At 33.5% G+C, this 288,358-nt stretch overlaps 3 pseudogenes; all 3 read right to left on the bottom strand.

Annotated features, from left to right (window-relative positions):
• Positions 1 to 90,899: 90,899 nt before the first annotated feature.
• Positions 90,900 to 215,980, bottom strand: LOC149534489 (receptor-like protein 4; annotated as a pseudogene).
• A 12,604-nt stretch (positions 215,981 to 228,584) lies between these two features.
• Positions 228,585 to 231,737, bottom strand: LOC149534488 (putative flavin-containing monooxygenase 1; annotated as a pseudogene).
• Positions 231,738 to 256,283: 24,546 nt separating this feature from the next.
• On the bottom strand, positions 256,284 to 285,054 carry LOC149534487 (putative flavin-containing monooxygenase 1; annotated as a pseudogene).
• Between the last annotated feature and the right edge of the window lie 3,304 nt (positions 285,055 to 288,358).

The raw sequence follows: 288,358 nt of genomic DNA, 5'->3' as shown, positions 1-288,358 counted from the left end.
CAGAAACTTAGATGAAAACCATTTTAGAAGTTGACATAGGATGAATCTCAAAGGATCTTGAAGATAAGACCAAATTTTTTGCATTACCTATGTAATTAGCATGCAACCAATAAGAAAAATGGAGAAGGCATGCAACCAATAGGAAAAGTGCAACAATTAAGTAGGAAATTAAGAGTAAATATTGATTATAGATTCATACCTAACCCTAAGGTTTGGAAGTATTTAAAAGGAGTAAAATACCCCATTGTATGTGTGTGTGTGTGTGAGAAGTGTATGGGTGAACTAAAGTGAAGTTCAGAGGGGAGTTTAAAGACTTAGAAAGAACAGAGTAACATTGTAGAATTCAGTTGATCAAGAATAGAGTATCAGAGTTTCAAAGAGTGACATATCAGATCAAGCAAGGATCAGAGTAGATAGAGTTGAACAAGGATATGGAATCAGCAATTGAGGATTGCAAGTCATCAAGTCAACACATTCTACCATACTTTCTAACCATTGTATTGTGAGAATAGAAATCCTATGTTGATAGGTCAGCTTAGCAGCCACATTGGTTTAGCAATCACATTGTAGATCCTTAATAGGATTATAAATCCTTTAATAGGGTAGCATTCCAAGTCAATGTTTGTAAATCCTTTAATTAGATCACTTTTAACATGGTGTAAAGTCTTTAATAAGACAAGCCTTTCTTAGGGTAGACCATTGGAAGTGGTCAAACTTTGTAACCTTGAATAGTTACATATTTCTATAGTAATACTTTGTGGATGTCATCCCCACCATAATTTTACCTTCTCATTTTGGTTGGTTTCAGGGTTTCCAAATTTATATGTTATCCATTTTCATGCATGTCTTTACTTTCATGTTTATTAGATGAATTAGATGTATGTAAATGTTTTCAGCTAAAAGGTTTTGAAAAGGTTAAATTTAGTTTCTTTTGATTCACCCCTCCTCTCTCAGAAGTAAATCTTCCCACCTATAAATTCCACAATTGGTATCAGAGACAAGTTCTCACAAGAAGGAGCCTTACAACTTGGAGAAAATATCTAAAAATGGAAGTCTACAAACTTTTGAAGATCATAGAGAATCAACCAATTGATATACAACCTGCTCTACACACTTTAGAAGAATCCAGGAAAGAACTAAGAAAATCCCTAAAGAGAAGAAGAGACATTGCCATAGCTGAGAATGATACACAATACAAGGAGGTTGACACCTCAAAACTATTAAAAAATGGAGATTCTAAAGCATTTGATACAGCAATAACAAACCTAATGGAGAAGAATAGAGCTCTAGTAGAAAAAATTAGAGTACTCAAGATTGAACAAGAGTCACAAGCCATGATGCTTTGAGAGGCAACTAAATAGAAGAAAAGAGTTATTGAAGATAAGGCTATGCTAGAAGATGACAAGAGAAACCTTCTCAATAGATTGGAAGAAAAGTCAATTGAGCTTGCGAGAATTTCAAACATGCAGCTAGACACCTTAAGCTAGATGATGAATACAATCATGAATTGAATGTCAAGGATATTGAGATCTCTACACTAAAGATGCAAAATTAACAATTGCAAAATGATCTAAAAAGAGAGAAGAAAATTGTAGAGAGCTTCAACAAACATAATGAGGCAATCAAGTACTTTGAGCAACTACTAAAATCACCAAGGGCTAGCAATGATACTTTAGGACTAGGATACATCACCACTGAATAAGGAGAGTCATCCAAGACTGTAGAAGAAAGGAGTAAAAAAGGTAAGAACACTAAACCTACTTGTCATTTTTGTGTTAGAAAGGAACATACCTCTAATGTATGTAGGAGCAAGAATGCCCATTAGCATGGCAAACCTAAGAGTGTGAGTTACTATCATAAGTGCAAAAAGCAAGGACAACAAGCACATAACTATAGGTCTAGGACAATCAAAACACCAAGATTTGAAGGTTACTACTACAATTGCAAGAATTATGGACATAAGGCTTTTGAGTGCAAATCAAAGCCTATATGGACACGTAATCAGCCAACAAAGAAAAATAACCATGGACATCACTAAAATTGGGACTACAACACCAGTTATAGCCATCATTACTATAAGGAATGTGGACACATTCTTGATAATTGTATAAGGACACATTTTAGAGGAAACCACAGTAGATGGTTGAGCCAAACCACATGTTTTTAGTTGCTTAAAGACTGGTCATATTAGTAGGAATTTCCCTACAAGGTCAAAGGCATCCAACTTAAAGAACATTAGAGGTAAAGAGAAGGTAGATGTTGAACACATCAAAGGAGAAATGAATAAGACATGGAAGAAGAAAGATGGATGTAGCACATCAAATGAAGGGATCACTTCACCTAATAGGTCAAGTGATCACACATCATCAAACTAAGCAAGGAAAAGACATAAGGGACTAATTTACAAAGCTTTATCATACATCAGTTTCTAAACAAGTAAGTACTGAAAGGAAGAGAGAAACATGATTAAAGATGCAAAGTTAAAATTTCAAGATTTCACAAGTGTTTCCCAGTTTCCCTTAGATGCCAAGTAAAATCTTAGTTCATGTTGAGTTGACTATCAAAATGGTAGAAGTTGAATGGTTAGTTGTAGTCAAGTTGGTAGTAGAAGTTTAGTGAAAAGAAATTTTAGTTGAAGCCGAGTGGACAATACTCCTATGGATGTTGAGTGATGAAAAGCCAATGGAAGTCGAGTAATGTAGAAATTCTCCAAAAGATGAGTGGATAGTTGTATACACACTAAGCATTAAATGCAATGAATATAGGGTATATAATCATGTTTTCCATCATTTTTCTTCATAGTGAATGAAGAGAAAAGATGAAAAAGAGTGCAGAGTGACTTCACAATAGAGAATTTAATATTTAAGTAGATATCAATAGCAATTTAGCATAATTCCATCGATTTTGAGGTATTTACATTTGTGCCAAATTATGCAATTTCAAATTCTCTTTGTGTACAAACCCTAGATTGCATGAATGGCTTCTAGCTCTAGGAAAAGTTAGGAGAAGGAACTGTTTGAGGTCCAACTTGTGTCCAATGAGGTGAAACAACCTAATTTCTGCCCAATACTAGAAGTAGCATATAAAAATGACCTAGTTGGAGTCCTATCTATCATACCCACTAAGTTAGTTATGCTTCAAGATAGAAGGGGGTTTTACAATTAAAAGATTGGAGCCATAGGAGATATGGAAATGAGGGAAGCCTATGAGAAATTGTGTGAAAATGGAGTGTTGAAAGATGAGTACAAAATTATTGAAAACAAGGGTTTAACACATGCCCTATAATTCCCTACTATATTCAAGATTGAATGGATCAAGCTAGTGCTTAGTAGAATACATAATGGAAGCTTATGGTTGGAGGATGGTCCAGTGAAAATCACAAAGAGAATTGTACATAGAGTGATAGGGTACCCAACCCTAGATTGGCCAAAGACTCTTATGAGTGATTTGAAGGAGGAAATTGAAAAGAATACTAGTGCCAAGTGGAACAAGAGAAGAATGACAATTGACACAATTAAAGACCCTCTTGTGGACTTTTTTTGTTAGGGTTATTGCACAAAAATTATACCAATCTAGCAGACTTAACAGTGTGCCTTGCATTGCAGTGGATGTAGCCTATAAATTGGTGAAAAAGGATGGTACTTATGATCTTGCAGAACTACAACTACAAAAAATTAATGAAAATTTAGAAACTATAAGGACAACCAAGGGAGCCCAATGTAAATTTGGTGTTATTTTGATTTGCATATTCTTTTATGTACATAATGAGTTTCCTTCTTTTGGAAAAGTTGCATTGAAAACTAAATAGGTTAAAAATAGCTCAAGTTAATGAATATATAGAGTAGATGGGAGCTAATTTTGAGACCCTTATGACTAGCTATTTTAAAGACTTCAAGAAGACAACGAAGAAAAGGCTAAGAATTCCAATGTCATTAGTAGAGAAACATGTAAATGATGTTTGTTTTCTTGTAGATATTGACTACACATACATACAAGTTTCCATAAAAAGAGTTAGGTGGTTAAGACCTCTAGGCTATGAAATAAATATAGATGAAGCATCAAAAACAATAATTGCACTACTAGCAAAAGAAGTGGAAAAAAATGTACCACATTTTTGAACCTATTATGTGGTCAAGTCAAAAGTGGATATGGAGTTAAAGACTACCTCCACACTGAAGAAGAAAGACAAACTTGTCAAGAAACTCAAGGCTAAATTTGGTGAAGACACGATAGAAGAAGAAGAAGAAGAGAACGAAGATGATGAAGAGAAACAAGGTCAAGAAACACTTGCTTTAACCCTAGGAATAGGGGAGGATGCAAAAGAAGAAGAAGGTGGAAAGAAAGAAGCACCAAAGGTTGAGCCAAAGAGGAAAAAGGAAAAGAAATAGCCAATTGCACAACCAAAGGCAAAGAAGAAGGCAACAAAGCCAAGCCCAACCAAGCCAACTACAAGGGTAGATACCAGGGCTATAAGACAAGTGACAAAAGAATAGGAGAAACATAAGGCAATAGAGAAAGGAGGGCCTATAGCATAAAAGAAAAGAAGAAAATAATGTTGCACTTGCAGAATCAGATGAAGAAAGGACAGAGTCTGATGAAGATCAATTCAGATTAGTAAGTCATTCTACCAAGTCTAAATTGGAAAGCATTTCTAATAACATTATAGACAATGTAGATTTAACTAGTTTAAAGACCACTAATTTTAATAAGTTTCCAAAGGAAGACCAAAATATAGTGTAAGAGTCCATCTACACTATGATGGCCAAGTTCAAGACCACCTCACTTGAACTTGACAACTCAATGCCTAAGGAGCTAAGCTCATTAGTCTAAAATAAATGACATTACTATCTCAAAATGGAGAAAGAAATAAGGGAGTCCACATTGGCTCATGTAATTCCCAACCTAACTAAAGGTCAAATAACTAAGGCTAACAAGAAACATGGGAGAAAATTTGCACCCAAATACGAAGCCTTTAGCATATTGCAAAACCAAATTGAGGATGTTGTGCAAAAATCCACTCTTATGTGGAAGGTTATATATGGACTTCAAATAGTAAGGAAGGGTAGGAAGACCCATTTGAAGGAAGAAATGATGAAGAAGAAGAGAAAAATGGAAAGAATGAGGAAGAAGAGAAATAAAAAGAAGAGGAAACAATGGAGAAGACACAACAAGGTGAAGAGGCAACAACTAAAGAGCAATAGGAAGAACAAAGTGTCCAAGACACCCAAATGCCATCATCAAGTCATCCACACATAGAATCTATAGAAACTATCATTTTCAAGGATTTTCCTAACACCTTAGATTAGAACATCAATCCACTTACTATAGAGGATCTCAGAAAGATCCTTCACCGAAATACATTGCAATCACAACTGTGCACAAATCCTATTTTGGTGAGTGTGGAAGAGTTACAAAAGGTTGTAGCAGCAATCAAAAGGGAGAAGGTGAACATGCAAGAACCACCCTCAAAACCTCCCACAACTATAATAGATCAACCTAGAGAGCAAGAAGCATAGGATACAATTGCTAAGGTTGATTCTACAGTCACTGTGACAACAATTACTAAAGAGCTAGCAAAGGAACAAACATGACAAGATGTTCCTAAAGCACAAGACTAAGGTCCACCTCCTCAAATCATTATTATTGATCAAGGGAATAGAGAAGAGGATAAGGAGGAGGAGGAGGCAATACAAAAATTGGTGAACTTTCCTACCTTAGGGACTCCTACAAAAAAGGTGAGCATTGATGCAGTACCACTACAGATTTCAGCACTAGACTCGAGCTCCACCTAATTTGCAAGGGTACTTCATTGTGGAGACCCTGCACTTGATGAGGAAATAGTCATACCTAGTTATTACTCTAGAAAAATGAATTTAGCATAGATAAAATAAGTGAAAGAGGCACTAGAGAGAAGGAAGAAGTAGGAGACACTCAGAAATGAGTATAGACAGAAGCAAGCATTGGTGGAAATCAAAGATATATTTCTTGATCCATTTAGCTTGAAAGTACCTAATGAAACCAAGCCCATTATGGAGCAATTGTCAAGCATAGTGGACTAGGTAGAAAATGAAGACCTTGATACAAATGTTAAATTATTAGAATGGTCAGAAAAGAAGTTTCAAATGAAAGTCAATGAGAAGATATCTAGTGAAATAGCACTTTCACAAGTAGAATTGGCTAAGAAAATTGAAAAAGTGAAAATAGTACTTGGGAATGTCTTCTTACTATACTTGAAGTTGTGTGATTCATCATACTTCACACAAGAATCTAGCTAAGGGATACTAAGCTTGGAACAAAATCTTAAGATTTATAGCACACAACTAGCCAAAGATATAGCTTGAAGTGAGAAGCATTTTGCAACTACACTTCATAGACACAAAGAGTTAGTTGTGTGGAAAATAAAAAAGGCCAATATTATGGCCAAATTAATGTAGATTCAATCATCAATTACTCCACATCTAGAAGTACTACATAAAGAATAGGCCTATGTAGAAAATGTTTTAAAGAAAGATCCTAATCTTTCTACATTAGAAGGTCTTGTACATCTTGCAGCAGAGACAACCATTGAGCACAAATCACTAGAAATAGCATTGAACAATTGGGATGCTTCTCTAAAAATGATCATGGACACAAATAAAAGATGTTTGGCTAAATATTCTATTCATCCCTAGGACACTTTGACATAAGTGTCAAAAAAGGGGAGATATAGATATGCATGGGAGAGATATACATTTTTGATATAGGAGGAGATATGAACATTGTGCATATAATAAGAATGAGGGAGATACAAATACTACATTCTTTGAAGATAATAAAGGATATTCAAATTTTGAGGAAGTGATAAGGAGATATAGCCAAAAGGATGCAAAAATTGCAAGAAGATGTGAAAAGAGGAGCATATAATGAGTTCAAACAAAGTAGAAACAAGGTACAAAGAAACATAGGCAAAGAGTATTAGACACATTAGGATGAGACAAATTCAGCACAAATGTTTTGGTTATAGAATTAGCACATTAGCTCAGTGGGAGTTACAAAGTTTTAAGGTATACAAAATTTTGAACAAGTTTTTGAAGTATTGTACATATGTTGAAAAAAATACGTATTTTACTCATAGAGATCATATTCATAATGATGAGTTAAGTGTTTTTGCCACTCATGTCAAAGGGGGAGATTGTTAGTCTTAGATTGGTTCTGACAATAGAGTGTCAACACACTTAACCAATTCTCAAGATGATGTTGAGTACAATATGGAAGCTGAGCTATAGTGTGTGCTGAGCTAGAGATCCAATAGGTGCTAAGTGAACTTTAGGTGTCGAGTGAAGTTCAAGTGAGAAGTGATAAAGTGATGCTAAGTCACTATAGGTACCAAGCAAAGTATAGATGTCGAGCAAAATAGAATTACTATAGGAGCTGAATGAAACAAAATTTCCATATGTACTAAGCATCAACAATTAGTAAGTTCTGAGTAACACAAAATCAACATATGAGTTTGTATCTTCACAAACTTATATGTAAACCATTTTTGAAGCTAGCATAGGATGAATCTTAAAGGATCTTGAAGGTAAGATCGAATCTTTTGCATTACCTATGTAATTAGCATGCAGCCAATAAGAAAAATTGAGAAGGCATGCAACGAATAGGAAAAGTGCAAGAATTGAAAGGGAAATAAAGTGTAAATATTCATCATGGATTCATACCAAACCCTAAGGTTTGCAAGTATTTAAAAGGAGGACAATACTCCATTGTATGTGTGTGTGTGATAAGTGTATCGGTGACCTATAGGAAAGTTGATAGGAGAGTTTAATGAATTAGAAAGAACATAATAGCTTTGTAGAATTCAATTGATTAAGAATAGAGTATCACACTTTTGAAGAGTGACATATTAGATCAAGCAAGGATCAGAGCAAAGAGAGCTGAATAAGTATCTAAAATCAGCAATTGAGGATTACAAGTCATTAGGTCAAGACATTCTACCATAATTTCTAACCATTGTTTTGTGAGAATGGAAATCCTATGTTGATAGGTTGGCTTAGAACCTATATTGGTTTAGCAGCCACATTGTAGATCCTTAATAGGATTTTAAATCATTTAACAAGGTAGCATTCCAAGTTGATGTTTGTAAATCTTTTAATTAGGTCACTTTTAATAGGGTGTAAAGTCTTTAACAGGAAAAGCCTTTCATAGGGCAGAGTATTGGAAGTGTTAAAACTTTGTAACCTTGAATAGTTACATATTGCTATAGTAATACTTTGTGCATGTCATCCCCATCCCAATTTTACCTTCTCATTTTGGAGGGTTTTTGCATTACCAAATTCATGTGTTATCCATTTTCATGCATGTCTTTATTTTCATGTTTATTAGATGAATCAAATGCATGTGAATGTTTTCAACTAAAAGGTTTTTAAAAGGTTAAATTTAGTTACTTTTAATTCACCCCACCCTCTCAAAAGTAAATCTTCCCATCTGTAAATTCAAAAATTGGTATCAAAGAAAAGTTTTCACAAGAAGGAGCCTTACAACTTGGAGAAAAGATCTAGAAATGGAAGTCTACAAACTTTGGAAGATCATAGAGAATTAGGCAATTGATATACAACTTTCTGTACACACTTTAGAAGAAGCTAGGGAAGAACTAAGAAAATCCCTAAAGAGAAGAAGAGACATTACCATAGTTGAGAATGGCACACAATACGAGGAGATTGACACCTCAAAACTATTTATAAATGGAGATTCCAAAGAATTCGATGCAGCAATAGAAGAACTAATGGAGAAGAATAGATCTCAATTAGAAGAAATTAGAACACTCAAGATTGAACAAGAGTCACAAGCCATGATGCTTTGTGAGGTAACTGAACAAAAGAAATGAGTTGTTGAAGATAAGGCTATGCTAGAAGATGACAAGAGAAACCTCGCCAACATACTAGAAGAAAAGTCAATTGAGCTTGCAAGAATTTCAAACATGCAGCTAGATGATGAATGCATATTATGAATTGAATGTCAAGGATATTGAGATATTTACACTAAAGATGCAAAATGAACAACTACAAAATGATTTGAATAGAGAGAAGGAAATTGTAGAGAGCTTCAACAAACCTAATGAGGAAATCAAGTACTTTGAGTAGCTACTAAAATCACCAAGGGCTAGCAATGATACTTCAAAACAAGGATACATCAGTACTAAACAAGGAGAGTCATCGAAGACTGCAGAAGAAAGGAGTAACAAATGTAAGAACACTAAACCTACTTGTCATTTCTATGGTAAAAAGGGACATACCTCTAATGTATGTAGGCGAAAGAATGTCCATTATCTTAACAAACCTAAGAATGTGAGTTACTATCATAAGTGAAAAAATCAAGGACATCAAGCACATAACTGTAGGTCTAAGACTATCAAAACACCAAGATTTGAAGGTCACTGCTATTATTGCAAGAAGTACAGACATAGGACTTTTGAGTGCATATCAAAGCCTATATGGACACCTAATTAGCCAACAAAGGGAAATAACCATGGACATCACTACAATTGGGAATACAACATGAGGTATAGCTATCATTACTATCAAGAATATGGACACATTCCTAAAAATTGCATAAGGAAACATTTTAGAGGAAACTATAGTAGATGGTTAAGCCAATCCACATGTTTCAATTACTTAAAGACTGATCATATTAGTAGGAATTTCCCTATAAGGTCAAAGGCATACAACTCAAAGAATAATAGAGGTAAAGAGAAGGTAGATGTTGAAACATCAAAGGAGAAATGAATAAGACATGGAAGAAGTAAGATGGATGTAGCACATCAAATGAAGGGATCACTTCACCTAATAGGTCAAGTGATCACACTTTGTCAAAACAAGCAAGGAAAAGGCATAAGGGATTGATTTGCAAAGCTTTATCATACACTAGTTCATAAACAAGTAAGTACTGAAGGAAAGAGATCAGCATGATTAAAGATGCAAAGTTAAAATTTCAAGATTTCACAAGTGTTACCAAGTTTCCCTCAGATACCGAGTCAAATCTTAGTTCATGCCAAGTTGACTATCAAAATAGTAGAAGCTGAATGATTAGTTTGAGCCAAGTTGGTAGTAGAAGCTGAGTGGAAATAAATTTTAGTTGAAGTTTGGTGGACAATACTCCTGTGGATGCTGAGTGATGAAAAGCCAATGGAAGCCGGGTAATGTAGAAATCCTTCAGAAGCTAAGTGGACAATTGTAAATGCACTAAGCATTAAATGCAATGAAAATAGGGTATATTATCATGTTTTCAATCATTTTTCTTCACCACAAATGAAGAGAAAATATGAAAAAGAGTGCAAAGTGACTTCATAGTAGAGAATCCAGTATTTAAGTAGATTTCAACAAAATTTCAACACAATTTCATCAATTTCAAGGTATTTACATTTGTGTCGAGCTACACAATTTCAAATTCTCTTTGTGTACAAACCCTAGATTGCATGAATGGCTTCTAGCTCTAGAAAACTCAAGAGAAGGAACCATTTGAGGTCCATTTTGTGTCCAATGAGGTGAAACAACCCAATTTCTTCCTAATACTAGAAGTAGCATATAAAAAAGACCTAGTTGTAGCCCTATCTATCATACCCACTAAGGTAGTTATGGTTCAAGATGTAAGTGTAATCACCTAAAAATGGTCATCTAGACTATTAGCCCCCTTCTCAGAATTTTGGCTAAATTAATTTAATCTATTATCTAGACCAAATTGCTAATAATCAATTTATTTGATTATAACCTATAGTTTAACTATGCTATCCTAAGTTCATTATTTGATTAAAAGAACATGTCCCATTTTAATTAAATAAAACACCCCATTCTTCTAACCCACTTAAAGTGCGCACATAAAGTCTTTTTTCTATTTTACAATTAAAAGAAAAGGCTTGTGAGACTTTTTTCTTATGTGACAAGTCAACTTATATTCTATTGGTTGACTTGTGTGTGCACATGGATCACTCCTCTTTTCGAATTCCATCGTTGATCATCCATCATCTTCATCTTGATCTCTACCGTCCATACGAATTTAAAAGGGAGAGAGCTTTCCCCCTCAAAGGATCCATCCTCATTTTGAATATTGTTATGCTGCAAGTTTTCTAATAGGTTTCTTTGGAGCTTTGTGGAGAACTTCTATTTCTTGTCTACATTCTCTCATACCATAGCATTTTAGCTTAGATTCATGTTGCACGTTAGTTTAGCTTCTATTTTGCAATAATATATCTCACATAGCTTAATATTTGGATTGTAACACTTTCATCCATGCTTAGGATATTTGCACTTTTCATATTCATTCTAGCTTAATCTTTATTTGCATTGCATCCTTGAGGAACTCCTTGGGACATTTGCATTCTTGCATCTTGTCTTTTGAACCTCCCATTGCATGTTTTACTAGCAAGAAGAGTATCTCTAAGGCTCATCTAAGAGCCTTCTTATTCTTGAAATATACTCTCTTGCACTCCATGGATAGGGGGCTCTAAGCTGACATCCAAGCATTCCAAACTCATAGAATTGTTTGGATAGAAGGGTTTAGAGTGGGACACTTTCAAGTGTACATTTTTGGTGCCCACTGTGGGGCTTGAATCAAGTTTCTAGCTCCATTTGCTTTCATTTCTTATCTTTGATTTTTTACAGCATCATATTGGATCTAATCAAGTGCTTTTGTAGAATTATCACTTTGGTTTTAAGGCCAACCCATAAGTAGATTGGTTTGAAGGCCAAAAACTTAGTTGGTTTAAAGATTTGATAATATCTTTTAAACTACTTGGAGTTTGATTATGAAATTATTTTTACAAGTTGGGTATGTGTTCATAATGTCTCAATCCGATTTTTAGAGCATTTTGACATGATTTTTGGAAGTTATGAGTTTTTCTTATTTTTTTTATAAAAAGCCATTTTTGATCTCAAATTAGTGCATTTTTTAGAAAAACTTACATTTTCTGAAAGATTTTTGAATTCTAAGAGGGGTACTCTCTTTGTATTTTGACTTTTGAGGTTGTATTAGGGATCAAAAACCCGATTTGATAAATTTGGCTTGTTTTGACAAAATCAGTCTCTACGGAGAAAATGAAGAGATTTTTTTGAATTTCTTGCATTTTTGGAAAGCTCTCTGATTTTTAACAGGGGTTTCATCTTTTCATTTCTATTTTTGGATACAAAATAATAGTAAAAAATTCTAATCTTGTTAACCATATCAAAAGCAAAATGAGAGCATTTGTGATTAGTTTGCCCTTTCTTTCCATACACTTGATTGGAAGATAACTTGGATATTTGAGGCAACTAACCAATTTTTATTTTAGTTTTTTATGTTATTTCACACTAATTTGTGGTGCTAACAAGTTGTGATTGTAGGTTGCCATCCTTGTGAAAAAAATTGAATCATTGCATAAAAAGAACGCATGTCAAAGCTTCAAATGCACAAGGGCTACTAACGATTGTTTGCAGGGCTGCCCAATGCATAAAAACTCAATTTTGTTTATTCTTTACTTTTACATGTGTGGCATATAATAGTTGTTTATTTTTAGACACATTAAAACTTACCATTGGGATCTTTTGGTGATAGGAGAGTATGCTCTTCACCCTTGTGGTGAATCAAAAATCTTGACTTCCAAAAGTTGATCCACTCTTTGTGTAGTTTAGAATCCTTTAGAGGGTCTACTCTCGGACAACCTAAGAGGAAAGACCCAAGTGGGGACAAGTCGATTACCTAGCTCTTCCAACCCACTATAAACTCAAGGCTACTAAGGACACAAAACCTTGGTAGACATAGTGTTTATCTTCACCTAGTGTGATTGCTTATGGGATTTTGACCATAGGGAGATCACTAGGCAAGAATGCTTAAGGTACTCTTGTGGTCATGAGATCGGTTACTCATTGTAAGGTTAGGTGTCCCATAATTGGCAGCAAGAGGAACACTATGAATGGAAGCCATATCTAAACACCCTAAGTTAGTAACTACCCTTTTTAGCCGCTCAACTTCTTGGTGCAAGGATTGATCCTAGTGGACTACCTAGATCACCCCAGGATTTACACTCACCATATGTGTTCCCTTGGTTATGCTTATGGAATTTCAATGACAAAGCCAATATCTCTTGTGGAAAACCACTTGGTGTGAGGCAAAGGAGCATCAAGCATGGGCCAAGTTGTTGAGCAATGAATTATGTCCTTTAGGTAGATATTGCTTGATGTGTTCTCGAATGTGCTAGACTTGTGGAAATTTTTGGAACATACACATGATGATATATACGGCTTTCTTTTAAGATGTCACATATGCTTGTATCATGCAAGGTTGCTTTGTCCCTTGCTTGATTGTTTGAAGACTACTCCATGTGTCACTATCTTGCTTGGAAAGAAATTGCTTTTGAACATCAAACTTTGTCAACCAAGTCAAAACATCAAATGCAAACATTTTCTTGTGTTTCTTGCTAAGGGGAGTCTCATCATTTGATTTTTATTTGCTATGTCTCTAGTTTTTGAACATGCTTAAAGTGGCTCTTTGATCTTAGCGCTCTTGGTCTTTCTATCTTCATGGTCTATGTCCACTTGCTAGTTATCTTTTTGTTGAAATGGTTGCCTTGATTTCTTGACTACACTCTTGGGTTGGAGAGTTGTTCACTTGTTACCTCGCTTGCTCTCTCTATTTGGCTATTTGGGCATCTTGCCTAGCTATTGGCTTGAGTCATTCATGTCATAAGTTTCTTGGACATATTGTTTGACAAGTTGCTTTAATCTCTCTCTACTATCTTGGCAAGTGAACACTCTACCTCTTATAGTTTCAACATCAAGTTATTTTGTAGGATCTTTTATGCTTGGCTTTGCATCTAAAACTATGGAATCTAAACCTTGTGCTACCAAACTTCAACTGAATCTAGATGATCATGATATCCTCCATGTCACTAAAGAGTTTCAAGATCTATATGCACAATACAAAGAACTAGAAGAGACAAATGATCTTTCTTACCTTCATCTCTCTAAGCGCATGATGGAAATGAAGTCTAAACTTGCAAAAAAGTTTGGAAGAGAAGATTACATTGTTACATGAATCTTCCTTAAGGTCTTTATATGCATGTGAGTCACCTTCTTTGAGGTCACCCTCTTCTTCTAGGTCTACATGCTCTACTTCAAGACATCAAATGTCTTCATCTTCTAGATCTAAAGACATCTTTAGAGAACAAGCAAGTGATACCTTCTTTGAGCCTATGCCAAAATTTCATGATGGACCTATCTTTGAAAAAGATAATGATGAAGACATGAATGCATTATATTCACTTGAGAAACAACCAAAGGACTGTAGACATACTTTTGAGAGAAATTTTACTCCCTTGGAGAATTCTTATGATGACATTTTGAGAACACTTCTTAGCACCAAGCTCATCATGTTGCCTAAGTCTAGCTCGTATGGAAATCCTTTCTTGGATGCTTATTGTGCTTATCATCAATCTAATGACCATGCTACTTTTGATTGTATAGAGCTGAAACATAAAATCGAAGATCTCATTGATGATGAGATTGTTGATCTTGGAACCTCTAGTGACTCATGTGGTGAAGATACTTCTCTTGAGCAAGATTACTTTAATGAACCTATGTCTAGTAGTGGCTCTATTACATCTTCCACTTCTTCCAACACTCGTGCATCTCCCAACACTTCAAAGCTTTCCAACATGCCTCCATCAAATAAAGAACCTAATGCTTTCCACATTGACTACATGTATCCTCAAAGGCTACCTCTAAAAGAAACTCAAGCTAACCTTCACTTGGCTGCAAACCTTTTCCATGCTACTAATCCTAAACATCCTCAACCTTCATGTACTACTATGCCTAATCCAAGCACTACTCCATTCACTCTTCATTCTCCCTTGTCCTTGGAAGTGGCTCCATGTCAAGAGGACTCTCAAAAAGAAAAAGCTATAAATTTCAAGAAAGATCAAGATCAAGCACCCTTTCATCTCTTTCAATATTTTTCTCCTCCAAATCCTATATCTTGTCCACCCCCCAAGTATGATGAAGATACCCCTTCCATTATCTCCCTTGAGCTTACTGAAAATTATGAGAAAAGTTCTCTTCATATGCTATCCAAAGCTACTTTTCAAGATCAAAGCATCCCCTCATGTTCTACTTTTGCACATCCACTTCAAAATTGTGCTCAAGGTTCAAGTGCTTCTATTAAAAATGTTGTTCCTATCAAAGGTACTTATGAGTCTATTGATGGCTTTGACCATGTTGCTCATTCCAAAGATGTTGATATCCCTTCCCACTATCCCTTTGCATCTTCTAAATCTATCCTTGCTCCTTATCCATCTAAGATGAAGCATTCAAACCTTCCATCCATATTGGGGCCTTATGTTCCTCCATGTCCTACATTCACTCATAGCTCATTCCCTAGCTCTCCTATAATACCTCAAGATCAACAAAGACACTCATCCTTGATGACTTTTCACCCATCTATACATCTAAACCAGTCATATCATCCTTATTCATCCACAAATCCCAAGTCCTTTGGAAGTGAGAATAAACATAAGAATCCATTGAAAAATAAAGATCACTATGCCCCATCTAATCGACATGTGAATGCTAAGAAGGAGAATGCACAAAAGAGACCGCAAAAGTCCACTACTCAAAGAGCTAAACCAAAGAAAATATGGGTTCCTAAATCCATCATTATACAAATGCACTCTCAAGCACCGAAAGAACGAGGAAAATATAAAGCTATGTGGATTCCCAAGTCTCTTTTAAAAGAATATTTCAAAGTTGACATTCAAGCTTCCAAAGGTTTCCTTTCCATCTTCTTCCAAAAATCTTCCTAAAATTATTCCAAAGCCTTCCACTCCACTTTTTCCCAAATCTCTTCTACCACCTCATACATCTAAACCTCAAGCTACTTCATCCATGATTCCTCCATCATTCCAATACCCTTCAAGGTGTGTGTCAATGTTGATCTTGTACAATATTTTAGCCAACCTCATGAAATCCTCTAAAGCTTACACTAACTTTCTATACATGAACTATTATCCTCCATATAATCTTCCTACTACCATTTCTCTTTCATCACCCTATCAACATATTCGAGCATACCTTTCTGTGGTCTTGGCTTATCATGACTTATCTTTTCTATAGGAGCATTATCTACATTCAAACAACTTCAGCTCTTTCTAAAAATTGAAAAAAAATAAAAATATAGAAAAAATGAAAAAAATGAAAATGTGCCTTAGTGAAAACCCCTTCTTGTGGCACCTTGGTAGAAAAAGTAAAGAGAAATAAATCCATCCTATGGTTAAAACTACTTCTTGTGACACCTTGGATAAGTACCATGACAAAAATGTGGCAAACAGGCATCATGCATAATTCTTCCATCATCCATCTATGCCCTCTTCTCTCTTTGATCTTGAAAATGTTGAGCTATCTTTGCATATTGGCTATCTTATCCATGAGATTCTCTATTTGTGCTTTCTCATTCCCTCATAGCCTCTATCTTGAGCTTTATACTTATTGCTCTATCCCATTGCTATACTATCTAGTTGACCCCTTGGTCTTGATCATAATAAATGAAAAATGGTTCCTAGGTCTCTTGACATATCTACTCTTTTGGACTACATGCTTCATGCTATCTCACTTGTTGGCTTCACTACTTATCCTACATGCTATCTTGCTCATTTCTTCCATTGCTTATCCAAAATAAGCTACACGTGACTATTTCACCTCTTTCCCTAGCTTGGGTACTCTTGAGGAGTCAGTCCTTGAGGATCACTTTTACTTGCTTCATACTCCTTTCTTATCCATCTCTTCTTATCCACTGGCTTGTTTCTGCATCGTGTCCTATAACTTGCTAGACATTAGGAGAAAATGATGTGATCTTGCTCGAGAACTAGTAATCTCTTAAAACCTTCTAAAAAATCCAAAAAATCATATATGATGCTAAAAAAATCCTACAAATCAAAAAATGTCCTAAAAAAAGATCATCTTAGTGAAAACCTAGCAATAGGTGCTTTGATGTATCACCAAAAAAAAAATTCAAAAATACAAAAAATACAAATTTTTTTTAAAAAGTCTTGAAAAAATTTGTCAAGTGGTGAAAACCTAGAAACAGGCGGTACTTGAAACCCTTGCACCTATGTCTATCAATCTCAATCATCCATTTCACTACACATTTCTTGGCTTGGAATTGTTTCTTGTCCTCATCTCGAGGGCATAGCTACTTCACCTATTGAGGTATTCTTGTGCATTAGGGTTTCTTTGACAACTCACAAAATAGTGTTTCTCAACACTTCCCCCACCTTGACATCAAGTGTTTTTCAACACTTTTTAGATAGTTTACCTACAGTCTCCAATGTCGCAATATTTCTCACTATCAAAATCAAGTCTTGAAGAAATGGCCAAGTGAATTACACACACACACTTTAACACTTAAATGACTGAGCTATGCTGATCTTTATCTACTTTATGTGATTCTATGATGATTTCTTTACTATATGTTCCATCCCTAATAGTCTTTCAAGGATGTCATTGAATAGAAGATTGGGGGCATGGGGCATGTTTTCTTGATTTTTTCTTGTGGGTATACTTTGTTTGTCTATAGTATTGTAAGCATTTATGCTTGACCTATTTAACATTTTGACTTACAAATGTATCATCCTTGACTATTTTGCAAGACTGCAATCGGGGGTTATCCTAGCGCTTATGCCTTGATACAGGTGTAATCTTACTAAATTAAACTTAGGGAATCTAATCACATAGTTATCTTGAATTACATGTCAATAATGCTTAGATTGGATTTCCACATACCTATCTAATATTGATTATATTCATATCCTCATAGTTATACTAGTGATGGTTGTATGATCTCATGATGTCCCTAATAAATGCTCAATGATGAAATTAAGAGTCTAAATGTTATGAGTTTCTTGTTGGTAAACCACTTTGCATAGTAGCTTGCATTTTAGGCTCATGTCATTTTTTCTAGTTGCACATTCCTACATGTGGGAAGAGCTCTCTCTCTTCATCTTTTTCATGGACATATCAGCTAGCTGCTTTTATCTTTTGCTTCTGCTTGTCTTTTCACCTTCTTAATCTTTCATTACATTTCTTTGCTAACCTGTCATCACAAGGGGTTAATCCAAAAATCATCACATACGATCTATCCAAGTGTCACATTTTCACAAAAAAATTTAAGTCTATACCACCCATATGAGAGATCAAAATCGATACACATAAGCATATACACATACATGAGTTGAAAACAAAAACTGAAACATTACATGAAAGCTGAAACATACATTTTGAGACAAGTACACAAGAATATCGATAAACCCAATATCTCATATATATATCAAATGTGTCATGGTACATATACAAATGTGAGATCCAAAATTTGGATATATGTTTCAAAAATACATGAGGTACAAATCAAAACACAATGTCATGTCTGACTGCCACCCTCTACAGTTGGTTTTGGCCCTGGTGGAGGAGCCTGTCTCCTATTCGGTGCCTACACTACACCCTTTGATCTACCCGTTTGCTCCGAATAATCAGGAAGACCTTGTCGTAGTGGTACCACACTCCTATAGGTGGCATAATAGTATGCAGCTTGGGCACCATGATGCACTGCCTCTTGCCTCACAGTATCCCGCTCTTGGTGCAACTCATCTGCTCATGCTCACTCATCCATCAACTGCTGATCCCATACTACAATGGTCACCTGAGCTACCTATAGCTCTACCTCCAAGGAATGGATCCTCGCACCCTACTCCTCTCCTCCTGCTGGCTGCTCTGCAAGTGCCTCTACCCTCACCGCTCGTCCTCTCCTCAAGGGCACCTCCTCCTCTCCACCATCATCACCATCAGACTCTGAGGACTCCTCTACCACTTGCATTGCCTACACTCGCATCCTCCTCTGCCCTGCTCGGGAACTCTCCCCCTCCATCTGCCTACCCCCTCTCCCTCTCACTCCCCCTCTCCCTCTGCCTCCTCCTCCTTTGTCACCATCTCCACCTCCCACTCCTGTAGGTGCTACATTTGGATGTGTGAACTAGGGGAATGGGTGTCTCTACATCTCATAAAGATACCTCGGATTAGCCCCTACATCTACCACATCTGAGCGATAATCCCAGGGTGTCGCCACTAGTGCTGTAGTATCTCGAACTGCTCTCTGATAGTCCAGCATTGGTAGCCATCCCAATCCCTCATCTATGCACATTCGATCATAGGTAGTGGTCTCCACTAACACCACCTATCACTCTGCAAACTGCTGCCATACGCGACTGATCACAAACTGCTCCACAATGTCTGTGCTCTGACCCACTAGCAGTCTGCAATATCGCATGTAGTCTAACTCCCATGAATCTGACCACCACTGACACTCCCAGTATGGTCACCATGTGAATGTTGTCAGCTCATCAAACAGGCATTAGTAATAGGTTACATCTCCACTATGCCTCTGTGGGATGAAACCTCTATAGAAAAAAATGTATGGCTGGCTGTGCTCTCATGGCTACACTCATGGTTGGATCACAGCGATGTGCTCCCAAGCCTAGATCTATGCTAACACTGCTCTGCATGCCCATGACCTAGCCTCATGGTATACTATCTCATGAAGCTCATGGTACATCTCTGCTAGTATAGTAGGCCCCCATGCCATCCTACGTGGTCAGGAGATCAGATCATATACCAGTCAACCCCATCCTAGTGGAAAGCCCTTTTGGCCTCGGTCTGTCACCAGGGCCTGGGCTACCAAAGAGCATAACAAGCTGGGCAAAGGATAATCATATCTGTACTCAGTCATCAATCTCTCCCAAATTAGGTGACAGTCCAAAATGGTCACATCTTGGAAAAGCTCCTGCACTCGCACTTGCCCCTCTGTCAAGGTCGTATCATAGTACACCTATGCCATCACCAAACTTAACATCAGTACACCTGGCATCCAACATTGAAATGGCTAAATCAACAAACTACTAACCAAGTAACTTACCAGCTCACCATGGCATGGCACTTGCAAAATGTGATATACGTCCTTCAAGGTAATTGACGCCTCACCAGTCGATAAGTGAAAGGTGTTATACTCACTATGCCACCTCTCTGCTAGCGCAGATAGCAAACTATGGTTTGCTCAAATATGGGGCATCCGTACAACCCAATGCAAGCCCATAGCCACTAGTGCAGTCTACTCCTCATCGCTCAAATGCTCCACAATGCGAGGAATACCTCTTGTCTAGGAAAAACAAGCAATCATCAATAATAGTCACATGATGAAAACAAGCATTAAGAAAAACAACAAAACTAGTCGTGCGACACTTTTTACATAAATAGTGTGACACTTTTTTTGAAACAGTGTCACGTGACATTTTTTACAAAGCAGTGTGACATTTTTATGTTGTGTAACATTTCGTACCGTGTTGTGCGACATTTGGGTATGGTCGGCGTGACACATTTTTTTGAATGGTGCGATACTTTTTTCAGAAAAAAAGTGTTGTGCACAATTTTTCTAAGCCTGTGCAATAATTTAAAAGTATTGTGTGACTTTTTTCAAAAAACTTAAAAATGTGTGAGAAAGCTCACAAAAAGCTCGAAAAAGCGACAAAAAGGTAGTTACTTACCGGTGCCCCATATCGCTCTGGCTGGTTGTGGAACCGGCTATGCTCGAAACGGTGTCGATGAAGAGAAATGTTCGCCTGAGTCATGATGCTATGTGGACCACACAAAATCTCTCAAATCACAAAAAGATAAATGAATAGTGAAAATGACACTTGGACCCCTCTTATAGCCTCCAACCTCATTTTGACCTAATTTTCAAACTCCTCAAAATTGTGCAAAAATTGCACCCCTAGCTAATTTCGACATCCTGGATCCATTTTTGGGATCAAAATCAAAATCTAAGTTCATCTTGATGGTCAAAATTTCATTTTAAATTTTTATTTTCTTCTGAGGAGTTAGCTAACCTTTTGAGGTCTAATCTCTGAATCATCACTGGGGCATCTTCATTTCTTTGTCTTCATCATTTCCATACTTCATATCTACTCAAATTCAACCTTTTCATGTCTAAAATCACCTTTCTACTCATTTTGACCTAATTTTTATGCTATATCCTTCAAGATCAAGTCTAGTCAAACTGGGACATTTTATCATTTTCTTATAGTCATTCTTGGGCTCTAATCATTTATCTGTCATATTGGACATTGCTATATCTTGATTTTCTCATGTCTAGCTAAGTTTTCTGCTTCCTTTTACCTCATTTTGATTTCAATCCCAAGGGGGAAAAAATACTCTATTGCTGATTGCTACAGCTATCTATTTCTTAGGAGCATTTGTTTGACCTTATCACTTGCTCTCAATCTATTCACTTTGCTAGGTGTTAGAATTCCTTTTGGATCCTAACATCATCTTCCTAATGTTCAATACTATTGCTATCAGGCTGTGCATTCAGGACTTGCTATCTATTTTTACATTTCATTCTTTAGAATCAGATATCTATATCTATCATCGCCTGCTTGGCTTCGATTTTCTTTGACATAATGTGTTCCCAGATCGATCATGCATTAGTCAAAGAGGGGCAAATGTAATCACCTAAAAATGGTCATCTAGACTATTAGCCCCCTTCTCAACATTTTGGCTAAATTAATTTAATCATTTATCTAGACCAAATTGCTAATAATCAATTTATTTGATTATAACCTATAGTTTGACTATGCTATCCTAAGTTCATTATTTGATTAAAAGAACATGTCCCCTTTTAATTAAATAAAACACCCCATTCTTCTACCCACTTAAAGTGCACACATAAAGTCTTTTTTCTATTTTACAATTAAAAGAAAAGGCTTGTGAGACTTTTGTCTTATGTGACAAGTCAACTTATATTCTATTGGTTGACTTGTGTGTGCACATGGATCACTCCTCTTTTCAAATTCTACCGTTGATCATCCATCATCTTCATCTTGATCTCTACCATCCATATGAATTTAAAAGGGAGAGATCTTTCCCCCACAAAGGATCCATCCTCATTTTGAATATTGTTATGCTGCAAGTTTTCTAACAAGTTTCTTTGGAGCTTTCTGGAGAACTTCCATTTCTTATCTACATTCTCTCATACCATAGCATTTTAGCTTAGATTCATGTTGCACACAGTTTAGCTTCTATTTTGCAATAATCTATCTCACATAGCTTAATATTTGGATTGTAACACTCTCATCCATGCTTAGGATAGCTACACTTTTCATATTCATTCTAGCTTAATCTTTATTTGCATTGCATCCTTGAGGAACTCCTTGGGATATTTGCATTCTTGCATCTTGTCTTTGGAACCTCCTATTGCATGGTTTACTAGCAAGAAGAGTATCTCTAAGGCTCATCTAAGAGCCTTCTTATTCTTGAAATATACTCTCTTGCACTCCATGGATAGGGAGCTCTAAGCTGACATCCAAGCATTCCAAACTCATGGAATTGTTTGGATAGAAGGGTTTAGGGTGGGACACTTTCAAGTGTACAGTAAGGAGATGTTACAATTGAAAGATTGGAGCCATAGGAGATATGGAAATGAGGGAAGCCTATGAGAAATTGTGTGAAAATGGAGTGTTGAAAGATATGTAAAAAATTGTTGAAAAAAAGGTTGTAACCTGTGCCCTATATGTCCCTATAATGTTCAAGACTGAATGGATTAGGCTAGTGCTTAGTAGAATACATGATAGAAGCTTATGGTTGGAGGATGGTCTAGTGAAAATCAAAAAGAGAATTGTACATAGAGTGATAGGGTACCCAACCCTAGATAAGCCAAAGACTCTTAGGAGTGATTTGAAGGAGACAATTTAAAAGAATATTGGTGCCAAGTAGAACAAGAGAGGAATGACAATTGACACCATTCAGGACCCTCTTGTGGACTTTGTTGTTAGGGTTATTACACACAAATCTACCAATCCAGTAGACTTAATAGTGTGCCTTGCATTGTAGTGGATGTAGATTATAAATTGGTGAAAAATGATCATACTTATGATCTTGCAGAACTACAACTACAACAAATTAATAAAAAATTAGCAGTTCAAAGGAGAACCAAGGGAGCCCAATGTAAATTTATTACTATTTTGATGTGAATATTATTTTATGTACAGAATGAGTTTCCTTCTTTTGGAAAAGTTGCATGGAAAACTAAATAGATCAATCATAGGTCAAGTTAATTAATATATAAAGAAAATGAGAGGCAATTTTGAGACCCTTATGAGTAGCTATTTTTAAGACTTCAAGAAGACAATGAAGCAAAGGCTAAAAATTCTAGTGTCATTAGTAGAGACATACATACAAGTTGCCATACCAAGAGTCAGATGGTTAAGACCTCTAGGCTATGAAATAAATATAGATGAAGCACCAATAGCAATAACTATACTACTAGCAAAATAAGTGGACAAAAATGCACCACATTTTGGAACCTACAATATGGTTAGGTAAAAAGTGGATATGGAGTTAAAGACTACCTCAACACTAAAGAAGAAAGATAAACTTGTGAAGAGACGGAAGGCTAAATTTGGTGAAGGCACAACAAAAGAACAAGAAGAAGAAGAAGAAGAAGCAAAAGATAATGAAGAGGAACAAGGTCAAGAAACACTTGCTTTAACCCAAGGAATGGTGGAGGATGCAGAAGAAGAAGAAGGTGCTAAGAAAGAAGCACAAAAGTCTTAGCCAAAGAAAAGAAAGGCATAGAAATAGCTAGTTACACAACTAAAGACAAAGAAGAAGACAACAAAGCCAAGCCCAACCAAGCCAACTACAAGGGCAAATACCAGAGCTACAAGACAAGTGGCAAAAGAATAGGAGAAACATAAGGTAACAAAGAAAGGAGGGCTTATAGAGTAGAATAAAGAAGAAAATATGTTGCACCTCGTAGATCAAATGTTGAAGAAAGGACAAGGTCTGATGAAGATCAATTCAGATTGGTAGGTCATTCTACCAAGTCTAAATTGGAAACCATTTGTAATAACATTAGAGATAAAGCAAATTTAACTAGTTTAAAGACCATTGATTTTAATAAGTTTTCAAAGGAAGAACAAAACATAATGGAAGAGTCCATCTACACTATGATTTCCAAGTTCAAGACCACCTCACTTGAACTGGACAACTCAATGCCTAAGAACTTAAGCTCATTAGTTGAGAATAAATGGCATTATTGTCAAAAAATGGAGAAGGAAATAAGGGAGTCCACATTGGATCATGTAACGCCTAACCTAACTAAAGGTCAAATAACTAAGGCTAAGAAGAAACATGGGAGAAAATTTTCACCCAAATATAGAGCCTTTAGTATATTGCAAAACCAAATTGAGGATGGTGTGCATAAATCCACTCTTATGTAGAAGGTTATATATGGACTCCAAATAGTTAAGAAAGGGAAAGAAGACTCATTTAAAGGAAGAAATGATGGAGAGGAAGAGGAAAATGAAAAGGATGAGGAAGAAGAGAAAGAAAAAGAAGAGTAAATAGTGGAGAAGATACAACAGAGGCAATAGTTGAAGAGCAACACGAAGAACAGAGTGTCCAAGAGACCCAAATGCCACCACCAAGTCCTCCACACATAGCACCTATAGAAACTATCATTATTGAGGATGTTCCTGACACCTCAAGTTAGAACATCAATCCACTTACTATAGAGGATCTCAGAAAGATCCTTCACCAATCTACATTGCAATCACAACTATGCACAAATCCTATTTTGGTGAGTGTGGAAGAGTTAAAAAAAGTTGTAGAAAAAATCACAAGGGAGAAGGTGAAAAAACAAGAACCACCCTCACAACCTCCCAAAACTATAGTAGATCAACAAAATGAGTAAGAATCATAGGATAAAATTCTTAAAGTTGATTCTATAGTCACAGTGACAACAACTACAGAGGAGCTAGCAAAGAAATAACCATGAGAGGTTGTTCCTATAGCACAAGACCAAGGTGCACCTCCTCAAATCATTATTATTTATCAAGGAAGTAGAGAAGAGGAGGAGGATAAAATACCTAAGGAGCAGGAGGCAATAGAAACATTGGTTAACTTGTCTACCTCAGGGACTCTTCCCAAAAAGTTGAGCACTAATGCAGTACCATTGTAGATTTCAGCACTAGGCTCAAACTCAACCAAAGTTGCAAGGGAAATTCACTATGGAGACCTTGAACTTGATGAGGAAATAGTCATACCTAGTTATGACTCTAGAAAAATGAATTTAGCATAGATAAATTAAGTGCAAGAGGCACTAGAGAGAAGGAAGAAGCAGGAGATACTTAGAAATGAGTATAGACAGAAGCAAGCATTGATGGAAATGAAAGATATATTTCTTGATCCATTTAGCTTGAAAGTACCTAATGAAACCAAGCTCGTCATGGAGAAATTTTCCAACATAGTGGACCAGGTACAAAATGACGACCTTGATACAAATGTTAAACTATTAGAATGGTTAGAAAATAAATTTCAAATGAAAGTCAATGTGAAGATATCTAGTGAAATAGCACTTTCACAAGTAGAATTGGCTAAGAAAGTTGAAAAAGTGAAAATAGTACTTGGGAATGTATTCTTACTATACTCCAAGTTGTTTGATTAATCATACTTCACACAAGAATCTAGCCAAACGATACAGAGCTTGGAAAACACAGCTACCCAAAGATGTAGCTTGGAGTGAGAAGCATTTTGCAACTACACTTCACACATAGAAAGAGTTACTTGTATGGACAACAAAAGAGGCCAATATTAAGGATAAATTAATTAATATTCAATCCTTAACTACTCCACATCTAGAATTACTACATAAGGAATAGGCCTATGAAGAAAATATTTTAGAGAAAGACCCTAATCTTTCTACATTAGAAGGCCTTGTACATCTTGCAGCAGTGACAACCATCTAGCACAAATCACTAGAAATAACATTGAACAATTGGGATGCTTCTCTAAAAATTATCATGGAGGTAAATAAATTTTTTTTGGCTAAATATTCTATTCATCCCTAGGACCCTTTTACATAAGTGTCAAAAAGGGAGAGATATACATATGCATGAGAGAGATATACATTTTTGATATAGGATGAGATATGAACATTGTGATATAATAAGAATGAGGGAGATACAGATACTATATTCTTTAAACATAGTAAAGGATATCCAGAGGGGGAGATATTCAAATTTTGAAGAAGTAATAAGGAGATATAGCCAAAAGGATGAAAAAATTGCAAGAAGATGTGAAAAGGGGAGCAGATATCAAGTTCAAACAAAGTAGAAATAGGGTACATAGAAACAGAGGCAAAGAGTATCAGACACATCAGCATGAGACAAATTCAGTACAAAATTTTTGGCTATAGAATTGGCACATAAGCTTAGGGGGAGTTAAAAACTTTTAAGGTATACAAAATTTTGAACAAATTTGTGAAGTCTTGTACATATTCTGAATAAAATACATATTTTACTCATAGAGATCATATTCATAATGATGAGTTAAGAATTTTTTTCACTCATGTCAAAGGGGGAGATTGTTAGTCTTAGATTGGTTTTGACAATTGAGTGCCAAAAAACTTAACCTATTCTCAAGATGATGCCAAGTACAATATAGAAGTTGAGCTATAGTGTGTGTTGAGCCAGAGATCCAATAGGTGCTAAGTGAACTTCAGGTGTCGAGTGAACTTCAGGTGCCGAGTGAAGTTCAAGTGCCAAGTGATAAAGTGATGCCAAGTCACTATAGGTGCTAAGAAAAATAGAATTTCTATAGGATCCAAATGAAACAAAATTTCTATATGTGTCGAGCATCAACAATTAGTAAGTGTCGAGTAACATAGAATCAACATATGAGTTTTTATCTTCACAAACTTAGATGTAAACCATTTTTGAAGCCAACATAGGATGAATCTTGAAGGATCTTGAAGATAAGATGAAATATTTAGCATTACCTATGTAATTAACATGCAGCCAATAAGAAAAATGGAGAAGGCATGCAACCAATAGGAAAAGTGCAAGAGTTGAGCAGGAAATGAAGAGTAAATATTGATCGTAGATTCATACCTAACCCTCAAGTTTGTAAGTCTTCAAAAGGAGGAAAATACCCCATTGTATGCACATGTGTGAGAAGTGTATGGATGAACTATAGAAAAGTTCAGAGGGGAGTTTAAAGACTTAGAAAGAACAGAGTGGGATTGTAGAATTCAGTTGATCAAGAACAGAGTATAAGAGTTTCGAAGAGTGACATATCAGATCAAGCAAAGATCAGAGTAGATAGAGCTAAACAAGGATCTAGAATCAGCAATTGAGGATTGCAAATCATCAGGTCAAGACATTCTACCATACTTTATAACCATTGTATTTTGAGAATGGAAATATTGTGTTGATAAGTTGGCTTAGTAGTTATATTGGTTTAGTAGCCACATTGTAGATCCTTAACAGGATTTTAAATCCTTTAATAGGGTAGCATTCCAAATGAATTTTTGTAAATCCTTTAATCAGGTCACTTTTAAGAGGGTGTAAAGTCTTTAACAGGACAAGCCTTTCATAGTGCAAACATTGGAAGTGGTCAAATTTTGTAACCTTGAATAGTTACATATTGTTGCAGTAATAATTTGTTGGTGTCATCCCCACCCCAATTTTACCTTCTCATTTTGGAGGGTTTCTGGGTTACCAAATTCATTTTTTTTCCATTTTCATTCACATCTTTACTTTCATGTGAATGTTTTCAACTAAAAGATTTTGAAAAGGTTAAATTTAGTGACTTCTGATTCACCCCCTCAACCTCTCAGAATTAAATCTTCCCACCTATAAATTCAATAGATGGATCATTGCTAGTGGGTGTTTACATCATATGACTAGATATAAAAGTAAGTTCATTACCCTAAACTATTATGATGGAAATAGTGTAAGTTTGGTAGTGATACACCCTGTTTGATAAAAGTAAAAGGTTCTATCAAACTCACAGAAAATATTTTATATAACAATGTTTATTATGTTGAAGGACTTAACTATAATTTATTGAGTGTGTCACAATTGAGTAGTTCAAGTTGTAAGGTTAAGTTTGAGAACAAGATTGCTAAGATATTTGATACTAATGGAAAACTAATGGGGAAAGGAGATCAAACTAGAGGTAATCTATTCTACTTTGATATTGATGATGCCACTTTTCTAGTTGTAGAATTTGATGATGTGTGGTTATGGTACAAGGGGTTATGTGATGTTAATTTTGATAATTTTATTAGTATCATTAACATGAAAAGAGACAAAGGTTTGCCTATGTTGAAGAAACCTAACAATATAATTTGCAAACAATGTCAATTAGGAAAAATGACAAAGTCTAGTTTTAAGAGTAAGACTCGTGCCTCTAAAGGAATTTTGGAGATTGTTCATATTGACTTTTTTAGACCAATTGATGTCCAAAGCTACAAAGTTGTTAAGTACATTATGCTATTTGTTGATGATTATTCTAGGATGATGACAGCTATGTTTCTAAAACATAAATCTGATGCTTTCCAAATGTTTAAGTGGTACTTAGCAAGAGTTGACAAGGAAATAGGTAAAAGTCTAAAATGTTTGAGATCTGATAGAGGAGGATAATTTACCTCAAATAAGTTTGAGATGTTTTTTAATGATAGGGGAATCAAAAGACATACATCTACTACTAAGACTCCTCCACAAAGTGGAATTGCTAAAAGGAGGAATAGATCTATAATGGATTGTGCTAGGACACTCATGATGGAGAAGAATGTTGATTTGAAACATTGGAGAGAAGTTGTAAGTATAGTTGTGTATACCTTGAACCGTGTGCAATTCAAAAAAGGTTCTCATTTAACATGTTTTGAGCTATTGTATCGATACTCACCCAATGTAAAATGTTTTTAAGGTATTTGGAAGAAAGTGTTATATTCTCAAAGATTCTAGGAATGGTAAATTAGATGTAAAAAGTGAAGAAGGTATATTTCTTGGCTATTCCACAAGAAGTAAATCTTATAAGTGTTTAAATACTAACACTAAAAAAGTTGTGGAAAGTGCAATTGTGAAATTTGATAAATATACAAAAGTTCATGAGGCTGAACATATGAAGGAACCAAAGGAATATAAATCATTTGTATACTTTTATGAAGGTGAGTCTACTGATAAAGATGTTGTAAATAAAGTTGTAAATCAACAACAATTTTCAGTGACTATCAAGTCACATACAATGAATGTCAAGTTGCATTCAAGAACCAAGCTACAATCAAGTGTTGAGTTACAGAATGAAGTTGAGGCACATTCTAATTTTGAGATTAGTTTACATGAAAGAGATGTTGAATTAGTTGATAGAGAAGTACATAATGACTCATACGTTGATAGACCAAATGAAGAAAATAGAGTAGAACCAAGATTGTCAAAGTATGTCAAAAGACATCACTGTATTGCACAAATTATTGGAGATAAAGATGCAAGACCAATGACAAGGAACAAGTTGAGAAATGACACATGTTTTCTTAGAATGCATTAACCTAAAATAGTGAAAGATGCCTTAGAATATGTGAACTAGAGTAAAGCCATGAAAGAAGAGACTGAACAGATTGGAAAGAATAAGAGATGGACTCTAGTTCCTAGACTAGAAGATAAAAATGTGATTGGCACCAAGTGGGTGTATAAAAACAAGTTAGATGAAAATGGTGAAGTCACAAGGAATAAGGAAAGATTAGTTTGAAAGGGGTATGCACAAGAAGAAGGGATAGACTATGGAAAAACATTCACTCCTATTGCAAGATTGGAAGGAGTAAGAACTCTTCTTGTTTCCTCTACACACAAAGCTTTCAAATTTTATCAAATGGATGTCAAGTCTACATTTTTGAATGGCATATTGGAAGAAGCGGTCTACATAGAATAGCCAAAAGGATTTGCTAATGCTAAAACCCGAAACATGGTATGTAGGCTACACAAAGCTTTATATGGTTTGAAACAAGAACCAAGAGCATGGTATGAAAGGCTTCATGAGTATCTTGTAAAAATTGGACTTGAGAGGACTGATGATAACAATAATTTATACTTGAAGATAGAAAAAGGAAAAGATATTTTACTATCTAAAATTACTGTTGATATATTATATTTGGAGGTCAGGATACTCTATGTAAATCTTATGCAAATGAAATGAATAAAAAATTTGAGATATCTATGTTTGGAGACATCAAGTTCTTTGTGGGTTTGCAAGTACATCAGATGAAATATGCTATACACATCACTCAGTCAAAATATGTAAAGGAGATACTAAATTTTTTTGGATTGGAAGATTCCAAGCCAGTAAACACACCTATGGTGACAGGGCATGAATTATCAAAGAATGATGATTTAGCTGAGGTGAATCAAACATTGTATAGGTCTATTATTGGAAAATTGTAATATGTAGCACATAGAAGGCCTGATATTGCATTATCTATTGAGATAGTTGCAAGATCTTTGCTAATCCTAGGGAGAATCATTTGATGGTTGTTAAGAGAATAATGAGATATCTGAAAGAAACACAAGACTAAGGTCTATACTACAAGAAAAAATGAGAAAATTGAGATGAGAGCCTACACTAATGTTGATTGGGCTAGAAATATTGATGACAAAATGAGCACTAGTTGATGAGAATTTTTCTTAGGAAAAAAGTTGGTTACATGGACTAGCAAGAAATAAAACTACATATCTCGATCTACTATTGAACCTAAATATGTTGTTGTTGTAGTAAATTGTACAAACATTGAATGGATCAAAGAGCTACTCAAAGGTATGAAGGAGGAAATCATTTAACCTATGATACTTTATTGTGATAATATAAGTGTTACAAATATATCAAAGAACCATGTGATGTATACAAAGACTAAGCACATTGCAATCAAGTATCATTACTTGAGAGAGTTAGTTCAAGATAAAGAGGTGAAGATGGAATATGTGAATACTAAAAAGAAAATAGTTGATATCTTCACAAAAACATTAACTAAGGATTCTCATGAGTATCTAAGAGGTAAACTAGGGGTGATACCCCTATCCAAGGCTATTTAAGAAGCATGAGAAGTTCCCTACATCAACTAAGATGATTGACATATGTTTTACATTGATGCAGTGGATATTACTTTAGGAGTTGCCTAAAGTTATCAAAGAGCTAGAGCTACATATCAGTTACAAGCTAAGTGACTAAGGGAGAAACTAAAAATGTTCATATCCACATATTAAGATGACAAGTGCATTGTTATCAAATAGGGAGATAGAAGATCAGAGAGAGAGAGAGAGAGAGATCTATATTGAAAAAGACAAATACACAAAGGAATAACATAGAATATCTACTGAGAGGGAGATAGTGTACCTAATGATTACTACAAAGTAAGTAATGATTATATCTACCTAGTAAGAAGTGATCAAGAGGGATTCATAAGGATGAGTTGATTGTTTATTGATTAGAACAAAATTTTGTAACCTGTACAAAAGATGAAAGTTGTTGATAGAGGGAGAGATTTTAATACAAGGAATTATTTTCTTTTTGGTATTATTGTTGGTTGTACAAGTTTTCCATCAATGCCAAATAGGGATATTGTTGAAAAAAAATTGATACAAGTATGAGAATGTGTTTCAACCATTTTTTTTCCACTGATGTCAAATTCGCTACTTGTTGGTAACATAACTACTTAGTTGATTTGAGTACTATCATTTGTCTTTAATTGATGAGGAGGTTTTGATCAAATGAGATAACAATAGAACCTAGAGGAAAGGTTGAGTTATGGTATAAAAAGGAGTACAAAGATCAATTAAGACATTGATGATATAATGCATTGATTATTAGTTAATGTTGTAAAGGTTGGATACATTGATTAAGTCTAGAAGAACAAGTAAGAAGAATAGAGTCTACCAAGCTTGACCGAGTGGATAGTTGACAAGAAAAGTTAGTGCAAGCCAAGCAAAAAATTAGTTGGAGCCAAGCAAAGCCAAAGTTTAGTATATGTTGAGTGATATAGTGTAAGTCAAGTAAAATTTTGTTGATATTGACCACTAGTAAATTTTAGTGTTTGCTGAGTTATCTAGTTGATGTTGAGTGGAAGAATAGTGTGGAAGCTGAGTGATAGCATATTGATGCCGAGTTCTAGTATTCATGTTTAATTGTGGATTTGATGAATCTAAGATGACTATTTTTTTTTCTTGAATTTTGTGAAGTGTGTGGAAGGTAACTATGATGAGTTGGTCACAAAGAATTCATGATAAACCATTTTGAGGTGAATTCAAAGAGGGTTGAAGAAGAAGTTTCTAAAAGAGACTAAAATGAAAAGATGGGTAGATTCATTGAATTCTACCTAATCCTACCTAACCCTAAAATGGATGATAGGGTATGAATGGAAAAAGATCTTAATTTTCTATTGATAGAGATGGCTAGTCAGAAGCAAAGTTTTCCATGTGTGAGAACATAAGGAAGACAATGAATCTAGGGTATTGCTTCATTTAGAGACTGAATAGAATAGACTAATATTGGCAAGCAAAGAAAGAAAGCTTAAACATATGGATGCTTGAAGGGTGAACAATATATCAAATCTTAAGTGTGTAAAAGCCAAGTAGAGTGGAGGAGTGAAATAGTGATATGTAATCTACAAAGTGAGTTGTAACTTGTTATCATATTAAGTCATACTATTACTTTCTAATCATTGTACTAGTCTAGGGTAAATCCTTTGGATTAAGGTTCATCTAACAATAATTTTAAATCCTTTAACCAGGTGACATTCCAAGTGAATGATCTAAAGTCCTCTAACAAGGCTCACTCCTAATAGGGTGATTGAAATCTTCTAGCTAGGTCATGTTTCACAGTGTAGATTGTAACCTTTAATAGGGTTGGCCTTTCACGTGGAATCACTTCAGAAGAGTGAGAATGAGTAGCATGTTACTGGTGTTTTTTTTCCCAAATTGGGTTTCCACATAAAATCATTATGTCAAATGTGTTATTGAATCTATTATGTTTCATCCTTACATTTTTGCAAAGTTGATTTGATAGTAACCTATAATGTTTAATTGACTATATGATCCAATAGATGCATGCATGAATATGTTTCATGGATATGGGTTCACTAAGTTGTGAAAAGTTTTATTTTTACATATGGACCTTGGATAACTGATTCACCCCCCCTCTTAGTTATACTAAAGAATTCCAACATAAGCAACCTTAAATTCAACACCTTTGAAATAATCTTATACAAGGAATTAAAAAAACAAATATATATGAACCCATTGAGAGAATTAGCTCTAGGGATCTTCAGGATCAAAATAATAAAGGTATCATTTATTTATTTTAAGAGAGATTGAGACATTCTTTAACAAAATCCATTACATCCTTAGAAACTATATCATAAAAAATCTAGAAGAAGAACATCAGGAATCCATCTAGTCATGGGGAATTCTCTCCTTCAAAAGAGAAGATAGCATACTTAATTTCTTTTAGATGAGGGGTCACTAAGAGAATCTTATTTTGATTTTATCCAATAGATGAGGGTATAGTTGATAAAAGAACTTCTTGGTCCACCAAGTTTAGATTCATATCAGAAAAAGAAGTCTAGAAGAAAAAACCCACCATTTAATATTTTATGTCTTCCTCTTTATTCACCATGTCATTCTGAATTTGAATTGGCTTATTTATGTTGGAAGCTTTGTGTTTCAGAGCAGTCAAGTGAAATAATTTTTGTTATTATCACCTTCTACCAGCCAAATGGCTCTAGACTTTTGCCTCCAAAACACTTCTTCATTGGAAATAATGTCATCTTATTCTACCAAATTTTCATTTTCATTCTTCTTAAGATAATCATAATAACCTATTGGTTCCTCAAATTTTTGGTCAAAAACCTATTAGTCTTGCATGTGACAGATGGGTTTGATCCTTTAAGGATAAAATACCCTCGCTCTTTAGGCCCTACAATACCTAGGTAGGTGGACCTTCACAATAACTCGATGCAAGATTTTTTAGATGGTTCTTTTAGACTGAAAGAAATTCTCAAGGAGAAATCAAAAACACAAACACAAAATGAATGCTTTTGAAATATTTTAATGGATATTTATAAGTATGAATGAGAGTGGATAGGTGACATACAAATAAATTAGGTAAAGAACCCCACAAACTACAATTATATATCGACCCAAAATGAATCAAGAAAGATCAATCCTTGCTCTAGTTGGGAAAATGGGGTCAACCTTACAAGAAATTATCATGAAACTCTTATGGAAACATTGTGCACCAACCATTAACCACTTGATAGAGAACTTAAAATATAGAGTTTAATCTAAATAAACTTAATCCCAACTTAAGGAGACCAATTTAGACAAACATCACATAGCTTGTAATATTTTTTTCTATTAATGATAGAGGATCAAAAAACTTCAGATTACATTAGGCCAAAATCTAGATGCCACAAAAATTGCATCTATAGATGGTTTTTCAAGCTAACAAGATCATCAACTAAACTGAGCCAACCACCACAAAAACTAAGCTAGACATATCACGAGTATACAATGCATGTTCAATTATACACAAAACAGATCTATTCAACTTAAAACCAATTTGTCCCAACCATCCTTTGGGCTACTATTAAGACTGATATTGTTGAAGTTCCAACCATCATCATAGACATTATTCTCAAGAGGTCTAATAACATTATCCCTCTTTACAGTTACTATATTGATTAGTTTTATCATTATCCTATTGACCATCATTAGTATCTATTGGGCTAGTAGTCATAGCTTCTTGAGGCAATCTTCTATTAGTGTTGTTGATGATCTCCTACTCTTGCATCTCTTGCATCAGAATATTGTCCATGAGAACATCTTCTTTGAACAACACAGTATTGATTTCTTTCAAAAAATCTATGAAATTTTCTTTTGGGACCTCAATAATAGCCATAAATTGAGAAGAAATTATGAGAAGGGTGAGATTTAAAAAAAAAAACAAGTAAGATCTCGTTACCTCCCTTGAAACATCTCCTCATTCTTTTGCCTCCAAATGAACCACAAAACTTCATTAGTAAGAGTAAACCAAAAAGTATTCAATTTAAGGTCAAATGACTCAACAAATCCCATGAGGGCCTCATACCAAGAAAGACCAAGTTTGTGGTTCCAAAAAAGGGTGTTACCAAAAAAAATAGACCAAATGCTATAGGGAAAATTACATTCAAAGAAAAGGTGTTCAAAAGTTTCATCACAATTGCATAACGAACACACAAGTGGTTGCTTACCATTACTAGAGAAAAATGAGCCAACGAGGAGTTTTTTAAGAAAAAGAATCCATCCAAAAAAAACTTTCTTAGGTTCAATAGGGGAATTCCAAAACATATAAAAAATGATAAGCCATCTAGTATGAGATCACTCAAACCCCCAAACCTAGTTGATTCTATCAAAGATATTCATTTTCTAATTAAGAAGAGAGTAAATTTTTTTTGTAGAGAACTCATTTAACATCTTACCATCTTGCCAGTGAAGTTGTTCAATAAACTATTTAGTATTCAAATATTTACCTAGGAATTGGGAACCCAAAGCCTTGCTAACCAAAGTGAATGTCTTTTCTTGAGTTTTAGGAATATTGAACTTCTTTTTAATTAGTATCCTCCCAAGAACCCATTTGATGATCAATAACCACATCATGAATCAAAGAAATGTCATTTTTATTGCAAATTTTAGTTGAGCAATATTGTGTTAGAGCCAATGACTTCCCATTAAGATACACCCCCCACCAAAGAGATCTATCTTTAACTGAATAATAACGAGGATCTTTCATAGTAGCATACCTTGATTGGATCAAAAGTCTCAGCTTGACCCAGGCCTCCAAATAGGGTGAAAAACCTTTGAACCAACAACTCTAACATCAAAATCCCTAAGGACAATATCCAAAAAAGGAATGTTGCCACAATACTTACCCTTTTTAATGATAACCCTATAAATATTGTTTCAAACCAATATCTTCCATGGTTCACTTCCCTCCAAATCATTAAGAACCCACTTGGCTACCAAAGCAATTCCTTGATTCTTGATGTCTCTCATGCCAAGACCCCCTAATTTCTTTAGATAATAGCACCACTCCCATTTGAAATTATGTCTCTTTTTATTGCCAGGAATATCTAACCATAGAAAATGTCTCAAAGTCTTCTCAATCCTATTAGTTTGATACTTAGCAAACAACCAAGCAGAAGCATAATCAATAGTGTATGAGGACAAAACCTTCTGAACAACTTGTGCCCTCCTAGCAATAGACAAAACATGTGTCTGCAATTTTAAATGTTTATTCTTTATCTTGGTATAAATCTAGTTCTGCATACCTTTCAAACTAGGTTCAATGGAGAATGGGATGCTGAGATACCTCACTATGTGTTTGGGCCCACACGACTGCCACTCCTAATTTCTTATCCAATCTAGAGGAGTTTCAGACCATCCCAAGATAGAAGACTTCCCTATAGATATTGCTATGTTTTTGGAGTTGGATGAAGGTAATTATGAGATTATGATATATAGCCTATAATATTTGATGATCAAGGGTGTACATGAAGTTCAACCTTTTGGATAGTAGTTCAAGATCCAAGAGGACAATATAGCATGCAAGAATTGAAAAACTAATTTATCCAAATTGAGACAAAATGGTATCTTTTATTGATTCAAAATAAAAAGGTATAATTGAGTCATATTCAGTTTTATTGCTTAATCATGTTACAATAATCATCAACTAGTATCTCATGATCTATATAATGCTTATTTGCTATATCTTTTTACTACTAATGATCCTGGTATCCTTTATAGAAATTCAAAAGATGCATACAAGCTTCAAATCATCGTGACACTTCCTAACTAAAACCTAAATGCAACTAAAAACATAATATATACAATATAAAGTTAAACAAAATAATTAATCTAGAGTCTCTCTTCCTAAAAGGTCATAGATTTTGGTTTGGGAAGATAATTAAACTTTGAAAATATGTAACATAATGCTTCTCTAATCTCCCTTTGTAGTCATTCATGACTTCCTAAGAGTTTTCCAAAACTATCCATGAGCTCAAACATTATGTATTAGGATTTTCTTCAAAAGGATTTAAATCAAAGGTGGAGATATTAATCCTTCATTCTACAAATAATGCTTTAATAATTCATCCGTTTAAACATTATCATATATGAAAATATTTTTCTATAGTGCAAGATTTATATTCTCAAAATAATTTAATAGCAAAGAATGTTTAGTAAATAGATAAATACTTGCATACTTAATTTTAATACCACTTGAATAAGTTAAAAGAATGAATATTGTACAACAAGTGCCATGTAGTGGCTTGTATCTATCAGAAGTTAGACTAGTGTAAGATTAAAAATTTAGTTGTTAGAAAATAATGAGTTGAGGTAAGTTATAATAGTTTAAGAATAAAAATTTAATAGTGAGCTATAATGATGTTAATTTAATTTAATTTAATCAATATTTGTTTAAGATAAAAAAAACTATTTTCATACATATTAAAATATTTGAAGAATAATAATTTTTTTTAAATTATAATTTTAAAAAAAAAATCATATAAGTGTAATCTTAAAATTCACTTATTCTCTTTAAATTATTAATATTAAAAACAATTATCATTCAAACTACATATATCAGATAATAGTTTCTAACATAAAAATATTTTTGAATTTATAATATGTAACTATTATAGCTAAAAAATTATTTGATAAGTTTTGAGTTTGATATAAGTCTTATGTGTTTCATATTTTATATATATTTCATCTTTAAAGATTATTGAGTTGTCATTTACACGATGCTAAACGATAGGAATTCTTGCAAATTCCTCTCTTGAAAAGCTGATCTTGAGAATCAATTCCAAGGTTCCAGGTTGTCTTACAACAAACTGAAATCCACTCACTTGAAGATAAATGTGATTGTTCATGAGGAGGCCTTTGCTAGTTCGTTCTAACTTCGAATAAATGTAGAATCTGCATGCTATTTCAAAAATAACACTAAAAAGAACTATGTTTTTGTATTTTGTATTTTTTATGAATGCAATCTAACCGTGTGACTAGTATGAAATCCTATTCTAACAAGGGGGTTAATATAGAAAATAATGAGAACCAAAAGTAAATAAATTGAATTTGAATGCAAATAACTTGAAATTGAAATCTTAATGAACATAAACTACAGAGAACAACATGCTACAAGTTAAGCTTTTGAAGAAACTGGTAGGTAACCAATGAAAATAGGAGCAGTGCTTCCTAGATTCCATTGATGCAATTGTTGATGAGAAATTTCAATGATTTTTCACTTTGCAATCAATCACAAGGCCATAGAAAGTGCACTCATGCGACATAGAGAGTTATGTAGGCACAATTTGGTGATTACTTCTTGCGCTCGATACGTCAGCAAAATTCGTAAATCTGTAGCAAACACTAGAACTAAAAGATCGCACAACCAGAAACAACGCAATAAACCTTTGGCTCAATCACAATCTCATGAATAAAATTTACAAAATAATGATACATTTAGGCAAGAATAACTACACTCCAAATGCGAGCAACAAAAGCATAACTTTATTGCATAATAATGGAGGCCCTCTTTACATATTACAATAGGGTATTTATAAGATATCATCTCCTCAATTTGTGTTGAGAGTGAGAGATATCTTCATGCAATAAGATGCTTTTAAACTAATAAAATAAACTAATTATATACAAACTACCTATCTAACTGGTGCTTAGTAGAACTCCATCCATTTTATATTCATTAATCGGATACATGAGCCTTTACATGTCAAAAAAACAAAGAAATTATGAGAGAAAAGCATGCGAAAGCTTCAAGTCAAAGTGGAAGTGTCTAGAGATGCCAAAATTAGAAGCTAATCCTTCACAAGGCATTAGTCAAAGCTAAACTATCATCAAAATGCATTTCTGATGCATGGCAAGCTCTATTTTTGGAACAAATAGTTAACTGTCGATGCAATTCTAGAATTTGCAAAGCTATGAAGCTATGGACCTGCATACCTATGGGGCTGCATAGCTATAGACCTGGGGACCTCAACTGGGTCAAAATCTCAAAATTTCACTAAGTGTCAAAACTAAAATTCTGGCATCTAGGTTTTGTTCTTCTTCATCCCAAAGGTATGTTTGGATGTTTGTCCCTGAATTTCTCTATAATCTCAATGATTTTGGCTACATCTGACAAATCCAAAGGCTCATATTTGTCCTTGACCTTTCATCTATAATTGTCTACTTCAATTTAGGTATCAACAAAATCCCCAAGTTTGGTATCCAACTCTAACAATGCTTCCTTAGTTTTGAAGGCCTGTCGGATGTCCTCCTCCTCATCAACTTCCACAAAAATCTTCTTAAAATTCTCCACTACTGTATCTACAAGTAGCAATCTCTCATGTTCCTCATCTTAAAAAATATCCAAACAGGCATTAGTATAGTGTCTCTCTACTTCCAAAATTTTCTCTCTGGCCTAATCGTTGAGCTGATGAGTTTCATCATGTAATGTTTCCATTACCTTGTTACTAACTGCTATCTTTTCTATCCAGTCATCAATCATATCTAATTAATCTCCCATATATACAAAAATCAAAACTTGGTACCTTTGTCCCTTTATGGCTTGTAGAGCACGTAAATCTTTGCTCCAGGCCCATACTTCATCAATAATGCTAAAGTCTTTCTTCAAAATTGCCACCATTTTATTCACATTTTCTTGTGTAGAGTGCAACATCTTTAGGTTTACTATGATAATCATGACTTATTTTTCCTAAAAACTCTCCTACCATTGTTGATAGGCTCTCAAAAATGGATCCATATGGACTGCTCCCCCTTTTCTAAGAATAGTATTCAAGCTCTTCTCAGGGCTCTTAGGATCAAGATGGCTAATGACTTCAGCCAAATATCCCTTTAGGATGTCAATTTGAAGTGCTTGGATTTTCATCTCATCCTCCCCCATGTTCTTTATGATTTCCTTAATTTCCATGGTCACCATTAATCGGGATGCATCCTGTGTGGATTTTCCCAACATGATATTTTCCAATTGATAATCCTTGGGACCAAGGCTTTCTACATTTGTATCTCCAAGAGGAATAGCTACTTGTCCAAACAAATCTAGGCTATTCTGTGTACTTGTAACAAATGCCAATGGTATTGCCTCATGTGTTGGGGACTAAGGTTTATTCGAAATTTCAGCAATCTCATAAATATCTTCCTTCAAGGCTTGGAATCTGGGTCTAGAGCTTCTTATAACTTCCCTTTGCAACCACCTTGGAGTGTGTTCAATAGGAGGTCCTCTTATTAAAGATAAGGGAGTATGTTCTGCAACTTTCTTCCCCTTATCACTTTTCTTCGGAGTTGTTTCTGTTTGTGAGAACTCTCCTTCTATTTGCTTGGTCTTAGTGGATCTGGCATCTTGCACCTTAGTATCTTGGGGAGGTGATTGAGAATATTTGGCTATTTGTCCCTCCTTGGATGCTTCATTAGTTGCCCTTTATTCTGGTTGCTCCTCTTGTGATAGTTCCTTCTGAACTTGTTCCTCTAATCCTTGAAGCAAGGGAGTAACCAAACCTTTATCTACAATCGTAGCTTGTGGTGACGATGGGGGAGTAGGATAGGGACCTTGTGTGTCTGGTGGTATTTGCATCTAGCCTTTCTATTGAGATTGACTGCTAGGAGTACACCTAATCTTTCCATCAATTAATGTCATTCTCATAGGCATGAAGTCAAAATTAGACATTTTATATACATCATCCCCTTCTTCACTTTTCTCATCTACCCACTATTGCACTTCATCTTCTAAAGAAGAGACTTGTAAGGGTATTCCCTGAGTGGATGGTGATATGCTTGAGGTACTCCTTCTCCTTTCTTCCTCCATGGCTCTAGCTAGTTGGGTTCTTCTTTATATGGACACTTCTTCCTCTTCATCTGTTTCCTCTTCTTCTTCTTCTTCTTCTTCTTTTGGGATGGTTTTAGGAGCAAAAGGAAAAGGCACCATTCTCTTAGTCACCGTTTGCCTTTTCTTCATTTGGATCTTAATCTTCTTTTGTTTTGTAGAGGTAGAATGGGAAGCTTCTTCTTCTTGCACTAGAGGGATAGAAACTTGCTGACTCTCTTCCTCTTTTGATTGGGTAGGCACAAAGGGAGGTAGTGGAGGATTATCCTGGACTAGAGAAGCTCTGATATCCTTAGATCCTTGTACCACTTCTCATTGCTAATGGAAAGGTGCTTGCACTTTACATTGTTCTTCTTGAATTCTTTGCGAGGAAGTCCTCTTCATTTTACTCTTTCTTGTCCTCTCTGGAGGATGATAGTATCCCATCGGGTGGTCAAGTTGGTATACTGTCTCTGGCCTGATGGGAGATTGGAGTACAAAATTAGGAACTATAACTCTCCTTCCTCTACCTTTCTCAGGGTGGGCTTGAGCATTGAAGACTACAGTGTTAGGTATGGGATCAAGTGAAATAGGCTGCTTAATCCATTCCTTCATCTTTCTAACCACATGTCTTGCCCAATTATTGATATCATCGGCGTCCTCCCTATCAACTTCTACATTCATAATGGGTCTTTCTCCAATTTTGTCTAAGTTGAACAAGGGCTCCAATAGCTCCATAGAATCTTGTTGCCTTATTTCCTTTAGAATATTTAGATTGAGGGTCTTCTCTGTTACATATAAAGTCATCCTAAAATAATCTCGTATGTGGATATCATAGTCATTTGTTGTGTTCATCTAATGATCTTCAATAGCATCTTCATGATGAAACTCTTTTCCAACCATACTCTCTACTTTCCTGACATTATCAAAATGTATCCTAGGGGAATTGTACTCCTCAAAGGGATAATTCTCCCATTCCCATTCAAAAGTCAGAATGTCTTGCTTCTATTTTACCTAGTTTGGTCCAATGACAAGAAGCCATGTCCAAAAAGGTCTTCTTTGTATCTTCACCCTTTCACATGTAGATTCAATCTGTCGGAAAATCTCCAATAGGACCAACTTGTCATTCAGATATCTAGGGAGTTTCTTGGGGTTGATAGCGGCACCACCTACCCACAGGTATGTAAACATCTTAAACTAAATGAAATAGGCCCCAAGAGTTGTTATCTGTGATTTTTCTTTATCAGATAGCCTCTTTCCATAATCTCCTTCAATGAACCGAATGATCACAAAAAATAACGTATCATTCACGATTCTATATTCCTTGCTTTGAGAAAATAGTTTCTTTTTCAGCAGTTGAGGATAGACAATGTAAGGCCAAGCATTGGGATCCTGCATGTTGCCCTTTCTATACAATCTAGGATAATCTATTGCCCTTGCTGCAAGTAGGTATACTATGTAAGACATAATATAAAACTTCTTTTTGTCTTTCACCATCCTCAATTGCTCACACAATTTTTCACTTAGTGTGGTCACCCAGTCCAATGGTATCTTTTATGTTTTGATGGTCTCAAAAAGTTGATCATGAAGGTATTGAGGTGGCTTGCTGTAGATAAACCCATGACTCTGCTCAAAAGGATTATGGAATAACCAATATCCTCCTTCATATATCCTCAAGTCATATCCACTTTTCCTATTATCCTTCCTTGAAGAGGTCTCTCAATGAGATGAGATGACTATATAATATCTATTGCCTACTTCATATGTTCCCTATCCCATCTTTTTGCTGATTTTTAGGAGAGCCTAATGAATTTATCCACTCTTAGGAGATGGAAGACCCTCTCAATGTTGTCGGGTCAAAGATCAAGAACCATTTCTCCTATCTCACTTTTCACCACTCTCTCTTCAGAAAGAAAATATTGTGCCAAAGTCAATATTTGTTTTTTTGATTGCATTGATATGGGATGTGACACTATGTTCACCAACCTAAAATGTATCAAAGTAGATACCAGATCTAATCTCTTGGTTGGTTTATTAAAAGTTCTCAGGAATTCCCCTAAATCAGTGTGTCCCAGGTCAGTATCTCGAATCTTGACATAATCATCGTAAAATCTTGATTTGGATGGTACGCCTTGGAACTTGAAGACTACAGGCTTGGGTGCTACTCTAGATGTGGACACCATTTTGATTATCTAGATGGAACAAGGAAAATATTATTAGTTGAAAAATAAAGCGTAAAAATATAACATTTTTAAAAAAAAGCATAGGGAAAAAAAAGTCCCCTTTAGGTATTTTGAATTATTTTTTTATTTTTTTATATTATATAAATATAATGTGGGTGTACGAGGTGGATGAGCAAGGGTTTTAACTAGGTGTGCGGGGGCTTGAAAGGGGTGGCACATTTGATGAAGTGTATGGGTGTTGTTAGAAGTGCCACACATGATAGTTTGGAATTCATGTGCACATGCCACATACAGAAGGCAAATTGAAGTGGGTGTAGCCTGCGTCGTGCATAGAAGGAAAACTAACATGGGCACACATTTGCATCATGTAGGATGCAAGTGGGCGCAAGCAAGTTTTGTGCATAGCAACGCATGGTGTTTGGCATTGGAGAGAGTAGAAAATGTGGTCGTGGGTGTGCGCGGTGTTGCTACAATCGTGAACGCAAACAAGCGCGAGTTATAAAAATTTTGGCACTTGCAATGGAGATTGTGGCACATGAGTTTTGTGGGTACGTATTGCACTGCATTCAAGATGAAGTGGCAGGCATGGGCATGCATTGCACCATGCATAGGATGAAGTGGTAGGCACGCGTTGTGCTATGTGCAAAATGAAGTGTGGCACTCACCTTGTGCGCTATGAGCAAAATGTGGCTAAAAAATAATATTGAAATGAGGAGGGGTGAGGGGGGGGGGGGGGGGGGGGGGTGTTTATAGGCCCCTTGCCAAGTGGAGTGCAAGGTGTGCCTCGACATGCTGCACACTTCATCCGCGCATGTGCACAATATGCGGTCCTCTTTCTAATTATATTTTTAATTTTTTGAATTTTTTTGTATTTTTCTAATTTTCAATTTTTTTGTATTTCTCTAATTACAATTGAATACCATCTCCCAACTCTTGAACTTTGAGTCTGGGAGTCAAAAAAGGTAGTGTGTGTTGTGGATACCACAACAAATAGCCCCTGGAAAAAGGAAGAAATATATAAGGCATTTCTTCATTAGAAAACATTCCTCCAATGCATGTCAAACACCAACCAAACTTTGAACATCTCGAGCTTATTTTGAATGACTTCACAGTCGAAACATCAGGACCCAAAATTTTCAAGCTCAGTGTGTGTAATGTGTATTTGCTCCCTTTGATGCCTTAGGATGGAGTTTACCAAAGTTTTCTGATAACTTGAAAAAAATCTTCCACTCCCCCTAGCTCATTCATTCAGATGCTCCATGAGGGCTTTTATCAATCAATTGTTTGAACGGATGAGAGAATTAGTTCGAGGGCTCTTAGTGGGATGCCACGTTCTCCTAATTTTTTGACCATTTGAAGAGTTACTTCATGTCATTCAGAATATTACTTTTGATGAAGCGATAGTTTGAATATAAGATACTCTATTTTGAGAACATATCCTTTGCCATTTTAAATCTTTGGAATCCTTCAGCCTTAACACTCTCTCTCTCTCTCTCTCTCTCTCTCTCTCTCTCTCTCTCTCTTTTGATCTTCTATATCTTGACTATGCTTAGACTATGTAGTTAGGACATCGATGTCATTTCTTGGATTCAATCTCTTGTGAACATCCCTTGCATTCCTCTTTTAGAATTCTTTTTAAAAAACTCTCATGCCAATCAATGATCTTAGCAACCTTTCGAGGAGACCCCTCCTATTTGAACCAGTTAAAGTTTGGATCATCTCTCATTATCTTTGACTTCAATTCAACAACACCAAAAATAATCAAATTTTAAAATTTTCAAAGTGTTGAGAACTTGTTAGTCTAGAGTTCTAATTTCCTAACTGAAAATCCCTTATTTCCACAAGAAATGTCGATTGCTCGGTTGGTATAAGACACAGAATTGCCCAAGTGTTTTGAAAAAGAAATACCTCTTCTTGAAATTAGGACTAAAGAATGGTTAGTAAAATCTTGAGAAAAATCTCAAGTACACCTTACCCCCTTGGACTGACCCAATTCTGAAAACATAGCACACAACTAAAAGAAAACACACTTGCAGAAATGAAAATCTAACCTAGATAGAGAAATAAAATCTAACTTAAAAAAAAAATACAAAATTTTTAAGGCCTCAAAATAATGTTTCAGAAATTGCCCATTTATGAGAAAAAGTAGAAATTACCCCTGTAAGGAACTTAGCCTAAAAGTATTTTTGCCAAGAATTTTTGCAATCTGATACGGGCCCACACACAAATGTTGAAACTTAGTATGGCTACCCGACTTTTCTTTTGCCTTATCCCAAAGTAGAACAAGGTCAAAAATCCTAAAGAATTTTATTGTGGTCCTCTTGTCAAACCACCTCTTGACAACAGTTTGATGTTTAGCCATGTGTTCTAGTGCAACTATTTGCTTCTCGTCCATTTCTAAAAGATTCATCAATCAGATCTATACTTTGTCAACATCTTTTGCATATCCACTCATGAAATTCAAAACAAGAATTCTAATGTTGAGCGGAAATATTGGTTCTTGTCCATAGACAAGCAAGTATGGAGAAGTTCCCAAAGCATTCTTGATCCTTACTCAATCTATCCATAGAGCATATTTAAGTTGTGTATGCCAATCTCTAGGGTTTTCCTCCAACAATCATTTTATAACCATAATCAAGTTCTTATTTATGGAATCTCCTATCACATTTCCCTGCAAGTAGTAATTCGAAGAAAACTTGATAATGACTTGATTTTCAAATGCCCACTGGGTCAAGAATGTTGATGCAAAAGTAGACCCATTATCGCATACCAAGGAAAATAGCATCCTGAACCTATTGACAATATGTTCTTCTAAGAAGTCAGTCACCACCCTAGCAGTACAATTCCTAAAGGTTTCTACTTCCATCCATCTTGTACAATAATCCATGGCTATGAGAATGAATGTGTGTCCCGTTGATGATGGTGGGTTGACTGGACCAATAAAATCTAGCCCCCACTTTGCGAAGGGATGTATCTCGAATATAGGTTGTAAGGGCATCGCTAAATTCCTTTCTTTATTGGCACTAGTCTAACAAATATGGCAAGAATGTATGTGCTCGAAAGTGTCTTTAAATATCGAGGGCCAAAAATAGGCAATCTTAGAATCATGTGAGCAGTTGCTTCTGCCAAACCATGTCATGTACCATACTTGTCGTGAAAATGTTCTAAGACTTCCTTGGCTTCCTCACAACCTAAGCACTTGAGATATATCCCTTTGTAATTCCTTTTGTACAACTTTCTATTATGTAGCATATAAGACTCACATTTCATTTTGAGTCCTCTACGCTATGAGATATTCATCCAACTAGGATACTGATTCTATAGGAGGCAATAAACAATGTCTTGGTACCAAATATCTATCACCACACTCTAGTCAATGTCAATGTGAGATATTACAATCCTTTTCTCTTGATCTTTGTCATCCATTTCATTGTCAAACTTGAATTCCTTTTTATTTCTGTCTTGGTTGTCGGCCATCATTTTAGACAATCCTTGTCCTCAAACTAATCACATAGGTTGAATCTCTAGATTGAATTCTTGAAGTATTGTCATCCATTTTCCTCTCCTTTCACCAAGCTCATTCTATATCAAAAGCGTCTCTACTACTAGATCAGGTACTATTGTATACACTTTACTTCTGAGTATGTAGTGACAAAACTTCTTCACTACCTTGATTAATGCAAAAGATTTTTTTATCAAGGTTAGAGTATTTCAACTCAGCATTTCTAAGAGGACAAATCATAAAAGCAATGGGCCTTTCATCTTCCTTTTCTCTCTTCTGCGTAAGGATTCTAGCACATGAATGTTCTGTGGCAAAAGAGTATATTTTGAAAGGTAACTCATAATCTGGACTAACTAGTACTGGGGCCATAGAAATGGCCACTTTGATATCCTCAAATGAATTTTTAGTTTTAGGAACCCATTTTTTCTTAGCCCCTTTTTGAGTAAGTCATTGAGGGGATAGACTATTTCTGCAAATCCACTTATGAACTTTCAAACAAAATTGATCTTCCCAAAGAAAGACTTGAGTTCCTTCCGACTATGGGGAGGTGATAGCTTTAGAATAGATTCAATTCTATCAGGATCAATGGAGATCCCTTCTTCAAAAATGATGTGACCTAGGAGCTTCCCTTTAGTGATGCCAAAGGAACACTTCTTTAGATTGAGAGATATGTCGTACTTGCAACATCTATTGAATACATGTTTCAAATCCGCAATGTGAGTCATTTGATCTTTCAAAAAGACCATCAAGTCATCCATATAGATGACTATACATCTATTTATCAATCCTTTAAAAGCTGCATCCATGGCTTGTTGAAATGTAGCCCCTTCATTGATAAGCCCAAAAGGCATTCTTCTATAGGCAAAATTTCCCCACTTAGTGTGAATGTTGTCTTTAGTCTATCTTCTTCATCAACCATTATCTGATTGTATCCTGAGTGTCCATCCAAGAAGGACATCATTTTTGAACCATTTATGATTTTTAGGACCTCATCTAGTGAAGGTAAAGGATAATTATCCTTTTGAGATGCCAGGTTGAGGTTGTGAAAGTCAACACAAAGACGAATTTCTCCAATCTTCTTCTGTACAGGTACCAAATTGGCCATCCATGTGGAATGATGGATAGGGAAAATGATCTTGGCATCAAGAAGTTTATGAACTTCTTTCATTATCAATGGTTTGATGATAGGATTGACAGGCCTTTGTCTTTGACAAAAAGGCTTTGTGTCTGGTTTAAACAAAATGTCATGTGTCATAATCTCAAGATCATATGTTCTTAGGTCTTCATAGCTCCATGCAATGCCATCTTTATACTCTGAGAGTAATTTAAGCATATCTCCTCTTTCTTGGTTAGTGCATGCTTTCTCAAACCTTACCATTTTAGGATAAACTTCAGTGCCCAAATTGTATGAGTCGCATTCCTCTATCCCCTTTTCTTCATCTGTTCTCTTATTAGTGTTGATTTATCATGGTAAAAAATGCTCCAGCTCAACCATCCCCTTAGGAATAGTGTTAGTCTTTAAATTTTGAATCCCATCCTCATCTTCAATTTCATCATTCTTAGGTTTGTCATCTGATGTGTCATCAATTTCTTGCCCTTTAAAGTGGCCACAACTTAGGATAAACTCGAGTATATGTTGATCATCCTGAAAGACTTGGAAGTTTGTGATATTATCTAGAATGGATGGAATAGTAACATTTTCAACTAAAAATCTTTTCAATTTGGTTCTTTCGACTAGTTGTAATGTGCTACTTGAAATAGCTAGAGCATTTGCTACCATGTTTTTCCTTCTCGTAATAGATCTCACATTCAAAGCTTCAAAATCATCCATTAAATCCCATACTCTTTTCCTGTATGTGAGTAGCCACTTATCATTGCTGGAATATAACAATTTTACTTGTCTCACCACTAACTGAGAATCTCCCTCAATGATGAGAACTTTAACCCACTTTTCCAAAGCAAAAAGTAGCCCTTGAATCAATGCTTCCTATTTTATAGCATTATTAGTGCATCTGAACTATAATTGATATGCAACATAGAAAGAATTACCTTTAGGATTGACCAACTCAATACCCATCACGGTTCCTGATTTGCATCTGGAACTGTCAAAGTGAAGTGTCGATATTGGGCATTCCTTGGGTTTTCTAACTTTGTGTTTATTTTTTCTCATCTTCTCCTTTACTTGGGCTTGAAAAGATTGTCCCTTAGGTACCCACTTTAATCTTTCTCAGGGTGGACTTACTTATTTCCATTGTCACTCTTTGATACTGGGATTACATGTTTTTCTTGTTTTTCTTTGATTTCACTTATCAATTCCTTGATTTCATCCACTTTGGCTATTGGATGAACAACTACTGATGTCAATCCTTTCCCTTTCACATACCATCTTCTCCTTTTGATTTTGATCATCCCTGATGGAGGAGAAGACAAACCTCCACCATCTGAAGAGGTATCAATATATGATGCATTCAAGTCTTCAATTTCTTCTTCAACTTTTTCAATAGATTCATATATGTTTACAGGGGCTTGATCTTTCGTGGGTTCATCTTTCAGTGTGTTATCATGCTTGGCTTCCATCATTTGTGTCAATACCTTAGTAACTGCTTCTTGGCATGATGAACATTCAAACTCTAAACGAATAACTTTATGCAATCAAAAAAATCCTGGGAGAAGTAGGATACTAGGGTCAGCTTCCTCTTCTAAACATTGTAGATTAGCCACCATGTTGTGTACAAAGTACATTACAACTTCTTGCCTTGGAATTGAAACCTTGGACTTTTGGTCATCTGATATTTTGGTTGAGAAAGCCATCACTTTATAAGAACACAGATCTAATTGCAAGAATGTTACTTTTTTAGGAGCATTACATTTAGTAACCATAGTTTTTAACTTTGGTTTTGCATCTATCTTGATTTGGTTGTTCAACTCTTTCCATAGTAACCATAACTGAGTGAAGTTCATAGAGAACCATCCTCTTAGACATTTTGTCCATTCCCTGCTTAGTAGTAATCTATACGTCTCAAGTATATCAATCACATGTATATCAATAACATCTTGAATCCTAGGGTTGACTGTCAACTATATGCAAACATCTTTTAGCATACCAATCACTTTCACCTCAGTCTTATCTAGTTGTATTACTATTCGATTGGAAGGCTAGGGATTTACTCCCAACCTTTGTGCTATCAATAGTGGCATCATGTTACACAAGGCTCCTAAATTGATTAGGAAATTGTGAAGATTTTTCCCATATATTTTGATACTTAGTAGAAATGGAATCACCTCAACCTTGTCCTTAAACATAGTAAACATTGCTTCTAAAGCATTGACCTGTTGAGGTATTGCTTTTTGAGAAATAGTATTCATGTTTTGAGGTACCTTTGTATGATCCAGGGTCTTCATTAATGCTTCCTATTGTTGAGGATAGTTTTGCAACATGTCAAACATAGACATGTTGGCCTTAGTTTGTTTCAAATCTTCTATTGCATTATATTTCTCAGTAGACCACCCTAGATTTTTCAAGATTGTAGGAACCGTTATCTGATTCTAGTTCAATTGTCCTCCATATGGCATCCTAACTGGCAGTGGATTATTACTCGCTCTTGGATTGGGAGGAGTCGGTTGTAGTCTTGGAGGAATCCCATTTGTCAAAGGTTCTTTTCTATTTTGCAAATTGTAGGTGTTTCAATTATCATTGTGAAAAGCAAACATCTCATCATGTTGAATATCTAGTTCCTGGCTAAATGGAAAAGATAATTCCTCACTAGTTGGTTGTTCAACCAATGCATTCTATGTGGACTTGTAAGAATCTAATAGCATAGCATTAAACTACATAGGAGGGACATTATCATTTTCTTGTTGATTCTGAATCATGTCTTGATTTCCATTATAGCACAAACCATCACTGTTTGGTGGATTTTGACTATCATCATATTGATTGATATCAACATATTGAACATTGTTGTTGTTGTTATCTACAAGAATGCTTCCATTATTTGGACATGTGTTCCACTATCAATTTTGTCTTTGGAAGCCATTGTTAAAGTTGTTTCCCCCATTATTTTTTCCTACATTGTTGTTATTTCTAGCAAAATTCTAGTTTTAATTTTGATTGTAATTGTTGTTGGAAGGACCGGCGTTGTTTCTTTGAAAGTTGTTATTTTTTCCTTGCGACAACCTTAAGCGAGTCAGCTCATTGTTCATTTGTGACATAGTCTTTTTCATCTGGCCAAACTCAGAGGCAAAACCGTTGTCTTCCTTAGCTAGAGTTGCTATCTTTTGTTTGAAGAAAGAAACTTTTGAGGGTTCATATCCTAGATATTTCAAAGTTAGATTTTGTGGAGCGGGCATCTGTTGTAATGGAACTAGATTCATGGGTATGAATTGGCTAGGCACAGTAGGTGTCATGGCTAGGTATGTCGGTGTTGTTATAATAGCTTGTGTGGGAAGCATCAATCCTCTTCTATTGGGATTGGCTTGTTTGGTGAAAGTGATCGCTTCCATGAAAAATTTATCCAATGTGTCAATATTTTTTGCAAGAAGTCTTCTTAGAAAGATAGCTATAAGATGGTCCATCGTATTGAAATAAATTTGGATAGCAGCTAGTTCTGGTATAGTGTATGGTTTTTCTAACTTGTGGTATGCCATATGGAAGTAATGGTTAAAGCATGAAACTATCTTGGTTGGGTCCTTTTTGATAGATATGAATGTTTGATGTACCACAGCCAGATTGATAAAAGTTCTAAATTGTTGTAAAACCAATTTTTTGAAGGTGTCCCAATCTCCAATGCATCTAGGTGGCAGATTAACGTACCAACTAAAGGAAATTTCCCCTAAAGAGTAAGGGAATAAACGAAGAACCACATCCTTGTTGGCAATCTGCTTTCGATTGCAAATTTCTTTGAATACTTTGATGTGGTCTTCAACAGTTTTTGTTTCTCCATAAATGAACCTTGGGTAGAACTCATGATTCTTGGGGAGGTCATGAAGTGTACCTCTCAAGTTGAAGGGTGAGTCTATAGCATTTGCAAAAAAGGCCATTGGAGGATTTGGTAGACCTAACAGTGGTGGTTGCAATGATGGAACTATTGGAATATGTGGTGGTCCACTAGGTGGTTGGAGTGGAGGTGGAGCTAAAGAAGATGATAAAAGATCAAAAGGAAGTGGTTGAATTCGTGCAATCCCTTTATCACCATGCATCTTATAGAAATGGGTAAGTTCGAGGAATTTGTGTGTAGTTGCTGAGGATCTTAACACTCACTGAAATGGGGACTCTAGATTAAAATCCTTTAGTTTGCATCAATTTTGGAAAAAGTGCACCTCTACAAAAGCAAACTTTCTCACAAAAAGAAGCACACCACAGAATTCTATGGACTTGCATAGCTATGTATCTGTAGACCTACCTAGCTGTGGACCTATAGACCTACAAACCTATGGAGCTGCATACCTAAATTTCTGATAGAATTAGAAAATTTTTGAATTTTCAAGAAAGTGAAGAATTTTGAAACTTTGGAAAATTTTCTCTTATTTCAAAAATTAGAAAAGTAGGCCCTCCTTCTAGCGCCACTTCTATTGAGCTATCAATTTACATGATGCTAAAAGGAAAGAATTCTTACGAATTCCTCTCTTGAAAAGCTGATCTTTTGAATCAACTCCAAGGTTTCATGTTGTCTTATGACACACTAAAATTTTCTTAGTTGAAGATAAATGTGATTGTTCATGAGGAGGCCTTTGCTGGTTTGTTCTGACTTTGGATAAATGAAGAATCTACATGCTATTTCAAAAATAACACTAAAAAGAACTATGTTTTTGTATTTTGTATTTTTTATGAATGCAATCTAACCGTGCAACTAGTATGAAATCCTATTCTAAAAAGGGGGTTAATAAAGAAAATAATGAGAAATGAAAGAAAATAACTTGAATTTGAACTCAAATAACTTGAAATTGAAATCTTAATGGACATAAACTATAGAAAACAACATGCTACGAGTTAACCTTTTGAAGAAACTAGTAGGTAACCAATGAAAATAGGAATAGCGCTTTCTAGATTCTACTGATGCAATGGTCAATAGGAAATTTCAATAACCAAATGATGGTTCACTCTGTATCAAATTGCAATGCCAAAGAAAGTGCACTCATGCGAGATAGAGAGTTATGTAGGCACAATTTGGTGATTCCTTCTGCAGCTTGATGCATCAAAAAAATTTGTAAATCTATAGAAAATGCTAGAACTAAAAGATTGCACAACCAGAAACAATGCAATTAACCTTTGGCTCAATCACAATCTTATGAATAAAATTCACAAAATAATGACACATTCAGGCAAGAATGACTACACTCCAAATGTGAGCACCAAAAGCATAACTTTATTGCATAATAATGATAGCCCTCTTTACATATTACAATAGGGTATTTATAAGAAATCATCTCCTCAATTTTTGTTGAGAGTGAGAGATATCTTCATGCAATAAGATGCTTTTAAACTAGTTATATACAAACTACCTATCTAACTGGTGCTTAGTAGAACTCCATCCATTTTATATTCATTAATTAGATGTATGAGCCTTTACATGTAAAAAAAAAAAAAAAGAAATTATGAGATAAAATCATATGAAATCTCTGAGTCAAAGTGGAAGTGTCTAGAGATGCCAAAATTAGAAGCTGATCCTTCACAGGGCATTAGTCAGTGCTAAACTACCATCAAAATGCATTTTTGATGCATGGAAAGCTCTATTTTTGCAACTAATAGTAAACTTTTGGTGCACTTCTGGAATTTGTGGAGGTGCAAAGCTGTGAACCTGCGTACTTGTAGAGCTATGGACCTACAGACCTCGACTAGGTCAAAATCTCAAAATTTCACTTAGTGTCAAAACTAAAATTCTAGCATCTAGGTTTTGTTCTTCTTTATCCGAAAGGTATGTTATGATGTTTACCCTTGAATTTCTCTATAATCTCAGTGATTTTGGTCACATCTAGCAAATCCAAAGTGTCATATTTTTCCTTGAGCTTTCATCTATAATTGTCTACCTCAACTCAGGTATTAGCAAAATCCCCAAGTTTGGTATCCAACTCTAACAATGCTTCATCAATTTTGAAGGCTTGTTGGATGTCCTCCTCATCATCAACTGCCACAAAAATCTTCTTAAAATTCTCCACTACTATATCTATAGGTAGAAATCTCTTGCATTCCTCATCTTCAAAAATATCCAAACAAGCTTCACTATAGTGTCTCTCTACTTCCAAAATTTTCTCTCGGGCTTGATCGTTGAGCCGATGAATTTCATCATGTAATGTTTCCATTACCTTGTTACTATCTGCTATCTTTTCTATCTAGTCATCAATCATATCTAATTCATCTCCCATATATACATCAATCAAAAATTAGTACCTTTTTCCCTTTATGTCTTGTAGAGCATGTAAATCTTTGCTCCAGGCCCATAATTCATCAATAATGCTAAAGTCTTGCTTCAAAATTGCCACCATTTTATTCACATTTTCTTGTGTAGCATGCATCATCTTTAGGTTTGCTATAATAATCATGACTCCTTTTTCCTAATTACTCTCCTACCATTACTGACAAGCTCTAAAAAATGGATCCATATGGACTACTCCCCCTTCTCTAAGAATAGCATTCAAGGTCTTCTCAGGGCACTTAGGATCAAGAGGACCAATGACTTTGGCCAAATTTCCCTCTAGGATCTCAACCTGCCTTCAAATTGCTTGGATTTCCATCTCATACTGCCCCATGTTCTTCATGATTTCTTTAATTCCCATTGTCACCATTAATTGGGATGCATCCCATGTGGGCTTTCCCAACATGATATTTTCCAATTGATAATCCTTGGGACCAAGGCTTTCTACATTTGTATCTCTAGGAGGAACATCTACCCATGCAAACAACTTTAGGCTATTTCCTATACTTGTAACAAATGCCAATGGTATTGCCTCACATGCTAGGGGCTTAGGTTTATTCAAAATTTCTACAATCTCATAAATGTCTTCCTTAGAGGCTTGAAATCTAGGTTTGGAGCTTCTTATCACTTCCTTTTGTAGCCACCTTGGAGTGTGTTCAGCAGGAGGTCTTCTTATTAAAGGTAAGGGAGTATGTTCTACCACTTTCTTCCCCTTATCACTCCTCATCAGAGTTGTTTTTGTCTATGAGGGCTCTCCTTCTATTTGCTTGATCTTAGTGGATCTGGTAGCTTGCACCTTAGTATCTTGGGGAGGTGATTGAGAATATTTAGCTATTTGTCCCTCCTTTGATGCTTCAGTAGTTGCCCTTTGTTCTAGTTTCTCCTCTCGCGATGGTTCCTTCTAAACTTGTTCCTCTGATCTTGGAAGCGGGGAAGTAACCAAACCTTTATCTACCACCATAGCTTGTGGTGACGATGGGTGAGTAGGATCGGGACCTTGTGTGTTTGGTGGTATCTACAACCAGCCTTCTTGTTGAGATTGATTGGTAGGAGTACACCTAATATTTTCATCAATTAAAATTGTTCCCATAGGCATGAAGCCAAAATTAGACATTTTAAATACATCATCCCCTTCTTCACTTTGCTCATGTACCCACTGTTGCACTTCATTTTCCAAAGAAGAGATTTGTAAGGGTATTGCCTGAGTGGATGGTGATATGCTCGAGGTACTCTTTCTCCTTTCTTCCTCCATGGCTCTAGCTAGCTATGTTCTTCTTTGTAAGGGCACTTCTTCCTCTTCATTTGTCTTCTCTTCTTCTTTTTCTTCTTCTTCTAGGATGGTTTTAGGAACTGAAGGAAAAGGCAGTATTCTCTTAGTCACCCTTTTCCTTTTCTTCATTCAAATCTTAATCTTCTTCTTTTTAATAAAGTTAGAAGGGGAAGCTTGTTCTTCTTGCATCAAAGGGATAGAAACTTGCTGACTTTCATCCTCTTTTGATTGGGTAGGCCCAAAGGGAGGTAGTGGAGGATTATCCTGGACTTGAGAAGCTCTGATATCCTCAAATCCTTGTACCTCTTTGCATTGCTGATGGGAAGGTGCTTGCACTTCATGCTATTCTGCTTGAATTCTTTGTGGGGAAGTCCTCTTCCTTTTATTCTTTCCTATCCTCTCTGGTGGATGATAGTATCTAACTAGGCAGTCAAGTTGGTATAGTGTCTCTAGCTTGATGGGAAATTGCAGTACAAAAGTAGGAACTGTAACTTTCCTTCCTCTACCTTTCTTAGGGTGGGCTTGAGCATTGAAGACTACAGTGTGAAGTATGGGATCAAGTGAAAAAGGTTGCTTAATCCATTCCTTCATCATTCTAACCACATGTCTTGCCTTATGATTGATATCATCGCCCTCCTCCCTATCAATTTCTGCATTCATAATGGGTCTTTCTCCAATTTTGTCTAAGTTGAACAGGGGATCCAATAGCTCCTTAAAATCTTGTTGCCTTATTTCCTCTAGAATATTTAGATTGAGGGTCTTCTCTGCTAGATATAAATTCATCCTACAATAATCTTGTATGTGAATATTGTAGTCATTTGTTGCATTCATCCAATGATCTTCAATAGCATCTTCATGATGAAACTCTTTTCCAGCCATACTCTCTACTTTCTCGACATTATCAAAATGTATCATAGGGGAATTGTACTCCTCAAGGGGATAATTCTCCCATTCCCATTCAAAAGTTAGAATGTCTTGCTTCCATTTTACCTGGTATGGCCCAATGACAAGAGGCCATGTCCAACAAGGTCTTCTTTGTCTCTTCACCCTTTCATTAGATTCAATCTACTGAGAAATCTCCAATAGCACCAACTTGTCACTCAGATATATGGGGAGTTTCTTGGGGTTGATAGTGGTACCACCTACCTGCAAGTATGTAAATGTCTTAAACTGAATGAAATAGGCCCTGAGAGTTGTTATCTATGCTTTGGCTTCATCAGATAGCCTCTTTCCATAATCTCCTTCAATGAATTGAATGATCATAAAAATGAACACATCATTCACGACTCTATATTCCTTGCTTTGATAAGATAGTTTCTTCTTCACTAGTTGAGGATAGACTATATGAGGCCAATCATTGGGATCCTAAATGTTTCCCTTTCTATACAATCTAGGATAATCTGTTGCCCTTGCTACGGGTAGGTATACTATGTAAGACATCATATGAAACTTCTTTTTTTCTTTCACCATCCTCAATTGCTCACACAAGTTTTCACTTAGTATGGTGGCCTAGTCCAATGGTATCTTTGATGTTTTGATGGTCTCAATAAGATTGATCATGAAGGTATTGAGGTGGCTTGCTGTAGATAAACCCATGACTCTACTCAAAAGGATGATGAAGTAACCAATATCCTCCTTCATATATCCCTGAGTCATATCCACTTTGCCTATTATTTTTCATTGAGGAGGTCTCTCAATGAGATAAGATGATTGTATAATATCTACCGCCTGCTTCATATGTTCCCTATAACATCTTTCTACTAATTCATAGGAGAGCCTAATAAGTTGATCTGCTCTCGGGAGATGGAAGACTCTCTCAATGTTGTTGGGTCGAAGATCAATAACCATTTCTCCTATCACACTTTTCACCACTCTCTCTTCAAAAACAAAATGTTATGCCAGAGTCATTATTAGTTATGCTGACTACATTGTTATGGGATGTGACACTACATTCACCAACCTGGAACATATCAAAGTAGATTCCAGATTTGATCTCTCTGTTGGTTTATTTCAAGTTCTCAAGAATTCCCCTAAATCAATGTGTCCCAGGTCAGTATCTCAGATCTCAACATAATCATTGTGAAATCTTGATTTGGATGGTACACCTTGGAACTTGAAGACTATAGGCTTGGGTGCTACTCCAGATGTGGACACCATTTTGATTATCTAGATGACATAAGGAAAACGTTATTAGTTGAAAAATAAAGCATAAAATAGAACATTTTTTTAAAAAAGCATAGGAAAAAAAAATGTCCCCTTTAGGTATTTTGAATATTTTTCTTTTTTTTTAAATATTTAATATATTTTTTTTTATATTTCTTTTTTAAAAAATGTGGGGGTACGAGGTGGATGAGCAAGGGGTTCAAGTAGGTGCACGGGGGCTTAAAAGGGGTGTCACATTTGATGAAGTGCACGAGTGTTGTTCAAAGTGTCATGTGTGATAGTTTGGAATGTGCTTGCATGTGGTGTGCATGGAGGTATGGTAGGGCATAGGCACACGCGCATGCAGAAGGTAGATTGGATTGGGTGTGGGTTGCATTGTGCACAGAATGCAGATTGGCACGGGCACAAGTTGCATCGTGAGAAGAAGGTAGACTCCCACAGGTGCGAGTGCTCATTTGCACCACGTAGGAAACAAGTGGGTGCGGGTGAGTTCTATGCATAGTAGCACATGGTGTTTGGTGGTGGAGAGAGTAGCAGACACAGTTGTGGGTGTGCGCAGTACTACCACGGTCGCGGACGCAGGCGAGCACGAGTTACAAAAATTATGGCACACAAAATGGAGATTGTGGCGCATAGGTTTTGTAGGCATGCATTGCATAGTGTGCAAGATTGAGTGGCCAGTGCGGGCACGCATTACACCATGCATAGGATGAAGTGGCAGGCGCGCATTATGCCATGTGCAAAATGAAGTGTGGCACTCACCTTGTGCACTGCGAGCAAAAAGTAGTTGAAAAAATAATAATGAAATGAGGAGGGAGGTGGGGTTTTATAGGCCCCACACTGAGTGGAATGAATGGTGCATGCTGCACACTTCATCTGTGTGTGTGCGCAATATGCGGTCCTCTTTCTAAAATTAATATTTTTTAATTTTATTTTTTTGATTTTTTTGTATTGTTCTAATTTTCAATTTTTTTTTGTATTTTTCCAATTACAATTGAATACCTTCTCCTAAATCTCAAACTGTGAGTTTGGGAGTCGAAAAAGGTAGGAGGTCCCCATTCCTATTAAGGAATGGGGTGTGTGTTGTGGATACCACAACAAATATATGATAGTGGTTCCTAGAAATCCACTCCTATAAGACTCAAATAATATGAGCCAATCAAACTAAAGTAAAATATTTTTCATTATTTTATAAATTAAGATTTGACATATAAACATTAGAAACAATCAAAAGATTAAATTAATTATAAAAAAGCTTATAGTTCATTGGTTGAAGTAGGTAAAATTAATCACACATTATGCATAAGTGATTGCAATAGTATCAAATACAACAAGGGCCACTTAGTGGCTATGTACTTGCCTATAGTTATGTAGATAAGTATAGTTATTAGGATTATACTAATCAATATTACATGTAGTATCATTATAATATGATTGGTAATATGTTAACAATCTCTAGTTGTTGTTCTCTATAGTAGTGGTTGCCCTCTACTTGTTTCTATTGGCAATGTGTTGGTTGTCAACTTTTTGGTTGTAAGGGTTGACCCCCTTGTTTTGGTCGCTTTTTATTTCAAAAATAATCTCTACTTTTATAGATAAAGTGTCTATCAGTCTACATATCACTAAGTGCATATAAATGTTAATTAAATTTTTAACATGAGATTGAAATTCCTTAATTAGAAACATGAAAATAAATAAAAAATAAATGACATTAAATTCTATTTATATATAATATATCTTAATATTCTATATCATATGGATTATTACATTATTAAATATATGTATAAAAAAATAAATTATAATTATTATATAATTACTTTAAAAATATCAATCAAAATATACATTCAAATTAATTATATAATTAAAACTAAACATTGATCAAAATCCTAATTCCTCATGCGTCCTTAATTTGCATTCTGTTGGAAACAAATTTGTTCTCTCTAGTTCTAACTCACAAATGCCTTGATTTATGAACAAATTCTGATTACAATAGTTTGGAAAGTGGTTTCTTGAAGATTTTCTTTCCTCTAAATTGTTAGGTATAACTCCCTATTATGAATTTGCAATGAATTTTGTTTATTCCTAAATCTAAGAGGGTATGTTCTTAACTAGAGAGTAGGAGAGGAAAACTAAGTCATACCTATAAGGAATTCAACTTAGGCAAGAAGTACCATTTTGAGGGTTAGTCAAATCTATTGAACTCACATATCATATGAATTCATACTAAAATCAATTGATCTATCTAGGAACTAATTTGAGGAAAAATATTATATTGAATAAAAACACGTAAAAAATCTCTTTGAGTTTTACGTGACGATTGCTATCACATTCAATTTTTTGTATTAAAATAGGGGAAACAAAACTCTATTGATTCCCCACTTCAATTCCAGATAAAGAGAAACAACAAGCTAATAACAACTATTTTTAATGGAATAGAAAATGATTGATAGAAAAATACCATTCAATTGACTTTGCAACCTCAAGTCTTTCATACCAAATTTTTTTGACCTTTTATTTATCTTTCATTATCATACATATAGGATTCTAAGATTACCATTATAAAGGAAGTTTAATTGGTTCATATTCTCAAAATTGACAAATGGTAAAGAGCCAGTTTGTCTATTACAAAGATTACAAAATACAAATGGAAAGGGTGCAACATGAATCACTTCACCTTCTTTCCTTTCTCTGCATTTTCCCTATAGGCCTTGGTGGCAACAATAATTGGAATCAGCTCTTCATGTCCTTGTACATGCACATAAGTATATCTCAAGAGTCATCTAGAATGTTCCCTAGCCAAATCATTGACAGAATTTAGTCTATAGATTGCAATTCCTCAATGGCCACATGTACACATTTGTCAAGTTTTTGAACCTTAGACACTCTATTCTAGTGCCCTGAAGATATGCTTGTTAGCATATCTATAAAATTAGAGAAATTGTTTTGCATGACAGTGACTCCAATTACTCCTTTTCCTTACTTACTAGTCTGTGAATCTGTGTGTAGTCCTTTTAGAAGTTCATAATCTCTATCTTGGTCTTTCTTTACCTACTCCTTAGGCTCCTTTAGACCTTTCTGTACCTCCAAGATCATTTCTGACTTGAATGGCATGCTTTGTAACCATTCAAACAAAGTCTCATCTCCTTTGGGAAAAGACTTAGCTTCAACAACTTCCTTTGATTTCATTTGAATAATCATCTTTAACAAGGATACACAATCATCTCTTTTAATCCTCTCCATGGCTAGGGTATTTCTATTAGATGAAATATTATATTTCTCTATTTCTAGTCTTAGGATAACATTTTTTATTTGTTCTATAATGAAGAGCCCTTCTGATTTAAGCTTATCACTCCATTCTTTACCAATCTGGTCAAAATACTTATCTTCTTGAAGCTGGGAGATAACTGTTCGAACATTGGCGGCAATAGGATTACTAGTCATGAGCAATCTAGAGATACCAATGGAGTGACCAATTTTCTAATAAATTTGTTCAACTCTTTTATCTCCACCTTTATTCTAACCTTTGACAATTTAAGGCTCTCCAACTATCCTTCAATTACCTTGTCTCTCAACTTCCACAAGCCAACCTTGGTGTCATGTCTAGCTTCCCCAAGATCTACTAAATGTAGAGTAAAATCATTGGTAGACATATCTTCAATTCTCTCATCTTTAGTGGGTTTCACAATATCCATTGTTAGGTGCCCTATTTCTGGATCTTGTCCCAAAATATACAAGGTCTTCTACTTCTTGACCTTACTCAATGAAAATCAAAAGAAAACCGCAAGAGATAAGGTGTCCTTATTGGGAGCCCCTTCATCCTTTCTCTTTCTCTTTCTCTCCAAAATGTCCTCCAACAAGGAATTAGTGCCTATCACCTTGGAAGCCATCTCTAGTGAATCCATACTAAACATTTTCCTCTTAACCAAATTAATTGTTTTCATGGTCAAGGATAATGCATTCTTTTGGGCTTGAGAGACAAGCTTTGATGACTCTTGGCCTTTCTCCATTTTTGTAGTATTCTTAGCTACTTCATCTAACTTGGTGGACTCACTATCATTGCTTCCTCCATATCCCAAATCTACTACTTGCACTTGAGGGCTACTTGGCTGGAGAAGTGTAGTACTCATAGTTAGAATAGGACTACTATGAGGTGAAGGAACTGGAGTAAAAAAACTATCTTTGGGCTCCTCTTCTTTCTTCTTAGCTTTTGATTAAGCACCAATCACTAGAGAAGAGCCATCTTGATAAGTTTTTTTCAAAGGAATGTTCTTTTCTAGAGGTTAATCACCTCCACCCACCAATTGAGCTAATCCTTGAGTGATGGCCAGGGTCACACCTAATGTGTCAGCTTGTCAAGAGTTAGGAGCAGATGCTAAAAGAGGTTTAGTGGAGTTGATCTTACTCTGGCTTCTTCTCATTGCAGTCCACTCTACTCACTTCTTGGTTCTTTTAACAATTCGAGCCATCATAATATCTAGATCATCCCCAACATCTTGATAGGGCTCTAAACTAATAGGGGTATTTCTTATCTTTGTTAAATATGTATTAATATACATATTCTACCCATCATATTCAATTCCTTCAACATTAAGTTTGACTTGATACATTTTTACTTGATCCATTATGGATCTAGAAAAAGCATAGTCCTGAATTTCAAATTCATCTTTATAATCTACCCAATAGTCTTTGGTCATAGTGATGCGCTTGATGACACTCCCAATCTACAAAACTTCTTTCGCATACCCATTTGGGTCAAACATGGGCCTTAAGACCTCATACTTTTCCAATTTTTATTTCTTCTTGAAGGCCTTAAGCATGTTCTTTATGTTAGAATGGGAATCATAGTTGAAAGCTCCCACCTTCATAGGGAACTCATATCCCTTCTTCAAACTCCCACTCAGCATGTTCACTTGGATTGCTTGCCTCACTATCTTGATCAACATAATCATTCTACTCAAGTACCTCGATAGCTTCAAGGGGAATGTATCAAAAGCCATAAGACATAAATAAGAGAATGATCAGAACCAGATAAAATAGCTTCCAAACTAACTAATAACTGCCATTTCTTTTGGACTAACTCTCCTCTCTAGGAATCCTTGAAGCTCCCTACAAATTCTCATTGTAAACACATCATTAACTCTTATATATTTAGCATAACTATTTTCCAACTACAAACGTGGGTAGAATTCATAAGAATTCACATCATTAGGGAAATTTTCTATCCTTAGGAGGCCCAACCATAACTATAGAGAAGCTGGCATAGTAAATCAAAAAATAATACATATAGAAGGTGTTGTAGAACTTTGCGGCACTAAAAGCATTGGAAAGATTCTCACTTACTTCATGAGCCCAGTCAATATATTGGGTATTGGAATAGATAACTTGCACCAAAAAGAAATATTGCTCAAAAAAATATAGAGCTTCTACCTCACCTTTCAATCTGTGCAGGAGAACCAAAATGTCTACAATCTCAAGTTTGAGATTAGTACCAAAAAGGGTCTTAGAGACCTTAATCTTGGTGCTCCATATATTTTCAAACCATGTCTGCATAATCTCCTTTTTCCAGACCATTTTCTTTGTGGAAAACTCAGAGACAGCTCCAATAATTGTCATGTTTGAAAAATCCTCTCACTCTAAATTCATAGACAATTCACCACTATTTTTCTATCAATGGAAATCAATACCATATCATCAAGCAATACAATCTACTTGGTATTCAGATTGTAGTGATTTATACATTCATAGATCAATTCTAGGGCTTGGTTTGCTATTGGGAAACTAGCTACTTCAACTAGCCCATATCCTCAGAGCATCTCAGTCATGGGATGAATTGGCTCCAATTTTACTCTCTTTTGAATGTCTTGCATATCATAAAAATGGAGAGAAGTGTCCATGAAATTCTATAGTGTGGACTTGATTCCATTTAGCCCATCAAAACCTACAAATCTAGTTGCCATTTTGTTTGAGAATGAATTGAATTTTGAATCTAGAAGAAGAATAGGATAGAGAATTCACAAGCACAGGCTATTTGAAAAAGTTGTGCAAATTAAAAAAATAATAATTCAAGAAAGAGCGGTAGTTTGAATAATTTTTTATGTTTCCATTTATATATGAGTCTTAATTCACCTGTTAATCTTCAAGATTCATGCCACATGAATGAATTAAAGGATAAATCCATTGAAATAGTAAATGTGGAGGTCTTAATGGATAACTCAGTGTCTTTTAACTATTTTGTTGGCCCAACATTAACTTTCCATCCTTTCACACTTACTTTCCCATTTCCCATTAAGTTTTGGGAAGTAATGAATAGAGTACTCCACAAGAAAATATCTACCAAATCAAATCCTACCTAATATATCTTTCTTGCAATGCTTAGATTGTTTCCATTATCATCTTAAGATATTTTTCATGTGAAATGTGGGTCCATTTCACTTATAAACTTGATTTTCTTTTAAATGCAAAAAATTGTCCTCATGGGTTGGAAACCTGTCAAGGAGAAGATGATTTCCATTTCTCTGCCTAGGCCTTCTTTTCAACTTTTCCTTCTAACTTAATGCTTCCCTTGGGTTCAAAGATGTCCATAAAGAGTGCAAATCTTAGTTAGGGATCCACCTCTCATTTCCTTTCCTCTAGAATTGCCTTTTGCAGAAAATAGACTTCATAGGTGGAAAACCTACCGAGGAGAAGTTGATTTTTGATTTTCCACCAAAGATGATTTTGAGAGCTATAACGAATATTTAATACTTACTAAGGTAGATAATCATAAAGGAAATAGGAATTCATCATAAAGCACTTTATCTTCTTCTTATTGTGGCTCATATGCATCATTTGATGCTCTTCATAGGAAATTGCTTTCATGGGTTGAAAACCCACTGAGGAGAAGGAGAAGTCCATATTTTCACAAGTGTTTTGTTTTCATGGAGAATAGGATAAGCCATAAGAAAATGCAACTTTGTGGATGATCTTTACATGTTACAGGAATCTCCATCAAATTAGGTACTAAGCTACCTATAAGACTCACAACATAAAGGAAAACCACCTGGCTATGAAATGTGTGGAAGGGGAAGATGAAAAATCTGATGAAGACTCCTTCCACCTAAGGGGACTTGAACTTAGATCTATACATACCTAGGTCCTAACTAGGACACAAAATTTTCAACTTGCAAAATGGTTACAAGGTGAAAAGTGAGGCAATAGCTAGCTCTGACTAGGGACTTGGGTAGACTATACCTGAGCAAGGAATCCAAAATCTCTAGTTTCACAAAAATAAAAGGGAATACACAACAAAAATAAAGCAAGGAAAAATGAGGAAAAGAGGAAAACAAAGGAAACCTAACTAGGAAAACAAAAAAACATGAACTAAACTTAACTACTCTACAACACGAGGGTTACCTGTCCTCAATTCGAAATTCAATAAAGCTTTAGATCTTGACCATTGTAGGTTAGAGGTAGCACTTCACCATCTTGATATGTAAATTTAAATGAATTATTCTCAAATTTTTGGTGAATTATGAATGGGCCTTTCCATAAGGTATCAAATTTTTGATGCATACCTTTTTGGAGCTCTTAACTTATCCCACAGTAACACACTATCACCTACCATGAATTTTTGTGGCCTTGCCCTTTTATCGAACAAGTTCTTTACATGCATTTGGTGTTGTGTTATATGATCCACAATTTCTTCTCTTTCCTTTTCAAGTTTTCTTAAGAATAGAATTCTCTTTTCCAAACCATCCCTATAGATATCATCTTCAATTACTATTCTCAGTTTGTTCATAGCTAATTCCAATGGTAATGGAAGATTGGCTTCAGTCCCATAAACTAATTCAAAAGGGGATATACCAATTTCCCTTTTAGTTGTCACCTTATTTTCCCATAGTGCTTCATGAAATTTCTTGTGCCAAGTCTTCTGATTGTTCAATACCAATTTCTTAATGTTATTCATCAAATTTTTGTTACTAGACTTTGCTTGACCATTTCCTTGTGGGAAATAATAAAATGAATGACTGACTATGATTCCATGCTTAAAGAAAAAATTGGTAATCTCTATTGACGATAAATATGTGGCATTTTCCATCACCAATTTGATGGGGACATTGAATCTAACTAATGTGTTTTCTTGAATGAATTCACATACTACTTCAGAAGTAGTTTTCTTGGTTGCTTTTTCTTCCACACACTTAGTGAAATAATTAGTCATAGTTATCACATATTGGTGACCAGCACTGGATGTTGAGTTGATAGGTCCAATGAAATTAAGACCCCATTGTTGAAAAGGCCCTTCAATGATGATAGGCCTAAGAGGAAAAGTAACTGTTTGAGGATGCTTGATGAACATCTTACATTTCTCACATTTTGCCACCCATAAATAGGCATCCTTGAACATTCCTAGCCATTAGTAACATTTTCTTAATATTTTGAAAGCTATAATCGAGGATGAGAAATGTCGTCCACAGGCTTCATCATGAAATGTTCTCAACAAAATTTCTTGTTGTTGTTTGTCTACACACTTGAGGAAAGTGCCGTATATAGCCTTTTAAAACAATTTTCCATCCCAAATTACATATTTAGTACTTTTAATTTAAGATCTCTCCTTTATCTTGAAGTTAAGCCCTCTAGACATTTTTCGTAGCTCAATAAATAAGAAATATTCTCAAACCAAGAATCTTGCATGCCTACTGCTAATACTAGCTACTTTTCTCTTGATTCTTCTGCTTCTTCAATAATTTTATTTTCTACAATTTCTTTGCACAAGGCATTGCCTCTCACTAACTTAGTGGGCTTAATTTCTATATCATACTCTTGTGTCTTTTCTATCCATGTTCCTCTTGTGTTACACCCATCTTGTTGTGTTAACACACTTTTTATTGCTACATCTAGGACATAGACCATGGAATGCGAATGCAAGATGTAGAATATATATTTTTTAAAGTGCTTTGACTACTACAAAGGCATGTTTCTCAATTTGTGAGAACTTCAATTCATGATTCTTTTGAGGTATGCTCATGAAAGCTATTGGGGCTTGTATCCCTTCATCATTATCTTGCATAAGTATTGCTAATAAGGTGTGTTTAGAGGCATAATAGTAAATGATGAAATCTCATTTATAATTTAGGTGATATAATACTAGAGCATTAGCAATGGAAGTCTTAGTGTTCTAGAAAGCTTGTTTCCCAGCTTCATTCCATTTAAAACTTGAATTCCCTTTCATCATATCTGTAATACATTTAGTAGTTTCTACAAAATTTGGAACAAATCTTCTGAGGAAATTTACCTATTTGAAGAAGGAGTTAACTCCTATTTTGTATATTGGTAAGGTTAACCTTTGAATGACCTCCACTTGCTCTGGATCAATCTTAATACCTTCCTGGGAAACTATATGACCTAGTAGTTTTCCTTCTGTAAAACAAAAAATAAACTTTTTTGGGTTTAGTGAGATTCCATGTTATAGACATCTTTATAAGACTTTCTTCAAATCATCTATGTGATTTTTCCTTTTCTTTGAAAACATGGTGGGACATCTGAGTATATGACTATAATCCAATCTTTAAGATCAGAAAATGTTTTACTCATACATCCCTGAAATGTAGTGCTAGCATTAATGAGTCTGAAAGAAATTCTATGATGTGCAAACATACCCCATGGAATAGTGAAGGTGATTTTGTGTTGATCCTTCTCCTCTACTTCTATTTGATTGTATCTAGAGAAACCATTGAAAATGGACATTATTTTAGCTCCATCTACTGTTTGCAATAGATGATCCATATTAGGGAGAACAAAATTGTCTTTCAAAGATGCTTGGTTCAAATTCTTGAAATCAACATAGATCCTTATCTCTCCATTCTTCTTCCTAACTATTACTATATTAGCTACCTAGGTGGAAAGATGATAGGATAGATAATCATTGCTTTTAACATATTGTCTACTTCACAGAATATGGCATCAGCTATTGTAGGATTATAATTCCCTTGCTTCTGTTAGAAGGGGACCATGTCAGGCTTTAGGGGAATTTGATGTTTCACTTTCCCATCCCTATAGCTTTTCAAGTCCTCATAACTCTAGGAAAATAAATCTTGGTATTCTATAAAAAGTTGTCTAGTAGCTTCTTTCTCCTCCGGTGAAGAACACTTACCAATATTGATCATTTTAGGATTACAACCATCACTGATATTCACTACTTCATACTCACTAGTAGTAGGTACCCTTTCTACCCTCTTTTTCTTTATGTAGGCATCATGTCTATTAAAAAATTTCTTCAAAGATACAAATTATGGGGGAATGAGATTACCTTGTAATTGGACTTCATTCATTTGATCTTTTTTTGGCTTATGATTAGAGTCTCCATTATTGTCTTCATCAGATTGATGTTTGCAAGTGGCCTTGCCATTTTCTATGAATAGCTGCAAGCTCTTGTCATCTTCAAAAACTTTCCAAGATTCTATATTATTTGGGACATAGACTTGATACACAATCTCAATCTAGTACTTCTTATCTTTGAATTTTGGATGGGATAGCAATAGAGAATCATAAACCACTAAGGAATCATCTTTGGTGTTCATGTCCCTTAGTACTGCTTTAATAGAGCAAGCATCTAGGCCCTTTATTTCATCCCAAACTCTTTTTCTATAGTATTTTAACTTATGGTTCTTTACAGAATAATGCCCCTTAATTTGTCTCATAATAAGTCCTACATCACCTTGAGCTTTCAAGATCTTTACCCCCTTTTCTTTTGTAGCTATTATCCCAAGGAATAAGGCCTCATATTCTATAGTGTTATTTTGTTTACAAAATCCAATTTAAAGGCCATGGGTTTAGGTTCTCCTCTGGGAAGTATTAACACTACACCTGCACCAGAGCCTGAAGAGGAACAACTTCCATCAAACTCTAATGTCTAGATATCTATTAACTCTTCATTCTCACTAAGGATCTCTTTTCCTAGGTCTCCACTTCTTCGTTTAGCTAGAGTTTCCTTAGTAAACAACATATAATTACCAAACTCTAGCTTTTGATAGAGGATATCAGCTTTAGGATCATTTGACTTTAGCATGGTAAATTTTTCCTTTTATTCAGGTTCCAAATTAACTTTCTTATTCCTTATGGGTATGACTATGTGGGACCAGTCTAATTTTATTTCTCCTCCTAAGTCTCAAAAAAAACTCCTTCTTAAGAGAAGCCCATAGCTGGCTGGAATATTCACCACTAGAATAGTCAGTAAGAGTTTCTTTATTGGATGAGAAGTTAAGGCTACTTGAGCATCTTTAATCTGTCTGAGCAAGGGGACTTGTTTAGCATCCATAGAGTAACACCTTCCATTAACTTTAGTGAGCTTGAGAACTAGAGCTTTAGCTATAGAATAAGGCATGACATTTCTTGATGCACCTAAATCTGTTATGCAATTGCTCAATTTGCCTCTATTGATATACAGTATAATACGGGTCAATTTTTTCCCAGGAGAGGATGCTAGGATAGTAGAATCCTCTTGATTAAATAGGTTAGATGGCAAAGTTTCATCTCCCTCTTCCATGGTCACATTTTGATTTAAATCTATAGTATTTCCTTTATAATGATCTACCAATCTTTTCAACTCAAAGGGGTGAGACTTCAAATAATCTAGAGGGGAAATTTGGATTTTTGACTCTTTATAGAATTGGATGAAATCAAAGGCAATTTTGTCCTTACTTTTTTGAGATTTTGATGCTCCTTGATCAACATGAATATTATTTTTTGAAGGACTGGGGTCATTTCTAGGAGCATGACTAGAGGATTAATTTTTCAGCCTTTGACCATGAGTCAACACTATGTACGAAGTTCCATCAATTGTTGCATAACATTCACCCTTATGTTCAGAATCTAACTCATACTCCAAAAATAAATTTCTAGAGTCACCATTTGAGTATGAATTTGACTCCAAACAAGGAGTTGTAGTATTCAATTCATTGGTGGATAACAAGTACATCATACGAGCAATTTCTAAATATCTCTCACTATCATGATCCATCATCAAATGAAACATGCACATGTCTCCTTTCTTTGGTGTGGCCTCAATCATCAACCTTGATTGTGGACCTTGTAGGAATTTCCCATTGTTATTTCTTCCTAGTGGGTTTTGGTAATTTTGTTGGTAATATTGGTTAAACCCAAGTAATTGCCTCTTTACAACTACCAACTCATTTGACAATTTCTGAATCATTTCATCAGATGATGTGGTGTTATTGGAACTTCCTTCAATTTGAAGTTCTTGCTTCCATTTTTACACATAAATCAAGTTGTCTTCAAATTCAACTACCTTCTTTTGTGCATCTACTAAATCTATGGGATGTGCCCTTCTTAAGTCATAATTGATATTCGGGGTATCAAACTTATAAGAAATTTTTTTAGATTACCAGCAATAGGTCTATCAGTAGTTGGGATTCTACTAGTGATCTTATTGAAAGTAGCAATGAAATCCCTCATACTCATGGTGGGTTATTTTTTAATGGATGGCAACTATGTTAACAAGACATGTTCATCTTCTGTAGTTTTAAATCTTGTCTCAAAGGTTGTTATCTTTGTATTCCAATTAGTGATTGAGCCATCATCCATATGATAGAACTAGTGTGCTGCACTTTCCATCAAGGTTTCCATAAATAATCTTACAACAACATCCTCATCTGCAACTCCTTAGATGTGAGTAGCTACAAAGAAAACCTTAATGTATTCGTTTGTGGTAACCTTCCCATCACCTAAAAAATTAGGAAAATTCTTCCTCAAACTAGCTAGGAGTGGGTGATAGGCTGTTAGTGCTAATGGACCTATTGTTGTAGGCCAAGGAGCAGCCATAATTATTCTAGAAAGGTATTGCAGAAAATTGACAATTGGGGGACCAATGATTCCACTAGTACATTTGACCTCATTTTTCAACCAAAATTTTTGACCATCTATTAAAATATTTTAGATTGGTCAAAATATGTAAGGAAAAATATTGTTTTTTTAAATCCATTTTCATGTTGGTCAAAATTTTGACCAACACTAGCTTAACATCTTAAAATAAAAAAGGGTTTCCTATTTCATTGTTATGTTCCATGAAGCATGTGTGGGGGCTGCACAAGCATTTGATTTGATTTTAATCCAAAGTCTGAGAGGTTTTTCATTACTATATAGAGTCTTTGTTCAACTTATTCTTAGTAGAAATGAGATTCCATTATCAAACAACTGCATTTAATTGAAAAGTCCTAAGGGTTGTGGCTTATCTTGATTTTGTTGGGTAAGGTATAATATTGTACTCTCCCATCTTCCTTGGATGCAAGTGCTAGTAATTAATTTTTTTGAATTGGTGAATTAATCGACTATTACTCATAGCATGATCAACTAAACACTTTAACAATATCAAGGTAGGAGAAGACATGGCAATCAAGGAAGAGGCCTCGATCTTGGGATTATATTAGACTTTTTTTGTATACTAACATCTGGGGCCCTCTATTCCTGTGGGATGATCAAAACCACTAGCTATTTTATAGAGGGCATCTAGGCTCTTGTTAGCACAGATGGCATTAATAGTTGGCTTGTTTACATGTTCTCTCCACATGTATGGGAGCTATGTGTTAAGTTCCCCTTAAATCATTACCTATTTTTATTTTGGTAGCTACATGACAGATTACAAAGGTCACAAGTTGAGTTTTTTTCTAAAAGCTATACTTTTGGAAGCTAAGTAGACTATAGAGTGAGCAGCCCAAAAGATTAAGGGAATCCTCAGCATCCTATACACATTCTCTAGGTATTTTCATATTATGGTTTACAATCTGACTACCTCTCTTTGTCTCTAGGGTTATGGTTTCCCTGACTTGTGGCTTCTTTTGTACTCATCACATTTTTCTACCATTGTTGTTGTTAATTTAATGTAAAATTTGCATAAAAGATATCCCACACTACCCTAGCAAAACATTTCTCCAAATTTAATCCTCTTTGACAACTATGTACAAGGAACTTTAGGTTTTCGAATCTCACAATATTTCAAAAGAATTTTTATCAATGATCATAAACATCAATATGAATATCTTAGACTCGAGTAAGTTACAATATAAAATTGTAATAGTGGGAAATAATCACAAGGAAAGACCAAATAAGATTCAAAGCTTTCATTTTGTTCAAGAAAAATTATCCTAGACACAATAAGTTTGCATATAAAGCATGTGCATATGTTGCCATTACCCATAAACATGTTGCATATCCCATCATTATCTTTGCATGTTGTGTGATAGGGATTGTTAGCCTTTACTTTTAGCTGCTTGTTATTTGTTAACTTATTTTACTTATTTCTTATTCCCATGAATACATGGTTAGTCACTACTTCCATGTATAAATATATCTCATTATGCAAACTAATCTGGTTAAATATCACTACTTTCATGTATAAATATATCTCATTATACAAACTAAGTCATTCAATTTATCTACCAATACTCAATATGGTATCAGAGCAATGCATATCCCATGCCTTGCCTACTATCTTGTGATGTGAAGAGATTATTGGCACTAATTGAGATGCGAGGGAAGATGCAACATTTTTTTATATGTTACATGGCAGAGCTAACCCCAATGCACCCCATTAGGCTTGGCCTTGTGCTAAACTTATTGTGTTATTTTCATGCAATGTGACCAAAGGTTTTGTCACTCTAAATGTGGCCCCCAGATTCTTCCAATGTGGAACAAAGTGGTCACTACCAATCATGATAGATAGTTTAGAAATGAGAGACAAGGAATACTTTTAGCAGTACTCAATATGAATTGGCATGCCAGCTTTCAAGTTGGCTCTTAGTAAGAGCATTGGAAGAGGTGGTTGCTACTGATTTCTCCTGGGTATCTCAATTTGATGCACCCTAGAAAGATTGATTAGCTTCTATGGCTTGTTCATGTACTCTAATAGAGAAACTACTTTGTACTTGGCTCTTGCTATGCCATTTTGGGCCAAAAATTTTCAAGGTTCTAAAGCTCCATGGTCGTATATGTAAGCTTCCACACTACTCATTCATTTTTAAATTTTAATAGATTCAGATGTGATTGCTCTTGATGACATTAAATTGGTATGTTTAGTTGTCATCTTTGTATAGGGCTTAAAGCCCTCATTTTCCCAAGGTGATTTTTTATCAGGCTTTCATTTTGTACCTACTCACAAATATTATCAGCTTTGGTTTATTCTCTCAACCAGTTGTGTATGACATTTAAAAACTAGTATAACACCTGACCACAACCTATGCACCTCTCATTAGGAACCATATCAAGTCAACTCTTCATAAAGCTTGCATATTAGTAGGTCATTAAGTTGGCTTTTTTCTTCAAAGTGCCTAAGGAATTTTCAATGGATTGATGATCCTATGTCAATGTCACCTTGAACTATACCTTTCCTCATTCAATCATGAGAAGAATTTGACACAACCTTTCTCTCTAGGGCTTGGAATTTTTTCATTTCTAATGTTTACTTGTCAACTAGACATCATTTTGCAAGGATATAATCTATATTCATGTAGCCTTTTGAAAATAAATAAATTATTTTATTGCAAAGTCTGAAAATTATTTTTGTGTGTATTTTAAATTGAATTCATCATTATTACCTCTAAAAGTGTGCTTTCTAGTTCCAACTCATATTAACTAGAAAATTATAATAAATGTGAGTTTCCTTGTAAAATTTGAAATTTAAATAATTTTTACTCTCTTTAATATTTATCTGAATGATTTCAACATGTTTAAATGGTGATTGCAAGGGGGAAGCCAAGAAACTACTAGGATAGAAAACAAGGAGGCTAGGGGGAAGCTAGTAAAAAGCTATGAGTAGTAGGAGAGTTATTTTTATGCTGATTTTGTTTGTTGTCATTTTCTTGATTGTCAATAGTATCAAATTATTGCATAGGGGCACACACATCCCATAGCGTAATTATATTACATTTGAAATATCAGTTTCTTAATTTTTGAGTTTATGAGTATAAATATTGATTAATCTAGTTATAATAACTTTGAGAAGGAAGCTCACATTCTATCATAAGGCCTTGATTTATAATGTTACTGAACTATGTGGAATTTTATGATCTTACTTAGTTGTATGGAATTTTATGAGGTTACATGTATTTTAGGAATAGGTCATGACCACTCATTTACTTATGGCTTCACTCATGACTATTATAAGAAATTTGATTTTTTTATTCTCTAGTCTTGAATTTCCTTTCTAGTCATTGTCTTCCAAGTTTTCCAATCTCCCTTTTTGCATACCGTGCATTGTCCATTGTTCACTCTTCCATTATGATTTTACATTATTTGTTGTTTGGTTGACTTTAGTATCAACTTTACGATCTCTAAACTCTTTTCTAGTTGTGACCTATATTATTTTTCTTGTCCATGTTCCACATGTGTGTGTTTTGAGCCAAGAATCTAGGGATCTAATAGGCAAGTTCTTGCAAACATTCCTTTCTATCCACAATTAAGATTTGGATATGATTTTCTAGATTGTGAATAGCTTTGCCAATAAAAATATCCTTTTAGGTGGATGTGTCAGCTCTGTAAATCAATTTACTTTTCTCTTCATTTTTTGGAGATTTGTTAAAGTATAGGATAGGTGAGGGTTTGGACTTGTGTACATAGTCATATTGATCCAATTATAAGTTCAATGTTTTCTATTTGCCAAACCTATATTTACGCACTGGCTTCTACTTGTTTAGTTTTGTAGTCTCTTTCTTAACACATTTCTTATATAGTCTTTGTTCAAATCATATATGAAACCAACATTTGTGGTCTAGAAGAAATTATCTTTTACTCTGTATGCAAAGCAATATTTTAGAGCTTCTGTAGCATGGCCATTAAGAATAAGGACATCAGAGCTGATTTTGACATTTTCCTATCAGTTTTGAAATTCTAGGAATGTGAGAATGTTTACTGCAACAATATCAAGGATCACAAATTCTAGGTCTTGGAATTCCTTTTTCACCTCCTCTCTACATTTATTGTGGTAGAAAATTGCATATACATAGCATCTTCTAACTTTGTTTCTCAAAATAGCATTGTATTGATACAAATTTTAGATTTTTGCTAGCTATTTGATGCAAATTTTTGTTTCTCTAAGTTCACGTGTCTTGCTATTTGATGGTACATTTCTTCAACAAATCTTGTGTAAGTTTTTTTATCTTGCTTAGCAAATCCATCAAAAAGAAGTGTGGTTCCTAAGCTAAAAAGCCTTAAAAAAAGTATTATAGTACGTATAGTAAGAGTTAATGCATGCCATGGCCATTCCTAATTATATGAATTGTAGGATTGTACACTTTCTTTGCAACCAAATCATTTGATGAAAACCAATGAAATAAATGTTCTAACTAGCATTGAATTATAGGATCCATGTGCTATGAATATGCATGCCATTAAGGCTCATGGCTATTTGAAAAGGAAACTACTAAATGGCTCACCTAGATTAGTTATATCATGGCCCTTGTCATACTAGCTAAGATTTCCATAAGATAGAATGTATGCATTTTAACTCCTAGAAGATTTTGGAGTATCATGTGTCTGGTTGTGAGATAGAACTATTAGGTAACACTCTTGTTATGTTTATGGTTGCAAGAAAAAACCATTCCCATGATATAATTTATGTTTGAGGCTCTCACACCCAAAGTATTTTGGTGAATCATGTTTACAATTGCAAGATAGAACCACTAGATGACACTTCAATTACAATTGCACATATTGTTTCATCACACAATTGCACATATTGTTTCATCACACAATTGCACATTTTTTTTGGAGTATCATGTTATAGTGTAGTTTCAATTGCAAACCTCATGCTTACAGTTGACTGTTAGCATTGACAATTATATATTCTCTGGGATTACTTTTACATTGGCATTCTATTTTTAAAAAGATTTCTCATTTAGTGATATCAGATTTCCACAAATCATATCAATGAATTATTTTTTCTAGGTTTGATTGTACAATGTTAATGTTTTAGATGACACTATATGATCCAAAATATGATAGTGTGCATTTTGACTAATGATAATATTAAAGTTTATCATTTTTAATAGAATTTGAACTAAGCATTGTATTTGATTTTTGTCATTTACAAATATATTCTCTAGGATCACTTCATCATAAGGCATTTTCTTGGCATCCCATTCTTATATAATATTGAAATATGACTGATAGTTTAGCTAATAGTATTTGACAGCTTGCCAATTTAATTACTAATTGAACTGACTATAGTGGTAGATGAAACCCTGTGAAATAATAATTCTGCATAGAAACTAGCAATGGAGTCAACTATGAAATAAGGATGCTAAGATGGCATGCATAGGCTACACATGATCTTATATAGGAATAGTTATATTATGGGTTGTGCCATAGTCATTAAGAGATCCGATTGCAAACTTTAGCTTTATGCTCTAAAGTTCTAGAGATGGTTTCAAAGCATCATGTAGTGTGCTACAACAAAGAATTATTAAGGTATGAAGTATATCATGTTGTTTCTTACTCAAGTTTGCCTCTCATGTTTCGATCTTGATCAATTAGAAATTAAAAGTGATTTGATTATTTTTCTCTCATTATATTATATAAGTCATCTAAAGTCTACATTATGTGACAATCTATTCGATTTATAGCCACCAAAATTTAATTCAATTAACTATTTTTTTAGTGGTCATGAAAATAATAACTGGATTAAATAATCTAGGTTATTGAATGGAGTCTATAAAGATTAATTTTTAGATATTTCAATATAGACTAGGTCTCTCTATTGAAGTATCCTATCCACTGATTCATAGATATAATCCATGTATAAAAAAGCACACTCCTTCACTATGACAGTGAAAAAGAAACTAAAATTTTCCTCTCAAACCTTGGTCATAGCATATAATGTTTCTTTTACTCAAATTTTTCATTTGACAAATACAATGAACATTTCTGAAGTTTATTTGTAACAAAATAAGACCTATAGTTTATAATATATAACAATATTTAGTTATGCATAATAAAACTAAAAAATACCAGATTTTGTGCCTAGCCATATACCAAAGGAACTAGAGACATTGACATACCTACTCTATTATGGTGTACCTATTATCAGACTAATAATATCCAAACAATAAAGTACTTTTGTGGACAAGGAATGATAGTCCTTGACACCAATAGTAGATTGACAGTTAAAATTAGATGTACATGTCTTAGTAGAAGAATAAGATGTTTGTAAAACCATGAAGTCTTATGAATAAGATGGTTTTCCTAGTTACATTAGAGGAATAAGGATTAGTTCATAGTTGCATCAGAGGAATAAGGATTAGTCCAAGATTTAGATGACCTTGCCAAGAAAGTGGGCAACATGTCAATCATACCAAGTATGTATCTTCATTTTCATTGACACATTCAAGACATCATCATGAATTTTATAGACTGTGATTGTGTAGATCAATTGATCAAAAATTGCAAAGGACAATCAAAATCAATGCATATTGATGATTCATCTGAATCCTACTAAGACTAATCATATAATTAATACTATGAGGAAGCTAACCAATGAGATGGTCACTAGGAATCAAAAAAAAGATACTGATAAGATTACATTGATCAATATCAATTGAAGATATCGATCAGATACCTATTCAAAACAAATGCATTGCAAAGTAGTGAGCAAGATTAGAACCTCAGTCAAGAAAAGTGTCAGAAATCACAAACAAGATTAAGGGAGTTGAGAGAAGCATTAATGGTTGCTAAGGAACAACAAACAATATTGAGGGTTGAAGAGTGAATGCAAATATCAGTATATCTATTTAGTTCTGTAATAACTAAACAATCATAGAGCAAGAGAAAGATTAATAGATTGATTAAGAGGAAGATCCATGTTCACCATCAAAGAACAAAATTAATGGAGAACATTTTCAAGAATCAATGATGGCCATTGGCAACTAGTATTGGCTAAGGCATGAACCAATCACATTAGAGGCTAATTGTTTTTAACATTAATGATTAAATAAAATCCATAATCAATATCATAAACAGTGATTGATAAAGATAAAAAAGACTACATTATCCATAATATGATAGTTTATGTTAATGTTAGCATTGAGTTGTTAACAAACTAATGTCATTATGTAAAGACAAAATGTTAATCCATTCTAGGAAATTACTAATCATGAATTTAGGTACCTTGACAATGGTAATCAAGCTCGATCTAGATTAAGACAATCAATTATGATATGTTCTAATAAGTAATTAATAATGGAAGGAGCCAATTACAAGGTTGTGTCACAATTAGTTGTTATGAAGAGTGACATTACAAAGAGACAAAGAGCATTCTTTATTAATTTATTTCAACATCAATTTGAAATAAACATGTTATGTTGAATGACTTCCTTTGGCATTATTGGTTGTACACATTTAAAGAAAGATTGGACATAGCACCCCTGTTGTAAGAATTATTCGATCATATCAAACATAGCAGCATTTCTAGAATTTCATAAGCCTATTAGCAAATCAGAAACATCAAATCTCACTTTAAGCAATAATTAGATTCGATTGCAAACATTGAAGGATTATATTAGAAACAACATTAATACAATTGTATTGCCATTAATCAATAAATAAGGATTAGATATAGCATGTTATTAAAGTCATACTAGTGACAAAAATTTGCATTGGTAGAAGCAATACCATTACATCTCCATTGCATATAGTTTATATTGACATAATTGAAATAGTAAGGATCATTCCACTAAGTGCAAGAAGTATCTGTTCTTTTTAGCATATATATAATTGTATATATCAAAGATAGCAAGTGAAATTGTTCATTATTATTTTCCACAAAATCATATTCATAGCATCCATTACATAGTTTAATTGCAAACTCAAATATTCTAAGTTTAGGGATTGTAGTAATCATCTTATAATGAAATTAAATTTTCCAATCAATTATCATTGAGATAAATGAAATTAAAATTTTGAAATCACTTATAGAATATACTATGGTAAATGTTGTCTAATGACCCATAGCCATTTCTATCCTAGCTTTGATATTGCTTATCTGGAACACCTTCATACTAGATATTGATCTTAGTTTGGGCATGGCCATGGTATACCTTGGTAACATCCTTGAGCTTGTGAATATGTCCTAAATGTTTCAATTCTTATTAAGAGTGCAAAGGGGTAGTATAAATAAATAATTATGATTAAATTAACATATTTTAATTAAAATTCTTAAAATGTGAATACACAAGCTGATATACATGCTTAATCATAATTGTAATCATAGCATAAGATTACTAATCATGAGACATAAGTTTAATATCAACTCACAGATTACATCTAGAGTACTTGGGTTCTTGAGAAACATCCTTTAACCATCACCATTCTCTCTAGTTTGTAACTAGAGTGTAGGGATAACACAGAACTTATGGTGAATTTCACTATATCTCAATGTTTTTGAGTGTAGTTTCTTTTGTCACCATCGAATACTAGTATTGTTAGGAGGAACCTACTCTAGTACACACACACACATATATATATATATATATACATATATATATATATATATATATATATATATATATATATATATATATATATATATATTCCAGTAGATAGATTTGACTAATAGCATGCATGTGAAAAAAGTAATTTAATATGTGTGATATCCATACTATCAGGTAGTGGAAAGCATCAATGATCTATAGGATTACAAAAGTTGAATAGGATTTTAAACGCATAAACAAAAACTGCCATTAAAGATACAAATGAAAAGCCAAAGAAGTATGTTTTGCATGCAAGGCTTAATAGCTTAGGTTTGCAAATCCCAATGTCTTAAATACAATTTTCCCCAGGCTCTTATTTATAGTTATACATAGTGATATAGACATAAGGCTGAAAATGATAGTGACAAGGAATGCTTTGTTGGTGGTGGAACTAAAGTATTAATGACACAAACTACTCTAAGAAATGGATCAGTTATACGTACCAAAGTACTAATCACAAAATTTTGTACTTTGGTATGTATGATAGGTACATGAGTACAAAATTCATCCAAAAAAAAAGCATGATTAACACATTACAAAATATAGCAAAACAAGGTTTTAGCAATTGTAGTGGGCATAAAATATCATTTGTGACATCAAATATTAGTAAAATTTTATTAAAAGAACTCCAAAGCCATAAAGAAAAGAACATAATAATATGACATTTGTTTCTATATTAACATTAAAAATCACAATAATTAATGTTTACCTCCGCTAAAGGTGTGTGAGATGGTGCATCCATGTTGCCCTGTGAAAAAGATTAGTAAGTCTTAGAAATCACCAGTGAAATTAAACTAATAGACTTACCAAAAAAAATATTAATAATAAAGTAGATTGTATATGTAAATCATTTATCTAAAGTTAGCCAAAAATTTGGTGTAACTAATGTGTATACCTAAAAAAATATTTGACATGTTCTACTTAATATTTATATCTACACATATGGTTTGGAAATAAAAATTTGGTTGTACATGACCCCATCATAGTTGACATTGATCCTACTTGGACATTTCATTGATCATCATGATCTTCATCCATGTCATCATCATCATCATCATGACCATCATCATCATGATCATCACCATCTTCATCACCATTATCATGATCATCATCAGCATTATCATCATCATTATCACCATTATCGTCAGCATGACCAAAATCATCACCATCTTCTTCTTCTTCATCACTGGGTAATTTTTTTTCTTGATAATCATTTAATTCATCTTGTGCTTCTTCAATATCTTCTTCTTCCATCACATTATACTTTACCAACCTTCCTCTTGGGTCATGTCTAACAAAAAATGACAACCTAGTTTGTGTGGAACACCAAAGTAAAACACTTGCTCACATTGGCTTGGAAGAACATAGAGCTCATCTTCGACTGGCTCAAATGACCTTGTATTAATCATAGTAAATCCACTGTCATGTTCAATTACAATCCTATCAGGATCATTTCGACTCAGCCATAGCCTGTACCATTTGACAACAAATAGAACTATTTTGAATGAATTAAAGTTGCACTCAAGTGCATCATCTAAAATGTCATAGTATCAATTTTTAGATTGTTGAGGATGTATGTCAATTCTAAACAAAATATTGGTGATCATGAAGACAAAACTTATCCTAGAATCACATGTTCTCTTTGTTTTGTCTGACTTTTTTGTGCAAAATTTATAACCATGGTAGTACATAGCTTTGTGGTGTTCGACCTAAAATTATTCAAACATGTCAAGATTATTTGCATCTATCTATGAGTTGATATTAAACTTATGTCTCATGATTAATAATCTTATGCTATGATTTTAATTAAGATTAATCCTGTATATCAGCTTGTGTATTCACATTTTAAGAATTTTAATTAAAAGTATGTTAATTTAATCATAATTATTTATTTCTACTATCCCTTTGCACTCTTAATAAGAATTGAAACATTTAGGACATATTCATAGGATCAGGGATGTACTCAAGGTATACCATGGCCATGCCCAAACTAAGATCAGTATCTTGTATGAAGGTGTTCTAGATCAGCAATATCAAAGCTAGGATAGAAATGGCTATGCGTCATTAGACAAAATTTACCATAGTATATTCTATAAGTGATTTCAAAATTTTAATTTTGTTTATGTCAACGATAATTGATTGACAAATTTAATTTCATTATAAGATAATTATTGCAATCCCTAAACTTAGAATATTTGAGTTTGCAATTAAACTATGTAATGGATGCTATGAATATGATTGTGTGGAAAATAACAATGAAAAATTTCACTTGCTATCTTTGATATATACAATTATATATATGCTAAAAAGAATTGATACTTCTTACACTTAGTGGAATGATCCTTGCTATGTCAATTATGTCAATATAAACTATATGCAAATAATCATGACATGTTTGAATAATTGCAGGTGAAACACCACAAAGCTATGTACTACCATGGCTATAAATTTTGCACAAAAAAGTTAGACAAAACAAAGAAAACATGTGATTCTGGGATAAGTGTTGTCTTCGTGGTCACCAATATTTTGTCTAGAACTGACATACATCCTCAACAATGTGAAAATTGATACTATGGCATTTTGGATGATGTACTTGAGTGCAACTTTAATTCATTCAAAATAGTTCTATTTGTCATCAAAAGGTACAGGCTATGGCTGAATCAAAATGATCCTGATAGGACTGTAATTGAATATGATAGTGTATTTACTATGATTAATACAAGGCCATTTGAGCCAATCAAAGATGAGCCCTATGTTCTTCCAAACCAATGGGAGCAAGTGTTTTACTTTGGTATTCCACACAAACCAGGTTGGTCATTTTTTGTTAGACATGACCCAAGAGGAAGGTCAATAAAGTATAATGTGATGGAAGAAGAAGATATTGAAGAAGCACAAGATGAAGTAAATGATTATCAAGAACAACAGTTACCCAGTGATGAAGAAGAAGAAGATGGTGATGATTTTGGTCATGCTGATGATAATGGTGATAATGATGATGCTGATGATGATCATGATCATGGTGATGAAGATGGTCATGATCATGGTGATGATGGTCATGATGATGATGGCGATGAAGATGGTGGTGGTGATGATGATGATGAAAGTGACAAGTACGATGATGGTGGTGGTGATGATGATGATGATGATGATGATGACATGGATGAAGATCATGATGATCAATGAAATGTCTAGGTAGGATCAATGTCAACTATGATGGGATCATGTACGACCAAATTTTTCTTTCCAAACCATATGTGTAGATATAAACATTAAGTAAAATATGTCAAATATTTTTTAGATATACACATTAGTTACACCAAATTTTTGGCTAACTTTAGACAAATGATTTACATATACAATCTACTTTATTATTAATATTTTTTTTGGTAAGTCTATTAGTTTAATTTCACTAGTGATTTCTAAGAATTACTAATCTTTTTCACAGGGCAACATGGATGCACCATCTCACACACTTGGAGGTAAAAATTAATTATTGTAATTTTTAATGTTAATATAGAAACAAATGTCTTATTATTATGTTCTTTTCTTTATGGCTTTGGAGTTCTTTTGATGAAATTTTACTAATATTTGATGTCACAAATGATATTTGATGCCCAATATAACTGGTAAAACCTTGTTTTGCTATATTTTTTAATGTGCTAATCATGCATTTTTTTTGTTGGATGGATTTTTTACTCATGTACCTATCATACATACTAGAGTACAAAATTTGGTGACTATTACTTTGGTACGTGTAACTGATCCATTTCCTAGAGTAGTCTGTGTGATTAATACTTTAGTTCCACCACCAACAAAGCATTCCTCATCACTATCATTTTCAGCCTTATGTCTATATGACTATGTATAACTATAGATAAGAGCCTAGGGAAAATTGTAGTTAAGACATTGGGATTTGCAAACCTAAGCTATTAAGCCTTGGATGCAAAACATACTTCTTTGGCTTTTTATTTGTATCTTTAATGGCAGTTTTTGTTTATGCGTTTAAAATCCTATTGAACTTTTGTAAGCCTATAGATCACTGATGCTTTCCACTACCTAATAGTATGGATATCAACACATATTCAATTACTTTCTTTCACATGTATGCTATTAGTCAAATCTATCTACTAGAAAAAAACATATGTACTAGAGTAGGTTCCTCCCAACAATATTAGTATTGGATGGTGACAAAAGAAACTACACTCAAAAACATTGAGATACAGTGAAATTCACCATAAATTGTGCGTTATCCCTACACTCTGGTTACAAACTAGAGAGAATAGTGATGGTTAAAGGATGTTTCTCAAGAACCCAAGTACTCTAGATGTAGTGTAAATAAACTATTTCAATTGCTGAAAAGTCATATTAAATGAAACATTAAATATGTTGTCTCCTATAGTGACATGCTTGAGGTATAAAACTCAAATTATGTGAAACAGTTTCTAGGGAAAATTGTATATGCTTTATGAATCAACTTTTCCTTTCCTGATGATTAGAAAAGACATTGTTGATGTATATAGCAAGCAAACCAAGATCCTAAGGTACATATAATACTAGTTTTACTAGAAAGGCATTGTCCCTAAGTATAGCAGTGTATGCTATATCTGTAAGGCAAGATGCTTTGTACCATGGTCAAATAACAAAGCTTTGGTTTTATTAAAGAAGAAAGTATTATATTCAAGAATAAAAGACATTTGAGGATGGAGGATTTTACATTCAGCAATACAATGAATTTGCATCTTATCTTTTGACCCATTAAGGCTTGATGTCTTAAAAGAAACTCAATTTCATAACCCAACAAAGATTGAGATTAAACAAAAGAGAGTACTCTCTTGGCAAAAAAATCATAACCAAATTATTCCAAAATAACTAGTTTGACATTGAGGGAAACATATATAGAAGAAGGAATTCACAGTGTTAATAAAACCCTAGTCACAAAAACAAACTTGAAATAGCAAGAAAATTTGGTGTTCCAATATTGTCAATCACAAACGAAATAGTAAGGAAATGGATAATATATAGACCCTACCAAAGAATCAGAGATCTAATAATAATAAAAATATGATTTAAAAAAAATAATCATAGTGAAAAAGAGGCTCACTTTTCAATATCAAATATGGATCTTATAGTCATTAGACATGAGAATGAAAGACTAAAGCATAACTTTTAAAATAGAATCTACATCAATGAGCTCTTGATCTCTTTCTTATTGAATGTACTGAGATCGTGTCCCATGAAAAATTACATATTTCAATGGTCAAAACAAAACTGTAGTTGCAAAGGTTACGAGCTTGTGCACAAACACTAAAAGGATAGCACATTGTAAGGTAAGGATAAACAGTTGAGAAGAGAAGAATAATCACAAGATTATAAGAGCTCAAAGGCAAGAGGCATTTTTTAGTCTAGCTTCATGTAAAGTGGTAGATTGCATAGCTCTATCAATACCAGAACTTTTTATTCAATCTACAAGTCTATCAACAACTTCAATCCAAACAAAAGTGAACGAGATATGACTATGCTTTATCAAATGTCTGCAATCTCACATATATCCATTGCCTTCTAGATAGATGGGTGTGCAGTGACTAGCTAATTAATGGTCAAATTCATATGATAATGTGCCAGGTATGGGCATGGCATCTTTATATGTTTTCCTACCTTGATTTTCTCACTACAAAATTGAGTAAAATGCATAGGATTTTTTTTGGATTTAAAGATGGTTTTGCAAAAGGCTCAAAAGTTATATATGTTTATTAAGAAACCAATTTGAGCTCTGAGTTTTTTAGAGGCAGACTCAATGAGCCAGGGATTCGATTTCTCTATCTTGGGCTTTCCTCAATAGTTCAAGCTTCACACAAGACATCTGTAATCCATTCATAAGCTTCCAAAACTGAACTTGCCTCATACAAACTTAGAAACATTTGTAATTTTGTAGTCCCTCCATCTCCCATTTTGTGAACTCAAATTTTATATAAAACCACTGAAGTGCTTTCTTCTAAATTTCAAAGGAATAATGCACTTAGCTTCTATTTCCCAAAAATAATTAGTCCGAGAAGATTAAAAATGTAATTTTTAGAGGTAATCAATTTGGGAAGACATGGACTCACAAGAAGTTGTGCTATATAAATGTATTTCAAAAGAAGTCATGTTGTCTATAGATATGCTTTTCTAATAGGTGCTCAATAAAGAACAAGTTATTTTAATTCCATTAATATCATTCCATTGAAATGTTCAATCAATTTATTTCATTTCTATTAAATATATTAATATGAAAATTATTTTGCTTCTTAAAATTTGAAATTAATATTTTAAATATTCAAACTCATCATAAGGAATGGTAGTAAAAGAATAGTACGGTCTATAAATGTTTTCCCTAATTCATCAACAGATGTAACTGGTGATAAAAGTTATGCTAGATAGATCTTACTGTAGTCCTATTTTGTGCACTAATAGATAGACCTTCAGTTGATAGAGCAATAGAGAGCAGTACTACTAAAGCTGATCCATTTTCTAGAGTAGTCCATGTGATTAGTACTCATTCATATCTAGGGACATTGTTGCTGAACAAGAAAACTATGTTTCCTTTAAAAGAACAAAAGCTTCTAGGTGCTTTAAAATTGTTATTATTTAAAATGTAAATTTAGTTTACTTTTACATTACTCATTTTGGACTGATAATCCCTTTATGATTTTTTAGGTAATGATGTTTTCTTTTATCATCTTTTTGATATGACATTTAGACTATTTAGACCCACCATACATAAAAGGTACATAGTTTCATATCATTGCTACATAATTTTTCTTTTCTTCCATTGATTGTACTATATTAAAGTTATTGATCTAACAATCTAATTTTATTTTAAAGGTGGAATTTACAAGCTATGGAATTAAAAAATTAGTTGATTACATCTTTTGAGGAGAAATTTGGAAAAAAACATTTTTGACACTGGCCTACTTCTGAAAAGAGCATCAAAGCATATAAAGACTATGAGGGATCAATATAGAAGGGATATTAAGGAGAACCCAAAGTATGATTGTCCTCATATGATTCCACTGATAGAGTGGAATGAAATAATAGAAGATGCAAAGGAGAAAAGGCTATGTGAAAATAGAGTAAATGAAGCAGCATAGGGGAAAAAATGGTATGTCATGATAGTATTAAGTACATTTTAATCATGCACTAATTTGTGATATTTGTAAATATATAATCTTAGATGTTTGAAATTGTTCATAGACTATAGGACACATCTATGGCTACAAAAGCAAGACTACAAAAGGTTGGCCAACACAAACTTGGCTCTAGTGGCTATATGAATCTTTAGTCTCGACTTGTAAGTAGGAGCCATGAAATTTCATATTTATTTTTTAATATAATGTTGCAAATAATTTTGTTTAATGAAACCATACATGGAAAATTGATGATATTAAGCAAAAAATATAGGGCACAAAATTCAATGTGGAGCTCACATATGAAGATAAAAAAATTGCCTTGAAGGAAGGCTATAAAGTCATGGTTGCACGCCTGCGCAAAGAATCTAAAAGCCTTGCCCAAGAGTCTAGAGAACCAAATGATATCTCATAGGTAAATTAGTTAGATGAAAAGTAAATGAAATTGAATAGTATAGAAGATTCTTTTTTGGTGTTAGTTTTGAACATAAATTGATTGCATAAAATTGTGCATAACATTTTACTGCAGCCTTCATATCCTATCACATAACCTACTAGTGTTGAAGGCCATGATGTGCATTATAGTGGTGGAGGTATTAATTTTCTATTGTAAATTAATTATGTAATTATAAATAAAATTTAACATCTTCAATTGCAATTTGACATGTATGCTTTTTTTGAATATATCAAAGCATGTTGAACATCATGGTGAAGGAGTGGAGCATGTTCCAAGTGTTCAACATGTTGACATGGTGATAGATCAAAATGTTAATATAAATGATGTGGCATTGTCAAGTAATAAAAATGCATGTTATGTTGTACTAGTACTTAATTAAATACTTGTAATAGTTAAAAAAAGAAAAAGAGTATGCCAATGTATCCTATTTACTTGTTCTTGCAACAAAGCCCCCTATAGTGCAATAGCTTCCTGCTCCTCTAAACAGAAGGAGCCATCATAATTTGAAATTACACATGATAGAAGAGGAGGAGAATGAGGAAGATATGGATGCTCCTATGAGAATTTTTCTTAAGAGAGCTAAGAAAAACAAAAAAGAAGAAATGATGTTTTAAAAATGTTCTTTGATAAACCTTGTTGGATAATGAAAGAACTTTGTTTTAAGTAATTATGTATGAATGATGAGTATTAATATTGATTTTTATTTCATGTTAATGAATATTTTTATGTATTATTGAAGTCTTGATTAGTATTGTGTATTAATGAATTTTATATCATATTAATGAATGTTATGTAATTGTATTGATTGAATGTTATAGTTCATAAATGGATGAATGAATGAATGAATGAAGTATGTAATTAGATGATAATGGGTAATTTGGATTGATGTTAGGGGGAGGGGGTGAGGCCATATGAGCTTATACCTTCACATGGTTAGCCTTGTTAAGTAGAGAATATTATAATTCTTGAAACCAAGTGAAGCTCAAACTAACATACCAAGGAATCATAAAACCCAAGTCCATCTACCTCTCATCTTCTCATCCCAATAAGTCATCTTTTCTGCCACTTTTATTTGGAAGGGTCTAAAGCCTGATCAATTCATCATCTGCATATCTTGGAATCATAACCCTCCAAAGAAAAGAATGATGTGCTTGAATAAAGCACACTATTTCTTTCACCCACTTTATTTGGCTGCCAATTGCTTGCATCACCAAGTTGAGGTAGTGTAACTTGTAAGGTGCCCAAAATATGTGCTCATATATCACCTCAACTAATGCAGACTCTATAGCCTTAATCCACCAAAATCTTCTTAAGTTCCTAGTAGCACCCAACCCACTGCAAGATGTCAAACAAGGTTACTAGCCTTTACCCAATGCTAACCTCTATCTCTCCAAGTGGACTCCACTTCTCTAAGGTCTTACCCACTCTCAAGGGCTCTTAGCAAACTTGGGTAAAATTAAGGCTTTAGGGACATTAGCACTCAACTAGGCCAAATATGGAAAATTAGGCAAAATGCTTTCAAGGCTTCAAACAAAGACTGGTTTTGTAATTCCTAGTCCTATATACCTTAGTTTTTATTGAATACAAATACAAGAACTCCACCACTTAACCTTTGATTCAAATATGACCCCATTTTCCAACAAAATTATCTAATATGAATCCTAAAATCTCTTCCCACGATAGTGGTTGGCTTTGACATGATTTGTACTAAGTTCATTTTTGTGTATATAGTTTGGAATGGAGCATTGGGCTTGCTGGGCTCATCAAAAATTTTGGCATGGTGCTTTCTGGAATATCCACAAGGTATGAAATTAATGTTATTGTAGTTTGAGCTAAACTGGATGAAAAAATGATTTTCAACCCTAAAATTCAACTATAACAAAAAGAAAAGGTTTACTTACTCTATTCTAATCAAACATTCACTTGGTTTTGTAGTCTCATCATAGGCCTAGTAGAGTGATACAATTGCTATTAGTAAGTAAAGGTAAAATGTGAAGGATTTGAAGAGATTGAGCTAGGCTAGGTGGCCACTTGGCCAGAGCCAAAACCCTAGAAAAACTACAACCCTTCATAATATTTATTTTTCCTAAACTTCTTCTCTCCACTTTAGATGTTACTAGTTGTTTAAGCACTAAAATTTCAAATTAGTCATTAGTTATCTTTTTGTAATAAACATTGCAAAAGAGGTAAAGGAAAATTATTCTATCTCTTTCCCATACATGCTTTTATTAATTTTGGTACACATTTGTGCAATTGGGACCATCCGATTTCTAAGATTTGGAGATGACACAAAATTTGAAGGAGAAACTATGAATATTTGGGTTTGGAACTTTTGATAGGATTATATTGGTTATTTGTGATTTATTTGATCATTCATGTTCTTCTCTAATAATATTTATGTGTTTAAACTCTAAGATTAATAAAAGAATATCTCTAGTAGAGAACCATACAAATGTTCTCATGTTTTCCAAATTTTGACAGTAATATTTAATGCATTTTGATTTGTCTTTGTCAATTTACCATAGGGTTATGTTGTCACTAATATCATGAAGGTCTGTGCCTTTGAAATGGAAGCTAGAAAGAAAGTAGAGCTAATACCAGAGGTACTAAAACTCTATATATGTGTACTTTATGTCTTTTTAAATAATCTTGAAATTCATCACCTTTTGCAAAATAACTTATTTTTGTTATGCATTTTATTTTTGTGGTTATTCTTATCCAATGTCTACTTTTACATACAAGTATATACTTCTATGTGCCAAAAATTACATTACCATATTATAAAATTATCTATTGTATATGTATGTGATTGAGGCTTTAATTGACACTATTTTTTTTCTTACATTTCCTTTATAAATTCAAGATTGTACCTACAAAAGATTCTCAAGCTAGCTTCATGGACTAGCTTTTTGTAATATTTTCCTTGATTGTTTGATTCATCAGTAGACTTCTAAAAGGAGAACTCATACCTACCTTCTTGTGTGTTGCTATCTAAATAATACTTGTTCTGCATTCTATCTTGTTAACTTTATTACATAGATTAATTTATTCTATTAGAGTAATCTAACAGAGACACACTAGGATTTGTCTTCATCGTTTTGACTATAAGCACTAGCCTACAACTATTTCTAAACCTAAGAATCATATAATGTTGATCATAAAGAGCTTATTGAACTAGATTTATAATTATTAGAGAGTAGTAATAACTTTTATACAAATTGGATATGGTGATTTCAACTTGGATGCTTTACATTAAATATATTAATTATCATTTTACTGTTTAGCTTTGATTTTCATTTAGCCAGGTGGGCTGATGACAGTATCAACAACTTCTTTATGGTTCTTTTAAAGTGAAAATGGTAGAACTCACTTTCTATGCACAGGAATGGTCTATACAAGAGAATAAGAAATAAGTTATGTGGCCAAGTATTATCCCCCTCCAACAACCAACACTTTATTCTCCCATCCTAAACTAAATGAAAAAAGGAAATAAATAACTAGTATAATAAGATTAAAGTTTAGATATGAGTTTGAAATGTATGTGTAATCCCTATGAAAAATTAGTTATGATCATACTTGCTGGATTTGATTGTAGAACAAATGTGGCATGTTGAGTTTGAACCCAGACTTGGAGTCAGCACCTTGATTTGGAAAACACTTGGCAGATTGAAGAAACCATGAAATATAGAGGATTTTTAGTGAACTAAATGCTTTTTATGTGCACACTTCTGCTAATCATCTTTAAGAGAGAAAAAAGTGGAGAATTACATGCTACCTTGATCACATACACAAGCATATATTAGACAATTGTGTGCAAAAGCATATTTGAACTAATAGAAAGTTATTCTATAAAAAAATTACTATGAAACATTCTCAAATATTAAATATTACTATATTAAATTAGGAAATAAAAAGTGGCTACTTTCAATTATGGGATGGCCTAAAAGTGATCTTATTTTTTGTTTTCTAGAACAAGAGTGGGGTTTTCTTAGTAGTAACCCGAGGAGGGTTGAGGGCATTTGTATGAAATCTCTTAAGGTAGGTCTCTTCTTGAGTGTTGGGGATGTCAAACTTAGGGCCAAAACCTGCCACATTGTGACCCAATAGTGCCCATTAGGACCAATTATTGAGGAGGCTAGGACCTCCTCTTCTGCCATTGGTTGACCAAGGGGGACATTCCTAAGGTGTGTTGTAATAAATTTGACTGCAATGACTAAGCACTTACCATGACACAAAACCTACTCATTGTGGAGTGCACCTTTATAATCATCATTTCCTACTTTTCACACCCAATTACATAGAGGGAATAACTAGTTGTTTGAAATACCTTTTGATATAGCCACTTCCATTGATTCATGCATTGATATGCCTAGAACTATTAAAACACAAATCATGCAATGTTTTAAGATTGATTGGTCTAGTGTGTTGTGAGATTATGGATCCATCATTAAATGACCTACAAAGCATCAGGGACTTGTCCTTCCATCTCATTTCCATTAAATAATACCAACTGAAGTTGCCAAAAGCCTAAACTATTCAGAATCATGCTTGTCTTTATTTGAAAAATCCCCTTTTCTAAGAGATACCTTTCCAAGCTCCAAAAAAGTACTACCTTTCAAATTGTAAGAGCTCAAGTTTAGGCTTATCAAGGTCGAGAAAGTGGTGATTTTATCACTAATGAAAATCTAAATCTTTAAGCCTTGACTCCCAAAATCAAAGCATGTTATAACAAGAGCAGAGCTATCTTTATTAGTGTCATGCATTCCATGTAGAAGGAGCACATGGATCTCCATTACATCACATTCAATCAGGATTTTGAAAAGATTCTTTCAATGCTTTTATAGTTAAAAATTATGATGTTTTAGTTGTGAAATCCATTGGAATCAATTCATAGTTCTCAAGACCATTAATTATTGCAGTTTGTTTCCAATGAAATGCATTGAAGCTTCCTACTCCCTTGAAGATATCTATCTAGTGTAAATTGATGCCATTGAAAATAATGTCAAACACTTGCTTCCCAACAATAGTAATACCTAAATCAATTTTTACAAGATGATAAACCAAAGCCTATAGTGCAACCTTGTATAAACATACTTATAGTCCACATTAGAAGTCAATGTAAGAGGAGTTTGATACAAATGAGCTAAGAAATAATCACCAACTTGATTTGTGCTCTTTATTAGATTCTGGGTTGATAATGCCTTGCTTCCACTGAGGCTATTAACACCATTGATTTTTGATTGCTAGGCACACCTAGAATTATTTGTATCATTCTCAAAGCTAGGACCAAGAGCTACATGTCAAGTGGCAACAATTCACCGAGATTACATGCTTACCAATTGAGGGTGAAGCATAAGATAATGAAGTTACCTAATGATTTCAAATGACCCAACAATAGGGGCATATGTAGCAATGCTATATAGGCATACTATAACTTCACCATCTTTTGTAGAAGTAAAATTATTTGAATAAGCAACAAACTTGGCAGTTTCATCTAACTAGGGTGATCTCTGACTAAAGAAGACTTCCCTTATGGAGTGCACATGGCTTATATCAGATTGGATCAATAGATAATGTGGCAATTAGCAGTCCATGCCCATGACTTAACAATATTTGATGAATTTAAGTGTGATTTATCCCTTCCTCATGAATGCAAAAATTTGTACTTTAAACTAGTAGTTGTAGGCATCCATCCTTTCCACAGTGGATGACTATTCATGAGAATAAGCCAGGGATATATTAAAATTTTAAGAAAAGTTGGGCAATGTTTCTTCTCAATTAATATGGAGGATGAAGGTAGTTCAAGCTGAGTCGACATCAGATTCCTTTTATGGTTTGAGGTCTTCTAAATAGGTTGTGTATGTTGTAGTCTAGCTTGTCTATAATTGATGCCTTACAGTTTTTCTCTATTACTGCTAGTAGCTATTATGCTCAGACTGTATTGATTTTGAATATAATTTCATGATTGTAGATATGAAGCAATTTAATTATTATTTTCACAATTTTCCCATGTAGTGTTGAACTTAGTAGTTTTCTGGGCTAATTTATTGCCCCACATTTGGTAATCATTTTTTGCGTTTCATGGATTTTTCTAATTAACATTTATTTCAAGATAAAATTTCCTTCCATAAATAAATTACTATATGTTTATTTGATCAAGAGGCTTAAAATTATTGCAAATAAATTTTTGTAAGATCTTTGAATAATGTAAAGCTACACTTGGTTTCTTCTTCTTGTTGAATTCAACACTTTTTAAATGTTATTTCTAGTGTTGGACTTATCTTAGAGAACTAAGATAAGTGTTCTTGTCTAGGTCAGTTTGGAGGCATTTTCATTTAGCCTATAATGCCATTTCTAAAATCTTACCACTTGAAAGTTAAATCCCAAGAGGCTATGCACACTTTGCATGAGCTGGATAGAGATTTTGTATTCTTTGGTTTGTGTATGGTATTTTGTTAAGGAAAATGTTATTGATCTCATATTTATATTTGGAAGCATCTATGAAGTGGGAAGTTAAGTCCCCGAGCCTTCCTTGCATTGCATTTTGAAAGAAATTTTATCTTTTCAATTCCCATTTTAACTTTAAAATCTTATAGAAAGATCCAAAATTCATAGAGGCTATTCTTAGGGATAACTTGGATGCTTTGCAAAACATTCTTAGAAGAAACCATCCAGAAAGGTTGTAGCAACAATGTATACAATAGGAAGAATTAGTAAGTGAATTTTTAATTCTTTATTGACCTTGCACATTCTACATATGGTTTTGAACTTCTAGGTTGTGCTTGTCTAAATGAAGGTTTTCCCAATGGAAAAATTAATTCTTTGCTTGCTTTGGTATTTATATTTTCCATGGTAGTGCTTATTGTGCTTAATGAATTAATTTCAAGTTTTCATGTATTCTTGTAGATGAATTAAATAACTGATGTTGTGCCTTAAACATTATACTAATTAATTGTTTCTCTATTTGTTGAAGAATTTTTTTTATCATGAAAAATCCTCTTTTGATTTTGATATTTACTTAGAATGTGTAGTAAAATATAATTAGTACTTATGTTAATTCTAACCTTCAGCTTCAGACATACAGAGTTTTGCTTGTTTAAGGTACTACCTATTTTTTCTTTTCTAATTCTATAAGTGCTTTATATGTGGTAGCCATTTCTTAGTGTCGATCCTTTTGATATTGATGCACAACAGAAGATTGAAGAAATGATTCGAAAGGTATGAATAATTTGATCACAATGAAGATTATAGAAGATTCATAGAAGCATAAACTATATATTTTTTTATATATGGCTAGTATGCAATCATAAATAGCATGTTGAATACATTATAGATAATAGTGTGAGTTAAATGGTTGCTTTAGTTAATTTACCTTATTGAAATGTATATGCATCCTTAAAGAAAAATCAATAGACCACAATGATCTAATTGAAGTATGGATTTCTAGGAGCTTCAGGATTTGCTTGTATTTAATGTTTGAAATTTGGCCATTTTTACTAGACCCAATAGGACCTCAAAAATTAATTTAGAGGAGAGGCCTAAAATTTATGATGTGTGATTACAAATTATTAAATTGCTTGTAGAAAGACATTTCCTAAGAAAGGTAGTATAGATTATATGCATATTTGTCTGTAGCTTCTTCAAAAGACCTTGGATAAGTATTTCTATGTAATTGAATCATTTCTATGATCATCTCCTGATTTTTTTCTATAAATCCATTTTTTGTAAATGAAAATTTTATTGATACATAATGATCTTTGCTATATAATTGATTTTATCATTTATTTTATAGTTTGTATTACAAATATATCACTAAAAATCCTACTCATTTCTAAAGCATTGTGAAATTACTAATCATGATAGTTTGAGAATATATCCTAACAATAAAATAACTAGAATCAAAGAAATGATGCATCTTTAATATAATTTTGGTTTTGAAGTGAAATGTATTTCATATCTTTTGTCAAATCCAGTGGCTGACTTATTTTAAAAGCATCAATTTGTGTCTCTAATCCATTGTTGATATTTCTTCAACATTTATTTTCTTTAAGAAATCATGCAATGCTACCTGTAATTGCCAGACATTAAAGAATTGCCTAGTCCATAGCCCTTAAATAAACAATGTTGACCAAGTTGAGATTAGAAAACTTATTCAAAATGCTTTCACTTATTTTTCTACTTTGACTTCTACATTGGCACTCACATAGGGAATAGGAGCCCACAAAAAAGTTGAAGATTGTTAGTCTATGGTGCAAGTTAATTAGTGAAAAGGAGTTCTTAAACCATATTGTGCAATCAAAAAATATGAAGTGCCTCACACCCTTGTAAGTATTTCAATATTCTTACCTTCTTTGAGGAATTCTATAAAATAGTGGACATGCCTTACCTATGATTTGACATTTTGCATGTACCCTGCACTCTCGCATCTAGCTGAGATGGATTACAGAGAGTGATATGAAATGATGATGCTCAAAAATACACACAATCAAATCCAAAAATGAACTTGCATTACAAATGGATTGTGGAAATCTGATATTGTTAATTTTGCATGCATGTATACCAGGACAATCACAACTTAAACATATATATAATAGATTTGATGAGATTATATATATGTTTAAGTTGTGATTTTCCTGGTAGATATGCATGCAAAATTAACAATATCAGATTTCCACAATCCATTTATAATGCAATTTCATTTTGGATTTGATTGTGTGTTTTTTTTAGCATCATCATTTTAGATCACTCTTTGTAATCCATCATTAGAATGAGAGAGTGCAAGATGCATGCAAAATGTCAAATCATAGGCAAGGCATGTGAACTATTTTATAGAATGCCTCAAAAAAATTTGACCAATGCCTAGTAGTTTTTGACCAAGCATTGGTCAAAATTTTGAGGAGAAATTTTTTGATGAACTGGTTAGTCGACATTTTGACCAATCCAGGTCAAAATTTTGACCAATATTCATCGAAAAATGAGGTCAAATGTACTAATGTTCCATGCAAGACCAATGCCTAGTAGGTAGTATGTAAAGAGATTTGATTTCTAATGGGTGAAGGTGGTCTACTCTAGCTTTTGTTTTCACCTTTCCATTTAGGAATATCAAGGATGGGAAAACCAAGTTCTGTGAGTTTATCAAAAATAGGGTCTTGCCCACCCTGTTCTTTGGTACTTTTGAGGAAGATTATTTGTTCCAAGATGCTAGGTTAGTTTGGTCTTTGTGCTTCACGTCTCAACTATCTTTCTACCCTTCGGATGTCTCTCCTCTGAATAGCTCTTTCTAATGCTTTAGCTCTAGATTCTTCTTCTTCCAATACTTGGCTAGCATTCTTGTAATGTTCAACATTCCTCCTATTTCTCCAAACAGATGCATTGAGAGATGAAATTATGTCTTCTTGGTCATCTTGGAAACCAAGATTAAGTTGTAACACTGGGACAATATTCTCATCAAGTAGTACTATTTTCCCTCATGTTATAAGATCTATTAGTTAAGTGACTATTCATCTCCCTATTAGAGTCACCAAAAATCTATTGTTAAACAAATTTGTTCTCTCCAATTTTGACTCACAAATGCCCTAATTTATGAATAAATTTTGATTACAATAGTTTGGAAAGTGGCTTCTTGAAGATTTACTTTCCTCTAAATTTTTTGGTACACTCCCTATTATGAATTTGCAATGAATTCTATTTATTCCTAAATCTAACAGGGTATGTTCTTAACTAGAGAACAAGAGAGGAAAACTAAGTCATACTTAGATAAGGAATTCAACTTAGTCAAGAAGTAACATTTTGAGGGTTAGTCAAATCTATTGAACTCACACATCTTATGAATTCATACTAAAATCAATTGATCTATCTAAGAACTAATTTGTAGAGAAAATTATATTGAATGAAAGCACCTAAAGAATCTCTTTGAGTTTTACGTGACAATTCCTATCACATTCAACTTGTTGTATTAAAATATAGGAAACAAAACTCTATTTATTCCCCACTTCAATTCTAGATAAAGAGAAACAACAAGCTAATAATAACTATTTTAAATGGATTAGAAAATGATTGATACAAAAATACCATTCAATTGACTCTACAACCACAAGTCTTTCATACCAAAAAATTTCGGACCTTTTATTTATCTTTCATTATCATACATATAGGATTCTGAGATGACCATTACAAAGGAAGTTTAACCCGTTCATCTTCTCAAAACTAAAAAATGGAAAAGAGCCAGTTCTTCTATTACAAAGATTAAAAAATAAAAATGAAAAGGGTGGAATATGAATCACTTTTCCTTCTTTCCTTTCTTTGCTTTTTCCCTATAGGCCTTGGTAACAATGATAATTGGAATCAACTCTTCTTATCTTTGTACATGCACATTAGTATATCTTAGGAGCCATCTGAAGTGTTCCCTAGCCAAATCTTTGATGGCATTTAGTCTATCTTGAAATTTCTCCATGGCCACATGTATGCATCTGCCAAGTTTCTGAAGCTCGAACACTCTATTCTGATGCCCTAAAGATATGCTTGTTAGGCTATCTATAAAATTGGAGAAATTGTTTCGCATGATAGTGACTCCAATTACTCCTTTTCCTTGGCCACTAGTCTATGAATTTGTGTGTAGTCCTTTTTGAATTTCTTAATCTGTGTATTCATCTTTCTTTACCTTCTCTTTTGTCTCCTTTAGACCTTTCTCTGCATCCAAGATCATTTCTAACTTGAACTATATGCTTTGTAACCATTCAAACAAAGGCTCATCTCCTTTGGGAAAAATCTTAGCTTCGATAACTTTCTTTGATTTCATTTGAATAATCATCTTCAACAAGGATACACAATCATCACTTTTAATCATCTTTGTGGCCAGGGTATTTCTATTAGATGAAATGTTATCTTTATTTATTTCTAGTCTTAAGATAATAATTCCATTTTTCTCTATAATGGAGAGCCCTTTTGATTTAAGCTTGTCACTCCATTCTTTACTAATCTAGCCAAAATTCTTATCTTCCTGAAGCTGGGAGATAAGTGCTTGAACATCAGCAATAGTAGGATTTCTAATCATGGTCATTCTAGAGATACTTCCCAATGGAGTGACCAATTGTCTGATAAATTTTTTCAACTCTTCTATCTCTGCCTTCATGCTAACCTTTGACAATTTGAAGCTCTCCAATTGTCCTTCAATTACCTTGTTTGTTGACTTCCAAAAGTCAACCTTGGTGTCATGTCTGGCATCCCCAAGATCTACTGAATGTAGAGTAAAATCATTGGTAGACATATCTTCAATTCTCCTATCTTTGGTGGGTTTTGCAATCTCCATTATTAGGTGCCCTATTTTTGGATCTTGTCATAGAATAGACAAGGTCTTTTGCTTCTTGACCTTACTCAATGCAGATCTAGAGAAAACCACAAGAGGTAAGGTGTCCTTACTGGGAGCCTCTTCATCCTTTCTCTTTCTCTTTCTCTTTGGAGTGTCCTCCAACAAGGAATCAGTGCCTATCACCTTGGAAGTCATCCTAAGTGAATCTATACTAAAAAATTTCCTCTTGTCTAGAGTAACTATTTTCGAGGTTGAGGAGAATGGATTCTTTTGGGCTTGAGAGACAAGCTTTGAAGACTCTTGGCCTTTCTCCATTTCTGTAGTCTTCTTAGCTAGTTCATTTGACTCGGTGGAATCACTATTACTACTTCCTCCATCTCCCAAATCTACTACATGTAGTTGAGGGCTACTTGGTAGGAGAAGTATAGCACTCATAGTTGGAATAGGAATACTATGAGGTGAAGGAAATGGAGTAACAACATTGTCTTTAGGCTCCTCTGCTTTCTTCTCAACATTTGATTGAGCACCAATTAATAGAGAAGAGCCATCCTCACAAGTTTTTATCAAAGGAATGTTCTTGTCTAGAGGTTGATCACCTCCACCTACTAGTTGAGCTGGTCCTTAAGTGATGGCCAGGGTCACACCTGATGTGTCATCTTATAAGGAGGTATGAGAAGATGCTAAAGGAGCTTGAGTAGGGGTGCTCTTACTTTGGCTTCTTCTCATTGTAGTCTACTCTACCTACTTCTCGGTTCTTTTAACAATTTGGGCCATCATAATATATAGATCATCCCTAACATCTTGATAGGGCTCTAAACTAATAGGGGTATTTCTTATCTTTGTTAAATATGTATTACTATACATATTCTTCCCATCATCTTCAATTCCTTTGACATTAAGGTTGACTTGATACATTTTAACTTGATCCATTGTAAATCTAGCAAAAGCATGATCGCAACTTTCAAATTCATGTTTACAATCCACCCAGTAGTCTTTGACCATGGTGACATGCTCGATCACACTCCCAATTTGCAACACTTCTCATGCATACCCATTTGGGTCAAACATGGGCCTTAAGATCTCATACATGTCTAATTTGTCTTTCATCTCAAGGGCCTTCAACATGTTCTTTGTGTTAGAACGAGACTCACAGCTGAAAGCTCCCACCTTTATAGGGAACTCATATCCCTTCTTCTTCAAACTCTCGCTCAACATGTTCACTTGGATTGCTTGCCTCACTATCTCAATTAGCACAATCATGTCGCATGAGTACCTCAACAAGTTCAAGGGGAATCCATCAAAAGTTACAAGATGTAAATAAAAGAACAATGAGAACTAGATAAAATAGCTTCCAAATTGACTCATAGCTGCCATTACTTTTGGACTGAATCTCCTCTCTGGGCATCCTTGAATCTCCTTGAAAATTCTCATTGGAAACACATCATTAACTCATAGATATTTAGCATAACTATTTTCCAACTGCAAACATGGGTGCAATTCATAAGACTTCACATCATCAAGGAAATTTTCTACCCTTGGGAGGCCCAATCATAACTATAGAGAAGCTAGCATGTAAATCAGAAAAGAAGACATATTGAAGGTTTTGTAGAACTTCACAACACTAGGAGCATTGTAAAGATTCTCACTTACCTCATGAGCCTAGTCAATATATTGGGTATCTGAATAGATAACTTGTAACAAAAAGAAATATTGCTCAACAAAATTTAGAGCTTCTACCTCACCTTTCAATTTGTATAGTAGAACCAAAATATCTACAATCTTAGGTTTGAGATTAGTACCAAAAATGGTCTTAGGGATCTTACTCTTGGCACTCTGTAGCTTTTGAAACCATGTTTGCATAATCTCCTTTCTCTAGACCATTTTATTTGCAAAAAACTCAGAGATGGCTCCACCAATTGTCAAGTCTGAAAACTCCTATTGCTCTGGAATTTGTAGACAATTCACCATTTTTTGTCTATCAATGGAAATCAATACTGTATCATCAAGCAATACAATCTGCCTGGTATCCTGATTGTAGTGATTTTTTCATTCATAGATCAATTTTGGGGCTTGGACTACTACTAGGATACCAACTACTTCAACTACCCCACATCCTTAGAGCTTCTCAATTATGGGATGAATTGGATCTGATTTTACTCTCTTTTGAAAGTCATGCATATCATAAAAGTGGAGAGAAGTGTCCATGAAATTCTACAGTGTGGACTTGATTTCATTCAGCTTGTTAAAACCCACAAATCTGGTTTCCATTCTATCCAAGAATGAATTGAATTTTGAATCTATAAGAAGAATAGGATGGTGAATTCACAAACACAGGCTATTTGAAAAAGTTGTGCAAATTAAGAGAATAATAGTTCAAGAAAGAGTGGTAGTTTGAATAACTATTTATGTTTCCATCTATAAAGGAGTCTCAAATCACCTATTAATCTTTAGGATTCATGCCATATGAATGAATTAAAGGATAAATTCATTGAAATAGTAAATGGGTGGGTCTTAATGAATAACTCGGTGTCTTCTCACTATTCTATTGGCCCAATAGTAACTTTCCATCCATTCACACTTACTTTCTCATTTCCCATTAAGTTTCGGGAAGTTATGAATAGAATACTCCGTAAGAAAATATCTACCAAATCAAATCCTTCCTAATAGATCTTTCCCATGATGGTTAGATTGTTTCCATTATCATCTTAAGATATTTTTCATGCAAAATGTGGGTCTAGTTCACTTATAAACTTGATTTTCTTTTAAATGTGAAAAATCATCCTCATGGGTTGGAAATCCACTAAGGAGAAGACGATTTCCATTTCTCAAGCCAAGCCTTCTTTTCAACTTTTCCTTCTAAATTATTGCTTCTCTTGGGTTCAAAGATGTCCATAAATAGTGTGAATCTTAGTCAGGGACCCACCTCTCATTTCATGGGTGGAAAACCCACCGAGGAGAAGGAGAAGTCAAGATTTTCGCAAGCTTTTTCTTTTCATGGATGATATGATAAGCCACAAGAAAATGTAACTTTGTGGATGATCTTTACATGTTATGAGAATCTCCATTAGATTAGTTACTAAGCTACCCATAAGAATCATAACATAAAGGAAAGCCACCCAGCTATGAAATGTGGGCAAGGGGAAGATGAAAAATTCGATGAAGACTCCTTCCACCTAAGGGGACTTGAACTTAGACCCAAATGTACCTAGGGCCTACCTAGGACACAAAATTTCCCACCTGCAAAATGGTTATGGTGTGAAAAGTGGGGCAACAGGTTCTTGTAATTTAGTGGCATTTAATTGGTTAATTTTTTCACATTGTGTACAATTAATATGTGTGTGTGTGTGGATAATAATGACATGATAAATGAGGGATAATATGGTAATTTTAAAAATAATTTAAATAAAAAAATGAAGAAAATAATGGCAATAACAATGGAGTATGGTGTAACACTTAAAGTATTATTTTATAAAAATCATATCTCAAAAACACATGATTTCGCATATAAGACATCAAATCATTCAAGCAATTGGATTAGAGAAAAGTAATAAATAAAAATTAAAAGGTTAAAAAATTGTCATGTAGCTTTTAAGAACGTGATATGTATTTAAAATAATTAATTGAAATGAATTTTAATTGGTACATTAAAATCTATTTAATAACTAGTGAACTTGAGAAATTAAAAAAAATGTCACAATAGTAATTAGCCTGTCAACAAGTCCTAATAACACATTATTCAAATAATATGAAAATAAATATGAAAAAAATTCAATGTAAAAGGAAAAAAAAAAAAAAAATCCCATTAATATAAGACCAACATATGCATTAAAAATATTCCACTTTAAAAAACATATAAACAATAAGTGAGATCATTATAATTCCAACAAAAATTTCTCTTTGTAAATTAAAGATAAATAAAATAATCAAAAATTTAAAAACATTTACCTCTCTATACTTACCTTTGAACATTTCCTAGCTTTTGCTATTTCGGGGAAGTAAATCAAATGGCTCTACGAAATGATCAGAAAATCTCTTTTTGGAATGCCTTTATAAACATGCTCTGTGATTTTGCAATATTAGATTTAGGGTATATTGATAGTTCATATTATTATCTCATCAATTTACAAAGCCAATGTTAGGCAAAAATATATATTTCAAAAAGCATCATTTGGAAAATAGAATAATATTTTGATATGACTTCAATATATTTCACCAGATAATAATGGATTACTAAGTGTGATAAGAAACATTGGTAATTAAGAAAACTTATATAATCCAATCTAGAAATAAATTCTCAATTCAAATGGATTGTAGAAAGATCTTATAATGTTAAGAAATAATAATATTTAAAATATTATCTTTGAAACCTTTATCATTTAAACTTTGAAAGGATAGAATTAACTATTTTGAAAAATGTTATATTCGAAAATAATATGAAAAAATTTCTCATTTTGGGAACCTATCTTTCACATGTTCTCTAATATGATGAAATTAGGTGTGTTGGGACTAAAAATTGCAAGGTCAATTTTTAGTCACATATTGAAAATTTTGAAGAATCAATGCCCTAAAGTGCCTTTTATGCATATGTAGTTGGTTGTCAGTTTGAGGCCTAGATGGTGTTTGAGTATCTTAACACCTTTCATTTCACATATGCATGTGATCCACAATGTCATTTTGCCATCCTGAATCATTCAGTTAAGTCTCATTATGAGCTTGTGTCAAAATCTGCAATTTTGCCCAAGTGTCAAATAGCGACCAGAGGCCCAGTTTGCATTTGAATATCTTTTATCTAGTAATGTGTCATGACTTTCCATTTTGGGAATGCTTAGTGTCCATTCTAGAGAACCTAAGTTCCAAGTTTCAAGTTGTTTCGAATCCGTTTGACTAGGTTTCAAACCCCTCAAAGTTGGTCATTTACTATTTTGTGCATTTGTGTAGTTCACAATTCTGGGAAGCCTTGTTTGACCAATCATATCTTTGACCCAGTTGACCAAAATGAAGAAATTCTTTTTGCATTGTGTTTTAGGGGTTAGACAATTCATATGTTCCAAATTTGAGATTATGACAAATCCATTTGATCAGTTTGCTAACATGATTAAAAACTCAATTCATATGGTTTTGTTATGGCTAAGGTATCCAGATTGATCCGTACCTCTGTTCGGCACGTTATAACTTTGATCCTGTGATTGGCTAGCCTAAATGGATTGTATCATTGTGTTGTCTCCTAAAAATATTTGAATTATGCCTGTTCCCAAGTCATGACAAATCCATTTGCATACTTTCTGATGTTCGTCCGTTTGCCAAAAGCTACTTTTTGACACATTTCTCAGTTAAAATTTCCAAGTGCCTATTTTCAAAAATTTTCCAAATGTGTCATGAGATTTTTCATTAGCCAAAAATATAGAATTATATTCTCTTCATGGAAAAGAACTTATATCCTAGTTTTCAGAACCCCAAGTGATCAATAACCCAGTTTATAATATCGAACCCGAGCCCAGTTTATGTTTTTTAACATTGTTTGCCTACAAGATAATTGAAATATGGATGTTTGGCAATTAAAATATTTTGACTGAGATTTTTTCATGGGTTAAAAATTTGCAGTATGGTAGAGCTGGTAAGATTGAACACTCATGCCAATTTTCGTGGCCTAGCTACTTGATTGGATCAATTTTTAAGGCCAGCTGGCAAGCCTCCAAACACAAATCCACAATTTCCAGAATTGATTAAAAGAAGTCGTATAAAATGGAACAAAACATATTGAAAGGTTTTAGAAGAAGGCAATTGATTAGAAGGATATTCATGAAGTGTATGGATATAACACTAGCATAATTTTTATATCCATTTCATAACATTAATATCAAATTATGAATTAAAATTATTGTTTTCTAGTCATCTCGAATTCATAATCGAGTTTCTCTTGTTGCATCAAAATGGATTGAAAGACACAATAATGGGCAGTCAACATGTAAAGAAAGGCTCACACCAAATGAAAATGGAAGCCACAAGTTATCAAAGCAAGGGAGATTTTTAATTTTAATTGTTTTAGAGAGCTGGCCAACAGATTAAAGAACAAAAAGGGCCCATTCAAAGCATTAAAAAAGGGGGAAATAAGCAAGAGCAGAGCCACATAAGTCCATGCATTTAAAGGAGCACCTCATCATGAAATCAAAAGGGAATCCATAGACCAATTAAAAAAGAAGCTCATGCATCTAGAGCAGGCAACATATTAAACAAATGGAAGCAAAGGTTTTTAAGAAGAACTCCCATGCCATTTAATGAGCAGTTAACTCAAAGCATAGGCCATGGCATTTAAAAAGAAAACTCGTAGCAATCTACAGATTATAGAGAATGTTGAGACAATTTTATAAAGAGAAGCTTCCAGCAAACAAAGGGCAGAACCCACATATCCAAAAAGGAAACACAATAGTTGAATTAAAAGGCAGAAATAAACATATTTCTTGACCAATCTTTGAATGATGTTGAAGTTAGAAGCATGGGAGAGAGTTGTTTGATGAAGAGTCCATGCAAGAAAAAAAATATAGCATAGGGCAATGAAATAGGTTTATCCCATATGCCTTGCGTGATTAAAATTTTAGTGTTTAAATACTATCTTACACTAAAGGCATTGTGTATTAAGACAAAGGCTTTTGTGAAAGCCAACGTTTGTGTGGTGGACCCTAGTGTCGAGTTGTAGGTGATGACCATGATATTTTTTGACCAAAAAAGTAGACAGAATATGATGACATCAGCAGGCCACCAGAAAAGGTAAAATCTAGCAAGTCACCATAGCGCTTTCCGAAAAATCTTAGAAAATCTGGCAAGTGACTTGGCAAGTTGCTAGAAAATTTCAAATTTGGCTAAGAGGTTAAATGAGCATGCGGGTCCTATCTATGTGATGTGGTAGTTGGAGCAACAAACCAATGAGTGACATGTGGCATGTGATGAGGTGACATTGATGTAGACAGGTGAGGTAGCCAAAAAATCTCGTCGAAATCCAGTGGTCACCAAGTCACCACCAGAAAAGTTGGAGAAATTTCAGTAAGCAACTTGGTGACTTGCCAAAATTTTTGAAGAATCTGATAGCATATGAGGTGGGTCCCACCAAGTCATCCAATGTCCAGTCCAAATATGACATGTGGCATTATTACAGATCAGAGCCAATGCTGATAAGACAAGTGGCATCACCTGATTGGTTGAGGGAATATGAGGAGATTATTTTTAAATAAAATATCTCTGTGCACATTCATTCAAATTTGAAAAATTTAATGTTAAAAATTTGATATTCTATAGTTTGAACTATAGAATCGGTTTAAATTTTTCTATTTTTTTATTTTTAATGTAAACTTGCCATAGAGCTATGAACAAGACTCAGAACTTCAAAAGGCCATATCTAGAGCAATTGTTGTCAACAAATAAGCACTTCAATATACCACTAAAATCGGGAAGAGCTGAATTTTTTGAATCTGAGGTCAGTTTTAGCATAGGTGTTCATTTGTTTTTGCTATAGGTTATTTTATGATTTCTGAGGCATTGCTAGAAGAATAGGAAAATTTGATCATGGAGCATCAGAATTGTTTAGAGGGTAGTTCTAAAGGCTTGTTGGGATCCGAATGTGAAGAAAATCATCTTTAAGTAGTTTTCTTGCATTCTCAAAATCACATTTCAATTGATTTGTTACTTTTACCTTGTGAATTCACTTTAATATTAGAAATTAGTTGCATCCTTTCATCATTATGTTTTGAGATATTTTATGCCTTTGAGAGCCAAAATGAAGAGATTTGATTCACTAGTTGAGGGGAGAGATTAGAGAGAGTGTTTTCATGGCAAAAAGAGGGAATTTCATGTGGACAAATGTCAATTGTAGATTCAATCTGGGAATTCCTTCCTCTATATCAATCTCATTGTTTCTCATTGTACAGGTTCCAATTTTTAGAGAAAAAGCCACTCACTGCTGTGATACCATGTTTTGGATCCAATTTTTGATGTATTTCCAATACTGTGACACCATTCTTCAGCATAACTCTCTCATGTGAACAACAGTTGTGCAAATAATATAGATAGTTCAAATCTACTAGGTTTTTTTATGTTTTTAATTTCATGCATTTGATTGTATTGTTTCAAGGAAATGAATACATATGAGCAAGAATTTCATTAGTTTCACTATGGTTCTCATCTCCCGTCTCAGTAATCTATCATCTTATGTGGTCTTGGAACAAAGAGCTGAGATCCATTTGCATCCCCTTCAGGTTGTATGTCTGATGTATTTTTCTATTGGAACAAAGTGCCAAGTAAATGCTTGATGTGTTTGACAGAGTTGCCGGTTATGTTGAGAAGGATATTTCATGAGAATGAGATCTAGATGAACACTGATGTCTGAATCACAAGGTGATTAGATAGATCTAATGTCTGGGTATATAAAATATGTCCTGATGTCACAGATTTATGTTTTGAATTCATGGAATTGCCCAATGGATTAGACACTTGTCAGTTAGGGGATCATTAAAGTCTTACCACTACATATTTGAGGTTTTGCTGATTTCAACATTATTAATCAAACGCTATTTCCATTTTTATGTTGAAGAGCTAGAATATTTTAACCCTCACTAAGCTTGTGCATTTCATAGATTTGTAATTTGCTACTACACTTCTTTGTTACTGCATAGGTTATTGGGAGATATAAGGGTTTTCATCTATAGTAAATAGATTCAGGGATATGTTTTGCACTAGTACAATATCAATTGAATTTGAGGTCTACCTGCCTAGGTCTTGTAGAGCCTGAAGTGAAGGATTTATGCCTTATAGTTGGCCCAAGACTACAGTCAGATGTGCCTGTCATAGGAATTTGCTAGCCTTAGATGCAATTATCTAGTTTCTTGGTTATTTGCAAAACTATTAAATCATGAGCCAACAAAATGGTGACTCTATTGGAGACACGGTTGTAAATTCCTAAATTATGGAGCTGGAAACCTCTGATGTATTTTGCATATTTAGTTTTGTATGCAAGGTTTTGTGATCCCTAGTTAAGCTTTATTCATGGAGAGTAGTATGTTGTGAAATTGGATGAAAAATGTGTTCTATGACTGTTATAAGTCTCTCTTCAATCAATTCAGTCTTTGCAAGTGTTGTTGAGAAATTTTAGAGTTAGGAATCGATTTATAAAGTGTATTTTCTTTTTAAGGTGTTAATGATTTGCAAGTTTCTCCTACATTGAAGGTCTAGTTCAGATTTTTCAAGTGACAAATTATGTATTATTTCTCACAAAGTGTGAGTGGTGACTCTCAAATCTCTATACCAATTTGTTCCTAGTTGATTTCATTGCAAAATTTTGAAGGATTTTCAGTTGTATGGGCAGATCTGAAACTATTGATGTATCTTGAAAAGAAAGTTTTAAGTTCTTGATAAGTTTTATAGTGTTGTTTGCAATATGTTGTTATAAGAAATTGAAGTGTAAAAAGGGAATCACAATAGCGATCTCTTTATCCTCTTGAAGGACGTGGTGGCTCTATAAAGTTTGATCAGTGGTGTGAAGGAATTTCAGTCTTGCACCTGTGCCAAATTAGTAGATTGAAGTTGGCATCAACACTTGAGGTATTTTGATTTTCATGGAAGTCAAGTGTTTAAAAAGTGTTGCCTCTATTCAGTGATTTTTGGCACTAGAAGGAAGGGGTAGAAATTTTATCTTATGATGGAGTTAGATCTTAGATCTGAGATTAGTTTGCCCGATTCTAAGAGTTTAGAAATTGTGAATAATAACATTGCTATGTTGAAAACAATGGTCTACAAAAGGATTGTAAATCTTATAAGAATTGAGGTAGGAAGTACTCAAGGTTTAAGTGTTGAACAATGTTACTTAAGGCTTAAATCAGTAATTAGTAAGATGTCTTTTCATTGTAGACCTGAGGAATCTTCCCTGCCTAGTGTTTTCCTTGATGTTCTAGTACCTGATTCAGTCAATTGGCCAGCACCTATAAGATTACAAAGGTTTTTGCAAATTGAAAGATTCATTGAGGAGATGGAAAATGATGATTATAGATTTCATATTATATCTTCTGAAGATAATGAGTGTGCTAAAAGTCAAGGTGGTAATGAATATAGTGAGTCCATAGAGAAAGATAATCTGTCTTCTGAATGTGAAGAGGTGGATTCAAATGTTAATGAATTGGGTAATTGCAATTAGCATAACAAAGATGGATATGAGAGTGAAAGTAAATTTGGGTGCAATAAATATGAAGTTGAGGAATTATGTAACAGTAGTAAGGGTAGTGATTTCTATGATAATAATGAATGTTGTAACAATTCTGATTTTCCAAATTGTTATACTAATGATCTTGCTGTTGTAAATTCTTCATGCCATCTGGATGATAATCACAGCCACGAGAAGATTTGTGAGGCAGTCTTCTTGAGCTCTGATGAAATCTCAAATTTTTTGGCTCATGATTTTGAAAAGCAAGTAAGTGTTTCTAAGGATCTTTATATTTTCCGTCATAATGTTTCTTCATTCAGTCAAGTTACTTCCCCAAAGTTTGATGTGGAAAGAGAGGTAGAATTCGAACAACCTTTGTTAGACTTTGGAGGTGTATACAATAGTACCTTAAATGTTTTTGCACATGAAAATTTGTTGGATGCGGAGCATGTTAATGAAAGGAAGGTTAATGCTATTTCAGATTCTTTTTATGTTGATTTTGTTGAACATTGTTTTGATGTTTCATATGACAAAGAGGAAAAAAGTGAATATTGTCAATTAGATTATAGATTTTCTTCATATGTTGATATTCTTGTAGAGATAAGTTCAAGGTTTATTCCAACTTTTAGTTAGATGAAGAAAATGATTATGATCAGCATAGTTTAGACTAGCACTTTTAGAATGAGTTTTCAATTTTGGTGACTAATCAGTTGTTTGAGTGTGAAGAGGTTTCAGCAAAGAATAAATCTGATTTAGTGAATGACATGACTGCAAGTAGGCAACAATCAAATTTAATATACTTTTCACATTCGGAGGCACAAGGTGAGTTGCAAGTTTTTGGTACATGCAACTTGGTGAATGATGTAGATTATGAAGTTTTTCTATTTTCGATCAGCATGCATGAATCATCATTAGATTTTGATTCTTAGTTCAATTTGTGTAGTCATGACCATGCTGCTATTTTTTCTCATAGTGAGCATGAGGTAGAAGTTAATGCTAATTTGTATATGCATTATGAGAGTGAAGCAAGTTGTTTCATTTTGCCAAGTGATCAGTTTCAAGATGCAAATATGATTGGTAAAATTGAGAAAGATAATTCCAGCTTACCTTAGAGAGATGTAAATGAGAATCAAATTTTTGATGGAGGTAAGAAATTTTGAAAAATTTTAGTGGCCCGCGGCCATCGTGTGTACATAAGTAGAGTAGTTTCCCTGTTTTCAATAAAGTTGTTTGAGAGAGAAATTTTTGAAGTTAGGTGCATGGTCTGCTTCTCCTAGAGATCTGAAATCTTGCCATGCCCATAAGGGGCATGCATCCCCAGATAGAGCCACTATTGGGACTAAAAATTGCATGTTGAAAATTTTGAAGAATCAATGCCCTAAAGTGCCTTTTATGCATATGTAGTTGGTTGTCGACTTGAGGCCTAGATGGTGTTTGAGTGGCTTAACACCTTTCATTCAACATATGCATGTGATCCACAATGTTATTTTTCCATCCTGAATCATTCAGTGAAGTCCCATTTTGAGCTAGTGTCAAAATCTGCAATTCTGCCCAAGCGTCAAATAGTGACCAAAGGCCTAGTTTGCATTTCAATATCTTTTATCTAGTAATGTGTCATGACTTTCCACCTTGAGAGTGCTTAGTGTCCATTCCATAGAACCTACGTTCCAAGTTTCAAGTAGTTTTGAATCCGTTTGACTAGATTTCAAACCCCTCAAAGTTGGTCATTTATTATTTTGTGCATTTGTGTAGTTCACAATTCTGGGAAGCCCTATTCGACCAATCATATCTTTGACCCAATTGACCCAAATGAAGAAATTATTTTTGCATTGTGTTCTATGGGTCAGACACTTCATATGTTCCAAATTTGAGATTATGATGAATCCATGATTAAAAACCCAGTTTATATGGTTTTGTTACAGCTAAGTTATCCAGATTGATCCGTACCTCTATTCGGCATGTTATAACTTTGATCCTATGATTGGCTAGCCTGAATGGATTGTATCATTGTGTTGTCTCCTAAAAATCCTTGAAGTATGCCAATTCCCAAGTCATGACAAATCCATTTGCATACTTTCTAATGTCTGTTCGTGTGCCAAAAACTACTTTTTGACACATTTCTCAGTTAAAATTTTAAGTGCCTATTTTTGGAAATTTGCCAAATGTTCCTTGTGATTCGTCATGAGCCAAAAACATAGAATTATATTCTCTTCATGGCAAAGAACTTATATCCTAGTTTTCAAAACCCCAAGTGATAAATAACCCAGTTTATAATGCTAAACCCGAGCCCAGTTTATGTTTTTTAACATTGTTTGCCTGCAGGATAATTGAAACATGGATGTTTGGCAATTAAAATATTTTGACTGAGATTTTTTCATGGGTTAAAAATTTGTAGTATGGTAGATTTGGTAAGATTGAACACTCATGCCAATTATCATGGCCTGGCTACTTGATTGGATCAGTTTTTAAGGCTAGCTGGCAAGCCTCCAAACACAAATCCACAAGTTCCAGAATTGATTAAAAGAAGTTGGATAAAATGGAACAAAACAAACTGAAATTTTTTAGGGGAAGGCAATTGATTAGAAGGATATTCATGAAGTGTATGGATATAACACTAACATAATTTTTATATCCATTTCATAACATTAATATCAAATAATGAACTAAAATTATTGTTTGCTAGTCATCCTGAGTTCATAATTGATTTTCTCTTGTTGCATCAAAATGGATTGAAAGACACAATAATGGGTAGTCAGTATGTAAAGAAAGGCTCACACCAAATGAAAATGGAAGCCACAAGTTATCAAAGCAAGGGAGATTTTTAATTTTAATTGTTTTACAGGGCCAGCCAACAGATTAAAGAGCAAAAAGGGCCCATTCAAAGCATTAAAAAATGGGGAAATAAGCAAGAGCAGAGCCACTGCTTGCATAAGTCCATGCATTTAAAGGATCACCTCATCATGAAATCAAAAGGGAATCCATAGACTAGTTCAAAAAGAAGCTCATACATCTAGAGTAAGTAACATATTAAACAAATGGAAGTAGAGGTTTTTAAGAAGAACTCCCATGCCATTTAATGAGCAATTAATGCAAAGCATAGGCCATGGCATATAAAAATAAAACCCCTAGCAATCTACAGATTATAAAGAATGTTGAGATGGTTTTATAAAAAGAAGCTTCCAATAAACAAAGGGCAGAACCCACATATGCAAAAAGGAAACACAACAGTTGAATTAAAAGGTAGAAATAATCATATTTCTTGACCAATATTTGAATGATTTTGAAGTTAGAAGCATGGGAGAGAGTTGTTTGATGAAGATTCCATGCAAGAAAAAAAATATAGCACAAGGCAATGAAACAGGTTTATCCCATATGCCTTGCGTGATGAAAATTTTAGTGTTTAAATACTATCTTACACTAAAGGCATTGTGTATTAAGATAAAGGCTTTTGTGAAAGCCAAAGTTTGTGTGGTGGACCCTAGTACCGAGTTGTAGGTGATGACCATGATATATTTTGACCCAAAAACCAGACAGAATATGATGACATTAGTAGGCCATCGAAAAAGGTAAAATTTGGCAAGTCGCCATAGCACTTGCCAAAAAATCTCAAAAAATCTGGCAAGCGACATGGCGAGTAGCCAAAAAATTTCAAATTTGGCTAAAAGGTTAAATGAGCACGTAGGTCGTATCTATGTGATGTGGCAATTAGATTAGTGAACCAGTGAGTGACACATGGCACATGGTGAGGTGGCACCGATGTAGATAGGTGAGGTAGCCAGAAAATCTTGTCAGAATTTGGTGGTTGCCAAGTTGCCACCGAAAAAGTTGGAGAAATTTTGGCAAGAAACTTGGCGACTTGCTGAAAATTTTGAAGAATCTAGCAGCATATGAGGTGGGTCCCGCCTAGTAATCTAATGGATAGTCCAAATATGACATGTGGCATCAATACAAATCAAAGCCAATGCCGATAAGACAAGTGGCGTTACCTGATTGGTTGAGGGAATATGAGGAGATTATTTTAAAATAAAATATCTTTGTGCACATTCATTCAAATTAAAAAAATTTAATGTTAAAAATTTGATATTCTATAGTTTGAACTATAGAACTGGTTTAAATTTTTCAATTTTTTAATTTTTAATATAAACTTTCCATAGAGCTATGAACAAGACTCAAAACTTCAAAAGGCAATATCTAGAGCGATTTTTATCAAAAATAAGCACTCCAATATACCACCGGAACTAGGGAGAGCTGAATTTTTTGAACCCGAGGTTGATTTTAGCATAGGTGTTTACTTGTTCTTGCTATAAGTCATTTTATGATTTCCAGGGCATTGGTAGCAGAATAGGAAAATTTGATCATGGAGCATCAGAATTGGTTAGAGGGTAGTTCTAAAGGCTCATTGGGATCCAAATATGAAAAAAATCATCTTTAAGAAGTTTTCTTGCATTCTGAAAATCACATTTCAACTGATTTGTTACTTTTACCTTGTGAATTCATTTTACCATCAAAAATCGGTTGCATGCTTTCATCATTACGTTTTGAGATATTTTATGCCTCTAAGAGCCAAAATGAAAGGATTTGATTCACCAATTGAGGAGCTAGATTAGAGAGAGTCTTTTCATGGAAAAAAGAGGGAATTTCATGTGGATAGATGTCAATTATAGATTCAATCCAAGAATTCCTTCCTCTATATCAATCTCATTCTTTCTCATTGTATGGGTTCCAATTTTTGGAGAAAAAACCACTCACTATTGTGATACCATGTTTTGGATCCAATTTTTAATGTATTTCCAATACTGTGACACCATTCTTCAGCATAATTCTCTCATGTGAACAACAGTAGTGCAGATAATATAGATAGTTCAAATCTACTAGGTTATTTCATGTTTTTAATTTCATGCATTTGATTGTATTGTTTCAAGGAAATGAACACATATGAGAAAAAATCTCATTAGTTTCATTATGGTTCTCATCTCCTATCTCAGTAATCTGTAGTCTTATGTGGTCTTGGAACAAAGCGCTGAGATCCATTTGCATCCCCTTCAGGTTGTATGTCTGATGTATTTTGCTATTGGAAAAAAGTGCCAAGTAAATGCTTGATGTGTTTGACAGGGTTGATGGTTATGTTGAGAAGGATATTTCATGAGAATAAGATCTAGATGAACACCAATGTCTGAATAACAAGGTGATTAGATAGATATGATGTCTGGATATATTAAATATGTCCTGATGTCACAGATGTATGTTTTGAATTCATGTAATTGCCCAATGGATTAGGCACTAGTTAGTTAGGGGATTATTAAAGTCTCACCATTGCATATCTGAGGTTTCGCTGATTTCAACATTATTAATCAAACGTTCTTCACATTTTTATGTTGAAGAGCTAGAATATTTTAACCCTCACTCAGCTTGTGCATTTCATAGAGTTGTAATTTTCTACTGCACTTCTTTGTTACTACATAGGTCATTAGGAGATATAAAGGTTTTCATCTACAGTAAATAGATTCAGGGATATGTTTTGCACTCGTACAATATCAATTGAATCTTAGGTCTACTTGCCTAGGTCTTGCAGAGCCTAAAGTGAAGAAGGAGTTATGCCTTATAGTTGGCCCAAGACTATAGTTAGATGTATCTGTCATAGGAATTTGATTGCCTTAGATGCATTTATCTGGTTTCTTGGTTATTTGCAAAACTATTAAATTAGGAGCCAACAAGGTGTAGGGCTTATTTCTGGTTGTTTATAATAAGATGTAAATGTTCAATCTTGACAGTGCATAATATAGTATCAGCCATTATGTTGGGAAATGCAATCTCTATGAAATACATGACCCTCATTGCAAGGAAAATGGCACGTCTTTTCCTTTCCTTTGCATCATCAAATCTTCTATATGTAGTGATGTTATTAAGGGGATGCAACTTGTGAAAAATCACGATTGCAGTCACTAATTATAAATCTCCTATTTTAAAAGATTATTTAACTGCCAAAAATAAATTCACAACTTAATATCAAAAAATAACACAACTGTAACTTCACCAATAAAATACAGAAATAAATTCACAACACAATGAACATAATATTTTTGGACAAATTGTCCCTAGAAAAATCCCTAAGGGAAAACCAGTTCTATAGATGAGGAATTATATTAAACTTCAGCAAATCAAGAGATACAAAATTCCTTGCCTCTCATTGGTAAAACTCCAACAACCTCCTAATTTCTCCTGCTAAAATTCCCACCGCTATTCCCTGACTAACATTGTGCCCTTGCTAACACTACAAGATTGTTTGCTAATAGGTCAAACTTAAAAACCCATTTGATAGCACTACAAATGTTTCTCCAAACTTCTTATTGTCCAAATGCCCCCTAGACCCCCTTTTATACTACTCTCGTTGGTAAACCAATGACGAAGATGAATTTACAATCGATGGCTAAGATATGAAACAACTTACCAACCCTAACAAAATTGGTTTCTAGATGCTTCTAAAAGAAGTCAATTATTTTATAAATAATTGTCCTTACTCTAACCAATTTTTTAGCAAAACAATTAGTTACTAAATAATAGCATATGGATTAACAACTGTCCAAGCTACCAAAACTAACACTTCCTCTTAGCAAGGAAGTTGTTCTGCATGACACCCAACCTATGTTTGAAGAAGATGAATTTTTTCTTCCCCAATGCCTTAGTCAAAATGTCTACTACCTACTCCTCTATAGGTATGCATTGTAGCTAAACAACCCCCCATTGTAAACAATTTCTAATGAAGTGGTATTTGATGTCTATATGTTTAGACCTATCATGAAACACTAGATTCTCAAAAAACTTAATGCAACTCTGATTATCACAATGTCTCATAGTAGTCTCAATCTTCTAACCAAACAAAGCTACTAACAACTTCTAAATCCATATAGCTTCACATGTCACCATGCTCATTGCTATGTATTCTGCTTCAACTAAACTTAGAGCCACAAACTTCTTCTTCCTACTGAACCAAGAAACAACTCATGATCCAAAGCCGAAACAACACCTTGAAGTGCTCCTTTTGTCCATTGTACTTCCTACCCAATCTGTATCAGTGTAGCCTATCAACTTGATACCTTCACCTTGAACAATTTTGATCCCATAATCAATTGTACCATGTAAGTAATGCATCACATGCTTATCCATTGTCCAATGCATTCTCTTTGGTTCAACGATGAACTGACTAAGAGACTTAACTGCAAATGATATATGTGGCATAATGTTGACCAAATATATAAGTGAACCAATTAATTGTTTGTATAAAATGGGATCTACATCCTTCTCCCTAGATGTATCTACCTTCCTCCAATTTGTGATCATGGATGTAGATATGGCTTTGCAATCCTCCATCCCAAATTTCTTCAAGATTTCAATGCAATATTTCCCTTGACCAAGGAAACTCTCCACATCTATCTACCACACTTCCATGCCTAGAAAGTAGTGCATAAGTCCCAAATCCTTCATCTTGAACTATTATGCAAGGTTCCTAGGTTCCTCTTGCAATCCACTATGAGCCCTAGTGAACCTATAAGAAACATGCCATCCACATAAAGAACAAGAATGAGAATCTCACCCCCAACCACCAAGTAGTAGAGGTTAGCATCTGCTTCACTCTTCACAAAGCCCATTTTCTTCAAGTATGTATCAATGCACTCATACCATGCTCTAGGAGCTTGCTTGAGTCCATACAATGCTTTCTTCAATCTACACACATGGGTCTCTTTGTTGTGTGCTAAAAAGCCTTCTAGTTGTTCTATGTATACCTCCTCCTTCAACTCACCATTAAGGAATGTTATCTCGACATCCATTTGATGGATGCTACATCCCATCTATGCTACAAATGAGATTATAGCTCATATAGAAGTATACCTAGCAACTAGAAAAAATGTATCCTCATAGTCTATTCCCTTCTTCTAAGAGAACCCCTTTTCCATGAACCTTGCCTTGTATTTATTGATACTACCATCTACACTGTGCTTTATCTTATAGATTTAGTGTGATCCAACTACTCCTCTATCTGTTGGTATAGGAACTACCTCCTACACATCATTCTGCATTATTGAAGAATACTCCTCAACCATAGCATCTTGCCATACATGATGCTCTACAACCTCCTGATAGTTGGAAGGTTCACTATCTACCAACTGACTAACTAATGCCATATAGTCATTGAAATTGACTAGTTGTTTCTATTGTCTAGTACTCTTACTAGGAGCTCCCACAAACTCTGGAGTATCCCTTTATGTATCTAGAACCTCATGTTTCTTGTTGCCAACTATAGAGGATGAAATGTCAACCTCTAAGTCCTCTAGATGCATTTCCTGTTGCACTTGTTGCTCCATACTCTATGAATCATCACTACCAAAGCCCTACACTTGTACTGGTAAGTGTACTTGTGCTTTGCTACCCTTGACTTGCTCTTGGAGCTTCTGTTAGCTACTCACTCTGATCATCTACTGGAAAATCTCTAGACCCTTTAAATTCCTTGTCTTCCATGAAAGTAACATCATGCTTGACAATAATTCTTCTGGTCCCAAGGATAGAAATCCTATATGCCTTTGAGGTTTTAGTGTACCCAAAAAAATACCCCCTCTTTGTAGTCTAATCTAACTTTGTACATGTATATTCAGGATTATGCCAATATGCCAAACACTCAAATATCCTAAAGTGACCAACATCTAGCTTCTTCCTTGTGAAAGCCTCCTCTAGTGTCATCTTCCCTAGCACCTTGTGTGCAACTCTATGCTGGATGTAGACTATTGTATTACATGCCTCTACCCATAAGTAATAGGGCATGTCCTAGTCATGTAGCATAGCTTTTGTTACCTCTGATATAGAATAGTTCTTCCTCTTAGCAACTCCATTATACTATGGATTGTAAGGTACATTCCACTCTCTTTTGATTCCTTCTCTAGTATAGAACTCCTAGAAGAAATTTCCTTTGTACTTGCCTCCATTTTTTGACCAAAGAATCTTTATCTTCTTTCCTATCAAATTCTCCATAGGAGCCTTGAACTCTTGGAATAGACTAAAAACATCATCCTTAGTCTTCAAGAAGTATATCCAAGTCTTTTTGGAGAAGTCATCAATAAAAGTAACATAGTACTCATATCCTCTAGGAGATTTCATTGACATCAGTCCACAAATATCTGAATGTACTAGATCAAGAACGCCCTCAGATCTGGTGTCACTCCTTGAGAAAGATGCTTTTGCCAACTTCCCCAACACACATCCCTTACATACATCATCATGCTCTGTGCTCACCTCTAGAACACCTGTCACTATCTCATAAAGAAATCTAAGTGTTCCATGATGAATATGGCCCATCCTCCTATGCCAAAACTCTCCAAGATCTATAGGATTATTGCTTCTCGTGAGTGCCTTAGGAGTATTAAACTACAGCCTATAAAGGTGACCACTCCTAACTCGAGTAGTTATGGGCAATTTCCAATTCTTGTGCTTAATCAACACATTTGTCCCTCTAAAGAGTACACTAAACCCCCTATCCTAAAGAATAGATATAGAAATCAAATTCATACTTAAGCCTGGCACATACAATACATCATGAAGTGAAATTATCTTTCCATTCTCCCTCCGAATTGAATAGTCCTTTTCCCAACTAGGTTGAGTTTGGACAAGTTTCCCATAGAAATCTGGATGTTGGTGAGCTCCTCCTTGTAACTAGAGAAGTACTCTCTAACTCCTATCATATGAAATGACACCCCACTATCTATGTACCAAACACACTATGAGGTTGAGCTAACCATACAAGCTATGAGTGCAAATTCATCTTCCATTCTACTAGAGAGTTCTTCCACACTTTCTGAAGTTGCCTCCTGCTTCTTACTCTTCTTCCTCTCTGGGAAATCATTGATGTAGTGGCCAAACTTGTGACATCCAAAGCACTTGACATTAGAAAGGTCCTTCTTCTTCTTCTCACTTTTTGAATTTGATTCTTTGCTAGATCCCTTCTTTTCTTTCCCTTTTGTGGCTAGGGAAATATTTTCTTGTCATCACTAGGGCTATCTCCAATAACTACTAACTCATCCTTGACAAGTCTAAGCCTAGTGAGGTAACTTGTGACATCTTCTCCCTGGTTCATTCACGTATTTTTTAGCTTCTCTCTAAGAATCATCTTTTTGTTGGTAGTAGCATTTTGGTACAAATTCAAAATGGCATCCCACATCTTCTTTGATGTATTTAGCTCCAAGATATGTGGAACAATATGATCCTTGACACCATCAAGGATTATCCTCCTCACCTTGGCATCATCCTTCTTGTATGCTGCAAGTTGTGTCACATTGATAGGTGCAACTACAATACTGGTAACATAATCCTTGATACCATTCTCTTCCAATAATAAAGAGAGTCTAGCCTTCTCGATACCAAAATTCAAGGCACCATCCAGTCTATCCTGATCTCTCAAACTAGTTGAATCCATGTAAAAGGATTAAAGCAATAATAAATCTAAAGAGATCAAACTAGGTATTATAAACCCTTAATTTCTTTCCTAGAGAAAAACTCTTCTACCCTTAAAACTGCTCTGGTACCATGTAAAAAAACACTATTGAAGTCATTGAGTATTAATCTCTTATCTTAAATGATTATTTAACTACCAAAAATAAATTCACAACTTAATATCAAAAAATAACACAACTAAAACTTCACCAATAAAATATGGAAAGAAATTCACAACACAATAAAGATAATATTTTTAGACAAATCGTCCCTAGAAAAAACCCTTAAGGGAAAACTAGTTCTATAGATGTGGAATTAAATTAAACTTTAGAAAATGAAGAGATACAAAATTTCTTGCCTCTCACTAGTAGAACTCTAACAACCTCCTAGTTTCTTCCACTAAAACTCCCCATTGCTATTCCCATGCTAACATTACGCCCTTGCTAACACCGCAAGACTATTTGCTAACACTGCAAACTTACAAATTCATTTGCTAGCACTGCAAATGTTTCTACAAACTTCTTATTCTCCAAATTCCCCCTAGAACCCCTTTTATACTACTCTCATTGGTAAACCAACAGCCAAGATCAATTCACAATTGATGGCTGAGATATAAAACAACTTACCAACCCTAACAAAATTGGTTTCTAGTTGCTTCTAAAAGAAGTCAATTATTTAATAAATAAGTGTCCTTACTCTAACCAATTTGTTAGTAAAACAATTATTTAATAAATAATAGCATATGGATGAACAACTGTCCAACCTACCAAAACTAACACAGCTACCCTTACTACAAATTATAAAATTGATCAATTTTCAAAAAATAAAAAATGAATTTTTCTGAACATTTCAGCATTTGATCTTATATCTGCATAGTTTGTAGTAAAAAATAACAATATATTTGAAAAAAAGAGAGGAAATTTTCACTATTTAACATTTTTACTCTTAGAATGAAACTTAGTAGATGATGTTTAAGCAGTCTCTATTTATTTATTGAAGTACCTTGATATTAAATTTTCACCACCATTAACTGGAGGAGACGGTTCTCCACGATAATAAACTTCTTCACAAGCACTCCAAATCTTTGAATATATAAGTAGATGAAAATCTATTTTCTACCAATGCAAGCCACAACCCCATGAATACACATTACATTGGCTTGGGCCTCAGCTTCTTTAAGTGGTTGAAAAACATATTAAATTCTCTTAATTCCTTATGCAACAGGTCCTTTACAATATAAGATGTATCAACCAACGGATTCATAACCAAACATTGGGCTTCTAGAAAAATCCAAATTGTAAGTAACCAACAATATTTGCAATGGTTGCTTAATAATTGACTATCTACTCAGTCTTCAAAATATGCAAATAGAGAAAGTGATGCATTTTGTGTTCTTCATTTTATTTAATATACATGATTTGCATCGGGGCCATAATTTGTATTTTCATAGGCTCATCCTGAATTCAACCATGAAGTAATGAAATTAGTATGTACCAAAAAAATTTATAAATTGGAGCCCATCAAATAATGTTATTGATAAATTATGATATTGATTTCCATAAAAAATATAAAGAATTATTTAAAAAATTATCTTGCATTTTCTATTAAAGATCACATGAATGTTTTTTTTGATGAATAGTCCTTTTCTATTAATAATTAATATACTAAGATTAAAAATATATAAAAAAGGGCCAAGGGATACAAGATCACCCCGTGAAAGTTCACACAGCTGAAGCTAGAATAAAAAACTATTCATAAAAAAAATATAAATAGCAACCTCAAGTAGCCAAAGTAGTGCTTGCTGAGGGAGGTGGCTTGTCACAATCATGAAAACCCCAATCATCTTTGGGATTGGGGGGTGGGCTGGGGATAGTCCAGCCATCATCATTAGCAACAACAACACATTCAGTGGCAGCATCTGCATCTTTTATCTCTGGTCGCAAAGGAGAAATTGCTAGATCTAGGCGAGGCCATTTTCCAAAAAGTGTTCACTGAGCCCTAGGAGGTGGAGCTAGGGACCAACCAATACCATCATGGGGTGAGGAAGCTAAATAGTGCCTCAATCCACCACTACCACCACTAGGAGAGTGGTGGCAGGAAGCCAGGGAGTACAGGGTGTGTGAGTGGCAGCCTGAGGAGTGGCACCATTGATGGTGGTCTCGAGACATTGAGGTATCAACTAAGGCATCTAGAGAACTCTAGCAATAGTGCAAGGGGCATTGCCATACTGGTTCAGTAGCTCTTGCAGGTGAGCTACCTCCAAGGCTACTTTGTTAGCTTGAACTTGAATCTACATGGTTACATTATTAAAAATTCATGCCTTAGTGTACATAGCAATATTAATATCAAGAAAATTGTGAGAGAAAAGAACAACATTTCTATCTTTCTACAAAGTGAACAAAATCTCCATCCTGAAGGTATGCCAGATTTGGGTAAATTTTTGAGGAATTTTGGGGGAATCACACAAGATAACCATGTGCCAAGAAAAGGGTTCAAGCTTGAATGAATTAAAGAATTCATGAATCCAATGCCAATAATTTTGAGCATGTCTACAAAACCAAAAAATATGCAAGAAAGACTTTGGTTGCCCACAAAAAGGGTATCTAGGATCTGGAACCCCAACATGCTTGAGCTGAGGCCCAAGGGGAACACCTTGAAAAGCTAGACACTAACCAAAATGGGAAATCTTGGGTTCTATAATAGCACTCCAAATAGTGTCAAAGCACTTTCTCCATTAAGAAAGAGAAGATTGTAAATGTCATCTCTATTTGAGTGTATCCACCATCGACAAATGGGGAGAAAGCTATCTATAACCTAGACTCAATTTTTAATTGGTGAAATGAGTGGCGAGATACCACTTCCAATCATGTCACCAAGGTCTAACAAAATGAATACCCACTTTACAAATAAAGTGTACTGGAATTGAAGAAAGCAATATGTCAAAATTTTGTCGATCTGAATGGACAAGACAATATTGGACTTGCATATCTTACCAAGATCTAAAACTCATGGAAACCTTGGAGAAAAGATCTTTAGGAGTTCTGATGTCTCATTTGAAAAAATTCAGAGCATTAGCACCTTGAGTCTTGGCAAGGGGATTACCCTGCATGGAAAACAAGGGAGACCACCAAATATTCTATTGATTCAAAGAGAGGCCATTGCGAAACTCATCACCAAACAAGTGAAGCCAAGGCTTGATAGCTTTCCAAGCTTTCCATATGGTCTTGATAACAAAAGAGCCCTATATGATCACTGGCTCCTATATGATTAGAAGGGTGTGTAAACCAATCCCTTTCCAAGCTAGTCTATTGATGAGAAAGCTAGAAGAGATGCATTGTCAAACCAAAATCTTCTAGGCTTCATCTCCAATGATGGCATGAATAATCCATTTGACACATAGAGCAAGGCCTTGCCTCTATGTGGAAAGTAGGCCAAGGCCACCATATTCTTTTGGGAGACAACACAAATAATAAGAAACTCTATGAAAGCCATGAAGATAAAAAATAGAAGCCTAGAGAAAATCCCTAAGTAGTCTTTCCAATTTTTGATAGGAGGCTTTAGAGGGATCCCAACAAGAAGAATAATAGACATGAGTGGCTACAAGAACTTTTGAACAAATCTAGAATTTTCCTGCAAGGGAGAGAAGTTTTGTAAGCCAATAATCTAGTTTCTTGGTGATCTTGGAAAGCACAACATTCCATAATTTAATAGTTGAAGCCTTGAAAGTAAATGGAATTCTAAGAAAGTGGAATATCTCCATGTGAGTGACCCATTTCCATTGAAAATAACTAAGCCAAGGTGGTGCTGGCAAGAATGACTATTGGTAATAGAGCAATTTATGCCATTAAATAGTAGATCCAGAGGCTTGACAAAAAGTGTCTAGGAAATTTAAGCCATTTTTTATGTTTTCTTCATAGTCCAAAATAGTGAGGAAGGAATCATTAGAAAAATGACCATTAACCAACTAGGAAGATGATTCTGGCAAAGAAATGCCATGAACTAGTCTAGAGGACATAGAGTGAGCTAACAAATAACCAAACCCTTCAGTAGCAAGGACATAAAGCATCGGTGCCAGAGGCCAACCTTGCCTAATGGAACATAAAAGCCCAAAGGAATTAGATTGAGAATTATTGATGGTAATGGAAGCATTAGCATCACCAAAGAGAATTTCCACAGACTATAGGAAATTGGGACTAAAACCAGTAGCCTAGAGCATAGCCAAGATAAAATGCCATTCAATGCGATCATAGGCTTTAGAAAAATCAATATTTAAAAAAATAGCTTGTTGTTTGGATTTGTGAGCCCACTCCATTCCTTCCCAGATAGAAATAATGTTGTCAATAATATATCTAGACTTAATAAAGCCAATTTTCTCAGGCCACACAATTAAAGGTAGGAGATGCTAGATTTTGAGAGAGATTACCTTGGCAATAATCTTATAAGACATGTTTAGAAGGGTAATGGGCCTCTAATTGCAAATATCCTTAGGATATTTGGCTTTAGGTATGAATTTAATATTTCCTTTATTGATAATGGCTCCTAAGCTTTTAGTATGATAGGCTTTAAGATAAAATTTGTGCAGATCAAGAGCAATATGCTCCTAGAGGTGTTTGTAAAATTCACCGGGAAACTCATCACACCCAGGGGATTTATCATTAGCCATGGATTAAACCACCTCCTTAAGGTCTTAGAGGGTAAGAAGTTGCTCACAGAAAGCACATTTCTCAACTGCTATGCAGTTTCGAGTAACAGAGATAAGGAAGACTGGAGAGAATAGAAGTGCCTTGTTTGATTTTTTTAATCCCAAGATTGGTATGATGGGCTCAAAGAGCATGGAAGAATTCCTTTGAAGCCTTATTGCCAACCTCCAACTAGTGGAGATGAGCTTTGATTTGGGCTCCTTGAGCAGCATAATTATCAACAACTTATTTATCATTGTGAAGTTTGGCAAGCTAGATTTTCAAATCCACATCAAAGGGATTAAGGATGAGAGCCTCAAATTCTTTTTTGAGTGCAAAAGTAGTGGATTCATAAGACTGCTTTCTGAAAACTACCAATTGTCACCCATAGATGTACAAAAAGAAAACACTTATGGTAATAGCATCATTCCACCATTGAATCCACCCCATCTAATAATGCCAGCATGGCTCCAGATTCTAGACATGTAGGATATGAGAAATGGTGGAAGAATGCATTAGCACAGATGTGTTGAGAAAGAATTGTGAGTTGATAAATTTCTAGACAACTGTTTACCATGAAATGACAAAATAAATGGGATAGTGGTTAGATAACATCACATCTAGCAAGAGACTAATAGGTAAATCACAATCCTTTGAAAGGGAGAAAAAATATTGTGCAATAATCATGGCATGATTGAGATGCTTTAAAATGCGATCAAAGCCAGCTTGAAAGTTGGACCAAGTGTGCCAAACCCCACTATGATGGTGGTGGTTAGTATTGGGATAAAAAAGGCCCAATTTATTGTGCATGTAGTACTAGGCTTCCCTTTCCCTAGCTGTCCAATGAAAGGGAAAAATGTCATTTTTGTCAGAGGCCACTTCAACTATATTGAAGTCACCACATTTAACCCAAATAGCTAGAGGGAAGTTGTCAGCTAGCCAACCCCACATCTGAGATCTTTCCACAACACCATTGGAAGCATAAACATTAATGACTCCAAAAGAATGATTGTTAATGGAAAGCAATAGACAAATAATTCTATGCATCAAGTAAGAATCATGCAAAATAATAGCAGAATGAAGATGAGGTGACAGGAGAGTAACTACATGTCTTCTGCTAGCTTCGTGTTCAGAGGAAAACATAATGTCATCCTACAAAATGACATGACATGCAGAGGAAAGCATGAAACTAGGAATCTTAACTTCTTGCATATAGAGAAAATCTAAATTTCCAAGTCTATGGTGGGTGTGACATAGTACTTTCTGGAGAGGTCTATAATACCTCATACATTCCATGATAAAAAAATTCATGAAAGTTCTTTCATATTTTCCTTGTCCTCAAGAGAGGAGTAGCTATTTTGCATGAAGGTAGAAACCTAGTTAAAGTTAGAAGAAAAATCTTCTGGACTGATGGCCTGCCATTTCACCTCTAGTTTCTCAGCATGTCTAGGAGGACTACGAGAATGCCTCACCACCTTTGGTGCTATGGAAAAATAGAAAGAGGTGTACAAACCATAGCCGAGGTGGTAGCCCTAGCAGCTGCCTTAATACCCTATGAGCTAGTAGGGTTTGAAACCTATTAGACACCTGGATTGGGTTATGAAGAAACTACTTGCATCCCTAAGCTAGCTAAGGTTTATGCTCCTATTGAAATAGGAGGAACCGCGATGACCACCACATAAGATTTTTTAGGAGTCAAGAGAGTCAAGGGAACCTTGCCCTTACACCCAATAATAATCCATTCTTCTTTTTTCCCTTTGGCTGGCTTGGCACCAGCTTCTTTAGGTGGGGGTTTAACCCTAGGTGTAGCCAAAGGGCAATCACTGATCTTGTGTTCTGTTGACTAGCACCTATAGTAGGTGTTAGGAAGGTTCAAATAGAGCACCTTTTGAGGGAAGGTTTGAGCCCCAATCTGGATTCTATAGAATCCTTAAGATCCTTGGAAAGATCAACCTTGATGCAAACATGTCTCTGCAGGCAAGCATTGAAAAATTTCTCATGTTCCTTTGTGATAACTTTACCAAGGGTATTGGCAATGGACTCAATAAAAGGTCAATATGGCAAGGGTAAACTTGGGAACTCAACCCACACAAGAACCCTAAAATTTTTATCATCTGATACTATGAAGTCTTGCAACCATTTATAAAAAATAAGTAGGGATGAACACACAGACAGGGGCCATTGCTAAAAATTGCATCTACTTGCAACAGGTTAGCAAATTGAAATAAAATAAAAACCTTTGGTAAGTTTTGGCACATAGTCAAGGCAGACTCCATGAGGAGTCTAGCTCTTGCTAACACATTCTCAGAGCATAGCTTTAGGAGGAGTCCTACCCACAAAATACCCTATTAAGGCATGTTGTTCAAACCAATCACATGCATCATCAAATTCGTAAAGGAAGGATAATATTAGCATTACCTTGTGAAAAACCTTCGAGAAAAATTTGTGAGGGCATTTGTTCTGAGGAGGCACCATGGCAATCTAAAGTAGCAGCATGAACACTAGTAACAACTAGGTCACCACTAGTCGAGGTTATTATAACTTAGCCTAAAAGCTCTCACAGTAAATGTGGTATGACAAGTGGAAACAACAAAAGGAAAGCTCAAAGAAAGATTTGTATGCAAGCAAACTAAAAGTTCACATGAAACCCTAGTAGAGCACTCAAGTTTCAAAGTCCCTTCTTGGTGTTTTGAGATAAATTGTGGATATTTAAAAAGATATATCATTTTTAATTCAATTTTTGTTAGACTTTTATCAAAACATTTGAGAAATGATTTGAAATACTTAATGCAAATCTAAAAAAAAATGCATTGAGAATATAAATATCTTAGTTGATATCCTTTTGCGGGTATTAAGGGTAAGTAATGGAATTCTTAAGAAAAAAATTTAATGCATTTATTTAAGAAGGTGCTTAATTTAAAACAAAAAATACACTAAAAAATATAGCATTTAAACCAATCCTATTAGGTCAAATATATTAAAGGTTTGGAGATACTTACTTGGCATAAACATAGATCTTGTTTTGATGATAGAGAGAAAATACTAATTATCATTTTAATAAAGATTTTATTCATCAATATATCATGCTATATTGATTAACTTGAGATAAATGTTGATGATATAATATGATCAAAGGTATGTAATGGAAATACTTTAGTGTGAGAAAATTCTGAGCTGAAGAAGGCACATCCACATACATACATACTTGGCATCAATTTTTTGCAAACTATTCACTTGGAGAAATCCTCTTGTGTAATGGATCTGGGACTCTAAATTTGTGAAAATTTAGAGTTCCACATTAACCAACCTCTTGAATTTGATCCTAAATAAGCTTTAGATATTTTTGAATAGATTCCTTATTATAAAAGATGTTCCCAATACTTCCTTATTCCAAAATTTTATGTTATATTTGATATTAGTTAAGCCATGTCACGAACCCCATGATAGACACTAGGCCACTACCAAAAATCCTCCTCTAAGCACCACCTATAGTGGCCCATGTGTATTCAAACTTATGCCCAAGCTTTGATACCACTTGTTAGAATGGTGATGTTTGTCATTAATGAATCTTGCATTATTTTTTATCTCTTTGATTTGATATTGGTTTAGCTTGTTAATGTTTTAATTGTATGCATAGAAATTACTCATCCCCCTCTTAGTTGTGCTTGCCATCTCTTGGGCCTAACACATGGAGCATCCAAGGAGTATGAGTTTGCATGCAAGACTTTTTAGAATGGTCAAGGTCATCATTGCAGAAAAATGTTTAACCTGTCAATGTCTAATACAACAAATAGACTTATAGAACCATAGATGTAATTAAGCCATGTCACAAAATCTATGAGGGATGTTTGACTACTATCAAAAATCCTCCTCCTAACACCACTAGACATGGCATATGTTGATTCAATCATGTACCCAAGATTTGATACAACTTGTTAGAATGGTCAGGGTTGTCATTGCACAAAAATATTGATATGTTAATTTCTAATACAACTAATAGTCGTATATAACCATAGGAGGTAGTTAAGCCATGTTGAAAACCCTGCAAAGGATGCTAGTCTTCTACCAATAAGATTGTCATTGTTGTTTTGGGTTGATGTTGCAGATATTATTTTTCTTGGTAAACAAAGTGTTAGTGTAGTTTTTTATTTTTTCTATTTTGCTAGGTTTTTCCTACACCTTTTAATAATCTCGCTTAGGTTAATAAAGCATGTCTTATTAGGTGAATGGTTGTGAGGTGTCACCTTCCTACATGTGAGCATCCATTAGCTATCTTGGGAAGATATTTTGCTATCTTTAGTCCGATAGATGGTTGCTCCTCATTGGTTGGTGTTGCCACCTCCTCCCTCTTCCTAGCCTATATAAGCATGCTACCTGGCTTGTATTTGCATCTCTTGTTTTTGCATCCTCTTAATGTTATTTTGCTTGCAGCATTTGCATTACTCTCTTGGAGACTAACTCTATGATGCTATTTTGATTTTGTATCATTTGCATTCATAGTTTAGATATTTACTCTTTGCACTAGTTTTCTAGGTTATTAATCTTTTCAGATTCTAACATGGTATCAGAGCTTTTCTATGTGCAAAAGTAGATTTTAGTTTCCTTATTTGAGAGATTTGGGGGGGGGGGGGGGGGGGGGTGGGGGGGCAAATAAACTTTATTGTAGTTTTTTGAAAAATGAAGTATGCTCTTCTCTTGCATCTTTGGATGATCCTGAGAATCAGAAAAGTTTTGACAAAAACAGTTTTTCTCTGGGGTTTCAATCTCAAATCTGACAACCAACTTGCATATTTGGAGTTTTCAATCACTTTTGCAGGTTCCAGAATGCCATTGATGGACTTAAGAAGCTGATCAAGCATTTTCATGTCATATTTTGGTTGCTAGGGTCATTTTTTGATTTTTGGAGTCATTTTTTACTGTTAAAGGCGTCTGATTTACACTATAGCAACATCTTCTATACATTAGCAAGAAAAACGCTTTCTGGGTTTTGTTTGCAGCCCCGAGAAACCATCTAGGTATCTTTAGATTTTGCATGCAAGCTGTATATTTTTTAGAATCAAGTATGCAAAGCTACAGCCATACCCCTCTCCATTGGCAGTTGTAGATTTGAATGCAGTTTTCAAATGTCTCGTTCTTGCTCATACAGACTCTGATTTTGATGATTCTTGTTATGAACTTGGCTATTTTTTTGTGTTCTATCCACTAGTGGAGTTGTTTTTTGATTTTCATGCATGAATTCTTCAAAAATTGTAGATTCTCAGCCATGACTATGCACAGTTCTCATTTTAGAAACATCAGAGGATCATAACTTTCTCATACGGCCTCGTATCGAGGTGATTCTTTTTTTGAAAGTGTATGATTTTTCAAGTAGATTGCAATGGTGCTATTTATTTCCTTGATTATTGTGCTCAAGTTTCACTTTTAGCATGTGCTCTTCATGAGGGTTTGTAATGCATTGAAATCAAGACCACTAAGTATCTTTTTCTAGTGGTAGTTGTAAATGCACTAAAATAAAGTGCCAAATCACATTTCTTTGGGGGGGGTTCTTTGATTGAGTAAAAAGGGGGGGGCATTGTTGTGGCTGGGTTCTCTTCTTTTTAGCATTTCTTTGCATTTCTTCATCATGGATCAAACAAATATGCCCATCCTAACTCCATACAATTACTTTGAGTGGAAATCACGCATGATAATTCACTTAAGGAAAGCTGGATCAAATAGGATAACTATGGGACTTGAAACTGAACCTGCTAAAGATGAAGACAAGCCTAAGTGGTTTAACAAATGTGATGAGGCATATGGAACATTGTGTTTGTCTGTTTCTCTTGACTTGCTATTTCATATTGAGTCTTTGGATACACCAAATGAAGTATCGAAAAAGCTAGAAACATTATTTGGCACACAAGATTCAATGAGGGGTCATATGTTGAAAAATGAATTAATTAGTTTGAGTCTAGGCAATTTCAACACAATCCAAGATTTCTTCACCAAATTGAAATCACTAAGGCTGCAGTTAAAACAATGTGGAATTAAAAAGAAAGATGAACAACTGATTCTCAGTATTCTCTCTAAGCTAAGTTTAGAATATGCTGTGTTTGTCTCTACCTTCTATGCTACTAAGGGTGCACTTGGTACTCAATTCACCATGCCATCTCTAGATGATTTCACTGTCAATCTCACTCGAGAACAGGACAAGCTAATCCAAATGGGTACTCTTAAGTCCTCTAAGTCACATGCCTTAGTAACCAACCAAGGCATAAAAGAACAAAAAGGACAAAGCAGTAACAATAATAGTAAGGATGAGAAACAAAATAATAGTGAGGAAAAGAAGGATTAGATACCAATTTCTTCAAAAGCAACTATTGATACCTCATCCTCTAAGGGCGATAAGCCTAAGAAAGAAAAGGTTAAATGTGCCTATTGTAAAAGACCTGATCATAATGAACATAAATGTTTGAAGAAACAAATTGATCACTTGACATACATTCTTGAGAAGAATAATATTAGTGTTCTTGAGTCTATCAAACAAAGTTCTAATGAAGAGTCTAACAAGGAAAAAGAAAACAACAAGGGGAAAGGAAAGGGCAAAGCTCTTGTTGTAGTTGCTTCCTCACCATCCACTTGGGTTCTTGATTTGGGTGCTTCGCACCACATGGCTTCATCTAAGAAAGGACTTGCATCCTTGGAGCCATGTACTATGCCTTCTATTTTGATGGGTGATGACACGCCTATTGAGGTGTGTGGGAGAGGGTCTGTTGATGTGGGGGATGGCACATTCCATGATGTTCTTTATGTACCCTCATTATCAACTAATCTCCTATTAATATACCAAATCACTCACACAAGTTTAGGCAAGCGGGTTGAGTTCACTCCTGATTCAGTGGAGATACGTGAGTTGCATAGTGATTCTATAGTTGTAGTTGGGAGAGCAGATCATCAGTCATGGCTCTATCTATTTTCTCACTTTGTTCCTGATCCTCCTTCATTTTTTTTGCTCACTCACTCTAATGATGTGAGTAAATTATGGCATGAGTGGTTTGGCCATCTTAACTTCCACTATTTGCATCATCTCAACCAGCAGAGCATGGTCACAGGGTTGCCTTCGGTTCAATTCTCAGGAGGTGTTTTCCAAGGTTGCATTCTTGGTAAGCATCCTAAGGAAAAGTTTGACAAAAGTAAGGCATGGAGAGCTTCACAGATACTAGAGTTAGTTCAAAGTGATTTGGCTAGTCCATTTTAACATCCTTCTTTCAGCAGGGCCCGATATATCCTCACATTCATTGATGACCTTTCTCGATATACATGGGTGTACTTTCTCAAATAGAAGTCAGAGGTATTTGATCATTTTCAAGACTTCAAAAATTTTGTAGAAAAGAAATCTGGGAAAGCCATCAAGGTTTTGCGCACAGAAAATGGTGGTGAGTATGTCAACCATCGATTTGAAAGATTTTGCACTTCAGAGGGGATTGATTTACAACATTTAGTTCCATACAATCCTTAGCAAAATGGTGTTGCAGAATGGAAGAATAGATCCTTGAAGGAAATGGCAAATTGTATGATTCACTCTAGATCCCTTGCACCACAGTATTGGGCAGAAGCCATTAACTATGCTTGTTATATCCAGAACCGTGTTCCTCATCGAGCCTTGAAGGGAGTTACTCCTTTTGAAGCTTGGAGCGGTCGAAAACCATCAGTTAAGAACTTTCAAGTTTTTGGCTCCCCTGCATGGGCCCACATTCCTATAGAGAAATGTAAGGCCTTAGATCTGCAAAGCAGACCTTGCATATTTGTAGGTTATCCTGATGGTGTGAAGGGTTATTGGTTGCTCCACCCTACTACACATGATTTATTCATTGAGAGGAGTGTTAAGTTTGAGGAGGGATCTTCAAGCTCACTTTCTATCACTTCTCCAACTCCTTCTACCTTGACATTAGAGTCACTTGGAATACATGACAGATCTTCTGATGAGTCAAATTCACCTAAACAGTCTTCTACCTCTACTTCTGACGCAGAAAGTGATTCAGAGAACTCACCTCCTTCCTCTCCTATTCATCATTTAGAGGTTAGTGATTCCCCTCCAAATTTTCCATCTTCTTGCCCACTTTGGGCTAGACAGACCTTGCAGTCTACAGGTGATTAGGTTGGGGATCCATTAGACACTAGGCGAACTCGTTCACAATTCCAGGATGCTCCACATGTCTTCATTGCTATTGCCTCAGATCCATAGTCCTTTCATGAGGCTTTTGGTATTTCTAAGTGGGATATAGCTATGCAAGAAGAGTATAGTTCCTTGATGAGGAACCACACTTGGGATCTTGTCCCTCTTCCTAAAGGAAGAAATCTTGTTCGATGTAAGTGGATCTATCGAACAAAATTTGTAGCAGATGGGTCAGTTGACAAACACAAGGCTCGCTTGGTTGCCAAAGGATTCTCCCAGGTTCCTGGGATTGACTACTCTGAGACTTTTGCGCCAATTGCCCGAATGAATTCCATTCAAATTGTTCTTGCCATTGTTGCAGCTAATCGTTGGGAAGTACATTAGATGGATGTGAAGAGTGCTTTTCTTCATGGTGACCTTCATGAGGAGATCTACATGGAGCAGCCACAGGGCTTCCTTTAGGATTCTTCACTTGTGTGTCATCTTTGAAAGTCTCTCTATGGCCTCAAACAGGCTCCTCGAGCCTGGTATGCCAAGATGGACTCCTTCCTTCTATTAGTTGGGTTCACTCAGTGCCATTTTGATCCTAATGTGTACATTTTGCAACAGGGTGATTCACTTCTATTTTTGGTTTTGTATGTTGATGATTTGTTGATCACAGGAAGTTCTTCACCACCCATTAAGGCTGTAAAAGTGGCCCTTCAGGACAGTTTTTTGATGACTAACTTGGGCTTGTTGCATTACTTTCTCAGGATTGAGATCCTTCAGTCTCCTTTTGGGATCACCATCACACAATCCAAGTATGCTCTAGATTTACTCTCGAGGTTTCATATGGCTAACTGTAAGCCTACTTTGACTCCCTTCCTTTCTGGGGTCAAACTTGAGGCTCAATGTTCTTCTCCACTTGTTGATGGCACTTTGTACCGCCAACTTGTTGGGAGTCTCATTTATCTTACTCATAGGAGACCTAACATCTCCTATGCTATAGGCATGGTCTCTTGATTCATGTGGAAACCCCATGAGTTACACTGTAAAGCAACCAAGTGGATCCTTCACTACATTCAGGGTTCTCATAGTTGTGGGGTTCACTACGCAGCAGGTATTGAGCTTGATTTGGTGGGCTACACAGATTCAGATTGGGCAGGTGATTCTAAGGATCGCAAGTCTACTTTAGGGTATAGCTTCTCACTTGGGTCAGGACTGGTTTGTTGGTTGAGCAAAAAGCAGTCTGCTATTGCTCTGTCTTCTACTGAGGCTAAGTATCGGGGGGCTGTAAATGCCACCACTGAGGCCATTTGGATTCAACATCTTCTCACTGAGTTTGGTATCCAGATCAAATGGCCATCAGTCATATTTTTTGACAACCAAAGTGCCATTCAGATCTGACAGAATCAAGTTCATCATCAACGGACCAAACACATAGAGGTCCACATGCACTACATTTGGGAGCTCATCCATGGTCATGTCATTGACCTTCACTATTGTTTGACTTCTGAGAAAGTTGCTGATATCTTCACCAAACCCTTAACTAAGAGCAAGTTCCTTCATTTGCGAGCTTTGTTGGGGGTGCAGGATGCTTCATCTTTTGAGGGGGCCTCTTCCTCTCACCCGGAGTCCTAACTTTTTTGTGGGGGGGTCTCTTTTCTCTCTCTTTTGAGAAATCTTATGTACATGGGTACCTCATCAGGCTTGACTTGCCGGGACCCATTTCTACATCCACCTAAGCTTCGCTTATGGGGGGGTGTTAGTGTAGTTTTTTATTTTTCCTATTTTTCTAGGTTTTTCCTACACCTTTTAATAATCTCACTTAAGTTAATAAAGAATGTCTTATTAGGTGAATGGTTGTGAGGTATCACCTTCCTACATGTGAGCATCCATTAGCTATCTTGGGAAGATACTTTGCTATCTTTAGTTCGATAGATGGTTGCTCCTCATTGGTTGGTGTTGCCACCTCCTCCCTCTTCCTAACCTATATAAGCGTGCTACCTGGCTTGTATTTGCATCTCTTGTTTTTGCATCCTCTTAGTGCTATTTTTCTTCCAGCATTTGCATTACTCTCTTGGAGACTAACTCTATGATGCTATTTTGATTTTGTATCATTTGCATTCATAGTTTAGATATTTACTCTTTGCACTAGTTTTCTGGGTTATTAATCTTTTCAGATTCTAACACAGAGGACCTTTTAGTTTTTTCAATGGTGGTATTCTAGAGGAGGTATAGACAATTAAAAGGGCATACTACTCATTTCTTAAAACCTTAGATTGTGAAAAAATTGTTCATATTGATATATAAACTTGATCAAGGCTTGAGAGAAAATCTAAGAAGTTTACTATGGAGCTAACAATTATAGTTATCATTTTTAGGATTAGGAGAAACACCAAATCACTAGGAGTAAAAATGTCATGTTCAATAGGAAAAAATTGTGTACAAGGATTGGATGCGATGAAAGAAGTAAGAAAGGAAACACAAAAACACATAGTGCTTGATGAGATCCTAGTAATAGTGCCAGAGATATTGAACAACCAAAACCAAAACAAGTTCCTCAAACTCTAGTAAGAAAATATTCAAGGGTAAGTAGACCCCCTAAATAATGATCTCCTTTGTTATATTATGTATTAGTGATGAAAAATGTTGAAGCTAAGGAAATCTCAACCCACAACTCCTAGGAATCACTACATGCAAACATCTTTCATAAAAAGAGAGGAGCAAAGTTATGGTGGTAGGAATTCACAAATCTATTTGAAAGGCGACACACTTGATGTGATTTTTTTTTTACATCATTTCATCAAAAAGTGTTAATTAGAAAAAGAGATCAATCCTTATAAAGGAGATCAAAGCCCTAACAAGAAACTAACCTAGGTTGCATGATAATAATTAATAAAAGAATTATTTTTTATATGCCTAAAATTTAGCTTAAGTAAAATAGAGATAATAAGAAAATATATTATTACTCTAACACCTCCCCCCCTCCCCACCAAAAAAAAAGATAAACTTAGGGAGTAGCTAAAACCTTAGAAACTACTACTGAGAGTAAATTTGGGTCCCAACCACAAGGTTTGATGACGTACCCAAGTATAACCAAATCTCTGTAAGGAGGAGAAATAAAGAAAACCACATGAAAAAAACCCTTTTCCAAGAAGAGATGGAAAGAATGTTGAAGGACTAGTGAAAGACTATAGAAGCCTCCAAACAAGAGAATATCTAAGAAAATAGGAACAAAAGGGAGATTAAAAAAAGCACCACTGAGGCATGAAGTTGCAAAAAATATCAAATTGATGATTTGAAGAGCCTCCGTTGTATATAACATGACCAAGTAGAGAAGACTAAGTCTGAAAAGTTGATCAAATGACCATGGAATGTTGCATCCAAAGTAGGAATGAAAAGAAGAGTGTTTATATGGAAAATGATCCATCTCACCAAAAAGTATAGGTATCTAGCCATTGCATCCTCCTAGTACATAGGAACAAATATTGAATACATAGCTCACTCCAACCAACAGTCCCCTAATACAAACAAGGGTGAGGGAACATGTGACTTGAAAAGTGAGCTGATATAGTTTTGTGTCAAGAAACCATGATCAAGGTGCCTAGATAAATACATAATAGTGTACTGAGGTGATCAATCTTAGACACATCATGAGGCTAATGTCACAAAAGGAAAACATACTAGACAAAGGTAGATTGTGAATAAAGGCAAAACATCAACCCCCATGACACTTAATCAGAGTAGTGCATTTTAACTAAGGCACAAGATATGGTAAATCCTAGATAATATAGTAATCTATATGAGTTTCCTCAAATGAAATTTCTCAAATCAAATAATTAAAACAAAAATGCAGAAGGAATATAACACTTTATCTTAGTACGTTCGCAAAAATGCATATAATAGATGTCTACAAATATGAGAAAAGACATAATTTTGGTAGAAAAGATAGTATTTAACCCATAACAAAACATCTAAACCATAGAAAATGATCTTCAAACTTGAAACAACCAATATATCTACTAAAGCGTAAAAATGAAAAAAACTTGAATATAATGTACATAGAGTGGAGTCTAGAAAAATAACTAGCATCGCTAGAAAAAGTATAGAAATTCCTTTCTAATGATATAAAGAATTCCCAAATTGGATATTGTATGCTCAAGATATCTCTCCCAAAGTACAAAAAAAAACCTAACTTTGATAGAAAAAAGCCATAAAAAAAGCATCAAAACTAAAAAATTACATGTACCATCACGATGGGCTCAAAGAAGCTTCTCAGTGATATCTACTTTTTTGGAAAATAGAGTCCATATGCCTGATATATGAGATAGCAAATACCTATAGGTCTAAAAAAAGCTAGAAGGGAAAGTAGGTGTAATGATGTAGGCACTCACATCAACAAGTGATGAGCCCAAATTTGACAGTCAAATGGTCATCAACACAAAAAAGTGCCTAAAAAAATCTAGCTCACTAAAAAATGACAGTCTACCAAGAAAAATCCCAAGTCACTAGTAACAAGGCATGAAAAAACTAGAACACTACTCTTTGCCAAAAAAAAGTTTGGTGGCCTTAGAAGCATGTCAAAAAAAAAAACTTTATAAAAAAAAATCCAAACCATTGTAAAAAGGAGGCCCAAACCACTATTATCTGTAAGGAAACCTCTCATTATTCAAGGTGAATTGCAAAAATTAGTGTGAAATAGATTAAGATGCCAAAAAAATACCTTGTCCTACCAAAAAATTTCTCAATAATAGCATTGCAAAACCACCTAGAGTTTGGGAAAATTCCCATGTTAGCAAAAAACAAAAAGGGTGCAAGGCCTTGTGGGATTAGGTTGATGGCACAAAAGCCCAAGAAATTCAGGTGAGGTGGCATAATCAAACCACATTTTTGTTAGTTCACAAAGCCCACATATAATAGTGAGGACCACGAGAGATTTGAGGGTGTAGAAGACCCCATTCATAGAGCCCAAAACTAGGGCAGCCAAAAAATGCAAATGGAAGACCCAAAAATGTCAGTGGTCCCAACAAGTAGCACAAAGACACATCAAAACCCCACCATTGAATGTGAGACAATTGTAATGTCTGACCATTGAGTGCATATTTCATGCATGCCTATAAAAGGAGCTCATATTGAGTGCACAACCCTTAAGGAGTAGCACATAAGCCATCAAAATCTTCAAAGGCTGATGTATAAGACAAGGGCCCACATAGGTACACAAGGATAGGAAGGGGCCCATCCTAATTAAAATGAGCTTTAACCTTCAAAAGAACATCATATGCACTCTTTTTTATTGATTTTTTTATATAAAAAATCTATACAAAAGTGCTTAGAAAAATAAACACTTGCAATAATATTTCTTTATTTAAAAACTATCATTACCTTGATATCCATGCCCAGGTCAGACGGTCTAGGTGCAAAGAAAATTTCTCCAAATGGGACAAGAAATGGAGGTTTTGGGTGCTCTAAGATTAATGTTGATGTTCATTTGGGCTGAAAGTGACCTAAAATAAAGGAAACCCATATCCAAACAATTAGGTAAAAGTACAAACATGTTTCACCCTTTTATAAAGAAAAACGCTGACATCAAATAAAGTATTAAACTTCAACAATGTAAAAGTCATATTTCTATTTTGAATTTTAAGTTGGTGTAAACTAATGAAATGTGTATAAAAGGATAAATTTTATGTGTAATGCCTACCCCTACTTGACTTTTCTAATTTTTTTTGACCGAATTCTTTTAGACCTATTCTATTATTATGTTTTATGATTATTAGTACTTAGTCACCATATTTGATTATATGTCATTTCATATTTAGTTGATTATATATTAAGTTACTTAGATATCTCATGTATGCATGATTGTTTGATGATGATATATATGATCATGTAGTGACTTTCAGTTATTTAATGATGTTAGTTAGATGAATGATCTTTATGTGGTTTAATGGATACTTACCCCATACTTGCATGTGTATGGTGTGCATGTATGTTTTCTTTCTATTTGACATTTTTGATGTGGTTGAGGAAAAGAGTCGTAGTCACCTACTAGTCAGGATCTACACGATGAACCACTTCCTGCCATTGCCCATTTAGTTTAGAATATTATGCTTGTACATGCATATATTTTATGCAAATTGCAGGTACCATGTATCAACTTCCCTAAATTGCTAGGATGAGTGTACCCTATTGCAGTATTTCAATGGTATAAGTGTGGAGATAACTCTTGAGTCCAAATCCTAAACCCTAAGCCAATTGTCCTAGAAAGTAGGAAAAGTATCCGAGTTAGTTTACCCATCCGAATTCGTCAAGTGATGTGAATTCATGATTTTAACCTTGGAATTTTATTTTTGTCCTGTGCCCTCAATTGAGTTGTCGTATTTGGTTTCAAATATGGATCTGTTGTGATTTTTTTCTATATTTAAATCAAACTAAAAGATAATTTAATGATTTAATTTAATGAAAAATTTATAAAGAAATTTGATATTTAATTATATTTAATTAATTGAAAAATTAATTAAATAAAAGAATTAAATTTAAAGATTTTATTAAAGCTCTAATTTTGACATATTTATATTTATTTAATATAATGATAATTATTTAGGAGTTTTATTTTAATAATAAACTCTAAATTGTGTTATTAATTAAGTTAATAAATATATTATTAAAAACATCTCATGAATTTATTTAAATTAAAGAATTCAATTTAAAGATAAAGGAGTTCTAATTTTGGCATATTAATAATTATTCAATTTAATAATAATTTATTTTAACAATTTTATTAATAAACTCTAAATAATATTATTAGTTGAATTAATAAATATGATATTAAAATGTCTCATGATTAATTAAAGTGAGAATGAAAATTAATTTAATAAAGATATTTTAATTTAAATTGCATTAAGGTTTTGCATGAAAATTATATATAGAAAATTCAATATTTAATTATATTTATTTAATTAAAAAATTAATTAAATAAAAGAATTAAATTTAAAAAATTAAATTAAAGTTCTATTTTTAGCATATTAACATTTATTTTATTTTATTATTATTATTTAAGAGTTTCATTTTAATAATAAACTCTAAATAATATTATTAGTTGAGTAATAAATATTATTTAATTAAAAAGAAAATATTAAAATATGTGAATATTTGATTAATTAAAAACTAATTAAATTTATGCTTTAAATAGAAAGTCTAAAATTAGAAGTCTAAATTTAGAAGTCTAAAATTAGAGGTCTAAATTTAGAAAATTGGTTAAAGAAAGATTAGAATATGATGTTATTTAATTAGAAATTAATTAACTAGGTACTTCAATTTAAAATATTTATTTTAAAAGTATAATTTAAGAAGTTGAATAAAAATAGAATTAATATATTAAAAGATTAAAGATTTAATATTGTTTTATTATGATTATTTAATTAATAATTATTAGATTAGAGTTGCATTTAAATAATGAGTTTTAATATTCTTATTAATCTAAATAATAAACTATGCTTTAAATAGTGCTTGCACTAATTAATATAGTGGAGGAAAAGAAAATACTAATGAATATTTTAATAAAATAGTTCTTTAAATGTGCATGAAAGAATTAAATTTAAAAGATTTGATTAAAGTTCTAATTAGGCGTATTTATATTTATTTAATTTAATAATAATTTATTTAGGAGTTTTATTTTTTTAACTCTAAATAATATTATTAGTTAAATTAATAAATATAATATTAAAAACATCACATGATTTAATAAGGGAGAGAAAGCTTTAATTTAATAAAGTTTATTTTAATTAAATTGCATAAAGTGTGCATGAAAATTAAAATATAGTAATTAAAGACAAAGGGTTTTTGCATGATTGCATGATCAAAGCCTTGATTTGGGGAAAAAACTCTTTATTAAGGAAATCAGAGCTCATTTCTAGATACACTGGTTTGCAGGAGCCAATTTTCGAAAAGAGGGTTTTCAAAGGAAAAGGAAGATTCTTGTGTGTTTGTGCATTCATTGTTTTAGCATCAGATCTAGGTAAGATCTTGTGGGTTTGTGCAATAGTTGTTCATTCTTCGAGTTCCTATCTTCTTCATGTCTATTGTGTTTCTTTTTCAGAAGTTCTCTAGGTTGAAACTCTTGTTTGGGAAAATTGCTTTCCATTAAAGAATTCTCTATAATTTAATCTAAAAATCTTTAGTAATTATTCAACTTTAGGGTTTTCAAAACCTAATGAATTATGAAATTCACTTTTGTATGTGCTTTATGTGACGTGTGATTTATTGGTGTTGGGGTTTTTGGGTTTGACTTAGCATTGGCCAATCAGGATGTTTACCAGAGGCTTGGAAGTTCTATTTTGTGATGTCATGATGATATTTTGATCTCGATCTTTTATACTCAACCATGGTAATGTGTTTGGTATGCTCTATGAGATGTTTTGATGCATTGATTGTTATTGTTTTCCAATGTTCTTGTGTGAAACTAAGGTGAATGGTGTGACCTATATGAAATAACCTTTGAGTCTTTGATTAGTTGTATTTGGATTTTTTTCGAGTCACTTTTATAGGATTGAGGTGTTTGTATGATTTTTTCTTGGTGATGTCATGTTATGATGTAGATTGGTTTATGTATACTTGATTTTGGGATTACTCCTATTAGGATGATCGTATTGGTAGAATGTATGATTATAATCAATGATTTTCATTACTCATCAGTTGCTTGTTTAAGAACTAATGTATGGTATGTGCTCTTTTGTGGTCTTTTGATTTTACTAAGCTTAGGGTAGGTTATCTATATGTAATGTTAGGAAGTGTCTTGCAATGGAGGGCAGGGGCCAAAGTGGTTGCTAGGGTAGCCCATTGTAAGTTGTTCAATAAGTGAAAAAACTACACTAAATGGTGATAAAATGAACCTAATAAGATTCTTTGTATGCTCTCCTCCATGCCTCGAGTGCTAGTATAGACTAGGATGGGAGTATAGAGAATGCTTAGTTGTGACCATGCATCATTAGTATGCCTTGTCAGTAAAAGGATACTAGTACTGCATAGAGTCACTAGGGAGCTGGGGTCAATTTGGACTACCAAGATAACTCTAGTGTTGATTCATGTGATGACACTTGCCCACTTGAATAGTAGATTCCCTCTGTGTCTATGTTTTCCTCTGAGTCTAGATGTCAATTTATCATGGAACCTTTGAGTTAGATTACTTTTAGGATTTCCTTGACTTAGATATTACTTTTGATTTTGGGATTGATATCATGTTTGGGAATTGAGACTATCAAATTAGTGCGGTGGGAGTGGGCTTTTTTGGGTTCCACAAGGTCAAGTGGTAGTACTTTTTCTTATACCATTGAGATCAGACCATTAGATGTCATTGTTGATGTGTTTGTGTAGATGTTCCTTACCATCTATTCTTGTATTTCTATGATGGATGGTTATACTTAGTGTATTGTATTTGATTTTATAAATCTTACAAGATGATGTAATCTATTTTATAAATGTATATTCTTTTAGCCTTTCATCCCTTGTGACATGTACAGTGTATGATGGATAATGAGTGGAAAAATATTCTAATTTCCTATATATAGAAATGTCTGGTGATGAAGCAAAGAGTTAGAGAGTTTTGATGCAAAAATCTGATAAGGAGAAGGAAAAAGGTTTTGCTTCATCAAGTGACCCAAGTGAAGAAGTCTAAAATTGTGTACTGAGCAAGAAGGCTTAAGAGGATGAATTCTTGAAGGTTGAAAAAGTTGTCAGAGCTACAAAGATTGGAAACTTAGTAGAGTGGAGGACTAAATAGAGATCTGTAATCTACAAGTAAGGTTGTAAGTTGTATCAGATCAAAGCTCTACTATTACTTTCTAGAAATTATATCAGCCTAGGGTAAATCCTTTGGAGTAAGGTTGACTTAACAGTAATTGGAAAATCTTTTAACAAAGTGGCATTCCAAGTGAATGGCCTGAAGTCCTCTAACAAGGCTCACTTTTAGAAGGGTGACTGAAATCCCTTAACCAGGTCACATTTAATAGTGTATATTGTAATCTTTAATAGGGCATGACTTTAGAAGAGTGAAAAAGGAATAGTATGTTACCGATAGTTTTTCCCAAATTGGGTTTACACATTCAATCATTGTGTCAAATGTGCTAATGGATGTGTTGTGTTTCATGCTTTACATTTTTACAAGTTTATTTGATAGTAACATATAAGCTTTAGTTGATACACAATGAATGCATGCATAGGTATGAATGTTTTATGGGTTCAATGAATTGTGAAAAGTTTTATTTTTACATCTAGACCTTGAATAACTAATTCACCCCCCTCCCCCCTCTTAGTTATTCTAGAAGAATTCCAACAATTGGTAATAGAGCTATCTACTTAAGAGGATTAGTTTTAAGGTACTAGAAGCAAAAAGATCAAGATGTCGAAAAGAGAGGTGCCCAAGTTCAACATAGATAACTTTCTTGCATGGAAAAGGTTGATGAAGCTACACCTTGGAGGACTTAGAGATTATGGACAATCTTGCATTTCAGTAGAGCATGTTTATCCAACAAGAGCCCTAACTGTTGAAGATATGAAGAAAAAGAAAGAACACAATCAGGTGATGTTGGAGATTGCCTCTGCCCTAAGATATGATTGCAAAGGCCTTAATAGTGCAAAAAATATGTGGGATGCCCTAGGAACCATCTATGGAGGAGACAAAAATGTTCAAAGAGCCAAGTCAAAGAGTCTCAGAGGTATGTTTGATGACATGAGAATGGAAGAAGGTGATAATATTGCTCAATATATTGCTAGAATAAAAGAAGTTGTTAGTGCAATGAAAGGTGTTGCTAGTAAAATAGATGATGATGCTATGTTATGTAAATTCTTGAGGAAATTGTTTCCTATTTATGCTATTAGAGTTTGTACAATCCAAGAGTTAAGATGTATACTAGGAAATGATCTAACCCTTGAAGGTTTGGTAGGAAGACTCATTGCTTTTGAGCTATCTAATTTTGACAACTAAAAACTAGAGAGTATTAAATCAACTTTCAAAGAAAAATTTTTATTGAAGGATTCTGAGGAGGTAAAGAAGAAGAAGAAGAAAAAAAAAAAGATAAAGTATGCACCAGATGAGGAAGACATTGAACAATTGGAAGCATTGTTGGCTAGAAGATTTCATAGAGGAAAAGGCAAGTCCAAAGGTAAGTTACCCATCTTTTGTTTCAATCGCAATGAAGTTGGTCATATTATTGCAAGATGTACATAGAAGAACTACAGAGAAGGAGAAAAACACAAAAATAGAAGAGAATATGATGGAAGAGATGACAGAGACAAAGGCAAGAAGTCATGCTACATTGTTGATGAACATGACTCTGATGAAAATGATACTGAAGTGGTATATGTTGCAATAAAGGATGAATCTGATGAGAATGAGGCAACTGCACTTATGACTTGTGTGAAAAAGAATGAAAAATGGATCATTGATAGTGGATGCTCACATCACATGATTGGAGACAAAAGTAAGTTCATTACCTTAACTTGTTATGATGGAAATAGTGTAAGGCTTGGTAATGGTGCACCATGTTTGTTAAAAGGAAAATGGTCTGTCAAACTCACATACAAGATTTCATGTGACAATACTTATTATGTTGAAGGATTGAATTATAACTTGTTAAGTGTTTCACAATTGAACGATTTGGGATGCAAAGTTGAGTTTGAAAATAAATTTGCCAAGATATATGACACAAATATAAACTTGATTGGAAAAGGTGATCAAACTAGAAGTAATCTGTTCTATCTGGATATAGAAGATGCTACTTGTCTTAGTGCAAAATTTGATGATGTATGGCTTTAGCACAAGAGATTATGTTATGTTAATTTTGATAATATGATTAGAATCAGTAATATGAAAAGAGTTAGAGGTTTTCCTAAGTTGAAGAAAATAGATAATATAATATACAAACAATTTCAGCTAGGCAAGATGACAAAGTTAAGCTTTAAAAGTAAAGCCTATACCTCTAAGAAAATACATGAAGTTGTTCATACTAACTTGTGTGGACCTATTGAAGTGAAAAGCTACAAAGGAAATAAGTACATAATGCTATTTGTTGATGATTACTCTATGATGATGACAATCATGTTTCTAAAACAAAAATATGATGTCTTTCAAATGTTTATGTGGTACTCGACAAGACTTGAAAAAGAAATAGGTAAAAGTCTAAAATGCTTGAGATCAGATAGAGGAGGAGAATTCAATTCAAATGAGTTTGAGATGTTATGTAATGATAGAGGAATCAAAAGACAAACATCTGCACCTAGGACCCCTTCACAAAATGGAATTGCTGAAAGAAGAAATAGGTCTATAATGGACTATGCCCAAATACTCATGATGGAGAAGAATGTTGTTCTGAAATATTGGAGAGAAGCTATAAGTATTTATTGTATATACCTTGAACTATGTGCAAGTCAATAAAGGTACTCATTCAACACCTTTTGAAGTATGGTATAGATATCCACCTAATGTGAAATACTTTAAGGTATTTGGAAGAAAATTCTATATTCTTAAAGATGTTAGGAGTGGAAAGTTTGATGCAAAAAGAAAAAAAGGTATATTCCTTGGTTACTCCAAAAGAAGTAAAGCTTACAAGTTTTTAAATACTAACACTAAAAAAATTGTGGAAAGTGCAAATGTGAATTTTGATGAGTTTATAGAAGTACATGAAGCTAAACCTACAAAGGAACTAGAAGAATACAAATCATTTGTATACTATTATGAAGGAATGCCTGCTAAAGAAGATGTTACAAATCATGCTACAAACCAACAACAAGTCTCAATAATTGTTGAGTCATAACCTGTGAATGTCAAGTTGTATTCAGATGTGTATTTATAGAATGAAAAAAATGCACAATCTGATTCTAAGATTAACACACATGAAAGAGATGCTAAAACACCTAATAGAGATGTACATAGTGACACTGAAGCTGAGAGACAGAATTTAGTTACAAGAACTGAGCCTAGATTGTCCAAATATGTCAAAAGACATCATCCTATAGATCAAATCATTGGGGACAAAGATGCAAGACCAATGACAAGAAATATATTGAGAAGTGAATCGTGTTTGTTAAGAATGAAGGAACCTAAGACAATGAAAGATACATTGGAAGATGATGACTGGTACAAGGCTATGGAAGAAGAAACTCAACAAATAGTGAAGAATAAGACATGGAGTCTAGTTCCTAGACTAGAACACAAGAATGTGATTGGCACAAAATGGGTATTCAAAAACAAGTTAGATGAGAATGGTGAAGTGATAAGAAACAAAGAAAGACTAGTTTACAAAGGGTATGCACAAGAAGGAATTGACTATGGTGAAACATTTGCCCCTATTGCAAGAATGGAAGGAGTGAGAATTCTTCTTGCTTATGCTGCATACAAAGATTACAAAGTTTATCAGATGGATGTCAAGTCTACATTTCTGAATGGCATATTAGAAGAAGAAGAAGTCTACATAGAACAACTAAAAGGTTTTGTTGATAAAGATAATAAGAACATGGTATGTAGACTGCACAAAGTCCTATATGGATTGAAATAAGCACCAAGAGCATGGTATGAGAGACTTCACTTATCTTGTGAAGATTGGATTTGAAAGGATAGATGATAACAACAATTTGTACATGAAGATAGAAAAGGAAAAAGGTACATTGTTATCTAAAATATTTGTTAGTGATATCATATTTGGAGGACAAGATGCTTTGTGTAAGGACTTTGCAAATCAGATGAAGCAAGAATTTGAAATGTCAATATTTTGTGAGATTAAATTCTTTGTGGGATTGTAAGTATATCAGATGAAATATGGTGTATATATTACTCAGTTAAAATATATCAAAGAGATATTGAAGACATTTGGACAAGAGGATTCCAAACTAGTAAGTACACCTATGGTGACAACACTCAAGCTATCAAAGAATGATGATTTAGCTAAGGTTAATCAAACATTATACAAATCCATGATTGGAAAATTGCAATATGTAGTACACAATAGACCTAATATTGCATTAGCTATGGGGATAGTTGCAAGATTTTCTACTAATCCTAGAGAGAATCATTTGATGGTTGTGAAAAGGATAATGAGATACTTGAAAGGAGAAAAAGAGTTTTGTTTATACTATAATAAGAATGAAAAATTTGAACTGAGAGCCTACACCAATGCTGATTGGGCTGGAAATATTGATGACAAAAAGAGCATCAGTGGAGGAGCATTCTTCTTAGGCAAAAGACTTATTGCATGGACTACCAAGAAATAGAGTTGTACTTCCCAATCTACTGTTGAAGCAGAGTATGTTGCTACTGCTATTAACTGCAAAAACATTGTATGGATCAAACAATTACTTAAGGGAATGAAGAAAGAAATGAAAGAACCAATGACACTTTATTGTGATAATACAAGTGCTATTAATATATCAAAGAATCTTGTGATGCATACAAAGACAAAGCACAGTGCAATCAAGTATCATTATGTAAGGGAATTGGTTTAAGATAAAGAGGTGAAGATGGAATATATTAACACAAAGGAAAAAATTGCTGATATCTTCACAAAAGCATTACCTAAGGATTCTTATGAGTATTTGAGACGTAAACAAGGGGCAATATCCCTATAAAAGGCTATGTGAAAGAAAGAGGGAGTGCCTTGCATCAAAATAGCTGACATTCATTTAATACAAATTGATGCAGTGGATCTTACTTTAGGAATTACCTTAAGTAATTACAGAACTAGAACTATAAATCAATCACAAGCAAGGTGACAAAGGGAGAACATTGAAGAACTTGCAAAAGCCTATATCTGCATATACTAAAGATGCCAAGTGTTGATTATATGTCTTTGGCATTGTTGTCAAAGAGGGAGAAAGTACATTAAATGGATCAAGTGCAAGAGGAAAAATGGAGAGAATACATCATCAGAAGATCAAAAAATCAAAAGAAAGAAAGAGGGAGGTATTTTGTTGATCAATTTATTATGAAAGAGAAAAGATATAGAAGGAACTTAGAGGGAGTTATATTTTGTAACCTAATCAGAAGATGGAAACTATTGATAGAGGGAGAAATTTCAAATACAAGTTTTTTTTTGGTATTTTGTTACTGTTTTAACCTAGTTAGTTTGATGGAACAAGATTTTCATCATTTCTTTGACTTGGTTGATTAGTTTTGTTTGCCATCAATGCTAAAGAGGGAGATTATTGATATCTGATTGAAAAGATCATTTGATTAGAAAGATTGTTGAAGAAGACTATGTGTTTCAATCATTGTTTTTTCACTAATGTGAAACCTGCTATTTGTGGGTAAGACAATTGCTTATATGTTTCAAGTACTATCACTTAGTTGATTGACAAGGAGGATTTGATCAACAAGATGTAACAAAAGCACCTAGAGGAAAGGTTGAGTTATGATTATGTAATGAAGTACAAAAATTAGTTACAAGAATGATAACATAATGCATTGATGATCTACTTGAGGCTACAAAATGACTAGCTACACTTAGAAAGTTTAAAAGAATAAAGATAAACAAAGTTCATTTGTCAAACTTGACCAAGAAGATAGTAGGTGTTGAGCAAAGTTAGTTCAAGCCAACCAAAAAGTTAGTTGGAGCCAAGTGAAAGAAAATTCTAGTGGATGTCGAGCAAGTTAGTAGATGCCTAGTAATTTTTAGTTGATGCCAAGCACTAGTAAAATCTAGTTGATGCTGAGTGATTTTACAGCTGATGCCGAGTAACATAGTATGTACTAAGCATTAGAAGATTGATAATGTTGAGCTACTGCATTATGAAAAAGATCAAAGATTCACCAAATAAAAGCTAAAAAGTTTGTTTTCTTAGAACTTGTGAATCAGGAGGAAGATAAGATTGATAAGTTGGTGGCATAGAATCTTATGTAAACTATTTTGAAGGCAAATTCAAATGGATTCTAAGAGAAGTTACTAGAGAAAACAAGATATGGGGTAGGTACATTGAATCCTACCTAATCCATTTAAAACCCTAATTTTGATGATGGATAATGAGTAGGAAAATTTTCTAATTTCCTATATATAGGAATGTCTGGTCATGAAGCAAAGAGTTAGAGATTTTTGATGCAAAAATCTGATAAGGAGAAGGAAAGGGGTTTTTCTTCATCAAGTGACCCAAGTGAAGAAGTCTAGAATGGTGTACTGAGCAAGAAGGCTTAAGAGGATGAATGCTTGAAAGGTGAACAAGCTATTAGAGCTACAAAGATTGGAAGCCAAGTAGAGTTGAGGATTGGATAGAGATTTGTAATCTACAAGTAAGGTTGTAAGTTGTATCAGATCAAAGCTCTAGTATTACTTTCTAACAATTGTATCAGCCTAGGGTAAATCCTTTGGAGTAAGGTTCACTTAACAATCATTGGAAAATCCTTTAATGAGGCAACATTCCAAGTGAATGGCCTAAAGTCCTCTAAAAAGGCTCACTTTTAGTAGGGTGATTGAAATCCCTTAACCAGATCACATTTAATCATGTGTATTATAACCTTTAGCAGGGTTGGCCTTTAATAGGGCATCACTTTAGAAGGGTGAAAAAAGAGTAGCATGTTACTAGTGGTTTTTCCCAAATTGAGTTTCCACATTAAATCATTGTGTCAAATGTGTTGATGGATGTGTTGTGTTTCATTCTTTACATTTTTGTAAGTTGATTTGATAGTAACATATAAGCTTTAGTTGATAAAAAATGAATGCATGCATAGGTATGAATATTTTATGGGTTCACGGAATTGCAAAAAATTTTATTTTTACATCTAGACCTTGAATAACTGATTCACCCCCCTTTCAGTTATTCTAAAAGAGTTCCAACAATTGGTATTAGAGCCATCTACTTAAGAGGATTAGTTTTATGATACTAGTAGTGCAAAGATCAATGTCAAAAAGAGAGGTACCCAAGATCAACAAAGATAACTTTCCTACATGGAAAAGTTTGATGAAGTTACTCCTTGGAGGACTTGGAGATTATGCACTCTAAGGCCTCCAATTGTGAGCCTGAAGATTTTTCTGCAAATTTTTACACCAAAAATTTGGAATAACATATTTGATACTTATGCTTGAGAAATGAGATTTTTATGGTAGGCTTACAACTCTAAAATGAACCTTCCCACAGAAAATGAGAACATTCTGAGCTCATGTGAAAAACTTACTAAAAATAACAAGTCCCCATTAATAGTAACCACCCTATCTACTAGTCTTTATTAAAATAGAAAAGACTAAAAATAAAATATTTTTGGGTGATGCAAGATTGCTCTTACACCCAGGATGCTCCTGCATTATCCGAGCACAAGGGACTTCAGATGCTGAGTAATACAATTTTGATAGAGTTGTTTGTATTAGGACAAACTACAATGTAAACAATTTTTGAGATGACTTAAGGAGTGTTTTATATCTTTGTTGGTAAGGACAAATCTTAGTTATGAATCCCTATGCATTACATGCATCCAATCAAATAATGGGAAGGTTTAAGTGAAAATATGAGTGAATTACTACCGTTGATTCATACCTAACCCTAAGTTACTAAGGTCTTCTTAAGGAAGACAAACCCTAAACTTTTTAGTGAATGCTAAGGAGAATTGAAGAGAGTTTGCATGCACAAAGAGAGCATTTATGGTGATTAAGGTGTTATTAATTGAGTTACATAGCATAATTTGTTAAGGGAGAATAAAGGAAAGGACTTAGAGATCAACAGAGATATTTTTGATCAGAAAGGATCAAGTACACATTAGTATAGAGGTGATCTGACATCGACCTATATAGTGCTAACTAAAGGATCATGGCTGAGACATTCTAATAGGTGACTCAGTTAAATATCTTAATAGAGTAGTCTTAATAGGCTATTGTAAATCCTTTAACAAGGTGCTTACTTCATTGTAAATTAAACTTCACTTACCAGATACACATTTAGTACTTGTGTTTTAATCCTTTAATAGGGTAAGATCTAACAATCTTGTAAACCTTTAATAGGGCAAACCTTTCATAGAGTAGATCATGTTTCATGATCAAACATTGTAACCTTCATTGGATATACTTTATTACTACAGTAGTGAAGATTTGTAGGTGTTATCCCCACCCCAATTTTACCTTCTCCTTGGAGGGTTTTTGGGTAACCAAATATCTTGGGTCATACATGTGTTGAATATTTTATTTTCATGCTATGGATGTATATACTTAATTTGGTATTTTAGTTTATATGCATAGATTGTGAGATGGATGTGTGGTGAATAGTTTTATAGGTTGAAATTTTTAAGTGTTAATTCACCCCCTTCCCCCCCACCTCTCAAATTTTACTTCTCTATTGTATTTCTAACAATTGGTATCAAAGCCGAGTTCTTTGGAAAGTAGAGCTTTGTAGCTTTGAGGAAGGATCTTTGAGATGGGAGTCTACATATTGGGAAAGACTATTGAGAACCAAAACATTGAAATACAACTTGCATTACATCAGCTAAATGAAGCAATAAATGATTTGAAGATATCATTGAAGAGAAGGAAGGAAATTTCTATTGAAGATAATGACATACAATACCAAGAGATTAACACTACTAAATTGTTTGTAGATAGAAACACCAATGATTTTGATGTAGCAGTTGTAGATCTAATTGAAAATAATAGAACCCTAACTGAAGAGGTCAAAACCCTCTAAAGAGAAAAAGAAGTCTAATTAGTATTACTATGTGAGGTAATCGAGTAGAAAAAGAAAGATGAAGAGGAAAAATTCATAGTTGAAGATGACAAAAGGGTTTTGACAAATAGACTAGAAGAGAAAACATCAAAGGGAACTAGGATTTCTAAAATGCAATTGGAAACTTTGGGTCAAATGATGATTGCAAATAATGAATTGAATGTATAGGATATTGAGATCACAACACTGAAGTTGCAAAATGAACAACTAAGAAATTTTTTGAAAAGAGAAAATGAGTTTGCTAATAGTTTTAACAAACCTAATGAAGCCATCAAATACTTTGAACAAATAGTGAGATCCCCTAGATCCAATAGTGACGCTTCTAGATTAGGCTACACTAGTACTAAAGAAGGAGAATTATCCAAAAATGGTGAAGAAAGAAGTAACAAAGGTAAAAACTCCAAACCTTCTTGTCATTATTGTAGTAAGATAGGTCATACTACTAATGTTTGTAGGAGCAAGGCTATAAATCAAAATCTTAAGCTGAAGTTCATGGGTCATTGCCACAAATGTAACAAATGAGAACATTAGGCACATGAATGTAGAAACAAGGCCACAAACACATAAAGATTTAAAGGATACTACTATAACTATCAGAAGTATGGATATAGAGCACATGAGTGTAGATCCAAGCCTAAATGGTCATCAAACAAGTAGACAAAGGTAAAGCACAATGAAAACTCTTATAATTGGGATTATAATACAAGGTATAGTTGTTGCTACTATCAATAGTATGGACATGTTGCTAAAAATTGCATAAGAACACATTTCAAAAGTGAATATAGTAGATGGTTGAGTCAAACCACATGTTTTAGCTATTTGAAGACTAGTCACATAAGCAAGAATGTCCAACAAGGTCAAAGGAATCAAGTAGTGAGTTCAACAAAGAAAAAGGAAAGGCATATTATGAGAATGTTAGAGATGAAATGAACAATACATGGAAGAGAAAGGAAGATTGCAACACATCAAGTGTAGATGGGATCACTTCGCCAAAGGATTGGGTGATCACACCTCCTCAAATTAAGAAATTAAGAGGTATGTGGGACTAGTATTTAAAAAGATATACTACACTTTAGTTCCAAGGATTCAATTATGAAAAGATTACATATGCATGAATAAAGATGCAAAGTGTTGTTAAGAACCAAGATAAATCTTTAAGTTTTGTTAGTTTTCATGTTACTGCCGAGCATGAAGAATTTCACTATGGTTTCCAAGTAAAATTTTAGTTGATGTTGAGCTATCAAAATTGTTAATGTTGACCAAGCTCATAGTGGTTTCCAAGCATATGGAAGATTACATGGATGTCGAATGAGCCAAAAAATTTGTTCAAGTCAAGCTTATAGTTGTGTAAGCACTTAGTATTAAATGTAGTGTTTTAAGGGATATTTGATCAATTTTTTCTCATTTGACATCATTTGAATTTGAAGGAGAGCACAAAGAGCTAAAGGAGAACTAGAGAAATTGTCTTAAGTGTTTGAAAACAAATTTAATAGCAATTTGACACCATCTTAGGAGGATTAAAAAGGTATTTATTGTGTGTCGAGCTATGTAGTTTAAGTTTTTGAAAAACCTAGTTTTATGAAATGACATCTAGTTCTTTAGCTACCAAGGTTGTAGACAAAAAGAGAGTTTTGAATGTGTGATTGATAAGCAATGAGATTAAACAACTAAATTTTAGAGCTATTCTAGATATAGCTTATAAACAACCCATCCAGTGCATTGTTAATGATACCACCATGAGTTTTAATGATTCACGATGTTAGATGCTACTATACATGTAAGGTTGGAAGCATAGGAGACATGGAGATTAGGGAGATAGATGGAAAATTGTGTGAAAATGGAGTGTTGAAGGAGGAATACAAAATTTATTGAGAAGAAGGGGTTAACCAGCGCCCTAGATTTTCCCAATGTCTTCAAGATAGAATGGATTAAGATAGTTTTGAGCTAAATACATGACAATTTTGTATGGTTAGAGAATTGATAGATGAAAATCACCATAAAGATTGTGCATAGAGTTATAGGGTATCCAATCCTAGATTGGCCCAAGACAATGAGATGTGAAGAAAAAGAGGTAATTGAAAGGAATACAGGGGTTGTATGGAATAAACAAGGGATGATAATAGATATAATCAAAAATTGCTTAATTTATTTTGTAGTAAGGATTAGGCACATAATTTCTATTGATCCAATAGACTCAATAGTGTACCATGTATTGCAGTTGATGTGGGATATAAGATAGTGAAGAAAGATCATACTTATGATCTTTCTAAGTTGTAGATGCAATAGTTGTCAGAAAGTTTGGGAGCTATAAGGAAGACCAAAAGTGCATAATGAAAATTTAGATCTATTCTTGTATGTATATTCTTTTATGTACATAATACATTATCTACTTTTGGTAAAGTTGCATGGAAGGTAAATAGACCTATTGCAATACAAATAGGTGAATTCATTGAGCAACTATGTGACAATTTTGAGTCAGTTATGACAAGCTACTTCAAAGACTTCAAGCAGTCAATGGAGAAAATATTGAGGACACAAATTTCACTAGTGGAGAAGTATTTTGATGATGTTTGCTTCCTAGTTGACACTAACTTTACATATGTCTAGGAAATAGTTCCTAGAGTTAGATGGTTAAGAACATTGCGATAGGAAATCAATGTTGATGAAGCCTCTACAACAATCACAACATTACTTGTAGAAGAAGTGGATAAGGAGGCTACAACTATTGGGAATTATGATGTGGCTAAGTCAAAAATCACCATGGACTTGAAGACTACTTCAGTCATTAGGAAGAAGAATAAGATGGTAAAGAAATTGAAATAGAAATTTGGTGAAGGGGTAAAAGATGAAGAAGATGATTATGAAGAAGAAGAGAATGCACCTATCTAAGCAACACTTTCCATCACTGAAGGTCAACAAGAAGACCAATAAGAAGAGGAAGTAGAAATTATAGAAGGTGCTAAGGGAGAAGAAGCTAGTAAAGCACCTATAGCTACTAAAAAGAAGAAAACAAAAGCTAAAGCATCAATAGTGAGCAAACCAAAGAAGGTTACAAAACCAACTCAGCCTAAAGTACCTACAAAAAGGGCTAGCATAAGAGCCATTGTATAAAAGGTTAAGGAAGTAGCTAAGCCAAAGGAAAAGAGAGCTAGTCACACTAGCAAGGGCAAAGAGTCTGAATATGTTGCCCTAGTTGAATCTGATGAAGAGAAGACTAAATTTGATGGCAACAACCAGTTTCAAGTGGTAAGTCACAATTCTTCTTTAGATTTAGATAATCTATGTGAGAATATTATAATTAATGTTGATTTATCTAGATTCTCTAACATTGAGTTTGACAATCTTTAGAAGATTGAAAAGAATCAAGTTGAAGAGGTAGTATATGCCATGATGGCAATATTTAAAAAGCCTCCTCTTGAACTTCCCAACTCCATACCCAAAAGTTTGAATGATAGAGTTAAGCAGAAGTAACATTATTGCCTAGATATTGAAAGAGAAATAAGAGAGACAACACTTGCATAGGTAATGCAAGAATTGAGTAAGGCCGTAATGGTAAAATCCATTAAGAGATATTCTAGAAGAGTTTTTCCAAAGTATAGGGAATTTAGTATATGGTAGAATGACATTGAAGATGTTGTGCTGAAGTCCAAACAAATATGGAAGCTGACATATGGACTATCAACATCTGAGGAAGCTATGCAAACACCTATTGAAGTAGGTGAGGAAAAAGAAGAAGACACTGAACAAGATATAGTTGAGGGAGGCATGAACATGAACATAGAAACCCAAGTACCAATTGTACATGAGCAACAAACATAATAGAATGTACTAGATACACAAGTGTCTAGTGTTAGTCCTCAACAAAAGACAAGTGCAATTATTGAAACTATTAAGATTAAGGATGTCTCTAAGACTATCACTCAACATCAATCCCCTTTCAGAGAAAGACTTGAAGAAGATTTTGATAAGATCCACTACACATGCTACACTTTGTGAGAATCCTATCCTAGTAAGTGTTGATGAGATTGAGAAGGAAAATAGGACATCTACAAGGGAGGAAACAAAAACACTAGAAAAATCTACACCCCTTACTCAATCTATCATGGTACAAGCACCATTACCTATTATGGTGTATCACAAAAAGGAGAAAGAAATCTCCACTGATAGTATAATAGTACAAAGTGCTCTAGTCATCAGAGATGAACTTGTAAAGACAAATGGAAAAGTTAAAACATCTAGTGAGAAGAAGGATGGGATTACAATAGAAGAGCAAGATGGAGCTCAAGCTTAAATAGGTCAGGATGTCACTCCTGCATCTATAACACAAAATTAAGGTGTTATTGGTAATATAAAGAAAGAGAAGGACAATAATGAAGAGTTAGGTTTGAAAACAAAGCTAGAGTAGCAATTAGCAATACAAGAACTAGCATCATTACCAAAATCTAGTGCTCCTTCTAGGCAAGCTCTTCAGAGGTTGAGCATAGAAGCTACACCATTACAATCTTCAAGGCTAAGTCCAAGCACATCTAAGGTATATGAGGTAACATCATATGGTGATGTGAGCCTATATGAAGTGATTGTGTTGCCCAAGTTTGATTATGCAACTATCACTATTGAGCAGATGGGTATTATTCAAGAGGCTCTAGCAAAGAAGAAAAATCAAGAACTACTTAGATAGGAGCATAGGCAAAAGCAAGCTTTGATTAATATCAAAGAGATTTTTCTTGATGCATTTAGTTTAATGGCTCTAGAGGAAAACAAGCCAATAATTAAACAATTAACCAATATAGTGGAGACTCTTAAAGACATAGACCTAGATACAAATGTCAAATTACTTGAATGATTTGAGAGAAAGTTTCATAATAAAGTTAATGAAAAGATATCAAGTGTTATTGCACTATCACAGGTTGAATTAGAAACCAAAGTAGAGAGTGTGAAGAAGATGCTAGAGAATATTTTCTCTTTGTATACCAAATTGAATAATATTACACTCTTCACAAGGGAAGTTAGGAGTCATATCCTAAATTTGGCGAGCATTATGCAAACATCTAGCATGACTCTACCAAAGTCTCCAGCTCAAAGTGAGAAACACTTCAGCACCCTCCTACAATCCCAAAGTGAATTAGCAACATTACATGTAGATGAAGCCAACATTAGGGCTAAACTAATATGCATCTAGTCTACATTGACTCCACACATGGAGATATTGCACAAGGAGCTAGCCTACCTTGAAACTATCATGAAGAAAGATCCTCATCTTTCTACGCTTGAAGGCTTAGTACACCTTGCTATTGATCTGGGCATCCAAATCAAGTCATTGGAAGTAGCTTGCGATAATTGGGATGCAACTCTAAACATTATACTAGAGGTCCACAAATCATTTTTAGCCAAACACATTATTAGTGTATAATCCTTTGAGATAAGTGTCAAAAAGGGGGAGTAAGAGCAAAGGGGGAGTAAGAAAACAAGAAATGAGAAAAAGTATGGGGGAGATAGAAATAGAGACATAAACAAATAGAATATCAACTCAGCTTATGCAAATCTACTTAGCAAGAGAAACATTTTGGTTTAGATACAAAGTATAGAACAAAAAAATCAACTCAGGGGGAGTTATGAAATTTTGAGGTATGACTGATAAGTCATGTGTTGCAAAATTTTGATATTTTGAAATTTTTTATAGAAGCTAAATAGATATTAGATATCTAAGTTATGCTTGTAAGGATACAATAATTAATGCATGGCCAAGTTTTTTTGACACTCATGTCAAAGGAGGAGATTGTTGATCTCAGATTGATTTTGACAAAGGAGTGTCTATATACTTAAGCCATTATAATTCATTTACTTAGTTCATTTCAAAAAATTAATATATGCTAATCATAACATATAAGATAGAGAATTCTAAGTAAATAATGATTGTCAAGCCACTCAAGCACTAAGTCACTTAGATGTTAAGCAGATAGTATTGAGTGATTCAAGTGTCAAGTAAGTAATGCATGCCGAATCATTCAGATATCGAGTGAAAACATTGAATTTATAATTAGTACTAAGAACTAGGGACTTCAAATGTTGAGTAATACATTTTTGACATAGTTGTTTGTATTGGCACAAACTACTATGTAAACTATTTTTGAGCTGATTTATAGGTTGCTTTACAATCTTTGTTGATAAGGATGAATCTTAATTGTGAATCCCTACGCATTATAGGCATCCAATTAGAAAAAGGAAAGGTTTAAGTAGAAATATGAGTGAATCACTACTATTGATTAATACCTAACCCTAAGTCACTAAGGTCTTTTTAAGGAAGAGAAACCCTAAACTTTTTAATGAATGCTAAGGAGGATTGAAGAGAATTTGCGTGCACAAACAAAGAATTCTTGGTGATTAATGTGTTATAAATTGAGTTACATTGTATAATTGGTTAAAGGAGAACAAAGTAAAGGAATCAAAGGACAAAAAAGATACATCTGATAAAAAAGGATCAAGTACACATCAACATAGAAGTGATCTAACATCAAGAAACAAAGTGCTAACTGAAGGATCATTGCTAAGACATTCTAATAGGTTAATCCATTAAATCTCTTAATAGAGTAGTCTTAACATGCTATTGTAAATCCCTTAACAGGGTGTTTACTTCATTATAAGTTAAAGTCCTCTTGCTAGGAACACTTTTAGTAGGGTGTTTAAATCCTTTAACAGGAAAGATCTAACAATCTTGTAAGCCTTTAACAAGGCAGACCTTTTACAGGGTAGATCATGTTTCATAATCAAATATTGTAACCTTCATTAGATATACTTTATTATTGTAGTAGTGGAGACTACATGTGTTGAATGTTTTACTTTCATGCTAAGGATGTATATACTTAATTTGGTATTTTAGTTTATATGCATAGATTTTGAGATGGATGTGTGGTGAATAGTTTTAGAGATTGAAAGTTTTAAATGTTGATTCCCCCCCTCCCTATTAGAGTTTAGTTCGCTATTGTATTTCCAACAACAAGTTTATTTGAGCCAATTGGAGAGGAGCCCTATGTTCTTCTAAGCCAATATGAGCAAGTGTTTTACTATGGCATTCCACATAATTTTGGTTGGTCATTTGTTGTTAGAAATGATCTAAGAGGAAGACTAGTAAAGTATAATGTGATGGAAGAAGAAGATACAGATAAATTAGAAGATGAAAAAAATGATGATCACAAATGTAATGTAGAAGTATGGCTCTGATATGACTGATGAAGTATGGATCTGATACCACTGACAAAGGTACACTCTGATACCACTGACAAAGGGCCACACCACCCTTACCAACTCATGACAAAGAATGCAACAAGATCTCTCAAGATCCAATCCAAACCCAAGCTAGCCCAGATCCACACTCTGGTAGAAACCTCTGAGATCTCAACTTGTGCTCATAAGCCACCAAGAAACCTCCTTGTTTCTAAACCGCAGTTACTAGCTCTTCTCACAAACCTAATCCAAGATCCAAGTGTAAACTGCCTCACATTCGGCACTCTGTCTAAACACTCACAAGTCCATCACAATCCTGCTGTAAACTGCCTCACATTCAGCGCTCTGTCCACAGACTTAGGAAAACTCACTCTTCACTTCCTCCTTCTCTTTCACACCTTGAAGCCTTCCAAGCTTTCCAAGCTTCCACTTCTCAAGCTTCTACTCCTCAAGCTTCTCCTTGAGCTTCCACTTGAGCTTTCACCTTCTTCTCGAGCTTCTCCAAGCTTGATTAGAAATGCTCATATGCCTTGCTTAAATAGGCACTTACCACCCCATGTATGACTTATCCACAAGCTTCTAGAATTCCTCCACAACCTTCTACAACTTCCACAACCTTCTACAATATTCAATATTTTCTACAATATTCATAACTTTCTAGAATTCTACCCACACACCTCGATAAATGGAATGACAACCATTTATTTTTTTTATTTTTTTCTATTATGCCACCTATGCACCTCGAAAATAAAAATCCTCTTTTCCTTTCTTTTCTCCTTTTTCCCTTTTTTTATTTTTTATTATTTCTCCTCTAATTTTTGTCACTCTCTCTCCTCCACAATTTTTTTTTTCAACCCTTTTTTTTTTCCCAATAATTTTCCCATGCAAGATGCTCCTACATCAGACTCCCCCGGTAGATAGAAAAGTGTGTCCCACACTTTGATGCCAAAAAGAAAGGTCTACAACCATCTTCATCTTCACCAAAGGCTTCCACCTCAACAGTGACAACAAAACCACCATGCAAATCTTCCACATCTGCATTACTCTATCAAACACCAGAATCTCAACCATCCAATCAGCATGCTCACCCTCAGAAACAAATTGAACATAATGCTTCATTACCAAACTCCCATTCACATCAACAACTAGTGAATCCATACTAGCAATAACAAGCTCCACATCAGCAGCCACATGTAGATTTCCATCAACACATTCCAAACTCTCAACACCAGCAACCTCATTGTTCACAATAAGATGCTCTGCAATACATAACTCACCGCCAACAATCAGATCATTCACGAACAAGTGCTCCACAATATCCATGTCAGACTCAACCAACCGACCATGAAAACCAAGCTCTGTCCCAACATCAACAACATTAGGAATATCTTCAACAACAACCTCTAGTTGCTCTGTAGGTTCTGCATCAGGCTCCACAAACTGATCAGCAAAACCAACCTCTTCCACCTTGACCTTCTTAGCTTGATCAGGCAATCTAGCATCCAACTGAGAAATCATCTTAGAGAAATTCCTCTCCACTATATCATGGATTTTTGTAATCATCTTAGGGTCCAATCCTCTTGGAGCCATCTCCCAAGATCTTCGTAAACCCTCTGCAACAAATCCTTCCCACGCTCCTTGTGACAACCAAATTGTTTACAAGTTAGATTGCAACCTGCCACCTTGCACGAACAATCAAGAACCATATCACAAGTCTAGGACCACGGATTTGCAATCCACAAGCTCTCTACGATCATGCCTCAAAAAAGTTTAGTCTTCCATCTTCACATCCATCGATCAATCTGCATGTCCTCCCAAGGTCCTGGTGCAAACTGCCTCAGCTTCGGCAATCTGTTTACATGCTCAGGAACTCCCACTCTAATAAACTTTACCCAACCAAGGTCCTGGTACAAGTTGCCTCACACTTTGATGATCTACTTGTACACTCAGGAACTCCTACTCTGATACCACTAATGTAGAAGTATGGCTCTAATACCACTGATGAAGTATGGCTCTGATACCACTGACAAAGGTACGCTCTGATACCACTAACAAAGGGCCACACCACCCTTACCAACTCATGACAAAGAATGCAACAAGATCTCTCAAGATCCAATCCAAACCCAAGCTAGCCTAGATCCACACTCTGGTAGAAACCTCTGAGATCTCAACTTGTGCTCGCAAGCCACCAAGCAACCTCCTTGTTTCTAAACCGTAGTCACTAGCTCTTCTCACAAACCTAATCCAATATCCAAGTGTAAACTGCCTCACATTCGGCGCTCTGTCTAAACACTGACAAGTCCATCACAATCCTGCTGTAAACTGCCTCACATTTGGTGCTCTCTCCACAGACTCAGGAAAACTCACTCTTCACTTCCTCCTTCTCTTTCACACCTTGAAGCCTTCCAAGCTTTCCAAGCTTCCACTTCTCAAGCTTCTACTCCTCAAGCTTCTCCTTGAGCTTCCACTTGAGCTTTCACCTTCTTCTCGAGCTTCTCCAAGATTGATTAGAAATGCTCATATGCCTTGCTTAAATAGGCGCTTACCACCCCATGTATGACTTATCCACAAGCTTCTAGAATTCCTCCACAACCTTCTACAATATTCACAATTTTCTACAATATACATAACTTTCTAGAATTCTACCCACACACCTCGATAAATGGAATGACAACCATTTTTTTTAAAATTTTTTTTCTATTATGCCACCTATGCATCTCGAAAATAAAATTCTCTTTTCCTTTCTTTTCTCCTTTTTCCCTTTTTTTATTTTTTATTATTTCTCCTCTAATTTTCGTCACTTTCTCTCTCCTCCACAATTTTTTTTTTTTTTTTTTCAGAATTTTTTTTTCAACCTTTTTTTTTTTCTCCCCAATAATTTTCCCATGCAAGATGCTCCTGCATCAAAATGACTATTACATAATGATGAAAAAGAAGAAGAAGATGATGATTCTGGTGATGTTGATGATGATGGTGATGATCATGATCATGATCATGCTGATGAATATGATGATGATCAAGGTGATGATAGTCATGATATGGTGATGAAGATGATGATGATGGTGATGAAGATGGTGGTGGTAAAAATGATGATCAAAGTGACAAGTATGATATGGTGATGATAATGATGACATGGATGAAGATGATGATCAATGAAATGTTTGTCGATGTATGATCAATTCCAAATATGACGGGGTCATGATTTATTTTAGAAATTTTTTTGACTTGTATATTTTTATAATTAAGTTATTATGTGTTGAATTCTACTATCATGGAGTATATACAATGATATTGCATAGCCACCACACATAAAGTAGAGGTAAGGAATTAAAAATATACAATGATTTTGATGAATGCATCATGTAATTTTTGCCCTCTATGTAATTTGTATCATATATTTCATGTAAATTTTGGCTAACTTAACATATAATTTACATATGTAGGCTATTTAATGCCTTTGACCAGGATCTTGCATAGTCACATGGATCAATAGGTATAAGTCAATAGTCTCTATAGATACACTATTTTATTTGCATATCTTCTCTTTACCGTCAACACCAAATTTAGTCCTAGTATGTCTCTCATTTGATGGATTGCAAGTATCACCAAATAGGTATTTGTCTAATCTTGTCTTCCATGAGTGAGGAAAATGTGGGAATAGAAGACAAAAGTGAGACATCTAGTAGGTCTAAAATAGGGAGATCAACTAGAGGTAAAAAGATTAGAAGAAAATTTAATAAAAGAATGCAATGTTTTTCTTGCTAGGGAGGGTCATGTTCTTATGATAATGAGAGTGAAGGCAATAGGAAGGTTCTTAATGTACACACATCTTCAGAAAGAATGAGTACCCAAGGAACTACCTCCAGTTAACATTGATTTTTCAACTAATGAAAGGATATATCACATAGCTCCATCTTCATCACATTGTTTGGGCCTATTTTCCATGGATGGCATAAAGGTTAGTTGCAATAAATTTGTTGAATTAATGAATTATTTAGGACCTTGTTACAATTATAATAATTACATACAGATTGTACAATATAACAAAAGTATGCATAGGTATGCATTTTCACCAACTCTTATACAACACAAAGAAAATGTTCAATGTAAAAGGCTCGCTATGTATATTAATGGAAGGCCAAAATCAACATGGAATATTGCAAGATTTATAATTAGTTCTTGACTTGTCTCAACTAATAAGTGGCCAAATTGTATATTCAACACTACAAAATTTGGGGTCAAATTGCAACGACAGTGTAATTTGTGGTGATTTTCATATATATTTTTTTGTAATTTTCCCCAAAACTATCACAATACCGATGTTGGCCTCACAATTATGATACCCCTATGAGCATAAAAAAAGAAAACATGATATAAATCATTTTCCATTTGTTTTGATTGTGGAGAGCTACGTGTGAAAGAGGCAGAGAGCTCCAAATGAGGGTGGAGAGCTATTGGTAATCATTCCCTTATGATTTTTGCATTTGGTTCATGTGCCCTCATGATCTTTGCATTTCATTGTTGTGCCTTTGCTCTATGATTTCATTGTCATGACATGCCCTTGTGATCTATGTGCCCTTGCTAAATAATTTTCTTCAAGGGGTGAGAAGAAGTATGTATGTAAATATTATTTTCTTTTCCTTGTAAACATGCATGCCTTTATATTTCCTTCTAAACATGTATCTATTTATATAATCCAAGAGATCTCTTTTAAGGTGTTTATTACATATTATCTCATAGTAGAAAAAAGGATCCAACTATATACATATTCTAGAATCCAAGTAATAAAAGAATAAAAATCACTCAACCCATGCTAAGTGACTTACCTCAAGATCATACACAAAAATAATGTAGACCACAAAAAAGGGCAAAGTTTGTAAGAAATTTTACAAAAACATATCATAGTAGATATTTTTAGAAAGAAACAAGCCATAATCTAGTTAAATTGGTCTAGTTGATGATTAGTTGGGCTGATTACAAATTCCTATAGAACTATCATCAGATTAGGTACAATAAGACAAACAATCAACTTTACCAAAAATGATTTTGATGCATACATATTCTAGAATCCAAATAATAAAAAAATAAAGCTTACTCAACCCATGCTAAGTGACTTACCTCAAGATCCTACACATAAGTAATGTAGACCATAGAAAAGGGCAAAGTTGGTAAGAGATTTTACAAAAAATTGTCATAGCAGATATATTTAGAAAGAAACATGCCATAACTCAATTAAATTGGTCTAGTTGTTGGTTAGCTAGGTTGATTACAAATTCCCATAGAACTATCATCAAATTAGGTACAATAAAATGAACAATCAGATTTACCAAAAATGATCTAGCTGCATACATATTCTAGAATCCATACAATAAAACAATAAAACTCACATAAATTGTGCTAAGTGACTTACCTCAAGATCCTACACAAAAATAATGCAGACCACAAAAAATGGGCAAAGTTTGCAAGAAATTTTACAAAAACATATCATAGCAGATATTTTTAGAAAGAAATAAGCCATAACCCAGTGAAATTAGTGTAGTTGCTGATTAGTTGGTTTGATTAAAAATTCCTATATAACTATCATTAGATTAGGTACCATAAAATGAACAATCAACTTTCCTAGCTAGCAAGATCAAATATTGTTTTTGAAGGTGATAAAATTGCATATGTAGATGCATCACTTGCATCCTAGGCATGAAGTACATTCCCCAACATATAACGAATGGTTGGATATGAAGGCTTCAATGTTGGCCCAACAATGGAAGCCAAAAATGTGACCATGCATGTATTGGAGTCTCCTTGCAAGGATCCCAAGTATCTAATTCCAATTGTAATAATGGGTGGTTTCATATTGAAATGTGGTTTAAGGGAAATGGTTTGTAAGCATGGTAACTCTCTCTTTTTAGTTCTTATACATGGATATATCTTGAGAGCTATTAAATATCATTATGTATTTGGATATGGCCTTTTGGGACCCTTCATTTTCCAAAAATTTATGCAGGACATAGGTTTTCCAAGTAGGTCTTCTGAGTGAATGAGATACATATAAAACTAAAGTAATCTTTAAAATTAATAGTATGATATTCTTTTTCTCATTGTCCTGTTATTGATTTTGGTGTGGACTAACAAAATACATAGAATGAAATTAAATTGTAAACAAGGTTATCTTTGATATAATGTTTAATTCATTATTATAGTTAGATACTATATGACTCCTTATTTGAATTTTGTTCCCTCTATTTTTTGCTGAAATTTTATGTACCAAGATCTTACTTTGTGCATACTTTGATTGTTATAAGTATATGATGATTAACTTTTTTAGTATTTCATTAAATGGCATTAGAACACAAATTATTTATTTAATTGAACTCCTTTTTGAGCTTTTTATTCATATATTTGCAGCTACTTTCCTTAGTGTTATCCTAAGATGATATGGGCTTTTCTATGCATCATAAAAACATGGAGAAAGAAATTGAAAATATATTCTGCAATATATAACAATAGAGAAATAACACAATTGGGAGAAGCAAGGATTTAGGTTAGTTGAAGATGGAGAAATAAATTTTCAATTGAAATGAATTTGAACAATTAGTTGTTCCTAGCTAGTGGGATCAAATACAATTTTTGAAGGTGATAAAATTGCATATGTAGATGCATCACTTGCATGTCAATAATAAAATGCATTCCCCATCTTACAAAAAATGGTTGGATGTAAAAGATCCACACACTGGCCCAACAATGAAAGCCAAGAATGTTGAAGAATAACTTTAGTGAAGAGTTGAGTTAAATGAGTTGAAGAAGCAAGTTTTACTTCTTTGTAAATGTCATAATCATGAAGCTCATTCCCTTGTAGAAACCTCTGCCACAATGACATTACCTCTACACCTCTAAACATATTGAGAGACATTTTGTGGTCAACATTGAGGCCCTTTCAAATGATGATCAAATAGGGTCCTAAGGCACAAATGTCTTGGACATTAATTTGATCACCCAAGATTATGATTAAGCACTTCAAAGTCATGAGGATGAACTAGGGGATATCACCTCCCTAACATGTATATCAAAGTGAATGTAATGGGGAAACATAATAGTAACTCAACTTATTAGGCATTAGTAAGGTAGATCCAATATTAACACCATATTCTTGCTTCTGAGCTACAATTCTTTAGGTGCATTTTCTTGTAAAAAATTAATTTTGTTGAACAATTGTAAACTCTTAGAAAATACATTCTTTCTTTTTATTACCATTGACAGGCTTCCCTTAAACAAGATCAAAATGAAGAGGCATAAATAAACCAAATTTTTCTTTCAAAACCATACACGCAGATATAAACATTAAGTACAACATGCCCAATATTTTTGCAGTTATACACATTAATTACACCAAATTTTTCTTTCAAAACCATATGTATAGATATAAACATTAAGTACAACATGTCCAATATCTTTGTAGATAGACACATTAGTTACACCAAATTTGTCTTTCAAAACCATATGTGGAGATATAAACATTAAGTAGATGATGCTCCTAATGCAAATGATGATGTTGTTCATCACGATGATGATGCTTCTACTGATCATGATTTATGTGATGCTAATATTAAATGTAATTTTGAGTATATGTATCATGAATTTTTTAGCTAACAAAAGACAATTGATTTACTATTGTAGAAATGCAAAGCTCTTTCATGAGCATCCCACACAGTCTCATGGATCATCAGGTATAAGTCAATATACCCCATAGAGATTAATGTCTTTTACCATTTGTAAAATATCTCTCTCACTTCCACATATCTCTCTTATTTTTTGGAGTGTAGATACCAACAAATAGGTATTTGCTAGATTTGTCTTCCTTGAGTGAGGAAAATGTAGGAATGGAAGAAGAAAGTGAGACATTTAGTATGCCTAAATCAAGAAGATCGACTTGAGGTCAAAATATTAGAAAGAAATTCAATAACTGTATGAAAATTTTCCTTACTCAAGGGGGTCATCTTCTTATGATGATGAGAGTAAAGCCAACTCCAATGTGCCCTTTAGGTACAAACATCTATAGAAACAATGAGTCCCCAGTAAACTTCCTCCAATAAACCTTAATTTTTGTGTTGGAGAGAGGATATATCGTATTGGATCATCATCATTACATGGTTTAGGTCTATTTTCCATGGATTGCATAAATGTCTCTTACAAAAAGGTTGTTGAATTGATGGAGTATGTCTCTTACCTTAGACTCCTACATTAGAAGTTATGATTGATAGGTTGGTGAACCTAGTTCACACATATATAGTAAGTATTAATGTAGTTTTTAATTATAATAAAAGTTAAATAATGGTTTTTATAGTATACTCTTTTATTTATGTCATTAAATAAAATGAATGTGTTATTTTTTTAGAGGATGCTAAGGACATTCAGGGGCAATCCCCAAGAGGATGATACTTCAGGTGGTTCAAGTACATCATATGTTCTATCCTACACCTATGTTTTTCTTGAGCAATGTTTTCTTTAATAGCTATAACAATATTTTTTTTATTGTGCTCTAACAATCTCATTTTTCAGATCCTACCATTGATCCTTTGTTCACTATGCTACTTGCTACAAGGAATAGAACCGAAGAGGTATCACTGACTACAAATTCAACAACACATAGCTTGGTGATAGATGTGGTGGCACCACCTATTGGTAGGCTGGTTCTTCTTTCTCTCTCTCATTTGTTATGTGTTTATTTAACTTGAACTTATATTATTTCTTAGGGGACATTTTGTAATATTGGATTCATTTTATATAGGCAGTGATGAGGACCTTCCTAGGTGTTCCTGTGTTAGATGTATGGGAACACTAAAGAATTGTGATTAATTGCTCATTAGCAATGAAGATCATCTTCCCCTAAAATTACCCCAACTTCTAGGTACTATAATGATTGATCCTTTCTTTTACTATACAATATTATACTGATAATCAAATGCACTAACCTCCCGTATAGTCCCTTACAATAACTACTAATCACATTATTGTTTTGTAGGGAATAATATATATTTGATCAATACCTATTTATTCACAATTCATATTTGATCAATTTATTCAAGTAAATTAAAAGGTAGATTTAGTTCATTTATGAATCTAACCATTTTTTTCTTTTCTTAGAGGTGGAACTTGCAAGTGAAAGAGTTAAAGGACCAACTCATTGATTCCATGACAACACTTTTTGGACCCAATTTATTTCAAAGACTTAGGCTCCTTGAGAAAGTAGGCCAAGATTTGAAGTATATCACGCTCAATTGCAAGACCCAAATGAAAAAAACCCTTTTTATTAGTGGCCCCCCTATGTTCCCATTATTGAGTGGGAGAATCTTATAAAGGATACAACTGAGAAAAAATATTAAATGATGGAGAAACGGTACCACATGAGGAAAGAAGGTATGTCATAATATTAAGAATGAAAGTATATAATAATTACTCTTAATACTTATGTGATCTAACATATTTTAAATGTCACATAGGTTTCCTAACACATGAAAGGCAACTGAAGCTAGAAAATTGAAGCATAGGCAACATAAGCTCAGCTCAGGTGGATATTCAAAACTTGCTACACAAGTCGCAAGTATAAGTAAATGAAAATATATGCAAATATTTATAAATTGTAAATAATTCGGTCTTGATGAAATTGACAACAGAAATAATCCATGATACCAAGAAAAAATGTAGGCCATGGATTTTTTAAAAAAATCTTTGAAGAGGACAAGAAATTAGGCTACACAAAAGGCTATATAGTTGTGGCTAAATGACTTTGAGCAATGAGTGCACAAGATTCTTCTATTGGATCTATCAATGAGGTAAATAAGTCAATTGATTTTTATTTCAAATTGAATACTTTAGCAATTACTATATTTAATATTAAGTTCCAAAAATATAAGTCATTATATTTGTTTAAAATAAAGAAATAATGATTACATATTTGTTTAAAACTTTAAAGTGAATATATTTATACATTTTAAAATGAATGATTAAGATTTTTCAGTATTTTTCTTGTATTTATATGTATATATTACTAATAAATACACTAATTATTCACATTGGATTGCAGCCTAGCAATCTTGATACATTAGTCAAGCACTGTGGAGGTGACAGTTCAAATGTGGATCCTAGTACCCAAGGTCTATATATCTTCTATTTGATTTTTTATTTCTGAATAATTAATACAAGTAAAAAAATTTAACTATAATATGTGTTGGGATTTTAAAAAAAATCTCATATTGTAGTTTCAGGGGATGTAGAGGTTGTTCTTGATGAGTGTCTTGAGGTCCAAGTCGATGGGCAAGATGATGTGGTTGGACAAGGTAAAGAGTGTTGTAATGTTCTTTAAAATCTTTAAAGTCTCATTTTTCAAAATTTAACCCTTTTATTTGTTATTGTAGAGGACTTTCCTTTGCAAAGGATAGTGAGTGCACATTCACGAGCGAGAATAAATATCAACGATGACATGGATATGCCTTTGCAATAATATAGGGAAGACAAAAAAAAGAAAAAAGAAAAGAAAAAGGAAACGATTCATGTAACTTATGTAACTTATTTATGTAACTTATTCGATAATGATTGATGTTTTATTTATGTTCTATTGAATGTTCATGTTCATGTTCTAATGAATCTTATGTTTCAATGTTAATGTGAATGTTCTAACAAGACTAATGTGTTAATGAATGTTATCATGTGATAATTCATGACTTTTACATTTTATTAATAGAATGAATGAATTTTGGATGATAATGAGAAATTTAGATGTTGGGGGGGGGGGGCAAATGAGCTTCCACCTTTACGTGGTTGTCCTCAATTAATAGAGAATATTAAACCTTCTTTGAAATCAAGAAAAGCTCAAAATTAACCTATGATTGCATGACAAACTAACTATGTGAATCTCTTCATTTTAGGTAATGTAGAAGGATGCCATAGTCAAACTCATTTATTTATGAAATTAGTTGCAATGTATGAAGTATTCAAAAGAATGGCTTACTATGGGATTGCCTCAAATTATTCCTCTCTAAGGTATTATGTTGTTTCTATTTATCTACAATCATGTTTAATTGCATTTGATAACTTTTTTGGTAAATTGGGAGACATGAAGAAGAATTTGAATAGTGGAAACAAATGATATTAGATCATTCTAAAGTATACAATGATTCATGGAATATTCTAATTATTTCTTTTGAGTGTGGTGATATGTTGAATAATATTATAGGGAGGATGAATAATATTATAGGGAGGAAGTAGAGGATCCTAGAGTCTGGTCAAAGATTGTTCTTCAAAACATGGCCAAATTAGCAAAGGAGGCCACCACAATACGCTGTGTATTTGAACCCATGTTTCATTTTTTTGATAGTGGGAAACACTAGTCCCTTTAGAATGGGCTCGCACTATGTGTTCTATATGACATGTAATGATTACTAGAGAAAGTAAGTAACTTTTATAATTTCACAATTTATAATCCTTGTTGCAAATTACAATATGCAAAAGTCAAACTTCATTGGCTACATCTCTAGCTAGGTTTATATATGATATCTACTAATTTGAATTTTGAATTTTACTTTCAAAATACTTTGGTTAAATTATAAGTTATACGTGAATATTACAATTACTATTTCCAAATGCCAAGTTCACTTTTCATTTTAATATTTTATGATATTTCATGCTTTTCTGCTAGTCAATTTGTAGGCCATTCTAGTCATTTTCTATTGTCCATGCTCATTAAAGATATTGATCACAAGAATGCCGTAAGACTAATGAATGTTGTTATAAACTCTGGCCAATGTTGAAACTTTGAATTCTTAGATATTTTTAGGGATTGTAGTGAAGTCCTCATTGAATTGGTGCTTAGCCAATAATGATATTATAATGCTATAGGGCTATCACACTTCATAGAATATCATAAAAACTTACTCGGAAATGCTAATGTCAATGACCTATTATTATTTAGTGTGTTGGAAGACAAACATTGTCATATTTCTTTAGAACTCGACAACAGACAAGCTTCCATGTAAGAATGGCATCTTATCTGGGGATGGTTACTCAATAGTGTGACTATGAATTTGCAAATAAGGTTGAGCTTGATTCTTCCTTCATCATAGGATAGACTCATTGATTACCATTTTTGTCAAGAAAGAACTAAATTTTTTAATGTTCCTTATATTAATTAATTCACACACACTACATAGGAGGGTCTATTCATATATTTCCCAGCCCCATGGTTATTCATCTTGTACCTAGGTTACTTTGTAATCTTTCCTACTATTGTCTTATTTTGGAGTATAGTCATTGTCTCAAGAAAGAGAAGAAACCTATGGAGATAGCCAAGCTTGTATTAACAAACATCAATAGACATTATTTCAAACTTCATAGAACCTACCACCATAAACGAGGTATCTCTCGAAATAAATATGATCTTTCTCTTAACTAGGCTCTGATACCATGTTAAAGATCTCATTTAAGATCAAAGTTTTGATTATTCACCATGTCTAAAATCACCAAACACCAAAATGAGAGAATCTTAATATATTTCAATATCTCTCTTAGCTTTGAGAAATTGGTATAATTATGTTATGAAGGAGACATGTCATGAAAGGACATGTCTCCATGATGTGGAGCCATGTCCATTCATGGAATGGATTCACTATTAGTTAATAAAATCATAACAATGGCCCAAATCAAATTCGTTAACTTTAACCAATATTATTATAACCTTAGGTCATTGATATGCATAGAAGAAGAATGGATAATATAATCAATCTCTTTCATGTATCAACATTATTGTATTTGTTCATTTCTTGACCAATTCTATGCATGAATGTCAGATCATTACTCAATCTATTACAAATAAAAGATAGCAATCAATAATATTTTGATCCCCTCCCAAACTGCATTTATGGGACTTGTCTAAAAAATAAATGTTTTTGAATCTCTATTAGAACAAAAAAGAATCTTAATCACAAAATACAAAAATAATTATATGACACAACACAACTCTATTACAACAGAAAATAATCTCTAATATTCCATGCTCAACCAACAGAATTTTTTAGAATTTTCTAGAAACATATTGTAGAAGACTGAACAAAGAGTGACACTTTGCATAATGCTTTTCCATACAAAATATATTTATAAGTTTGAAGAAGATATTCCCAACATTGTACTTGTGCCCTTTTCATATGATAATTTAGACATATTCAGTCCTTGGGATACCATTTTCTCCATTGACTAAGTACTGAAATAAGAGTACTACATTCTGATATTTAGACATTGTTCTAGCCTTTGATATTTCTAGAAATAATAATTATTTTGTGGTTAATATATACCAAACTGATCAAAACAATAATGGATTTGATACCAATATGATGCAGAGGGGATTGCAGTTTAACTAAACAAACAGATTTTTTCTTAACAAGGTCTTAATGACCATTCAAAAGTCTACTGATTAGTGGTGTTCCTAAAGAATCACTAAGAACTTGTCCTCCACCTTCCTAGGGTATCTAACAAGACAATCCAACAATTCTTGGTAGATTTACAAACTCTCCAACCAAGAAAACCTTGAATCCTATTCCTTCCCAAGGGCTACCTTTCCACAAGAACTTTACTAAATGGGATATAATCAAATTAGAATTTCTCATAGATAATGAGTGTGTTTATATGTTAATTAAACCCAACATGTAACCACAGATACTTTGGTTCTTTTCCATGAAAAAATCCATAATCTAATTTGTTGCAACAAGGGCTAAAATAGACATGATAAAATTAGCCCTCCTAATGAGGTATTTGAGTTTTTTCTCCTACAAATTGTAAATGACCCACAAATTAAATTGCATATTTAGAAACTCTTTTCAAGCTATGAAATAATATCAAATAATGGGATTTGGTTTTTCTCCTAACTCCCTTCACCTAGATTGAGCAAGATTAGGCCTAATTTGCAAATTTAGGACCAACTCATTTTGTAAGTTACTATTGAAAATATTCATTGGACATCTTTGTTACTAAGGAAAAATTCCTATACCCTTGATGGTATGATTTTTATATGTTTTCATTTTTGGTCAAAACCTTTATATTATGTTATATGATATAAGGAGAAATGTCATTAGAGAAGTGTTACTGATATACTTATAATCTGGTCCAACTTCCATTAACTTATGATATAAATAGATCACTAGATTTTTCATCTTGTATTTACATTCTCACTAGGACTTATTTTTAGTTTTTGATTGATTGTTCACCGTTATATTTTCCAATTTGCTTCTAGTTTTTTCACATCATTCTTTCTTTGTTTCTACCCAATTGTCTATTTGTTCTCATCTTGAATACATCATTTTGGTATAGGGTGAAATGATTTGTTAGACAAAGGATTTGTATTTTGTGGAGTAATATGTTTATAGGAACAATAAATAAATTCTTGGGCTGTTTCCATTGTAAAAAAAATTTGCATCTTTGATCTCAAACAAACCTTGATCCAATATTTCCTTTTATCCCCCAAGTTTTTTGGATGGGGATGATGGTAATGACAACAATTAAAATAAGGAAATTGATAGAAGTATAGGAAAATTTAAATTATTCACATCATAACATTGTTAAATCATTCATCATTAAACATAATGAAAGCTTAATTCATAACATTAGACTTGAATTGAAATTTCACATGAGAATTGACAATAAAATCATCAAAAAATGCTTCCAATGTCAATATACATAAATCTCATAAAACAATTACAATATAAAAAAGTCCAAGGAGACAAAATTGAGGCCTAAATTTTGGGTAACAACATCAGATATGCTGCTACTAAAGGAAAAGATGGTACTGGTGAGCTGAAATGGTTTGGTGAGCTGAAATGGTTTGCCCAGTAGATTGAGGATAGTAACTTTTGCTAAACTATAAAATGTTACTAGTAAGCAGATCACCAAAAATAGTTCTTAGTAACTCATGCTAATTGGATTTTTTAAAAATAAAAATAACTTGATACAACACATAACCTTACATGGCATGGAAATAAATTGAATTCTCAATCGATTTTGATTTGGTGGAAGTATCTTGTTAGTCCTTTGCATCAGTCTTGTTGTTGTCTTTTTCTTGTTAAGTTATTTGCTAGATTGTTGGCCCTCATTTTCATTCAAAAACCCATTTTGTTACATGTTTTCCCATTTATGTTTAGTTTGGCCCAATTATTATCATCTATGCCATGACAAGAAAACAATAGCCTTTGTAAATGAATTATTGTCAAAGGGGGAAAATGCAAGGTCTATTTTGGTAACTATGAACCTTATCATGTGCTCAAGTCATCATCTTTTATGCTTCTTATACTCTAGTTCAAGCCATTTTTTGTTATGTTTATTATATCTCACTTGAGCTCCTTTGAATTGGGATCTCATGCTATTTATGTATTTTATAAACCTTTTCTTGGGTTTTTGTTCTTCTGGAAATTTGGTATGTTTAGCAGATTTGAGCTGATACAAACATTTGGGAAGAAATGTATTCTAGATTCTATGCTTTTAAGTTGTAATACATTTAATACAACTTTTGCAACATTTTTGCAAGCACATATGACCTCAACTCTCTTTAGTATAGTTTAATTGATAATTTGAAACAACTCTAAAGCTTCTTTCTCAACATTGCTAATAGTTGCAACATTGCTTTCATCCACTTTAGTGTCAAGTTGGTCCTACTTTTCCTATCTTATTTTCAACTACAAAGGGGAGTCTTTGGTTGAGTGGAGAGAACATGAAGATAAAATGGGTCCCTAAGGATTAACTTGTACCAACAATTTATTTTACATCTTGGATTTCTTTTTGTCCTATTAGGAATTTATGTTTTTTGCTTTCAATAAAGTATCCTATTATCCTACAGTAGAATAATTGTTAGATATGGTGTAGCATTAAAATTTTATTTTCTTAAATTCTAAATGAGTTTTCTTTACAATTAGATTAGATAGATGTAGATCTAAATTATTGTTGATAGACAAAATTTATCTATGCAAAATCACTGTTAAAAGAAAATTAGTTGTAGAGCAAGCCAAACCAACCAGCAAATAACAACAAAATGGAAATCAATAAATCAATAAGTTTTCTTTTGAACTGAGAAAAATTCCTTAATCCAAGCACTAAAATCAAGATTAGCAAGTAGCAAACAAATTGTAATATAAAAGCATTCATTTTTTGGCTTGAAAGCAATAGGAAAAGTTAGTTTATTCTATCATTACTTTAATGTAATTATTTTTCTTCTAGTTTTGATTTATTTACATGTAATTACAAGAAGGGAAAGACTTATTGTTTCATTGATTTTAGAATTAGATTTCCTTTTTTGGCTATAAATAATTTCCTTTCATGCATGAATGAATACAAGAACATAGAAAAGAAGGGTTTCCTTTCACATAAAGTCACTTTAACCCAAAATTTCACTTTAATCATTCATCTATGAAATATTTGGATTTTTTTCACCGGCATGCAATATACTAATGGAAAATATGATCGTCAAAGTCCCTAATGTTCTTGACCATTCTCACAGCTCAGGTGATATTCTTAGCTTGCACGTTCAAACATTTTGTGCATAGTCACAATTGTGGACCAGAATTTTTTAACCAAACCAATTTGTTTTTTTGTTTTTTGACAAAAATCAGTTGATTCTCTTAATGAATCATGATGAAAAGGGTCTTTGGGAAAGATGAGTTTGGTTCTTATGTGGAGAAAGAGTTGGTCTTTGGAGAATATACCAACAATAGGTGATTAAAGGAAAGGGCCAATGTTCTTTTTTCAGCATTCATACACATTGAAGATAAAATAAAACACATCAATGTAAGAATTTTTTAAATGGTAATGAAATGAGCCAAGTGAAAATCATAGATTTGTGTTGAAGTCTCTACACTTGGCCATATATTTAAAAATACCATCAGCCTGAAATTGACACTAATTCTCAAAGCAACACTTTTCCAGCAAAATTATAATAATTTTTAAAAAGAAAAGTTTAAATCATAAGTCCAATTTCACTGTAAGTCACAGATTTCAAAAAATTCATAACACTGACCTTCAAATAGTTATCAATTTTAGTCTTCAAGATATACTTAATGTTTTCTAGATCCATAATGAAAAAGAGTCTGAAACCCATGTGGCTCACCTTGAATGTGGAAATTTTCATCGTACATCTTTGTTCCAATCATGTTGATGGTGGAAGTTTAATGTAATTTCAGAAGTAGAAAAGATCAAGGGTCAATTTATTGTTGTTTAATCATCCTCCACAACATCATTATTTGAAGGGTCCTACTCCATTTCCTCTTCCAGCAATATTATTATTTTTAAATGCTTTAGCAGTTCATCACAATTGTGATGGCCTGATCCAATGAAATGATGTTGGATGAAGAACATTTTTAATGCATGGCCATCACCATTGTGATGGATAAATCCAAAGGATATCCATCATACCCATGGCATTACTATCACAAATCATCACAATTTTGATGCCAACTCTAATGGATGACTATTAACATTTGAGCATGAGTGTTATTATTATGATGACATAGTGAAACTATTAGATGTTTTAATTGTGATGGTGACCTATCACAATTATAGCAACGTGATGACAAACCCTTGGCCATGGATTCTACCAAATTACAATGGCTTTTGGCATCTCAATTGTGATAAATGAGCTTACCATCACAATTTGTGATGCCAAAAGTCTGATGTCCATATGATGAGATCCAATTCGTGGTATTGTCATTTGGGTGACAAAATTGTGATGGCTTCCCATTGCAATTCAGGTCCAAATGTAATAGTGTAAGGTATGCAAGGGAAATCATATTTTTGTATGTGTGATAAAATAAAGAAGTGCAGGGGAAGAATTTCTAATAGATTACAATTTGAATCATGTAGATACAAAAAAATCCCTATCATGGGATTGGTAAGTATAAAATTTAGACCAATTGCGTCCAATTAATATTCACTCCAATATACAATCTACTATTTTATTAATAATTTTTTTTGGTAAGTCTATTAATTTCATTTTGTTGTTGATTGCTAAGAATTACTAATCTTTTTCATAAGGTGACATGGATACACCACAAGGCACACATAGGGATGTACCAGCTCACACACCTTCCTTAGTGAAGGTAAATCTTAATTAGTGTAATTGTACAAAATATATAGAAACATATTTCATATTATTATGTTCTTTTATTTATGAATTTGGAGTTATTTTTATGGAATTTTACTAATATTGATGTCACAACTTAAAACTTATTGATAGGGAAAAACAAAAATGATAGCAAATCAAATGTGATCTAAAACACATGCATCATTTGTAGATGATATCGCATGTAGCACTGACCTTGTATTCATGGTCCAATAAACTCATAATAAAATATAGTTATGTAATTCTTAACCTTGTCCTCAAGAGAAACATAACTGTTGAGATAGAGGCACTGAAAGAAGAATTGATACTTAGAGTCAATTCTTTGAAGGTAAGTAGTAATTTATCTTAAGAAATAATAAATGTTCAATAGATGTTTATATTTTATAGTATCTTATGGATCATGATCTAAAATATTATGTATTCTTCTTACAAGATTTTGTGATACCTGTGAGACTGCATGGTCAATATGGTGAGGGTTGTAGCACACAACCTTCATGTAAGTAACACTTTCTCTTTACAACTATATCACACTTAACTTTGATCTTTATCCATTGCAAATGAAAAAAAATGATGCAAATGTCTTTTCTAACAATGTGGTTTTCTCATTTGGATGTCCTCGATATACACAAGGTATGTGAGGCCCAAATCCGTAGATGAAACCAAAAAGATGTCACACAACTGAGAGGAGCGGTAACCCACTTCTCCTCTTTCACTTCTCAAGGGTATAAAGTTCCTTGAGGCTTAGCCCGAGTGACAAAATCTTGATCCCAAGAGAGGTGTCTTTCGATTCACCTCTCAGTTTTTATACTCCGCAAGAACGCGGGAGTTGAGGTTGTCCAAGGGGTGATGAAATCCCCAAGCAGGCCTCCTAAAAAGTGTAAAACAAGACCACATACATGATCTTGGGCTTTAAAAGACACGCGTTTATTCCAATTGATGATTTAGATTTTGTAAGCTATGATTGAAGACACTTGTGATTATGGCATACAATGTTCATTCCAATTTGACAACATCGTTAGCATAATGAAAGTCGAGAGATCATCAACATAAGAAATGTGAGCATCATTGAAAATGCATCCAAACCATGCAATGTTCATTGATTGTTAGGCATTCAAGATTGAGTGTGAGTTTTTTTTAAGCCCAAAACAAAGATGTGTGAAACTTGATTGCCAAGTGCGCACCCAGGGACCCTCCACGTCAAGATTTGTCCAAATTTTATGCCCAAATGAAGTGTGAGCGAGATTAATGCGCATTCAAGGAATTTCCTAACTTAGAAAAACCACTAAAGACCCAAGTGAGTGGAGTTTGATCTTTGTGGAGCACTTAACACCCTCTTAGGTAGACCCATCCCCATAGATGGCGTTGAGATTGCAACCAATGGTTAAATTGATGGGTGATTAAAGAGGGTGAGTCCAACTACAAACTTACTCAAAGTGTCTTTATTAGTTTTTGTAACTTAGAAGATTTCAAAAATGTGGATTCTTTTTATGCCCCAAAAGATGATTATTTGATCTATGGCATTCAAGATTGGATTTGTTGTTTTAATCATGCATTCATAAAAAAAACAAACTTGATTTTAATCCATGGCACTCAAGAGTGATTTTAGCAACATGCATTCAAAGACAAGTGATTAAACATTCATGTTTTTTCCTTTGAGCATTCAAGATTGAGATTTTTTATGTTGTTTTAAGAACTTTGAAGTTCTTTGTTTTAACCTTAGATCATTCAAGATTGTTTTGGACTCAAAAGTGAAAATGACTCTTTGGACTTTGGTCTTCATTCAAGATTTTGTGTTCTAGTTTGCATATTTTAAGCCCAAAAATGATATTCTTAGATTGTTTTGATGCATGAAAAACCTAAGAAACATTCAAGATTTTGCAACAAGACATTTGTTTGGAACAAATAACAAAGCTTTTAGGACAATTTTTGGCAACCATTTAGAACTCTTAGTTTTCATGAGATTTTTAAAAGAACTTTAAAATATTTGCAAATGAGGTTCATTTTATCCTTGATTGATGCTTTGAGTTTGATTTAGATTTTAGTGTGCACTTAGTGTTGATTTTGAACCTTTTGAAATGGAAACTTGAAGTTCTTTTTAAATTCTCAAAAATGAAGTGTTCCTAACTTTGCATGAATGCATCTAAAACCTTGATGTTTCAAGGATGCAAATGATTGGATTGGTTTAGTTTCACTTTAAAAGATTTTTTCTTTTTTGCAAATTTTTAATTTTTTAATGGATTTAAGCATGATTTGGGGGCTCATTTTAAGCACTAAAAAGAAGTGTGTATGATTTTGCTTCCTTAAAAAAAAAATGGCCAAGATCTCCCACAAGAAGAAGAAGAAGAAGTAGATGGAATAAGAAGAATATAGACAAGAAGAGGAAGAAGAATTCCAAGTTCTTTGTCCACCTATAAGCTAGAAAAATTTGCAAACACTATGAGATATACTATGAATTCCTTTGTCTTCTTCATGCTCATGTGGACCTACAAAACCAATTTATACAATCCTACCAATCACAAAAACAAGCAAAATTAGCCAAAATCAGCAAATGACATTCAAAACTTGACTACAAAAGCTAATGAAGATGACCCATGCGGGGTCCCACCGGGCGTGCCAAAATGTTTATGAGCAATGTTAGTATGCTAATAGAAACCAAATTTAAATAAAGCTTCTACAAACTAAACAAAATTCATAAACTTCAAGATAGACTAAGATGAGCTCTCAATTGAGAATATGAGCCATTAATGGACTCTCTCAATGAGAAGCTCTCTTGTTGAGTGGCTTTGTCTAAATAGATAGGATGTATGCTCAAGCTTATGCTTCAAAAAGGGCTTCAAATGGAGTTGGAATTTGGGTGTGAGTGTATGGTTTTGATGTAAAATGGCTTCTCAAAATGGCATTATGACTTTACTTCATGGATTGTGTTATTTTGCAAAGGGGAAGGATCCAATTTATAGGCAAGAGGCTTGAGGGATTGAGGGCTAAGATGCAAGGATGGGAAAAAGCTTATGGAGGGCTCAGATTGCATGAGAGGAGAGCACATGGATTGTGCTTCCTTATAGCCAATCAAGGAGTGACACATGTCACATGGTGAGAGGATGGAGGAAAGGGGAAGGATGAGTCAACAAAGGAGGCTCAAGGGATAAAATCTTCATAAAGACCCTCATAATGGCTTGTAAGAGTAATAAAAGGGCTTGGAAGAGTCATTTATGGCCTAGTGGACTTCATAAAGTTTTATGGTTGAGATATTTTGAGGGATATGAGAGCAATTTCGACTTGGGCTTGATTAGGAAGGTTTTAAGCTTGCTTAGGATTGTGAAAATGATTAGAGGATGGATTAGGATGGTTTAGGATTAGCTTAGGGATAAAGACATCTTCTAGAAGAGTCTAGGCTTTGGATGAGGATGAAGAATTTCTAGAAGAGTCTAGAATTTCCTAGGATGAGGATGAAGACTTTCTAGAAGAGTCTAGAACTTCTTAGGATGAGGATAAATTAGATTTTTAGGAAATAAATAAAGTTTTATTTATTTCAAGGGTTTGGGTTGAGGAGATATTTATTAAAACTTTTTTAATAAACATGACGATTAATATTTAATCTTAATTAAATATTTTGAGTTGGGATTAGGGGTAGCAAATGATGGGATTAGCCTTTAATCAAAATTAAAGAAGGATTAGAAGATTTTGGAAGAGGTTAGTGGTCTGAAGGAAATTAGCCAAGTTTTGGGCAAAAAATAAATTCTTTATTTATTTTGGGTTTTTTGGTCAATTTATTAATTAAATAATTAATAAATAAGGAAATAATGTTTAAATAAGATTTAAACATTTTTGGGAGGGATTCCTTAATTAAATATTTTTAATTAAGATAAAGGGATTTAATGGCATAAAAATAAATTAATTAATTAAATAATTAATTAATTAATAAATGATGATGTCATCATAAATTTTTCAGAAAAATAAAAATACTTTATTTTCTAAAGGTTTTTAGGTGTCTATAGGATGTCCTTGAAAATCATGGTTTGATTTATGCTACAAAGTCCATAAAATAACTTCTGTAAGAAGAAAGAATGCAACAATTGTACACCACATTCTTGCATCAATTTTTTGCACTACTACAGTTATACACAGATAACCCTAGTATGCATATGCAAATTAACTCCAGTGCACCAAAAAATGCAATGTGAGAATTATATCTTTCTAGCCATAGAAACCAATCACTACAACTGCCATCATTCCGTACATATCATTTGTGTATGTAACCACAATAAGAAGCTATCCATTTCTCCCATAGAAACCAATCATTCCATACTAATATGATGAGAGAGTAAGATTTGTTGCTCCAAATGAAAAAATTGGTACATGAATCTCACTTGCTACATGTGAAGCAATATGAGCAATAACAAAAGATTGTGGCCCTACTAGTACAATATTGTTTGTTTTCATGAATATTATAACACTTAATCTTTATTTTTAGATGCTTCTAGCTAGTATCCCATTTGATCTTTATCCATTGCAAATGTCTTTTCTAACAATGTATTCTTCAACACATGATGAAGTGCAAATGCCTCCTTTGGTCATCACTCCAATATTACCAACTGCATTATTGACAACAAGGAGCTTGAAAACATCTTTGACTATACCAAGTACAACTAGTAAAACCTTATTTTGTTATATTTTGTAATGTGCTAATCATGCATTATTTTTCTTGTTTGGTGGATTTCATACTCATGGACCTATTTTGTGCACTAATAGATAGACCTCTAGTTAATAGAACAAGAGAGACTAGTACTACTGAAGCATAACCATTTCATAGAGCAACTCATGTGACTAGTATTGGTTCATTTGTATGGACATTGTTGTTGAACAAGAAAACTATGTTTCTATTAAAATTATGAAAGCTTCCAGGTGCTTTAAAATTGTTATTATTTATAGTGTAACTGTAGTTTACTTATAGATAACTCATTTTGGACTGATAATCGCATGATTTTTTTGTAGGAAATGATGTTTTCTATGATCATCTACTTGAAATTACATTGAAGGTATTTGGACCCACCATACATAAAAGGTGCTTAGTTTCATTTTATTGCTACAATGTTTTTTTTTCTTCCATTCATTGTACTGTATTAAAGTTATTGATCTAACAATTTTTATTTTTTTTAAAGGTGGAATAAATAGAATACTGAATTAAAAAAAATCTCATTACATCTTTTGAGGACCTTTTTGGGAAAAACATTTTTGACACTGCCCTACTTCTCAAAAGAGCATCCAAACACATAAAGACTATGAGGGACCAATAAAAAATGGGTTTAAAGGATAACCCAAAATATGAGTGCCCTCTTATGATCCCACTGATGGAGTGGAATGAAATAATAGAAGATGCAAAAGAGAAAAAGCTATGTGGTAAAGGAAATGAATGAAAAAAGGGAAAAAGAAGATATGTCATGATAGTATTAAGTAGAATGTAATAATGCACTAATCAAAGATCTTTGTAAATATATAATCTAACATGTTTCAAACTTTTCATAGATTGTAGGACACATCAAAGACTACAAAAGGTTGGCCAACACAAACTTGGCTCTGGTGGCTATATGAATCTTCACTCTTGACTTGGAAGTAAAAAAAATGGAATTTCATATAATTTTTAAGAATATAATGTAGAATTTTTTTTATATTTAATCAAATCATACATGCAAAAATGATGATATCAAACAAAAAATATAGGGCACAAAATTCAATGTAGAGCCCATGGATGAAGATAAAAAAACTGTCTTGAAGAAAGGCTATAAAGTCATGGTTGCATGCCTACACCAAGAATTTGAAAGCCATACCCAAGATCCTAGTGCACCAAATGAGATATAGGTAAATTGGTTAGATGAAAAGTAAATCAAATTGAATAGTTGAGAAATTTCTTTTTTGGTGTTAGTTTTCAACATAAATTGACTGCATAACAATGTGCATAACATTTCACTATAGCCTTCAAATCCTATCATAGAACCTATGCATGATGAAGGCCATGATGTGCATAATAGTGTTGGAGGTATTAATTTTCTATTGAAAATTAATTACATTATTATGAATATAATTTAACATCTTCAATTACAGTTTGATGTGTAACCTTTTTTTGAATATTTTAGACCATGTTGAACATAGTGAAGGAGTGGAATATGTTCAAAGTGTTCATCATGTTGAGGTGGTAGCAGATCAAAATGTTATTGTATATGATGTAGCATTATCAAGTAAGAAAAATGCATGTTATGTTCTACTATTAATGAAATACTTGTAACAGTTAAAAAAAGAAAAAGAGTATGCTAATTTAACCCATTTACTTGTTATTGCACTAGAGTCCCCTTTAGTGCAGCAACCTCATGCTCCTAAAAATAGAAGGATAATGAGGAAGATATTGATGCTCCTATCAGCCTTTACCTTAAGAAAGCTAAGAAAAAAAATGATTTTTTTTAAATGCTCTTTGATAAACTTTGTTGGATAATGAAAGAACATTGTTTTAAGTAATTATCTATGAATGTTGCATATTAATATTGATTTTTATGTCATGTTAATGAATTTTTTTATGCGTTAATGAAGTCTTGATTAGTATTGCATATTAATGAATTTTATATCATATTAATGAATGTTATGTGATTCTATTAATTGAATGTTATAGTTCATAAATGGATGGATGAGTGAATGAAGTATATAATTAGAAGATAATGGAGAATTTAGATTGATGTTAGGGTAGGGGGTGAGGCTAGATGAGCTTCCACCTTCACCTAGTTGGCCTTGTTAAGTAGATAGTATTAAAGTATTCTCGAAACCAACTGAAGCTCAAACTAACATACCTTCATTAATTAATCAATTCCATTCATTGTAAGTTAGAATGATGAGATGATACTCTATAGTATAGATATGAATCTCTAGAGGAAGATTAGGTACTTGATCTTCTAGCTTCAAAAACTTTACCACTTGCCTTATTTTGGGACTTACAGCTAGATCTGGATGGGAGCACCACAGCCCTATCCCTACCTGTTGTTCCATTTCAGCCTTCTCAAACTCCCCATTTAACTTTATATCTGCAACATTCAAAACTTTTCCTTGACCATAAAATCCCATACCCACTCCATAAGCCTCATATGATGCTCTAACAAGCTCACATCTACAACTTTCTTTCCTATAGCAATTTCCAAGTCCACAACCCCAAAACTATAAACATATGATTTAGGGCTTATTCTTCCTATCATTACACACTTGGGAACAAGGTAATTGAGGGTTCTAGCTACAATTTTAATCTAAGACAAATTATTGTGCTCCAATATCTGGGCTAAATTTAATTCCTAACCTTTGCATTGAAGTTTTAGTCAAGCATAACATTACTAGGATTTCTAGCCTCTTTAATTCAAAATCTTTTCAACAAATCTTTAAAAATAATGAACTCTTTCTTATTTGAGCTATTCTTAATTGGTATCTTCTATTTAGTTGCTTGCTAATGATGATAAGTTGAAGTAGTATATCTATTTGAATGTGGTTATCATAAATGTTAAAGCATGTAGCTTTGGTTTTTTAGTGCCATGTGCCTAAAGTTGGATGTAGCATCTTCAATGGACTCCAATTCACTTTGTGGAAAGCTGAACTATTCTACACCTATCTCTCTTCCATGTGGTAAGGTTGAATTTACAATATTTCCTTAAAGGTGATACCTCTTTTCTAGTCTGCTAGCTTAATCAGAGTGTTGGGTAACATTTCCTTCGCTAGTTGTTTGGGAATTTATCCTAAGCATGTGACAAAATGTAAAGCCTACATGTTATTCTGAATGGGCTTTAGGATATAAATGATATCTTAGCTATGAGGTGTTTCTAACATATTATTTGTGAAACTTTTTAATATTTTAACACACATAAGGTCTATTTGGAACAATGACAAATAAACATGAAAAGTCCCAAGCCCAACAAAGTCTAAGTCACTAAGGAGGAAGATTCTTATCATCAACATTGTTCCAAACACTTCTAGGGATAGAATTAATTATCCCCATTACAAATATAACTTTGTAAAATTAATGAACTATCATTAGATAGTGCCCTTGTGCTCACCACAGACATATATAACTGTCATTAAATAGTTGTCTTGCATGACACAACAAGTTGGCCATGAACAATAGGAGTAGAGGGGTAACCAAGATCCATACTTGTAGAAGCCTTGGGAATATTAGTGAATTCATTCTAGAATTACCTATCCTCTCTTCTATAATGATAAGAATTTGATAACACAAAAGTAGACAAGGATTAGTTTAATTTCTTAGAATCAATGTGCATGAATTTGACTAAACAATTGTAAGCAAGCATGGACACAACTAATACTATAATGCAATAGGAAGCTACAAGGAACTTCAAATTTCACTCACTTTATATAAGCTACAAAATTTCACCTAATATAAGATGCAAACATTATATAGTGAATTTTCTTTCCTTTAGCCATTTAATCCCTTTCATGCATGGCATTGGTTTTTTCAGTTTAATCATAATGTAAGTAGTAGACTGGGTTTCTAATGTTTCTTTGCCAAGCCACTTAAATATTGTAATAGTACATTTCTAGTTAGACCAATCTACATTGTAGTAACTTGTAGTAATAGTTTATTCAAGCCACATGTTAATTTACTTCTATTTCTACTGAATTTCATGCCATCTAATGTTCAACAAAGAAGTTCTAAAGCAATTCTCTTCAACCTAAGGTGATATGTAGTGTATTTATATTCAAGTTATAGGCTGACCTTTGTTTGAATCCGTTTAACCTATATATAGAAAATTATCGATATAACTTTTTTTATTACATAGTTAATTTAATTTTATGAATGCATGCTATCAAAGGTTCACCAAAAGTAGCTCTGAAATGATTTTATTTTTCTTGATTTGATGCATGATTTACTTTATTTTGACATATCTGAATTCCATCACTTATGTTCACTAGGACACTAGAACAAGTTTCAGTTAGCTTAGTTGTTTTACATTTTTAGCACCTTCAATAATGTTCAACTAGTAGCTTTCTATAATGGAAATCAAGTTGCATTGAGTAGCTTCTATCATTTAAATGGTTTGATATCTCCTGACTACTCGATTGAGCTTATGAAATTTTTTCAATTCTATATGGAATTGTTTGTGTGGGTCAAGTTTTAGTTCTATTAACAAATGGGTTCCTTCTAGTCATATCTTAGACTAATGATGTAGGATTGAATTTTTTTCTATTCAAATTTCTAGTTACAAATGAATACTTAAAACTTATCCTCTTTTTAGGTTGCCTATAGTATTATAATAGAAGATAGATATTATCTTAGAAAGGTGGGTGATCGCATCGTATTGGGTACATTATTTCTTTCACTAGATTAGTAATTTTCATGTCCATAGCTAATTGATATTATTTTTATCAAGATTCATGATTACAAATTTAATATCAACATGGGGAATGTGACTTATATTGAGTTTGATTCATTTAGAGTTCCTTTCATTCCCACTAATGTGGTATGTTTTAGATGCACACTTTCATTTTATTTTGTTTCTCAATTCTTTATATAGTGTTGAGGGTAGAAACTTAATTGAGAATGTTGATTTTTTTATTGCTCCTTGTATTAACGTTTTAGGTTAGCACATATAAGCTTGTCTTTAATCACTATAGAGATGATTACTTTACACATATAGTGAAACTATTGTGCATGTTAATATAGGTAATAGGAAATTTAACATATACTTCAGTAGAAGTCATCTAATAGTCTTGTGTGCTTATTTATCTTAATCTCTCCCAAAGCATGTCTAATATATATTTTTTCTTTAAACATCTTGATATATTTCTACAGCAACTATCCCATCAAAAGGGAATGCTTCTCATGCTTTAACTTTCCATTGTAGCTTGTACATATAATCTTCCAAATTCTCAACTCAAATTCTTTTGATGTTTTTAACTCTGTCATCCACTTATATGCAATAAAAAGGAAACTTTACTGAAAATAGTACCTAATATGTGTGTCTAGTCTTTTTTCCAAATTTGACCACATGCATAATTCATCCATTGAAGAAATTTATTAGTTTGATCCTGGTATATTTGAGCATGCTGACCCCTATTTTTATAGTGAGAATTTTGTTAAGGATGTCCCTAGTATGCAAAATGAAAGTCTAGAAAGTTATTTTGTTTTACTAGCTGAGCTAATTGAGAATTTCTATGTTTTTGGTCAAACTAATGGAAAAGTTTTTTCCAACTTACCTTAGAGAGATGTTAATGAGAATTAGGTATATGATAGAAGTAAGAAATTTGAAGAAGTTTGGGTGGCCCAGGGTCACCATCTTGTATAGTTAAATTAAAATTGTTCTTTTTAGAAATTTTTCAGTGGTCTACTTCTACCAGAAATCTAAATTCTTGCCATGCCTACAAAGGGTATGCATCCCTAGGTAGAGCCATTGATGGTGCTCAAAATTACATTCCCATTTTGAGTGTCCATTCAAAATTTTGGGTCATTGTGCTCCCCTATGAATGCATTTTCTTGCTCATGTCCCAACTATTGTTTTAAAGTCTAAAAGGTGTTTCATATTTCTAACCCCTGATTTAGCCTACATATGAATTCTATATTGATAAATTGACATTCTAATCCATGCTACAATGTTCCATTTTGAGCAGTCTTCAATTTTGCATTTTCTACCTAAGTGTCAAACAATGTTCAATAGCCCAAAGTCTTTTTAGAACAAAACTGCAACAAGCAAATGAACATCCAACATGATAAGAAATAAAATACTCCATGCAATAGAGAAGATCCATGTCAATGGAGGAGGCTGTGTATAGTTTCATTTCATAGGCCCTCCTCTGCCATTAAAATGAGACAATCTTGGCCATTATTGAGCCTTTTTCATTTGAGGGTTGACTAGTTTTTTGAAAGTAATGTTTGGGATATTTATCCCACATTCATTATGAAATGGTTATATATGATTTTTAAATAACCCAAGGTGTAGAAGAATATGTGTCTTTATAACATGAGGCTTTTGTAAGCTACAAGTATGAAGGAGGGGTCCACCATGGTTAGTCAGCTAGAGGTCATCAGACGTAAATTTTAAACAAGCATGTGAATAGAGATGCTGACGTGGAAGATGGAGGCGCCATATTGTGACATGTGGATGATCCTGTGGTTGGTCACTATGTCACCAAGAGAAGATGCACATCAAATAACCATGGCGACATAGTGACCAACCCATGTGCCAGGTGATGTGGTGGTGATTGTGCAAAAGCATGGCAGTGAGCAAGAAATGAGGCGGCAAAAGACCTGGATCTGAAAGCAAATCAAATATCACCACATGGCAGATTGTGAGGCAAATCAAGAGATTGGGGTGCCAGAATCAGATACTCATGATACTACAAGGTCTATGATCTTAAGACAAGTTGAGTGATTGGGAGGTGATTTCCATGGTGTTGTGATGTTATCAGCCCAATGTAGGATTGAAGAGATTGGAGGATTGAGGGGCTTGGTTTGGAGGTTTGTGATGTTATGACGGGAAGGGTTTCACTGTAAGAGCATAAAGTGGAATTTGGAGAACATTCTCATATGGGTGTAAGGCATGGTACATGAACGTAATCACATAAAGTTAATTTCAAAGGCTCATAGTGGTATGCACCCATAAGAACGTAAAGATGAAATAAAGGCTTCTCTCATGGTGCTATGAGTTTCTCATCCAATGTATGAGCGAAAGCAAGATTCAAAGACGTTACACTGCTATGAGTACCACGTATGGGTAGAAGAGGGATTTGCAAAGCCTTATGGTGGTTCAAAAATTGGAGTATAGTGTAAGCATGTAAAATAGATTTCAAAGGCCTATGTTCTTATGCCAGGAAAGAAGGACTCACCGTAGGGTCGAAGAATGAAAATGAAAGCTTCCTAGTGCTATGCCAATGCATATGCCTATGAGATCATAAAGATAATGCAAGGGTCACTACGGTGCTAAAATAAAGGCTTTCAAGCATGGGAGCATAGAAGGATTCTCAAATGTTTACAATGTTATGAAAATTAGGGTTGAAACATTTCAAATGCAATATGATGTGGGGCCTACTCAGTGAATCAAAGATGGACAGTTGGTAGTGGTGAAGGAGAATAAATGATTTTAAAATAGAGTTTAGAGATTTTCAACATATAGAGGATGTTAAAAGGGATATGATTTGAATAATATTATATGGTTTCGACTATATAGTTTTATTTTTCATTTTTATTGCTCTGTTCTTGGTCTGGGAGCCATAAATTCAAATTGATCATAAGGGCATCATTTTTATCAAAAATGTGCAATGTGATATACCATTGGAACTGGCAAGAGATGAATTTTTCATTTCTAGGGTCAGATTTTGTGCAGGTGTTAACCATGAGTAACTATACACAATTTTGTGTTTCCAAGGGATCTTAGTGAAGGGTGCAGATTTATTGTTGTAGATGAAATTGAGATCAAACATAATCATATTTTTCATCAATTTTAATCTCATTAGCAACATTAAAGGGAGATTTGATGGTTTTTTAATGTAGTTGGGAGCAATTATGTTTTTTGGCAACAACACAAGATGAATTTCACGGTAAAAGCAAATGTGACCAACTAAATCAAGTTTCAAAGGCTCTAATGTAGATTTGATTTGTACTTGATGTTTTTTCCATGAGATATTTTGCTAATTGCTTTGGGGAGATATATCATATGTTTTTGCGTCATTTATGATTTTTGATTGCAGGCAGTTGAAGGAAGTTTAGTTTCAACAACTTCAGATATAAGACATTTCTAGGGGGACAGATGTCAATTGCAAATTGCAATCCCAAAAATATCTTCTCTTTTATATATTCTTCCTCTCTGCTCTTTCTAAGGGTTCCAATTTTTATAACTTGTGAGACCACAAGGTTGGCTCTAGTTTTATAATTATGATACCATGTTTCTTAGTGTTCTTCTATTATGAAAAATAGTAGTGTATTTATTTTGGAAGCATTCATATTATACAGTCATTCATTTTGTATTTACTAAATTTTGACATACAGATGATGTGCTGGTTTCAAGGAAATTAATGCAAGAATTTGGCCTTCTTAGTTTCATTTTGATTCTTATCTCCTTCTTATGTTATTTGTAATGTTTTGTGTTTGAAAATGAAGAGCTTGAACTTAGTTGCAATCCCTTAAGGTAGTATGTTAGGATGAATTTTCTATTGGAACAAAGATACATGTAAATGCTTGTTTACATTGACAGGGTTGCAGGTTACACCAGAAGGATTTCACCATAAGTGTGAGAGTTGTTATGAAGATTGGTGTCTATTTGCATGTCAAATAGATAGATAATATTTTTTAATATATGAGTATACTTTAGGTATCCATCTGCATGTTAAGGTTTAGTTGATGCCCAATGGATAAGGGACTGGTCAGCTTAGAGATTGCATGTTCTCTATTGTTGCATACCTAGGTATTTTGAGATCCAAACTTTAATTGAATATTAATTTCCCTTTTTATGTATTGAAGAACTATAAGTGTTGGTTATTTCTTATTTGTTGTTACTTTATTTGGTTTTAATTAGCTACTAAAATTAGGAAGTTTATCAGCAAATCATAGAAGAATATTGATCATTTCTACTATAGGGGATAGTCTTACATAGAAGAGTATCAAGATAATAAGATAAATCCTTTAGGTTTTCCCGCATTGGCTTAGCAGAGTCTAAAGTGAAGTGAGTCCTGTTGACTCTATTGATTGGCCCAAAACTAAAATTTTTCCTTGTTGAATATAGGATTTAGCTCATCCTTAGGCTTGTCCCTATCTTTTTTTCTCGGTATCAGGTTTAAATCCATCTGAAATGTTATTTACAAGAAAGAACTCCAACACCTTCTTCTTTGTCATTCTTATCCATGCTTTTATCTTTCTTGCGACACTAATTAGTGATTTTCTTAGATAACTTTTGGAAGTGTATACCCTATACCTTTCTTCTAAATCTTTATTTCTTCCTCTTGTGTTTTGGATCTAATGACCAAATCATTATAAAGAAAAAGAAGTAACACAACCCAATGAGGGCACAACCCAAGACAAAATGAACACAACAGGAATAGGAGAATACTATTATTAGAAGTGATATGCTATTAAATTCAATACAACAAAAATAAACTCCATAACATGCCCTATGGGCTTATAATGTTAATAGATTCTAGAGAAAAAATATGCTCACATTACCTTCTCTCAAACTTGATCAAAAATTGCATTTACAATTCCAAAAATGACCTTAAGTAGCCCAAATTAGGATTAGGGTTAGGAATAAATTCTATAATATGCCATTTCACATCCATTGAAAAAACATAATGTTCTAAAAAATATATCACAAGTTGGTGTAAAATTAGAAGAATCCAGAAATGGCAGTTCAACTTCCTAGAGGCATAACTTTTGATCTCGAACTCTGATTAACGGACCATTTAAATTTTTGGAAATCTCTCCAAGTGCTCTATAGCCCTATCAAATAGCTTTTCACATTCCCCATTTTTTGGGCCTATATAAGGCCATTTAGTGCCTCAAATCTGACTTTGAAGCACTCTTAGAGGGTCTCTAGGCAACTTAAAACTATAATAACTTTCAAACCATTAAACCTTTTGACCTAATTTTTTTTTGGAGTGCTTTAAATCACAAGTATAATAATCCGTCAATATTACACCCTATCAATCATCATAATTATGGCTCAATTATAAAATAAACTTTTTTCTAAATTGGTACATATTCCAAGGTGCTCAAAAACACTAACCTAGAAAACCAATAGTGGAACTATGAGAGTTGAAATCTCTATTTGATCCAAATGGGTATGAAAAAATAAAAACAAACTAAATAGAAACTAACACTAAGCATAATTTTTAGTGATACAAGATTTCCCTTACATCACTAGATGCTCCTATATCAAACACCTAGGGTAAATTGAAAAGTGACACTATCACTTTATAGTTGGTAGAGGAAAACCCAAATGGGCAACCTCTACTGCATATATCCAAGTTAAATCCTCCACTAGTTTTCCTTTCCACTTCACCATTTATTCTTCATACTACTTGTTTATGGTACTCCAACCCACATGAATATCTAGAATTTCTTCAATCTCTTCCTTCTTAGAAGTAGGAATTGGACATGGCTCCAACATCAACTCCTCCTCTACACCATCATCATGATATTCTGTTAAGTCTGCAATATTGAAAAAGGGAGAAATGTGAATCTCATCTAGCGATTCCACCTCATATGCATATCCTAAACCATGTTTCTTCAAAATTTTGTAGGAAACAAATTTCTTCATCTTTAGCTTTTAGGTACCCACTGGAAATCATTCCTTCCTCAAGTATACCATAACTAGATCCCCAACATGGAAATCTTTATGTCTCCTCTTTTGATCTACTCTAGCCTTATACTGTAGGTTCATCTTGGTAATATGTGCATGTACCTCTTCATGTAGGTTCTTGACATGTTCAAAAAAGTCTTCAGCCTCAACACTTGTCCTCTCTCCCTACTCCATCTTCCTCAGCTCTTGTGTAGTCCTTGGACTACTCCCATATACAATTTGGAATGGTGATGTACCAATAATCCTATTCACAAAATAGTTGTAAGAAAATTCTACTTGTGGTAGAATCAAATCACATCCTTTGGGCTTGTCTCCTACTAAACACATCAGCAATTCACCTAGACTTCTATTCATTACTTCTATTTGTCCATCAATCTATGGATGGTGTGCAAAACTGAACTTCAACTCTATCTTCAACTTCTTCCACAAAGTCCTATAAAAATATCCAACAAATTTAGTATCTCTAGCAAAAATAATACTTTTTGGGAGACCATGTAGCCTCACCACCTCTCTGAAAAACAAATATGCAATATGGACTGCATCATGGGTCTTATGGCATGGAATAAAATGTGCCATCTTGGAGAACCTATCAACCACCAAAACTACTGAGTCATTGCCCCTTTGTGTCCTCGAAAAGTCAAGAACAAAATCCATACTTATTTCCTTCCAAGGCTTCATTGGAATAGGCAATGGTTGATAGAGTCTAGTATTTTGACTAAATCCTTTGGTAGTTTGACATACTTGACAACTCTACACAAAATTCTTCACATCCTGTGACAACTGAGGCCAAAAACAATGTTCATTAATAATGGCAATGGTCTTATCTTGACCAAAGTTTCCTACCATCCCTCCACTATGTTTCTCCTTGATCAAGTTCTCCTTCATGAGACTCCTTGGAATACATAATTGACTACCCTTGAACAACATACCATCCTGAATCATGTAATCTAGCCATTTAGTCCTATCTAGAGTAGTAGGTTCTTTACAAGCCTCCCAAGGCTCTGCAAAGTTAGGATCCTTAGGGTATAGATTCTTGAGTTCATCAAACCCAACCACTTCAACCTACATTTCTGTTAGCAAAAATTGTCTCCTAGTTAATGCATCTATAAACCTATTAGACTTTTCGCTTCTATGTTTCAATAAAAATGTATAGCTTTGCATGAACTCTACCCATTTCAAATGTCTCTGATTCAATTTACCTTGGCTATTTAGATACTACAATGCCTGATGATTAGTATACAAGAAAAATTCTTTTGGCAACAAATAATGCCTCCATTTCTTTAAGGCCTAAAATATTGCACAGAACTCCTGATCATAAATAGAATACTTCTTCTTTATATCATTCAATTTTTAACTAAAATACACAATAGGCTTACCTTCTTGGCTCAACATGGCCCCAATAGAAATGCCACTAGCATTGCAACCCACCTAGAACACTTTATTGAAATCAGGAAGTGTCAACATAGGTTGCTCCATCACCTTCTTCTTTAGCAATTCAAAACTCCTTGCAGCTCCTGGAGTCCACTTGAACTCTTTCCTATCCTGCCTCATTGTTTCAGTTAGGGGTGCACATTTACTACTAAAATTACTAAAGAACTTCCTATAAAAACTAGCCAAACCATGGAATGAGATCACCTCAGTGGTAGACCTTGGAGTAGGCCATTCCAAGATGACCTTTACCTTCTTTGGGTCCATTTTGAGACCTTCATCTGATACAACAAACACCGAATAGACTAACTCCCTTTTGACAAAGCTACACTTCTTCAAATTAATCAATAATTTCTCTTCCCTCAACCTTTCAAGTACACTATGAATGTACAATAAATGTTCATCTAAAGACTTGCTAAAAATCAAAATGTCATCCAAATAGACAATAAAATTTTTTCCCAAAAATTTCTTTTATACCTCAGTCATAAGCTGCATGAAGGTGCTTGGTACATTGGTTAGTCCAAAGGGCATGATTGACCACTCATATAGACCTTTCTTGGTCTTGAATGTAGTCTTCCACTCATCTCCCTCTCATATCTATATCTGGTGATAACCACTCTTGAGATATATCTTTGTGAAGCACTAAGCTCCACTCAAGAATTTCATAAGATCATCCATCTTTAGAAAAGGAAACTAGTACTTGATGGTTATTTTATTTATATCCTAAGAGTCTATATACATTCTCCACTATCAATCCTTCTTTGGTACGAGAACTATAGGTATTGTACATGGACTTAGGCTCTCTTGAATTAAACCTTTCTTCAATAGCTCTTGAACTTGGTTGTTTAGCTCCTCAGTCTCAGTAGGAGTCATCCTATGAGCATCCTTGTTAGGAAAACTAGCTCTAGGGACTAAATATATTTGATGACTGATTTTCCTTACTGGTAGCAACCCTTCTGGAAAATTATTAGAGATGACATCTCCATACTCACTTAATAGACCTAAAACTTCAAGTGGAACTTCACTACTACTTTCCTTATCCTTTCTAGGAATTAAAGAATAACACATATGTTGACTTTTCATGCCATCCATTAATTTTATTCCATCAAGAAGCATACCCTAACACTACTGCATACCTTTTCACCCTCCTTTATCAAGAGCTTCAATTTTTGATGAACTCCATCCTTTCTCAAAGAGTATGTATTTTCATGACCATCATATATAGCATGCCTATCAAACTACCATGACCTTCCCAACAATAAATGGTAGACATCGATTGGGATGATGTCATAGAGAGCCGCATCATGATAACTCCCAATATTGACCTTTATGAAACATTGTTCACTAACCACGACCTTATAGTCATCCTACACACAATCAATTTGATAGGGATGGGGGTGTTTCTCCCTCTTGAGCTTTAGCTTTGAGACCATCTCCTCTAACAACAAGTTTCTAGTGCTCCCACCATCAACAATCACATCACAACATTTACCTTCACACTTGTACCTAGTATGAAACAAACTCCTCCTTTGTCTAGGTTTTGTCTCACCATTCAAAAAGACCCTTTCATCAACTAGAATCTCTCCTCTTTCTATATCCTTAGAATGTGATGACTATGTATCATCATCCACATGAGTAACCCTTGCTTGACCATTAGCTCTCCTATCTATCCTTTCTTGGTGTTGAGGGAAATTGTAGGCACGATGACCTTCTTCATTGCAACGAAAATAGGTACCATAGAAGCCTCCTCTTGCTGAACCTTGTCCACATCCTCTATCTCTTCCTCTCTGATCTCTAAAGTTTTGATCATGGGAGTGGTTGAAATCCTCGTTCCTCTGGTTTTGGCTGGTACCCACATCTTCATTTTTCTTTTGGTTCTCATTTCCACCTCCAAATGACCTACCACCACCCCTTCCTCTTTGACTATGCAATCTTTGTCTTCCATCAAGCTTTTTATTTAACTTCTCATCAACTTGCAAGGCAAACTAGTATGCTTCTTCAATGCTAGTCATTCTAAGTAGGCTTAACTCCTCGTAAATGCTATGTCTTAACCCATTAAGGTAACAAGCAACCTTCTCCTTGTTTGCTTCTACATGCACCACCCTAATAAGGACTCTATAAAAATGTTCTATGTATTTCTAGATAGATTTTCCCACTTGCTTTAACCCTTGTATCTTCTTGAACAAATCAAGCTCATAATCAATAGGAATGAACTACTTATTTAGTTTGTCCACCATGCAATCCCATCTTGTGATTTTCTCCTTTCCTCTTTTATTTCATTCCAACTAAATCTCTTGCCACAAAATTTTGGCATGGCCTTTCATTTTTCCCTTCGCAAACTTAACCTTATTAGGGTCCTTGATATCCTCGTACTCAAAATATTCCTCTAGCTCATTGATCAATTGATCAACTCATCTGGGTTTAGATTTCCCAAAAACTTGCCAATGTCAATTTTAGGTGTTTTTTCTAGCTTTGAAATTTCCCTAAAAAGCTTCTCCTCCACCTAGTTTAGGACTTCTCTGTCTCCTTCCCCTTCCTACATAATATTTTCTTCTTCATTTTCCTCCTCAGTTTCATCACCTACAACTATATTCATCCCTCTACGGATCTCTTCCTACAATGCCTAAACTTGTCTCTAGAGGGATCTAACCTCAGGAGGAACAACTTTGGCCCTTCCACCATGCTCCCATCATGAAGGCATCTTCTCACTATATCAAAACCCACAACCACATAGTCCTAGTGTAAACTGCCTCACAGTCGGTGTTCTATCTACACACTTAGGAAAACCTTCTCTAATACAACTTGATGAGGGCACAACCCAAGACAAAATGAAGACAACAAGAAAAGGGGAATATTATTATTAGAAGTGATATGATATTACATTTAGTAGAATAAAAATAGACTCCATGACATGCCCTATGGACTTACAATGTTATCAATTTCTGGAGAAAAACCCTTCTCACAGTACCTTCTCCCAAACTCCACCAAAAACAATGTTTACAATGCTAAAAATGACCTTAAGTAGCCTAAATTAGGTTTATGGCTAGGAATACATTATAGAATATTCCATTTGGCATCCATCACCAAAACATAAGGTTCTAGAAAATATGTAAGAAGTTGGTGTAAAATTAGAAGAATCCATAAATTGTAGTTCAACTTCTTGAAGGCATAACTTTTGATCTGGGACTCTGATTGACAAAATATTTACATTTTCGAAAAGCTTTCCAATCACTCTATAGCCTTATGGATAGCTTTTATCATCCCCCATTTTTTGGTCCCTTATGAAGCTATTTAGTGCCTCAAATATGACTTTGAAGTGTTCTTAAGGGGTCTCTAGGCAACTTAAAACTATAATAATTTCAAACCATAAAACATTTTGACCTTTTTTTTTTTGAGTTCTTTAAATTACAAGCATAATTATCCATCAAAATTACACCTCTAACTCATCATAATTACGGCTCAATTACAAAGTAACCTTTTTTCTCCATTGGCACATATCCCAAGGTGCTCAAAAACACTAACCCAGAGAACCAATAGTGGAACTATGAGAGTTGGAATCTCTATTTGACTCAAATGGGCATCCAAAAATAAAAACACATTAAATAGAAACTAACACTAAGCATATTTTTGGGTGATACAAGATTGCCCTTACACTATTGGATGCTCTTGCATCACAACCCTAACACTATGTGACTTTGACATAACCTTGTGAAGTCCACCATGCTAGAAATATGTACCACATGAGGAGACATGACCTACAACACAATCATACTAAATATTAGAAACCAAAGAAATACCTTCATACTAGTATAGGTTGTCCCCATACACATGCTTGGAATAGTTTTCACATGAATCTTCATTCTTATGTTGTCCTCATCTTCAGATTCCTCATGCCTAGATACCCCTACCCCTATTAGCAACTTCTCATCATCATTGTGCTATCTTTTTTGGCCTTTCACCATTAGCTTAGTGTTTACCTTGTTATTCTTAGCCTTGACTGTCCTTGTGATTTTTCTTGCCCTATTTTTAAGGGACATAAAATGGTACCAACTAGTATCATTCTTTCTTTGTCAAGATTTTCTTTCTCTTTTTCTTGATTAGAAACTTCATTCTTTACCATTGTAATGCATCCTTGAACCTCTATCATGAGATTCACTCTTCCTCTTACAACCTATCATCTGCCTCCTTCTCTCTTGTCCTTCAGATGGACCACATACCTTTGAATCAATATTCTTTATGGCTACTTTCTCCAAAGCACCATCATTCCTACTTTAACAAGTTTGTACTTTCTCATTGTCTTCATGTTCCTTACACCTTAGGAACTCTTTTCTTCTCATCAACCATGTCATTAGCATTCACCATGCCATCTTATCATCCTACACTGAACTCACAAAAATTTATTTCCCATTCTTGTCAATAATATAACATCAACTTTCCATACTCTACCCAAGACTACATAACATTTACTCAAGGGCATAACATCACATATAACAGTATCATAATATGAACCAATACTAAAAGAACTATATGCTTGTTCTTTGACATTGATCCACTAATCATTTTTCATTTCATACACTCTATAAAGTCTACTATGTGTTATCTTTTCTATATTCAACTTGCCAAGCATTTCATTCGAAACAATATTTGTAATAGAACCACTAGAAATAACAACCTTGCATACCTTACCTCGGCATTTGCATTGTATCCTAGATATGGATGACCTTTGAATGCACCTTACACCCATATTTTCTTCCATGATGATCACTATATCTACTATCAAAATTCCTTGCACTTAGCAACCTCTTAAATCACCTTTAATCCAAGATCTATCCAACATAGAGTCACCACCTTGGAACACTCTTGAAGGATCATTCAACTCTAAGGGTTCAACACAGGACTCCTAGTCTTTACAATCTCAGATCTTCACCCCAAACCAAATCTTTTAATATGCTTTGATACCACTTGATGCATAGCCCTTCACTATCCCCTTAAGGAGAAAAACTCAACCTAAAGATTCAACAAGAAACTTGGAATCTACTAAAGGAGTTAACCTCACTCAAGAATCTAGTAGAGTTCTCTAACTTTGTTAGTCATTCCCACAACCATACTACTCAAGTTCACTTCCTTGTTTCCTTGTTCCAATGCCTTCTAGCACCAACTCCATCCTAGGTCACCTAGTGCCTCCACCATGCCAAAACTCCAACTAGACTTCATACCCCAATTTTCTCAACCTTGAGGTTAGTGATTTCCTCCAATTCATCCATTATTAGCATCATCATATTTGATAAAGGAGTGGTATCCACTATATTCATATTTAATAAAACTTTAGTTGAACTCTATAGGCAACAATTTAACAAAACTAAATCTAAAGTTGCATGTTAAGTTGGATTTTGATTGTTTGGTTATAGTGGTACTTGATTGGGTCCTCAATGCATCCATTTAATTCTCGACCATATATACATTTTCTGATGATATATTTAGGGAGATAGAATAGTTTATTAATGGTTAAGGTAGATACAATGTGTTATTGTAATTGAATGGCGCAATACATTTTCAATATGATACTAGGTTTTTAGTCCTTTAACAAACAACTTTGTGCAATGTGAGAAATCAATAAATTGTTAGAAAATGATCATATCATTGCTTTCAAGTATGATGCAATAAGTCTATGGTTCAATAAACTATTATCGAATTCTTGTGTGGTGGATAATTGGCACATGCTTAGAGTGCTACTACTTTTGTGCATAATTGATACCTTGAGAGTACCACCCCACTCCTCCCATAAAGGATTTAGTGCCACAAGTTAAAGATTTTGAATGTGGTAATTTATTAATTTCTAGCCACAAAATTACTTGTGTTCTTTTTTCTATATCAAATAAAGCATACATTTCTCTTCTCCATTTGTTCGATGTTTAGGAACACATTTGGTATCAGTTTAGTTAATAAGTCTCTCAAGAGTTACTTAAAATAAGTTGGGTTACCATTTTGAAATAAGATCAATTGCAATGCATGAAAACTAACTTGAATAAGCTGGCTTACCATTTCATTCTAAAATTTAAATATTTAATTAAGTGAATGATTGTTGTGATGTGTGAATATTGGTTTGGGTTACCATTGCATTTGGGAATATAAAGATGCATTGTTATCACAATGCATTTGGTATGTTAGTTAATGTGGCCAACCATTCTTGTAAACATTTATTTAATGCTTTTTCTACAACTTATGCATTTACTACATTGAATTTAGGGACAATGGAAAGTCAATTTCTACAACTATAGAATGGCTGGAAAGAAAGAATATTGTTTGCCTCATGTTATGATCCAATGCACACCACAAGAAATATGTAGATCAGGTCGTAGACATTATTATATTGCCATCCAAATTTATTTGTGTGGATTCTATCATTATTTTCTATTGGAAGGATTGATTTCTTATTGCATTGGTTATTAGATCTAGAATATTATGAGGCTTCTCTTGTTGGAATATCATCTATTGGAAGAGCACTTAGATGCCATTTGGGCTATTACTCAAAAACCATATCAAATTGAAGCAATATTAATAATATTCTTTCTTTTTTTCCTTTAATTTTATTGAGTACTCTCACTGGTATGTAACTGAAACTTTTTGTGATGCAGATTAAAGTAAATTTTTTTCACCTCATTGCCGATTTAGCTTGGTCTTTTTTGGATGAGAAATTGGACAGTCTTCTCTGCAAGTTGAAGAATGTATAGGTATTCTAGATAGCCACCTATTTATATTGTGTTTCTTTGGCCTTTCTTGTTTTTTAATTATTGAGCTTTCTAATGATGTTCAATATTTTTTTTTGCTTGTTCTTGTAGGGTCGGTCTATAGGAGATGTTGTTAAGATTCTTATTTTCTTGAAGAAGCTTGCATAGAGTGACGCTAGAGGTATCATGGCAGAAAGGTACATATCAATTTGGCTTTATGTTTTTTTTGACATGAGAAATGATAAACCAAGGAGTAACTTAGCTATAAGGAAATGTTAGCTACAAGGAAATGTGCACTATCCTTTCTCTCTAATTCTTTCAAGTTTTTGAGATCTATAAATTTATCATTCATTTAGAAATATAAATCACTTCTATTCATTGTCACAAGTGATATCAATTATACAAGTTAAGTCTTTAAAAGTCAAAGTCTTTGTAATTAGTCAATCTTTTGGCATGTTATTATAAACAAATGAAGAGCAATTTTTCTTTCAAAAATGATTTTATGTACTCACTATCTAACTATGTATGTAGCCGAGTCTTTCTTTTTGTACATAAGTAGTCTCCTTTCTCACTTGAAGATGCAAATAGACACAATGCAAGAAGTCCAAAATTCTTCATTAACTACATGATACATCACAAAACCAACATGATGATAATTAATTGATTTGGATGTCATATTATATGAACCCATTTGAATGTGAGTTGCTGGTCAAAGGAAAAGTATTAGGGAATTTTGAGTAATTATGGTCATCTTATCCATTGTTTTATTTGTCTAATGTGGACATTTTTCCCCATACATCACTCAAGTGGAGTTGTATTGTTCATGTGAATGATTAGATAGATTATATAATCTAAAGATAAAGAAGTTTTAGATGCTTGTAATAAGCCAGATTGATAAACTACTTGCACCACCATTAATATAATTACATAATATCCATGCTTTTGTATGTTATTGATTGTTCATGCCCTAAATATGGGTTATTGCTAAAACTATGCTTCGATTAAAACTGCATGTTCATCTACATCCACACCTTCAATAAATTGACTGTGGTAATGATACAAGCTGAGTATTGCAAGTACATCTTGAGATATACTCTTGGGTGAGCCAAACATAACAAATTTTCTTGTACAAGAGGTCATCCTTAAATAGTTTATTTTTTCTAATTGATAATTTGTCTTTGTGTACATATATACATAATTTAACACATCTAGGGTGGGGGAGGAGGTCGGGGGAGCAACCTTTGTGTACATAAATACCCTCTGGTTGTATTTTACTCCCATTTAGGAGAGGAGCTACTCCAAAAAATATAATATTTTTGGGGGGGGTGGGGTAGGAAGAGGGGGTGAGAGGGAGATGCTATATCAATAATAATTAAACCATGACAACATTATAATAATACAGTTAAATATTGATGGTAGTAGCACTAGATAACAACAAAAAATATACCATGATTCATATTCATAGCCAATTATATAAGTTAATTGTTAACAATTTTTTTAAGGAAATGCAAGAATTTAAAAACAACTATATATCAAGTAATAGTTACATATATTCTTCAGAATTATGAAGGAATATGTTTATTAGTTACTTAACAATTAAAACCTTTTTGTTGATGCTATGTAGGAAAGTTAAAATAGTTAGGTAAGTGTCAATAGTTATAAAAGCCTTTCAGATCTGTAAAAAAAAATTGTAAACATTATAGAAAGTTTCCCTACCATCAAAGATGCCTAGCCATATGTGGGACAATCTAGGGATGTCTCAGATGTTCCCCACTATCTCTAGGATGGGTAGATGTCTAAACAGAGTCTTGTAATGTTAGAAGATTTTTGGGGATAGCTAGAGAACCAAGCTCCCTTTCTGTCCCACTATATGTGAAATACCATTGGGGGAGGGGATGGGGGTTTGAGGGCCAAGTATGTGTCTGTGGAACACATAGGCCTTTTAGTGTGTCAGAGAATAAAAAAAGTTTCTAATATGAGTGATTTACAGCCTAAACATACAGATACTTCAGCTTTCTTGAGTTTAATGTTTCTTGCACTTCCTTGTGATGTTTAAGTTTGGGTTTATTAGGTAGCTTTTGTAGAAAAATGATTTTCCTACCTAGAATCTTAAACAATTTTTTTATTAGGTCCAATATTAAACACATTCTAGCTTGTTGTATTGTTCCCTTGTTATTGTATATGTGTCTCAGTGTGTACATATATGTACTAGATACATTATTTCACTATCTCTATTTTTTCCTTCTTGTTTTTGTTGTTTGCACTTCAATAAAACTTGTGTTGAATATAATCTCCAATCTTTTATTTTTGAACCATAAATTACTTTCACATGTAAATTTGGGATTCTGCCTATAATATATTAGTTTTTCCTTTCATGTAAGTCATTCCTGCAAATATATTCATTCATAAGGTTCTCAAATGTTGTGGAATACTTGAAGGTTGTGTACTAGATTTGTATTTAGGTGTTGCTAAAGGTAATGTCATTTTTCTTTTGTTAACATGGATTTAATTCATGTTATGTGTAGATTGCTTGAGTTACTTTGGAATATGATGTATATAGAAGAAGCAATGGATGAAGTGCTAGAGTCTAGAGCTTTTATTGAAATCCTTGGTCACTGTATCTTAGTAGACTATGCAAGTCAAGATGTCAGTTCAGAAGAAAAAACTATATATTTTGCATTCTCATGTTGTGTGAATTAGCTCATAGTAATTCCAATGGTAACACTAATTATTTTGTTAGTTAGATATCAATAGTATTTTCTCAGATAGATATTTTATAGATTTATTAAATGCTTGTAATTTTCTTGTACAAGGTTTACATTTTGTAGTGTCTTTCAAAGGTTAAGGTTGGATAATTTGTGATTCCTTCACTCAAACTATTATGGGAAATTATATCTTTGGACAATGAGAGAAATTTTTGTAGATTGAGCAAATGTTCTTTCCTTAAATTTGAAAATAGTTGAATACCATCATAATATCATTTTTTGAGAACCCCCTACAATGGGTAGATTATTTTATGAATATGATATTAAGAGAGGTGGGTACCCTCTATTTTGTATGTGGATTCAATCATGTTTGTTATTGTTTACCTTTGACATATGTGGGTTTGAGGGAGCTAAGCATCAATAGGATAAGGTTAACTCACATGACTACTAATGGTATAGGTGGGCCAGCATGCTATGACCCAAACATATATTCTCTCCCTCTCCATGGTCTAGATGTAAGGAATGAGACAATTTGATAGATGGGAACTTCATCCATCTGTAACCACTTGTAGTGCCATCAATATAAGTCTATGAAATCTCATCTCAAGGTGGTGGTAGACCCACCAAAGACCTAAAGATAAATATCCAAACTAATCATTGACTAGGTTGTCATCTTCCATTACTTTGGATATTTATCTTCTAGTAATTTGGTTTTTAAACAAAACATATTGGTTGAAATTTCCACCAATGTTTACCAACATTGGTGGAAATCAAATTTGGTCAAAAATGTCCACCAAAGATTTGCCAAAAATTTGACCAATGCATTGACAAGGATGTTGTCATGGGTTTGGCATCCTAGTCAATCATGGGCTAACATTGGTCAAACTTTTGACCAATCTTTGGTAGAAATTTAGACCAATGCATCAACCAAGATGTTGTCATGAGTTTGGTATCTTGGTCGATGCTTTGGTTGAAATTTTGATCAACTTGGTTGATATTTTGACCAATGATCTTAATAACAAGGAAAGCCATTTTTGACAAAAATAGTGATAAAGAAATCGGTCAAAATTTTGACTAACATTAGTAAAAAATTTGACCAATTTTCATTGAAAAATGAATCATATAAACCAAAATGCAAGTGGAAGTAGAGTGATGCAATAAATTTGTAGCCTTATCCACCTTTAATAAATGGGAAATAGAGGTTTTGATGGCCTCAAAGCAATAAATCTCTCAAAAATAGAGTAGAAGACTAGGGAGACAAGCTCACACTAGGTACATGATAAATGGATCAAAAAGTGGATTGAAGGAGATTCTTTAGAGAGTGATTCTCCCAAGCATAGAGTTGGTTTAATACTAATTCACTATATCCAAAGGAAGAAAAATGTAGCAACAAAAAACCTCTTTCTATAAGTGAAAAATTCATTTCTACCAAAGACTAAGGGACACTAGGAACTTGTAACTTAGCAATGTTGAGATGTCCCCAAATTTTATAATTTTTCTTAATTAAGTGGTCCTAAATTAAAATATTATCATAAGGAATTATTAGATTAATTAATTTTTTTTAGGTGTTAGGTTAAGATTGATGTATTTTATTATTTTAAAAATAATTTATAACTAAATTCATGGTGAGCATCGGTAGAAAATAGATGGGTAAAGAAAAACTCTAGTCTTGTTTATAAAATAAAAAATTTCAAAATTACATTGCTACAAACATCTCGATATAGAATTTTAGAGAATGATTTTACAAATAGTAGAATATTTTACAAAGTTCTTCTTCTACGATCTCTTATATTTATGATATCCATAGAAATCCTAGTCAAAAGTCTGAAATTTGCTTCTAGAATCTCTTACATTAATGATATCCATAGAAAACCTAATCAAAAGTCCCACATTTCAAGGATCCTTCTAAAGTTTTGTCTAATTTTTACCGTGGACCCTATAGTTGCACACATAATTTGAAGACACCTCCAAAATTTCTTGAGAACATGTTAAATACCAAGATAATTAACTATCATTAGAAAACTAAAGTTGTTCTTTGAATCTTTTTCTAAGAGCACTTAATTAACTATCATCAAAAAACTCAAGTTATCATTCAATTCTTTTTATAAGAGCCCTACACAATCTACTAAAAATGAATGTTAACATTTGTATCATTTCACAATCTTCCTTTTGATCAAATTAAATATATCATTCTATCATTCCCATCATATAATCAAGGATAAGAAAATTTTATAATTAAGCTTATCTAGTAATGATCATCCCTATATTACCAACAACTTATTGATAATTCAATCATTCACTAATCCCATCCTTATCTTATGAACACTTTTAGAGCTTACACCAATTTACTTAAGTAAAAATAAATATTTCATGCCCCTAAGATACCTTAAGTTTTGTAGAGAATAAGGCTTTGCTATAATGAGCTATACATGAAGAATATATTGCATATAAAATTTATTGATCTTCAATCATAACTTAATAAGAAAATGTAATCTTATAGCTATTGGAAATATAATAAGAATAACTGAGAGGGGAGGGGTGAATCAGTTACTACAAAAATAAATTCTAGATCCATTATATGTCAATACAAAATAACATCTAAAAATTGAACTTTGTTGAAGCTCGGTACACACACAAAAAATGATGTAACTTAGTAAACACTTAAAATTCTCGATAAATACTTAATATGAAAATCATAATATATTATCTTTTATTAATATTATTTTAACTTACATTCAAACACATAAGAGAAATAGCATTAACACATTTGACACCAAGATTTAATGTGGAAATCCAATTTTGGAAAAACTACCAATTATAACTAGTTACTATTTTTCACTCTTTTGAAGTGAGCCCTATTAGGAGCCAACCCTATTAAAGGTTTAAAAACACACTATTATTTGTGACCCTATTAGAGGGTTTAATCACCTTATTAGGAGTGACCTTTCTAGAGGTCTTTGGACAATTCAATAGAAATGCCACCTTGTTAGAGGATTTACAAATAACTGTTAAGCCAACTATGTTAAGAGATTTAGATCACTGCTACAATGGTTGGAGAGTAACAATGAGATGACCTAATTTCAAATGCAACTAAATTACTGATTATAGATCTTAATTGTAGCTTGTATACTTGATCCTTCTTGATCGAATGTGTCTTTTTAGCTTCTCAAGGATATGCTACTTTCCCTTCTAATTCGCTTCATCTTAACATCATTTCATCTTGAATTATCTTCCATGCATTCAAACACTTTTAATTCTCAACTTGACCTTATATTTATATCTTTCATGTTATGAAGTCAAATAGAATATAACTTAGAATAATTAGTATTCATCCTCCCAGTTGGCTAGAACCAATAGATAAATCAATTGAACTTAATATGCTAAAATAATAAAATCCTTTGTTAGCCAACCTTGCTCAATAGACACTAACTCTAAAATGATTTTCTTGTGTTAACCAAGTGAACTCGATCAACATTACATATTTAAAAAGTTCCTTTGGTAACCTAGTGAGCTCAGTTAGCACTAGTTCCACCCAACATTTCCTTCATTAATCGAGTGAGCTCAATTAACACTCAACTTTCACAAGCCTTTTCTTTGACACCCGAGTGAACTCGATGGATACTGTCTTCTAAACTAGGAAAAATCTAAAATGCTCAGTAGAAATAGAAAATTGTCTTCAATGCCTAAGTAAGCTTTACATACACTAACTGGTGATTATATGACATTTTGTGCAACATCAAAGACAATACACAATTAATCAATTGTTCCAAAAATCTCCCTCTTTGGCATTGATGGCAACACAACATGTTATAATACAATGAAACTTTTTAAAGCAAGAATAAAGTAAGGAATTATCCTTATTTTTATTCTAATTCTCATCCATGAGAACTCCCTTATCAGTGTGAACTCTTTCTATCTTCAGTTTCTCCCTCTGTTAAAAAACTTATGTCTACTATAACTTCTTCTGCCAAGTTCATTCTCCCTTTCTACATCTCTTTATCTTTTTGTTTGCAAAATTTCTATGATATATGATAGAAAACTTCTCCCTCCTTGATATCTCATGCTAAAGACAATATTCATTGAATATCAATGTACTTTAAGTACTGATTCATTTGAAATATGCCCTTGTCAATACTACACCAACTAATTGATCTTCAACATGCTCTAGTTGATGCATCACTAAACTTTATTTAGTGAGCTTCATATAGGGGAATGACCCCTAGCTTACTTCTTAGATACAAAAATGCATCTTTAGGTAATGGCTTCATGAATATGTCTACAATTTGTTCTTTTTTATTCACATATTCTAATCTTACTTCTTTTCTTGTACCAACTCCCTTAAGAAATGATATTTTATAGCAATGTGTTTTGTTTTGGTATGCATCACTAGATTCTTTGATATATTGATTGCACCGGTGTTATCAATATCTATAACTACTAGATCCTTGATCTCTATCTTCATACCTAGCACAAGTTGTTTGAACCAAAAAATATTAGAACAATTGACTATTGTTGCCACATATTATGCCTCTGCTATGGACTAAGACATAATTTTGTTTCTTACTTGTCCAAGACATAGTCTTTTACCAAGAAAGAATGCTCCACCACTGGTGCTTTTATGTCATTGATACTTCCTGCCCAATCAACATTTGTGAATACTTTTAAATCAAAATTGCCTCCTATTTTGTACCATAAACCATATTCTTCAACACCTTTTAGATATCTCATGATTCTTTTGATTGTCACCATGTAATTTTCTTTGGGATTTGTTGAGAATCTTTCCACCATACTGCTAATGCAATATCAGGCCTTGTATGCACTACATACTGCAATATTCCAATTACTGATCTATATGTGGTTTGATCTACCTCTTTGGAATCATCATTTTTGAAAAGCTTATGTCTAGTAGATATAGGGGTTCCAACTAGTCTTGAATCTTCCATTCCAAATTTCTTTACTATCTCCTTGATATATTTAGATTGAGTAATGTAGATACCATATTTCTTCTACTAGATCTACAATCCAACAAAGAATTTTATCTCTCTAAACATAGACATTTCAAATTCTTTACTCATTTTATTTGAAAATGCCTTGCATAAGTCATCATTTCTCTACCAATACAATCTTTTTGTCTATTCCTTCTTTGATATACAAACTACTACTATCATTTATTCTTTGAAAACCAATTTGTAGCAAGTAGTTATGGAATCTTTCATACCAAGCTCTAGGAGCTTGCTTGAGACCATATAATGCCTTGTGTAATTTGTAGATCATGTCTCTTTTGCTAGGATCTAAAAAACCTTTAGGTTGTTTAATGTAGACTTCTCTCATCAAGAAATGTAGGTTTTACATCCTTTTGATAAACTTTAAATCTTCTTTGAGTTGCATTGACTAGTAAATTTATAACACCTTCTAATCTTGCAAAAAGAGAAAAAGTTTCACCATAATTAATACCTTCTTCTTGAGAATAGCCTTTACTTACCAATCTTTCTTTGTTTTTGGAAACTTTTCCATCTTCATCTAGCTTATTTCTGAATACCCCAGTTGGTGCCAATTACATTTTTATCCTTGGGTCTAGGAAGAAGAGTCCATGTTTTGATCTTCTCTATCTATTATATTTCTTCATTCATTACTTCAATCCAACTTTCATTATCCAAAGCATCCTTAAAATTTCTAGGTTCAAATTCAACAAGTAAACATGTACCTTTTAATTTGTTTCTTGTCATTGTTCCATCTGATTTGTCTCCAATGATCTAATTAGGTGCATGATGCCTTCTGACATATCTTGCTAACATAGGTTCTTTGGAATTGGAGATTTTTTTACTAATTTCTTCATGAAATCCAATATTAAGATCAAGTCCTACTATCTATGACTTGAGTCCATCAGAATTGGTTTGCTCTAGTAATAACTCAATAGCCTCTGAGTATGACTCGGGTCCTTTACACTGTGACTTGGGTTGCATTATCTACAACTTGGTAGCTGTTGGAGATTTTGGGGACTCGACAAGTGAAGCTTCCTATCTACTAGATAGATTTGATAGGGTATCATGTTCATAGTAAAAAAATTGTCAATAATCCTAAGGCTTCTTTTTGCTTTCTTCTTCACTCTTTTCTGCAAACTCATCAATTCTCACATGTGCACTTTCTATGATTTTATGAGTAGACAAATTAAAAAATTTATAAGCTTTACTTCTATAGGAGTACCCTAGGAATATGCCTTCATCACCTTTGACATAAAATATACCTTTTCTAGATTCTTTCAAGAGATAACATTTTTCGCCAAATAATTTCAAGTAACTTACATTAGGTTTGTAGTCATACCATAGTTCATAAGGAGTTTAATTTGAGTCTTTCTTTAGCTATACTATGTTCAAAGTATGTATTGCAGTGTTGATTGCTTCCTTCTAGTATTTGATTGCAACATTCTTCTCTATCATTAGTGTTCTTGTCCAATCCATGATGGATCTGTTCCTTCTTTGAGCTATACCATTCTTCTAAGGTGTACCAGCGGCTAATACTTGTCTTTTAATTCCTTTTTCAATAAAAAATTCATTGAATTTATTGGAAATGAATTCACCACCTCTATTTGATCTCAAACATTTCAACTTCTTTCTAGTTTATCTTTCTACTCTTGCCAAATACCACTTGAATTTTTGAAAAGCTTCTAATTTTTCTTTTAGATACATTACAGTCATCATTGTAGAATACTCATTAGCAAAAAGAATGAAAAAATGTATCTCTACTATGACTCTCTATTCAAATAGATCCACATAAGTGTGTATGCACATGCTATAAGACTTCTTCAGAATGATAGTTCTTACTTTTGAAACTAGTTTTTCCCATCTTACCAATTTGACAATTTTTGCATAGACCCATATCAACTTTCCTTAAGCTAGGAATACTTCTTACTCTTTTGTTTATGCTTATTATAACTAGATTATCAAAGTTTACATTACATAATCTTTTGAGCCATAACCACCTTTCTTCTACTTAAGCAATAAAACATGAACTTTCATTGAGATCTAGGTAGAATAAGTTACCTTTTGTTTGTTTGCTAGATCCAACCAAATTTACTTTTCCATCCAGTAGTTTGGCATTCCTATTCATAAATTCTATCTTGAATCCAATTTTATTCAACTATGACACACTTAGTAGATTATGCTTTATTCCTTCAACCCAATAAGCATTATCATATATAAGTTCATTGCTCAAAGAGATAAATTCTTTTCCTTTTATGCAACAAGGTTCATTATTTCCAAATCTCACACTACCACCATAATAATATTCCATGTGCTCAAACTTTGTTTTGTCTCCAATCATATGATGTGAGAAGCCACTATCAATAATTCATGTATCACTTTTTCTAACATGAGAGATAAGTGTGATCTCATATCCTTTATCATAAGATTCATCTTTTACAACAATATATACCATTTCATCCTCACTATTATCAGAATCTTTAGCCAAAAGATAAGATTTCTTTCCATTGTTCTTGTAGTCCTTGTAGTTTTTGAATTTCTTTTTTCCTTTGTACTTATTACTTTTCTTTTCATCTTTTTTTTCTATGTTTGGGCATCTTGCATAAATGTGACCAACTTCTTCACAAGAAAAATAGATAAGAGGAATTTTAGCTTTTTACATTCCTCTGCCTTTTGAATATTTATTTGCAAGTAGGGCTTCAACAACTTCAAGATTACTGTCTAAACTTTCTTCTTCTTCTTCACTTCCTTATTGATTGACCATTGATTTATTACTCTTTTTCTTGAGTGAGAGTTTAACTTCAAATGCAAACTCAATACCTTTGGAACTAGGCACATATTTGTTATAGTTATCCAACTCAAAAGCTATCAATCTTCCAACTAGAGCATCCAAAGTTATCTTACTATTTGGATCACATATCATTTCTTGAATAGTAGAAAATCTAATTGCATAGATAGGAAGAATGGTTTTGAGTACTTTTCTTACAACTATTTTTTCATCAATGTCTCCTCTAGATGCTTTGATTGCACTCACACTTGCTTTGATTCTTTCCAAATATTTTGCAATGTTTTCATCTTCTCTTATTTTCATCTAATCAATTTTTTCTCTAATACTTTCTACTTTAGCTCTTCTTACATTATCATCTCCTCCATACATATCTTTCAATTTAACTCACATATCATAAGCTATAGTACAATCTTTGACTTCATCAAATTCAGCATAATTAAGAGTAGACACAATATCAATCATCATGATGTTATAATTTTTCTTTTCAGAAATGTCTTAAACTGATAATGTTCTAGTACGAGTCTTGTATTTAGTATCAAGATACTTACAACCTGAATCACTGACAATGGCTAGATGTAACCTCATAATTCCTTGCCATGCTACAAAATTGTCTCGGTTCAACTTGGGAATCTCTATTCTATAAGACATCTAGATCTTTAGCTTAGGTCCTTGAAACCTTCTCTATAAGCATCAAAAGATCTAATACCAATTGTCGAAAATATAAGAAGAGTAAATGAGAGGGGAGGGGTGAATTAGTTACCAAAATTATAAATACTAGATCCCTTAGATGTTAGTACAAGATAACCTCTAAAAACTAAACTTTGCTAAAGCTCGATAAACAAACAAAAAATGTTGTAACTCGATAAACACTGAAAATGCTTAACAAATACTTAATATGAAAATCTTAAGATATTATTTGTGATTATTATTATTTTAACTTAGGTGAAAACACATAAGAGAAATAGCATGAATGCATTTGACACCAAGATTTAATGTAGAAACCCAATTTGGAAAAAACCACCAATTGCAACTAGTTATTGTTTTTCACTCTTCTGAAGTGATCTTGTTAGGATCCAACCCTTTTAAACGTTACAAAAAACACTATTAGGTGTGACCCTATTAGAGGATTTAATCACCTTTTTAGGAGTGGCCTTGTTAGAGGTCTTTAGATAATTCAATAGAAATGCCACCTTGTTAAAGGATTTACAAATAGCTATTAAGCAAACTCTATTAAGAGATCTAGATCACTATTACAATGGTTAGAGAGTAATAATGAGATGACCTAATTTTAGATGCAACTAAATTGCTGATTATAGTTCTGAATTCTGGCTTGTATACTTGATCCTTCTTGGTCAAATGTTTCTTTTCAGCTTCTCAAGGATATCTTTCTTATCCTTCTGATTCGCTTCCTCCTAGCATCATTTTATCTTCAATTATCTTCCATGCATTCACACACTTTTAATTCTCAATTTCACCTTATATTTATATCTTTCATGTTGTCAAGTTAGCTACAATATAACTTAGAATAATTAATATTCATCTCCCTAGTCAGCTAGAACCAATAGATAAATCAATTGCACTTAATATGCCAAAACAAGAAAATCCTTTGTTAGCCAACCCTACTCGGTAGAGACTAACTCAAAAATAATTTTCCTATGTTAAACAAGTGAACTCAGTCAATATTGCATATTTATAAAGTTCCTTTGGTAACTGAGTGAGCTTAGTTAGCACTGGTTCCACTTAACATTTCCTTCATTAACCGAGTGAGCTCAGTTAACACTCAACTTCCTCAAGCCTTTTCTTTGATACCTGAGGGAACTCAATGGATACTATCTTCTAAACTAGGTGAACTCTGGAATGCTTGGTAGATATAGAAAACTATCTTCAATGCCTAAGTGAGCTTGGCATACATTTACTGGTGATGATATGACATTTCGTGTAACATCAAAGATAATACACAATTATTCAATTGTTCCAACAATAGCATCCTTTAAGTTAGTAAGATATCCTAACTAAAACCTTTTTTAAATGGTGTATACAAGGTCTAATTAAACATATGTTCTTTCTTGCTATAGTGTAGATTTTTGAAATGAAGTTGAAATTTCAACTACCAAACTATAATGTCCCTACTATTGTGGTTATCTTGGGACAAGTAATACTTGAAAAATAACTTTTAGAATCACAACAATAAACAAACAAAAAATATTATTATACGCTCTAATTTAACCCCAATCTTAAGGAAATCTCCATATTGAGCTTCCTAGCTCATAACTACCTCATCATCTTCCTAGGCTTCCTAGGAGCACACCCCTTATGAATCTTCTTTGATGAGACATCCTCTATCCAAGCCCAATCACATATGCATATGTTGACACCTTTAAGAATATACTTGCCATTGTAATAACCCCAAGCATGTTGGCCAAATGGATATAATTCTCACATACCAACATTGTAGAGGTTGTATCCATGAGGTAGTGTTGGCCAAATGAGCATTATACCCATCTTTGATACCAACACTATATATTAATCTCTTTCATGTAAGCCTAATGAGTAATTACACCCATTTCTGATACTAACATTTGCAATTTGTATTTTACTTCCATCATGTTAGCCAAATGGGAATTTCACCCATCTCTGATATTGACACTAGGAGTTTTAATCCCATCTCTATCACGTCAGCCAAATGAGATTTCCACCCATCTCTTATACTAATTCGAAGTGTTTGAGAACAATCTATTTCCACCATAAGAACCATTATTAATATTTCAAAAATTAGCTATATACTTTTATAAATAAAACATCTTTTGTATATTTCTATATTCATATATATATATATATATATGAAATGAAAACTATATAATAAAGATCTTTACCTAATAATAAAGATAACCTTCTAATAAATAAAACATATCATTTTAAATAATGCATGCCTTTTTATTATTAAATTTGTATAATTTTTTGGATTCTAAGCTCCTCTTATTAAATGGTTTTGAAAGGGATTTAATTCTCTTGTTCTTTCCCTTAGGAAACTCCATGTAAACTCCCCTCTTTCATGTTTAAAGTTTGAGGAAAATATTGAATGCCTCTAAATGTTGTGAATTCCACATGAATGGATGGAGTATAGAATTGTATCCCCTTCAAATTTCTTTCTATGTTTGTGCTTATAACCATTCATTCTTTTTCTTCCATTATGACATATCCACATAGGATGCCTTACATCAATTCCTTATTGATATCTTCATTTTTTCCTTCCCTTTTTTTGGCATCTTTTGTTCTGCAATTTTATACCACTAATACCAATCAACATGACCTATCATCATGGTGCTGACATGCTTAGGTCACCATATTAATACACTCTTCATAAGATTATTAAGAAATATAGTTTAAGATTATTGTTTAATTTGTTTAGACATAATTTTTTAATTATATAAAAATTATTTTTCTATTATTTAGAGTATATATGTAAAATAATATTTAATAATTATTTTAACTTCTTTTATTATTAATTGTTTAATGATTCTCTCATATTAATCACTTAGTTATTTATATTAGGCTAATTATTCTATTTAATTAAATTATGTAATTATTTTAACTAGAAATATTTGACCATTGTAATTTATATCAATATTTATTATGAGAAGGGATATTATGCAAACCCTCTTATGTTAAAGTCATAAAAACTCTAATAGTATTTTTTACAAACTACCAATTCCAATTTATCAAACAACCTATCATTACTAGTTCTACTATTTTATTTCCAATTGGAGATGAAACTAAAGAGTTATAATTTATTTCCAAACCATAACAAAAAGGTGAATTTATTATTTCACCTTCTCTCATGATTTGAACTTAGGTATTAAATCCCTAACTTTCATTGCTATTTCCATAAAGATGCAAGTGATGATGCTAATACTCATATTTTCTAAAAAAGACTATAACAAAGGATTCAAATATTTATACTACAACACTTCCATAGAAAGCAACTTCCTTCCTTACCAAAAAAGCTCATAATCTAAGCAAATAAAATAACAATTCACACAACCATCCACATTGATAATCAATTGCCTATATTTACCTTCCAATTTTTTTCCTACACAAACTGGAAGGGGAAGACAAGACATCAGATGAAAGGGTATGACTGACAACAATGATCTAATCATGTTTTCTCTTCCTACCTCAACAACAATACCCCTTTCCATGACTATAGTTTGCTTCCAATTTTATCAAGAAGTGATTGGAATTCCAAAATATTTACTAGGAAAATCACCTCTCCTAAATCCCAAAATCTTAGTAATCTCTCTTTCTATGTCTTTGTTACAATTGAAGAAAAATACTCTAAACTTCTCTTGACTAACTACTTAGTATGAAGCCTTGGAATACTAATTTACTATATACCTTTGATATGATTTTCCTTTTGTATATTTTATTCCCTAAATAAAATTTTATCATTAACATGTTGTTGAGGGGTTGCTATGGGAAGAGTATTAGTTATTTTAATAATTTTGATGATTCTTTATAGTTGGTAATTAGTTATAGTCCTTGCAAGGGATTTAACCATTATAATGAATAGGAGTGGGATATTAGGTCTCCTTGTCAGAAACCTCTAAATATTTTTAAAATTCCTTTTAGAGTACTATAATAAGCAGAAATATCTTGAGTGTCATGATGCATTCAAATATTAGACTTATCCATCACCTAGAAAAACCAAATGCCTCAAGAAATTTACATATAAAGCTCAAGTAAACTTTTTCATATTCCTTTTTGATATCTAATTTTATTAACATATTTTTTTTGTTGTTGTATTGAATATATAATTTCCCAAGTTAGAGTACTTAATCCCTCAAATATAGATCTACCATGAATGAAGCCTCATGTTTCTTCAACAATAATCTAGGGTAAGAGTGACTTTAGTCTATTAGCTAATGCTTTTGTACCTTATAAATTGTGTTGCATAACAAAATAGGTCTATAATCCTTCAAGTTTTTAGATTTTTCTTTCTTACATACTAATGTATTGAAAGTATTATTAATTTCTCTTAATATCTTGCCTAAATTTCTTGCACTTTCTAAAGATTCTACCATTTCTTGGCCAAAAAAGTACCAACATTTTTCAAAGAAGCAAGCCAAAAAATCATTTGGTCCTAGATCCTTCTTCGGGTGTAATTGTTTGAGGGAAGATTCTATTTCCACATAGGTGAATTTGCTATGTTGTTTCTTATTTTGTTCATCAAAATTTAACATTAGAATATTTTCAAGTAAACTCTTGTGAGCCTCAAAATTAGATCCTTCATAAATTTTTAACAAAATTAAATTAAATTTGATAACTATAGCTACAATCTAAACCAGATTTTCTATTAGTTCTCCTATTGGATTCTTTATCTTCTTTATTATTTTAATTCAATTTCTTGATTTAGTGCAATTGTGGAAGAATTTTTTTTTCTTGTCTCCTTTAGACAACCAAGTTTCTCTAGACTTTTGCTTCTAGAATATCTCCTCTTTTGTCAATATATCTTCATATTTTTGCATTAACTCTCTCTTTTAGATATATCAATACCAATCCATAGCTTGTTTTGTAATTTCTTCATTCATATTTCTTATTTCTTCTAGTTGATCTTTGGTAGCAAAAATGTTGCTAAACTATTCTCTATTCCTCTATATCAATTTTAATTTTATATTTTTCTAACTTGGTAGTAAACATGAATAAATTGAACCCTACCATATCCTCTTCTTTCCATCACTTCTCAATCATCTCACATAAATTCTTTCTATTCATCCACATGTTTTCAAATTTAAAGGGTCATCTCTAGATTCTCCAATAATGTCCAATTCAATAGTAAAATGATCTAATCTAGCACAATCATAGTAACAAAATTATGATTGAAGTCTACTATGTTTCCTTTGAAAAAAAATTGTCTAATGTCTTAGCTATCTAGTTGAAGCTTGATTTTCTATTTTTCCATGTCAATACCCCATTTTCCGTGCTGATATCCTTAATATTATGGTGTTCTATCCATGTTTCAAAGTCTATTAGTGAATTGGGTTCCTTCTCAATCCCCTAGAATTTTCTGAGAGACTCAGGATTGAATTGAGATAACCTCCCAAAAGATAATTATTTCCTTGAAGAAAGGAAGGTCGATGCTCTACTTCATCCTGCCAAATTTTTTTTGCATAGTCAAGGAATAGGACCATAAATGTCAAATAATTGGGTTTTTAGATTACTTACAATACTCTTAAACCAAACACACATCCAATTGTTACTATTTTACAACATTTTACTACAACTTCGCTAGGATCCCATATCTAGAAGTTTCTTGAATCATGATTATTTCTACCAAAATATTTCTTTGATATCCTCTTTTCTTTGGATATTTAGCACAATTAGACTTTAATTTACCATAATATTTCTTTGATAACCCTAATTCTACCAATGCTTTTACTCCAACCACATTTAATTCCTTACTATTTTTAATTTATTTTTCTATCAATTCTCCTTCCTCCAACTCTTCTTCCAATTCTTCCCTATCCTAATTATGTTCCAGATTTACACTAGCTTCATCTTTTTGATCCCATAGTTCTAATATATCTCTAATTAGTTGTTGTTTTCCAATCTATACAACTTACCATCCTCTTGGATGTCTCCTTCTTCAATCGCCATAATTGTATTCTCCTCACTTTCACTATCTCCTTCTTGCATACCCACCTTCGTTTTCTCCATTACAAAATGATCCACAATGTATTCGTCCTGCACTACCATGGTCTGAGGATTTTGCATGAATTATTGTTTAATTGACTTCATTTGATACTTTTTTCCATTGTCTCCCCCTTATTTGAAGGTCTATGTAGAATTTTAGTTATTTTTTGATTTACCTCTACTTTATCTACATATAGTTTAGTTAATTTCCCTTCAATCTCTTTTTTAAAGATAATAGTATCTTGTTGCAATTGTTCTAAAGAAACTTTCTAGTGTGATAAAATTTGTTCTTAATAAAATGTTGTTGTGTGACAAATATTTCTTCTTTTCCTTAACAATCACAGGGACCTTTTGCTATATTAGCATACCCTCCATCTCTATTATAATCCCCCTTTATCAAATTTGAAATTCATCGATCCCTAGGTTGGAGAGGTGACATGCTTGTTATTGTTGCACAATTCAAATTCCTTATTTTGAGCATTGCATCTATTTCATCAATAGGGCCATCATAAAAGGCAGGGTTTATCATCTATTGCTAGTTTCCATGTCATCTAAATCTTTCATTTTTATATTCATATCTAACAATTCTTTTACCTCTTTTAATTGATTAAACTTGTTATACCACCGCATCCCCAAAATGATCCCATCTCTTTTCTAATAATTTCTATTATATTTGGGAACTATTATTCTATTGAGATTTTTCCTAAATTAACCCATTTTAGGGTTCTCTCAAGTTTGTATGTCTTGGGATTGAAATTAGGTATCCAATAATGAAAACTATACCCTCTAAAATTAAATTTCCATTTAATATTTATTTTGTAACCTCAATTTTTTTGCATATTATAAATATGAATTCATTCTCTAAGGTGCAAAATCTGACCTAGCTTGGAAATTTTATTTCTCACCATTTGAAAATACTTTCGATGGGTTGGTTTTTTGTACACCAGGTTGTAAAGATCACTTGCACTGCATATAGATCCCATCTACTTTTTAAGGCTATATCATTTGGTACACAAAGTTTATTCTTGGGTGAATTGATCATGTTGGCTCTAAGTGAGAAAATATTTCCTCCCTCCATTTTTCTAGACCTCGACATGTCTAATATCTAACTTTGATTTTTAAGAGGGATCATGCTCTTCCTGGACTAGATAACATGCTGTTAGGATTAAACCATGGATCTAAATAACAATTACATACAAATATAAACAATATCAAAAAAAATCTATGCTCCACAGGGATGCGTCCCCTGCCTCTGTACCCTAGTACCCGTATCGGGTATGAAACAAGGATGCAGGTACAGATTTTGGCCGTACCCTATGACATCCCTTTTTGAGGGGAAAGGGGACGGTCCCCGAAATGCCAAAAAAAGTTTCATAGGAAACTTGGGTATGAATTTCTGTACCAAGGACGATGTTCTTGTCCCTTGCCCGTACCCTTTTGCCCACGCCGTCCCCTATTTTCCAGCCGGCCGTGGGTGAGTTAAAAAGTTAAAAAATGGTTTTTAAAAAAAAAAATTTAGTCTTTTCTATTTTGCCTAGGGCCCACATGGATGTTAAGTTGTTAACCCTAATGTGTCTTCTTAAATAGTTAAAGTTGGAGTTCATTGCTCATTTGGAGTTGTTTGCAAGTTGGGAAGAGGAAGAGGAAAACATTGAACATTCAACAACAACAAAAGAGAAGTGTGTTTTGGAGGTGGAAGAGAAAGTTTTGCCTTCATTTCTACTTCATTCCAGGTATGTTTTTTATTTTCTTTTTGTTTGATTCAAACTTCATTGTTGTTTGTTTTCATTTTTCATTTTTTTCAATGACATAGAGAGGGCATGTTAATGGAACATTGAAATATTTTTTTTTTCTATAACTTGCAGCAGTATACTATAAATCATTGTAAAATCCAAAGGCAAAAACATGAGCAGCAGTGAGAGTGAGGGAAGTCATGATAGCATGGAAGTTGCCATGCAAGAAACTCAAGTGTCACAATTACAAAGACCAAGAAAAAGACCTAGGGCAGCCATTGATGAGCCTAATCTAGATCTCCCTATGGAAGATGCAATGCCTAATCCATTTGAGTGCCCTTCCAAAGCCCTAAAAAAATATGCCAAAGGCCCATTCAACCCTAAGAAACCTCTCCTACAATTTGCCACAAAAGTAGACAAGAATAAGAAGAAAAATTGGGGGGTAGTAGGGAATGGGAGTGTCATTTATGTAAGAAGCATTATTTTGGGAGCTACACAAGAGTGTATTGCCATCTTTTATGGATAAGTGGGCAAGGGGTGAAAGGTTGCAAAAAAATTACGGAGGAAGAAAAACTTGAGGCCAATAGGTTGTATGCGGAGGGGGAGTTATTGAAATCCAGGGGTCCTATGAGTAGCACACCCACACCCTCATTGACTCCCACTAGCACTGTTAGTAAAGGGAAGGGAAAGGCCAAGACTAAGAGAGATACCAATGTGGCTGATTTATTTAACATACAAGCAAAAGATAGAGCTGAAGAGTCCATTGGCAGATTTCTTGTTGCTCATGGCATACCATACCATGTTTCTCATTCCTCATTCTATAAACAAATGTGCAAAGATATTTATGCTGCTGGTCCCTCATTTGTACCACCAGGAGAGACTAAATTATGCACCACTATCCTTGACAAAGAGTACTCAAAAGTAAACATTTTGATGGAGGATATGAGGCAAACATGGATGAGTGATGGATGTTCTATTATCATAGATGGTTGGACCGATATCAAACATCGGCCACTCATCAATCTTATTGTCACTAGTACAGCAAGGGCCTATTTTCTTAGAGCCATTGATTGTTCGAGAAAAAAGAAGGATGCATCCTTCCAATTTTAGATTTTGAAGGATGCTATAGAAGAGGTAGGGACTTCAAATGTTGTGCAAGTAGTCACTGATTTAGCCTGTGTGTGTAAATCAGCTGGATTGATAGTAGAGAGCACCTATAGACACATTTTTTAGACCCCATGTTGTGTACATGCATTGAATAACACCTTGAAGGACTTTGGGAAAATTGATTGGATAAAGACTATGGTGTTTGAGGCTAGACACGTACAAATGTTTATTTGCAATCATCACACATCTCTTGCATTATTTAGGACATTTTCCAAAAAAGAATTCCTCAAGCCTATGGAGACTCGATATGCTAGCTACTTCATTTTGTTGGAGAGGATGCTTGAGGTCCAAGAGGCCTTACAATCCATGGTGGTCAATGCAGAGTGGAATAGATGGCATGAATCAAGCACCCCAGATGGAAGACTTGTCAAACGAAGAATCCTAGATAAAAATTGGTGGACCACAATGAGGTAAGAAACTTAAGAATTGGTGGATATCATAATTGTTATTATTGCTGATTTAATTTAAAAAAATTCTGATTTAAGCACTTGCTGATTTTTTTAACATATTATGTTTCTCACTTGCAATTTTCTTTCATTTGCAGATACATTTGCTCCTTCATTGAACCTATTGTGCAGGTCATTAGATATGTTGATATTGACTCTCCTAGCCTTGGAGAGATTTATGAGACCTTTGATAGCATGCTTGGGCAGATCAAGCAAGCTGTTAAAGATAAGGAACCTACTTTGGAGTTCTATGAGGAGCATCTTAAGCCCATTGTAATGAAAAGGTGGAACACTATGAACAACCCACTTCATATGGCAGCCTATGCAGTCAATCCAAAATGGTATGCACCAAGGCCTGGGAGAGTGTCTCCATCTAATGATGAGGAGGTGAGTTTAATTTATTAAAGAATTTTGATTTTATAATACATTTTTAAATATTTTATTTTATTTGTAAAGTTTATAAACTCTAAGTTCTCACTTCTTAATTTTTGTTTGTTCAATATAGGTGAAGGAGGGCTTCTTCAAGGCCCTTTCAAAAATGTATAATGCAGAGGATGCTGCAAAAATTCAAGGGCAATGGCTTGACTTTGCCAATCTTTGTGGTCCAACATTTGCTAGACTAGAGGCGAGGACTGATAGAGCTACATTAGCTCAAAAGGACCTGATTGGATGGTGGACATGGCATGGTAGAGATGCACCTGAGCTGAAAGCCCTTGCCACCCATCTTCTCTCACAGGTTGTGAGTTCCTCTGTTACAGAGAGGAATTGGTCTACATATAGCTTCATTCAATCGGTCAAGAGGAACGACCTTACCTCTAGATGATCAAAGAAGCTTGTGGCTGTTCATAGTGTATTGCAACTACAGGAGTGACAGAGTCTTGAGTATCAACATACTCCAGCACTACGTTGGGATGTTAATCCTGAGGATGCATTATAAATTGATGAGGATAACACACCCCTAGGGCTGCTTGGAGTTCCATTGGATGAGGACCCTTTGCCTACCCCTACCAGTGATTCAGAGGATGAGATTGATGATGATCTTGATTTAAATAGAGATTTAGATTCCTAGAGGACAACCATATATTTGGCTTTCTACTTTTCAGATACTCAGATACATTATTGCTTTTGATTATTATGGAGTTGGACATCTCATTTACACTTCTAGTATTTACTTTCATTATGTCATTTTGATTTTCATTTCATGCATGGTGACGATAGATTGATACTTGGAGCCTTTGTGTATTTTTGCTAATTGTATGTGATATTCGGATATATCATCATATCATATTCTCATTTTGATTCTAATCTTAATAGTTTTCAATTTCCATGTATTCTATGGTGAATGGTTTATCAATGTTATGATTTATCATTGTTATGGTATGCATATCAGAAATATATCTCTAAAGAAGTCTAATTCTCCATATATAAAAAATTTAAAATCCCCTATATTTTATAGGCATCCCCTAAATTTTGGCTTCGACCCGTACCCGTACTGAAAACACGTTCCCGTCCCCTAAAATGTCCCCATCCCAGAAACTCCGTGGAGCATAGAAAATAATAGATCACATAGAATAGAACATAAGACACCAAGATTTAACATGGTTCACCCAAACCCTAGCCTACGTCCACCAAATAGCAAGTCCAATACTTTTACGATCCAGTGATTACAACCTGATAATAATATGTAATCCATTATAGCTCAATACCACTGCAAGAACCAATTTTCACATCACCTTATGAAATAATACCTAACCCTAAGCCCTTTTATACAAGTATTAAACTACTTTAGGGTTATAATTAATAATTACATGTCGGCCCAAAAATTTATGAAGTATGTACAATACTTCCCTAATCAGTCACCACAAACTAACACATGTCACCCATCTGTAGTATTTTTCTTGAAAATAGGTTTTTCCAACCTCCACTTCATCCCAACAATTTCATGGTTACTATCATATATTTTCTTTAATGGAATCATTTTTACCCCATGAAAAAATGGAGGTAGATTACATAAAGCCTAAAATAAGCTATTATTAACTAAGTATAAGGAGATGGTTGGGTATTGTAAATCATGAAGGACTAGTTTTGAAGCATTCTTTGTATTCTTAGATGATAGAGGATGAAGGAGGTTTGTTTGTATTTGTCAATGTAGAAGACATTCCCTTTTACATGTTTGTAATTTTAATGGTTATTAGCCACCCTAGTCTATCATTAGATATGTCATCTCAGACATTTCACCTTATGGTTGAATGTCAAACTTGAAATATCTTCTTTGAAGACACAAATTGGAAATCTAAAATGATTTTTTTGTGGCACTCTCTGTTATGCAACATTTATCTTGATATATTGATGAATTTGCATGCACATCATATAAATTATCTAGGATCATTGACATGGCATAACATTTTGTGATTATTATAGTTAGATGAGCTGTTGTGATAGAGGCACATTTCATCATCAAATTTATAAAGTTGACAAGTAGAATCAATACATCTAGTAGACATCAAATATTTATGTCTCAAATGGTGTGAAGATCTGCCACATATTTGTGGAAAGTTTTGTATAGACATATTGTTCTGTGAGTTGAAGTGAGCGACTATAATTTAGCTATAAAAGAGGAGTGAAGATACCTTATGGGTGTATTATTTTATAAAGAGAGAAGGGAGAGGGTGAAAAATATGGGGTAGAGAGAGAAGGGGGAGAGGGGAGATGAGAGAGAGAGAGTCTAAAATCTCCTTAACACATTAGTCTCATTTCTTCACTTTTTAAGTCTTAACAACATGAAAATTTCCAAAATATTTTGTCAAATATATGGAAACAACTTAGAGTATGTGTAAATGACATAATATACACAATTAAACCACACACAAAATCTTGGTTTCTCTCTATGAGGCTCTTCTACACTAACTACTTACATGCCTTGTAATAATCCAATTAGGAACAACCATTAATACCTTTTGATGTAAACCTCATCTCAAGAATGTTAAAAACCATTTTGAAGCATCCTTTATTTATTTCTCAAATATATCAATCTTTTATGTTATGTTGGTTTGTAACATTAAAGCCAATATTTGGTTGGCAACTGAATTGTAGACCTAGTTAGGTTTGGTGTTCAATTTAAAATAGCCAAACAATCCCTCACAACTCAAAAAATACATAATGAGAAGAATTACTTCAGTAAGATTATAGACATGAGTTTATTATAAATATTTTCTCAAATTTTTATAAAGATCTAATGGTTACAAAGGAATCTTTGACATTTTTTCTAAAATTGGGAACCTTCGGTAAGGATTTAGCCCCACACTCACCAAAATTGCAATATCTTTCCAAAAACATAATCAAATCACGTGAAAGTAACTTTAAAATAAATAATATTCAAGGCAAGTTTACATATAATAATTGATAAGTGGACTCTCATTCGAACAAGCCATTGAAACAACGCCATAACATTGAAAAAATCAAGGAAATTAAAGTATTTTCTTATTTAAAATCTTGAATTACATCTTCAAAAACCCATTAGTCACCTATGGATCAAGAATAGAAGGAGTTTTAAAGCCTTTTATAACTAGTTACTACACAACTAACTAACTTCAACATGACTTGAATCTTGACATTCCCATTCTTGCACTGTTGTAACTTTGAACTACGCCAACTTAAAAATATATATATCATGAAACTTGCTATGGGAGCTCTTATGGCTGCAAATGATTAAAAATAGGTTCAAAGAGGCTAAATAGACCTTTATAAATGATTAAATTTCATTGAAACCATATGAGAAATTTTTTTCCCCTTATGACAATTTTGACAATTCCCTAACAACTTTGCACCATGAACCCAAAAGTAGTACAGTCCTGACTTTACAATCTTGGGCTTATTCATATGGGCATCAAAATAATTCTTGTGGTGGTATGTTTTCTCCTGAGACATTAGTAGTTTCTTCATGACTCAATACTATGCCTCTTATTTAGGGGTACTTCTTTGTGACAAGTATTAGACATCCCTAGCTACATGAAAGCTATTATCAAAACTATACATAAAATGTTATCATTCCTATGGATAACTTGTCATGGGTATGATCCAAGTGGATCTACCACCAAAAATTAAAGTGTTCCAAAGTCTCTCAAAAGTAGTGCTAGATTAAATAGCTTATCAACATGAAGCTAATGCAACCTGAATGGGCTTGAAAGGAGTTCATTTTCTCAAGTTATAGTGTGTCAAATTTTTGGTCAAACTAGATACAAAGGCCATCAAAAAGGTGAAAAAATAATCATCTCAAAAGTGGTCAACAATGAAATTCAAATGAAAGAGCTCATTGAAATCTTTCTGATGAAATTCATTTCATTGAAGCTAGAGTTTGATTGTGAAAATTATGTCCATTTGAATTTAGAAGGAAGAAAACAAGTAAGGATGAGATCATCATGATGTCTAGATGGTGAGGTGGCACCTTAGATTTCAAGTGGTCAAAATAAGCATATGGGAATTGAACCCATTACCATTTTGAATCCAACTATCCTCATTGACTGCCACACCACAAATGATATTTGCTATTTAATGGAGGCAAACCAGTATTAAACAACACCAAAGCTATTGAATAAGGAATGAGGTCAGCAAGAGTTGAACCTCTAACCACTAGACTCCTAAATTTGAGGCTAACCATTGTCCGATTGATAGTACTTGAAATTATGTGAGCTACATTCTATTTAAACTTAACCTTCCTGTCTATCCTTAGTTAATAAGGATATGGGTTAAAAAAAACCACAAAAATTACATGGTGCAAAATTAATTGTGATTTTTAAAAGGGGATATGATTGGGATTAGGTGTTTTAAATAGGGATTTTATGGTTTTGGAGGTTTTGGCCTATTTTGGCTAACTTTTATGTGTAAAAAGAGGCTTATGTAAAATATTGAGGGGGCATTCATATTTGATTCAGTCGATGCCAAGAGGAATGTGAGAGTTTCTCTAGTCAAGAAGAATTATTGAAGGAAGAGATGATGTAATGGTGTTCTATCTTTGAATTAAAGCTTTTTTCAGCAAAGTCTTTCTTTCTCTTTAGAAACTAGTCTTGCACCTTTGAGGGCTTGTATACAGGATGGTTTGATTCAAGAATTGTATAATGACTTTGTGGATGGACTATAGTATGTTGTAAATCAACTTTGGGAGCATCAATATCAGTCACTCAGTTGAGCTAGACCTAAAGACATAGTCCACTTACATCAAATGAATTCCATAATTAAATTAGTTATCTTCTCTCTCTTTTCTCTATCTCTAGTGATATAACTCTCTCTTTCTATTGATCATGTTATTTATAATACTTAATGTCTTTTTAGTTACAAATTAGACATTAAGTATTTGTACATCTTTATGCAATTTCACTTAGCATATAATCATCTAGATCCTAAAATGAGATCAAGTGGTATCAGATCCTAGTTTGGAAAATTTTGCAAGAAGTGATGTAGGTGTACTTTCCACAATCACATCATAAAAGGGGGAATCATCCAAGATGGAACTAAATCCATATATGGTAGCAAGCATCCACTCTATCAATGAGAAAGTGAACCTACTCTTTCAAGACTGCTAGGAAGAGGATGAGAGATTCTAGAAGTTGGAAGAAGCTAATCACTAGCTTCGATTAGAGAATGTAAATCTCTAAAGCCTTCTAGAAGAGGCTAATAGGGAGAAGAAAAGCTTGCATGAGATGTTCCAAAGGGAGAATACTAGAAGTCCTCTTCATTTAGAGAGTGTTGGCATGTGTGCATTAAGCCCATGATGAGAAGGAACTTCTCTATACTCTCCGCTCATGCCAGTTAGGAGTATGGATGCATCATTTGCTATAAAGTCCTTACCCAAGAAAGGATTCTCTTGTGGTCATGGAAATTGGGCTAATTATGGCTCAAATGAGAAGCCATTGTGCTTTTTGTGAATGTATGGAGTACATGAGAAAGTTTCAAGCCACTACCAACCATAGTGGTTGGGTAGAGGTATCTTCTAATTTAGAATAGAAGTAAGAACCTAAACACTACTCTATTGGGAGCTTTAAGAAGCACGCAAAGGTAATCAATAAGAAAATAATGTCCAAAATGGGATATACTATCAAAGGCTTGGGTATCCATGAGAAAGGAATTACCCATCCCATTGAGGAAAAGAAGAGGCCTCAAAAGCAAGGATTGGGATATGGAGGAACTAACAAGAACTCTGAGGCCTTGTTGAAGGTAAATTCTCTGGACAATGTTGAGGGTGTTGAAGCTGAGTCTCCCTTGAAGAAGAAGGTCAAGACACATGAAAGGATCCAAAAATTCTACAACCATCATCAAATAAGTGGTCATTGGATATAGAAGTGTTGGAAGCTTTACCTAGAACTTTGACACTCTCCTAAGTCTATTGCAGAATCTAGTCATCCCAAAAAAACCAAGGTAGGAGTTGAGGTGGTACCTGAAACCACCATGCAAAAGACCAAGGCACAAGTAGTGCTAGTAGTTTCCACCACTCCTGATGTAGTCCTAATGGAAGTGCAATAGAGCAATGAGAAACCCAAGAAAGGAGGTTCCTTTTAACAACTTCATAAGAGTTTGGAATGCTTGTCAGCTAACGAGCAATATCAACTTTTCGGGTATAAATTTTTTAGAGTAGGTTCATTGTTGATAGTAAGCTAGTGTATTTATGAATATATGACTCTAAATAAATTTGTATGTAATGAAGTTGTATAGTCCTAGGATTGAAATATTTGTACGACTATTAAAAGTCATCTCTCTTATAATCTAAAAAGGAGAATATTTTGAACTTCTTATTGTAGACTTTGTGTGGTATGGGGCTTTCTAGAAGAAGCACCTATTATAGCTAGTGTGATTCATATTTGTAGAGAATAGCTAGCTAATGCCTTAAAGTTCTCTACTTTATGACTTAGTTAAAAATGGTCAGTCAATGACCAATGTTCGTACAGGTCTTTTTCATGACCTTGGTGCATATGCAAATATTTGGAGCTTTCTGGTGATGCCTTTAGTCAACAATTTTGAAGTACAAAGGTGAAGGAATGTTTCAAGCTAAGGCTTTGTTGCCATTGCTCATGTAGTTTACAAGAAAGAAGGAGCATCAAAAGTGATTAGATTCGAATGTAGACATGAACTACCATTGTAAGAAGCACTAAGTGACAGGTTTATCATGCTCAATTTTTCTTCTTTCTTTATGGTTTTTCAAGTTCCATTTGAATTGCATCCCTCTTCTTTAGAAGTCCTAGTGTGAACCAAGTATGAGTCCCCTTGAGGAAAAATATGAAATTGAATGCTTTCATGATATTGTCAAAATGTAAGACCCTAAGAAGGAAAAATAGACAATATCAAGGCATAGGTGAATTCGACCAAGACCAAAGTCTAATTCAATTTTCAAAAGTAAGCATTGTAGTGAAGCTTCAAAGGTGGTAATAGAGTTGAGATCTATGACAAGGGAGATAAAGGTTCTACTGTATATACTTTTGGAGGGCCAAAAGAATTTTTATTTGGGAGGTTTGATCTAGGTGGATCTACCACTAAAAATTAAAGTGTCCCAAAGTCTCTCAGAAGTAGTGCCAGATTAAAGAACTCGTCAACATGAACCTGAGGCAACTTGAACTAGCTCAAAAGGAGTTTGTTTGCTCAAGTTATAGGAAATGAAAGTTTTGGTCAAACCAAATACAAAGGCCATAAAAAAGGTGAAAAAATAATCATCTCAAAAGTGGTCAATAATGGATTTCAAATGAAAGAGCTTGTCAGAATCTTTCCAATGAAATTCTTTTCATCGAAAGTAGAGTTCAATTGTGAAAGTTATGTTCATTTGAATTTAGAAGGAAAAAAATAAGTAAGTATGAAATCATCATGATGTCAAGATGGTGAGGTGGCACCTTAGATTTTGGGTGGTCAAAATAGCCATATGGGAATCAAACCCATAACCATTTCAAATCCAACTATCCTCATTAACTACCACACCACAAACAAGGAAATCAATTTTAAACAATACCAAATCCTCCAAATAAGGGATCTACCAAATAAGGAATGAGGTTAGTAGGGGTTGAACCTTTAACCGCCAAATTCCTAAATTTAAGGCCGACCATTCTAGTAATTATGCAAGCTACATGCTATTTAAACTTAACCTTCTTCCCTTTCCTTAGTTAATAAGGATATGGGTTAAGAAAACCCCAAAAATTACATGGTGCAAAATTAATTGTAATTTTTAAAAGGGGATATGATCAGGATTAGGTGTTTTAAATAGGGATTTTATGGTTTTGGAGGTTTTGGCCTATTTTATCTAACTTTTATGTATAAAAAGAGGCTTATGTAAAATATTCAGGGGGCATTCACATTTGATTCATTTGATGCCAAGAGGAATGTGAGATTTTTTCTAATCAAGAAGAAATATTGAAGGAGGAGATGATGTAATGGTTTTATGTCTCTATATTAAAGCCTTTTTAAGCAAAGTCTTTCTTGCTCTTTAGAAACCAATCTTGCACCTTTGAGGGCTTCTATGAAAGATAGTTTGATTCAAGAACTATATAATGACTTTGTGGATGGAATATAGTATGTTGTAAATCAACATTGGGAGTGTCAATAATACATTGGTCACTTAGTTGAACTAGACCCGAAGATGTAGTCTACTAAGATCAAATGAACTTTTTAATCAAATTGATTATCTTCTCTCTCTTTTCTCTATCTCTAGTGATATGAATCTCTCTTTCTATTGATCATGTTATTTTTGATACTTAATTTATTTTCAGTTACACATTAGACATTAAGTATTTTTACATCTTTAGGCAACTTCACGTAGCATATAATTGTGTAGATCCTAAAATCAGATCAGGATATGAAAAATGGTAAGGTATTTTAACATTTGTAGGTAAGAAAAAATGATCATAAAGACGAAGAAATTTGGGGCTCATAAATATTTCCTTTATCCTAATTGAGGCATGATTTTTGCATTCTTTCATTCTTTGTTATGCTATTTTTTTTCACAATTAGTCTTGATTAGTCCACAGTTTTAAAAAATATGAGTAGCACCAAATTATATCTTTTTGACAATAACCATAGATTTTATGACATCTTGTATTGCGATGCTTACAGAATGGACAAAAGGTTCTATTATCAAACAAATGAACACACATGCTTAATTTAATGAGTAAAGTAAACTAAATTCATCAATTATCAATATCTTAATTTCTTACATGAACATGTACACTTAGTCAACATGAGAAATCACAATTAAAAGTTTGAATCTTACACAAAATTTAAATATGATTGTAGGTGTCTTACAAGTTGATTTTATAGGGATGCTATATTAATAATCATGACAATATGGATTCAATTATCCAATCCATAGTCCATGTTAGAATATGGAGAGAAAAGTTCATCAAACCAATTGGGTTTTCTCATTAGGTTTCTTCTGATGTTTGTACATATGTTGTCATTATCTATGATTTGAAAAGTAGCATAACAAGTTCTCCAAAATAAGGATGTCTATCGTACCCAAAATATGAGGGCAACAACACACAATATTTTTAAAAAAATAATGATAATTAGGTTCACTAAGGTTTAAAAGTTTGATTCGCAAGTGAAGGAATAGGTTTACTACATTACTACTCTAACCACCTCCATCTTTCCTAGGCACAAGCTTGTCTTGGCTTGTTTTTAATTTTTTTTCTTTAAAAAAAAGGTAACTTGGCTTGAGTGGGGTTGTATCATGTCAGTGGGCCTGCGTTTGAAAAGGGAGGGGTAGGATGTTGAGTTGGCATTAATGCCAAGGATATTAACTAAGGGTCTTTGACTACAAACTCCACCCTCTATTTTGGTGCGCCCACCTTGGGCTGTCATGCACAATATTTGAGGGGGAGCACATCTGCCACAAAGTATGCCCAGTCAATGCTTGGACAACACATTGCAGACTTGGGCAATATTGTATGTGACTTTAGGGTAGTTGGTGGTAGTGTTAGGGTAGTTAGTATTTTAGTTTAGTTTGTTATTTATTTAAAAGTTTTTAAAAGTTAGTTGTAATTTATCATTAGTTTAAATTTATGTTAGTTAAATTTAGTTCAGTAGTAGTAATAATGTTTTTAAACATTATTAAGTAGTGATTAGAAAAGGGTTTAATAATTGTCTTGTTTTTAATTATATTTGTTGTAGTATGTTTTAAATTAAATAACTTATGGAATGGTTAGTTAAATTTTGTTATTAGTGTTAGGATGTTAAGTTATTAGTATTAATTAGTATTAGTTGAAAGTGTTTAGATTATAAGATTAATTTAGAAACTAGTTCTAATTTAGTAGAAATTTTATCAATATATTTAAAGGTGTTAGTAAACTTTGTGTGAGCTATTATCTTGTCTTAATATGTTAGTATATGATAAACGAACACATAATGTTCACTTGTTTTGTTTAGTTAAATTTAAGTTCAATTTATATTGTTATTCAAATAATTTCAATATATCGTTGTAATCTTAATTTAATAATGAATCAAATGTTGATACCAATTTAATAACGAGAATTTAACTTTAATGATGTATTCCTTCTCATGGATGTCATTATCTCAAGATATTTCTTGAGCTCTTTTGTTCTCTCCTCCATTTCCTTGGTAGTTGGCAACAATAATTTGTTGGAAAGAAAATGAACCAACCATTGGGAGTATATTTCTAAAGAGTGCAAAATTGACAAACTCTCTAGATAGCCTAAGATTTCTATTTGAAGAATGTGTGGATGGATAAGACCCCTACAATAACATAATACCATGACAATTACCATTGTTTATTCCTTAAATTTTTTTTTTTTGACAATATCTTAAATTAAAACAATATGGATAACATCATACAATGAAAGCTTATAAAAAAATTAAACTAGCCTATAATAAAATATAAAATATAAAAATATTAGTATTAAACATCTACGCCTGTGCATGACGATGATCATCAATCACATCAAATTAGAAAAGTTCATCATACCTGTACAAAGATATGCAATATCTATTTTCTTTAAAATAGATCCGAATTGTTTTGGTAGAAGAATCTTCAATTTCTTGTCCCCATCAAAACCAATGCCTAGAACAATGACATAATCTTCTATCTTTGTTCCATCATCTAGCACAATCCCCTCCAACTAGATGAATTTCAAAAATGTATTAAACCTTTCTTCACTTTTTGGAAAAACTTGTTTGGAAATGATCCAATGTTACAAGAAGTTATTGCATGTGTAGAGCTCATATCTTGAACAAGTCCATACTTTTTAAGGGGAAATTTCTAAAGCACATAAATCTCCACAAATTTGGATATTGCCCATCTCTACATACAAAATTCAATATTACTTGATGATTAGGAGGAAAAATTTGTAGATGGTTTTTTTATGTTAGACCACACTAAAAGAAAATAATAATAATCAAAGAAGTTTACCAATGGAGGAAATATGAATGCTAGTATGATCAAGAGAAAATTTAATTTGGTTTTACAAGTAAAAATTACATAAACCACATTCCATACAAATATTTTAAGTGTACTCCACAAAACAAATAATACTCAAGCATCATCCAATTGGTTCTTTTGAAGACCATGGTACAAGGAGGGCCATTATCACCTATAAATACAAACCAATTCTCTTGTAAATATAGATCTAATAAAAAACATTGAGTGCAATTTTCTAATTGCTAATTCTCTCCCTTGCTACTAAGTAAATTAAGAATACACAACATTTATAGTACATATCATACCTTGATTTTCCTTAGCACATTCCACAACAAAATCCATTACTGATTTTTGGTATCCAATAATCATAACTCTTTTTCCTTTGATAGTTTTGTAAGCCTCTTGTTCATCTAAGGTTGCATAATCCATGGTATGCAAAACTTTACCTTAAAATACTTATGGTTCTTTGTTTAAAGAAAATGATGGCATGTTTGGTAGACCCTCATATTTACCAATTCATAAATCTAAGAAATCAAAGTGATGCCACTATAGAAACCTGACACATAAATCATTTTACTAAACATATTTAAAACTAAACTACAAATGAATTAATCTTAGTAAGATAAACTCTGATTAAAAAAAATTGTGATGCTTGATAATCCTAATTATAATTAGCACTTATGAATTTAAAGACATATTTGAGATAATCATTAAAGTTGATATAAAAAGTTATTATCTATAACAAAATATTATTGTGATATTGCTATAAAGATTTAATGCAATTTTTGAGTCAAGCTCATTGACCCATGTTTCATGAGTAGTGATTCACACTAAATCTAAGTGATGCTCATAGAGGTCAAGCACTAGAATTCAAGAGGTCACCCATCTCAAACTTAGAACAATATTCTACCATGATGTCATCTTGGACTAGTGCAAAAACATGTGATGATTTATTATAAGTCTAAAACCATGATTTTTTGATCTAAGATTTTGACACTTGTGATGCTTAGTTATGAATAAATGTTGGTAAATAATTGGCAAACACATCAACATACATTTGGGAAGGCCATGTTAGTCTAATTTGTAAAAAAATTCAAAAATTCACAACTTGTAGAGGCTATCAAGTTACTTGGCAAGGTAAGGAGCCGAGTGATAGGCAATGCCGAGTTGCTTGACAAGGGAGTGTGCCAAGTGACAACACTGCTGAGTTACTTGAAAACTATAGGGACCAAGTTAGTCTGTCACCAAAAAAAGGGATCTTGGCAACAAAGGGCTTGACAGAGGAGAACAAGCTGCTCAATTGATACAAGCTGAGTGATGTGGGGAGAGAATAAACATTCCAAAAATGTGTGAAATGGTTTCTCCTCCTCTCTCTTCCAAATCTTACTAATCATGCACAAAAAAATATATCAAGGAAGCAAGATCTAAAACCACAATAGGCTACAAATGGAAAATATGCTTGCTTGCATTCTATTAACTAAATCAAACTGATACAAATCTGAAGAATAAACTATAAACCTTGGGTGAACAAAATATAAAATTAAATCAAACTTACATAAATGAATGAATATATACAATAAAGCTAGAGAAATCACTGCTTATATAGGAAAAAAATTACTTTCATAAGATACCTAGATAGTTGTCCACACGTGTTGCTGCTGCTAGATTTGATAGAACTTCCTATTTTTTTTGTTCTGCTAAACTCAACTAACTCTTAGAACATCTAGATATGACTTATATAATGAAGGAATGTTCCCCCCTTTTTTTCTCTTTCTATCAATTCAAAAGATCTCCTTCTCATTCAAAATTCAAGCTCACCTACCCATATTAATGTTTCTGACTATTGCACCTATAGATCATCAAACTTGGTATGTGGACATAGGTGCTTCTTAGATGCCCATGAAATTGCACCTGAACCCATATGAAACATATAACTAAAGTTCTCTTTCTATCATTTAGACTTCCAACCCAATCATTATCAGTGTAACCAATTAGCATAAATTCATTATAAATAGTATATAAAATTCCAAATCCCTTGATATCATTCACATACCTTAGGATCCTTTTTCTTTCTTGCCAATAGGAATCCTTTGGAGCTTCCATGAATCTGAAAAATTAGATTTACTATAGTGCCTACCCTCGTTCACATCTTTTCTGGACATATGTTGTTGTTGTTATCAAACTATGATGGACTAGTTTTATGTTGATGGATTAGTGGTATTATTTTGACACTATCAGACGTTATGTTATGGATTCAGTGTTTATGTGATGAGATCATTTAGACTTTACATTTCATGCATACATGATGATCATTATATTGTTTTCAGTTATTATTGATGATTAGTTGGATGGTTTATTATCTCATGTGTTTTATTATGGATACTTACCCCATACTTGCATGTGTATGGTGTGCGTGTTTTCTTATTGTATGGCATTTCTGATGTGGTTAAGGAAGGGAGTCATAGTCACCTGCTTAGTCGGGATCTACACGATGCACCACTTCCTGCCATTGCCTGTTTAGCTTAGCATTATATATTGTATGTACATGCATGGTTTTTCTGCAGGTTGTAGGTACCGAGTATCGACTTCCCTAAATTTCCAGGATGAGCATAGCTTATTATACTATCTCAATGATAAGAGAAGGGAGATAAATTCTCAAGTCCAAATCCCAAACCTTTAAGCTAATTGTCCTAGTGAGGTAGGACAAGTATCTGGATATTTTACCCATCAAATGTGTCGAATGACATAATTCATGATTTTTAACCCTTTAGACTGATTTTGAGTGATTTGCTCTATGATGGGTTTGTATATTTTATCTTGGAGGTCTATGGTGAATTTTCTATTAATTAAGTCTTAATAAATAGATTTAATTAATAAATTAATTATTTGAGAAAATTAATATAAAATATCATGGTCTTCGATATTTTGATCATAATTAATTAGATGAGAATTAATTGAGGAAAAAGAATTAAATAAAAGTAAATTAGAAAATTAAAATTAATAATAATATTAAAATAATAATAAAGTAATAAATAAATAATAATAATAAAAGTTATAAAAATTAAAATAAAAGTTATAAATATTTAAATAGAAATTATATAAAAAGTGAATTGGAGTTATAAGCTTGCATGGGAATTAACACACTTTTCTATTTCTCATGTGTCAACAACACAGAGGTAAGTGCATCAATTAAGCACATGGTGTCTACAACCCTATGACTCGTCTAGAAGGTTGGAAAAGACCCATGCTTAGTTGGTGACACCTTCTAGCTATTTCTAGAAGCATTCTAGATGTTTCTTGAGAGCTCTTTATATTCAGGCATTCCTAGAAGCTTAGACAAAGCATGGAGAGCTTTTGGAGCATTGGATGATTCGAGAACTCTGAAGAAGGGAGCTTGCTCTGCGAGTTTTCTGAGGAAGAGCGAATTAGCATCAGAATCTGGGTAGATTCTTATGATTTTACTTATGCTATTTCTGCATCTTGCATTCCCTATCTTCTTCGTGTCTTCCATATGTCTTCTAAGGATTTTCCTATTTTAATTGTATGCATTTTCATTATAGGTAGTTAAATTGATTTGAGAAACCTTATATGCATAGATCTAAAGAGATCACGGGGCTAGGATTTAAATTTATAGCCAAATCCATTAGAAAATTAATTGAGTGAATCTAGAGTGCAAATATTTTATAGGAAATTCTTAAATTGTGGATATAATTCCTTGTGGAAAAATATACATGTTTATATATTTGGATCCAAATACACACACACACACACACACACATATATATATCAACATATATGTGTGTGTGTGTGTGTGTGTGTGTTTATTATGAATTTATTGCATTACAAAATTTGAATATATATATATATATATACATATGTATATATATAATTCACTGAATGATCGATTGTAAGTCGCAGTGGGGAAAACTTAATAAATCGTGACGCGATTCGTATTGCAAAATAGTGTTGAAACAATGTTTTAAAAAAAAATATTAAAATTTTCTTGGGCATGATTTGTACCCCATGCCTGCGGAAGGTAGAGGCCTACTGTCGCAGGTCTGTGACGAGAGGGGTACTACATACCCACTGTCGACGCAGTGCTTGCGACCGTTGGTACTGTGTACCACAACAAGGGTGGGGGGTCATATAATATTTCGTTGCATTTTTTAAAAAAAAATGTTTATGTTATACGAAATTGAATTTTCATTGTTAAATGATATCTCATATGTTATTTGAATATGAATTTTGGTTTTTCAATGTTGCATTGTTATTAAATTATTAAATGTTATATATATGTATGTATGTATTTATGTATGTATGTATGTATGTATGTATGTATAAATATATATATATATATATATGTATGTATATAAGTATATATATATATGTATATACATTATCAATAATAAATAATTGATATATTAAATTAATGTTTGGAATTTAAAGAGAAATTCTTTAATAACCAGATATTTTATAATGTTGAGCAATATAGATTCAATATAATCTTTAATTTGGAAAGATGAATATGGAAAGAATTTCAAATATTATTTTGAAAATGATGGGGGTCTAAATGGAAATATATAAGAGACATTTAGAACATTTAGAAAATTGAGTCTAATGATTTTTGGGTAGAAACTTTTATCTACCAATACAAAAACATGGGTTAGGTTAAACGTGAAGTTTCTCCACTTGACAATTAAATTGGGAAACATAAACCGAGACTTTTGCATCTAAATTTAAGTCATAAACTTGGCAAAATCAAAAACATGTGTTTGCATTTTGTATTCTTTATGCTCTTATTTTTGGTTTTGGGTTGACTAGTGTTGACCAGTTATAGGACGTCTACCAAAGGCTTGGGAGTTATGTGATTGTGATATCATGATGATTTTTTAATCTTGATCTTTATAAACCCAACCATGGTTATGTGATGGAATGCTCTATGTATTGGATGTGATTATTGATTGTTATAGTTGAGATTCTTATGTATGAGACACTTGACTTAACCATTATTTTTGGTCATCGATCAGTTATCCTTGGTTATTTTATAGTCACCATGATGGGACTATATTGTGGATTTATTCTTGATGATTTCATGTTGTGACATGTTTGACTCAACCATTTTTTGAGTCTTTGATCAGTATGATTGAGATATATTTGGTTATTGAGAACCATTGGATACTTGATTATCAGTGATACTTCAGTTGCCAATAGAGAGCTGTTGTGTTCATGATTTTCTATGGATGATTGCTCATGGAGATTTGATGCTTTTATGCATATTTGATGATTTTATTATGGATTATCTTTTTTGATATTGAGATTTATGATTCCATGAGCATTAGGGTAGGATATCTGCATGTAGTGACGGGAAGTGGCTTGCAATGGGGGCTAGGGCCCTAAGAGGCTACCAGGGTAACTCATTGTAAGTTGGATTAATAAGTGATAACATTCACGCCTAATACTAATTGAATGAACCTAAAAAGATAAGTGTTCTATTCTCGCCCATGCCTTGAGTGCTTGTATAGGCTAGGATAGGAGTAGTGAGAATGCATGGTTGTGACCTTGCATTTCATAGTATGCCTCATTAGTATGAGAGAATACTAGTGGCCGCATGAGATCAGTATGGACCCGTGGAGTTTAGCTAACTGCCAGAGTAACTTGTACATGATAAATGCGATGACACTTTCCTGCTTGCATAGTAGGTTCCTACATGTCATTGTGTGCCTCTGGGGATTAGATGTCAGATTTTATATTTGGAACCTTTGAGTTAGTATACTTTTAGGATTCCTGGACTTATAGATATTTGTGCTATGTGATTTTGATAGCCTATTTGGGACTTGAGATTAACTCCTCAGCACGGTGGGAGTGGACCACTTAGGTACCACGCGGTCGGGTGGTAGTGTATTTTCCACTCTTATCATTTGAGATTCATTGAGACATCATGGTTGATGCATCCTTCATGATGGTGGATATGTATCCTTTCATTGATGATTAGCATATGTTAGATGATGTTATCTTATGCTTATATTTGCATGTTAGATTACTTTCTACATATGATGTTGTATATGTTAGGAGTGACATTCCTACTATGTTAATACCGATGATCTCTTCGATGATTTGGAATGTTACGCACGGAGGGATGGCTAGGATCCATAATGGTCTAATGATGCTATTAATGGTTGGGAGGAAACGTGCACTTAGTTTATTATGTTTGATCTTTATGATGGATGTATATGTATTCTATGATGATGTATCATGTGATTATCTTTACTTTGATGTATCATGGATTAGAATGGGATGATGTACCTTATTCTACATATGTATACTCTTTTGAGCTTGTCATACCCTGTGACATGTACAGTGGATGATTGAGCATTTGAAATGTAATGTATAAACATTGGACTTATCATTATTTCATATGGATGTTGTACTAGATGGATTCATGAATGTAATTCAACGTTAAGGGATCTTAAAGAATGTAATCTATTATGTATGTTATGTTTATTTCAAATGGACATTACTATTGCTTCCGTTATTGTGCATAATTTATATGTGGTATTTACTTTCATGTTAGGAAAAAAAAAAATGCTACCAAATTTAGTGAAATTCTAGGTTAATTCTTTGGATCCCTTGGCGGGGCATTACATTTACTGCATGCATCATGTTAAGTCAAGTTGTTGTCAAAAACATCAAGCTTCCAACCATACTTTTATACAATGTTGGATTCATATTTTTTTTGAATCTTCCTTGCTCAACTTTAGACCTATTGTTGTTGATGTTGGGGTTACCTTACTATTTTGCATTTTGAATCTCTCCAAGATTTGATTTGCATATTTTTCTTGAGAGATAAAGATTCCTTTATGTATTTATTTTACTACTATGCCTAGAAAGTATTTCAAAAGACCCAAATCATTCATCTCAAATTCACTCTTCATGGTCTCTTTGAACTCATCAATAAGGACATTATGATTTCTACTGAAAATAAAGTCATATACATACAAGAAAACAATCAAAACATTACCATTTTTTTCCTTGATGTAGAGAATGGGCTCACCATCACTTTTTGTAAAGCTATTTCTTATCAAATATGAATCAATTTATGTTATACCATGCTCATGGAGCTTGCTTGAGCCCACAAAGAGCTCTCTTCAACCTATATGCCTTGTATTCCTCACCTGGAACTTCATAACCAGATGGCTACTCCACATACACCTCTTCTTCCAATACTCCATTCAAGAAGATGAACTTCACATCCATTTGATATACCTTCCATTTGTGTTGGGCTGCAATTGCTATGACAACACACACAGTTCCCATTTTTACAACTGGGGCATAAGTCTCATCATAATCTCTTCCATATTGCTATTTGCACCTCTTAACCACTAATCATGTCTTATGTCTATCTATTTTTCCTTCAACATTGCACTTAGTCTTATAGATTCATTTCATTCCAATTACTTGTTTCTTGGGAGGCAAAAAAATTAACTCCCATGTTTCATTCCTCTCTATGGTCTCTATTTCCTCATCCATAGCATTACATCATTTCTTTTCTTTCATGGCTTCTTTAAAATAGATTGGATCACTATGAGAAAATAATGCAAAATTAACACTCTCATCATAAGCTTCATCTTAACTTTCATCTTGGTATATCTCTCTTAGACTGTTAGTCTTTCTTGGCAATAAGGAGACAAGAGTGGGATCAAAATTTTTAGTTCTGCTACTACTACAACTATCTTGCATACAAATTTGGGGCTATCTAAAACTAATTCTCTACATGTTTAAGGCTGCTTGCCTTTTTGCCTCCATCTTGAGCCATCTATATTTTCTTCTCCTTCATCTTGCTAATCACCAATTTGATCTTCTTCATCAATAGTCAACACTTTACTTGAAGTGCTTGAAGATTCATCCACCAAGCCACCCCATGACTAATTTTCATGAAACTCCACATCTCTTGAGATGATGATCTTCTTGGTAATTGGATCATACAATCTATAGGCCTTTTATTATGAACTATAACTTATGAAGATGCACTTTACTCCCTTGTCATCCAACTTTTTCCTTTGCTCCTTTGGCACATGTGCATATGCTACACACTCAAACACTCTCAAATGCTTAATTGCCCATCTATGTCTTGCCCATGCCTCAAGGGGAATCTTGTCACATACTGCCTTTTTTGGACACCTATTTATCAAGTATATTGCTATTGCTACAACCTCTCCCCAATATTTAGTTTGGAGTTCTTTTTCTTTCATCATGCTCCTTGCCATCTCAACAATGGTCCCATTCTTCCTTTCAGCCAGTCCATTCTGTTGCAGAGTATAAATGGCTATAAGCTCCTTCTTGATGCCATTTTTTCTACAAAAAGTTATAAAAGAATTAGAGGTATACTCCCCCCTCTATCTAACCTTAGGAATTTTACATAATGTCCACATTCTTTTTCAGCCTATGCTTTAAATTCAACAAATTTACCAAATGCTTTAGAGTTTCTTTTCATAAATACACACATGTCCTATGACTGAAATCACCTATTAATATCATAAAATAAGTACTCCTCCCAATAGAAGTGGTTTGCATAGGGCCAACTAAGTCAAAATACACTAGCTCTAGTTGTGCCCTTGCCCTTCTAGAATTACTATAATTAAAGGGAAGCCTATGTTTCTTAACTAAACTACAAGCCTCACACTTGTCACATGACTAAAATATTTGGAAAGCCATCTACCATTCTTTTCTTGGACAATAAATTTAAACCAACAAAACCAAGATGTCCATTCCTGAGATGCCATAGCTTTGAGAGATCTTCAATCATTCTCTTTAAAGCTAATTGTTGATGTATTGTTGTACATGCATGCTTGGAAGGTGCAACAATTTGAGAAGAGAAATAAGTATCTATCCTCAAGGGGAACATCCAATTCCATTTGGATTGTTGCTAGAATCTTCTTACTCCCATCTTTCTCATGAATGATACACTTGTCATTTTCCATCAACACCTTGTAATCTTCTTATTCCCATCAAATTGTGCTTCATGCCCAGGGAAAAATATACTTTTTAAATTTCTCTCTTCTCACCTTGCTTGGTTTGGACCATTATAGATCCTTTTCCCACAATAGGAATGGTGCCATTATTTTCCATTTTATTTGAAATTCTTATCAATAAATGAAATATCCAAATACCATACCTCATGGTTTCCTTCTTTACTAATGTTGCACATGATGAAGGCTATGGGATTGTTTACTTCACCCACATTTGCATTCTGCCTTGACTGATCACCTTGCTTTTTACAGCATTCACTTGCATAATGCCCAAATTTATGGTAGTAATAGCATTCAACATTACTCTTGTAAAAATTATAGTTATTCTTAGCTCATCTAGAGTTTATTTTGAGAGCTTCTTGCTCCCTATTGATTTCCTACTTTCCTTGAACTTTCTCCTCTAACATTCTTTTGTCTGGAGTTTCCATGACCTCTCCCTTTAGAGCCTCTACCAAAGCCATTTATTTCTCTCCCCTTGCCTCATGTATTGGATTGAGCCTTGAAAGCTTGCTCTTGGGAAGATGTTGTTGATTTGTTAATTTGTTGCTCATGGGTTTGAAGAGTACCCATCAACTCATCCATTGTCAAGGTAGTGAGGTCCTTTTCCTCTTCAATGGCCATCACAATATTATCATACTTTCGAGGCAAAATCCTCAATATCTTCTCAACTATTATTTTCTCCTTATAATCTTTTCCATTTCATTTCAACTAGTTTATTAAACTAGACATCCTTGAGGTAAAGTATGCAATAGACTCATTATTCTTCATTTGAAGGTTCTAAAACTCTATTCTAATCATTTGTAGCTTCACTACATGAACTTTATCAAACCCTTTAAAATTATTCTCAAGGATATCCCATGCTTCCTTTGAATAATTAGTTGTTTCTAACTTAGGGAAAATTGTTTCTATTATGGCTGCCTTAATTAAACTTAAGGCTTTTGCATCCCTTCTTCTTGACTCCTTCAACTGAGTCTTTTGATGGTTGGTGAAGGAAACATATTGTGTTGGGTTAGTTACACCATTGAAAGCCACAAACTCCCATGTGTCATTTGTAACCATAATGTTTCTCATCTTCTTTGTCCATTAAAGGATTATGGCTACTGCCAAGTCTTTTCTGTATCTCCAACCATATCTTCTACACAACAAGATCAAACACCTAGTAAAAATACCCAAAATCATGAGGATGTGGGGCCTAATGGATGTGATACCATGTAAAAAGTTTCAATAATTTACAGCTTACAAAGGTTTTCAAGTCACTTGGTAGGGTAAGGAGCCAAGTGATAGGCAATGTCAAGCTACTTAGTAGGAGAGTGTGTCGAGTGATAGTACTACCGAGTTGCAGGTAGTGCCAAGTTGGTTGGCACCTATAGGGACTGAGTTATTCAGTCAAAAAAAAAGGGAGCTTGGCAACAAAGGGCTCAATAAAGGAGACCAAGCTTCTTGGTCAATATAAGCTAAGTTACTCAGTTCAAATACAAGTCGAGTGATGTGAGGAGAGAAACAACGTGCTAGAAAATGTGTGAAATGGTTTCTCCTCCTCTCTCCTCCAAATCTTACTAATCATGCACAACAAAATGTATCAAGGAAACAAGATATAAAAATACAATAGATTGGAGATGGAAAATATTCTTTCTTGCATTCCTTTTAATTGAATCAAACTAATAAAAATTTGGAGAATAAACTATAAACCCTAGGTGAAAAAAATATCTAAAAATTTAAATCAAACTTACATCAATTGATGGTTCAATGAATGGCTGCATACAATAAACTTGGAGCAATCATTGCTCATACAAGACACAATATTACTTTCACAAAATACCCAGAAAGTCATCCGCACATGCTGCTACTACTAGATCTAATAGAAGTTTGTGTCTGTGTTGTTCTATTGAACTCATTTGACTCTCAAATTGTCTAGATCTAACTTATATAATCAAGGAATATTTCCCATTTTGTCTCCTACTGTCAATTTGAAAAATCTCCCTCTCATTCAAAATTTGAACTCAACTACTCATATTAATATTTCTAACTATTGCACCTACAAACCGTTAGACTTGGTAGGTGGACGCAGGACTCTAGGGACAACTAGAACAATTTAATATTCCAACACAATCATATATGTCAATGTGATGCCCATTTTGAATTTTAATTGATAAATATGGTTAACTATGTGTTGAAATCTTGAATTGTACTCCTTGGAGTTGGCGGATTCCCATTCATATATTGATTGATTAAGTAGAGAAAAAAAATATGCATTATTTTGAATTCCAGTTAATTAATAAGTATTTCAAATGTGTGTGCTCAATGTTGCATAGGTATTGCTAACTATTGAATACTACCTTTTAATTTCTATTATTTCTATACATATTGTTTATTATATGTATTGGCATGTCACTTCTCTATTTTTCTATGCTTGTATGTATTGTATAATATGGGCTTCTTTTTTTCCTCAATGGGAGTTTCCAATAGGTCATATTGAGTTGTCTGATGGTTTTTAAAAAAGCAATGTTCAAGAGATTAAGTAATTTGGAGATAATTCTTTGAACATAGTCTAAGAAGCAAGCTCTATAAACTAAGTCTATCTTTCATCTACTTTATTTTGATCTTGGTTCTTCTATTGTAAACTTGTGTCAAATAATCTATCACTTTTGTTAGTTTTTCCTCTTTAAACACAATAATAAAATATTAATAATTTAAATGTCTATATAGTTAATTTGAATATCTTGTAAGCTAGACATTATATTATATACTATCCTTGCAGTTCCACTCAACCCAAGGTACCAAAATAACACATTCTTTCTACTTACTCTTCTTTAACTTGTGTCAACCTTCTTAGTCTTGCATCTAAAATGAAGTGAGCTACTTATAACAAACTTACAACCATTTTGACTTTCCATTTTGGTAGTTTTATTAATGATCATATATAAGATAATTTTTTTTGGCATAGTATTCCTCACAAGTTTATTTTTCCACATGGTTGACTTCACTTTCTCTCTCACATATATTTTGATTTCCAAAATTGTACTAGGAGGCTCTTGCATGATAATATCACATTTACTTATCTCATTTGTCTTTTGTTTCAACATTTTCTCTTCCTTGTAGTTCAACTTTTTCTTTTCTATCATTTTAGGCCAATCATGAAATATCATGTTCTCCATTCTATTTAAGTAGCTTAACATCCAAATCAAAGATAATACGCCCAAAGGAAAAGTTATCGCCTCTAAAAAAATAGTTTCATTTGGAACCAAAATTTTATATAGGAACTACTTGTGATTATATATATTTTTAATATTTTTATCCACCTCCAATTCAACAATAACATATTAGTGCTTAAACTTTACACCCACATAACACCAAGTATATGGTAAGAAACCTAGAAAGGATCTTCTTAGTTTTCAAATCCAATAATTTAGTTTTTTGGCATCTATTTTGAAATAGGTAGAAAGCATTCCATTCCCCTTTCTATCATTATTTCCTTGTACACATTTTAGCTAAGTTCTTTTTTGAAAGTCAAGGTTAAATTACTTATATTCATTTACTACTTGCAAAAGGTTACATTCAAGTATGTAACCTTTTTGTTAGTATTTAATTACATCCCTACTTCATAACTAAATAATTCTAAATTTCCCAAGTTAATTTTAAAATTAATTTTTATTTTTACCATTAATTACATGTAGAAGAAACTTTATTATATAGTTTTAAAAGTGAACTTTCCCATCATAATTCTCTTTACAGACCTCAACTTGTTAATCTATCTCCAAAAATGAGTATAAGATTATGGGCATCATTAATTAACTCCAACAATACTCCCAAAACAACCTAATAGTCCTTGACTTGTTTTAATTTTGGCCTAAACTTGATCATATACAACCAATGAGTAATATTTTCTTACATATCTGAAATTGTCATCTCTTGCATTCTTCAACAACATTTTCTTTCAAGAATAAATTGGAATTACTTCTTGAATTAAAAAAATAGAAATCCCCCTCATTGATCTAGATGAGTTAAAGGAGATGTTAAGGGTGGTTAAGTCACCTTTAAAGATAATTTTTCCAATTCTTTTAGCTATATGACAGAACCCTAATCTTCCAATATTCCATATTTAAATATCCCATTAGAAGCTGGTATGTCCATTAGGTTATTGTTAGCAAACTAGTTGTTGAAGTATGACATTACCTAGGTGATTATCTAGAACCCCCATCTTTTTCTTCTAAGTTTAATATTTCATTGAAGTCTCCTCCCATGAAGATATTTTCCCTTGAGTTTGTATCCATGAAAATTATTATTTAATTCCATACTTTATTTTCATTCACTTTTGTGACAAGCCTATATATGTTAAGAAGTATAAAACTAGTATCACTTCTAAACTTCTCACTTCCCCCCACCCCCCAATCCAATTACTGCTAACTACAAGGGGAAAAAAATTGACCTTCCTAGGATCCCAAAGGATTTCAACCTCACCAAAGGCCCCAACTAATTCTACTAGTAGAGAATTCAAATTTTTAATCTTTTATTGAAATTTTCTCCCTTTGTTTTACTTAGTTTAGTTTCTTGTAGTAAGATTATTCCATATTCAAAGATTGATAAGTTGCAATTGAGTAAGCATTTTTTCTTGGGGTATTTAGGCCCCTAACATTCCACATTGTGATCTTCATGGTTCCTTGGGAAGGTACTTCCCCTTCTGTGAATGCATTATCCCATTAATATTCTTTTGATTACTAATTGATCTTGTAGCTTCTCTAAGTTTAACTAATGATTTTCTACCTCCTTTTTTCTTTTTTTTATTGCATATTGGTTGAGTTATTCCTTTTATATTTTCTTCTATTCCTAATTGATTTTCTTCTAACCTCTAGACCCTTTTCCAATTATTGAATTACCCTCTTACTAATCATATAATCCATTTGGCCCTCCTTCTCATTATTAGTTAGATACTCTTTGTTCATATCTTTCATCCCTATATGTTTTATCTGTTTAGTCTCTTGGTGACAATTTAACCATATTTGAATACTAAATTCATCCCAAAATTGGGTCATCTTTGTGTTTACCTTCCCTTATTTTGAGAATAGGCACTCTTGGCTAGATTTTCCTATTTTCTATAATAATATCTCAATTTCAATTGGGATGAGACCTTGCTTTTGTCCCATAATGCCTTCATTTTCTTAAAAATATGATATTTCTTAGTGGGTTTGTTCCATCTCTATGTCCACCAAACCTACTTTACATTTTTTCTATCTTTTTGTGATGCCTTTTTTGATCCACACTATTTTTTAGATATCCATCCCTTCTTGTAGGTCTATTGTATTTTTTTTGTTATTCTCTATTTCCACAAGATCTACTCCTTGCTTTTCTATCCTATTTGAGGTATCCTTAAAGTTGTCCATGATGGAGGGAGTGTTTACCTCCCTAGTTGGTTCATCATCTTTCCCTATTTGGTGACTTATAATACTTATGTTATTTTGTTGGGATTGTATCTTTTCTTATGTATCTACTAAGATATCATTATCCTCTATTTCTTGTACTAGGTTGTCTAGTGTGTTACTTTCATCAATATTTCCTTTTGATTCTATCAACTAATGAGATAATATTGTGCATGTTCTATTTCAATTTGCTTCCTTCAACTCTTTTATTACCTCATGTGGTATGCTTAGATTTAGGTTGTCCTTTTTCTTGTAAGATTTATTATGGTTTTTCTACTCATGATATAACATTAGGTGATCACATATATCAATATGAGTTAGAATTATTTCCTTGAATAGATGATTGTAGGTTCTCATACTTTTTTGAATTTCTTCAATATACCCTTGTTGCATGTTGCACATTGTTCCTTCTGACTATCATATTCCCCTTGTTTAGTAGTCTCTTGTATTTATGCTACTCTATTTTTCTTATTTCCAAGATCTTGGAATATAATTTATGCTAACTATATACCTTCATTACCTTCTTTTGTTTTATTTGAAATTATATGTTGTTCTTGATTTACTAAGTCCAAACTTATTCTCAAAAAACTACCCACTAGATTTTGAGCCATAACTTCTTCTAGGATTTCACCATCTTCTAGTTCATAGATTTTTATCACTCAGGATGTTAATGAATTTATTACTATCCCATTTTCCTTTGTCTCCCATGTTTTGCAATTTTCTTTGTACTTTTTCATTGGTTATTAACTTCCCTTCTATTTTATAATTTAGGTCATCCTCTTTTGATTATTATTTTGCTCCCTAATCTTTTTCTGTCGAGATGCCTACTTCCTATTTGCAAATCTTCTTCTTTCTCTATCTTTTTGGGAGTTAAGTGTTTATTGTCAATAGATATTTTTTATTTGAATATTTCCATATATTATAAGGTAAATATTATCTAAATTTGATTTTCTATGAGAATAGTGGTGAATTTTTCTTGACTTTGAATGGTATAAGTCTAGACTCTGGATGTGACCATGATATATAGATACTAGTAGATTATACATGGATCTATTTGTTATACTTTTAATGGATTTCAATTCATGAAGATACTTTAAGTAACTCATTTGTAATCATCTTACTTTTGCAATGAAGATAAACTAAGAAATCAATAATGAAGAAGTACTTACCTATCTATAAAATGCTCTTTGGAGCCACCATATAAAATTTGCATGTTTTTCCCTTAGGCCATCCTAGGTAGTAAATATCCCTAATGATTCACATCCAAACCAACAATTTTTGCTATATCAGTTACTAGTGATCATTGTTTCTTGACACATTAGTGCTACCAAGTGAAGTTTCTCTAGCCTTTCCCTTTTACATGTTATGTTTCTATATTGTCACTAAATTGTTGTTCTTCTAACCTCTACTCTAGCATTATTGCCTAAATTTTTTTTATTCAATATAGGAGCTTGATTTATTATTCTAGAGAGAGAGCCCTTGTTAATGCATTTTTTGTTCTTATTTTGAGATTTTTATTTTGACAACTATGTCCCAACCTTCGTTATTGTGAGTGGAAACCAAGATTAGATACCTAGGGTTATTGTCCTCATAATTTAATTTTTTCTTATGATGATTAAATCCTAGTTTTTCTTTCCCTAATAATTGATGTCAATGTAACTTAGTCAAGGGGGCTATATTACTTTCTTGTTCTACCAAGATCTTCTTGCTAGCATATTTGGTCTTGGCAAAAAAAGCCTCTTGCTATTGATTTTGTTTAAGACACAAATGAATATTACAAGGATTATCCACTTTGTTGGCTACTTGAGGACTGGTTTGGGTTTCCAAGTCTATTCTTGTTGGATTTAATGTTCCAACTGTAGTCAGTAATAATTGTTGCACATGTGGAAAGCCTTGTTGAGTTCCTGGCAACACAAGTTTAGTTTAGGATTGAGTCAAAGAGTTTTAGTTTGAATCAAGTTCCTATTGTAGATGTGTTGAGTTAGGTATCCATAATTTTTAGTAGTGTCATGTTTATGTGTGTTTTTTCGATCATGAAGTAGTTTTTTATCAATCTAATTAGCAATCATTTAGGAATGTTCTTGAGTCAAGCTATTGTATAAATTGACATCTATTATTCAATGAAAACAAGCTGAAAGTTATTTCTTCTCTCTATTTTTTTTTTTTTACTATTGTTCTATTTTTCCAAAATGGTATTGGAGGCACCTCCATTTAAAAATAAGTTGTTGCTATGAGAATGTAAGTCTTGTGCTACTATAGATTTTCTTGTTGTGCAACATTGGGAGGTAACTTCATATTTTTATTTTAGAAATTATGAAAATGGATATGCTTGTAGAAAAATATAATGGTCAAAATTTTCATACATGGAAAGTTAAAATGCAAATGTACCTGATGAATAAAATTTTCTAGGGCATAGTTAATGGCACTGGAATAGTACCTACAGATGCTAAAAAAAGATTGACTAAGAAAGCAGATGTGAGAAAGCTAAGTCTATTATTGGTCTTGTTCTTTTAGCTTCAAAACTACATCATGTTGATTTAGAGAAATCATCTAAACAAATTTGGGATGGACTAACTAAGTTGTTTGGAGCAAAATCAACAGATGCAAAATTTTCTTTAAATTTGCTCTAATCAAACAACTTGCTGAAGTTGGTGTTGTAATTGATAAAGATGGTGCTAAAGCTATCTTGCTAAATAGTTTGGCTTTAAATTATAGCAATGTTTTTTTACTCTTAGTCAAATTTCTTCACAGTCTTTAGAAGATGCGATTTCAACACTCTTGGTTGAAGAAAAGAGAGTAGTTATATGAGATTCAGGAGAAAATACTCAACTCATTCATGCATTATTATCAAAGAAAAATATGGGAAAGAAAATGTATGGTAAGAATGAAATTGAATATTTCTATTGTAAATAGGTAGGACATATTACAATGAATTGTAAAATTCATGCAAATGACTTTCTCAAAGATAAAATTAAAGAATTAACAAATATGGTTGTTCATGCTGAATTAGCTGATGTTATTAGTGATGATGATAACATTGAAAATAAAGATATTGTTTTATTTTGAAGAAGTTTATGCTTTGAAAATAGGAAATAATATAGTAGAGTTTAGATGAATGCTCAAATAGTTTGAGGTGCTATAGGATCAGAGAAACTATACAGTTATGAGGGTTATGAGGCATTTCATATTGAGATGGTGTGTCCAATAGTTTGGGAAGATCTAAAAGTTTGGAAGTTTGGAATCATTTATGAGACATTTCATGTGGAGATGGTATGTCTAGTGGTGTTTTGAAGCTGGATGATAGCTGCATAACTATGAGAAAGTCTTACTCCTCTATGCCATATTTTCAAAATATAATTTCTAGATAATGTTTCCTTTAGCTGTCACATTAAGTGGGGCATGTTGGAGTTAATTTTCCAACAATAGTCAATAATAATTGTTGCACATGTGGTAAGCCTTGTTGTGTTGTTGGCAACACAAGTCTAGTTTAGGATTAAGTCAAAGAGTTTTAGTTTGAATCAAGTTCTTATTGTAGATGTGTTGAGTTAGGTTTCCATAATTTTCAGGACTGTCATGTTAATGTGTGTGTTGTTGATCATGAAGTAGTTTTTTGTCAATCTAATTAGCATTCATTTAGGAATGTTGTTGAGTCAAGCTATTGTATAAATTGACATCTATTATTCAATAAAAATAGGCTGAAAGTTATTTCTTCTCTTTTTTTGTTTACTATTGTTCTATTTTTCCAATAATTTTCTCTCTTGGAAAATCTTTAGTAGAATACAAGGCTTGAAAGTGATTTGTAGTCATGAGCAGATTGCTTCTATAATATTTTATTTTCTCAAATCTATGTTTTTTTCTTCTTCAAGGTTTGCATGAAAATTCACATCTTTTTTTGCATGTTTCTTTAGAAGAAGAGCCATATTTTTTTAGTACTTATAAATTTTTTAATTAAAGTTAATTATTTTAATAATTCCATAATTTTACCTAGGATTTTTAGTTTAAACTATTTTTTTATTTTTTACATTTTCTACAATATTTTATCAAGTATTAAAACTAAAAATAACTATCTAAATATTGAGAAAAAAACTATTTTAAATTGTGATATTGCTATTAGGATTTAACTATGTAGTTCTTGAGTGAAACTCATTGACCCATGTTTCATGAGTAGTGATTCAACATGAATTGATCTCTCATGAGAATAAATGGAACACTTAGTACTCATTAGATTTAGGTGATGCTCACAAAAGTGAAGCGCTGAGGCTTCTAGGGAGGTCACCCATCCCAATATTACTCTTTTGTTTTTTACTACAAACTATGGAGATCATAAAGATCAAATGTTGAAATTTTCACAAAAATCTATAATATTTTCAATTTTTTGAAAATTGGTCTACTCTACTTGCAACCCCATTTACATGGTTAATTTTGAATGTAAAATTAATGTTGTTACACTATTAAAAATAAATTTGGAACTTTAATAATTTAGATTAATGTCTAAAAATTAATAAATAATAAAAATTTATATTTTTTAAAAGATAAAATTTAAAAATAAGGCATGTACTTGGAATGAAAATAATGGTTGATGGGCTAAATGGTGAAGCTCAAATCAATAAGCATATGTTTGTAAAATGTCCACCTATTTTCCAAGCTGTAAAAATGACTTTAAAATGTGATAAAACTTATATATATATATATATATATATATATATATATATATATATATATATATATATATATATATATAATTGAAAGAAGCGCATGATTTGTAAAAATAGTGCACCATTTTTTCTTCGATAGCCCAATCCTAGATAGGTGCTTGTTTCATAAATGTGTGCCCACTTTAATTTTAAAAGTAAGACTCTTGAAGCTAATCATGTGCCCATTATTTAAAAACTAGGAAATCATTTCAAGTGGCATTTTTTTTGCCTACAAACTTTTAGAAAATTAGCACCCACCTTCTTGTACCCTTTCTATAGCATTGTAATTATATGTAATATGTGTGTCACACTAGGATATGATATTTTTATTTATTAATATTGGGGAGACATGTTTAAAAAGTGTAAACTTAGTACCCAGTACCAAATAAGGGGTCAATGGTATTGTCCTCACATGCTTTTTCATTGCCATGTTGTAATTTGAGTGAGCTTGTATCTATAAAATAAAATACATGTTAGTGCTTGTGTTGGTTGAATGGGTTGTTACTATTAAATCTTTCTAAAGGTTTCACATTCATGGTGGAATTAGATTTTTGGATACATGTTTGGAGACAGGGAAAATACATTAGAGAGCTTTATTTTTTAGAATTTTTTATTGTAACTCTTATTTTTTAAGGTTGCATTTTTTAATCATGGAACTGTGGATACATGATTGTACATGTGAGAATGAATTGAAGAGCTTGATTTTTCATAAGTATTTATGGTAACTCTATAAGTTATTTGTATTACTTTTTGGATAAGTAATAAAATGAAGTATAGATCCTTTTGGAGGCTAATTTTTGACTTAACAAGGACTTTTCCTAAACATATCTTTTGTTATCTTGTATCTTGTCAAGCATTAAGAGGGTGTTGGGGGTAGGTAGTGAATTGGTACAAAAATGTTCAAAAAATTATTTAATCAAAACCATAAATTAATACTAAAACTAAAATATAATTAAACAAAAAAATATACACAACATGAACATCATAACACCATAATTTGTTACTAAAGGAAATCTAATTTAGGGAAAAACCTAGATAGAGATGACACCCAGAAATAATCCACTGCGACATTAATAAGTGTCCAATTTAAGCCATAAGTAGATAAGAGGGGAATTCACTTGCATAAAGGCCTATAACTTATAATTTTGAATTATAGGATTGAAGTTATGCTAAGGTATATAGCCAATTACATAACCAAAATGGATTTACAATCCTATAGTGAATTGATTGGTAGAATCAATGATTCTTATACAATTCCAATGAAGCTCTAGACACAATAAAATCATAAAAGATAGCCTCTAATAACTATACTCCCATAATTACCTTATTCTCTATCTATCATCTATATCTCTTTCCTTCAAAATCTAAAAAATGATCTTAAATAAAAGATCTTGACCCAAAAACTCTAGTTCTATAAGCTAAAACAAGATCAAAACTTAAATTCAAAATCTTGCTAACATATATAAGTATCCTCTAATTTTGAATCTACCATAAATAATCACAAAACTATGAATCAGGATTTATTTTTCAAGTGCAAGGTCATCAATTATATCAAATTGTCCTCTTGTGCCCCAAAATTGTCAACCCAATATTCTCTAGTGAATATCTCACTCATTAGATAAATCTAGGAGTTACAATGGCCAGATTAAACATAATGGTATTTCTACATGCATTCTCTACAATCACATTCTTTAACTCTTAGAATCTTGTTGGAATCCATCTAATCCATCCTATAGTCCTATACTCTTTCTAAGATACTTTGGTAACTATATTCATTACATCTTTTGATAAACTAAATTATATGAAACATGATAGAGCATATATAAAGTATTTATTTATTAACAAAATCATACCATAGCATATCCTATTACTCTTTTAAACAAATAGGCCTCATAGTCATGGTATTTTGGCTTGATTTAAAGGTTTTTGAGTATAGAATTGTGTTGATCTTCTACTTGGCCATGGATTGAGCACAATCATTCACTAATTGAGGTTACTAGGGAAAAAAACCAACATGATATTAAATTATAGAGGGATATAATCTATGATACTATTCTTATTTTTCTATAATTATGATACAAGAGAATCCTTGGGTTGTTGGCAATCTTGCATTCCCAAACAGATATTTGCTTTATTTTCTATTTTCCAGTTAATTGTCCGATAGTTTGATTAAAAAAAATTGTTTGTCCTTTCTAAATTTTGTAGGCTTAGCTTCTTATTGTAGACTTGTTATGGATTATTGCCCCACTTTTTCAAAATTTAATGTTACACTTGGTAAGAGGTATGGTTCATCTTCTTGGATGTTGATTTTATATATGGTTCTTCATAAGATGTTTTGCATTTGTTTCAATGAGTTTCAATATTTAAGAGTTATCTTATGTGCTCTTAAACTAAGATGGTTGAATAATATGTAGACCTATAAATAAGGCCATTGGAGATATTATAATGTAGTATGTATTTAGTCATTAATTCATCTAGGGCTAGTCTTATTGTATACCACGTTCCCTAAAATATTGTGAACTCTAAGTCAACATGTGTGTCCTAATGGCTATATAAGTAATGTAATTGGGTCTTGTGTGGGAGAATATAAGATCATGAAGAGTAGGGCCACAAGATAGCTTGTAATCTAAGATTTTAGTCTATAATCTTGAATGTATTGGTCGTAATTGGGAAGCCCTTACAACTTGACATAAATATGGTTCAATTGATGTAATTCAATATTCTTTGATAATAAAAGAGTTTGGTTTCAATTATATCTTGTTGTATTTATATTGTGTTATATTTATTGGGTGGTTTTGTCATCTCCTTTGGGTATACACCTATCTTGTACTACATTAGATGGTATCAAAGAAAGGTTTGATCTAGTTGGGCTTATTAGAGTAAGGTTTGATTTTGTTGGACTTATTAGATAAAAGGTTAATCTGATTATGATTGAACTAATCATATTTAAGTTTGGTGGACTTTTCAACACCTGGAATTCTTAGTTGTGAGGTGAAAGATCATGGGTTTGGCTCACAATTGTAGAGGACTTTCACAAGTTGTGTTGGTAACCTATTACAAACTTGTTAACTTCTTGTTAATGGACAAATTATTGAAGATTGAGGTAGTTACGCATTGTTTTGATTCAATATGTTGTATAGAAGGACAAATCCTAGGAGGATGGAACATATGTTTTAAGAATTGAAGGAAGAGATGAGAATGAAATCCAAAATAGCTTGAATGGATTGAGGAGAAATCCTAAAATAGATGATGAACATGTGGAAGTTATTAAAGATCTTAAATTACCTAAACTGGAGAGATCACTAGAAAAGAAGAAAGATCAGTAAGAGCTATGGCACAATTTGGTAAAAGTGATATAATGGAAATTATTTTGGTTCTTTAGATCCCAAGGAACTAATAGATTGGATTACTAAACTTGAGGTTTATTTTGAACTTATAAATATTGTAGATCCACAAAGAGTTAGGTTGGCACAAACTAAGTTGAAAGGTCATGTTTCCTCATAGTGGAAAGAATCACATAAGGATAAAGAAGATAATGAAGAAACTATGATTAGTAGATGGAAACCCATGGCTTATAGATTGAAAGCTAAATTCATTCCTAAAGATTATAAACTTAAATCATTTAAGAAGTTATAGAACTTGAAATAGAAGGATATTTTTGTGAAGGAATATATAGAGGAATTTTACAAGGCACAAATCAAGTCTAGACATTGTGAATCTTCTAACGAAAAGGTTGCAAGCTATGTTAATGATTTAAAATTTGGTATTCAAGATGAATAAAGTATGTTGAAACTTGTTTTAGTTGAATTAGATTCTATCAATGTGCATTGAAGGAAAAATATATGCTAGGAAGAAAGAAAGGTAAATAATTAACAGGAGTGGATAAGTGTAAATAAGTATTTTCTAATAAGAAATTTGTATTCAAAGGTACTTTTAAAATTTGGTGAGGATGGACACAAATATTTTGAATGTCTTCATAGAAATATTGACAAATAAAACTTGGTAGTATAGGAAGATCAGAAAATGGAAACTTCTAATGTTGATTTGGCTTCACCTGAAGTTGGAGAATCTCTTTTGATGAGAAGGATCACATTGGATAAGCATGATGAAAAACAATGCAAAGAAGAAACTTATTCTGAATTATTTGTAAGTTTGGAGGTAAATATGTGGAGGTAGTGTTGTTAATCTTGTATCTAAGGACATGGTTAGGAAACTTGGATTGCAGAGATTGAAACATCCTACTCCTTATGGTATTAGTTGTTCAAGATGATAATTGGGTATAGGTTAGAGAATAATGCTTGGATAATTTCAGTATTGGACCTTTAAGGATGAAGTATTATGTTACGCAGTTAACATGACTGCTTGTTATATTTTATTTGGAAGACCTTGGCAAATTGAAAGAAGAGCTACACTTGATTGTAGAAAGAATATTTTTACAGTTGATAAGGATGACATAATGTATTTTTTGGTTCTTTTGAAGGACAAGGAAGGAGGAAAAGAAAAGAACTTAAGTATTTTAAAAACTTCTAGTTTGAGAATAGTAGAACCTTTGGTTAAGTTTAGTATTGATAAAGGATAGTCTAACTTGAGGAGTTATATGATCCTATGATTAAGAAAAGAGGTTAGGGAAATAAGAACTATAATATAATGAAGACATACATTAGGTATGAATCATTTTATCTTGGAAGTAGTAGTAGTAAAAGATCTGAGATATGTGATGGAACAATTGTTCATGCAACAATAAGTTTAGACAAACTTTAGTGTTGATTGATGAAGAGGATTTATAGGTTCAAAATGAGAACTTGAGTTATCTTTTGAATCCTTTTAGATGTTAATAAGTTATTTTAGAACATATTTTGTCACCTTGGATGTCTAATGCAGGAGGATCCTTGGGTTGTTGGCAATCTTGCATCCCCCAAAAGTTATTTTCTTTATTTTTTGTTTTCTAGTTATCTAGCTGACAATTTGATTTAACAAACTTTTTTTTTTTCATTTATAGATTCCATGGGCTTGGATTCTTATTGTGGACCTATTATGGATAATTTTACTATGTTTACAAAATTTAATGTTACACTTGGTTGGAGATATGCTTCATCATCTCATGTGTTGATTTCCAATGTGGTTCTTCATATGATGGTTGGCATGGTTTCCACAAGGTTCTATATTTAAGAGTTATCTTAAGCACTCATGGAGCTAGATGGTTGGATAATGTGTGGATCCATATATAAGGCCACCAAAGATATTATATTGTATTATGTATTTGGTCATTAATTTATTTAGGGCAAGTCCTATATTGTATAACATGTTTCCTATCATTAGAGATTGTGAAATCTAAGCCAACCTATGTATCCTAAACGCTATATATGTAATGTAATTGAATGTTGTGAGGGATAATATAAGATCATGAAGAATAGATAAAGAGTATATTTTGTGAGTTAAGAGTTTGATTTGGAATCTAGAATGTATTGATCATAACCAAGAAGGCTTTACAACCTTACATTTATATGGTTCAACTGATGTAATTCAAGATATCTTGTTAAATAAAGAGTTTTTTTTTCAATTTTATCTTATTTTAGTTCTTATTTGTTAGATTTTGTAGGGGTTTGGTCATCTCCTTTGGGGAGTCACCTACCTTGTACTGAATCAAATTACCTTTAAATTATATATGCTTCTTCTTAGCTAGTTTTTGGAATATTACAATGTTTTAGAAGGAGTCTTCGTAAATATCTCTTCTTCATTATAATCATGCCAATTACACAAAATATAGCTCATAAATCTTGATTGTTATAAGAAACATAAAAATCCTCTAATTTTGTTTTTCACTTTAAGTACTCATAAGAGTGCCAATTATCATAAATAAGATGAGACAACACAATTAACTATAACTTTACCATATAACCATTCAATCGAATAAGATACAGTTAAAATTAGTACTTTTATCAAAGTATAAATTAAAAGGATTTTTTAAAGGATGTAAATATCTTTAGAAATGTAAATAAAAGTATGGAAAATGATCATTAGATTAGACACCACTAGGGAAAATTCACTTTTCTTTGTCATATTCTACTTGAATTGAGTTTTTTATGCTTCCATTATTTTTCACCATTAGCACACATTAGCCTACCTTTTCTTTTCAACACAACAAGACTAGCATAAACCTATCTTACCTAGAAGATTCATATGTTTTTTTCACCTTGCACTCTTACACTTATAAAATGGACAAAAATTTCTCTCACAAAATTGATTGGGTAGATATTGGTCGAAAACTTTCATATATTCATATATATTTGATTTAATGAGTAGATTATACCAAATACATCAATAATCAAGATCTTAATTTCTTGCACACATATGTACACACAATCAAAATGAAACATCATTATTGGTAAGTTTCTATCTCAACCCAAATCATAATGAGACTATAGACACCTTACAAGCCAATTTTATAAGATGTAGTAACTCTTGTCATAAATAATAGGACCTTAATTTTCTAGTCCATAGTCCATGTTAGAATATGGAGAGAAAATTTCATCAAACCAATTCCCTTTTCACATTGGATTTCTTCCCATGTCTCTACAAAGTTTTTTTGTATGTTATTTGAAAAGTGGCATGACATGTTTTCCAAAAGAAGGAATCCACAATTGCCTCAAGATATATTTCAAGCTCTTTGGCATTCTTCTCCATTTCTTTGACACTTGGCATCAATAATTTGTTAGGTAGAAAATAAGCCAACCACCAAGAACATATTTTTAAAGAGTGTAAATTTGAGAAACTCTTTGAATATCCAAGAATTGCCATTTGAGGAATGTGTGGATGGATCAAACCCCTACAATTCAACATGAGATCATGAAAATAACTATTATTTAGACCTAGTGAATTATATTAAAATAATTAACATCATATAATTGAGGCTCATAATTTAAAATATCAAGCAAGTGTAGTAAGATTTTCCTTTCTAAGATAATAGAATTACAAACTAGAATAATAAAATAATTTTAAATTTATACCCCAATTATTAATGAAAGCCCATTTACTAATATTTTGGAGGATAGGAAAATTTTAAACAAAAGTTTGTGATATATTTTAAATAGTATCAATATGTTTAATCATGATCTACCTTCCATTATGAAGACAATAAATAATTTATATTAGAGATGCTAAGAGATTAAATTTTATACATATGGAAAAACAAATATTTCTCCCTCTCTAGTCTTCTACAGTAAAACATATAATCAACTATAAAATACTAATATAAAAAAAGCTTGTTCATACAAATTGATTGAAAGTCTTTCTACTTACTCTTAAAGCTTTCACACAAAGTCAACTTTATAATTTCCATATGAATTAATTATATGTATTATCTTAAATACTAAGATTTCAACTCACATATTTCATTTTTTAAAATTTTAAACCTTTAATATATTTTTAATCAAACATATTAAATTAATAATATATTTAACTATACATGTACAAAGAGAGTGCACCACCTGACTTCTCTAAAGTATCTCCAAATTTTGTGGGAAGAAGACTCTTTAATTTCTTGTCCCCATCAGAGGCCATGCATAAAACTTCAACATCCACTTCCAACTTTTTTCTATCATTTAGCTTGATCCACTTATTATAAAAATTCCAACTAGATGATTTTCAAAAACATATGAAAGCTTCCTCTACTTTTGGAAAAAAGCTTGCCAGGAAATGATCCAACATTAAAAGTATTGTTTCTAGAAAACTCATATCTTGAACAAGTCCATACTTTTTGAGAGGAAATCTCCAAAGTTAAGAAAGCTCCACAAATTTGGACATTGCCCATCTCTACATAAAAAAATTAATATTTCTTTGTAGTTGAAGGATAAATTTGAATTTGAAATAGTAGTGTAAATCCACACCAAAGAAAAATAATTAATAAATCAAATTAACTTACCAATGAAGAAAATAGGAATGATACTAATTTCAAGAGAAATTCCTTGTTTGGATTTTCAAGTAAAAATTATGTAAAATGTGTGCCATATAGATATTGTAGGTGTACTCCCTAAAACAAATAGTCCTCAGGAATTATCCAATGAGTTGTTCTAAAGACCATGGTGCAAGGAGAGCCATTGTCTTCTATAAACATAAATCCATTCTCTTGTAAAAATAGATCCACAATAAAAGCTAAGTGCATTTTTCTTATTATACCCTCTACTACCATGTAAATAAAGGATGCAAAATTGTTCAAGTATATGTTATACCTTGATTTACCTCAGCATATTCCATGACAAAATCCATTGCCAAATTTTGATATCCAATAATTACAACTATTTTTCCTTTGAGAGTTTCATAAACCTCTTCTCTATTGAAGGTTGAGTAATCCATGGTGTGCAAAATGTTTCGTTGAAATACTTTTGGTCCTTTATCTGAAGGAAATGTTGGGATTTTTGGCAAACCCCCATATTTAACAATACATAAAACAAGAAAATCTAAGTGATACCACTGTAGAAACCTCAAACAACAATCATTTCAATAAACATGTAGAAACAAAAGACAAATATATTATTTCTTCAAATAAAACTTATAAAAGGAAATTTCATAACATCAATAATCTTAATATTAATCAATAATAATGATTAGTTATAGATTTAAGATAAACTTGAGTCAATCAAGCTTAAATTATAAATTAGTTCATGGTTAACAAAATTGTTAATATTTATTATCTACAAGTTAGTTGAACTATAAGACCTAGATCTCTTTGCAACATAACAATTACAACTTAGAATACAAGTTAGTTTATCTATAAGATCTAGATCTCTTTGCAACATAACAATTACAACTTACAATACAAATTAGTTGATATATAAGATTTATATCTCTTTCCAACATAACAGTTAAAACTTACAAAACATATACAACTTACAAAATACTTTGAATTGAATTGTGTTTATAGACAAGCTTACTTAATACATCCACAAACTATTTCACAAAATAAAATTGATGGAAGATTTAGTAGATACTATTAGAAATGAGAAGTCATCCTTAACCTTTGTACAAAAAATCACACTCTTCAAAGTTCAAATACATTTATAAACCAAGACAAACCATTTTGTGAACATAAATGATACAATATAGTAGCTATCTTGAAAAGAAAAAGGAAATGAAAATACCTGAATGGATTCTTCATGGATTTTTTTCACACCAACTTCCCAAACTTCACCATCATCATTGTAAGAATTTGGTATAGCTATGATACTATGCAGAATTTGCCTTAGGGTAAAATATGATGCAGGGAGTTTGGAGAGTCATAACTTTTGACTTGAATCTGGGTTTTCTTAGATTTTCTTGGAATTTTTTCAAAACCTATAGTTGAGGTGGATTCCAACTCAACCAACTCTATTGGGGCCATTTCAACTATTTTTTCAAGATCCATAATTTCCATCTTGACCTCTGAATTTCATTTTTAAAATATCTTAGGTGTTTTTTTATTTTTCTGCTTTGTAGTAACTTCAAAATTTCTTTCTCAATTTTAGAGATTATTTAGAAATTCACCTATTTGGTTTAAAGGGTAGATTTAGGAAACTTTGATATATCTTTCAGAGTTTTTTTAGAAGTTACCAAAAATGGTACGTTTTTTCTATTTTCAAAATTTGCCAAATTTGAAAATTTTATGTTTTTGTGATAGTTGTTATTTAATAGAGTTAGAGATCCATGTAGAAGTAGTTTAGAGGAATGAAGAATTGAGAGTTTGAATCTATATTTTGTTTTGTTGTGAATCTATTAACTTCTATGTGAGTTAAGATTGGCCTGCTACATCAAAATAACACAAAGATCAAGAAGCACAAGACAAAGTGCAATACGAACCAAATGATGTATGACCATAAAAATATGAGAATGAATAACTGATTATTTAGATATTAGATTATTCAATGATAGATGATTTCCTCATGTATCTCATATACATAGTGCATGTATATAAAGGCCTCTAGAATTCTTCTAGAATGACTAAGAGTCAACAAGGAGATAAGCATGACAACTAAGCACACATCCACTAGAGGTGGATTATCCTCCATTGTGCATGAATGTACATGCAACAATAAGAGGATAAGCATATCAAGGTGTATCTCATATAGAGATGTTGTGGAACCGTGTGCTTAAATTAGTTGCTAACTCCTATGTTGTCAACAAGACAACTCGTATGACAACACATAATCCTAAGTGTCTATATGATAACTAATATAATAATGCATTAACATAAGTAAACTTAAGTAAAGTGTAAATACTAATTAATTATTTACACTAACACCCCCCCTTAAGTGAAACTTAGGGGAGTGCACTTAAGCTTACAAAAGCTATGATGGGTCCCAACTACTAGGCCATGTTAGGTACCCATGTACAAATACAATGCAATGAAATGCAATTTAATCTCTCTAAAAATGGAGAAAAAGGGAAAACCTTGTGGGAAAAACCCTCCCCCAAAAAGAGAGATAAGTAAAATAAAGAAAGATGCATGTATGGATGGAGTAATCAAGACCCCCCCGTTATGACATACATCATGTGTATACAATAGAGAATCCCTCCATGAAATCCCCCCCTTAGTGAAGGATCTCCTAGTGATGAGTGCTTGAAGAAAAAAGAGAATACAATGCCTACAAACAAAATTTCTCACTTTAGGAAGAAGATACACCAAGTATAGGTGCAAGTATGATTCCCACTGTGGATAGGAAGATGGAAGAGGGATCCACATATAGTATCTAGTGGATGTTGCCTCTAAAGTCTACTCATATGTCAACAAGTCCTTGATAAATGTAGATGCCACAAGTGAATTTGGTGGATGCCTAAAAGAAGGTGGAAAACAAGGTATCATGTCCATGTATGAAACTAAATCAACCTCCAAAAATGATGAAGCACCCTAATATGAAGATGGGGGAAAAGGAGCAATGTAGCCTCCCCTCAATGATGTATGTACACCCATGAAATAAGCTCCTTGATGACTAAATCTAAGCTACACCATGAAAGTTGAATGATTTTCCTCCTTGTGGGAAGAGATGGTGCCATAGGTGTAGTAGAGAATGCTCCCCAATTAGTAGGAAGAATCCTTAGAAGATATGACATCTGAGGAAATTAAAATAAAATCTTTGAAGACTAATGTGTCTCCTCTAAAGTGAAAGAGTTCTCCTCCAACTACTATAAAGAAGTGTCCACAATCATGTCAAAAAGATCAAGTGGTTGAGGGTCAAAGTGTTCCCTCACAACAAGTGAAGAAGAAGTCTCCTCAACAAAGAGAATATGGATGTCATCAATGATGTCTCCAATATCTTCAATGTAAGACTCCACAAATTGCTGCAGTGGCAAAGAAGAGAAACGCTATAGGAGGCATCATTGTTGAAAATGTAATAGGATATTTAATGTTATGTTTTAAATGTTTTTAGTTTTTGAAGTTTGTAATAATGTCCTATGATGTGGTGGCATAAATGGAGGAGTGAAATGATAAACTCTCCAATTATAGCCACTTAGGACCATGTGTGTTTGTTTTAGTGGAGTTAGTAGTGTGCAATGATTTAAGAATCCAATCATATCCTGAAAAATGACAAATAGTTGGTAGCAGGAATATTCATAATTTTTGAAACAGTCTCCTATTCTTGGATAGGGACGTTTCATATTCCTTATATAGGGAGTCAGTTTTTAGAGAGGAAGAAAGGGAAAGAGACAAGTGTTAGTTTTGGGTCAAATTTGGTATGTTTGTAGAAATTAGTCTCAATGCGTGGGTAATATCTCCCAAATGCACCATTGGATTTTCATGAGATTTGGATATGTTATTATAAGTCTAATTACGCCCATCTTCACTAGAGCGATTGAAGATTTTTGATCTGGTTCAAAAGTTATTCATGTCTGAGTGCAGGTCTATCTAGAGACAATGAGAAGAAATGTTTTGCAGAAAAATGTACTCTGATGCGTGGTCAATATCTTGGGTTTGAACTATTGGATTTCTCTCAAATTTTTATATGTTGTTTGAAACCTAGTTATGCCAAATCTCAATGGTTCGATTGAGTAAATCTTTTCTGGTTCGAAAGTTATTCATGTCTGAGTGCAAGTCTATCCGGAGGCAGCAAGAAGAAATTTGAGAGATTTATTTTCAAAGTTTTTTTTATTGAATCTGATTTTAGTGTGTGATCCTAAAGGTTGTAGATGCCCCTTGAAGCAACTCAGTTGATTGACTAATTCCTCTTGAGTTTTCCAAGGTGTGGCTCTGCATCACACTCGGCTCCTATAGCAATTCTGTTTCACTTGACATCTATAGTGACTCAGCATCTATACTTTGCTCAGCACTTGAACTTTTCTTGGCACCTAAAGATTTCTCAACACCTAAAGTTCACTCAACACCTATTAAATTTTTTGGCTCAGCATACATTTTAGCTTAGCTTCTATTTTATATTGTGCATTATCTTGAGAATTGGTTAAGTCTGTTGACACTCAAATGTCAAAACCAATCTGAGACTAACAATCTCCCCCTTTGACATGAGTGGCAAAAACACTTAACTAAACATTATAAATCTAATCTATATGATTATACTACATATTTTGTTCATCATATGTACAAGACTTCAAAAATTTATTTAGAATTTTGTATACCTCAAAATCTTGTAACTCCCCTTAAGCTGATGTGCCATTACCATTCTTGTAACAAAAATTCTTGGGTTGAATATGTATCATGCTGATATATCTAATACTATTTGCCTTATATGCCTTAATCTATATCTATGCACCATGTTTCTACTTCATGTACTTTGTATCTATTCCCTATCACATCTTCTTGTAGATTTTCATCCTTTGTTATTACTTCCTAAAAATGTGAATGTGAATATCTCTCACATCTTCTTTCAATTTTGCATCCTTTTGGCTTTATTACTTCCTTAAAATGTGAATTGTGAATATCTCCCCCTTTGGATATTCTTTATTTCTTCCATCAAAGAATGTATTATGTAACCATTCATATTCATATCTACCCCAAAACATTATATCTCCCCCTTTTTTATTAGATGCAATAATGAATTGAATATTCTTATTCTCCACCTTTTTGACACTTATGTCAAAGGTTCCTAAGGATAAATAGAATATTTTGGCAAAAACATTTTATTTACATCCATAATCATCTTGAGAGAAGCATCCCAATTATCTAAAGCTATCTCTAATGATTTGTTCTGCATGGTTGTCTCTGTTGCTAGATGAACAAGGCCTTCTAAAGTGGAAAGATTAGGATCCTTCTTTAGAATATTTTCTACATAGGCATGTTCCTTATGGAGTACTTCTAGATGTGGGCTAACGGAAGATTGAATCTACATCAATTTGGCCTTAATATTGGCCTATTTTTCTGCTAACATAGCTAACTCTTTTTGTGTGTGAAGTGTAGCTGAAAAATGCTTCTCACTCTGAGCTAGATCTTTTGGTAGCTGAGTGTTGGAAATATTTAGATTTCATTCCAAGCTTAGTATTATTTGGCTAGTGTTTTGTATGAAACATGAGGAATCACACAACTTGTTGTATAATGAGAATATATTCTCAAGTATTTTCTTCACTTTTTCAATCTTCTTTTCCAATTCAACTTATAAAAGTGTTATTTCACTTGATATTTTCTCATTTACTTTCATCTAAAACTTCTTTTCTAACCATTCTAATAATTTGACATCAGTTTCTAGGTCCTCATCCTATACCTGATCAAAAATGTTGGATAGTTGCTCCATTATAGACTGGGTTTCATCAGGTACTTGCAAGCTGAATGCATCAAGAAATATGTCCTTGATTTCCACTAGTGCTTGCTTCTTCCTATACTCATTTCTAATTATCTCTTATTTATTTCTCCTCTCTAGTGGCTCTTGTACTTCATTTATCTATTGTATATTCATGGTTCTTGAGTCATAACTAGGTATGACTATTTCTTCGTCAAGTGCAGGATCTCCATAGTGAAGTACCCTTGCAACCTTGGTAGAGCTCAAGCCTGCTGCTAAAATATACAACGGTACTGCATCAGTGCTTGGCCTTTTATTAGGAGTCCCTAAGGTAGGCAAGTTCTCCAATGCTTTTATTGCCTCCTGCTCCTTAGGGCTTTTCTCTACTTCTTTCTCCTCTTCTCTACTACCTTGATCAATGATGATAAATTGTAGAGGTGCACCTTGACTTTGTGTAGTAGGAACATCTTGCTCTATTTGTTTCTTTGCTTGCTCCTTGATAGTTGTCGTCACTTTTATTGTAGAATCAACCTTAGCAATTTTTTCTTGTTCTTCTTGCTCTTTGGGTTGATCTACTGTAGTTATGTTAGGTTGTGAAAATTGTTCTTGTGTGCTTTCTTTCTCCCTTGTTATTTCTGCTATAGCTTTTTGTAACTCATCAACACTCACCAAAACTAGATTTGTACAAAGTTGTGCTTGCAATGTAGATTGGTGAAGAATATTTTTGAGATCCTTTGTAGTTAAAGGATTGATGTTCTAACCTGAGGTGTCAAGAACATCCTTAACAATTACCATATCTATAGGTGTTATATGTGGAGGGCTTGGTGGTGGTAGTTGGGTGTCTTGGACACTCTGTTAAGTTTTTTTTTTCCTTAGCTACTGCCTCTTCACCATGTTTCTTCTCCATTGTCTCATCTTCCTCTACCTTATCTATTTCTTTCTCTCCTTCATCTTTTTATTTCTCTCTTTCTTCTTCTTTCTCATTCTCTTCTTCTTCTCCATCATTTCTACCCTCAAATGGGTCTTCTCGCCATTCTATCACAATTGTCAATCCATAGATTAATTTCCACATTTGTGTGGACTTTTGGACAACATCTTCAATTTGATTTTTTTAAATATTGAAGGCTTTGTATTTGGGTGTAAATTTTCTCCCATGCTTCTTACTAGCCTTTTTTATTTGACCTTTAGTAAGGTCTGACATTACATGAGCCAATGTAGACTCTCTTATTTTTTTCTCCATTTTGAGACAATAATGCTACTTATTCTCAACTAATGAGCTTAGCTCCTTAGGCATTGAATTACCTAGTTCAAGTGGGGTAGTCTTGAACTTAGCCATCATAGTGTAGATGGACTGTTCCACTATGTTTTTTTGTTCCTTTGACAACTTATTGAAATCTATGGTCTTTAGACTAGATAAATTTGCATTATCTCTAATATTATTGCAAATGTTTTCCAATTTAGATGTGGCAGAATGGCTTACCAATCTGAATTTATTTTCATCAGACTCTATTCTCTCCTCATCTGATTCTGGAGGTGCAACATACTTTCTTCTCTTTTTCTACTCTATGGGTCCTCCTTGTTCTATTGCCTTCTATTTTTCCTGCTCCTTTTCACCTTGTGTTGTAGTTGTGGTGTCAGCCCTTGTAGTTGGCTTGGTTGGGCTTGGCTTTGCAGCCTTCTTCTTTGCCTTGGGTTGTGTACTAGGTTGTTTTTGAGCTTTTCTCTTCTTTGGCTTAGCCTTTGGTGCTTCCTACTCAAAACCTTCCTCTTCATTTGCATCATCCCACATACCTTGGGTTAAGGCAAGTGGCCCTTGATCTTGTTCTTCTTTATCACCCTCGGCATCTTCAGCTTCTTCCTCTACTTCTTCTGCAGTGCCTTCCCAAAATTTAGCTTTCACCTTCTTAACTAGCTTTTCTTTCTTTTTCAAAGTGGAAATAGTCTTCAACTCCATATCCACTTTTGATCTCACCACATCATAAGTTGCAAAATTTTGTGCATCCTTGTCAATTTCCTCTACCAGTAATGTAGTTATTGATGTGGATGCTTCATATATGTTTAATTCACACCCAAGAGGACTTAACCATCTCACTCTTGGTATGGAAGCTTGTACGTATGTATAGTCTATATCTACAAAAAAACATATATCATTTTCATGTTTCTCTACTAAGGAAATGGGAATTCAGAGCCTTCATTGTTTTCTTAAAATCCTCAAAATAACTAGTCATTAAGGTCTCAAAATTAGCTCCCATCTGCTCTATGTATTCATTGACTTGAACTATGATTGAACTATCATTTTTCCATGCCACTTTGCCAGAAGAAGGAAATTCATTTTGAACATAAAAGAAAATACATATCAAAATGGCACCAAATTTGCATTGGGCTCCCTTGGTTCTCCTAATTGCTACTAGATTTTCATTGATTTGTTGCAGTTGCAGCTCTACAAGATCATATGTATGATCCTTCTTCACCAATTTATATCCTACATCTATTGCAATAGAAGACACACTATTGAGTTTGCTAGATTGGTAGAATTTATGTACAATGACCCTAATAGCAAAGTCAACTAGAGGGTCTTGGATAGTGTCAATTGTCATCCCTCTCTCATTCCATTTTGCACCCGTGTTCTTCTCAATTGCCTCCTTAGAATCACTCCTAAGGGTCTTTGGCTGATCTAGGGTTGGGTGCACTATCATTCTATGTACAATCCTCTTTGTGAATTTTATAAGGCCATCCTCCAACCATAATCTTCCATCATGCATTTGGCTCGACTATAGCCTAATCCATTCTGTCTTGAACATTGCAGGGAATTCTAGGGCATGTGTTAAACCCTTCCTCTGAAAAATTTTGTGCTATTCCTTCAACACTCCGTTTTCACAAAATTTCGCATATGCCTCCCTGATTTCCATGTCACCTATGGCTCCAATTTTGCAATTATAGCATTTCCTTACATCTTGAACCATTACAACCTTAGGCGGTATGATGGATAGGCCTCTAGCTGGATCATTTTTTTTATGTAAACTCAGGTATTGGATGGAAATTGGGTTGTTTAACCTCTTTGGACACTAATTAAACTTCAAATGATTCCTTCTCCTAAGTTTTTCTAGAGCTAGAAGCCATTTTACACAATCTAAGGTTTTAACATGAAGAAAACATGAAATTGCATAGCTCAGCATAGTTTTAAATACCTTAAAATCGATGGAATCATGCTAGAATGCTATTGAAATCTTCTTATACACTAGATTCTCTACTTGGGATTCACTCTGCACTCTTTCTCATCTTTTCTCTTCATTCTCGATGAAGATAAATGATTGAAAATACGATAATATACCCTATTTTCATTGCATTTAATGCTTAGTGTATTTGCAACTATCCACTTGGCTGCTGAAGGATTCTACATTGCTTGGCTTCCATTGGAGTATTACTCACTCAACTTGAACTAAATTTTCCTCTTCACTTAGCTTCCTTTATCAACTTGGCTCCTACTATTTTGACAATCAACTCGACATGTATTGGATTTTTACTTGGCATCTGAGGACAACTCTAAAACACTTGTAAAATCCATAATTTTCAACTTTGCATCTTTATTCATGCTGATCTATTCTTTTTTAGTACTTTCTTTTCTAGGAACTTATGTATTATTAAACTTTGTAAATCAATTCCTTATGCCTTCTCTTCCTTATTTTGATGAAGTGTGACCACTTGACTTGTTAGGCGAAGTGATCCCTTCATTTTATGTGCTACTCCCATCTTTCTTCTTCCACGTCTTATTCATTTCTCCTTTGATGTGTTCAACATCTATCTTCTCTTTACCTTTGTGATTCTTTGAGTTGGGTGCCTTTGACTTTGTTGGGAAATTCCTGATGATATGACTAGTCTTCAAGCACTAGAACCATCTAGTTTGACTCAACCATATGCTATAGTTCCCTCTAAAATGTGTCCTTATGCAATTTTTCAAGAATGTGTCCAAATTCCTGATAGTAATGATAGCTATACCTAGTGTAGTAGTCCTAATTGTAGTGATGACCATGGTTACCTTCCCTTTCTACTTGATTTGATGTCCACATAGGCTTTGATCTGCACTCAAAAGCTCTATTTCCATACTTCTTGAAATTGTATTAGTGACCTTAAAATCTTGTTTTTCTAATAGTTCTAGTCCTACAGTTATGTGCTTAATGTCCTTTCTTTTTCCACTTATGACAATAAATTGCTTTGTTAGGCTTGTCATGCTGATGGGCATTCTTGTTGTTGCATACATTAGAAGTATGTCCCTTTTTACAATATAAATGACAAGTAGGTTTAGTGTTCTTACCCTTGTTACTCCTTTCTTCTACAATCTTGGAAGAATCTCCTTGTTTAGTGTTGGTGTAACCAAGTCCTAAAGTATCATTGCTAGCCCTTGGTTATTTCAATATCTACTTTGAGTACTTCATGGCCTCATTGGGTTTGTTGAAGCTTTCTACAATCTCCTTCTCTCTTTTTAGGTCATTTTTTAGTTGTTCAATTTTCATTTTCAGTGTAGAGATCTCAATGTCCTTGACATTTAGTTCATGATGTGCATTCATTATCTGACTCAGGGTGTCTAGCTACATGTTTTAAATTCTTGCAAGTTCAATTGATTTTTCTTCCAGTCTATTGGCAAGTTTCTCTTGTCTTCTTCCTGCATAGCCTTGTCTTCAATGGCTCTTTTCTTCTATTTAGTCACTTCACAAAGCATCATGGCTTGTGATTCTTGTTCAAGCTTGAGTATTCTAATTTCTTTTGCTTGAGCTCTATTTTTCTCCATTAGGTCTACTATTGGTACATCAAACTCTTTGGAATCTCCATTTGAAAATAGATTTGAGGTGTCAATCTCCTTGTACTATGTGTCATTCTCAACTATGGCAATATCTTTTCTTCTTTTTAAGGATTTCTTAAGTTCTCCTCTAGCTTCTTCCAATGCATGTAAAGAACGTTGTATGTCAGTTTCTTGATTCTCTATGATCTTCCCAGGTATGTAGACTTCCATTTCCAAATCTTTTCTCCAAGCTGTAAGGATTCTTCTTGTGAGAACCTTTCTCTTATACCAATTGTTGGAGTTAACAAGTGGGAAGATTTACTTCTAAGAGGATGGGGGGGGAGGTGAATTAGAAGTAACTAATTTACACCTTTACAAATCCTTTTAACTAAAACCATCTTATATGCATCTAATTCATCTAATAAACATGAAAGTAAAGACATACATGAAAATAAATAACACACAAATTTGGTAACCTAGAAACCCTCCAAAATGAGAAGGTAAAAGTAGGGTGGGGACGACACCCACAAAATATCACTACAGCAATGTGTAACTATTCAAGGTTACAATATTTGACCACTCCCAATGGTTTACCCTTTGAAAGGCCTATCCTGTTAAAGACTTTACACTTTGTAAAAAGTGACCTGGTTAAAGGATTTCACTACACTGCTAAAAATAGGCATATTTAAAGGACTTTTGTACATTCACTTGGAATGCCACCCTATTAAAGGATTTACAAATAGTTGCTAGGCCAACCTAAGTCCATAGGATTTCCATATATAATATAGTTGCTAGAGAGCATTAGAAAGCTTTTGACCTGATAGCTTTGCAATCTTCAATTGCTGATTTGAGATCCTTGTTCTACTCTGACTGATCTGATCCTTACTTGATCTAATATGTCACTCTGTGATGTTCTGATACTCTATTCTTGAACAACTAAATTCTACTATACTGCTCTATTCTTCACTAAATCTTTTTACCCTTCTGCATTTCATTATAATTCACCCATACACTTCTTCTACACACACATAATGGGTTTTCATTCTCTTTTTAAAGATTTTGAAGACTTAGGGTTAGGTATGAATCTATGATCAATATTAAATCTTCATTTCCTACTCATTTTTTGCACTTTTCCTATTGATTGCATGTCTTCTACAATTTTCTTATTGGTTGCATGTTGATTACATAGGTAATGCAAGAGATTCAATCTTATCTTCAAGATCCTTCAAGATTCATCCCATGTTGGCTCCAAAAATGGTTTACATCTAAGTTTGTGAAGTCACAAACTCATATGTTGATTCTATGTTACTCAGCACATATAAGAAAACTAGCTCACTCGGCTCCTATAGCAATTCTATTTCACTTGGAATCTATAGTGACTCGACATCTATACTTTGCTTGATGCTTAAACTTTTCTTGGCACCTAAAGATTACTTGGCACCTAAAGTTCACTTGGCACCTATTGAATTTCCTTGCTTGGCATACATTGTAGCTTGGCTTCTGTATTATACTCAACATTGTCTTGAGAATTGGTTAAGTGTGTTGACACTCAAATGTCAAAACCAATCTAAGACTAACAATATACATATATTTTTATTTATTTAGTACCCATGTGAGGGTGATGGGAATATAAGGTTTTCCACTAATAAATTTGATATTTTTATGTTCTCTAAATTTGGCTTTTGTGGGGGAGGTTATTCTAGGAGACTGTGTTGAGGGTCAACAACCTAAGTGGTCACCAAGGTAACCCATTATGGAGTTGTAATCAAGTAGCAACATACTAATATTAACTATGTTAGGAAAAACATTGATCAAGATAAATAAGTTTCCTTGAGCATATCCTATCATAGGGCAGAATGGAGAAAAAGGCAAGGAGATGGCTCTAAAAATATGAAAGATCTATTTATCATAGAATATAATTTTATTTTTTAATACAAAGGATCAATCCTTATAAAAGGAGATCATGCAACCCTTAAGTTATCCTAAAGGGAAAATAAATAATTATTAAATATGAACAATGCATAAAGTGAAATCTTAAGAATGCATAAAAGGTAAATTAATAAAATAATTAAGTTAAAAAATTGCACTCTAACAACCCCCCTTAAGATTAACGACAATGCAACTACAAAAAGTGCATAAAATCAAAGGAAACTACAATACAAAAATAAAACATAGGTCTTGATAATAAGGATTGATGAGGTACCCAATCACAACTAGATCTCTATAAAGCAAAGAAATAGAGAAAGCCAAATGGGAAAAATCTACTCTAAAAAGAGATGGGAAGACACCACAGAAGCATGAAGAAGCTACAAACACTATTAAAAAGTAACTACTAAATTGAAGAACCTCCACTAAAATAGAACCTTGCTAGGTAGAGGAGACCATCATCTACATGAGTGCCTTCAAATGACACTACTTGAATCAAGAGGAAAACAAAGTAAAAAAAAATTAAATCAATGATATAGATGGCATAAAACACCAAAGACTAGAGACTTGATCAATCAAACATGAAAGGTTTCCTCCAAAATAGGAATAAAAAAGGGACCATATAGTAAATGATCAATCCCACTAAAATGCATATATACATAGCCACTCCATCTACCTAGTACATAGCAATAAATATTATATATAGATAAGTGCATAGAGTTGTGGTCCCAAAAGGGAGGAATAAATGGCCATTTTTTTTTTTTTTTTTAATGAAATCATTAATTTCTAAACTTCAACAAGAATTTGAAGATAGTTCCACTCAAAATTTTTAGATATCACAAAATAAAAAGTAGTAGTCCTTTGAATCTAGTTTCTAAACTACTAATTTTTTTTCCAAAATGGTTTAGTTTTATGCCTTCAAAAAGGGGTCAATAGAAAGTGGTACTATTTTTTTAGAAAAAACCTAACATAGTGCAAAGTGTTCCCTCCCTAAAACTTCAACTTTTTTTAAAAAAATTCTTTAATCACTCTAGTCAAATGTTACCTAACAGTGTGTAGTTTATCCTAGATTTTTTAGGTAATTTTATAATGTGTATTTTTTTAATGAATTTTTTAAGTGGACGCATCCCAAAAACATGAAATTTTTGTGTGCTCCCCAAGAAATTATTGAAAACTAATCCAAAATCAAAACTTCTTTTTTCATAGTGTGTAGAATAGAGTCTAGTTTCTATAAAATAAACTCTTACAAAATTTGATAAACAAGCTAAAATCTACACCCCAATTAGTACATGCTGGTTTTTGAGAGAAAATGGGCACACTTTCAAAGAAAATTATAGTTGAAAGGCTTGAAATAGTATGAATTTGAAATAAATTATATGGTTATATAGCTAACACAGAGATTTACAATATCATTTGACTTGATTTTATTAATACTAAACCACAAGGAAACTTGAAGGAGAGCACAAAAGAAAAATCAAGTATTTTTTGTATGCTTGCTATAAAATATGTCTAAGACCAATTTAGAGCCTCCAAACCTTTGGATTGGATCCCAAAGGAAAATTCAAGCCTTAAGCTCGGTGGTATCCAATACTTGATATAGTGCATGCACACTATTTAAAGAAATTTTATACTCAAGGCTTATATAGTAGGCACATGCTATAATGTACACACACGTTGTAAGCCTTGTATTTCAATAGAGGGGATGAATAGGGGGAGAGGGAAGGAGAGGGGTAGAGAGTGAGAGAGGGTAGAGAGTAAGAGAGAAAAGGGGATGGGGATAGAGTAGGGGATAGGATGTAGAGAGAGAGTGAGAGGATGGAGGAGGGGGAGAGAGAGAGAGAGATAGAGAGAGAGAGAGAGAGAGAGAGAGAGAGAGAGAGAGAGAGAGATTGGATGGAGAGATAAGGCTAGAGAGAGAAGGGGATGGGAAAAGAACATGAGATATGATGCAGAGAGAGAGGGATTAAGGTAGAGTGGAAGAGTAAGAGAGAGTATGGAATGGAGAGGGAGAAAGGGAGGAGAGTAAGATAAATAGAGATAGAGATGAAGAAAGTAGGGGAGGGAGAAAGGGAGAGTGAGAGGGTAAGGTAGAGAGAGTGAGAGAGTAGTGGATGGGGTAAACAGTATGGGATATTATGCAAAGAAAGAGAAAGAGGATGTGGTAGGGGGAGAGAGAGAGGGGGAGGGTGGGGTAGGGTGGGGGTTGCTCTTGTTTTGTGTGGTTTCCAATAGTGCACACATACTATGGAGAATTCCATAGCACATACACCCTATGGAGAACTATATAACACATACGCACTATTGGATATTTTGAAAAAAAAGGTGTCATCTTTTTGGCACCACAACTTGCTACATTCACCCATATATAGCTCACTCCATCAAAGAAAGCAAGCATAAAAAGTAACAAGAGAAACCCCTCCAATGCAAACAAGGGATAGGTGACAAGAAATAGAAAAGGATGGACATGATGAACTATATGTCAAGGAACCAAAATCAAGGGGCACATGAAATACATAATAGTTTTGTGAGGTGATCACACTTTGGACATGAATCATGAGGATAATATCATTGAAGAAACACTCACTTGACATAGGTAGATGCGGTTAAAAGGAAAGTATCAATGTGCCCCACCCCACCCCCACCCGACCCACCCCCCCCCCCCCCCCCCCCCCCCCCCCCACTTAACCCCCTCCCATGGGACTTAATTAGTAGTCTAGATATAATAAGGCACAAGATGTGATAGATCCCATGAAGATTGATTAAAAAAATGACACTTTATTTGAATATGTTTGCATAAACATGCTTACTAAAGATGTCAAAAAGATCAAAAGAGCATAAGAGTGGTATAATAGAAAGTGTAGCCCAAGATGAGTTATCCCATGTAACAAAAATGATTTTTGGATCTAAAACAACCAAGATATACACCAGAGAGAGAGAAAATGCAAAGAAATGAATAGACTATATCTAGACCAGAATCTAGAAAAACAATTAGCATCATTGGAAAGAGAAAAAAAAAGGATTTCCAACAATATAAAGTTCTCCAAAATGGAGACTGGATGCTCAAGATATGTCTCCCAGAGTACAAAATAGAATCCTTGGCTTTGATAGAAAAATACCACCAAATAATGTCAAAACTCAAAAATATCTACACCAGTATGATAGGTCTAGAATAATCTTTTTGGCAATATTTCATTTGTAAAAAAAGAATTTTGTATGACTGAGATATGGCCAAAAAATCACATGTAGTTCCAAATAAAGCTAGAAGGGCTAGTAGGGATGTTGATGCAATGGCAACATCAGTTAATGACAAGCCCAAATTTGATAGATAAATGGTCATCACTAGAAAAAAGATCCCCTTACTAGAAAAACTTGCCAAAAAATATTTAGGTTATAGGAAAAAATTCCCTTGTTATAAAATTCACTTATCACCAAAGAATGAAGGAGGTTAGTGCCATATAGAAACTAGTGGCAAAAAAAAAATCACTATACTTGGTAAATTGCTGGAGGTAAAACCCAAAAGCTAATGCAAATATAAGGAAACCACCTATGCATTTTGAAAAATTACCAATGAAAAAAAAACACCATAAAGTCGACATGAAAATGTCAAAAAAGTAAAGAAAACTACCTTTAAATGTCAAATTCACTTTAATAAATGTAAAAAAAATGCCTAAGAAAAGGAAAAAAAATCTATTGGCCAAAAATAACAAATTATCATCCAAAAAGATGCATACAGCACTGACATAGGTCCATGTGGCACGATGGAGGTCACATAAATGTGGGGCCAACACGATGAGTGGAGGGGCCTAGCATTGTGATGTGGAGTCTAATCAAACTTTGAGGTTAAATTTTCCTCCTTTATTCAACATAGTTTCCCCCTAGATTACTTATCAAACTTGGAGGTTAAATTTTCCTCCTTTACTCAACATAGTTTCCCCCTTAAATTACTTCTACAGGATTTTTGGGGTAGTGCCTAGAAGATGGGGTCAAGGGGCAGTGCCCCTTGTGGGATCCTAGGGCAATGCCCTAGGTGCACTCCTTGTCATAGTACAAGGTGGGGTCAAGGGAAAATTCCCCCATGAGAGTTTTTGGGGGTAGCACCCCCAAAGCCAAAAATGATTTTACTCTTGTAAAAGGCATTGGCTTCTATTTTCCTATTGGATGACTTATTCTAGCCCTAAGTTTGTAAGCGAAAAAAAGATTGTATGAAATGGCTTAGGGTTAGGGATTTCATAATGTATGATGCTATTGTAGCTTCTTGAGATGGTATTGAGTTGTAAGGGATTGAGGATTATAATCACTAGATAATAATAATATTAGACTTTTTGTTGGTGGATGTATCCTAGGGATTGGGTGAACCACATTAAATATTTATGTCTTGTGTTCTCTTCCACATGATTTATTATTTTATGATATTGGTTATATTTGCATGTAATTTTTATTTACGTTTGTGGTTAATCCTAACACCTAGGTGCTCCTCTGGTGGTGAATTAGGATAAGTTAGCCACTAAAAGGTGCAATCAAGGCCAAGACGAGCTACATGGAGGCTAAGAAAGTCAACATGAAATACAAAAGGGCATATGCAACCTTACTAATAAATAATAAAAAGCATGCACCAATTTATTTTATTTTATAGTTTCAAAATAACATAATCTTGATATTTGTGCTCAAGTCATATGATACAGGCCAATTTTTTTTTCCTTAGATTTCCAAACTTGACATGCTTTACACAAAAATAGGAATTTTTAGGCACTGTGAATCCAACCATGAGGTTTTTTTGAGCCTGACGTGCTTTGAAAAAAGGCTCACCTCAAGATTCAATAAAAACTCCTCTAAAACCTTCATACCCTTGAAGCTCAGAATATCTTCAAAAATGAGAATATAAAACAACATATTTGTTCTCTAATACCATGTAGAAGTGTTCAAAACCATATTCATAGAGCCCAAGAATCACCTACATGAAAAATAAATCATCACAAGGAAGAATGGAGCTATCAAAACTTGTTGAAAAAATTGATCAATTGTATATTGCCTTTGATGTTACACAAAATGTCATATCTTTTCCATTCAGTTTCTACTGAGCTCACTCAAGTGATTGAGATAGTTTCCTGTGTCTAATGAGTGTTTTAGTGTTTACTAAATTTAGAAGATAGTGTCTATTGAGTTCACTTGGGCACCAAAGAGAAGTTTGCAGAAGTTCAGTGTTAACCGAGCTCACTTGGTTAACAAAGTAAATTTGGCATGGAACAAGTGTTAACCAAGCTCAATTGGTTACATAAGGGAAGTTTACAAAGTTTTAGTGTTAACCTGATTCACTTGGTTAACATAAAAAAATCATTTTAGAAGTTAGTGTCTACTGAGCTAGGTTGCCTAACAAAGAATTTTCTTATTTTGGCATATTGAGTTTAATGGATTTGTTCATTGGTTCTAACTGAGTAAAGAGATGAAGAATTATTGTTATAAGTTGTATTAAAGCCAACTTGACAATATATATGATATAAGTATAAGGTCAAGATGACGATTGAATGTGTGAGAAGGTGTCGAAGAAAAAAAGATGCTTAGAGGAAGTGAATTGGAAGGATAAACATAATATCCTTGTTGGGCTGCAAAGATTCATTTGATCAAGAAGGATCAAGTATTCGAGCTAAAATTAAGATCTAAAATCAATAATACAATTGCATCAGCAATTGGGTCATTTCTATTGGAAATATAAGAATAGTAATTGAGAGGGGAGGGGTGAATCAATTACCACTAAAATAAATCCCAGATCCCTTAGATGTCAGTACAAAATAAACTCTAAAAATTGAATATTGTTGATGCTTGACAAACACACATAAAATAGTGACTATGCTCAGTAAGTACTTAACATGCAAATCTTAGATGTTATCTATGATTACCATTATCTTAACTTAGATGCAAGCACATAAAAGAAAATAGCATGAACACATTTGACACCAGGATTTAATGTGGAAACCCAATTTGGGAAAAATAACCAATTTCAAAGTTAGTTAACATTTTCACTCTTTTGAAGTGAGCCCTATTAGGATCCAACCCTATTAAAGGTTACAAAACACACTATTAGATGTGATCCTATTAAAGGATTTAATCACCCTATTAGGAGTGGCCTTGTTAGAAGTCTTTAGACAATTCAATAGAACTGCCACCTTGTTAGAGGTTTTACAAATAGTTGTTAAGCTAACTCTCTCAAGAGATTTAGAATATTGCTACAATGGTTAGAGAGTAACAATGAGATGACCTAATTTCTATTGCAACTAAATTACTGATTATAGATCTCTATTCTAGCTTACACTTGATCTTTCTTGATCATATATATATTTTTAGCTTTACAAGAATATTTTGCTTATCCTTTTGATTTACTTCCTTACCACATCATTAGATCTTCAAAATTTTCCATGTATTCACACTCTTACACACTTTCAAATTCATAGCTTGATGTTGTACTTATATCATTCATATTGTCAAGTTAGCTCATATACAACTTAGAATAATTAACCTTCATCACCTCAGTCAGCTAGAACCAATAGATAAATCAATTAAACTCAATATTCCAAAATAAGAAAATCCTTTGTTAGTCAACCTAGCTTGGTAGATACTAACTCAAAAGTTATTTTTTTGTGTGAACCAACTGAACTCGGTTAACACTGGATATTCATGAAGATCTTTTGGTAACCAAGTGAGCTCGATTAACACTAGTTCCATCCAACATTTCCTTCATCAACCGAGTGAGCCTGGTTAACACTCATCTTCTATAGACTTTCCTTTGATGCCCGAGTGAACTAGATAGACACTGGTTTTTGAACTAGGAAAACACCATAATGCTTAGTAGACATAGAAAACTATCTTCACTGCCTGAATGAGCTTGGCATGTACTGACTTATAATGATATGAAATTTGTGTAACATCAAGGACAATACACAATTAATCAATTTTATCCACAATCTCCTTCTTTTGCATTGATGGCAACACAACATGTCATACCATAATGAAATTTTGGAACAAGAATAAAGTAAGGAACATATCCTTGTTTTCATTTTGATTTACATATATGAAAACTTTCTCTATCATTATGAACTCTTTTTGCCTTTGGTTTCTCTCTCTGTTAGGAAACTTCTTCCAAATTCATTCTCCCTCTTAGACATCTCTATGATAGCATGCTTCTCTCTTACAACAAACATCTCCTAATTAAATTTCTTTTTGAGATATGATAGTAAACTTCTCCCTCTTTGACAACACATACCAAAGACAAATTATGTTAATATCAATATACCTCACATAACAATTTGTTTGCAATATGCCTTTGTCAATACTTCACCAACTGATTGATCTTCAATAGGTTTTGGTTGATGCATCACTAAACTTTATTTAGTGAGCTTCAGATAGGGGAATGACCCTTAGCTTACCTCTTAGATATAGAAATGCATCTTTAGGTAATGGCTTGGTGAATATGTCTGCAATCTGTTCTTTTTTATTTACATATTCTAATTTGACTTCTTTATCCTATACTAATTCTCTTAAGAAGTGATATTTTATGGCAAGGTTCTTTGTTTTGGTATGTATCACTAGATTCTTTGATATATTGATTGCACAAGTGTTATCATAGTATATGACTACCGGATCTTTGATCTCTATCTTCATTCCTTCCAATAGTTTTTTGAACCAAACAATGTTAGAACAATTAACTATTGCTACCACATATTCTACCTCTGTTGTAGATTGAGAGATGCAATTTTGTTTCTTTCTTGTCCAAGACACTAGTCTTTTACCAAGAAAGAATGCTCCACCAATATTTTTTTTTTTTGTCATCAAGACTTCTTGCCCAATCAGCATTAGTAAGCACCTTCAAGTCTATATTGCCTCTTAGTTTGTACCATAAGCCATAGTCTTTAGAACCTTTTATATATCTCATGATTCTCTTGATTTCCATCATGTGATTTATCTAGGATTTGCTAAGAATCTTGCCATCGTACCAACTACTAATGCAATATTAGGCCTTGTATGCACTACATACTGCAATTTTCCAATCATTGATATGTATGTGGTCTGATCTACTTCTTTGGAATCATCATTCTTGGAAAGCTTGTGTCTAGTACACATAGGGGTTCCAACTAGTCTTGAATCTTCCATTCCAAACTTCTTTATATCTCCTTGATATACTTAGATTGAGTGATGTAGATACAATTTTTGCTTTGCTATATCTGCAACCAAAATTTTTTTTTTATCTCACCAAACATGGACATTTCAAATTCTTTACTCATTTCTTCTAAAAAATGCTTTGCAAAAGTCATAATTTCCTATGAATAAATTATCATCAACAAATATTTCTACCAACACAATCTTCTTGTCTGGTCCTTCTTTGATTTATAGACTACTATTTTAATTTGTTCTTTAAAAGACAATCTGTATCATGTAAGTATGAAGTCTTTCATAAGAAGCTCTGGGAGCTTGCTTGAGACCATATAATTCTTTGTGTAATTTTTAAATCATGTATCTTTTGCTAGGATCTACAAAACCTTCTGGTTGTTCAATTAGACTTCCTCATCAAGAATTCCATTCAAGAATGCATATTTAACATTCATTTGATACACTTTAAATCCTCTGTGTGTTGCATATGCTAGCAAAGTTCTAACACCTTCTAATCTTGCAAAAGGAGAATTTTTTTTTACCATAATCAATACCTTCTTCTTGAGAATAGCCTTTGCAAACCAATCTTGCTTTGTTTCTAGAAACTTTTCCATCTTCATTTAGCTTATTTTTGAACACCCACTTTGTTCCAATTAGATTTTTATCCTTGGGTCTAGGAACAAGAGTCCAAGTTTTTTTCTTTTCTATCTATTCTATCTCTTCATTCATTTTTTCAATCCAAATTTCATTATGAAATGTATCCTTAAAATTTCTTAGTTCAAATTTAGCAAGTAAACATGAACCTTTTAATTTGCTTCTTGTCATTGTTCCATCACATTTTTTTCCAATGATCTGATCTGGTGCATGATGCCTTCTAACATATCTTGCTAACATAGGTTATTTGGATTTGGAATTAGTTCTACTAATTTCATCATGAACTTTATTATAAAGCTTAGGTCCTATTGTTTATGACTCAAGTCCATCAAACTCGATTTGAACTAGCTTAATAGCTTCTGACTATGGCTCAGGTCCTTGAGACGGTGACTCAAGTTGCACTGGCTATAACTTAGTAACTATTCAAGATTTTGGCGACTCAAGATATGAAGTCTCCTTTATTTTAGATAGGTTTGGTATGGTATTAGGTTCATAGTATACAAATCTTCTATAATCCTCTAGCTCTTTGTTTCTTTCTTCTTCACTCTTTTTTGAAAACTCATCAATCCTAACATGTGCACTTTCTATGATTTTATGAGTAGAAAAATTCAAACATTTGTATTCTTTACTTCTGTAGGAGTATCCTAAGAAAATGACTTCATCATCCTTGACATCAAATTTTCCTTTTCTAGATTCATTCAAAATATAACATTTGCTGCCAAATATTTTCAAGTGAGTTACATTAGGTTTGTAGCCATACCATAGTTGATAAGGATTTTTGTTTGAATCTTTCTTTAGTTGTACTCTATTCAAGGTATGAAATGCAATGCTAATATCTTCCTTCTAGTATTTTATAGCACATTCTTTTCAATCATTAGGGTTTTGGGATGATGGATCTATTTCTTCTTTCAGCTATACTATTCTATTGTGGAGTACAGAGTGCTAATACTTGTCTTTTGATCCCTCCATCAATGCAACAATTATTGAATTCATTCGAGATGAATTCAACACCTCTATCTAATCTTAAACTTCTTAATCTCTTTCCAATTTCTTTTCCTACTTTTGCTAGATACCACTTGAATTTTTGAAAAGCTTTGGATTTTTCTTTTAGATACATTATAGTCATCATTCTAGAATAATCATCAAGAAAAAGAATGAAAAACTTTTCTCCACTATAACTCTCTATTCCAATAGGTCCACATAAGGCTGTATGCACAAGTTCTAATACTTCTCCTGACTGGTAGTTTTTTCTTTTAAAACTAGTCTTTCCCATCTTAGCAATTTGAGAATTTTTGCATAGACCCATATTAGGCTTCTTCAAACTAGGAATACCTCTTACTCTTTTATGTTTTCTTATCTAAACCAGATTATCAAAGTTTACATGATATAATCTTTTGTTTCATAACCAACTTTCTTCTACTTGAGCAATAAAACATGAACTTTCACTAAGATCAAGATAAAATAGATTACCTTTTGTTTTCTTGCCAGATCCAACTAGATTTCCTTTTCCATCCAGTAGTTTGGCCTGTCCATCCATGAATTCTACCTTGAATCCAATGTTATTCAACTATGCCACACTTAGCAAATTTTTCTTTAGTCCTTCAACCCGATAAGCATTATCACATACAAGTTCCATTGACAAAGAAATACATCCTTTTCCTTTTATGTTACAAGGTTCATTGTTTCCAAACCTCACACTACCTCCATCATAATGTTCCATGTGTTCAAATTTTGTTTTGTCTCTAGTCATATGATATGAAAAAAAACTATTAATAATCCATATATTATTTTTGATAACATGAGAGATAAGTGTCATTTTATCTCCTTCATCATCAGATTCATCTTTTACTATAATATATACCATTTCATCTTCATTGTTATAAGAATCTTTAGCCATCAAACAAGATTTCTTAATTTTTTCCTTGTAGTTCTTTGAATCCTTCTTGCCTTTGTGCTTATTGCTTTTCTTTTCATCTTTTTTTTCTTTTTGTGGATATCTTGCAACAATGTGACCAACATTTTCTCAAGAAAAATAGATTAGAGGAACTTTTACTTTGTACTTTCCTCTGCCTTTGGAATACTTTCTTGCAAGTAGAGCTTCAATAACTTCAAGGTCACTATCTGAACTTTCTTATGTTTCTTCTTCTTCACTTCATGATTGACTGGACTTTGATTTCTTACTCTTTTTCTTGAGCTTCAAATGCAGACTCAATAACCTTTGAAATAGTAACATAGTTATCAAAGTGATCTAACTCAAAAGCTATTAGTCTTCCAACTAGAGCATCCAAAGATATTTTATTATTTGGATCACATCTTATCTTTTAAATAGTAGACATTCTAATTGCATAAATAGGAAGAAGAGTTCTAAGTACCTTGATTACAACTATTTTCTCTTCAATGTCTCCTCCAAATGCTTTGATTGCACTTACACTTGCTATGATTCTTTCCACATATTTTCCATCTCTTAGCTCTTCTTACATTTTCATCTTCTCCATATATGTCTTTTAGTTTGGTCCACATCTCATGAGTTGTTTTGTAGTCTTTAACTTCATCAAATTTAGCATAACTAAGAGCAAATGCAATATCAATCATCATGATGTTATGATTCTTCTTTTCAGCAATATCTTCAATTGATATTGTTCCAGTGGGAATCTTGGATTCAACATCAAGATATTTGCAACCCAGATCACTAATGGTAGCCAAATGTAACCTTATAAGTCCTTTCCATGCTACAAAATTATCTTTTTTCAGCTTGGGAATCTCTCTTCTATAAGACATCCCGATCTTTAGCTTAGCTCCTTGAAACCTTCTCTGCAAGCACCAAAATCTTTGATACCAATTGTTGGAAATATAAGAGTAGTAACTAAAAGGAAGGGAAGAATTAGTTACCACTAAAATAAATTCTAGATCCCTTAGATGTTTGTACAAAATAAATTCTAAAAACTAAATATTGTTGATGCTCGACAAATACACATAAAATGTTGTAACTCAGTAATAATTGAATATGCTCAATAAGTACTCAACACACAAATCTTAGATGTTATCTTTGATTACCATTATCTTAACTTAGATGCAAGAACATAAAATAAAATAGGATGAACACATTTGACACCAGGATTTAACGTAGAAACTCAATTTGGAAAAAGCACCAATTGCAACTAGTTATGATTTTTACTCTTTTGAAGTGAGCCCTGTGTTGGTGTTTGAAAATGTTACCCATTTCCAATTACCCCAATGAGAACAAAATGCATCTAGGGGCAGCTAACTTCCATTATCAACACATCCATTCAGACACCAGACCAACTATAAGGCTATACTCCTTCTGCACTTTAGGCTCTCCAAAACATAGGCAGGTGAACCTATAGATTCCTTATATGGTACCAGTTGTCAAAGCATACACTGAATCTATTATGAAGCAGATAAAACCCTTGTTTCTCCTAATAACTCATGAAATAACATAAATCTACAGTAGCTCAATGTAGATCTAAGAACCTCATAAGCTAAGTGAGAGCATTCTATTATAGCTCTTCAACATGAAAGGGGAAAAGCATTTGATTTTTGATGTTGATTTCAACAACCATTAGACATGCAATAGTGAGAAAGTAATGACCCTGTAGCTGATTAGTGCCTAGTCCATTGGGCAAATTCATGGATCACAAAGATACATACAAATATTTGAGACATATGTGTATCTTCAGATATAGATCTATCTATTTAACTTGTAAATAGACATCTATGTTCAATTTAAAATCTCGTTCTTACCTGATATCCTCCTCAATAAATCTGCAACCCTGTTGATCTCTATGAAGCATTTACACAATTCTTTGAAATATCAGCAACAATGAAACAACATACAATCTTAGGGGACTATAACTACGACCTAAGCTCTTTGTTCAGAGATCATAAAACATTGAAATTCAATGAGAATGGAGACAAGATTCAACTGAAACTTAATCATCTGCTGCTCTTTGCATTATTTCCTTGAAAATATACAATCATATGCATGAAATGGAAGACATGTAAACAACCTAACAAATCTGAACTATCTGTATTTATCTTCCTACTGCTGTTCATACAAGAAGAATATTGCTGAAGAAAAATGGTGTCATAGTCATGGAAACATGTCAAAATACTGGAACCAATGGTCTCACAGTGCAAAAATTGAAATCCCTAATGGTATCATAGCAATGAACTTTTTCTTCATAGAAACTGGAAACAATACAAAGAGGAAAAGAAAAGTAGATATAGGAAAGAGTTAATTCCCGGATCTGAATCTGCAACTGACATCTATCCACCTTGAAAAACCGTCTCAACAGATTCAAAACAACTTTCAAATCTTTTCCCTCCAATGATGAATCAAATCCCTTTCAGTTATGGCTCTAAAAGTAACAAATATCTGAAACTATGATTGAATAAATTTCTGATTTGATTCTTGATATTTTACTCATGGTAAAAATGAAAATTAGTTTTAAAAATGACTCTTTAAAAGCCAACGAAATATTCTAGAATCGATTTCCTTCATATTCAGACCTTACTAGGCCTTCAAAACTACCCTGCAACCACCTTTGATACTTTATGATCAAATCTGTTCACTGCATTGAGAATGCCTCAGATTTCACAAAACTGCTTACAAACTAAACCGGTGAAGACCTATGCAAAATTTGATCCTAAATTCAAAAAATTTACTTTCTCCCAGTTCCAACGGTATGTTGCACTGCTTGTTTTTGATAAAAAATGCCCCTAATATGGCAATTTGAAAATCTGATTCCCATGACTGAATCAGACCATTTACAATGAAAAATTAAAAAAGTATATAGTCTAAACTATATAAAAATTTTAATACATTTAAATTTTCCATCTTATGCGTTGATCCTCCTTGAAATTTCATTTCACTTTCAATAACATGTCTCCTTCAATCTGCTGTTGCCATGTGGCAAATGTTGATTGGCTGTGACCTTTTGAGATATTTATAATTAATATATTAATTAATCCTTTTTATTTCATCATCTCGTAGAAATGGAGGCTCTGCACAAATCCATTCACGCCCTTACACAAAGGAATTCCCTTTACATCTTTACGACCTTCGACGTAAGGCCAAACCCTTTCAAATTTTGATTTACGCCTTTACGCCTCCTTTACACCCATAGGGGTTACTCGTGCCATCGGGAGCCTCTAAAAATTGTCTTACGCTCTCACGAGAGTGAATTCCACGGAGGAATGTAAAACTTTTGAGATCGAATTACGCTCATACGTGAGTGTAGCCCCCTAGACACTTTTGTAATCAACTTCCATTTTTACGCGAGCATGGAAATCACACTCCTCGGGCCTCAAAATTATTGGCTTTTGACCCACGAGCCTCGCACATGAGGCTGCAGCTCCAACAGCCTTGTGTCTTTTAAGACAGTTAACTTTTGTGTGTTATTCTATTTGAACATTAAAAAGAAACTCCCCACGACCCATGTGGGATAAGTGATATTAAAAGAAACCATGCCCTGTTGATTTCGTGGATGATCTTGTGAATGCGCAGACTCTTCATTTCCTTGCATGAGGTTTTTTTACTCCTTCACAGGTGTGGAGGCTTGTCCTTAGTGCATGCATTTTTTTTTACTGAGTCTCCCACATTGAATCTGCTCTTTCTCATTCTGATGCGGCTTTCTTCAACATTTTCAAGCTTTTGAAAGCAACTACCTCTGTTTTGACTATGTGGAGCTCTTACTGCGGGTTTATATGGTGGCTGTGTGGACTTGCCTTCATAGTTGAAGTCGATTGCCTTGATCTAATCCACTTCATACATACAATCATACAATGCATACAATTCTTTCTTGTTAGAAAGACCAGCAAATACAAGCTCTCAAGTAGATACTCTGGCATTGTTAAATGTGTTTGCCCCGATTGCGTTGAACTGCAATACACCAAAACATGTCTATCAAAAACTGCTATATGGTCATATCCAACAAGCTGTGTAACATTTTCGTCCTCCATTGGCACGGGTTCTTCTTTAGCTGCGGGCTTTTGCTTGGGAATCGGCTGCTTTCTCTTGCGTGGTCCTTCATTCAAAACCATGGGCTCCCTCTGTTCTTTAGTGTGGATTCTCTTTCTAAAATGTGGATGCTTATTAAAAATAGTAGCTTGTGCTCTATTCAAGCATCGAGCTTTCTTTTCCTTTCTTAATTTCTCCACACAGAGCTTTGTAAGGGTATCTCTTTCCTCTGTGCAATGGTAGCGACTTCCTCTATTAAAACTTTGGCTTCCCTTTGTTTTGTATCTCTTTTTAAGTGCAATGATAATTATAACTATAATAGCAAGTTTCCTCTCACTTGTGATTGTCTATAGAGGCAAGCCAATGAAATTTGTAATTTACATCTCCCTTACATGCAAACATAGTAGTAATGATGAATTAGAAATCCCTTTTTGCTATGGCCATTACACATATATCCCATTTCACTTTGCAATGATATGTGTACATGCCAAGACATGAACATGAAAAGAATTTTTATAATATCCTTTTGAAACACCTTCATTCCTTGACATCTCATCAGTTTGAAGTAATTAGCCGGGCCCAGAAAGTGGGTCCGGCTAAAAAAAATTTTGTTTTCAAATGACTAAAGTCTCAAACTGATATGCTGAACATCTGATATCGATTTGAATCAAAATCTATCATTGAAACATCATTTTAGCTCATTTTATCACTTATCTGCAACTTTTGACTTTTTGCTAACAGGGCTTCTTGGTTGGCTTTAAAAACTGATCAAAACACCTGACCGGGCTCTGAGATCTGACACACTGAATCTTTTTTTTTGCACTCTTCTACCCTATCAAATCTCATCTTATGAAGAATTCCTAGTCAAAAGATATTCGCCATCAAAGTTGCCTTCTTAGAATCACCTGCAAACAAACATGTCAGAAAATAACAAACTGGGCTTGGAATTGACCTTGAAAACTGGACAAATGAACACTTGGGAAGACAAAAATTGGGGCATTATTTCTCTTTCATGAGGAAAATATGAATCTACAATTTGGGCTCATGACAAATCACAGGACGCAAATGGCGAATGTTCAAAATAGGCTACTCAGAATTTTGCAACTAAGAACAGCGACTGAAGGTGATTTTAGAAAATAGAATTGGCCTGGAAAAGTGTGCAATCGATTTTTTCATGACTTGCAAACTAGCACACTTGGAGTATTTCCAGAGGACAACACAATGGTACAATCCATTCAATCTCACCAATCACAGATCAGGAGATATGATGTCACGAATAGGGGTTCCAATCAATCTAGAAATGTTGATACCAGTAAAAGTTAGAAAATCCATTTGGAATCACGTTTGAAAACTGATCAAACAAATTCATCAAGAACTAAAAATTGAAACATGACAAGTCTCTGATGTCTACAATGCAACACAAAAGTAATTTCAACATTTGGGTCAACTGGTCAAAAGTTACAACATGTCAAACAAGGCTTCCCAGAAATTTGAATACTTTGCAAAAACATGAAAACAATAATTGACCAACTTCGAGGGATTCAAAACCTAGTCAAATGAACTCAAAATGACTCCAAATCTAAAACATAGGTTCTTGGGTATAGACACAAGATAATCTCAAAGTGGCAAGTCATGACACAATTCTGGGCAAAAGATATTCGAGTTCAAACACAAGCTCCTGTCGTTGTTTGACACTTAGGTGAAAATGCAAAATTGATACTAGCTAAAAACAGAATTTTGCCAAATGACTCAAAAACTCAACTTAACTTCACGAAGTACTTAGGCATGCTAAATGAAAGGTGCTAGAAGCATTAAACACCTTTGGGGTCTTGAATGGATAGCCGAGTACAACCAAGCACATATGCATTTTAAAAGCATTTAAGGGCTTGATTTTTTCAACGTTGCTCAAAATCGAGAAAGCAATTTTGAGCACCAATAGTGGCTCTATCTGGGAATGCATGCCCCTTGTGGGCATGGCAAGATTTCAAATCTCTAGGAGAAGCAGACCACATACTTGACAGCAAAAAATTCTTGAACAGCTTTATTGAAAACAAGGAAACTACTCTTAATTATGTACAGGAGATGGCCCCAGGCCATTGAAAAGTTTCAAAACTTTTTACCTCTGCCATATACCTTATTTTCATTCACATTCTCTTGAGGAAAACTGAAACTCTCATTCTTCCTTGTCTTACCCAACACATTATTATTCACAATCAGCTCAATAGGTAAAACAAAAATATCATCATTTTCATAGTGCAAATAAAAATTAGACATACTTTCTTCATCTTGCCCACTATGAAAAAATGGATCAACATGACCATAACAACTGATATCAAGCTGAAACTGATCACTTCTAACTGAATCATGGATTCTTTCAACTAGAAACACAAAGTGCTCATATTCAACTTCATTCAACAAGTTACATGGAGCAGATTGTAACTCACCTTGTGCCTCTGGGTGTGAAGAGTATGCAGAATATGATTTCTGCCTACTTGCAACCATGTTACTCATCAAGTCAGATTTATCATTTTCTGAAACCTCTTCACATTCTTCAAACAACTGATTAGTTACCAAAATTGAAAACTCATTTTGAAAGTGCTGATCTAAACTATGTTGACCACTATCATCTTCTTCATCAAACTAAAAGTTAGAATACACCCTGAACTTATCTTTACAAGACTTATCAGCACATGAAGAAAATCTATAACTGGATTGACAACACTCACCGTTTTCCACTTCACAATATGAAACATTAAAACAATGTTCAGCAAGATCAACATGAAAAGAATCTAAAACAGCATTAAAATTTCCTTCATTAACATTCCCTACATCCAGCAAATCGTCATGTGCAAAAACATTTGAGGTTCTGTTATATACATCTCCAAAGTCTAACCAAGATTGTTCGGATTCTACCTCTTTTTCCACATCAAACTTTGGGGAATTGATTTGACTGAATGAGAAAGTATTATGAGAGAACATATGAAGATCCTTAGAGATACTTACGTGCTTTTCAAACTCACAAGCCAACAATTCTGAAATTTCATCGGAGCTCAAGAAGATTGCCTCACAAATCTTCTCCCAGCCGTGGTTATCATCTGGATAATATGAAGAACTTACAACAATAGGATCCTTAGTGTAACAATATGAAATATCAACATTTTTACAACATTCTTTCTTATCATAGCAATCACTATATCTACTGTTGTTACAACTTTCTTCAACTTCATATGTACTGTAACAAAATTTATCTTCTCTTTTATATCCATCTTTTTCATGCTGATTGCTATTACCTAATTCATTAACATTTGAATCCATCTCTTCACATTCAGAAGATAGATTATCTTGCTCTACAGACTCGTTGTATTCATTACTACCTTGGCTTTCAGC

Source organism: Cupressus sempervirens, chromosome 10 (genome assembly GCF_028749045.1).
Source record: "Cupressus sempervirens isolate cs-2001-9-10 chromosome 10, ASM2874904v1, whole genome shotgun sequence".
Taxonomy (NCBI): Eukaryota; Viridiplantae; Streptophyta; class Pinopsida; order Cupressales; family Cupressaceae; genus Cupressus; species Cupressus sempervirens.
This window is presented reverse-complemented; position numbering and strand designations above follow the sequence as displayed.